This window comes from Xenopus tropicalis, chromosome 7, assembly GCF_000004195.4.
Source record: "Xenopus tropicalis strain Nigerian chromosome 7, UCB_Xtro_10.0, whole genome shotgun sequence".
NCBI lineage: Eukaryota > Metazoa > Chordata > Amphibia > Anura > Pipidae > Xenopus > Xenopus tropicalis.
This window is the reverse complement of record NC_030683.2, coordinates 10,011,490-10,274,654: the sequence shown is the minus strand read 5'-3', so window position 1 is coordinate 10,274,654 and position 263,165 is coordinate 10,011,490. Positions and strand designations below refer to the sequence as shown.

The 263,165-nt window shown below is 45.5% G+C and overlaps 12 protein-coding genes, 3 long non-coding RNA genes and 1 other non-coding gene across 29 annotated transcripts in view; 7 read left to right on the top strand and 9 right to left on the bottom strand.

Moving 5' to 3' along the window:
• Window positions 1-4,405: 4,405 nt before the first annotated feature.
• LOC116412435 lies at window positions 4,406-5,499 on the bottom strand. Its single transcript, XR_004223695.1, has 2 exons — window positions 5,245-5,499; window positions 4,406-5,071 (listed from the first exon to the last, which is right to left on the bottom strand). It is a non-coding gene; the product is annotated as an uncharacterized LOC116412435 (long non-coding RNA).
• A 185-nt stretch (window positions 5,500-5,684) lies between these two features.
• Window positions 5,685-7,999, bottom strand: LOC116412033 (serine/threonine-protein kinase N2-like). Its single transcript, XM_031905307.1, has 5 exons — window positions 7,848-7,999; window positions 7,429-7,605; window positions 6,958-7,020; window positions 6,782-6,858; window positions 5,685-5,876 (listed from the first exon to the last, which is right to left on the bottom strand). The coding sequence occupies exons 1-5, from the start codon at window positions 7,985-7,987 to the stop codon at window positions 5,710-5,712; spliced, it is 624 nt and encodes a 207-aa protein (XP_031761167.1). The 5' UTR covers window positions 7,988-7,999; the 3' UTR covers window positions 5,685-5,709.
• Window positions 8,000-8,204: 205 nt separating this feature from the next.
• LOC116412114 lies at window positions 8,205-8,702 on the bottom strand. The gene is made up of 3 exons (XR_004223561.1): window positions 8,577-8,702; window positions 8,414-8,484; window positions 8,205-8,264 (listed from the first exon to the last, which is right to left on the bottom strand). It is a non-coding gene; the product is annotated as an uncharacterized LOC116412114 (long non-coding RNA).
• A 7,682-nt stretch (window positions 8,703-16,384) lies between these two features.
• Window positions 16,385-19,807, bottom strand: LOC116412420 (serine/threonine-protein kinase N2-like). The gene is made up of 7 exons (XM_031906623.1): window positions 19,695-19,807; window positions 19,275-19,451; window positions 18,804-18,866; window positions 18,628-18,704; window positions 17,503-17,857; window positions 17,226-17,306; window positions 16,385-17,055 (listed from the first exon to the last, which is right to left on the bottom strand). Exons 1-5 carry the CDS (start codon window positions 19,727-19,729, stop codon window positions 17,691-17,693), a joined length of 519 nt encoding a protein of 172 aa, XP_031762483.1. The 5' UTR covers window positions 19,730-19,807; the 3' UTR covers window positions 16,385-17,055; window positions 17,226-17,306; window positions 17,503-17,690.
• Window positions 19,808-20,051: 244 nt separating this feature from the next.
• Window positions 20,052-20,572, bottom strand: LOC116412421. Its single transcript, XR_004223685.1, has 3 exons — window positions 20,424-20,572; window positions 20,261-20,331; window positions 20,052-20,111 (listed from the first exon to the last, which is right to left on the bottom strand). It is a non-coding gene; the product is annotated as an uncharacterized LOC116412421 (long non-coding RNA).
• A 142-nt stretch (window positions 20,573-20,714) lies between these two features.
• LOC116412137 (inner centromere protein-like) lies at window positions 20,715-24,986 on the bottom strand. Its single transcript, XM_031905769.1, has 5 exons — window positions 24,933-24,986; window positions 24,766-24,850; window positions 24,548-24,615; window positions 21,122-21,805; window positions 20,715-20,915 (listed from the first exon to the last, which is right to left on the bottom strand). Exons 1-5 carry the CDS (start codon window positions 24,984-24,986, stop codon window positions 20,733-20,735), a joined length of 1,074 nt encoding a protein of 357 aa, XP_031761629.1. The 3' UTR covers window positions 20,715-20,732.
• Window positions 24,987-35,300: 10,314 nt separating this feature from the next.
• tnfrsf1a (TNF receptor superfamily member 1A) lies at window positions 35,301-66,301 on the bottom strand. The gene is given in 10 exon segments (NM_001126504.1): window positions 35,301-35,986; window positions 36,695-36,845; window positions 37,456-37,484; window positions 38,803-38,943; window positions 39,993-40,060; window positions 41,795-41,879; window positions 43,245-43,391; window positions 45,047-45,175; window positions 47,575-47,782; window positions 66,098-66,301. Coding segments are annotated over 10 exon segments (1,242 nt in total). The 5' UTR covers window positions 66,122-66,301; the 3' UTR covers window positions 35,301-35,726.
• Window positions 66,302-80,410: 14,109 nt separating this feature from the next.
• scnn1a (sodium channel, non voltage gated 1 alpha subunit) lies at window positions 80,411-106,848 on the bottom strand. The gene is given in 13 exon segments (NM_001197195.1): window positions 80,411-81,049; window positions 84,557-84,632; window positions 87,230-87,276; window positions 89,405-89,462; window positions 89,857-89,935; window positions 90,913-91,030; window positions 92,267-92,365; window positions 93,763-93,926; window positions 95,142-95,251; window positions 96,538-96,725; window positions 96,906-97,161; window positions 98,093-98,401; window positions 106,647-106,848. Coding segments are annotated over 12 exon segments (1,902 nt in total). The 5' UTR covers window position 98,401; window positions 106,647-106,848; the 3' UTR covers window positions 80,411-80,650.
• Window positions 106,849-119,497: 12,649 nt separating this feature from the next.
• On the top strand, window positions 119,498-138,090 carry ltbr (lymphotoxin beta receptor). Of its 5 annotated transcripts, none has more exons than XM_031905987.1 (9): window positions 119,498-119,914; window positions 125,781-125,862; window positions 126,466-126,591; window positions 128,142-128,300; window positions 128,508-128,549; window positions 130,855-130,956; window positions 133,499-133,518; window positions 134,803-134,908; window positions 135,250-135,366. In XM_031905987.1, the coding sequence occupies exons 1-9, from the start codon at window positions 119,846-119,848 to the stop codon at window positions 135,333-135,335; spliced, it is 792 nt and encodes a 263-aa protein (XP_031761847.1). In that variant the 5' UTR covers window positions 119,498-119,845; the 3' UTR covers window positions 135,336-135,366. The 5 variants fall into 5 exon arrangements, with proteins under 5 accessions (XP_031761847.1, XP_031761844.1, XP_031761845.1 ...); XM_031905984.1 differs by lacking the exon at window positions 135,250-135,366 and adding an exon at window positions 135,385-138,090 and having other exon boundaries at window positions 119,503-119,914; window positions 128,145-128,300; XM_031905985.1 differs by lacking the exon at window positions 135,250-135,366 and adding an exon at window positions 135,385-138,090 and having other exon boundaries at window positions 119,507-119,914; window positions 128,508-128,513.
• A 2,619-nt stretch (window positions 138,091-140,709) lies between these two features.
• tapbpl (TAP binding protein like) lies at window positions 140,710-147,757 on the top strand. Of its 2 annotated transcripts, XM_004915761.4 has the most exons (7): window positions 140,710-141,112; window positions 141,309-141,403; window positions 143,465-143,707; window positions 144,032-144,250; window positions 144,410-144,721; window positions 145,488-145,787; window positions 146,253-147,757. In XM_004915761.4, exons 2-7 carry the CDS (start codon window positions 141,346-141,348, stop codon window positions 146,387-146,389), a joined length of 1,269 nt encoding a protein of 422 aa, XP_004915818.1. In that variant the 5' UTR covers window positions 140,710-141,112; window positions 141,309-141,345; the 3' UTR covers window positions 146,390-147,757. The 2 variants fall into 2 exon arrangements, with proteins under 2 accessions (XP_004915818.1, XP_004915817.1); XM_004915760.4 differs by having other exon boundaries at window positions 140,710-141,403.
• Window positions 147,758-158,735: 10,978 nt separating this feature from the next.
• On the top strand, window positions 158,736-166,172 carry lpar5 (lysophosphatidic acid receptor 5). The gene is given in 5 exon segments (XM_031905768.1): window positions 158,736-158,800; window positions 159,103-159,195; window positions 159,375-159,532; window positions 159,535-159,803; window positions 164,221-166,172. Coding segments are annotated over 5 exon segments (1,695 nt in total). The 3' UTR covers window positions 165,331-166,172.
• A 20,837-nt stretch (window positions 166,173-187,009) lies between these two features.
• On the top strand, window positions 187,010-209,485 carry chd4 (chromodomain helicase DNA binding protein 4). Of its 5 annotated transcripts, none has more exons than XM_012965865.3 (40): window positions 187,010-187,118; window positions 188,468-188,649; window positions 191,914-192,032; window positions 192,155-192,343; window positions 192,538-192,656; window positions 192,750-193,012; window positions 193,171-193,298; window positions 193,408-193,543; window positions 193,631-193,809; window positions 194,079-194,315; window positions 194,421-194,624; window positions 195,428-195,636; window positions 195,747-195,878; window positions 196,285-196,381; window positions 196,474-196,665; window positions 196,767-196,967; window positions 197,058-197,195; window positions 197,292-197,413; window positions 197,857-198,030; window positions 198,157-198,298; window positions 198,629-198,760; window positions 199,959-200,076; window positions 200,609-200,733; window positions 200,820-201,054; window positions 201,219-201,391; window positions 201,500-201,680; window positions 202,106-202,192; window positions 202,314-202,402; window positions 202,693-202,826; window positions 202,959-203,103; window positions 205,341-205,506; window positions 206,303-206,385; window positions 206,562-206,703; window positions 206,791-206,838; window positions 206,930-207,061; window positions 207,389-207,497; window positions 207,681-207,813; window positions 207,907-208,102; window positions 208,282-208,445; window positions 208,534-209,485. In XM_012965865.3, the coding sequence occupies exons 2-40, from the start codon at window positions 188,571-188,573 to the stop codon at window positions 208,549-208,551; spliced, it is 5,670 nt and encodes a 1,889-aa protein (XP_012821319.2). In that variant the 5' UTR covers window positions 187,010-187,118; window positions 188,468-188,570; the 3' UTR covers window positions 208,552-209,485.
• On the top strand, window positions 206,091-206,227 carry LOC116412522. Its single transcript, XR_004223767.1, has one exon.
• Window positions 209,486-220,578: 11,093 nt separating the features above from the next.
• Window positions 220,579-229,150, top strand: nop2 (NOP2 nucleolar protein). 3 transcript variants are annotated; one of them, XM_004915765.4, is made up of 17 exons: window positions 220,579-220,682; window positions 222,271-222,383; window positions 222,580-222,619; window positions 222,721-222,785; window positions 222,970-223,364; window positions 223,445-223,494; window positions 223,716-223,813; window positions 223,937-224,133; window positions 225,602-225,691; window positions 225,866-225,953; window positions 226,047-226,187; window positions 226,305-226,444; window positions 226,598-226,687; window positions 227,089-227,211; window positions 227,440-227,537; window positions 227,733-227,863; window positions 228,391-229,150. In XM_004915765.4, exons 2-17 carry the CDS (start codon window positions 222,278-222,280, stop codon window positions 228,786-228,788), a joined length of 2,250 nt encoding a protein of 749 aa, XP_004915822.1. In that variant the 5' UTR covers window positions 220,579-220,682; window positions 222,271-222,277; the 3' UTR covers window positions 228,789-229,150. The 3 variants fall into 3 exon arrangements, with proteins under 3 accessions (XP_004915822.1, XP_002941729.1, XP_004915821.1); XM_002941683.2 differs by having other exon boundaries at window positions 220,600-220,686; XM_004915764.4 differs by lacking the exon at window positions 220,579-220,682 and adding an exon at window positions 220,764-220,879.
• A 4,491-nt stretch (window positions 229,151-233,641) lies between these two features.
• On the top strand, window positions 233,642-258,286 carry iffo1 (intermediate filament family orphan 1). 2 transcript variants are annotated; one of them, XM_002941687.5, is made up of 9 exons: window positions 233,642-234,412; window positions 243,209-243,269; window positions 244,035-244,130; window positions 245,167-245,307; window positions 247,155-247,297; window positions 247,640-247,760; window positions 250,382-250,477; window positions 255,626-255,762; window positions 256,414-258,286. In XM_002941687.5, exons 1-9 carry the CDS (start codon window positions 233,853-233,855, stop codon window positions 256,502-256,504), a joined length of 1,446 nt encoding a protein of 481 aa, XP_002941733.1. In that variant the 5' UTR covers window positions 233,642-233,852; the 3' UTR covers window positions 256,505-258,286. The 2 variants fall into 2 exon arrangements, with proteins under 2 accessions (XP_002941733.1, XP_004915823.1); XM_004915766.4 differs by having other exon boundaries at window positions 247,131-247,297.
• Window positions 258,287-262,936: 4,650 nt separating this feature from the next.
• gapdh (glyceraldehyde-3-phosphate dehydrogenase) overlaps window positions 262,937-263,165 on the bottom strand; it is a 5,826-nt gene continuing 5,597 nt past the window's right edge. For both annotated transcript variants that reach the window (XM_012966386.3, NM_001004949.2), the window contains 1 exon segment: window positions 262,937-263,127. In XM_012966386.3, coding sequence (XP_012821840.1) covers window positions 263,058-263,127 — 70 coding nt within the window. In that variant the 3' untranslated portion in view covers window positions 262,937-263,057.

Sequence of the window (263,165 nt, the reverse complement as noted above, 5' to 3'; positions counted from 1 at the left end):
AAGCTCAGACTCAGGCACACTTTACTGCTGCGCTGCAAGTTGGAGTGATATCCCCCCCCCCAGCAGCCGATCAGCAGAACAATGGGAAGGGAGCAAGATAGCAGCTCCCAGTAGGTATCAGAATAGCACTCAATAGTAAGAAATCCAAGTCCGGCTTGGGACTCCTCCAGTTACATGGGAGTAGGAGAAACAATAGGTTAGCTGAAAGCAGTTCTAATGTGTAGCGCTGGCTGAAAGCTCAGACTCAGGCACAATGCACCTACACACCAATATTACAGCTAAAAAAATAATTTTTTTTGTTCAAGAATAAAGTTTTAATTAATTGTAATGTACACAGTGTAATTTAAAAAAAACATGACAAAATCTCTTTAAGCTTCACAGAACTGCACGTTTCGGAAATGATGCCATTCAGTAAGAATTGGTGGCACTAGATTTGAGCCTTTATTTTCTTATCACTAAGTTGCTATATATGAGAGGCCTGATTTGAATCATCTTTAATTCATCACTATATTCTGGTTTTACATTGAGTCTGGCTAAAGGACAAAGTCTTATCGTGCTTGTGAATCAGCGGAACTGGCATTTAAACAGATTCGGTTACATAATAATAACAAAAGAGTCATTTGAAACCATTTTGGAAGAAATCCAGCTTTTCACAGCTCAAACCTAGAGTTTCATTAATAATTGAATGTGATAAAGGGAACCAATTGGAGCGATAAAGGGAACCATTTATAGAGCGCTTTTGCTCTTTGTAGCAATCAAGTCAGCCCTTGCAGGCACACTAGGAATGCTGGGACACAAGGAGACTTGCCCAGGGTCAAAGCAGGGTCTGGATGAGGCCAGTTAAACATAATTTTGCCCCTTTATAGGTCCCTGGTAAGGCCTCACCTTGAGTATGGGGGGCAGTTTTGGGCTCCAGTCCTTAAGAAGGATATTAATGAGCTGGAGAGAGTGCAGAGACTGCACTATGAGGTGAGACTGTCAGGGTTGGGGTTGTTTTCTCTGGAAAAGAGGCGCTTGCGAGGGGACATGATTACTCTGTACAAGTACATTAGAGGGGATTATAGGCAGATGGGGGGTTCTTTTTTCCCATAAAACTATCAACGCACCAGAGGCCCCCCTTTAGCGTAGGGGGTTCCTCACGGTGAGGGCAGTGAGGGGGTTGGGGAATGCCCTGCCGGAGGATGTTGGGTAGGGGGTTCCTCATGGTGAGGGCAGTGAGGTTGGGGAATGCCCTTCCTAGAGATGTGGTAATGGCAGACTCTGTTAATGCCTATAAGAGGGGCCTGGATGAGTTCCTGAACAAGCAGAATACCCAAGGCTATTGTGATACTAATATCTACAGTTAGTACTAGTGGTTGTATATATAGTTTATGTATGTGAGTGTATAGATTGGTAGGTGTGGGTTGTGGGTGCTGGGTTTACTTGGAAGGGTTGAACTTGATGGACTCTGGCCTTTTTTCAACCCTATGTAACTATTTAACTATTAATTGTTGCAATTTTTAATAATGAAATGCCAGGATGTTGCTGAACTGGCTACCCAGGCCTAATATAACCATCAGCTCTGCCCAATGAATGCAACACAAATTCAGCTTGATGGTTAATATCCCATTCATAAGTACGACGTTAAAGCTCCTTCTGAATAGCTAATTCATTTCCACCAAGGAGGGAACACTGACAGAATTGTATAGCAGGGCATTCGTTCAAAACATATATCTGATACTTGCCATAAACGGAAAGGGAGTTACACAACGTGACTGCAAAAGGTTAAGAAATGAGGCGCCTGACTTGTTGGCAGCAAAAGAATCTGAAATGAACAATAGGACGTTCTTCCTCTTCCCTTTGGGACTCAGTACCTGCGGGTTTAGTACACGTGTAGAATGTTTAATAATTAACTGCAAATGTTGCCATTCGGGAAATATAATGGGAAACCCTAACTGTAGGTTGGGTATTTCCCACAGGTGGGGTAAGTAAGAGCTTAGGGCAGTCCCAGTATGGATGTGGGCCCAGTGTGGGGGAGATGAGTGTTCTAGTTCTACATTGTTGGATCTCTATCGGGAATAATGGTGGATATGTGTTTAGAGCATGTAGTGGGGACTCAATACGATGCTCAAGGGGAAAATGGATGGGGGCTAGGGCTGGTAGCTGCTCAACCGTAATCTTTACCAATTGTGGGTTAGTATCCCATTTGGTCATCAACCAGCACTGGGCCCCATGTGCATAGGCTTATGGGATGAGATGTCTCGGGTAGTGCCCCTGATACTAAGCTTACTACTGGAGTAACATAATGTTACTGTCCAATTAATAATACAGAATAGATTGCATGTCAACTCCCAATATCAACCCACATCTGACTGTAGTCTGTCCGGTCCTAGACCTGGCAATTCCCCTCTGTTTATAGAGCTGCACCCGCCACGCCCCATCTCTGATGTCACAAAAGGGGCGGGGTGGAGCAGGCGCAAACCTATAAACAGAAGCATGTAAGGAGGTGAAATGTAATTTGTTTTAGTGTTAAAAAAACAGTCACACTGGCACGGCCTTGGCTCCAGGGAAATGGAAAGTACTGTGTCTACGAGAAAACCTGGGGAAGCCATTCTTCCTTCATGGCTTGTCCTACCAACCCATCAACCCCCACTGAGAACCTGGGGCCCCTGCCCACCAGCTTGGGACCCTTGCCCATCATCATTTTTGTTACTATTTAAACAATAAAACCAAAAATGATATTAAAAAAAAAAATCAGTAGTGGAGTATCATACGGCAGGCAATAAAGGGACATTCTATGTGTACCAAACCAGACTGGGGTTCCAGGTGCTCCTACATGAACTTAAAGGCACGGGAGCAGTTATACCATAACCAATTTGGTTATAACCAAATAAAATGGGAAAACATGGTCTGGTCACATGGTCTAGTCTTGCCCAAAGATATATATATATATATTGTGGAGAAAGGTTGTAAAGGAATGTCCTGATATCTCCTCATTACCAATAGGTTAGGGGCCTAGGATCTACATTGCATGACTACTAATGGGCATTTTTATTATAGTGTGTAAGCCAACATCCCCAGTGTTGCACATACTAACCAATCAGATCTTTGCTTTTGTTTTCTAACTTGTAGGAAACCGGTCAAATGTAACTGCTGATTGGTCGCTATAGGCAATATCATGGGGTGACGCTGGCTTACACAATATATTATGTTTATGATACTCGTCCCAATCCCTCCCGGTGTCCCCCCCCCCCCCCAGTATTCTCCCACACTTTCCCTTAGAGATGGTCATATTGATATCATAAATAGAATTATTTCTAAGAAGGTAAGAAAGGAGACATAGGGGAGGGAGTCCCGGTGCTTGAATTGTGCTTTTAACATACATATAAAGGATTGTAATTGGGGTATCTGATTGGAGGGATAGAATAGTATCTTGTAAAGAATGCTTAGAAGATGCCACGTGCAGTTAAACGTTGTGAAAAAAATGAACAAATTCACAGGGACATCCAGTAATTTTAGGGGGAATGGGCCGGTATCACTGCAGATATCAGTTATTTATACAGATAACATGAGAGCCAAAGGCAGTGGAATATTCATTGGATCAGGGCACTCATTTAAACTGAAACATTCCCCTCAGGAAATGAATGTTGAAATGTTTCAAGCCATTTACCCCAAATTTCACCCCAAAGGGGCTTCACACTGGGTCCCCCCCCCCCCCCCCGGTACCTTACCAAGCCCCCCTGGGAGAGGCATTTTCAAAAATAGGGTTTTAAGTTACAAATAAATGATCCTAAAACTGCCAAGTCCCCTACCCATAAACACCCTATGGCGGCTCTAACTAAGCGCGACTGGTCAGGCTAAATGTACAAGAAATATATAAAAGAGGAGATTGATCAATACACATTGCCAGGCCTTGTGTTATATTAGTCATTTATTCTGCGCAAACACAGACATTTCCAAAAGTTTATTTTTAATTGTGAGTTTATGATCATAAAATTCTCAAGTCCCCATCCCACATCCAGCTCAGCCCCATACAGTGGCCCTGCTTAGGCTTATAGTGATTCCACTGCCCCCTCTGTATTACTGTATGCCCTAATGGCAAGCTTAGTTACACATCAGTATTAGGAATAGGAAGAAGTTTTGAAACTGCAGACATTTTTTAGCATCTTAAATAGGATAGTATTAATACTACTATACAGCCCTGCGGCTTTAGCCAAAGTCTGTTTTGTGAGATTGGCAGCCCCTGCCAACAGTCTGGGTAATTAGCGCCCCCCTCAGGCTAAAGGTTTAGGGCTGAAGCACCGGGACCTCATGATAGAACTCACTCTCCAGTGTGTCATTTATAGAAATATCCTAGAATATACCTGTAATATAAATAGAAGGCAGACAAAGTATATGAATAGAAGGCAGACCACAATAATTTTACTAATTTTCAATGTATTTTTATTTAATATTATTGTCAGTGGCACAAACTAGTGACCCAGGGGCATTAGGTGCTCCGACTTGTTGCCCCCAACACTCCTGGTCCATATCACTGCCGGATTCTCGGCCCGTCTGTCGTATTCTCCTCTTGATCATTTTATACTGATCTCTGTAACAGTACCTACCCCCGGTGGGCTATGGAGGAGGTCCCCCCCGTCCCACTAGACCACCAGGGTTGGTAGCGTTACAAGAATTCAGATGATGCATCTTGTCTGCGCCGTTCCCGAGTTCAGTGTAAATAATCCATAGCTCGGGAGCTTCGAATACGGACCTAGGGACCTCAATGCAAACTTCTGGCCTGGTTAATTATTTCCATCCCCAACACCTCTTCTCCATAACACCAAAAGATTCTTCATTCCAGGCCCATTGAGGTCCATGTGTTCAAGGCATTCTTATGCCACATATTTATAGGCATTTATGCTTTTCATGTTTCCACAATATATTCAAGTTCTTTTAAGGCCCATTTGGTTTCTTCCCACAATGGTTCTGGGATCATGTCTGGCTTCAGTTCCAGGGATTTTTTAGATTGCTGAGAAGATTCCGTTCTATTCCTCTTGGGAATAAATGGGGCCTGAATTTGTTTTTTCATAAGAGCTTCCCAGTCGAATCCCTATAAAACAGGAAAACATGGAATATTGTATCAGTGTATTCAGAGAACATAATAGTATTGCTTGCTGGGCAGAAGCATATGTTTATAGTGGGTATGAGCAGGAATAAATGAACAGACAGACCCACATCAATCAATTAAAGATGGCTGCCAGTAAAGATGCCTAAACCACATACCTGGAAGAAAGCTGAGTTCTTTATATCCTCAGCCCCGTGTTCTCCTGCTCCAAGGCGATTATGTGGAGTTTTGTTCAGGAGCTGTAAAATAAATTGTTGTTACTTATAATAAAACATAATAGCCCAATCCCAATAGCACTTCATTATAAATGAGGGGTAGCTGGGAAATTCAACTCAACTATTTATACAGGGGACAAGAGGAATAATGCAATTACAAACGGAATCACAAAGTACAAACGCAGATGACAATATGTTCTATACAGTGCTGGGAACTTACATTTACTAATATACTGCAGGATTCCACAGTTAGATGTTCCGGATATGTCGGCTCAGAACTGGTAATCATCGCAATAGTCCGAGTTTCATCCTTTCCTCGGAAGGGCAACTGTCAAAACAAGCAGAATTTGTTAGAAATCAGAGTTATTTGGGGAATAATATTAACCTACGATGGCTGACAGTGATTCCCTATTTCTTTGAATAGATACTTACATTTCCAATAAGCATTTCATAAATAATAACGCCCAGCGACCACCAGTCTACGGATCTTGTATAGTAGCCCTCTCGGAATATTTCTGGGGCCATATAATACAGAGATCCACATTCGCTGTAGGCTAAGGTGTCATAGGTCATTCCTAAAGGAGAAAAAGAACAATAAGTGAGATCCTTTATCCATAGAAAGATTCTATTTATTGATTAGGTAGCTGAGCTGCTGGGCGCTGCAGAACCTCTTGTTACACATTCAGTGTTAATAACATGTAGATACAGCTCAGCACTTGTGTCTGATGTAGGTTCTTGTGTTGTGCTGTGTCCCTGGTTATAGTAACCAATATGCCCCCTGATTATACAGTACCCAATAGGCCCCCTGTTTATACAGTACCCAATATGCCCCCTGTTTATACAGTACCCAATATGCCCCCTGTTTATACAGTACCCAATATGCCCCCTGTTTATACAGTACCCAATAGGCCCCCTGTTTATACAGGACCCAATATGCCCCCTGTTTATACAGTACCCAATATGCCCCCTGTTTATACAGTATCCAATATGCCCCCTGTTTATACAGTACCCAATAGGCCCCCTGTTTATACAGTACCCAATATGCCCCCTGTTTATACAGTACCCAATATGCCCCCTGTTTATACAGTACCCAATAGGCCCCCTGTTTATACAGTACCCAATATGCCCCCTGTTTATACAGTACCCAATATGCCCCCTGTTTATACAGTACCCAATATGCCCCCTGTTTATACAGTACCCAATATACCCCCTGTTTATACAGTACCCAATATGCCCCCTGTTTATACAGTACCCAATATACCCCCTGTTTATACAGTACCCAATATTCCCCTGTTTATACAGTACCCAATATACCCCCTGTTTATACAGTACCCAATTTACCCCCTGTTTATACAGTACCCAATATGCCCCCTGTTTATACAGTACCCAATATACCCCCTGTTTATACAGTACCCAATATACCCCCTGTTTATACAGTACCCAATATGCCCCCTGTTTATACAGTACCCACTCATCTTACCTTCTCTGCTGAGTCCATAGTCTGCAATCTTGGCATATCCATCGCTATCCAATAGGATATTCTCTGGTTTTAAATCCCTGCAATAAAACAGAAGACCATTATAATATTCCATTTTTATGACTAAAGCTCTACGCCTGTTATACATTGTACATTGTATATTGTACATTGATGCTTACCTATGGGCGATGTTATGTTCATGCAGGAACTGCAGGCCAAGTACAATGCAGGCTGCATAAAATCTGCAAAAAAAGGAGGAATTGTATTAGTTTTATATCTACCTTAGTTTATTTTATTACATGCACTCTGGTTCTTTTCTCACCAAAAGTCCTACGGCGCAATGTAACTGGGATATAAAAGATGGCGCAGCCATTAATATGGGACCTGCCACCCACTCCCTTTGCGCTTTTTCCCCAAAGTGTGTTTGCCATTTGCCACAAATGCTTGTTACATGAATAAAACTACTAAACTACAAATATCTCAATACTGAATATTGTGCTGATGCATGTGTTCCTGTCTGATTAGTGGTAAAGAAACCAATGTCCTATCAATGGATTGCCCCATAATAATGCCATTATACAGGCACAGTGGGAGGAATGCTATAGGGATATCCCCCATGGGAACCTCTGTAAAGGCCCAGTGGTACTTACTGAGTTCTCTCTACTGATATTCCATCCTCATCCAGTTGGCAAACCAAGTCGCCCCCTTCAGCATAGTCCATAGCAAAACAGACATGATGTTCTGTCTGAAAGGAGGCGAATAATCCAACTAGGAAATGGCATCTCTCCTTATTCGCCAGCATAAGGATGCGCTGCTCTAGCACAATTCTGGGAAATAAAAAACATCAACAAGTCAATACATAAATGATTCACTTTATACACATGGAATCAAGTCAGTGGAGTAGAGATTATATATTTTATATGAGGGTTTGTTACACATGGAACCCAATGCGAGGGGAAACTTTAGCAGAGGAAAGAGTAACACAGGCTTTTCAGTGCCTATTATTTAATTATAGGAGAGGGAATCAATATTTGTACAATGCTAAATCATTCTTGTAGCCATTACTTACTGTCCAAATGTATTGTAGCTGTTCAGGTCGTGCATTTCTATTGCCTTCAGTGCAACGATCTCTTTTGTTTTTCTGTATTGTGCCCGATACACCTGAAACAGGAAAATGCCAGAATATAATATACATATTTGGTGCCTCATCTGTTAGTAGGGAATAAAATAGAATGAAAATCAATAGAAAACAAGCCCAGGCCGGGATGCAGAGAGACCAAGATGCACGGATTTGGCCGTAACAAGCTTCGGCAATAGGGAAACCCATAGTGACCAATCTCACAAGGTTCAACCACTAAATACCTATGTAACCGTGACTGTATTCATGAATATAATAGTAACCGATTAACTTACTTTTCCAAATGAACCGTCACCAAGCATTGATTGGAGCTGAAAGTCCTCAATAGATGGTGCAATTCTCTCAAACCTAAATGGAAATATATATTTATTTAAACTGGTTGCTGTTTGTGTGTGTATCAGCGTTATTATGGGGGTTCTAATAGAACATATATATGCACAATGGACAGGCCTCTATCCCATCCCAAAGGGAAAACAAACATATCTTGGAATTATTACCTTGTGTCGACCTCTGTCTGGTTCAGGGCAGTATCAATTATTTCTATAAGATCATGGAAATGTGTCTTTATCTAGAGAAGGGAATAAAATGCCATTAATTCAAGTCCAATTTATAGTACAGTCTCCCTGTACCTGACTATTAATTGTAAAGTATAAGGCTTACCCTCAACTCATTGGGAGAATCACATGTTACACGTTCCTCTGATGATCCTGATTAGAAAAAAAGAAAAAACAATTGGTTGAGATCGGAGTCACTAGTTTGGAACCAATAACCATAGAGAATTGAAGGGATAACATGAATGTTCAGACTAAAGTGTCTTCCAACTCTGTACTTACACTAACCATACAATTATATACAGTATATATATATATTGTTCTGTCTGCCTGTTCTGATGAACTGGGCTAAGATTGAGAGATTTAGCTTAACATATATTTAGTACATGACTCCAGCCTGGGACTGTTACTGTGTATGTGTGTAAGGAACAAGCAAGTCAGATAAATATTGCTTACGATCTGCCTTCTCTATCTTCTTTTCAAAGCTGTTACTAATGTAACGGCTTCCTGCCTCAGCCCTTTGGCTGCCTACTGACTCCCCATCTGCTTCTGGAGAAGAGATGGGAGAAGCTGCCATGCTCTGAGGGTCCTATTATAGAGATTCAATGTTAAAAAAGCATTTTATATGGAATAAAATAACATTAGAAATATCAAAAGTTACATTAATAAAAGGGAATCGGCGCACTGCGGCCATGGAACTCCTGGGTGACTTATACAATACTTATATTTATGGAGATGGATCATTTTACTCTCCATATAACAGAATTACAACTCGTGTCAAACAACAAAACTCACCTTTTCCAGGACTTCATTCTCTAAAATTCTTTCATATAATATATTTTCCTCTTCACTCTTCAATATCCGTCTCTTGGATTTCATTTGTTCTTCTTTCTTCTGTATTTTCATTCTTTCCCAAATAAGCACATTATTCAGTTTGCGCTTCATTATTAATCCATGGGCTTCTTTTTGGGCTTCTTTATTTTCAATTTTCATTTTTTCCCAAATTAGCACATTTTTCAGTTTGCGCTTCATTATCTGAGTATTGGCTACCTCTTCCCTTTGTTCTTCTAGAACTTTTATTCTTTCCTTGAGTAGCACATGTCTCAGTTTATACTGCATAGCCTCCATCTTGGCTTGCTTTTGGAAATCTTCCTCAAGAATTTTCCATCTCTCTTTCTCTAGATTTCGCAGTCTCTGCTGCATCTTAAATATATTCGCTTCTTTTCGAGCTTCTTCATCTAGAGTTTTCCTTCTTACACTCACTTCTTTCTCTCTTGTCTGTCTCTCTGTATCCTGTATGTGTTCCTCATACAGTTTGCGTGTAGCCTCTGAAGAACCACATTGTCCTGGGACAATGGGTTGGGCTACAATTTTACTGCAGCTAGAATCCTATAAAATTATAAATATTAACCATTAGGCACTTAAGTGTTAAAATATTGAGGAACTTTGGTTGAATATTCTATGTACAGGTATGGGGCCTGTTATCCAGAATGCTTGGGACCAAGGGTATTCCAGATAAGAGGTCTTTCTGTAATTTAGATCTCCATACCTTAAGTCTACTAAAAAACAATAAAACATTAATTAAAACCCCCTCCCATTCTTCCCCCAATAAGGATTAATTATATCTTAGTTGGGATCAAGTACAGGTACTGTTTTATTATTACAGAGAAAAGGGAATCATTTAACCATTAAATAAACCCAATAGGGCTGTTCTGCCCCAATAAGGGGTAATTATATCTTAGTTGGGATCAAGTACAGGTACTGTTTTATTATTACAGAGAAAAGGGAATCATTTAACCATGAAATAAACCCAATAGGGCTGTTCTGCCCCAATAAGGGGTAATTATATCTTAGTTGGGATCAAGTACAGGTACTGTTTTATTATTACAGAGAAAAGGGAATCATTTAACCATTAAATAAACCCAATAGGGCTGTTCTGCCCCCAATAAGGGGTAATTATATCTTAGTTGGGATCAAGTACAGGTACTGTTTTATTATTACAGAGAAAAGGGAATCATTTAACCATGAAATAAACCCAATAGGGCTGTTCTGCCCCCAATAAGGGGTAATTATATCTTAGTTGGGATCAAGTACAGGTACTGTTTCATTATTACAGAGAAAAACAAAATGCATTTTGAAACTCTGAATTATTTGATTAAAATGGAGTCCATAATTCGGAGCTTTCTGGATAATGGGTGCCCGGATAACAGATCCCATACCTGTATTTAATATAAGTGTATTCAAAGTAAACAAATCTAAGTAATAGCTTCATATCTGGCAATGGCGAAAAGCGGATATTCGGTGTAAATCCATGCCTGACAAAAAATTTCACTCATCACTAATTATTTCCATAGGAAATCTAGATCTCCTTACCCTCTTACTACATCTAAAGATGCTGGAGATCCTTCTGCCGAGTTTTTGGAGTTTTGAAATCTTTGCTCCTGTGGAATAAAATGAAGATTTGTCAGAAAATGTGACTATTTTCATGATTTAAGAATGATCATATGGCAGCGAAGAAGGTTTGTGGTGTTAGGAATACAAATAGGAAAGAATGGGTAGAAATAAGGCAATGGCTCTCTCAGATACTGTACCTGAAGGTTCCTCGGCCTTTGCTTCTGCTCTTTCCTGATGATTAGTATCAGTAATAGCTGCAACTTCGGTATTATCAAGTTTTTTCTGAGGAGACAGAAATTGTACATTATTGTCCATTTACTTCATAAATCTTTAAAAGACAAAAAGAGAAAAGTTGTTGCCTTACCTTTTTGTTTAATTTGAAAAGATTTTTAAATAGATGTTTGAGTCTCTCACCCATTTCTGATATTCCTAAATCATAAAAAAAAACGTTTTTTATTATATTAATAATTTTATTGCTTATAATACTGAATATTGAAATCAAATTTCTTCTAAGCATCTGTGGCCAAATTGCCCCAAGGCCAACTAACTAGTAGCTAACCAGCAATTTGTAGTTATGACTATGCTAGTTTAGATTTCACAGGCCGGCAGTTTTAATACTAAGAATGTATTTTCTTTTTTTTCAATATATAAATAAATTATAAAATATATCAGATACTTACAAAAATTGGATGGGATCTCAAACGCTGTTATAGAAAATTTTGCTGATTAGCACCAAAGAGTCAACTGATGTCAACTAATCGGTAAATCACCAGCAACTAACCATTCCTGGGAAAAGAAGTTGTAGTGGTTGTGATAAGAGTATTATGACATCACAATGCAACCCTGGTTGCCATGGGAACAAGCCTGACTGGGAAGGGAAATCATTCCACTACCTGGGTGGTTGTGATTAGAGTATTATGACATCACCGAGTCTTTCTTGTTGCCATGGGAACAAGCCTGACTGGGAAGGGAAATCATTAAGTAGTTTAATGTTTTGGATAAGGGACTTTGTTTTGCACAACTAACAACTTATTTCCTACTGTTTAAAGGGGTCATTTACAAAGGCAGCCCCGGTGCCTAAAATCCCCATGCTTTTTAGCAATAATGCAGCATTTTCCCACAATGTAATCATAACTGTAGGACTATTCTTATTTGTGCCTGATGTGGTAAAATGCAAACAAATGCACATTTTGCACAAATCTGTCGCAATCCCACAGCGCAAGTGCGCATCAAGGCACAAGTATCTTTACTGAACTGCATCAATGTACGCAATCATTGCCGCCATTTTTGCATGGCTGCACTTGCGTCTGTAATCATAAATAAGCCCTACAGACAGTTCTGTAAGGAAACTCAATAAAGCACATTATGTTTGTGAGATACTAAATGACTGCAAGATACTAATAACTGTAACATAGGCAGCATTATAGGTGTTATATAGGCCTACTATGTAAGGAAGGAAAGGCTGATGGGAATTGCCTTTGGCTGGGACCCACTAGTGCTTGGGCTCACCAGCAGTTCCTATGGTACTGGGCCGGTCAGTTGACCCTGGGGAGGGCAGTTGGGACTCCTTGACCTTTAAATAAACAACATGTTTTTGTATCTGGAGTCAGGTGTATAGTGAGGCAGAGAGGTGCAAGTACTTCTATTATAATTCATAGGTGCCCTCCCATAAATATATCTATTATTTGTGTTTTAGCTGGGAATGCCCCATTCTTTCAGCTGCCAGCGAATGCTTGGAACAGCAGCTCCAAATCATACCCCCATTTATCCCAGTTTGGGTGACATAGTTTCGAATCCCAGTCTTATAAGGAAGGAGGTGGGGTTTCTAGCAGAATGGGGGGGTGTTTGGGTATAACTGGGCATGGCCATGAAGACTGGGGCCTCTATATTTAATTTCCAGATATGGGGACATACAGTATGCAGTGTATGTGTGATGTCTAGACATTCCGTGTGGTTGATGAGGGTTGTTGGGAGTTGTAGTTCACTGATAAAGAACTGTGGCTTGGACAGTCAAACATATTTCTTCAGGGGATCATTGGAGTTTCCCATATCCCTCTTGTTGTGCAGCGGGGAGGCCATTTGTCCTCTACTCTATGGTGGCAGCCAGGTGAGTGCACACTCAGAGCACACACCATATTGTTCTCAAGTGCACATACTCAATTAGCAGAGGAATGGATGAGTAGGGGCCTCACATAGTGGATCCCAACCCTGGAGAACAACCCCAAATCTTCAGGATCCCTAAGGGGAGCAGGCCTGTCCCTGCAAGATGAAGGGGTCCCTGATAGAAATTTGGATTTAGTTATCCTTTAATGGACCCAGCCCCCTCCTCTGCCCAGTTCCGCCTCTTCTTCAGGTAAATTAGGGCAAGTTTTCAATGGCAGAGCTCAGAGAAAATGCAATGTGTAAGCGAGATGGGGCCAAATCAGTAGGGAGATTTCCTATTCCCCTGGGCAGAGGTGCAGCAGCACTAAGGTGCGTGTTCTTCCTGGAAAATGGCCGCACTGTGTATCCCTGTCCTTCCCATCTACGTGCATGGGTACAGCAAAGTGCAAAAATATCATATATTGTGTCTGTTTGTTTTACTTTACCTTCCCAATATTAAATATTAAATGACCCCCCCCCTAAAATGTATCTCCAGAAACATGTGGGAAAGATGCCACGTCTGATACTTCTTATAGCCAACCCTTACTGCAGAAGCAACCAGTAGGTTCCAATATTATCTGTTACATTCTCTTAAAGGGACGGGATAACCCGGGGACTTGTAGTTCTGTGTCGGGAATGACACTTTTTTAACACCAAAATATCAGCTGCAATAGGTACAGCCCCCCCTTTCCAAATAGCCGACACCATAGTTCTGTATATTTCATACAACTGAAATTGTCCCTGAAACTTTCCTCAGTGGGCACGGCTGTATTTTTGGTGGTTGGCATGGTTACACATTTGCTGTGGTGCAGAGCAAACTGGGAGCCAGAGGGGATGCTGGGAGATCCCTGTAACATCCTGGGAAGTGAGCTCGTGGGGGGGGGCAGGCTCTGAGGTGACTGATCCTGGTAGTGTTGCTGGATAGGGGGACACCCCAATTCCTAGGCAGTGACCCCAATGTGGGCAGCTCTGTGTAAGAGCACTTACTGGGCGCACAGGCAATACAGGGGCAAATGCTGAATATCAAGGGAAATGCCCTTACAATGGGCGGCTGCTTCCTCTCCCTCCTGTCCTACTGTCCCTGCCTATGTATGATCCCATGGGGGGCAGCACCCCGATACCCCAAAGCCCTGACACCAAGCAATGTACCCGGTGCTGCCCACTCTCTGCGCTGCTTTACACTAATACACGGCTGGTACCCGGGCACTGACTGAGTGTGCGGCGGCCATGATGTATATCATTGTAGCCCAGGGCAAGTCTCAGCCGTTGGATATTATTGGGGTGGAAACACCTTTTGGGTATCATTTATTCAAGCCCGAGATATCTGTGGGTTGTAAACATGTAATGGGTGGATCCCTCCAGCCCCCCTGAACTCCCATAAAGGGCCCCTTTATATGAAATAATAACATATTCACTTTATACCACCTCTGCTGGAAGTACATTCCTCTCTCCCGCTTCTTCATTTCCACACACAGTTTGTGTAAGTGCCTTTCACTTTATTCCAACCCCCCCAGCATGTTACACTGGTGTCAGTTATAATTCAGCGTGCAAAGGGGCAGGTGGGGGCAGCATAAAAAAACAGGGTCAGGGGTAAAGGTGATGGAGAGGAGTGTTATATCCATATATTTATACAATTATATTTCCAAAGTCTCACCCTACCCCCATATAGATATATACACACCCATACACACAGATATACAGGTCCTTTTCAAAAAATTAGCATATTGTGATAAAGTTCATTATTTTCTGTAATGTACTGATAAACATTAGACTTTCATATATTTTAGATTCATTACACACAACTGAAGTAGTTCAAGCCTTTTCTTGTTTTAATATTGATGATTGTGGCATACAGCTCATGAAAACCCAAAATTCCTATCTCAAAAAATTAGCATATTTCATCCGCCCAATAAAAAAAAAGTGTTTTTAATACAAAAAAAGTCAACCTTCAAATAATTATGTTCAGTTATGCACTCAATACTTGGTCGGGAATCCTTTTGCAGAAATGACTGCTTCAATGTGGCGTGGCATGGAGGCAATCAGCCTGTGGCACTGCTCAGGTGTTATGGAGGCCCAGGATGCTTCAATAGCGGCCTTAAGCTCATCCAGAGTGTTGGCTCTTGTGTCTCTCAACTTTCTCTTCACAATATCCCACAGATTCTCTATGGGGTTCAGGTCAGGAGAGTTGGCAGGCCAATTGAGCACAGTAATACCATGGTCAGTAAACCATTTACCAGTGGTTTTGGCACTGTGAGCAGGTGCCAGGTCGTGCTGAAAAATGAAATCTTCATCTCCATAAAGCTTTTTGCAGCAGATGGAAGCATGAAGTGCTCCAAAATCTCCTGATAGCTAGCTGCATTGACCCTGCCCTTGATAAAACACAGTGGACCAACACCAGCAGCTGACATGGCACCCCAGACCATCACTGACTGTGGGTACTTGACACTGGACTTCAGGCATTTTGGCATTTCCCTCTCCCCAGTCTTCCTCCAGACTCTGGCACCTTGATTTCCGAATGACATACTTTGGACCACTGAGCAACAGTCCAGTGCTGCTTCTCTGTAGCTCAGGTCAGGCGCTTCTGCCGCTGTTTCTGGTTCAAAAGTGGCTTGACCTGGGGAATGCAACACCTGTAGCCCATTTCCTGCACACGCCTGTACACGGTGACTCTGGATGTTTCTACTCCAGACTCAGTCCACTGCTTCCACAGGTCCCCCAAGGTCAGGAATCGGTCCTTCTCCACAATCTTCCTCAGGGCCCAGTCACCTCTTCTCGTTGTGCAGCGTTTTCTGCCACACTTTTTCCTTCCCACAGACTTCCCACTGAGGTGCCTTGATACAGCACTCTGGGAACAGCCTATTTGTTCAGAAATTTCTTTCTGTGTCTTACCCTCTTGCTTGAGGGTGTCAATGATGGCCTTCTGGACAGCAGTCAGGTCGGCAGTCTTACCCATGATTGCGGTTTTGAGTAATGAACCAGGCTGGGAGTTTTTAAAAGCCTCAGGAATCTTTTGCAGGTTTTTAGAGTTAATTTGTTGATTCAGATGATTAGGTTAATAGCTCGTTTAGAGAACCTTTTCATGATATGCTAATTTTTTGAGATAGGAATTTTGGGTTTTCATGAGCTGTATGCCACAATCATCAATATTAAAACAAGAAAAGGCTTGAACTACTTCAGTTGTGTGTAATGAATCTAAAATATATGAAAGTCTAATGTTTATCAGTACATTACAGAAAATAATGAACTTTATCACAATATGCTAATTTTTTGAAAAGGACCTGTATGTGCCATTCTGACTGATATATACACACCCATACACACAGATATACAGTATATATAGAAGGCAGACATAGTATATAAATAGAAGGCAGACCACAATAATTTTACTAATTTTTAATGTATTTTTATTTAATATTATTGTCAGTGGCACAAACTAGTGACCCAGGGGCATTAGGTGCTCCAACTTGTTGCCCCCAACACTCCTGGTCCATATCACTGCCGGATTCTCGGCCCGTCTGTCGTATTCTCCTCTTGATCATTTTATACTGATCTCTGTAACAGTACCTACCCCCAGGGGTCTATGGAGGAGGTCCCCCCCGTCCACTAGACCACCAGGGTTGGTACCATTACAAGAATTCAGATGATGCATCTTGTCTGCGCCGTTCCCGAGTTCAGTGTAAATAATCCATAGCTCGGGAGCTTCGAATACGGACCTAGGGACCTCAATGCAAACTTCTGGCCTGGTTAATTATTTCCATCCCCAACACCTCTTCTCCATAACACCAAAAGATTCTTCATTCCAGGCCCATTGAGGTCCATGTGTTCAAGTCATTCTTATGCCACATATTTTAAGGCATTTATGCTTTTCATGTTTCCACAATATATTCAAGTTCTTTTAAGGCCCATTTGGTTTCTTCCCACAATGGTTCTGGGATCATGTCTGGCTTCAGTTCCAGGGATTTTTTAGATTGCTGAGAAGATTCCGTTCTATTCCTCTTGGGAATAAATGGGGCCTGAATTTGTTTTTTCATAAGAGCTTCCCAGTCGAATCCCTATAAAACAGGAAAACATGGAATATTGTATCAGTCTATTCAGAGAACATAATAGTATTGCTTGCTGGGCAGAAGCATATGTTTATAGTGGGTATGAGCATGAATAAATGAACAGACAGACCCACATCAATCAATTAAAGATGGCTGCCAGTAAAGATTAAACCACATACCTGGAAGAAAGCTGAGTTCTTTATATCCTCAGCCCCGTGTTCTCCTGCTCCAAGGCGATTATGTGGAGTTTTGTTCAGGAGCTGTAAAATAAATTGTTGTTACTTATAATAAAACATAATAGCCCAATCCCAATAGCACTTCATTATAAATGAGGGGTAGCTGGGAAATTCAACTCAACTATTTATACAGGGGACAAGAGGAATAATGCAATTACAAACGGAATCACAAAGTACAAACGCAGATGACAATATGTTCTATACAGTGCTGGGAACTTACATTTACTAATATACTGCGGGATTCCACAGTTAGATGTTCCGGATATGTCGGCTCAGAACTGGTAATCATCGCAATAGTCCGAGTTTCATCCTTTCCTCGGAAGGGCAACTGTCAAAACAAGCAGAATTTGTTAGAAATCAGAGTTATTTGGGGAATAATATTAACCTGCAATGGCTGACAGTGATTCCCTATTTCTTTGAATAGATACTTACATTTCCAATAAGCATTTCATAAATAATAACGCCCAGCGACCACCAGTCTACGGATCTTGTATAGTAGCCCTCTCGGAATATTTCTGGGGCCATATAATACAGAGATCCACATTCGCTGTAGGCTAAGGTGTCATAGGTCATTCCTAAAGGAGAAAAAGAACAATAAGTGAGATCCTTTATCCATAGAAAGATTCTATTTATTGATTGGGTAGCTGAGCTGCTGGGCGCTGCAGAACCTCTTGTTACACATTCAGTGTTAATAACATGTAGATACAGCTCAGCACTTGTGTCTGATGTAGGTTCTTGTGTTGTGCTGTGTCCCTGGTTATAGTAACCAATATGCCCCCTGATTATACAGTACCCAATATGCCCCCTGTTTATACAGTACCCAATATGCCCCCTGTTTATACAGGACCCAATATGCCCCCTGTTTATACAGTACCCAATATGCCCCCTGTTTATACAGTATCCAATATGCCCCCTGTTATACAGTACCCAATAGGCCCCCTGTTATACAGTACCCAATATGCCCCCTGTTTATACAGTACCCCAATATGCCCCCTGTTTATACAGTACCCAATAGGCCCCCTGTTTATACAGTACCCAATATGCCCCCTGTTTATACAGTACCCAATATGCCCCCTGTTTATACAGTACCCAATATGCCCCCTGTTTATACAGTACCCAATATACCCCCTGTTTATACAGTACCCAATATACCCCCTGTTTATACAGTACCCAATTTACCCCCTGTTTATACAGTACCCAATATGCCCCCTGTTTATACAGTACCCAATATACCCCCTGTTATTACAGTACCCAATATACCCCCTGTTTATACAGTACCCAATATACCCCCTGTTTATACAGTACCCAATATGCCCCCTGTTTATACAGTACCCACTCATCTTACCTTCTCTGCTGAGTCCATAGTCTGCAATCTTGGCATATCCATCGCTATCCAATAGGATATTCTCTGGTTTTAAATCCCTGCATTAAAACAGAAGACCATTATAATATTCCATTTTTATGACTAAAGCTCTACGCCTGTTATACATTGTACATTGTATATTGTACATTGATGCTTACCTATGGGCGATGTTATGTTCATGCAGGAACTGCAGGCCAAGTACAATGCAGGCTGCATAAAATCTGCAAAAAAAGGAGGAATTGTATTAGTTTTATATCTACCTTAGTTTATTTTATTACATGCACTCTGGTTCTTTTCTCACCAAAAGTCCTACGGCGCAATGTAACTGGGATATAAAAGATGGCGCAGCCATTAATATGGGACCTGCCACCCACTCCCTTTGTGCTTTTTCCCCAAAGTGTGTTTGCCATTTGCCACAAATGCTTGTTACATGAATAAAACTACTAAACTACAAATATCTCAATACTGAATATTGTGCTGATGCATGTGTTCCTGTCTGATTAGTGGTAAAGAAACCAATGTCCTATCAATGGATTGCCCCATAATAATGCCATTATACAGGCACAGTAGGAGGAATGCTATAGGGATATCCCCCATGGGAACCTCTGTAAAGGCCCAGTGGTACTTACTGAGTTCTCTCTACTGATATTCCATCCTCATCCAGTTGGCAAACCAAGTCGCCCCCTTCAGCATAGTCCATAGCAAAACAGACATGATGTTCTGTCTGAAAGGAGGCGAATAACCCAACTAGGAAATGGCATCTCTCCTTATTCGCCAGCATAAGGATGCGCTGCTCTAGCACAATTCTGGGAAATAAAAAACATCAACAAGTCAATACATAAATAATTCACTTTATACACATGGAATCAAGTCAGTGGAGTAGAGATTTTACAATTTTATATGAGGGTTTGTTACACATGGAACCCAATGTGAGGGGAAACTTTAGCAGAGGAAAGAGAATCACAGGCTTTTCAGTGCCTATTATTTAATTATAGGAGAGGGAATCAATATTTGTACAATGCTAAATCATTCTTGTAGCCATTACTTACTGTCCAAATGTATTGTAGCTGTTCAGGTCGTGCATTTCTATTGCCTTCAGTGCAACGATCTCTTTTGTTTTTCTGTATTGTGCCCGATACACCTGAAACAGGAAAATGCCAGAATATAATATACATATTTGGTGCTTCATCTGTTAGTAGGGAATAAAATAGAATGAAAATCAATAGAAAACAAGCCCAGGCCGGGATGCAGAGAGACCAAGATGCACGGATTTGGCCGTAACAAGCTTCGGCAATAGGGGAACCCATAGTGACCAATCTCACAAGGTTCAAGCAGTAAATACCTAAGTAACCGTGACTGTATTCATGAATATAATAGTAACCGATTAACTTACTTTTCCAAATGAACCGTCACCAAGCATTGATTGGAGCTGAAAGTCCTCAATAGATGGTGCAATTCTCTCAAACCTAAAAGGAAATATATATTTATTTAAACTGGTTGCTGTTTGTGTGTGTATCAGCGTTATTATGGGGGTTCTAATAGAACATATATATGCACAATGGACAGGCCTCTATCCCATCCCAAAGGGAAAACAAACAAATCTTGGAATAATTACCTTGTGTCGACCTCTGTCTGGTTCAGGGCAGTATCAATTATTTCTATAAGATCATGGAAATGTGTCTTTATCTAGAGAAGGGAATAAAATGCCATTAATTCAACTCCAATTTATAGTACAGTCTCCCTGTACCTGACTATTTATTGTAAAGTATAAGGCTTACCCTCAACTCATTGGGAGAATCACATGTTACACGTTCCTCTGATGATCCTGATTAGAAAAAAAGAAAAAACAATTGGTTGAGATCGGAGTCACTAGTTTGGAACCAATAACCATAGAGAATTGTAGGGATAACATGAATGTTCAGACTAAAGTGTCTTCCAACTCTGTACTTACACTAACCATACAATTATATACAGTGTATATATATATATATATATATATTGTTCTGTCTGCCTGTTCTGATGAACTGGGCTAAGATTGAGAGATTTAGCTTAACATATATTTAGTACATGACTCCAGCCTGGAACTGTTACTGTGTATGTGTGTAAGGAACAAACAAGTCAGATAAATATTGCTTACGATCTGCCTTCTCTATCTTCTTTTCAAAGCTGTTACTAATGTAACGGCTTCCTGCCTCAGCCCTTTGGCTGCCTACTGACTCCCCATCTGCTTCTGGAGAAGAGATGGGAGAAGCTGCCATGCTCTGAGGGTCCTATTATAGAGATTCAATGTTAAAAAAGCATTTTATATGGAATAAAATAACATTAGAAATATCAAAAGTTACATTAATAAAAGGGAATCGGCGCACTGCGGCCATGGAACTCCTGGGTGACTTATACAATACTTATATTTATGGAGATGGATCATTTTACTCTCCATATAACAGAATTACAACTCGTGTCAAACAACAAAACTCACCTTTTCCAGGACTTCTTTCTCTAAAATTCTTTCATATAATAATATATTTTCCTTTTCACTCTTCAATATCCGTCTCTTGGATTTCATTTGTTCTTCTTTCTTCTGTATTTTGAATTTTTCCCAAATAAGCACATTGTTCAGTTTGCGCTTCATTATTAATCCATGGGCTTCTTTTTGGGTTTCTTTATTCTGTATTTTGAATTTTTCCCAAATAAGCACATTATTCAGTTTGCGCTTCATTATTAATCCATGGGCTTCTTTTTGGGCTTCTTTATTTTCAATTTTGATTTTTTCCCAAATTAGCACATTTTTCAGTTTGCGCTTCATTATCTGAGTATTGGCTACCTCTTCAGTTTGTTTCTCTAGAACTTTTATTCTTTCCTTAAGTAGCACATGTCTCAGTTTATGTTGCATAGCCTCCATCTTGGCTTGCTTTTGGAAATCTTCCTCAAGAATTTTCCATCTCTCTTTCTCTAGATTTCGCAGTCTCTGCTGCATCTCAAATATCTTTGCTTCTTCTTGAGCTTCTTCATCTAGAGTTTTCCTTCTTACACTCACTTCTTTCTCTCTTGTCTGTCTCTCTGTATCCTGTATGTGTTCCTCATACAGTTTGCGTGTAGCCTCTGAAGAACCACATTGTCCTGGGACAATGGGTTGGGCTACAATTTTACTGCAGCTAGAATCCTATAAAATGATAAATATTAAGCATTAGGCATTTAAGTGTTAAAATATTGAGGAACTTTGGCTGAATATTCTATGTACAGGTATGGGGCCCGTTATCCAGAATGCTTGGGACCAAGGGTATTCCAGAAGGAATTTAGATCTCCATACCTTAAGTCTACTAAAAAACAATAAAACACTAGAGAGGTACATTTCCTGAAGAAAATGTGAGTGGTGCTTGCCGTGGCAAAACTCATGCCCCAATATTACAATGTTTCCTTCAGTTCTCTGTGAAAATTGCCCCTGCTGGGGCATTTAACTGCCCACCCCTCAGAAAAGTCATAGCACCCCATTCCCAAATAAGCCGCACGGTTTGACACCTCATTCATGGGTCTACGACAAACAGTGGTTAATTGTCCCCTGCTGGGGCAATTAACTGCCCACCCCTCACAAAAGTCACAGCACCCCATTCCCGAATAAGCTGCACGGTTTGACACCTCATTCATGGGTCTACGACAAACGGTGGTTAATTGCCCCCTGCTGGGGCAATTAACTGCCCACCCCTCAGAAAAGTCATAGCACCCCATTCCCGAATAAGCCGCACAGTTTGACACCTCATTCATGGGTCTACGACAAACGGTGGTTAATTGCCCCCTGCTGGGGCAACTAACCGCCCACCCCTCAGAAAGTCATAACACCCCATTCCCGAATAAGCTGTACAGTTTGACACCTCATTCATGGGTCTACGACAAACGGTGGTTAATTGCCCCCTGCTGGGGCAATTAACCGCCCACCCCTCAGAAAGTCATAACACCCCATTCCCGAATAAGCCGTACAGTTTGACACCTCATTCATGGGTCTACGACAAACGGTGGTTAATTGCCCCCTGCTGGGGCAATTAACCAGCCACCCCTCAGAAAACTCATAGCACCCCATTCCCGAATAAGCCGCACGGTTTGACACCTCATTCATGGGTCTACGACAAACGGGTTATTTGCCAAAATCCCCATTATAAGTCAATGGGGCAAATTTGGGGATCTGTCTTGCCCCGGGGGTAAAACTTATACCCTTGTGCGGGGTATCTTCTGACACAGGTTGCAAACCTCTTCAAATGTGGTAAATTTCACATTTCTCAAAAATTCCCTCTCTGCGCTACAATCCGTCAAAGTTGGCCTCAATGTTAAGTCTATGGGATTTTTGGGCCAGTTAATTGCCCCCTGCAGGGGCAATTAACCGCCAACCCCTTAGAAAAGACATAGCACCCCATTCCCGAATAGGCCGCACGATTTTACACCTCAATCATGGGTCTATGACAAACGGTGCGGGACAAGTTCAGTGCCGAACTTTTGTATGGAAGAATAATAATAAGCCTGTGAGATAATAGAAGTGATGCTTTGCAAGCCCCACTAATTAATTAAACCCCCCTCCCATTCCTCCCCCAATAAGGATTAATTACATCTTAGTTGGGATCAAGTACAGGTACTGTTTTATTATTACAGAGAAAAGGGAATCATTTAACCATTAAATAAACCCAATAGGGCTGTTCTGCCCCAATAAGGGGTAATTATATCTTAGTTGGGATCAAGTACAGGTACTGTTTTATTATTACAGAGAAAAGGGAATCATTTAACCATGAAATAAACCCAATAGGGCTGTTCTGCCCCAATAAGGGGTAATTATATCTTAGTTGGGATCAAGTACAGGTACTGTTTTATTATTACAGAGAAAAGGGAATCATTTAACCATGAAATAAACCCAATAGGGCTGTTCTGCCCCAATAAGGGGTAATTATATCTTAGTTGGGATCAAGTACAGGTACTGTTTTATTATTACAGAGAAAAGGGAATCATTTAACCATGAAATAAACCCAATAGGGCTGTTCTGCCCCAATAAGGGGTAATTATATCTTAGTTGGGATCAAGTACAGGTACTGTTTTATTATTACAGAGAAAAGGGAATCATTTAACCATTAAATAAACCCAATAGGGCTGTTCTGCCCCCAATAAGGGGTAATTATATCTTAGTTGGGATCAAGTACAGGTACTGTTTTATTATTACAGAGAAAAGGGAATCATTTAACCATGAAATAAACCCAATAGGGCTGTTCTGCCCCAATAAGGGGTAATTATATCTTAGTTGGGATCAAGTACAGGTACTGTTTTATTATTACAGAGAAAAGGGAATCATTTAACCATTAAATAAACCCAATAGGGCTGTTCTGCCCCCAATAAGGGGTAATTATATCTTAGTTGGGATCAAGTACAGGTACTGTTTTATTATTACAGAGAAAAGGGAATCATTTAACCATGAAATAAACCCAATAGGGCTGTTCTGCCCCAATAAGGGGTAATTATATCTTAGTTGGGATCAAGTACAGGTACTGTTTTATTATTACAGAGAAAAGGGAATCATTTAACCATGAAATAAACCCAATAGGGCTGTTCTGCCCCAATAAGGGGTAATTATATCTTAGTTGGGATCAAGTACAGGTACTGTTTTATTATTACAGAGAAAAACAAAATGCATTTTGAAACTCTGAATTATTTGATTAAAATGGAGTCCATAATTCGGAGCTTTCTGGATAATGGGTGCCCGGATAACAGATCCCATACCTGTATTTAATATAAGTGTATTCAAAGTAAACAAATCTAAGTAATAGCTTCATATCTGGCAATGGCGAAAAGCGGAAATTCGGTGTAAATCCATGCCTGACAAAAAATTTCACTCATCACTAATTATTTCCATAGGAAATCTAGATCTCCTTACCCTCTTACTACATCTAAAGATGCTGGAGATCCTTCTGCCGAGTTTTTGGAGTTTTGAAATCTTTGCTCCTGTGGAATAAAATGAAGATTTGTCAGAAAATGTGACTATTTTCATGATTTAAGAATGATCATATGGCAGCGAAGAAGGTTTGTGGTGTTAGGAATACAAATAGGAAAGAATGGGTAGAAATAAGGCAATGGCTCTCTCAGATACTGTACCTGAAGGTTCCTCGGCCTTTGCTTCTGCTCTTTCCTGATGATTAGTATCAGTAATAGCTGCAACTTCGGTATTATCAAGTTTTTTCTGAGGAGACAGAAATTGTACATTATTGTCCATTTACTTCATAAATCTTTAAAAGACAAAAAGAGAAAAGTTGTTGCCTTACCTTTTTGTTTAATTTGAAAAGATTTTTAAATAGATGTTTGAGTCTCTCACCCATTTCTGATATTCCTAAATCATAAAAAAAAAACTTTTTTATTATATTAATAATTTTATTGCTTATAATACTGAATATTGAAATCAAATTTCTTCTAAGCATCTGTGGCCAAATTGCCCCAAGGCCAACTAACTAGTAGCTAACCAGCAATTTGTAGCTTTGACTATGCTAGTTTAGATTTCACAGGCCGGCAGTTTTAATACTAAGAATGTATTTTCTTTTTTTTCAATATATAAATAAATTATAAAATATATCAGATACTTACAAAAATTGGATGGGATCTCAAACGTTGTTATAGAAAATTTTGCTGATTAGCACCAAAGAGTCAACTGATGTCAACTGATCAGAAAATAACCAGCAACTAACCATTCCTGGGATAAGAAGTTGTAGTGGTTGTGATAAGAGTATTATGACATCACAATGCAACCCTGGTTGCCATGGGAACAAGCCTGACTGGGAAGGGGAATCATTCCACTACCTTGGTGGTTGTGATTAGAGTATTATGACATCACCGAGTCTTTTTTGTTGCCATGGGAACAAGCCTGACTGGGAAGGGAAATCATTAAATAGTTTAATGTTTTGGATAAGGGACTTTGTTTTGCACAACTAACAACTTATTTCCTACTGTTTAAAGGGGTCATTTACAAATGCAGCCCCGGTGCCTAAAATCCCCATGCTTTTTAGCAATAATGCAGCATTTTCCCCACAATTTAATCATAACTGTAGGACTTTGCTAATTTGTGTCTGATGTGGTAAAATGCAAACAAATGCACATTTTGCACAAATCTGTCCCAATCACACGGCACAAGTGCGCATCAAGGCACAAGTATCTTTATTGAACTGCATCAATATACGCAATCATTGCCGCCATTTTTGCATGGCTGCACGTGTGTCTGTAATCATAAATAAGCCCTATAGACAGTTCTGTAAGGAAACTCAATAAAGCACATTATGTTTGTGAGATACTAAATCACTGCAAGATACTAATAACTGTAACATAGGCAGCATTATAGGTGTTATATAGGCCTACTATGTAAGGAAGGAAAGGCTGATGGGAATTGCCTTTGGCTGGGACCCACTAGTGCTTGGGCCCACCAGCAGTTCCTATGGTACTGGGGCAGGTCAGTTAACCCTGGGGAGGGCAGTTGGGACTCCTTGACCTTTAAATAAACGACATGGTTTTGTATCTGGAGTCAGGTGTATAGTGAGGCAGAGAGGTGTAAGTATTTCTATTATAATTCATAGGTGCCCTCCCATAAATATATCTATTATTTGTGTTTTAGCTGGGAATGCCCCATTCTTTCAGCTGCCAGCGAATGCTTGGAACAGCAGCTCCAAATCATACCCCCATTTATCCCAGTTTGGGAGAAATAGTCCCGAATCCCAGTCTTATAAGGAAGGAGGTGGGGTTTCTAGCAGAATGGGGGGTGTTTGTGTATAACTGGGCATGGCCATGAAGACTGGGGCCTCTATTTCTAATTTCCAGATATGGGGACATATTATTATTATTATTATTATTAACATTTATTTATAAAGTGCCAACATATTCCGCAGCGCTGTACAAAACATATAATATGCAATGTATGTGTGATGTCTAGACATTCCACGTGGTTGATAAGGGTTGTTGAGAGTTGTAGTTCACTGATGAAGAACTGTGGCTTTGACAGTTGAACATATTTTTTCAGGGGATCATTGGAGTTTCCCATATCCCTCTTGCTGTGCAGCGGGGGAGGCCATTTGTCCTCTACTCTATGTTGGCAGGCAGGTGAGTGCACACTCAGAGCACACACAAAATTGTTCTCAAGTGCACATACTCAATTAGCAGAGGAATGGATGAGTAGGGGCCTGACATAGTGGATCCCAACCCTGAAGAACAACCCCAAATCTTCAGGATCACTATGGGGAGCAGGCCTGTCCCTGCAAGACGAAGGGGTCCCTGAAATTTGGATTTACTTATCCTTTAATGGACCCAGCCTTCTCTGAACTAACATCCAAGATCTTGCTCCCACCCCACATGTGCCTTTCTGCCTGCACCCTCTGTAGGGGCTGCTTTCCTCTACACTTTCTCCTCTATTAATAACAGATTTACTGGCCCTTTACCACAGTCCCCTATACATAATATTTATTTGGGTGTGGGCCGTACCCTGTGACACACAAGTCAGCCCCTCCTCTGCCCAGTGCCGCCTCTTCTTCAGGTAAATTAGGGCAAGTTTTCAATGGCAGAGCTCAGAGAAAATGCAACGTGTAAGCAAGATGGGGCCAAATCAGTAGGGTAATTTCCTATTCCCCTGGGCGTATTCTGCTTCCTGGAAAATGGCCGCACTGTGCCCCTCACACAGCTCAGCATCAGGGGGCACAGGATATCCCTGTCCTTCTCATCTACGTGCATGGGGACAGCAAAGTGCAAAAATATCATGTATTGTGTCTGTTTGTTTTACTTTACCTTCCCAATATTATAATACCCCCCCTAAAGTGTCTGATACTTCTTATAGCCAGCCCTTACTGCAGAAGCAACCAGGAGATTCCAATATTATCTGTTACATTCTCTTAAAGGGACGGGATAACTTGGGGACTTGTAGTTCTGTGTAGGGAATGACACTTTTTTAACACCAAAATATCAGCTGCAATAGGTACAGCCCCCCCTTTCCAAATAGCCGACACCATAGTTCTGTATATTTCATACAACTGAAATTGTCCCTGAAACTTTCCTCAGTGGGCACGGCTGTGTTTATGGTGGTTGGCATGGTAACACATTTTGCTGTGGCGCAGAGCAAACTGGGAGCCAGAGGGGATGCTGGGAGATCCCTGTAACATCCTGGGAAGTGAGCTCGGGGGGGGGGGGGGGCAGGCTCTGAGGTGACTGATCCTGGTAGTGTTGCTGGATAGGGGGACACCCCAATTCCTAGGCAGTGACCCCAATGTGGGCAGCTCTGTGTAAGAGCACTTACTGGGGGCACAGGCAATACAGGGGCAAATGCTGAATATCAAGGGAAATGCCCTTACAATGGGCGGCTGCTTCCTCTCCCTCCTGTCCTACTGTCCCTGCCTATGTATGATCCCATGGGGGGCAGCACCCCGATACCCCAAAGCCCTCACACCAAGCAATGTACCCGGTGCTGCCCACTCTCTGCGCTGCTTTACACTAATACACGGCTGGTACCTGAGCCCTGACAGACTGAGCGGCGGCCATGATGTGTATCATTGTAGCCCAGGGCAAGTCTCAGCTGTTGGATATTATTGGGGTGGAAACACCTTTTGGGTATGATTTATTCAAGCCCGAGATGTCTGTGGGTTGTAAACATGTAATGGGTGGGATTGTATCCAATCAAGGCATCAAGCTGGGTCCCTCCAGCCCCCCTGAACTCCCATAAAGGGCCCCTTTATATGAAATAATAACATATTCACTTTATACCACCTCTGCCGGAAGTACATTCCTATCTCCCGCTTCTTCATTTCCACACACAGTTTGTGTAAGTGCCTTTCACTTTATTCCAACCCCCCCAGCATGTTACACTGGTGTCAGTTATAATTCAGCGTGCAAAGGGGCAGGTGGGGGCAGCATAAAAAAACAGGGTCAGGGGTAAAGGTGATGGAGAGGAGTGTTATATCCATATATTTATACAATTATATTTCCAAAGTCTCACCCTACCCCCATATAGATATATACACACCCATACACACAGATATATGTGCCATTCTGACTGATATATACACACACTCACACAGGGCACACACCTCGCTGTATCCAGACACACACACTTTATCCACAGTAACACCGGCTGACGCCACTCACTATATATGCACAAACACACAGAGAGACACAACAGAATTCAGCAGGGGCGCTGGTACATACACAGATCTGCACTAATAAGGCCCTGGTGTTGCTCTGGCACTGATATTTCTCTATAGAAACACACTGGTACTTGCACACTCAGCGATGGCCGCACACAAATACCAGTGTGTAGTGACTCCTACCGGCACAGTGACACAAACAATACAGGCTGTGTATGGAATATTATAGAATGGAGGCAGGTAATCCCACCAACACTCTTGGAGGGGAAGGGTGAGTGGGGTTGGGTAATTCATGGGAAGAGCGATTTGGGCATAATGGGGGGTGTGACTGGGTGGGTCAGGGGTAGTTTTTTTGTTTTTTTGTTTTCAATTGGGGCCAATTGTATTTGCTGGTAGGGCCCTCTCCCATGGGCCCAGGTAACCAGTAAGTTAATAATTGGGGGAAGGCGCAAATAACTTAGTAGTATGGGGGCCCCATGATTCCTGATGGTGGCCCTGCTCCTACACATAGGTGTTTTTAAAGGCCTTGTGGTAGATTTTTGTACGTTCCATGTACGTTTTTCATCTAGACCGGCCTTTTGGGTATGTACCAAGGGGAGGGGACATTAACACCACCAGAACCATTTGCCAGCACATATACTTGCCAGGCACCTAGCACCAGTTTTAGAATTTTACCAAAAGGTAGATATGCAGCTGTGCATATACCCAGCATTCATAGCAATGAATAATAATTTGCACCCACACAAATATATACACGGCCTAATGCGTGTGCGCTCAGATGTACAAATGCAAATACACACAAGTACATACAAAGCAACTGAAGCACACAGTGATATATACACGTACATTTGCTGGTGGATATTTACAGGTTTGTTGACTTATATTTAAACTGATACACCAGGGACACTCAGTGGCGCTGAACATACATAACCTTTATGAAGTCATAAGGTTTAAAGGGAAACTTTAACTTTTCTATAAGCTTTTAGTATGATGTGGATAGTCCCAAGGAAATTGGATATAAAGACCGTTGCAGTCTATGATAGCTAGGGTCAGTGACCCCAGTCATTCAATCCAAAACGCAGCATGGCAGGGTGCAAAAAAAATAGAATGCAAAGCCCAATTTTTTTGCACATTGTGCTGCAGGTTGCATGCTGTGGGTGGGTGCCCCATAGCTTGTGTCATTCAGATGTGCAAACTAGTGGGTGTCAATGGGTGCAAGATGCTAGGGAACCCTCTCCTTACTTTTTAACTTGCTGCACAGCTCTGCACCTTGACTGCTGTGTATGTGGCGCACGTCTGGCACAAATTATTGGAAATACCATTTTGTACTACTCTGTCATTAATAATATTAAGAGTTAAAGGGCCGGGGGTTACAATCTATAGGCCTTACCAGCTAAAGGTCCAATAATCATGCATGTTCATCGCCACAGAGTGTCCTGCATAATGAATTATGGCCTGTGCTTCTAGTCCTATACACAGGCCCACCCTGCACAGTATCTGATCCAACTGGCCAGATAGATATCATACAAGGGGCCATACAAATGCATGGCCACCTTTTCATTATTCCATCTGTTTGATCCAACAGGATCACGGGCCAGAAAGTCGGCCACTATGGTTGACATAAGCTACACCATAAACTATCCAACTAAATCTGGGCATGTATGATTGGTTCAGAAGTGCCCTTGCTGCTTTAGTTGTATTTCCCCATCTCAAACACAGTTATGCAAGTGACAAGTTACTAAACCTTAAACCAAATAAGTGTTGAAATTGTGGTGATGACGTGAACTTTGCTGGGATTTCATATCTCACACGCACGCAAAGCAGAGTATAGAGAGTGCCACGGAGCTACTTAGTAGCAGCTACGTGTCATAGTGCCATAGACAATACTGAGAATTGCCCCTGCTAAAACACATGTAGGGACAATTATCAGTAAATGATCAGCATTGTCTGTTTTTGTAGCCGTGACAAGTAGCTGCTACTAGTAGCTCTGTGTGTCTTCTTTTTCAGTTGCTTGAACTGAGTAAGCAAGTTTCCCTCTTTTACCTACAGGTGAGGTGTCTCCTATTGCCAGACATAGTAAGCTTGGGAAATTGCCCAAAAGGTACCAGTATTGCCACACAATACTGCACGGTGAAAATGATTCACCATAAAGATCTGAAAAATACAGATAAAGTGGTAATGTGTTGCAGTTAAAGTGTAATTTGTAGTTTGGTCATTCAAAGACAGCATTGCCTTAGGTTGGTCAAAGTAATTCCCTGGGGAGTTTCTATTGAGTGGGAAACCCTAGAGCTATACATGGGGTTGGGAGAGAGGAAGATCCTCTGACGTAACCTTAATGGTGAAAAACCCTAAAGCCTGACGTATGTGCTTCTCCAGCCTTTGTACACGTGGACCCGGCTGAATGTGTAGGACTAGCGAGTGACAGGGTAGACCTATAAGAACTTGCCTTGGAGAGGAGAGGGATCCAGGTTAGCACTGGCGCAGGTTCCCCACTAAGGGTGAAGACACATGGAACTACATATAGTAGCAACTATTTGTCATGGCTACTAAAGGCCAGAAAATGCCCTGCCATAGACAATACTGAGAATTGCTGCTGCTAAAACACACATAGAGACACAATTATCAGTAAATGATCAGCATTGTCTATTTCTGTAGCCGTGACAAGTAGCTGCTACTAGTAGCTCCGTGTGTCTTCACCCTTAGGGTGAAGACACACAGAGCTACTAGTAGTAGCTACTTTTTCACAGCTGCTAAACACCAGAAAATACTCTGCCATAGACAATACTGAGAATTGCCTCTGCTAAAACACATGTAAAGACAATTATCAGTAAATAATCAGCATTTTAGTAGCCATGACAAGTAACTGCCACTAGTAGCTCAGTGTGTCTTCACCCTAAGGAGATTAGTGGGGTTAGTGACCTTGGTGGTTACGTTATAGATAGGGAAACATCATGGAAGCGCTTGTTAGCCCCAGGAAACCTGAAAAAGTGCAGTAGGAGCAGCATTTTCCCTGGGGGAGCAAAGCTCTAGTGGGCCACAGCCAAGGGCAATTCATATTAGTCAATTTTTATTTCCACCTTAAATCTCAATGAAGCCTATTACATTTTGTCTTCAACAGAGTGGGAAAAAGAAGTTGCATCCAAACGGCTGTTAATCTGAATCTGACAATTCTGCATCTAAAACTTGCCGAGATCATGTAGAAGTCGATGGCAGACGTCCCTTCCCTTCCCTGAAGGATCCTTCCTTTGCTTCAAAACTTTAGGGCAGGGGTACATGGCGCCACAACAAATCTCTGTTGTTGCGGGCGACTAATCTCCCCGCAATGCCATCCCACCGGCTAGAATGTAAAACACTGGTGGGGTGGCATACGCGGTGCCGCGATTTGCCGAAGTTGCCTTGAGAGGAAACATTGGGCACCTTAGGCAAAATGCGGCGTCGCGTATTTACATTCTAGCCGGTGGGATGGCATTGCGGGGAGATTAGTCGCCCGCAACAACAAAGACTAATCTCCCCGTGTGTCACTGCCCTTAGAGTTTTCTGACTTTTGATGCTTGTTTTTTGGGCGACAGTTCAAAAAAGTCTCCGTTTTCAGGCGACAAATTGAAAAATTCAGAATTTCCGCGACTTTTCCATTTCAGATTTTTACGTAAATGGGAGACATACGTGGAAACGAGTTTGTTTGAATTTTAAAATAAAAAAAAATGAGAAAAGTTAGAGTTTTAGTAAATCTGACATCTGAAAACCGGGCAGAAACCCTCCATATTGCGCCCCATGAACCCCACCTCTGACATCATCACACGGCAAGGAACATCATGGCGTGATAACGTTGTATGATCATACAGCGGTTTGTGTCTGCTTTTAAAACCCGCCAAAGGGTCCGGCCCTCAGTATCAAGTTCTCTAGTGGCCCCTATCCGGCCCAGTGAGACTCCGGCCCTGCTTTATATATAGTAATAGTGCCGCACTAGGAACTAATATCAAACATGGAGGCATAGTTACATAAAGGCCAAGTAAAGGTCCTGATTTCAATTAACATTCTCAGTGTCCCCATAGTTATAAAATCCATTCCCTTTTAGTTACCCCATTACAGGGTCACTCTCTCTTATGACCACTTCGTAGTTTCCATGACACTTACAGGCCAAAATACCACCTCCCGCACATTTAGCCCCCAGGCCACTCATTCGTTTCACTTCCTCCCTGTGTATTTCCTCTCATGTGTCACATCTGTCTATTTCTCAACAGTCTTTGGGAAGAAGTGGTTTCTGCAAGTTAGCAGTTTCCCAATTCAGATGGGCTCCGTACAGAGAAGTCTGTGTAACTGATGCCACTCAGCAGCCTTATAACCCTGTGAAACAAATCCTGCTGTAATGTGTTATTATTATACTAAATATCCTAATATCCTTATCATTTACAGTAGGGGGTACATTATCCCTTATAATACATGAGTGATACTCAGAGTTCCCTGTATAACTCAGCCTGCAGCCTTGTGCCTTTATATGGGCACAGAACCCCTCAGTGACTGCTAATATCCTTATCATTTACAGTAGGGGGTACATTATCCCTTATAATACATGAGTGATACTCAGAGTTCCCTGTATAACTCAGCCTGCAGCCTTGTGCCTTTATATGGGCACAGAACCCCTCAGTGACTGCTAATATCCTTATCATTTACAGTAGGGGGTACATTATCCCTTATACATGAGTGATACTCAGAGTTCCCTGTATAACTCAGCCTGCAGCCTTGTGCCTTTATATGGGCACAGAACCCCTCAGTGACTGCTAATATCCTTATCATTTACAGTAGGGGGTACATTATCCCTTATAATACATGAGTGATACTCAGAGTTCCCTGTATAACTCAGCCTGCAGCCTTGTGCCTTTATATGGGCACAGAACCCCTCAGTGACTGCTAATATCCTTATCATTTACAGAGGGAAAGAACATGGTTGCGCATTTTATGCATGTATCAGTGGTTTCAATGAGAATTGTAGCTGAGTATGGCACAACATGGCAGAAGCGGAAGGCGCCACAGCAGGTTCTGTCACGTGCGGAGCTATTTGGGTGAATGAGGAAGCGGCGCGTCCCGGTGAGCCTGGGGGTTGAAGTGCTGACCACATATTTTCAAGACACGGTGGTTGTTTTTCCTCTTCACTACAGGGCTGTCCTTATTCACGAGGGAAAATATAGCCTCCATTTTGTGTTTAGTGTAGTGAAGTGGCTTTTTCATCACAAAGGTCTCATTTACTATTATGTTGCTCCAAGTTTGGGTGCTATACAAGGTGCAAAATTGCTCCAGGATCTCTATTTATGCCACAAGGCTGGGGCCACGGGGTGACCATGCCAGTCCTAGAGATTGGGCTAGAGGCCAAATGCTGAGAAAGTGTAGCCTCAGCTGCTGAGAGTCAGAATTTTAGTCATGGGATGTCTCACTATAATAGGCTGCACCCAAAAAATCCTTCCCTATAACCCCTCACATTTTCTCACATAACTCCTCCCTATAACTCCTTATATTACCTTATATAATCCTTCCCTAAACCTCTCCAAATAACTCCTCCTTCCTCACATAACTCCTCCCTATAACCCCTTATATTACCTCATATAATCCTTCCATAAACCTCTCCATATAACTCCTCCTTCCTCACATAACTCCTCCCTATTACCCCTTATATTACCTTATATAATCCTTCCCTAAACCTCTCCATATAACTCCTCCTTCCTCACATAACTCCTCCCTATAACCCCTTATATTACCTTATATAATCCTTCCCTAAACCTCTCCAAATAACTCCTCCTTCCTCACATAACTCCTCCTTATAACTCCTTATATTACCTCATATAATCCTTCCCTAAACCTCTCCAAATAACTCCTCCTTCCTCTCATAACTCCTCCCTATAACTTCTTATATTACCTTATATAATCCTTCCATAAACCTCTCCAAATAACTCCTCCTTCCTCACATAACTCCTCCCTATAACTCCTTATATAACCTCATATAATCCTTCCCTAAACCTCTCCATATAACTCCTCCTTCCTCACATAACTCCTCCCTATAACTCCTTATATTACCTCATATAATCCTTCCCTAAACCTCTCCATATAACTTCTCCTTTCTCCCATAACTCCTCTTATTGCCTCATGTAATCCTTCCCCTTAATCTCTAGGCACTTCTAAATAGCTTCTTATTAGTGATGAATTATTGAACATTTCTTTGGCAGGCATTTGGCACAAATTTAGCATTTTATGATTGGCAAATTTTTTCGAAAGTGTGATAAAACCCCAGATAAAACCCCATTATATTCTACAGAGTTTATCTGTTATTTGCTATGTAACCTGGGCCTCTTCTCCTTTGTCCCAGCTCCTTTGTTTTGTGATGTTACTGTTCCTTTAACATGTGGCCCCCAGCTTAATTGTGCAGCACAGATGCTCAGAGCTGAGTACCCATGGTGTCCCTATACTGGAACAATTCAGTCTCCCATGTAGCTATACAAAGCATGGGTACCCATATACGCATATAGTCATACTATGTCTATATATATATTTTTTTAATAAATGTTACAAGATTTACACAATGTTGTCCAAAATTTTCCAGCACAGCGTCCTTGCCCTGTAGAGCTTGCAATCTAAAGTTAGTTTTTTTTCCAATTAGGCAAAGAGCCTTACTATAAAATATATGATTCCTGGCACAACACTTGACATAGGAATCAGATAATATGGAAAAGTTTGCACCTTTGAAGAAGCCGAATGTGAGGTAGCACCTAGTTACACCTGGTTGTAGAAAAGATACAATTGGCAAAAAATAGGTTCAAAACTGACAATATACAAACTACGATATGAAGTCCTGTACATTCCTGTAGCCCCTTTCAGCAGTGCTGGTTCTGAACTACAGATGAGTCCAATGACACTTGTTATCCTATGGCTGGCGTAGAGTTTCCGATGCCCAAACACTGGCAGCTAGAGACATTCCTGGATCTTTTCTATACATCCCGCTAATTCCATCTCCCTCAAGACTTTGCAAACTGTGTCTCTTGTAGACCCAGAGTGTCCCACCCTGTCCTTCCAGGTCTGAAGCATGTCGTATTGCGCGTCCCTGCAGCACCGGTTATCTCTTTCCGATCTGTCAATGTCATTATCACTGAGGCCCAGGCGCCTGGCGAACTCCTTCCAGCGGGGTATAGGGATGTTGTCGACCAGAGTGTACAGTTCCACTGGATCTACAGAAGAAACAAACCAAAATGGGTTTCATTAGGGGACAGTACCCAATAAGCTTCACAGTTACCCCATGGCCACGCGCTTCTAAAAGTTTCCTTTACCCATATAACTATGGGCCAATATTGCCTGTATCATGTGAGAAAATCTTACAGTGTCTGCCCCATATATCTCCTATTGACTCATAGAATCCTTTCTTATAACCCCTTCTGTTGCCTCCCTATAAGTCTTCTTTTGACCTCACATAATCCTTCCATATAACCCCCCACATTTTCTTACATAACTCCTCCCTATAACTTCTTATATTGCATTATAATATCCGTCCCTATAACCCATCAATATAACTCCTCCTTCCTCACATAACCCCTCCCATAACTCATTATATTGCCTCATGTAATCCTTCCTCTTAATTTCTACTTAGCTTCTTACTCTTACTCCTTTTGCCTACTATAATTTATTTCCATAACTTCTCCATGCTAACTACTCCTGTAACCTCATTTTACCGCCTTCCTGTATCACCATTTAGCTTTTTTTATGACTCCTCCTATTGCTTCATTATAACTCCTCCTCTTACCTTATTCAACCATCTACTAACGTCTGCTTGCCTACCATATGACTCCTCCTCTATAATCCAGATACACGATCCCTTAATATCCTTTTATTTTGTGCCTTAAATAACCCCATATAAGTTATTTCCAACCCTGGTAACGTACCCTGAAAACACTGGATGCGAGTTGGTTGCGTGACATCGGGCAGTGGGAGAGACTTGCAGAGCACCTCCTCGGCCCCCTGCACATACTGCCCAGTATGGACTATGTTTCCTGAGATAGAGCTCACCGACTGTGGGTCCTCGGTTTTCACAATCTACAAAAAACACACAAAATATTGAAATCTGCCACTTCGATCTGCTATCAGCCAACTATGGCTGCCATTATCTGGCCCCCAGATATGATTATATATAGTTATTTATATGTTTAATGATTTATTTATGAGGCCATAATTGGCCAAGCATTACTGACAGACATTATGGTTGTTTATATGTAGCAAAAGGACTGACTATCTCCCAGCAGCGCTACCATCAGAAACCCACTTCTTCCACAGGGGCCCCTTACAAAATGAACATTTGGAACCCCTTGAACCAGTGGAGGAACAATGCTGTGCTGGGCCCCCCTGCAAAACACAATGTACAGAGGGGCCCAGTACATACCTACCTGGCCCTCCCTCCACCCTCCAGCCTACCTACCTGCTTGTATTCCCCACTCCCCGGCCATTCAAGCCAGGTAGGTAATAAAGATCAACTGCAGGGTTCATTTACCCTTTAGTTACCCCACTGCCATGAACAATATTAATATTATTTTTGAAGGCACACCCAATAATCTGGCATCTACCCCTTGATAGCTTCCCAGTCTGTTGAAAAGGAAGATACAACCAAACTCCATAAAAACAATATGGAAGAAACAAGTAGATTACTTACTAATGGAGATTCACTCAGAGACTTTGGATCTATAATAAAAAATAATAATAAAAAAGCTGTAAGAGGAGGGGAAGTTATGGTGCATGTAGCATACTCATAAGAAATGATAAAAACATCAAATAGCGACTACTGACAGCAAAGACAAAAAGGAATTTCAGTAACTGACAAGAAAATGTACTTGCTTTTTAAGACTGTCCAAAAATGTAGTCAACTTAGATCTATTGACTATGTTCCATTGATCTTGGGAGCTATTTCTGTACATCAGCAGAACAAGAGGAAGGATCATATCCAAAGTAGTTTACTATGAAGATCTTCATTCATCCAGGTCATGGTATATCTAGTATAAATAAATCTAAAGCAACTGGACTTGTTAAGTAATCATTGAAGACGTTTCACTACTCATCCGAGCAGCTTCTTCACTACTCATCTGAGCAGCTTCTTCACTACTCATCCGAGCAGCTTCTTCACTACTCATCTGAGCAGCTTCTTCACTACTCATCCGAGCAGCTTCTTCACTACTCATCTGAGCAGCTTCTTCACTACTCATCCGAGCAGCTTCTTCACTACTCATCCGAGCAGCTTCTTCACTACTCATCTGAGCAGCTTCTTCAGTTCAACTGACTGGTATGGGAAGTGCCATTGTGATTGGATTAGTGGAAGAGTACATATGCTGAGGACTTCCCATACCAGTTGAACTGAAGAAGCTGCTTGGATGAGTAGTGAAGAAGCTGCTCGGATGAGTAGTGAAACGTCCAGTTGCTTTAGATTTATTTATACTAGATATCCAAAGTAGTTGATTGTAAGCTCTTTTGGGCAGGGCTCTCTTCACCTCCTGTATCGGTTATTGATTGCTTTATATGTTACTCTGTATGTCCAGTGTATGAAACCCACTTATTGTACAGCGCTGCGGGATATGTTGGCGCTTTATAAATAAATGTTAATAATTATAATAGTTGTACATAGTACATTGTCTAAATGGTCAAAGGACTTCATTACTGTCCTACAGAATTCTTTTAAAGTTCTTTTGAACTTGAGGGACATTCCTCCTTTCCTTAACCTCAACAAAGATGGAGAACCTTTGGATGTTTATCAAATTTTCTTGCATTTTCTAGCTGCCCTTTTCTCACTAAAATATTTTGTATGATCATGGGTTCCAAGATCCATAAAAACAACAGGCACATCATCATGGAATTGAAATGAAATACTTCCATCAGTTACTCAGGAATTCTCCAACTTGAGGAACATTTTCTAAGGCATCTCATGATATGATATGAACAGGATCAATTAAGGCTCCGGTGAACAAAATAACTTGCAGTAGTGAAGACACACACACAGATACTAATTTACCTGTCATGGAACTCGGTGACGGCACCTTGTGAGCGTTCCAAATGTACTTCTTCAAATGTTTGCGAACAATGAGAGTCGTCACACCAGCCAAACATATGAGAGATAGGAGGCCCAGCAGTGCATACAGCCAATAAGGGATTTCTGAAATACAAATGGCATTTAACTCAGCCTCGGGGAGGGTAAGTAACTACAACACAAAGTACAGTACTTGCTATGTAACACATACACATATATGTGCTCAGGGTGTATCCTACAAAGGGCTGTGGTGCATTGGTGCCATTCTTTAAAGGTGAAGATAAAAGGTAGCAACCTTGGTCCAAACTGCACTAGTGCGCCCCCACAGTACTGTCCCATTTTGTATAACTCTTCAGAAAAAGCAGAGCAGGGCAGTGAGGTTGACCATCTCCCAAAGCTTAATGTTCTTCTGCAATCACCCTCACTGAGGATCTGGTCCTAGCTTCAGCTTAATGTTCTTCTGCAATCACCCTCACTGAGGATCTGGTCCTAGCTTCAGCTTAATGTTCTTCTGCAATCACCCTCACTGAGGATCTGGTCCTAGCTTCAGCTTAATGTTCTTCTGCAATCACCCTCACTGAGGATCTGGTCCTAGCTTCAGCTTAATGTTCTTCTGCAATCACCCTCACTGAGGATCTGGTCCTAGCTTCAGCTTAATGTTCTTCTGCAATCACCCTCACTGAGGATCTGGTCCTAGCTTCAGCTTAATGTTCTTCTGCAATCACCCTCACTGAGGATCTGGTCCTAGCTTCAGCTTAATGTTCTTCTGCAATCACCCTCACTGAGGATCTGGTCCTAGCTTCAGCTTAATGTTCTTCTTCAATCACCCTCACTGAGGATCTGGTCCTAGCTTCAGCTTAATGTTCTTCTGCAATCACCCTCAATGAGGGTCTGGTCCTAGCTTCAGCTTAATGTTCTTCTGCAATCACCCTCACTGAGGATCTGGTCCTAGCTTCAGCTTAATGTTCTTCTGCAATCACCCTCAATGAGGGTCTGGTCCTAGCTTCAGCTTAATGTTCTTCTGCAATCACCCTCACTGAGGATCTGGGTCTTCCTCAAAGCAAAACACTTGTAGGAGGGTTTTTTTCGGTTCAGTCATAAATTGCACATTCGGCAGCACCCAATGTGGTATAGGAAATGCAAGGAAATCAAATGAGATGTTCTAGTAGACGTACCTTCAGGATTTGTTGTTTTAACTTCTAATTTAGGAGGACAGTGCTGTTGACAGTTTTGATCATTGCACCTAAAACAATAAAGTGATAAATGGTAAGAATACATAGCTATGTATAGCTACAAATCAGCTCCATTCACAGATAAATTGTATTCAATAAATACAGTATGCCCATGGAACATCTGGCCAGCTACAGAATGTCAGTAGCGCAACTGCCTGCTAGGTACTTCCCCGCCTTTTCCCCCGCAGTCTGGTCTGAGCTTTATGTGATACATTTTGTGTGTTGAGTAATTAAACCCCCCACCAGCGTCACATCACTGGTATGTTCCATGGGACAAAGTCCTGTTTGTGTTGCACTGAACATCCCAGAAACCAAATGTAAATATGGGATAAATTCCATTAGACGTATCTGGATGCTCATACTCTCCATTTGCCATTTCTCTTGGCAGCTTCTTTAATTAGCAACTTCTTTCAGTCTCCATTAAAAATAAATAATACATGAAAACCCAAAAAGCCAGGTTGTGTTCATTTTGGCACTGTCCAAGAATAACAGGATGTGGTCATAAAACAGGAAGGGGCTCACAATTATTGCACCATATTCTACATGAAGATGAGCACATTCAGGAGTAGTCATTTTTTGAAGGGGTGAGTTGAGAGTTATGATTAAGTGGGCATAGGGTTGCCACCTGGCCACGATTTCACTGGCCAAGCTGGTAAAATACTAGCCAAGGCCAGGGCCGCTAAAATAAATTTACCAGCAATTTGTAATAAGTAGTAAATCAGTACCTGGCCCGCCTCCGATCCAGTCCTTTTTTTATGTATTAGCTCCCATATCTACCAAATACTCTGCTGCTTCCTTCATGACACAGTTCAGCTCCTCAATGGGCCAATCTGCTCCCTCCATGTCACAACCCCTCCCACTCTACGTCACAACTCCACCTACTTGAAGTCACTACCCATCCAAACGCACAAGGCCGGTATACTTATTTTATAAATGTGGCAACTCTAGGTGGGCAACAGGGTGAACAACCCTAAAGGTGCCCATACACATTAAGATCCGCTCGTTACGTGGATCTTCTCCCGATATCCTCCACCTACGGGTGGGCAATATCGGGCGAATCCAGGATAATTCGGTTGTTTGGCCCTGGGGCCAAATGATAGAATTAGAACGACGGTAATAGGCGCAGTTGGTTCGGGGACCACATCAACGAGCCGATGCGGTCCCCGATCCAACTAAATTTTTAAACCTGCCCAATCGATATCTGGACGATTTCAGGCCAGATATCTGTAGGGCAGGCCCGTTGTTAGTGCCCATACACGGGCCGATAAGCTGCCGAATGGGTCTAAGGGACTGATATCAGCAGCTAGAATCGGCCCGTGTATGGCCACCTTAACTTACATGGGGCCAAACGTTCGAATTAGAATGAAGGGTATAGGCGCAGTCAGTTCGGGGACCACATCAACTAGCCAATGCAGTCCCCAATCCGGCTACATTTTTTAAACCTGCCCAATCAATATCTGGTTGATTTCAGGCCAAATGTCAGTTGGGCAGGCCTGTCGGTAGTGCCCATACACGAGCCAATAAGTTGCCGAATCGGTCTAAGGGACCCATATCAGCAGCTAGAATCAGCCCGTGTATGGCCACCTTAACTTATACAGGTCTGAGTGCCACCTTTGTACCATTCCCAGTATACAACTCCACTGGTACCATGTACACACAGAGGGATATTAGCCATATCTGTAAAGATCGGCTACAGAAAGGCACCGTCTAGAATATCTAATTCAAGGTCACATGTTTATACTTACATATCACAGGAAAGGCATTTCCTGCTTCCCCAGTCAAAGTAAAAGCCATAGTGACACGTGCAGATGGTGTCATTGTAACCATTACCTGTGACAGAAAGAGAGAGAACGTGTCAGGCTGAAAAGGAAGAGAATAAATATATATATATGGTGTCAGGTTGTTTTGGTTGCAATAAGTACTTAGTTTTTACCACTGACTCCCTTGTTCTGCTTCCTGGTTCCATGTATACTGTAACAGAATAGCCATTGCTAGAGGTGGCCATACATGGGAAGATTCACTCATTTGACCCGGTTGCCACACAAGCTCATCTTTCCCCCAATATGCCCGCCTTGGGTGGGCGATACCATGCTAATGCAATGGGGCCAAACGGTCGCATTGGGATGAAGGGGATACGAAAATTTGGGGCAAGGACTGTATCAATGAGCTGATGGGGTCCTTGATCCAACCAAAAAATCAAGCCTGATCTGGATGATTTTTAGCCGGATATCAGCCAGGGAGGCCAGTCGGAGGGCCCCATACACTGACAGATAAGTCACCAGATCGGTCTGAAGGACCCAAATTGGCAGCGTAAGTCTGCTTGTGTATGGCCACCTTTAGACTACAAACACCATAGGGTCAAAACTATGTGGACACCACTTATTGGAATGGGCTATTTAGGCCACACCCATTCCCACTGCCACAGGTACCACAATACCATGCAATGATAGTTCCATGCTTCCAACGTTATGGTAATAGTTTGGGGAAGGTCTTTTTCTGTTTTAGAAGGATAATAAGCCTATGCGGAAAGTCAGGTCCAAGCAGAACGGGTTGCTGAGATGGGAGTGGAAGAACCTGACTGCGCAGAGCATTGACCTCAACACAAGCAGGAAACTGTGGAACCCCAACTGTGTACCGAGTCTGATCTCCTACATCAAGCCCAACCTCATTAATGCTCCTGTGGCTTAATGGAAGCCAATCCCACCAACAATGTTCCAACATAGAGTGTTCTATTTGCTGTATCACCCCCCATCTCAGGACTTCAACAGGGACAATGGGGAGAGTTTGAGGACATTCAAGATGCCCATACACGTGAAGATCCGCTTGCTTGGTGATGTCGTCAAGCGAGCGGATCTTCTCCCGATATCCCCACCTATGGGTGGGTGATATCAGGGAACATGTAGGCAAATTCGATCGAATTATAATGGCGGCAATGGGGCAATCGGTTTGGGGACTGCATCAACGAGCCGATGCGGTCCCTGATTCGACTAAATCTTTTAACCTGCCCGATCAATATCTGGCCAATTTCAGGCCAGATGTCGGTCAGGCAGGCCCCTCGTTCCTGCCCCTACACGGGCCAATAAGCTGCTGAATCTAAGGGACCAATATCGGCATCTACAATCGGCCCGTGTATGGCCACCTTAAGATGCAGTCCTGCCTGTAAGAATAGATGTACATAGAGCGAGTCGTACTTACATGGGACGCTAACAGTTCCATTCAAGCAGTGGCTGCAGTTCTGGCATTTGAAAGTATTGGCAACCTTGACTTGGAACTGACTCCGACGACACCCACACACAGTATCCTTATCCTGAGTGCAACCCCGTACAACCACTTGCCAATTTTCTGCAACAAAAACATGCCTCGTTAGGGCCCAATAGGTTGGTAATGTAACCCAGTTCTTGCCAGGTTATTCTTACGGGTCAGTCAGCAGTTACATGGACCTACTATAAGCATAAGCAGACTAATTCAAAGGGGTCTGCATGATGAACATTATAATTCATGCAAGCTCCACCCACTTATTGTGGGAGTGTACCTTAAACTGGTAAAGTTGGCTAAAGTTTTGGTACAGATGCAATGCTACATCAAGCTGGATTTGCTAAAATAAACCATAAGCCCCTCCCCACAGAAATGATGCTCCTCTAGCTGTGCCCAATAGGAGAGACCTGAATAGAAAGATAAGTAATAAAAAAAAATAATAAACTGGAGCCTCACAGAGCAATAGTTTTTTGGCTGTTGGGGTCAGTGACCCCCATTTGAAGAGTCAAAAGAAGAAGGCAAATAATTCAAAAACCATAATAAGTAAAAAAATGAAGATCCATGGAAAGGTTGCTAAGAATTGGTCACTATAACATACTAAAGGTTAGCTTGAAAGTGAACAACCCCTATAAGCAGGGGATGTCTAACAATACAAAAGTATCTCAACCCCCAACTAGGGAAAGGGTTCTACATCAGTAGACTTACCCAATAGCTCATCTTTAGAAAGCATGGCTGCCTTTCTAACCTTACTAACCCCTGACTCCATAGGACTCATACAATCTACATGAACTATACCCTTACTAACCCGTGACTCCCTAGGACTCATACAATCTACATGAACTATACCCTTACTTACCCCTGACTCCCTAGGACTCATACAATCTACATGGACTATACCCTTACTAACCCCTGACTCCCTAGGACTCATACAATCTACATGAACTGTACCCTTACTAACCCCTGACTCCCTAGGACTCATACAATCTACATGAACTATACCCTTACTAACCCCTGACTCCCTAGGACTCATACAATCTACATGAACTATACCCTTACTAACCCCTGACTCCCTAGGACTCATACAATCTACATGAACTATACCCTTACTAACCCCTGACTCCCTAGGACTCATACAATCTACATGAACTGTACCCTTACTAACCCCTGACTCCCTAGGACTCATACAATCTACATGAACTATACCTTACTAACCCTGACTCCCTAGACTCATACAATCTACATGAACTATACCCTTACTAACCCCTGACTCTAGGACTCATACAATCTACATGAACTATACCCTTACTAACCCTGACTCCCTAGGACTCATACAATCTACATGATCTGTACCCTTACTACCCTGACTCCTAGGACTCATACATCTACATGAACTATACCCTTACTAACCTGATCCTAGGACTCATACAATCTACATGAACTATACCTTACTAAGCTGACTCCCTAGGACTCCTCATACAATCTAGCATGAACTGTACCCTTCACTAAACCTGATCCTAGACTCTAAATCTACATGAACTATACTCTCCACCCGCTGTTTGTAATAAAGAGTCTTACTACCTTCTCTATGGAAAGAACTGCCACTGAATGAAACATGGCCTACATTATACCAACATCTAATGTTATGAGTCGGGCAGTAGGGCAAAAAATAGCCTCTACTGAGACTCCCTTTCTGTACTTGTGCCAGGCAGACCTATGCTCCAATAGGGGGCAGTCATACTCACGGGAAATGCAGGAAGAGCATCTTTTGCACCTTGTTATGTAGTTGGATAATTCAGTAAAGGTGCCCTCTTTGCAAGGCTGACACACTGTTACTTTGTTCTTTTCAGGACAATGCTGTGTCCTATAGTAACCTGTAATAAACATACATACCTCCGTTATTGTAGGGGTATAATATATCATGCAGGGGGTTACGAACAGGGGGTTATTAAGATAATAATAGATAAATACAAAGTATAACAATATATACAAATAAATTCAAGGTACAGTTGCAATAAGTTAAGAGACAAAGACACAAGAGGATGGAGGTCCCTGCCCCGTAGAGCTTACAATCTATATATGATTGTTTTTCCATTCAACTGCCAGGTGAACGCCCCCAGTTTGATGTTTACACAAATTAAGGTGATAGCTACAATTTCCTAACCGCATTATTCTAGGTTTCTGAGTGGAAATACCTGTTCTAGGTAGGAACAAGCAAGTATAATTATCATAGGAGGCTTCTTGTGTGCATTACACAATATTAATTACTGCTACACCCACCATAGCACAAGCTCCATCACATACTGGGCATAAATCCAGAGTTATTTTGGGTTACAAGCCTTATCAAGATTTCCTCATAACATTAATTTAAAAGGTGGATAATATAGAGACAAAAGAGTTACGTGGGAAGGCCATAGGTTGAATAACCTGGTGCCGTTCTCGTCCTGATGATATCCTGCTATCCCACAACTCCAATAGACTATACTTTCCTTTGGTGCTGTTGTAGGTTTCATAACACAGTGTGGGTGCTGGCTCATACTGCTATACAGCATTCTCCCACAACTGACATATACTAGTATTTTTGTGGGTGCTATCTATGCCTCCAATGACTTAAGTGCATGGAAGTTTACAACAACCACATCATGTTCACGTTCTTCTAAAGTCTCTCTGGTCCGGAGACACACAGAGCCATCAAGAGTCAGGTTCTGGCTCCGAGAGAGATAATGAAGGTGCTCTTGTGTGTATCTCTGGTCTGGAGACACACAGAGCCATCAAGTGTCAGGGTCTGGTTCCAAAAGTGATAATGATGGTGCTTTTTTATGTATCTCTGGTCTAGAGACACACAGAGCCATCAAGAGTCAGGTTCTGGCTCCAAGAGAGATAATCAAGGTGCTCTTGTATGTATCTCTGGTCTGGAGACACACAGAGCCATAAAGACTCAGGTCTTGGTTTCAAGAGATATAATGAAAGTGCTTTTGTATGTATCTCTGGTCTGGAGACACACAGAGCCATAAAGACTCAGGTCTTGGTTTCAAGAGATATAATGAAAGAGATATAAATGAAAAAAATGTGGCTAAATTAGGCTTCTCATCGCATAATAACCATTGCCCCAGTTGTGATGAATGTACAGCCAACAGATTGAGCAAACCTGTTTTGACATCACAGGGATTACGCTCTCATGTTGCATGATCTGCCACATCATTCAGTTCAAAAGAAAATTGTGACGACCTAAAGGAACTTCCATGGTTGGGCATAGTCTGACATCAGAGCTACATGTCTAGATGAATTTTGCTGCATTGGCCAATTATATTCTGTCTTTTAGCTTTCCAGGACTGGGGCAAGTTCTCTTGTTCCAATGCCAGTATGAGTTGGAACCCTGCCATGATTTGAGACCCACAACAAGTAGGTCACAGAATGAAGCTTTATATCTGCTGGGTTAGTGTAAGTATCAGCGCTACAGTGACAGAATGAGTGGGTTGCTCTCTTCCTTGGGGAGACAAAAATAGCTGAAAACATGGCCCCTGCTCCATAGCGTATAACTCAGCAGTTCCGATACCGGCCTCGTGCTGCACAATCATAGAAACCAACGCACTGTGCAGCCTTGCAGCATGTTGGCTCGGTAGGAGTTTGGGTTGAAAACAATGAGATGGCAAGGCTGCTTGTAGCCACAGAAGGGTTGTATCAGGATTACAGTAAAAGCCACAACCCCGACTGACTGGAAACCTAAGATGATGAACCTTCCTTTCATTAACCAGAGACAGGAAACTCGTTTGCAAGCTTTTGATTATACAGATCTCTCTGGTGTTGATAACATTATAGCATTGACTATGGGTGTGTTTTTAATCCAATAAGGCCAATACGTTGCCAACTCAGTCCGGAGGGGCCAAGCCGGCATCTTCAATTATGGTGCCCATACACGGCCCGATTCTAGCTGCCGATATGGATCTCTTAGACCGATTCGGCAGCTAATCGGCCCGTGTATGGGCACTCCCAACCGGCCTTCCCGACTGATATCTGGCTTGAAATTGTCCAGATCTAGTCAGATCGGGGACCACATCGGCTCGTTGATGCGGTTCCTGGACCGACTTTTCCTATACCCGTCGTTATAATTCGATCGTTTGGCCCCAGGGCCAAACGATCGAATTATCCTGGGGACCTTTAGCCCATGGATGACCAGCTTTGGTTATGCTGATAAAAGAATTAATGATGATGATGATGAAGATGCTATCAGTCACCAAAGGAGCAAGAGATCCTACTCCAAAGAGTCACTTACCTGCAGAACACTTCTTGCAGCAATGGTTTAGGTCTGGGTGTTTGTATTCATCACCCGCACACTTTGTCTCCTCGGTGACATTCTCCGGCAGGGATCTCCTCTGCCGCCCCCCAAGTGCCGTCACCCTCACGGGTTCTCCTCTGATCAAAATCGCGGCTGGTAACGGGACATCGATAGAAAAGCTGGGAGCAACCCCGAGCCATAAAACCTGCACGAATTAGAAAAATGGACAAATTGTTGACGTGAAGAGTTAGATCATAGAGACACTGGGGTGGGCATTGTCCATCTGAATCTTCTAAGGATCGTGGTCCGGAGAACAGAGGCAGTCTCTTATGTCTTTGTAGGTCTTTTAGTATAGGTCTCTATAAAAATATATTGCATAAAATAACTCATATATAAAACCTTTTTAGTAGTATGTGCCATTGGGTAATCCTAAATAGAAAACTGCCATTTTAAATACTAAGGGCCGCCCCCTGGGATCATAGGATTCACAGTGCACACAAACAAACCAAGGCACACATACATGCTAGGCCCCATCAGCCAATGAATGGACAGAGTTCTGCCTTTTGCTCCCACACTACTTCCTGTTACAGTTAGAGCTGCATCACTTCCTGTCAGCTGATCTCTGAGGGAGCACACAGCCCATCACAAAATGGCGGCTCAAGGGAAAAGATGTAAAAGGGCAATATTTACTGATATATATATTCCAGTTTGGCGAGATTCTTTAATAGGCCACTTAATATATATCTGTTGGTTAAGTATTCATTCTGGGGGTATTTCTCCTGGTTGTTTGGCCATGGTTGCCAAGTGAGCAGATCTTCTTCCGATATCCCTACCTACGGGTGGGCAATATCGGGTGAATTTAGGCTAATTCGGTCGTTTGGCCCTCGGGCCAAACAATTGAATTATAACGACTGGAATAGGCGCAGTCGGTTCGGTCCCCGATCCGACTGAATTTTTTAACCTGCCTGATTGATATCTGCCTGATTTCAGGCCAGATATCGGTCGGGCATGTCTGTCGTTATTTCCCCTACACGGGCCAATAAGCTGCTGAATCGGTCCAAGGGACCCATATCAGCAGCTACAATCGGCCCATGTATGGGGACCTTAACTCTGGAATAGGGTAGATTCCAAAACTAATACTCCTAATAAACAAGGCACTAATGATACCCAGTCAGGTGCATTCTGGGAAAGTTGTTACTGTCTGTTTGAAATCTTACTGGGCGCAAGTGCAATATCATGAATTTATTATGTTTTCAGATTTTCCATATTGGAAATATTTGATTTGAGTAGCAAAAGGATGAGCTAAACCGCTAATGTGCCAAAGAGCTGTTCTATAAATACAGTTGGAATATGGAATATAAGGCGTTGGACTGCAGATGGATCAATAAATAGAAGCAACCAGGGGCCTTTGTATTTAAACACATTTTAAAAATATCTACTGAAGCTATTATTGTTATTATTATTATTATTACATTATTTTACAAAGCAACAACATATACTGAGTACATAGAAATCAATATAAAGGCTACATTGTACTAGAGGCAGAAGCAATAAACCCATAGCCCTTTATATATTATATATAACTGGATGAACAGTGGATCTCTGCACCCATGTAAAGGGGAGTTACTTGTAACCTCTATTTCAGCTCAATAGCTGCCTTCCCGGACTGGTACCAGTAGAACATGGGTTACACTGTACTCTCTTACCCAGAATGGGCCTTCGCTAAGTGGAAGAGGAAGGTGAGGGGGTTGTGCAACTACACCTCTCTTGCTGCTATGCAGAAAAATAAAAACAGAGGGCGCCTGAGGTTCTTGCAAACAACAAAATAACAAGTGTTTATTTAACCCCCACAGGGTCACTCACAATACAGCTTCTCAGGGGCCAGTGGTACAGGCAATACCACATACAGAGTGTAATACAGACTGACACTCCGCTGAGTACAGACTTGGCAGGAATCTCACTCTGCTACACCCCTTAGTAGATTCCTCAGGGAATTCTCTATCCTGATTCCCTACCCACAGGGATCCCTACACTACAGGCAATATGGCCTGGGAGAGATACCTCCAAAACTGCCACCTTCTATGTAGGAGCCCAGAACTGGGCCTGAACCTGTAGGGATTTAAAGCCATTTAACCCTATGGGTCCCTACATACTCTATGTTAATAAACATTACAGAAAAGTCAATGGAAGTGCCTACAGGCAAATTCCAGCAATGTAATGTATATCCCCAGAATGTAGGTAAATGGTGGGGAGGGGAGGGGGCTGCAGGGAGTGGCGCGTATCCCAAGGGGAGAGTGGGAGCGCCACACAATGCTAATAGGACTGATTTTACAATGAGTTATAGTGATATGGGCCCCTGGAAGAGACTTACAGGTGGGGGTATCAGCCAGGGGGGAGATATTTTTCATTCCTTAATGCCATATTAGATTCTACCCTCCTACAAGAGTTTTGTCCCATTTGTCTACCCTCCTACCCCCTGTACCCTGAGTCTACAGTGCTGGAGTTAATACAATAAAATACGCTATTACTTGATGTGTCAGTCGAAATGCCACTACTCCCCCCCCCAAATGATTTCCGTGCCCGTGACTAGTAAGCGCCTCAGGTTGCCCCGGACCCAAAAAAACCTCTTAAAAACCCAATTCAGTTTCAAGTGATATTTACGTGGCGCCTCCCATTCTGGGGGAGATCATAGTTGTTATTGCCTCCACAAGTAATGGGGTGTGTTACAGTCCTTACTAGATGTTACTGGGGGGCACTTTAGGGCAACCTAATTGGGATTGAGGGGGTGGTTCACCTTCAGGTCAACTTGTTCTTAGCAACTTTTCAATTGCTCTTCATTTTTTTTTATACTTTATGAAGTATTTGCCTTCTTCTGACTCTTTCCAGCTTTCAAATGGGGGGTCACTGACCCCGGCAGCCAAAAAACTATTGCTCTGTGAGGCTACAATTGTATTGTCATTGCTGCTTTTAATCACTTATCTTTCTATGTATGGCCTCCTCTACTGATATTCCAGTTTCTCTTTATAAATCGCTGCCTGGTTGCTAGGTTAAATTGGACCCTAGCAACCAGATAGCTGCTGAAATTCCAAATTCAGCTGCTGAACAAAAAAAGCGAAATAATAATAATAATTGCAAATTGACTCAGAATAGCACTCTCTACATGTATGTATGTATGTACAGTATGTATAACTTTATTTATAAAGCGCCACAAGGGTACGCAGCGCTGTACAGTCTTACAGAATACAAAATTACACACAGGGAGGACAAGTGTTATAATAAATAAATACATTAAATATATATATATATAAGTGCAATGTGGTATGAGACACAGTAGGAAGGAGGTCCCTGCCCCGTAGAGCTTACAATCTAAGTACATGATACTATAAGTTTATTTGAAGGTGAACAACCCCTTTAAAGGAATTCTTCCTAAACATGTCTTGAACATATTTATTAGTCATCACCCAACTGAGCCCCCAGCAACTGCCCCCCTATAGTTACACTCTGGCGCTTATGGTGCAATGTGTGACATAGACTGAAATATATTTTGCTTCCTTAATACCTTTCCCATCTACAAGCGTTTTCTCGCCAATGTGGGAGCGTCTGGGAAGAGGGAGTGGGTGCCCCGGGGCACAGGGCAGGCTTCTTAGTCACCTCATTATACAGGAGGGATAAGGAAATGGCTTGGAATCCAAGCAGGAAGGTATGCGAGCAGGTTATTCTTTATATTAAAGTCTATGATTGTGCAACTCCCAGAGTCCCATAGGAACCCTCTCGAGGAATTATAGTTTTATAGTTCTCTTTTCTCTGTAATAATAAAACAGTACCTGTACTTGATCCCAACTAAGATATAATTACCCCTTATTGGGGCAGAACAGCCCTATTGGGTTTATTTCATGGTTAAATGATTCCCTTTTCTCTGTAATAATAAAACAGTACCTGTACTTGATCCCAACTAAGATATAATTACCCCTTATTGGGGGCAGAACAGCCCTATTGGGTTTATTTCATGGTTAAATGATTCCCTTTTCTCTGTAATAATAAAACAGTACCTGTACTTGATCCCAACTAAGATATAATTACCCCTTATTGGGGCAGAACAGCCCTATTGGGTTTATTTCATGGTTAAATGATTCCCTTTTCTCTGTAATAATAAAACAGTACCTGTACTTGATCCCAACTAAGATATAATTACCCCTTATTGGGGCAGAACAGCCCTATTGGGTTTATTTCATGGTTAAATGATTCCCTTTTCTCTGTAATAATAAAACAGTACCTGTACTTGATCCCAACTAAGATATAATTACCCCTTATTGGGGGCAGAACAGCCCTATTGGGTTTATTTAATGGTTAAATGATTCCCTTTTCTCTGTAATAATAAAACAGTACCTGTACTTGATCCCAACTAAGATATAATTACCCCTTATTGGGGCAGAACAGCCCTATTGGGTTTATTTAATGGTTAAATGATTCCCTTTTCTCTGTAATAATAAAACAGTACCTGTACTTGATCCCAACTAAGATATAATTACCCCTTATTGGGGCAGAACAGCCCTATTGGGTTTATTTCATGGTTAAATGATTCCCTTTTCTCTGTAATAATAAAACAGTACCTGTACTTGATCCCAACTAAGATATAATTACCCCTTATTGGGGGCAGAACAGCCCTATTGGGTTTATTTCATGGTTAAATGATTCCCTTTTCTCTGTAATAATAAAACAGTACCTGTACTTGATCCCAACTAAGATATAATTACCCCTTATTGGGGGCAGAACAGCCCTATTGGGTTTATTTCATGGAGAACACCTGCCAGGTAAGTGCATGTTTCCTAAGGGGTACATTTTAGTGATGTGACGTCGGACCAAGGACCGTATCAACAAGCCAATGCAGTCCCCAATCTGACTGGAAAATCAAACCTGCCCAATCAAGATCTGCCCAATTTTAGGCCAGGTATCAGTTGGGTAGGGTGCCCCTCCATGGGCAGATAAGCTGCTGAATCAGTCTGAAGAACCCGAATTGGCAGCTGAACCCTGCCCCTGTATGGGCACCCTTAGTGCATTCAGGGCAATGGCCATACCGATGGGGTTGGAAGTAGGGATGCACCAAATCCAGAATTCAGTTTGGGATTTGGCCTTTTCCAGCAGGATTCAGATCCACCTGAGTCCAAGTTCCTGGCCAAACCAAATCGTAAACCTCAATACCACATGACTTTTTATCACATGAAGCTGAACACTCTTTGATTACTTCTCTTTAGCACTTCCTTGTCCTAATTTCCAAGTGCAAACTTCCTTGTCCTAATAATGCAAATAAGGGTTCAGATTTGGTTCGAGATTCGGCCAAATCTTTTACAAAGGATTCAGGTTTCGGCTGAATCCCAAATAGCTGATTCAGTGCATCCCTAGTGGGAAGACCATGGGCCGAACTGTCACGTGTCATCCAGTTTGGCCTCCAAACCTGTTTGGCTAATAGCCTAAAACAAAGTAGCTTGAGAGTATATGAATGTAGAAGGGGAAATGATTGCAGTGTTTGTTTAAAGAATAAACAGATAAAATCACACTGAGTCCCTAAGAACACAAGTCTATTGTGCATAAAGCAGAAGTCGAGTTTCCCGTGACCCCCGAGTGCTGTTTGTGCCGCGTCCTGACTCTCAGGAAACGTCTCTTCTGCTTTCTCTTTCCTGTAAATTAGGTCAAATTTTCTCCCCTTCCCCCTGGGTTTCCTTGGCTGGAATGGAACAACACCGCCTGGAGGTTTTATTCAGACCCAGTGCTTCTGAGAGCCACGGGAAACAAACACATGAGCGCCCTTTGTTATCAGACAGTTCAACCTTTAATCATTTCCCCCCAACAGAATTATTAGCCAAGCTCCACCTCCAGGCACAGAGAGAGGGAGAGAGGGAGAGAGGGAAACCCACCATAAGAAAGAGCGTCAGAAAACTGTGAAGAACGTGACAGGCAAACATTTCATAATGTATGATGTATGGATTTGATTTATAGAAAACCTCAATAAATTTGGTAATGTGTGACATCACATTCTGGAATCTATGACATCACACAACATTATCATCATTATTGGGCAAGATACTAATCTGCTCGTTACTTTTGTCTGTCTGGCACCCCTTGGACATATGGGAGGAGATCAAGGGAAAAAAATGGAGACATGGGAGGAGACCAAGAGAAGGGGAATGGAGACATGGGAGGAGACCAAGGGGAGGGGAATGTAGACATGGGAGGAGACCATGGTGAGGGGAATGGAGACTTTGGAGGAGACCAAGGAAAGGGGAATGGGGAAATGGGAGGAGACCAAGGGGAGGGGAATGGAGACATGGGAGGAGACCATGGTGAGGGGAAAGGAGACTTTGGAGGAGACCAAGGAAAGGGGAATGGCGAAATGGGAGGAGACCAAGGGGAGGGGAATGGAAACATGTGAGGAGACCATGGTGAGGGGAAAGGAGACTTTGGAGGAGACCAAGGAAAGGGGAATGGCGAAATGGGAGGAGACCAAGGGGAGGGGAATGGAAACATGTGAGGAGACCATGGTGAGGGGAAAGGAGACTTTGGAGGAGACCAAGGAAAGGGGAATGGAGAAATGGGAGGAGACCAAGGGGAGGGGAATGGAGACATGTGAGGAGACCATGGTGAGGGTAATGGGGACATGGGAGGAGACCATGGTGAGGGAAATGGAGACGTTGGAGGAGACCAAGGAAAGGGGAATGGAGGAATGTGAGGAGACCAAGGGGAGGGGAATGGATATGTGGGAGGAGACCAAGGGGAGGGGAATGAAGACATGAGAGGAGACCAAGGAGAGGGGAATGGAGACATGGGAGGAGACCAAGGGGAGGGGAATGGAGACTTTGGAGGAGACCAAGGGAAGGGGAATGGAGGCATGTGAGGAGACCAAGGGGAAGGGAATGGAGAAATTGGAGGAGACCAAGAGGAGGGGAATGGAGATATGGGAGGAGACCAAGAGGAGGGGAATGGAGATATGGGAGGAGACCAAGGGGAGGGGAATGGAGACTTTGGAGGAGACCAAAGGGAAGGGGAATGGAGACATGGGGAGGAGACCAAGGGAGGGGAATGGAGACATTCGAGGAGACCAAGGGAAGGGGAAAGGAGATGGGAGGAGATCAATTCAGATACCCGCCTACCTGTGATGCTCCTGCCACCCGCAATTGTGGGAGTGACCTGCAACCCCCACCAGCAGCACCCCACACCTGCGCCTATAGCCCCAGAGTTCATGATGTAAATAAGAGTAACAGGAATTGGGATCACAAGTTGAGCCCCCCTTAGAGTTACTATAATGAATAAAGTACCCACCTTAGAAGATATTAGAAGTCTAATATTACCTTCATGAATGACACTAGGGGGCATATTATTCACTGTTCCTGTGCGTGTAGATATAGGTATATTTTTCCCTCCTGCATCAATACCTTGTTCTGCGGCCACTGCGGTTCACACTAAGAGCACTCACTACAGATGCTTGAAAAATGCCGTGTGGGTGAGGCGTTAATCACGTTACCGACACCTCAGGGGAGTTAATGTTTCCCGTGACTAATCACAAAAGTGAAATTCACTCCTAGACCAAGTGGTTAACAGGATGGTCACGAACACAACTAACCTACAGTCCAAGCCTTTGAGGGACCCGAGCAGAAAGAGAAGAACTGCCCAGTAGCTAAAGGGAATATACTGTTTATTCTATTCAATGAAATCGCTAATAATCGCTTGAAATCTTTCTAAAGGAGAAGTAAAGCCTAAAAAAGGATAAAGCTAGAAATGTTGTTTGTTATATAATGAACTTACTGTGCAACCCCAGAGGCCCAACAGTCCTATAACAGCAATGATCCAGGCCTTTTTTGTGGTATTTGCCATTGGGTAATCCTTAATAGAAAACTGCCAACTTTCTGTTGGTTAAGTCTGCATTCCCGAGGGATAGTTTTCCTTTAAAGCCATCCTGTCGGTGTCAGTGGCACTGCACATGCTCAGAGCACTGAGGGGCACAGATCTTCACTGATAAAGGGCTGTGGTGGCATTGGGCGGCTAGAGAACCCCAAAGATAAGGTTTAGCATTGCTAGCCTAATTATTACGTGAGTTCATACCCCCCTTAGTGGAACTCACCAGGGGTAAACCAGTGCACAGTTTGCTCCATGTCTAGTAACCAACAGCAACCAATCAGATGTTTGCTACCTGCCAACGAATGACTGGACCTTGAGCGACCATTGCACATTACTATTTTCCCGTGTATCCCCTGAACCTATGGTCCCTCAAAAAAGACTTTGTTGAAACTTCTATCAATTGAGGTGCTGGATGTTCCAAGCACTGCGGTCCTGACTTGTGTGTGTGTGTGAAACTGGGGTGCAGAGGAGCCCTGGGGTCTTCAAGTCTATTCTATAGCCCCTTTTAAACTGCAATGTATGGCCCTCACTAGCACCTTTGTAACAAACGGAACCTCAGATATTATGTTCCTATAGCCAATGTGGCTTCCCCTATGGGACCTCATGTATAGTGATGGGAGAGAAAATTTGCCAGGCATGGATTCGCTGCGAATTTCCATGTTCCACCATTGGCGGATTTTTTTCACGAAACGGCCAACAAAATTTGCAGCGTGTCCAAAAATTGTCAAAAGAATTGTGTTTCTTGTCAAAAGAACTGTCTTTCTTGTCAAAAGAACTGTCTCTTATCAAAAGAATTGTCTCTCATCAAAAGAATGATCTCTCTTATCAAAAGAATTGTCTCTCATCAAAAGAACTGTCTCTCATCAAAAGAACTGTCTCTTATCAAAAGAACTGTCTCTTATCAAAAGAACTGTCTCTCATCAAAAGAACTGTCTCTTATCAAAAGAACTGTCTCTTATCAAAAGAACTGTCTCTTATCAAAAGAATTATCTTTCTTTTCAAAAGAATTATCTCTCATCAAAAGAACTGTCTATTATCAAAAGAATTGTCTTTCATCAAAAGAATGATCTCTCTTATCAAAAGAATTGTCTTTCATCAAAAGAATGATCTCTCTTATCAAAAGAACTGTCTCTTATCAAAAGAATGATCTCTCTTATCAAAAGAACTGTCTCATCAAAAGAATGATCTCTCTTATCAAAATAATTGTCTCTCATCAAAAGAATGATCTCTCTTATCAAAAGAACTGTCTCTCATCAAAAGAATGATCTCTCTTATCAAAAGAATTGTCTTTCATCAAAAGAATGATCTCTCTTATCAAAATAATTGTCTCTCATCAAAAGAATGATCTCTCTTATCAAAAGAACTGTCTCTCATCAAAAGAATGATCTCTCTTATCAAAAGAATTGTCTCTCATCAAAATAATGATCTCTCTTATCAAAAGAACTGTCTCTTATCAAAAGAATGATCTCTCTTATCAAAAGAATTGTCTTTCATCAAAAGAATGATCTCTCTTATCAAAAGAACTGTCTCTCATCAAAATAATGATCTCTCTTATCAAAAGAACTGTCTCTCATCAAAAGAATGATCTCTCTTATCAAAAGAATTGTCTCATCAAAAGAATTATCTCTCGCGTCAAAAAGCATTGTCGCGCGTCAAAAGGATTGTTGCACGCAACAATTTTTTGACGAGTGACATTTTCCCAGTTACGCAAATTTTTTGCCGTTTCGCAAATCTTTTGAAAGATTCGCAAATTTTCCGGAAAAGTGAAAAGGGACAGATTCGCTCATCGCTACTCATGTATCTGTTCAGGCAGGCAGCAGCTGCAGAGATGGGCAGGATAGCGGTTTGGTGTTAGCCTGGCGGGTATTGAAGGGTTAAAAACAATATTTATGGTCTGTTATTATTGTTGGCATTTATCATATAACCCATGTTGGTGCCTGAGTTTTTCATATGTACATATAAGGGTATTGGGCAGGGGGCTGGTTGGTCCCACAGGGGCGCACACTTGACATTACAAAGCAGCCATGAAGATAAGAGCAACCACAAAAGACAAATCTCTCATCTCATTGTGAGTCATAAAGGCTGCGCTCCATCGACTGAAGCACCGAGGCGCGACGGTAACCGCTGAAACACCCCGGCAGGGAGATAAGGCAACCAATGGGCCGACACCATCTCACACCAGATCACAGCTCTCCTTGCAGCTTTAGTTGTGACTGTCGCTTAAATGTAGCTATTGGTGCTCTCATTCCTGAAGGTGCCATAATTGTCCCCCATAGAGGTAACACATAGTCGTATAATTAATATACACAGATATTGATGAGGATTAACCTGTTTAGTAATTAGATAGCTAGCCATTTTCAAAACATTTATCTGCTAACAAATCCTGTTTCCCCTTGCTTTGCCATAGGTCTGGGTGCCCAGAAAGGCAGAGCCAAGATAAACACACAAATGGGGTTCAAGGCAACAGCACCCCAAACACCCCCTGAGTAGGAGGCCTTGCTATAGTGCAATGGGATAGCTCCTGGGCATGTGTAGGTCTGTTTCACATTCTGTCACTCTGCGGTTGCACCCCAAGGCTTAAGCCAAATCTCTGGCCTTTAGTAGCAGTTCATTCTGTTTTAGCCCAATGGGAGAACCCTGTTCAGATCAGTCTCTCAGTATCACAAGCTGTTAGTAGCTCCCTACTACCAAGGGTTGGAGGCCCTGCCCCACCTCCATCATTATGCTCCATCAGGCTCCATCATACCCCATCAGGCTCCATCATACCCCATCAGGCTCCATTATACCCCCATCAGGCTCCATTATACCCCCATCAGGCTCCATCATACCCCATCAGGCTCCATCATACCCCATCAAGCTCCATTATACCCCATCAGGCTTCATCATACCCCATCAGGCTCCATTATACCCCCTTAGGCTCTATCATACTCCATCAGGCTCCATCATACCCCATCAGGCTCCATCATACCCCATCAGGCTCCATTATACCCCATCAGGCTCCATTATACCCCATCAGGCTTCATCATACCCCATCAGGCTCCATCATACCCCATCAGGCTCCATTATACCCCATCAGGCTCCATTATACCCCATCAGGCTCCATTATACCCCATCAGGCTCCATTATACCCCCTCAGGCTTCATCATACCCCATCAGGCTCCATCATACCCCATCAGGCTCCATTATACCCCATCAGGCTCCATTATACCCCATCAGGCTCCATTATACCCCATCAGGCTTCATCATACCCCATCAGGCTCTATCATACCCCATCAGGCTCCATTATACCCCATCAGGCTCCATTATACCCCATCAGGCTTCATCATACCCCATCAGGCTCCATCATACCCCATCAGGCTCCATTATACCCCATCAGGCTCCATTATACCCCATCAGGCTTCATCATACCCCATCAGGCTCCATCATACCCCATCAGGCTCCATTATACCCCATCAGGCTCCATTATACCCCATCAGGCTTCATCATACCCCATCAGGCTTCATCATACCCCATCAGGCTCCATCATACCCCATCAGGCTCCATTATACCCCATCAGGCTCCATCATACCCCATCAGGCTCCATCATACCCCATCAGGCTCCATTATACCCCATCAGGCTCCATCATACCCCATCAGGCTTCATCATACCCCATCAGGCTCCATCATACCCCATCAGGCTCCAGACAGGCAAAGGAAAAAGAAGATGAGGAGGGACTACAGTGGGTTTGGAAGGAAGGATATGAAAGCAGAGGGAAATGGGGCAATAAAAACATCAAATATAACAGTGGGAGGAAAAAGTAACTGAAAGCAACGGAAGATTAGAGCCAACAGTCAGTTTACAATTATCCCCATTCTCCAGATATGTGCTGTGGTCAATACATTCTGTACATTATATCCTTATAAATGGTGTTTGTTGATGTTCTCTGTTATAATCAGAGCTTAGTGATGTAATTTCTGTCGTGACTCACTGAAACTTGTATTTTATAATAAATAAAGTTGTAAATAAATAAAGTTGTAAATATTAGAAGTCATCTTGGAGATCCATGGCCTGTATAAAAGTCCTCGACCTTCGGCATGGTGCTTTTCTATGGTTATGGAACTCTGCTGTGACTTATAATATCCTTTTATTTTACAAAAGAGGGTACTTTATTCACTTTATATTTTGCAGATATGGGTTAGGCTCAATTAAGTCTATGACAACCCTTGACATGCTCTGAGCTTGGGCCCAAACAATTTAATCATCCCAATTTAGCCCCCCATAGGTGCTGGTATTGGTCAAAGACCCAATCATTGGTCAGCCTGACCGAACAAGCTGATCTAACACTGACAGGGAATGTGACATTCTCAACCTATTTAAGAGATTATAAAGTGTCCATGATGATTGGATGCATTTAAATTGATGTTATCACAAAGTTCAGGTAGAGACGACTGCACTGGAGCCTTAAAGGAAAACTATAGCCCCAGAATGAATACTTAGCCAACAGATAGTTTATATTATGTTAAGTGACCAATTAAACAGTAAATATTGCTTTTTACATCCTTTCCCTTGAGCCACCATTTTGTGATGGGCTGTGTGCTCCCTCAGAGATCAGCTGACAGGAAGTGATGCAGCTCTAACTGTAACAGGAAGTAGTGTGGGAGCAAAAGGCAGAACTCTGCCAATTCATTGGCTGATGGGGCCTAGCATGTATGTGTGCCTTGGCTTGTTTGTGTGCACTGTGACTCCTATGATCCCAGGGGGGCGGCCCTTAGTACTTAAAATTGCAGTTTTCTATTTAGGATTACCCAATCGCACATACTGCTAAATAATTAGGATCTGTGCCACTGTGACAGAATGCTCTGTTATACAGATAGCTAGAATCTCAGCCATAAAGCAGGGCAGGACTGCTGTTTACAATGGGGGATCAGATAGGATCTGTGCCACTGTGACAGAATGTTCTGTTATACAGATAGCTAGAATCTCAGCCATAAAGCAGGGCAGGACTGCTGTTTACAATGGGGGATCAGATAGGATCTGTGCCACTGTGACAGAATGCTCTGTTATACAGATAGCTAGAATCTCAGCCATAAAGCAGGACAGGACTGCTGCTTACAATGGGGGGATCAGATAGGATCTGTGCCACTGTGACAGAATGCTCTGTTATACAGATAGTTAGAATCTCAGCCATAAAGCAGGGCAGGACTGCTGCTTACAATGGGGGGATCAGATAGGATCTGTGCCACTGTGACAGAATGCTCTGTTATACAGATAGCTAGAATCTCAGCCATAAAGCAGGGCAGGACTGCTGCTTACAATGGGGGGATCAGATAGGATCTGTGCCACTGTGACAGAATGCTCTGTTATACAGATAGCTAGAATCTCAGCCATAAAAGCAGGGCAGGACTGCTGCTTACAATGGGGGGGGTCAGATAGGATCTGTGCCACTGTGACAGAATGCTCTGTTATACAGATAGCTAGAATCTCACCATAAAGCAGGGCAGGACTGCTGCTTACATGGGGGGATCAGATAGGATCTGTGCCACTGTGACAGAATGCTCTGTTATACAGATAGCTAGAATCTCAGCCATAAAGCAGGGCAGGACTGCTGCTTACAATGGGGGGATCAGATAGGATCTGTGCCACTGTGACAGAATGCTCTGTTATACAGATAGCTAGAATCTCAGCCATAAAGCAGGGCAGGACTGCTGCTTACAATGGGGGGGGTCAGATAGTATCTGTGCCACTGTGACAGAATGCTCTGTTATACAGATAGCTAGAATCTCAGCCATAAAGCAGGGCAGGACTGCTGCTTACAATGGGGGGATCAGATAGGATCTGTGCCACTGTGACAGAATGCTCTGTTATACAGATAGCTAGAATCTCAGCCATAAAGCAGGGCAGGACTGCTGCTTACAATGGGGGGGGGTCAGATAGGATCTGTGCCACTGTGACAGAATGCTCTGTTATACAGATAGCTAGAATCTCAGCCATAAAGCAGGGTAGGACTGCTGCTTACAATGGGGGGGATCAGATAGGATCTGTGCCACTGTGACAGAATGCTCTGTTATACAGATAGCTAGAATCACAGCCATAAAGCAGGGCAGGACTGTTGCAGTATAGGCATGAAATGGTATCTGTGCCAGTGTGAGAGGAGAGAATGGCTGAAGAGCCCATATATTACAATACCCTGTGCAAGCACACAAATATTTTAATTTTCATGGCATTCCAGTCACAGTGGCGCTGGGAATTCCTGGTACCCCCCCAGCTGTTAATCCCACTGCTGTTTTATCCATAACTCCCACTATTGCTCAATCTATTAAAGTATGAAATTAGCCCAGGCTTTAACCTCTTGTGTGCCAAGCCACTCTATTCTTTCCATGTTGTGAATAAACACACAGTACAGGGCGGAGCAAAGAGAGCCGACAGCGCTGGCATTGGTTCTACTTGTCTAGCACATACGGAGTTAAACAGAGACGTGCCGTAACCGTGCCTACAAAGCCCCCATTTCTGAAGAACTGTATGAACCCAATGGCCGGCGGGGGAAGTACAGGCTGTTTGCTGATAGGTCAGTGATTCACTTCAAAACTCGTTACAGGCTGTGAGAGTTACAGCACACCAACTCTACAGAAACAAGTGTTTGCCCTGTCACTGGGGGCTAAACATTAAAATTGCCCCTTTATTGGGGCTTCCTATAGATCCTCTCAGGTCCCTGTCTCTGTTCCAAATGAGGGGTGGGCATGTCCTAACGGTCCCTGCCAGAAGCACAGTAGGAGGGGGAGAGCCAATCACATTTTATGCAGGAGTCACACAAGCACAGACAGGTTTCAGTTCCCTATCAGGTCAGCCTAGCTGCTGATTGGTTCCTATCCCCCTGCACAACCTGGGAAAGGAAGCAGCAGGAAGTGGAAGAGACTTTCAGAATAGAACAATTTATGTAAACTGCAAAAGTGCTCAGAAGATCAGTCTGTGCAAGGCTGCAGCAATTCATTTTGTGAAAGTGTTTGTGCTATACGTAGGGGATAAGTGATGAATTTCTTGCGCAATTAGGCCTCATTATTATTTTATCTTATCTTGGGAGCCCCTGGGCCTCACCAGCTGGGGGGCTGTGCCAGGGAAGCAAGATCCCAAGTCCAATACCCATGGTGCTTTGCACCTTACCCCTATTTTTTGTAATTAAAGCCATAATTGATCCTTATTGCTGCCTGAGCTGCAGGCCCAGACTGGGATACAATACAGGCCCCGGCATTACAAGTACACAGAGGCCCAAACAGCCCCCCAGCAGCCTAATAAACAGTGACTGTCTATGGCGGGGGTGGCCAATACATCAAACGTGGTCCACCAGTTGATCCCCCGTGGATTTCTGGTGGATCGCGATGAAGCCAGGGTTGCGGAAGTGCTCGTACCCACGCATTCACGCTGCACGTCCGCATTCCGTATCGGTCCGGTCAATCGCGGACAAAAAAAGTCTGGCCACCCCTGGTCTATGGCACCTTACAGCAGCCCCTCTGGCATTAGCCACAACCCACAGATTGGCAGTCCGGGCCTGCTGCCCTGACCATTTGGCCTGACTACTGATCACTGCTATTGGCTGCCACCAGACTGAGGCACCTGGGGGCCACCGGGGCAGCGACTTCAAGGGATCTCCTCTCAACATCCACCCCCCTCCCCGGCACATACCCTTTACCTCCCTTCCTCCTACCTCCTACTTTGTGTTTGGGGAAGGGGGGGGGCCCGGGCAGGAGAGTAGACTTGGGTCAGTGGGGCCCATAAGGGCCCGGGCAGGAGTGTAGGCTTGGGTCAGTGGGGCCCATAAGGGCCCGGGCAGGAGAGTAGGCTTGGGTGAGTGGGGCCCATAAGGGCCCGGGCAGGAGAGTAGGCTTGGGTCAGTGGGGCCCATAGGGGCCTGGGCAGGAGAGTAGGCTTGGGTCAGTGGGTCCCATGAGGGCCCAGGCAGGAGAGTAGGCTTGGGTCAATGGGGCCCATGAGGGCCCAGGCAGGAGAGTAGGCTTGGGTCAATGGGGCCCATGAGGGCCCGGGCAGGAGAGTAGGCTTGGGTCAGTGGGGCCCATGAGGGCCCAGGCAGGAGAGTAGGCTTGGGTCAACATACCCTTTACCTCCCTTCCTCCTACCTCCTACTTTGTGTTTGGGGAAGGGGGGGGGCCCGGGCAGGAGAGTAGACTTGGGTCAGTGGGGCCCATAAGGGCCCGGGCAGGAGAGTAGGCTTGGGTCAATGGGGCCCATGAGGGCCCAGGCAGGAGAGTAGGCTTGGGTCAGTGGGGCCCATAAGGGCCCAGGCAGGAGAGTAGGCTTGGGTCAGTGGGGCCCATAAGGGCCCGGGCAGGAGAGTAGGCTTGGGTCAGTGGGGCCCATAAGGGCCTGGGCAGGAGAGTAGGCTTGGGTCAGTGGGGCCCATAGGGGCCTGGGCAGGAGAGTAGGCTTGGGTCAGTGGGTCCCATGAGGGCCTGGGCAGGAGAGTAGGCTTGGGTCAGTGGGTCCCATGAGGGCCTGGGCAGGAGAGTAGGCTTGGGTCAGTGGGGCCCATAAGGGCCTGGGCAGGAGAGTAGGCTTGGGTCAGTGGGGCCCATAAGGGCCTGGGCAGGAGAGTAGGCTTGGGTCAGTGGGGCCCATAGGGGCCTGGGCAGGAGAGTAGGCTTGGGTCAGTGGGTCCCATGAGGGCCTGGGCAGGAGAGTAGGCTTGGGTCAGTGGGTCCCATGAGGGCCCAGGCAGGAGAGTAGGCTTGGGTCAGTGGGGCCCATAAGGGCCTGGGCAGGAGAGTAGGCTTGGGTCAGTGGGGCCCATAAGGGCCCGGGCAGGAGAGTAGGCTTGGGTCAGTGGGGCCCATAAGGGCCCGGGCAGGAGAGTAGGCTTGGGTCAGTGGGGCCCATAAGGGCCTGGGCAGGAGAGTAGGCTTGGGTCAGTGGGGCCCATGAGGGCCTGGGCAGGAGAGTAGGCTTGGGTCAGTGGGGCCCATAAGGGCCCGGGCAGGAGAGTAGGCTTGGGTCAGTGGGGCCCATGAGGGCCCGGGCAGGAGAGTAGGCTTGGGTCAGTGAGGCCCATAAGGGCCCGGGCAGGAGAGTAGGCTTGGGTCAGTGGGGCCCATGAGGGCCCAGGCAGGAGAGTAGGCTTGGGTCAGTGGGGCCCATAAGGGCCCGGGCAGGAGAGTAGGCTTGGGTCAGTGGGTCAGAGGGGCCTCACTGCTACTGCCTGCCCCCTGCTTGGGCCTATCTGCTTTGCCTCATACTGCCCTATACCTTTATCTTTTTCCCTATTGTATTAACATTGGCACCATGTATTCTTTTTACTGGAAAGGGGGCAACCTGAGCCAAGAGGCAAGGTATAAATCTTACCCCTGGCAGCAGATTGCCGGGGGCCTAATAAAGATTATTTTTAACTCCCATGTCACATGTTGCTACTACAAGCGGCAGTGATCAGCTGGCAGGCAGATGGGCCAGGGGAGGTGGCAGCCAATAGCAGTGATCAACAGACAGATCAAAAAATCAGGGCAGGGGGCCACAAGGATCTATTATGGCCGTACTTACCCAAAACAGGGGCAATAAAGGATGATAGACCCCAGGGGCATATTTATTAAAGAGCTACAATACAGTTAGCCAGAGGGGAGCTCCCCAGCATTTGGGCTACATGGCTAAATGTTGTTTAATAAAAGAGACGCATTAAACTGCCATTTTGGGGCCCCCAGTTGATAACAGAAGGGCCACCTGCTGGGCACCAGTGGTACATACATGTGTTATGTTTGTATTTTATGTATATTAGAGCAGTTTGGGATTAAATAGAAGTGTTGGGTATTGCCGTGCAGGGAGGGCATTTGCCCTCAGCCACCAGCTCCATAGCCAAAGCATTTCCAAAAGAGAATCTCAAATAAAAACATCCTGTCCCTGAGCTGTTGTTAAACTACAACTCCCAGCACCCCTGGATTAGAATCACAAACTACACAGACACTCACAAGCACAAGGCACTTAGTATCAGAGCGCAGGGTTCTGGGCCGGTCTCTGTGGTGTCACTGCACCCATAGCACCTTACTATACACAGTCCCCTGATACTGTCTTGCCTTACACCACACACTATGCCTCAGTTAACCTCACCTGATACTGCCTTGCCTTACTATACACAGTCCCCTGACACTGTCTTGCCTTACACCACAAACTATGCCTCAGTTAACCTCACCTGATACTGCCTTACCTTACTATACACAGTCCCCTAACACTGTCTTGCCTTACACCAAACCCTGTGCCTCAGCTAACCTCCCCTGATACTGATACTGCCTTACCTTACTATACACAATACCCCACAGTTACAGCCCTTTTTTCAGAAAATAGGATAAATATGTAAAACCCCCCACAGTTCCTTTACTGTCCCTTCTACACACAGGTCAGCCTGTGTAGGTCCCCACAAAAGGATATGGCCTCTAGAAAGCCCCCCCTTCCTGCCCCTTAACATCTTTTCCCTTTAGCTACCCCTATGCCCATAAAGAATCTCCTGCCTTGAGCAGCTCCAAGTCTTTCACAAAGTTCAGTTTGCACCCCAAGATTTCATTGCATTACCCCCAGCCAATGTACCTCTGATTAATCCCTGCGGGGATAGAAATATAAACTGCAAGCTCTTGTGCCAAACCTGCAGGCACCCAGACTCACCATAAGAAGCAGGTGGCCGACCATCCTCCAGGTCCCTGTGATTATTTCAGGAGCCCAGTGTAAGGGATCGGGTCACTCTCCTCACCATTCCCTTCTAACCATCCAATCCCCCATCTCCTCCAGTCACATTCAATCTGTGCCCTTTTCTCGCCAGGCTCTGGGCAGCTGGTGCCAAGGTAAGTCTCAGTGTAATGCCACAGTCTCTTCTCTTTGGGAAATGTCCCCTTTAATCAACTTTTGTACAAGTCTGATCAGTGCTCCACATCCTTTAGGGTCTCTTTGTGTTGGTCTCTCTCTCTCTCTACTTGACTCTCTCGGGCAGCTGCTGCAGTCTCCCTCTGGCTGGTGTCTCTCAGACCCTTCAAACCCCTTCCCCTCCCCTCTCTCTCTGTCTCTCTCAAAGGGGAAAAGCTTCCTGAATTCAAGTAAAGCAGAGTTTCAGGAAGTGATGACAGCAAAAGGGAGTGCTGAGAAGTGAGAAAGGTGGAGGGGAGGGAGAGTGCTGGGCTGACAGAGACTGCAACTCAGATAAAGATCTTGAAGGGAGAGCTAGAGAGAATTCCAGAGAGTGCGGCTGAGACCTGACAATATAACAGAGTGAGGGAGAGAGGGGAGTCGGGGAGATCCGTATAACAGAGTGAGGGGGAGAGGGGAGTCGGGGAGATCCGTATAACAGAGTGAGGGAGAGAGGGGAGTCGGGGAGATCCGTATAACAGAGTGAGGGAAAGAGGGGAGTCGGGGAGATCCGTATAACAGAGTGAGGGAAAGAGGGGAGTCGGGGAGATCCGTATAACAGAGTGAGGGAGAGAGGGGAGTCGGGGAGATCCGTATAACAGAGTGAGGGAGAGAGGGGAGTCGGGGAGATCCGTATAACAGAGTGAGGGGGAGAGGGGAGTCGGGGAGATCCGTATAACAGAGTGAGGGGGAGAGGGGAGTCGGGGAGATCCATATAACAGAGTGAGGGGGAGAGGGGAGTCGGGGAGATCTGTATAACAGAGTGAGGGGGAGAGGGGAGTCGGGGAGATCCGTATAACAGAGTGAGGGGAGTCGGGGAGATCCGTATAACAGAGTGAGGGAGAGAGAGGAGTCAGGGAGATCCGTATAACAGAGTGAGGGGGAGAGGGGAGTCGGGGAGATCCGTATAACAGAGTGAGGGATAGAGGGGAGTCGGGGAGATCCGTATAACAGAGTGAGGGAAAGAGGGGAGTCGGGGAGATCCGTATAACAGAGTGAGGGAGAGAGGGGAGTCGGGGAGATCCGTATAACAGAGTGAGGGAAAGAGGGGAGTCGGGGAGATCCGTATAACAGAGTGAGGGAGAGAGGGGAGTCGGGGAGATCCGTATAACAGAGTGAGGGGGAGAGGGGAGTCGGGGAGATCCGTATAACAGAGTGAGGGGGAGAGGGGAGTCGGGGAGATCCATATAACAGAGTGAGGGGGAGCGGGGAGTCGGGGAGATCTGTATAACAGAGTGAGGGGGAGAGGGGAGTCGGGGAGATCCGTATAACAGAGTGAGGGGGAGAGGGGAGTCGGGGAGATCCATATAACAGAGTGAGGGGGAGAGGGGAGTCGGGGAGATCTGTATAACAGAGTGAGGGGGAGAGGGGAGTCGGGGAGATCCGTATAACAGAGTGAGGGGAGTCGGGGAGATCCGTATAACAGAGTGAGGGGGAGAGGGGAGTCGGGGAGATCCGTATAACAGAGTGAGGGATAGAGGGGAGTCGGGGAGATCCGTATAACAGAGTGAGGGAAAGAGGGGAGTCGGGGAGATCCGTATAACAGAGTGAGGGAGAGAGGGGAGTCGGGGAGATCCGTATAACAGAGTGAGGGAGAGAGGGGAGTCGGGGAGATCCGTATAACAGAGTGAGGGAGAGAGGGGAGTCGGGGAGATCCGTATAACAGAGTGAGGGAGAGAGGGGAGTCGGGGAGATCCGTATAACAGAGTGAGGGAGAGAGGGGAGTCGGGGAGATCCGTATAACAGAGTGAGGGATAGAGGGGAGTCGGGGAGATCCGTATAACAGAGTGAGGGAGAGAGGGGAGTCGGGGAGATCCGTATAACAGAGTGAGGGAGAGAGGGGAGTCGGGAGATCCGTATAACAGAGTGAGGGAGAGAGGGGAGTCGGGGAGATCCGTATAACAGAGTGAGGGAGAGAGGGGAGTCGGGGAGATCCGTATAACAGAGTGAGGGAGAGAGGGGAGTCGGGGAGATCCGTATAACAGAGTGAGAGGGAGAGGGGAGTCGGGGAGATCCGTATAACAGAGTGAGGGAGAGAGGGGAGTCGGGGAGATCCGTATAACAGAGTGAGGGAGAGAGGGGAGTCGGGGAGATCCGTATAACAGAGTGAGGGAGAGAGGGGAGTCGGGGAGATCCGTATAACAGAGTGAGGGAAAGAGGGGAGTCGGGGAGATCCGTATAACAGAGTGAGGGGGAGAGGGGAGTCGGGGAGATCCGTATAACAGAGTGAGGGGGAGAGGGGAGTCGGGGAGATCCGTATAACAGAGTGAGGGGGAGAGGGGAGTCGGGGAGATCCGTATAACAGAGTGAGGGGGAGAGGGGAGTCGGGGAGATCCGTATAACAGAGTGAGGGGGAGAGGGGAGTCGGGGAGATCCGTATAACAGAGTGAGGGAGAGAGGGGAGTCGGGGAGATCCGTATAACAGAGTGAGGGGGAGAGGGGAGTCGGGGAGATCCGTATAACAGAGTGAGGGAGAGAGGGGAGTCGGGGAGATCCGTATAACAGAGTGAGGGGGAGAGGGGAGTCGGGAGATCCGTATAACAGAGTGAGGGAGAGAGGGGAGTCGGGGAGATCCGTATAACAGAGTGAGGGGGAGAGGGGAGTCGGGGAGATCCGTAATTACATGAAATATGGGGTAACTTGTGAGTATAACGGGGGGCATAGAGGAGAGAGTGTTACAGAGAGTATGGAGAAAGCTTTGAGTGGAACAAAAGGGGAGAAAGGCAGAAGGAGAAAGAATCACTGAGGGGGAGAAACCTGTGTGTTAAACACAAGGGGGGGGGCAGGAGGGGCAATAAGCACAGACATTGGAGTGAAACCTTTAATTATATGGGGGGGCATATACTGTAGGAAAAAGAGTGGAGAAAACCTGTGAGTATAACAAAGTGACACAGAATAAAAATGATTAGGGGTGCTTTTATGTGTAAGTGAGAGAAGCAAGGTTTATAGGGGGGCAACCCGTGAGTATAACAGAAAGAGGGGGCTACAGGGTGGGGGCAACCCGTGAGTATAACAGAAAGAGGGGGTTACAGGGTGGGGGCAATCCGTGAGTATAACAGAAAGAGGGGGTTACAGGGTGGGGGCAACCTAGGAGTATAACAGAAAGAGGGGGTTACAGGGTGGGGGCAACCCGTGAGTATAACAGAAAGAGGGGGTTACAGGGTGGGTGCAACCCGTGAGTATAACAGAAAGAGGGGGTTACAGGGTGGGGGCAATCCATGAGTATAACAGAAAGAGGGGGTTACAGGGTGGGTGCAACCCGTGAGTATAACAGAAAGAGGGGGTTACAGGGTGGGTGCAACCCGTGAGTATAACAGAAAGAGGGGGTTACAGGGTGGGGGCAACCTGTGAGTATAACAGAAAGAGGGGGTTACAGGGTGGGGGCAACCTAGGAGTATAACAGAAAGAGGGGGTTACAGGGTGGGTGCAACCCGTGAGTATAACAGAAAGAGGGGGTTACAGGGTGGGGGCAACCTGTGAGTATAACAGAAAGAGGGGGTTACAGGGTGGGGGCAACCTAGGAGTATAACAGAAAGAGGGGGTTACAGGGTGGGTGCAACCCGTGAGTATAACAGAAAGAGGGGGTTACAGGGTGGGGGCAATCCATGAGTATAACAGAAAGAGGGGGTTACAGGGTGGGTGCAACCTGTGAGTATAACAGAAAGAGGGGGTTACAGGGTGGGGGCAACCTGTGAGTATAACAGAAAGAGGGGGTTACAGGGTGGGTGCAACCCGTGAGTATAACAGAAAGAGGGGGTTACAGGGTGGGGGCAACCTGTGAGTATAACAGAAAGAGGGGGTTACAGGGTGGGGGCAACCTAGGAGTATAACAGAAAGAGGGGGTTACAGGGTGGGTGCAACCCGTGAGTATAACAGAAAGAGGGGGTTACAGGGTGGGGGCAATCCGTGAGTATAACAGAAAGAGGGGGTTACAGGGTGGGGGCAATCCGTGAGTATAACAGAAAGAGGGGGTTACAGGGTGGGGGCAATCCATGAGTATAACAGAAAGAGGGGGTTACAGGGTGGGGGCAATCCATGAGTATAACAGAAAGAGGGGGTTACAGGGTGGGGGCAATCCATGAGTATAACAGAAAGAGGGGGTTACAGGGTGGGTGCAATCCATGAGTATAACAGAAAGAGGGGGTTACAGGGTGGGGGCAATCCATGAGTATAACAGAAAGAGGGGGTTACAGGGTGGGGGCAATCCATGAGTATAACAGAAAGAGGGGGTTACAGGGTGGGGGCAATCCATGAGTATAACAGAAAGAGGGGGTTACAGGGTGGGGGCAATCCATGAGTATAACAGAAAGAGGGGGTTACAGGGTGGGGGCAATCCATGAGTATAACAGAAAGAGGGGGTTACAGGGTGGGGGCAATCCATGAGTATAACAGAAAGAGGGGGTTACAGGGTGGGGGCAATCCATGAGTATAACAGAAAGAGGGGGTTACAGGGTGGGTGCAATCCATGAGTATAACAGAAAGAGGGGGTTACAGGGTGGGGGCAATCCATGAGTATAACAGAAAGAGGGGGTTACAGGGTGGGGGCAATCCATGAGTATAACAGAAAGAGGGGGTTACAGGGTGGGGGCAATCCATGAGTATAACAGAAAGAGGGGGTTACAGGGTGGGTGCAACCCGTGAGTATAACAGAAAGAGGGGGTTACAGGGTGGGGGCAACCTAGGAGTATAACAGAAAGAGGGGGTTACGGGGGGGCAGCGTGGAGAAGGGGGGAAGCTGTGAGTGTTGGGGGTGGAATCACAGAATGGGGTTTTGGAGGGGGCCATAGGGGAAACATCACAAACAGTGGGGCAAAACCTGTAAATATAACAAAAAGAGGCAGAAGGGGGTGGGGTAAGTGTAATTAAGGGAAGAAACCTGTGAGACTAACAGACAAAATGGGCAGAATCAGAGCTGTGAGTAAAACAGAAGAGGAGGCAATAAAGTAGAGGCCTCATAGTAACACATACAATGCCTCTGTTTTCCAACCCATAGCAACCCATGAAGATGGCGCTTCTGCTGCTGTGTTGCAGGTAGCACCGTGAGCTACAATATCGGGTTGTAACATAACGTCTTTGGGCAATATTTGCCCCAGTCCAGGTTGCACACCCGGTACTTCCTTTTCATTCTGTTAACCTTGTAGCTATGGCAACAGAATCTACTCCCACCCACTTAGACCATGTGACTGCTAGTGACTGACAGATACAGAGAATCAGCTCAGGGGGCACAGGGGGAGTGTGTAACTCTGTGGGGCTGTGCGGCAGCGCTGAGGCGACACTTTCTCACTTACAATTCTCACTCTTTAGGTATTTACCACTCTGGGTGACATTTTCGTCTCACTTGAATACACCAGAATATATGTTTCAGTCACTGTGCCCTTCAGGCCCTGTACCTCTGGCTATGCCTCCGAAAGGGGAATAAATAAAGTTGATTTTGGAAGCAAGTTGCCATGTTTTCCTCTCTATAGCAGAGCAGCCAGAATGCTGACTCCATCAGATAATGTTTGGGTGATGGCACACGTTGCTGGTGTCAGTGCTGTAAACATAGGGCCACAAGCCCCCCACACAGCTGCCCTATGCAGGCCCGGATTTGTGGAGAGGCCACAAAGGAAATTTTAAAATTTTGCTCCCATACGGAGCAATACGGACCTCGCATACAGAGCAATGGGGACCTCCTATACATAGCAATGGGGACCTCCTATACGGAGCAATGAGGACCTCCCATACGGAGCCATGGGGATCTCCTATACATAGCAATGGGGACCTCCCATAAGGAGCAATACGGACCTCCCATACAGAGCAATGGGGACCTCCCGTACGGAGCAATGGGGACCTCCCATATGGAGCAATGGGGACCTCCTATACATAGCAATGGGGACCTCCTATACGGAGCAATGAGGACCTCCCATACGGAGCCATGGGGATCTCCTATACATAGCAATGGGGACCTCCCATAAGGAGCAATACGGACCTCCCATACAGAGCAATGGGGACCTCCCGTATGGAGCAATGGGGACCTTCCATACGGAGCAATGGGGACCTCCCATACGGAGCAATGGGGACCTCCTACACATAGCAATGGGGACCTCCCATACGGAGCAATGGGGACCTCCCATACAGAGCAATGGGGACCTCCTATACATAACAATGGGGACTTCCCATACGGAGCAATGAAGAACTCCCATACGGAGCAATGGGGATCTCCTATACATAGCAATGGGGACCTCCCATACGGAGCAATACGGACCTCCCATACAGAGCAATGGGGACCTCCCATACGGAGCAATGAGGACCTCCCATACGGAGCAATGGGGATCTCCTATACATAGCAATGGGGGCCTCCCATACGGAGCAATGGGGACCTTCCATACGGAGCAATGGGGACCTCCCATACGGAGCAATGGGGACCTCCCGTATGGAGCAATGGGGACAACAGAGGCCCACCAGAAAATCCTACACTATGGACTCACTTCACCTCTATATTTTCCTACTCTTTTATCTTACATACTGTACTATAATCTATTCTCCTTTATATTTAGTCTCTTTGTTCCCATAGAGAAATAGGGAATGACCATGAAGCAGGCCAAATGATAAGAGGCAGGAGGGCCCCCTGACACCTGGGCCCACCGGGAGTATTCCTGGTATCCCTGTGGGCCAGTCCGGCACTATATGTTGCATATTTTCCCATAATGCAAGCATCATTGAGGCCATAACCAGGCATTGTGCCGCCACTGTGTTTTCAGTCTGCTATGGCACTAAAGGTGGCACTAAAGGAAAACTGAACCTTCAGATTGAATACTTACTGATAGTTTATATCAGTGGCCTAGTAAAGAATCTTACCATATTGGAATATATATATCAGTAAATATTGCTCTTTTACATCCTTTCCCTTGAGCCGCCATTTAGTGATGGGCTGTGTGCTCCATCAGAGATCAGCTGACAGGAAGTGATGCAGCGCTAACTGTAACAGGAAGTAGTGTGGGAGCAAAAGGCAGGACTCAGTCCATTCATTGGCTGATGGGGCCTAGCATGTATGTGTGCCTTGGCTTGTTTGTGTGCGCTGTGAATCCTATGATCCCAGGGGGCGGCCCTTAGTACTTAAAATGGCAGTTTCCTATTTAGGATTACCCAATGGCACATACTATTAAAATTTATAAAAATGGTTTATTTCAAAAGCTTCTACATATAACTATTTTCTGCTATATGTTTATAGAGACCTACATTGTCCAGGGGTATAGTTTCCCTTTAGAGCATCCCAAAGCAACCCCACACGCCATAGCCCTTAAGAGATGAAAAAGAACTGGACATTCAATAACCGGAGTTTTGTCATATGGTCTAATGGCCAATTAGAATCCTTAGTGCTAAATCCCACCCGCAAGATCTGTAATGGTCTGGGTAGCAATATCCTGCCATTCCCTAGGCCCCTTTCCAGTGTCGGACTGGCCCACCAGAATACCAGGGAAACTCCTGGTGGGCCCAGGTATCAGTGGGCCCTCCTGCTCCTCGCCATTTGGCCTGCTTCATGGTCATTCCCTATTTCTCAATGGGAACAAAGAGGAGAAAGAGAGGGAAGAATAGATGTTGGAATATAAATAAAAGAGACTAGGAGAATAAAGAGGTTGGGCGAGGAAAGGAGGAAAAATAGTTTGATGAGTGGGCCTCTGGTCTGAAGGTTTTCTGGTGGGCCCCTGGGGTCCCTGTCCGACTCTGCCCCTTTCTTTATCTGCTATGTAGGATTGAAGCGAGAGGCATTACGGGGGACTTCATGCAAGCAATAGCACGTGTTGCTAACACTCATGTACAAACAGCCGGACACGCTCAGTGTGGTTCTGAAGGACATGAAGCCAAAGAGTGAGGAGAAGACCTCCTATTATCACTAAAAGTTCTGGAGACTGCACTTTATTATATCTCTGCAAAGTCTCTAAATTCTTCCTGGTATCTTCCATTGATGCCCCTATGCACATTACAACACCCCAGTGGTCTTATACAGCAAACATTGCCCGTTGGATTGCTGGGTACTGCCACCCCCATAAGGGGACTATAACACAATAGGAAGAACAAGGGAGGAATGCCATGACCTGTCAGCCAGCTCAGCCAAGCCCAGGAGCCTCTAGAACAGTGGATCTCAGCCTGTGGGTCGGGACCCCTTTGGGGGTGGAATGTCCCTTTCACAGGGGTCGCCTAAGACCATCAGAAAACACATATTTCCGATGGTCTTAGGAATAATTTTATGGTTGGGGGTCACCACAACATGAGGAACTGTATTAAAGGGTCGCGGCATTAGGAAGGTTGAGAACCACTGCTCTAGAACCTTCAAGAAGTTGGCCAAAAAGGCACTAGGGAACTAAAGTTCTGTTCATCTGGGATTATTTCTATAGGTTTAATGCCCAGAAGGGTACAGCGAGGGTTAAATAAATAGCATAACAAATCTGATAAAAGTGATTAATTACACAAAGGAATTCTCCGTTAACTTTGTTACAAATCTCTGACTCGTTTCATTCGTTGGCCGAGGTCTCGCATTTCGCTTTCCTTGTTCCTAATTTGCGCAGGGCGGAGCATCTCCCCCAGGTTTAGACGGAGGAGGAGACTGACTGTAAGACATTAATTTCAGGGGTCCGTTAACTTCAAGTTATGCAAGCGCAAATAATTATGGGAGGGAATGTGGGGGTATCGACCCCTCCGTCTCTAGGAACTATTATGGGAAACAAAGTGATTTTCCTTTGCCTGACTGAGCTTTTATGTTGGTATCTCGTCTCACAGCCGGGCACATAGTGGGGCAATTTATGCCATGGACAATGGACTTCATTTGAGAGGTTGTGGAAACAATGGACCTAGAAAAATGGACTCCAAACGGATCAGACCTAGTGATTGGGTGACCAAATCAGACAATGGTCCTTCTGAAAGCTCAGACTCAGTCTCACTTTACTGCTGCGCTGCAAGTTGGGGTGATAGCCACCCCCCTCACCCCCAGCAGAACAATGGGAAGGGAGCAAGATAGCAGCTCCCAGTAGGTATCAGAATAGCACTCAATAGTAAGAAATCCAAGTCCGGCTTGGGACTCCCCCAGTTACATGGGAGTAGGAGAAACAATAGGTTAGCTGAAAGCAGGTCTAATGTGTAGCGCTGGCTGAAAGCTCAGACTCAGGCACACTTTACTGCTGCGCTGCAAGTTGGAGTGATATCCCCCCCCCCTCACCCCCAGCAGCCGATCAGCAGAACAATGGGAAGGGAGCAAGATAGCAGCTCCCAGTAGGTATCAGAATAGCACTCAATAGTAAGAAATCCAAGTCCGGCTTGGGACTCCTCCAGTTACATGGGAGTAGGAGAAACAATAGGTTAGCTGAAAGCAGTTCTAATGTGTAGCGCTGGCTGAAAGCTCAGACTCAGGCACAAGGCACTGAGATGGCGCCTACACACCAATATTACAGCTACAAATAAATTTGTTGGTACAAGAATAAAAGGTTAAATGGCAGAGGGAATTATTTGCTGTGTAACAGTGTCATTTAGAAATAAAACGTGCCCCATAAATATCATGGCAGTGTCCCTTTAATACATATTCTGTCAGTAACCTAGAATGGAGGAGAGAATGACATTAGACGTGCAGAGAGAGTGCAGCGAAACCCTGAGAGTGCCAGAGATGAACACACTCGGCTGTGGTTGGAAGGTACTGGGTTGAGTAACATCGTGTTTGCTGACATATTTTTAGAGAGCAAACTGTCTTCTCATAGAAATGTAAATACTCCCTCGCACTGGCTTATACCATTTAACAATTCTTCTGGGGAGAAACTATAGGTTCCCTGAAAGCAATTGCACTGTGCAGTGCTAAAATACAGCTAAAATACATTTATTGGCTCAATGGGAGAATGAAATATTTGCAATGTACACAGTGTATTAAGTAATCAAAACTACACCAGTGGCTGTAATGTACTACAGCTCCAAGCATGGCCCCCGAGCCCAGGGGACCTCAGCCTTTATTAACCATGACCAACATTTAAATATATAAAAAAGTTGGGGAGCAACACAAGCAAGGGGGTGACCAATATGGGCTGTGATTGGCTACAGTGGTGTGAAAAACTATTTGCCCCCTTCCTGATTTCTTATTCTTTTGCATGTTTGTCACACAAAATGTTTCTGATCATCAAACACATTTAACTATTAGTCAAAGATAACACAAGTAAACACAAAATGCAGTTTTTAAATGAGGGTTTTTATTATTTAGAGAGAAAAAAAATCCAAACCTACATGGCCCTGTGTGAAAAAGTAATTGCCCCCTGAACCTAATAACTGGTTGGGCCACCCTTAGCAGCAATAACTGCAATCAAGCGTTTGCGATAACTTGCAAAGAGTCTTTTACAGCGATCTGGAGGAATTTTGGCCCACTCATCTTTGCAGAATTGTTGTAATTCAGCTTTATTTGAGGGTTTTCTAGCATGAACCGCCTTTTTAAGGTCATGCCACAACATCTCAATAGGATTCAGGTCAGGACTTTGACTAGGCCACTCCAAAGTCTTCATTTTGTTTTTCTTCAGCCATTCCGAGGTGGATTTGCTGCTGTGTTTTGGGTCATTGTCCTGCTGCAGCACCCAAGATCGCTTCAGCTTGAGTTGACGAACAGATGGCCGGACATTCTCCTTCAGGATTTTTTGGTAGACAGTAGAATTCATGGTTCCATCTATCACAGCAAGCCTTCCAGGTCCTGAAGCAGCAAAACAACCCCAGACCATCACACTACCGCCACCATATTTTACTGTTGATATGATGTTCTTTTTCTGAAATGCTGTGTTACTTTTACGCCAGATGTAACGGGACACGCACCTTCCAAAAAGTTCAACTTTTGTCTCGTTGGTCCACAAGATATTTTCCCAAAAGTCTTGGCAATCATTGAGATGTTTTTTAGCAAAATTGAGACGAGCCATAATGTTCTTTTTACTTAAAAGTGGTTTGCGCCTTGGAAATCTGCCATGCAGGCCGTTTTTGCCCAGTCTCTTTCTTATGGTGGAGTTGTGAACACTGACCTTAATTGAGGCAAGTGAGGCCTGCAGTTCTTTAGATGTTGTCCTGGGGTCTTTTGTGGCCTCTCGGATGAGTTGTCTCTGCGCTCTTGGGGTAATTTTGGTCGGCCGGCCACTCCTGGGAAGGTTCACCACTGTTCCATGTTTTTGCCATTTGTGGATAATGGCTCTCACTGTGGTTCGCTGGAGTCCCAAAGCTTTAGAAATGGCTTTATAACCTTTACCAGACTGATAGATCTCAATTACTTTTGTTCTCATTTGTTCCTGAATTTCTTTGGATCTTGGCATGATGTGTAGCTTTTGAGGTGCTTTTGGGCTACTTCTCTGTGTCAGGTAGCTCCTATTTAAGTGATTTCTTGATTGAAACAGGTGTGGCAGTAATCAGGCCTGGGGGTGACTACAGAAATTGAACTCAGGTGGGATAAACCACAGTTAAGTTATTTTTTAACAAGGGGGGCAATCACTTTTTCACACAGGGCCATGTAGATTTGGAGTTTTTTTTCTCCCTTAATAACGTAAACCTTCATTTAAAAACTGCATTTTGTGTTCAATTATGTTATCTTTGACTAATAGTTAACGGTTTTTGATGAGCAGAAACATTTAAGTGTGACAAACATGCAAAAGAATAAGAAATCAGGAAGGGGGCAAATAGTTTTTCACACCACTGTATTTGGTAGCCCAAAGTGGACTGGCAGCCTACAGGAGGCTCTGTTTGACAGTACACGTGGTCTTTATGCCTCCAAAACTTGCCCCCAAGTCAGGAATTCAAAAATAACTCCCTGGTTTGAGGCCACTGAGAGCAACATCCAAGGGGTTGGGGAGCAACATGTTACCCCGGAGCCACAGGTTGGGGATCACTGCCATAACCTATATTCTTATTAGCTCTTAAGCTCTTGAACCTGCTTGAGTCTGAAGGAAAACGGGAGAGGAAAAGCCAGAGGAGAACCAGGCTGACACGTGGCATACAATCAACTTACAGTTAGTGCCCCAATTGGAATCAAATTTAGGATCCAAGTGCCTCAATGCACTCTGAGCCATCAATGCACTCTGAGCCATCAATGCACTCTGAGCCATCAATGCACTCTGAGCCATCAATGCACTCTGAGCCATCAATGCACTCTGAGCCATCAATGCACTCTGAGCCATCAATGCACTCTGAGCCATCAATGCACTCTGAGCCATCAATGCACTCTGAGCCATCAATGCACTCTGAGCCGCCATCAATGCACTCTGAGCCGCCATCAATGCACTCTGAGCCGCCATCAATGCACTCTGAGCCATCAATGCACTCTGAGCCATCAATGCACTCTGAGCCATCAATGCACTCTGAGCCATCAATGCACTCTGAGCCATCAATGCACTCTGAGCCATCAATGCACTCTGAGCCATCAATGCACTCTGAGCCGCATCAATGCACTCTGAGCCGCCATCAATGCACTCTGAGCCGCCATCAATGCACTCTGAGCCGCCATCAATGCACTCTGAGCCGCCATCAATGCACTCTGAGCCGCCATCAATGCACTCTGAGCCATCAATGCACTCTGAGCCATCAATGCACTCTGAGCCATCAATGCACTCTGAGCCATCAATGCACTCTGAGCCATCAATGCACTCTGAGCCATCAATGCACTCTGAGCCATCAATGCACTCTGAGCCATCAATGCACTCTGAGCCATCAATGCACTCTGAGCCATCAATGCACTCTGAGCCGCCATCAATGCACTCTGAGCCATCAATGCACTCTGAGCCATCAATGCACTCTGAGCCATCAATGCACTCTGAGCCATCAATGCACTCTGAGCCATCAATGCACTCTGAGCCATCAATGCACTCTGAGCCATCAATGCACTCTGAGCCACCATGCAAGTAACTTGCTGTAATAGACATGTTTCGATGGATCAGGCTCCATAACTAAGCACTATATAATGGCTGATATGATTGGACAGCATTATAAGGCCCTTGTAGAGCCCAGGGTATATTGATGACAGTGACCACAAGTGCCTCGATGCACACAGTTCTTGCAGGAGCACTCAGGAACAGTATCTGAGTGACTATTACATACTAACAGCCCACTGTGCCACTGAGTTCATTCCAATATACAGTTTTGATTGCCAGGGCTCAGCACCATGTAGCGATAGCTGTGGACAGGCTGAAGCTGGGGTTGGCTATTTCATTATTTTTGATGGTCATTTGGGCAGTAAAGATCATTGTTACCCCAAGTTTTCCAACAATAATGTAGAGCTGGCTTCCTACTACTTCTTCTCGAACCTGGTTACGGTATGTGTTTGGCACCTTAGTATTTGCCACCCACAAACCATGGACATTACTGTGTAGGAAGTAGGGGGTTGAGGAACATGGGTAAGTAGAGGGGATAGATCTAATCAGTGTTGGACTGGCCCACCAGGATACCAGGAAAACTCCCGGTGGGCCCAGGTGCCAGTGGGCCCTCCTGCTCCTCACCATTTGGCCTGCTTCATGGCCATTCCCTATTCCTGAATGGGAACAAAGAGGAGAAATAGATGGAAGGATAGATGCTAGCATGTAAATAAAAGAGACTGGCAGAATAAAAAGGTTGGGCGAGGAAAGGAGGAAAAATAGTTTGGAGAGTGGGGCCTAGGGTCTAAGGTTTCCTGGTGGGCCCCATGGGGTCTAAGTCCGACACTGGATCTAATAAACAGGAGAAGGGGCCTCTGGGATTACTTTGCCTTACTGCCCATGGTTCATTAGCTGTGCCACTGCTCCAGTGCCCTGTTGATATTCAAGAGATTTACAGGGTCACAAGTGGGTATGTCCATCTACACAAGGATAATCCTGCATCTAGAACCCATCACAGCCCAATATGTTATCTAAATAAACCCCACTCTTCCTCTGGGCCTCTGTTATTGTTACTTTTTATAACTTTTTTTTCTATTCAGGCCCTCTCCTAATTATATAACAGTCTCTCATCCAAACCACTGCCTGGTCGTTAAGGTAACTTGAACCCTAGCAACCAAATAACGGCTGAAACTCCAAACTGGAGAATATTACTCTCTGCACCAATAAATAAAATAGTGAAGCAAATCACAAACGGTCATTGTCTACAGCAGTAGTGCAAGTTTATTTCTATATAGTGGACTGATATACAATATAAGTAGGTGTTCCCGGCCCAGGCCCTGCTTTACAGCGTGCTTTAATGTTAATAGTAAGGTAAATACCCGCTATAAGAACATATGGAGGTTGAGATTAATAGCTCCATAAACAGGCAAAGTACTGGGAATTTCTCCTGATTTGATTCCCAACCCAAGTTATTCTCTTTTGTCCTCCATCCCTCTCAGATTCTTCTACTCCCATTCTCCTCATAGTAGGACCTGCTGCTGCTTCTCAGGCTGGACGAGCGAGAGGATAACGCCCCAACAGATCTCAGGTCCAGGCTTTCATATGCCGGCGGAGGAGTGATATCCGCAACCACACTTATCTGGCGCTGGGGGAGATCACTGCGAGGAACATGAGGGACTTGTTGTTCTAGATCAGCAAAGGATGGGGCAGGGGTGGGAACCGCAGAGGTTGCTTCGCCTTCATCAGCTTGCTTGTAGTAATAACGATGGAACAGCATTATTAATACAATTATGACAAGATCGATGACCAGCTCTAGCATCTCCACCACCGAAAGAACGGAGGAACCGAACCAGAGGCTCCACTGGCTGCCCAGCAAGGAGAGAAGCATCACCATCTGGAGAGAAGCAAAGGAGAACCATATGAAGTCAGATAATCCTTTGACGTTCTGGGTATTTTATGGATCAGGGCATATAATGGCCCAAACCCTCTCCATAATAGTGAGGGAAGGAGATTGGGTTCACTCAACCAGGAACACTATGGTGGCACTGTGGCTGGCATTGCAGTACTAGGGTTCTAGAATAGGTTTGGCCTGGGCGCAATCTCCATGGAGTTTATATGTTCTATTTATGCCTGAGTAGGTTTATTCTAGGTACCCCAGTTCCCATCCCCCCACCCCACTCCAAAACCATACAGGCAGGTTGATTGGCTCCTCATAAAACTGACACTATGGGGCAGATTCATCAAAATGGGAGTTTAGAGCTTAATACATAAAAACTCCCCCATGTTCTATTCATCCCTATGGGATTTTTTGAAGCCTAGATACCAATGGGTGAAAGTTAGAACTCACCCACTTACGCTTCTAAAGATCCCATAGGGATGAATAGAATGTGGGGGAGTTTTTATGTATTAAGCTCTAAACTCCCATTTTGATGAATCTGCCCCTGTGTGTGTATGGGATAGGGCTGTTAGACTGCAAGCTCTGCTGGCGCACTGACTGGTGGGAATGATCTATAATCCCTATAAATGTGTCAGATAATAATAGTCTCTCACAGGTCTCAGTGGGAACCAAGTACTAAATGTCAGTTTCACTTCTCGGCAAACAGTGAGAGTTGCACAACCCGTTGCATAACTCTAGTTATAGCTAAGTGCAATGTCACACCGCTACATTCCCAGGCACTTCCACAGAGCCGCTCACTCTCTTTCTTACTGGTTCCCTCCCAAGTGACTGTAGTGCCACTATCCCAGCATGCACTGCCTATACCCATCCGGCACCGGCACAGCCCTGTAGAGGGCGCTGCAGAGTGGGAAGTTGATAAAGTAACAATCAATATGATTTTCAAATGCAAATATGGAGTATTTTTATGACTCTCAGTCAGGCAGGTACAGAATGCACTTAACCAGGCACAGGTGCTTTAGCTACGGCACCCTAACCGACTCTGTGCCCCCCAGCAGCTACACCCCCTCATTGTAAATAATCCCTGGGTCCAGACCACAGAGGGAACAGATATTATTGATGCATCTGGTGCACAGCGCACACTCACAACAACAAGAACCCCGGTCTGGCCTGTCCTACACTCACTCACCCCCGGTCTGGTCAGTCCTACACTCACTCACCCCCGGTCTGGCCCGTCCTACACTCACTCACCCCCGGTCTGGCCCGTCCTACACTCACTCACCCCCGGTCTGGCCTGTCCTACACTCACTCACCCCCGGTCTGGCCTGTCCTACACTCACTCACCCCCGGTCTGGCCTGTCCTACACTCACTCACCCCCGGTCTGGCCTGTCCTACACTCACTCACCCCCGGTCTGGCCAGTCCTACACTCACTCACCCCCAGTCTGGCCTGTCCTACACTCACTCACCCCCGGTCTGGCCCGTCCTACACTCACTCACCCCCGGTCTGGCCCGTCCTACACTCACTCACCCCCGGTCTGGCCTGTCCTACACTCACTCACCCCCGGTCTGGTCTGTCCTACACTCACTCACCCCCGGTCTGGCCTGTCCTACACTCACTCACCCCCGGTCTGGCCTGTCCTACACTCACTCACCCCCGGTCTGGTCAGTCCTACACTCACTCACCCCCGGTCTGGCCCGTCCTACACTCACTCACCCCCGGTCTGGCCCGTCCTACACTCACTCACCCCCGGTCTGGCCTGTCCTACACTCACTCACCCCCGGTCTGGCCTGTCCTACACTCACTCACCCCCGGTCTGGCCTGTCCTACACTCACTCACCCCCGGTCTGGCCTGTCCTACACTCACTCACCCCCGGTCTGGCCAGTCCTACACTCACTCACCCCCAGTCTGGCCTGTCCTACACTCACTCACCCCCGGTCTGGCCCGTCCTACACTCACTCACCCCCGGTCTGGCCCGTCCTACACTCACTCACCCCCGGTCTGGCCTGTCCTACACTCACTCACCCCCGGTCTGGTCTGTCCTACACTCACTCACCCCGGTCTGGCCTGTCCTACACTCACTCACCCCCGGTCTGGCCTGTCCTACACTCACTCACCCCCGGTCTGGTCAGTCCTACACTCACTCACCCCCGGTCTGGCCTGTCCTACACTCCCTCACCCCCGGTCTGGCCTGTCCTACACTCCCTCACCCCCGGTCTGGCCTGTCCTACACTCCCTCACCCCCGGTCTGGCCTGTCCTACACTCACTCACCCCCGGTCTGGCCTGTCCTACACTCACTCACCCCCGGTCTGGCCTGTCCTACACTCACTCACCCCCGGTCTGGCCTGTCCTACACTCACTCACCCCCGGTCTGGCCTGTCCTACACTCACTCACCCCCGGTCTGGCCTGTCCTACACTCACTCACCCCCGGTCTGGTCTGTCCTACACTCACTCACCCCCGGTCTGGCCTGTCCTACACTCACTCACCCCCGGTCTGGCCTGTCCTACACTCACTCACCCCCGGTCTGGCCAGTCCTACACTCCCTCACCCCCGGTCTGGCCTGTCCTACACTCACTCACCCCCGGTCTGGCCAGTCCTACACTCACTCACCCCCGGTCTGGCCCGTCCTACACTCACTCACCCCCGGTCTGGCCTGTCCTACACTCACTCACCCCCGGTCTGGCCTGTCCTACACTCACTCACCCCCGGTCTGGCCTGTCCTACACTCACTCACCCCCGGTCTGGCCTGTCCTACACTCACTCACCCCCGGTCTGGCCTGTCCTACACTCACTCACCCCCGGTCTGGCCAGTCCTACACTCACTCACCCCCGGTCTGGCCAGTCCTACACTCACTCACCCCCAGTCTGGCCTGTCCTACACTCACTCACCCCCGGTCTGGCCTGTCCTACACTCACTCACCCCCGGTCTGGTCTGTCCTACACTCACTCACCCCCAGGTCTGGCCTGTCCTACACTCACTTTTATCTGATTCATAGAATTCTACTGCTTCAATATTCATTTTACAAAGGGACTAAGTTTTACCTGCAACTTACTTGCTTTCAAGGATAAAACCCCAAAATGGCTGCCCTTTCATTGGCCCATTGGGATCAGCTGACTGTGGCTGGGAAGGGTGGGAGCTACAACATGGAGCCGGCCCCTGCCCCTGTATAAACACCCCCACCTAATGGATTATAATTTAGTAATGAGCACAATGCTCCCTTTGTTTACCACAGACTTGTGAGGAAATGGGTTTAGCCTGTATTAAGCCTCCTTAATCTTTAATATCCCTGTATGTAACCAGATAAAGTCACTTTACTGTAAATGAAGTCATGGGTTTTTGGAAGCCGTTTTAGTCTGCAACCTTGTTACTGAATTTCCCTGTGATTATTTCCTAATCGTATTTATATCTAAAGTAAAGGAAGGAAACTTGCAGTGGTTCCGGCCCCCTAAAGTGCAGCGACCTGATTGGCCGCTCCTGATTGTGCCCCCGCGCACACACTTACATTTATTGTCGGAGATTCCTGGATGGTTTTATAATTCAGCTCCTCAAAGTAAATGTTCAGTTTAGCGATTCCATTTCTGCAAGTGAGAAAAATATTGGGATTTATATAGAGACAAAAGTAACACAGACCAGCGGCCTTTACTGTGGCGCATAACCGCCCGGGAGCTTCATTCTCTAACGCTGACATCATCACATGGTGACACTCATTGCATTGGTTAAAATAATGAAAGCCAATGAAAGTGCTCCTAAGGGATAATGTACCCCCTACTGTAAATGATAAGGATATTAGCAGTCACTGAGGGGCTCTGTGCCCATATAAAGGCACAAGGCTGCAGGCTGAGTTATACAGGGAACTCTGAGTATCACTCATGTATTATAAGGGATAATGTACCCCCTACTGTAAATGATAAGGATATTAGCAGTCACTGAGGGGTTCTGTGCCCCCCATATAAAGGCACAAGGCTGCAGGCTGAGTTATACAGGGAACTCTGAGTATCACTCATGTATTATAAGGGATAATGTACCCCCTACTGTAAATGATAAGGATATTAGCAGTCACTGAGGGGTTCTGTGCCCATATAAAGGCACAAGGCTGCAGGCTGAGTTGTACAGGGAACTCTGAGTATCACTCATGTATTATAAGGGATAATGTGCCCCCTACTGTAAATGATAAGGATATTAGCAGTCACTGAGGGGTTCTGTGCCCCCCATATAAAGGCACAAGGCTGCAGGCTGAGTTATACAGGGAACTCTGAGTATCACTCATGTATTATAAGGGATAATGTACCCCCTACTGTAAATGATAAGGATATTAGCAGTCACTGAGGGGTTCTGTGCCCATATAAAGGCACAAGGCTGCAGGCTGAGTTATACAGGGAACTCTGAGTATCACTCATGTATTATAAGGGATAATGTGCCCCCTACTGTAAATGATAAGGATATTAGCAGTCACTGAGGGGTTCTGTGCCCATATAAAGGCACAAGGCTGCAGGCTGAGTTATACAGGGAACTCTGAGTATCACTCATGTATTATAAGGGATAATGTACCCCCTACTGTAAATGATAAGGATATTAGAAGTCACTGAGGGGTTCTGTGCCCATATAAAGGCACAAGGCTGCAGGCTGAGTTATACAGGGAACTCTGAGTATCACTCATGTATTATAAGGGATAATGTACCCCCTACTGTAAATGATAAGGATATTAGAAGTCACTGAGGGGTTCTGTGCCCATATAAAGGCACAAGGCTGCATTTATACTGGTTATGGAACTTCACAATGGTGTCTAATATCCTCATATTATACATCAGGGGGTAAATTATTAAATTAATAAACATGTTTTAGTCAATTATACGACACAAAAATGACATATAAAGCCTAGATATTCATTGTTCTCTACTTCTTCCTTATTGTATTACCATTACAATAGGGGACACAATAAACCCTTAATAACAGTGTGGGGTTCCAGATAAACTACATATTAGATATTATTATTTTCTGTCCTGGAAAAATCACAGCTGCCTAATATTATTGTTATTAACAGTTATTGAGATATTATTGATGGGAACAACATATGGTCCCACCCAGCATGATGTACTGTGGGCATTGGAAGCCAAATATGATCAATTTACCCGAAGTGCCTGCGCTTCCCCCCAGCACTGCCCGGCAGCGCGACAGGATTTCCCTTCCCTCGGGCTCAGACAATTCCCAGACTTCCCATTTGGAATAAGTATAAAGCAGGCGATTTGGCCTCCGCTCACGCTTTCCTCCTCAATATCCCGTTTAGAGTTGGGAAAAGGTGGTCCTCCCCATATTAAAGAGGTAGTTCCCCTGAGAGTGAGACGGGCTAAGGGTGCTGTTATGGGACATGGCCGACCGGTGGGCCTCCAAAACATCTGTTACTACAGCTCCCAGCATGCACTGCCAACTAGAGTCTGTAACTGGCGATACTGGGAACGGTGTCAGACTGAGGACCACCATGAACCCGACCTCTAGGGCCCCCACAGATCCCCCCAATAAAGCACAGTACACAACCCCTCCCTGGCTGTTCATGGCTAGCAGCCCCCTGTGATCTATGAACATTTCAGCCCAGGGCAACAAACAAATCCCTGGGGTATCCCAGCTGCCCAGTCTGACCCTGGTGAGGAATTGTAGTTCAGCAACAACTTTAGTAGCACTATACTGGGCATATCTTTATATCAGGCCTCTTCAGTTAAGGAACCCAGTCTCCCCCCTGTCCAATTCTGATTGTTCATGTTCCTGGGCTGTTCTCTTCCCCATAGTCAGGCCTTGTTGTTGGAGTTTTCCTTTTCCATTGATTTCTATAGGTAATATAAAGAAGGCTGATTGAGCTTTGGGCACTATAAAGACCTTTTCTTCCCCCCCAGGCCCATAGTATTCAAGGCAGTGAGAAGATCCCCGGCAGCTGTTCCTGTGCCCCGAGTCTGACGATGGGAAGGAGAACAGCCCAGAAGCATGATGTACTGGAAATCAAACTGGGTAAACTTGGGTTGGATCAAGTGGGTTTGGCCTCACACTGGTGTGATGTAAAAAGTAATCTGCATTATTAATGTAATAAATAACACCTTACAGTCTATGTAAGCAAAGGAGGATACTGCAGTAATTAACCTTGCAATCAGTGATGTACAATTAATATAAAGATCCGCCAGGTCCATACCTGTCCGTCAGGTTGTATTGCCGTGACAACGTGTGAAACACCCAGTCCTGTAACAGTAAAGGCAAAGTCAGATACATTCTAGCTATCTGTATAACAGAGCATTCTGTCACAGTGGCACAGATCCTATCTGATCCCCCCATTGTAAGCAGCAGTCCTGCCCTGCTTTATGGCTGAGATTCTAGCTATCTGTATAACAGAGCATTCTGTCACAGTGGCACAGATCCTATCTGATCCCCCCATTGTAAGCAGCAGTCCTGCCCTGCTTTATGGCTGAGATTCTAGCTATCTGTATAACAGAGCATTCTGTCACAGTGGCACAGATCCTATCTGATCCCCCCATTGTAAGCAGCAGTCCTGCCCTGCTTTATGGCTGAGATTCTAGCTATCTGTATAACAGAGCATTCTGTCACAGTGGCACAGATCCTATCTGATCCCCCCCATTGTAAGCAGCAGTCCTGCCCTGCTTTATGGCTGGGATTCTAGCTATCTGTATAACAGAGCATTCTGTCACAGTGGCACAGATCCTATCTGATCCCCCCATTGTAAGCAGCAGTCCTGCCCTGCTTTATGGCTGAGATTCTAGCTATCTGTATAACAGAGCATTCTGTCACAGTGGCACAGATCCTATCTGATCCCTCCCATTGTAAGCAGCAGTCCTGCCCTGCTTTATGGCTGAGATTCTAGCTATCTGTATAACAGAGCATTCTGTCACAGTGGCACAGATCCTATCTGATCCCCCCATTGTAAGCAGCAGTCCTGCCCTGCTTTATGGCTGAGATTCTAGTTATCTGTATAACAGAGCATTCTGTCACAGTGGCACAGATCCTATCTGATCCCCCCATTGTAAGCAGCAGTCCTGCCCTGCTTTATGGCTGAGATTCTAGCTATCTGTATAACAGAGCATTCTGTCACAGTGGCACAGATCCTATCTGATCCCCCCATTGTAAGCAGCAGTCCTGCCCTGCTTTATGGCTGAGATTCTAGCTATCTGTATAACAGAGCATTCTGCCACAGTGGCACAGATCCTATCTGATCCCCCCATTGTAAGCAGCAGTCCTGCCCTGCTTTATGGCTGAGATTCTAGCTATCTGTATAACAGAGCATTCTGTCACAGTGGCACAGATCCTATCTGATCCCCCCATTGTAAGCAGCAGTCCTGCCCTGCTTTATGGCTGAGATTCTAGCTATCTGTATAACAGAGCATTCTGTCACAGTGACACAGATCCTATCTGATCCCCCCCATTGTAAGCAGCAGTCCTGCCCTGCTTTATGGCTGAGATTCTAGCTATCTGTATAACAGAGCATTCTGTCACAGTGGCACAGATCCTATCTGATCCCCCCATTGTAAGCAGCAGTCCTGCCCTGCTTTATGGCTGAGATTCTAGCATATTTTATAACTTTGAACACAGAATATCACTATACCGGAGACATTTTCTAGATATCTGAGTCCTGGAGAAGTCCCCTCTCCTTTGTGCCTTACACCTACCGTACCGATTGGTTGAACCTTTGTTTTCAATCTATATGTATGCCTTTGCTGTCACATATTCGTATTCCATGACGTCTTTGTGTCGAGGTGCTGCCCTATATCAGTGTCATTCCCCACCTACATGTGCCCCCAGGGTGAACTAATAAACCTCTCGAAAATAAAAGTTTCCATTTCCCTTTCTGCTCTCACCCTTCCCACTCATTACTATTTTATTATATTCAGTTTCTCGGTTATTGGCTAATGTTTCTGGACATACTCTGCCCCCTGAAACCCACCCTCACAGCCCCCTCCTATTCACGCCTATTATATTTAATATTTCCAATATTGATCATTTAAATCTACTGCGGGGGAGATTTCTGTCAGTTATTTTCATAAAGATCCCCTTTATTCATCAATATATTGATTTCCCCTGAATGGGGCTGTGGCTAACTCCGGGCAGGGAGGGGGCGGGGCATCATGTCACTGGGTGGGCAGGACTAAGATGCTATGGGGGCATGGCTATCAGTGATTGGCTGATTGCTACATCAATCTCAAAGAGTCCTGTCTGGTTTTCCAAATTGGTTTTGACTTGGACAGTCCTTCCAAAATCTGGGCTGTACAGGTCAAAGCCGGACAGGTGGCCACCCTGCCCTCCAACTATTTAATGAAGGCAAATTATAAAATGTTATAAATTAATTGACCCAACTTACCTGGCTCACCCGATTGGGCCATTTGGAATAGCCTGCAGTCAGCTGATACTCTGACACCCTATAGGAAGACAGTACGTTAACACAGTTAGTATTAGTGGTTGCATATATAGTTTACGTATGTGAGTGTAAAGATAGGTAAGTATAGGGTGTGTGTGCTGGGTTTACTTGGAAGGGTTGAACTTGATGGTCATTTTTCAACCCTATGTAACTATGTAACACAGCTCTTTCTTCATTAATCAACCAGACTGGCAGGGTGGGACACTATCTGTAGGAGAATCTACCCAGGACATAATCAGTTATGCCAAGCTACATACTGGCCTTGCCACCCAAGCCCCTCCCACTGTATATTAAGCTCCACCCCTTTCCTACTTTTCAGCTGGCAAATATTCCACCTGAATAAGGACAGTTGGGAGATACGATAAATCCAACCCTAAAAAGCGGCAGTTACTTACAGGCAGGGTTTGCGGCATTTGCTGAAACAGCCCAGTTTGTTTGAGGTGAATTCGATAATCAGTTTATAGTAGCAGTGGCCTGTAGGGTGAATAGTGCGTATAGTTACTATATATACCATTGTAACCATTATAGGCAGAAACCACAGCCAATATCAGCATTTTCCATGGTCACTAGTGAAGCCCAAGAATATATTGTGTCCTATATAAGTGTGTCCTATTCTCTATTCTCTTATAGAATGGCCAATTCTGAGCAGCTTTCCAATTGGTCTTCATTACATATTTTTTATATTTTTTGAATTATTTGCTTTCCTCTTCTGCCTCTTTCCAGCTTTCAAATGGGGGTCACTGACCCCGGCAGCCAAAAACCATTGCTCTGTGAGGTTTCAGTTTTATTGTAAGTGTTAATTTTTATTATTTATTTTTGTATTCAGGTTCTTTCCTATTCATATTCCCGTCTCTCATTATAACCACTACCTGGTTGCTAAGGTCATTTAGACCCTAGCAACCATATAGCTGCTGAAATTCCAAACTGGAGAGCTGCTAAACAAAAAGTGAAATAATTAAAAAATAAAAATGAAGACCAAGTGCAAATTGTCTGAGAATATTTGTGTCTACATCATAATAAAAGTCAATTCCAAGGTGAATTTCCCCTTTAAAGGAAGTGAAGAGATCCGTCTAATGTATAAAGGTGAACAATTCCACCTTTTGGTATTATCAGATAGCAGTAACACACTGCATTGGCCACACAGCCCTACCCTGGTCTTTTTAAAGGAGTTATAACACAATAGGAGGGCTATGGGGGTAATAACCATGCTTGTGGCTACATCCAAGCCAATTAATCAACATTCTCATACCCCAAACAACCTAATTTTCTCTAAAACTACCAATGCCCAGTGACTTATTAAAACAGCCTTTTTAAAAACAAAAGCTCATTGGTCATAAACAAAGAATGCTAATTTTTGTTTATGGCCAATACCCTAAGGCCACGTTTTATTCTAAAGAGGCCTATAAATGAAAGAGCTATGGGCCATGTTGTATGGAGAGTCTTCCACTTACCCCAGCTTTTATGCTTATTGTAATCACAAAATTCATCCCCGGGGGAAAGCGGATAGAAGGCATAGCCACAGCCACAGCGCTCCACCATGGCGGCCTGGAAACAGGAACGGACACAGACCTGATGGGCAAAAGCACAGAGCTGGGATTGAGAGACGGCAGGAGGGTATAGTCAGGGATAAGGGATCTTTCTGTAATTTGGATCTCCATACTTTGTCTTAATAAATCATAACATAAATTAAACAGAATAGGATTGTGTTTTGCCTCCAATAAGGATTAATTATATCTTAGTTGGGATCAAGTACAGGTACTGTTTTATTATTACAGAGAAAAGGGAATCATTTAACCATTAAATAAACCCAATAGGGCTGTTCTGCCCCAATAAGGGGTAATTATATCTTAGTTGGGATCAAGTACAGGTACTGTTTTATTATTACAGAGAAAAGGGAATCATTTAACCATTAAATAAACCCAATAGGGCTGTTCTGCCCCCAATAAGGGGTAATTATATCTTAGTTGGGATCAAGTACAGGTACTGTTTTATTATTACAGAGAAAAGGGAATCATTTAACCATTAAATAAACCCAATAGGGCTGTTCTGCCCCAATAAGGGGTAATTATATCTTAGTTGGGATCAAGTACAGGTACTGTTTTATTATTACAGAGAAAAGGGAATCATTCTTAAAAATCTGAATTATTTGTTTAAAATTGAGTCTATGGGAGATGACCTTTACATAATTCGGAACTTTCTGGATAACGGGTTTCCAGATAAGGCATCCCATACCTGTACTACATTGGTGTAAGCCTTACCTAGTTCTATATTAGTGTTTATGTTTGCTTGTAGATTCTGCCCTACCATAGCTACTGGGTGACTCTCAACCCATTTAAAGGGCTATCTCACATAGTCAGTAGCTCTTATTGCATTGTAGTAGGAATTCATGATTTATCATGGAAGCCTCATGACTGAGGAGCCAACCTCAGATAGACAACCCAAAGAGATTTACTCTTGATTTTCTTTAAATTCAAATACTGAGCTACTGGGAGATTCTCAACTCAGTTACAGAGTTAGCCCACATAGTCAGTAACCCTTATTGTATTCTAGTAGGAACTTGTGATTCATCATGGACGCTAACAAGGAGCTAACATCTGATGGAGAACTTGAGAGAAGAATTTCCTCTTGGGAACTGCATTATGGGAGCCAACAGGGCTTCTGGCATTTCAGGAAGAACTATATCATAACTCCATGTGGTCTATCACCTAACCATCCATCATGGTGCTAGAGGCTTTCCTATACCTAAACCTACAGTGGTATTAAATCAAACTGATACTATACTGATGAAGGCCACGTGCCAGTTACCTGCTCGGTGTACTCGCTTTCGAATAAATTCTTCACGTCGACATCACTTCCATCTTCAGAGCAGTCACTGTATTTACCCCCCATGCGATTGACTGTTTCCTGTGGGGGCACCAATACAAGCAGCCTCAGTATAACCTGGTATCAACATTCATCCAAAATCTTCAGTATAAGAAACCAACTTATATCATTATACAGTGCTTCGGAGCTAGCTTGTGTAAGCCTGAAAGGGGACTCAAAACATTGCGTGATAAAACTATAAAGGTCTCTATTCATCCAGGTCATGGTATATCTAGTATAAGTAAATCTAGGGCAACTGGACTTGTTGAGTAAGCATTGAAGAGTGAAGATGTTTCTCTACTCATCCGAGCTGCTTCTTCAGTTTCACTAAGTAAATCTAGAGCAACTGGACTTGTTGAGTTATCATTGAAGATGTTTCACTACTCATCCGAGCAGCTTCTTCCCTACTCATCCGAGCAGCTTCTTCAGTCCGACTAAGTAAATCTAGATCAACTGGACTTGTTAAGTAATCAATGAAGATGTTTCACTACTCATCCGAGCTGCTTCTTCAGTTTCACTAAGTAAATCTAGATCAACTGGACTTGTTAAGTAATCAATGAAGATGTTTTACTACTCATCCGAGCAACTTCTTCAGTCCAACTAAGTAAATCTAGATCAACTGGACTTGTTGAGTTATCATTGAAGATGTTTCACTACTCATCCGAGCAACTTCTTCAGTCCAACTAAGTAAATCTAGATCAACTGGACTTGTTGAGTTATCATTGAAGATGTTTCACTACTCATCCGAGCAACTTCTTCAGTCCAACTAAGTAAATCTAGATCAACTGGACTTGTTGAGTTATCATTGAAGATGTTTCACTACTCATCCGAGCAACTTCTTCAGTCCAACTAAGTAAATCTAGATCAACTGGACTTGTTGAGTAATCATTGAAGATGTTTCACTACTCATCCGAGCAGCTTCTTCAGTCCATCTAAGTAAATCTAGAGCAGCTGGACTTGTTAAGTAATCAATGAAGACGTTTCATGTCTTCAATGATTACTAAACAAGTCCAAGCAGCTTTTTCACTACTCATCTGAGCTTCTTCAGTTCAACTAAGTAAATCTAGATCAACTGAACTTGTTGAGTAATGGTCGAAGACGTTTCATATCTTCAATGGTTACTAAACAAGTCCAGTTGCTCTCTGGTTCTACTGCAGTTTGCCATTTGGATTGGTCCCAACCAACCCTCAACCCCTACCACCATGAAGCACCAGGCTACACTGCTTTAGAGAGAAGCCAAGTTGTGATTATATTGTAAATGAAAACATTTGACCATTTGCTCCATTCAGTTCACAAACCTGAAGCATCTCTGCTGCTGAGTCCCAGGACTCGAGGGATTTTAGAATTATAAATAAAACAACTGGAGCTCTGGAGTTTGGACACCCCTTGAGGTCCATATATGTAGATGAATTGTATGGTGATTATCCTTCCTCTCTCACCTTTTTCATTCCAATGGAGGTCTCCATCCCAGGAGGGATATTAAAGCCACTGTCATCCATGAAGGCCGGTTCCTTGTGTCCATGGACAAGAACTCTCGCTCCGGCGACCGAGGAAAGTAAAGGGATGTAATCGTGCTGCTCCGTCCGAAGGATAAGGGTCAGACCTAAAAGACACCGGAATTTCAATTCAAGGTTACATATCCGCTCTGCCACACTGAGCAACTACAGCTGTGCATGGGTTGGTGTATGGGTTGCCTGACCAGCTGATGGGCCAAGTAGTTGTATGCATGCCTACTAGTCTGCAGCATCAACCTGAAGTCTTGGGGATGAGGGGGGTCATTTACAATGACCAAGTGCAAGTGCCCCAATCATGCCCTTAGTGCCAGGTCCGGACTGGGATTCTCTGTAATAATAAAACAGTACCTGTACTTGATCCCAACTAAGATATAATTACCCCTTATTGGGGGCAGAACAGCCCTATTGGGTTTATTTAATGGTTAAATGATTCCCTTTTCTCTGTAATAATAAAACAGTACCTGTACTTGATCCCAACTAAGATATAATTACCCCTTATTGGGGCAGATCAGCCCTATTGGGTTTATTTAATGGTTAAATGATTCCCTTTTCTCTGTAATAATAAAACAGTACCTGTACTTGATCCCAACTAAGATATAATTACCCCTTATTGGGGCAGAACAGCCCTATTGGGTTTATTTAATGGTTAAATGATTCCCTTTTCTCTGTAATAATAAAACAGTACCTGTACTTGATCCCAACTAAGATATAATTACCCCTTATTGGGGCAGAACAGCCCTATTGGGTTTATTTAATGGTTAAATGATTCCCTTTTCTCTGTAATAATAAAACAGTACCTGTACTTGATCCCAACTAAGATATAATTACCCCTTATTGGGGGCAGAACAGCCCTATTGGGTTTATTTAATGGTTAAATGATTCCCTTTTCTCTGTAATAATAAAACAGTACCTGTACTTGATCCCAACTAAGATATAATTACCCCTTATTGGGGGCAGAACAATCCTATTGGGTTTAATTACTGTTTAAATAATTTTTTTGCAGACTTTAGGTACGGAGATCTAAATTACGGAAAGACCCCTTATCCGGAAAACTCCAAGTCCTGAGCATTCTGGATAATGGGTCCCATACCTGTATCAGGCTCCTTTGATACCTTATTTTCGTTAGGGGACAGTAGGGGGCAATAGAGGGACATCTAAGTGTTTCCCTTCCCCATGGCTTATGAATACAGAGCCGGTGGCCACCATCAGTGCAGGTATTCATGGGGGGAAGCACCGTTCCTTGTGCCCCAGCGCCCATGGGTATAGACTAAAACTGTTTAACTAAAGATATCTTCAATACAAACCATTTTTGATCCCGGGCATGGAGGAACTCCACAGGTTGGACTGGCCACTCCGGTTTTGGTTGAAGGTGTAGCAATTCCCATAGATGGCATGGTGAAAGTGCGAGTAATTCCTGTTAATAAAATACAACAAAAAGGTCTATTTAATGGTACAGTATAGTCACAATTTGACAGTATTAAGGGTAACGGTAACTATACAGATTGGATTAATGTGCAGGTCGGGCTGGGAAGCAAACTTCATGGAGATATTTTAGACTTAGGATTGTGGCAAGTTTCTAAGTATAAGGTGATGTTATTTGTGTTACATGGCATATTAAATGTGTGTTTTGTACCCAGTAATATAAAACAAGTAGAGTTCCCTGAGTCACAGAACCCCTCAGTGACTGCTAATATCCTTATCATTTACAGTAGGGGGTACATTATCCCTTATAATACATGAGTGATACTCAGAGTTCCCTGTATAACTCAGCCTGCAGCCTTGTGCCTTTATATGGGCACAGAACCCCTCAGTGACTGCTAATATCCTTATCATTTACAGTAGGGGGTACATTATCCCTTATAATACATGAGTGATACTCAGAGTTCCCTGTATAACTCAGCCTGCAGCCTTGTGCCTTTATATGGGGCACAGAACCCCTCAGTGACTGCTAATATCCTTATCATTTACAGTAGGGGGTACATTATCCCTTATAATACATGAGTGATACTCAGAGTTCCCTGTATAACTCAGCCTGCAGCCTTGTGCCTTTATATGGGCACAGAACCCCTCAGTGACTGCTAATATCCTTATCATTTACAGTAGGGGGTACATTATCCCTTATAATACATGAGTGATACTCAGAGTTCCCTGTATAACTCAGCCTGTAGCCTTGTGCCTTTATATGGGCACAGAACCCCTCAGTGACTGCTAATATCCTTATCATTTACAGTAGGGGGTACATTATCCCTTATAATACATGAGTGATACTCAGAGTTCCCTGTATAACTCAGCCTGCAGCCTTGTGCCTTTATATGGGCACAGAACCCCTCAGTGACTGCTAATATCCTTATCATTTACAGTAGGGGGTACATTATCCCTTATAATACATGAGTGATACTCAGAGTTCCCTGTATAACTCAGCCTGCAGCCTTGTGCCTTTATATGGGCACAGAACCCCTCAGTGACTGCTAATATCCTTATCATTTACAGTAGGGGGTACATTATCCCTTATAATACATGAGTGATACTCAGAGTTCCCTGTATAACTCAGCCTGCAGCCTTGTGCCTTTATATGGGCACAGAACCCCTCAGTGACTGCTAATATCCTTATCATTTACAGTAGGGGGTACAGTATCCCTTATAATACATGAGTGAATTCTCCCTGATGAATGACAAAGCTGAACTCTATAGGCCACTCACGCTTTGGTACAGGATTCCTCATTAAATCTGCAGGCAAAGATGAAGTTCTCCAGTTGCTCCCCATCAATAGCGGCTTCCTCGGGCACTCGAGCGAGGATATTGATATAATGAAAGCGATACCATTCCCGTATGGCGTCCACACCCGAGGTGTAGGTTTGGTAGAAACAGTCACCCCCAGTCTCGTTGCACTAATGGAGACAATAAGAAGAATGACCAGGGGGCTACGGTACATTTTACCCGTAATACAGGTAACAATAACAGCTTTTTAATAATACAGGTTGTACTATATGGGTATGGGGTAATGTCTAGCAACTGAAAGTCAATCAAAGTGGTTGCTAGGGGTTACTAGACCTGGGCAGACTACTCACCAGTTTAAAGCCGATATTCCACTCCCTGCGTTTGACTTGTAATTCCTCCTCTATGACACTGCGGGACACTCTGTGGGTCTTGGATCCCGGTGGCACCAACTCAAGCAGGTGCGGGAGCCCCGGTCTGTCCCTCCTCACCCTCTGGTTGGTAGGAATCCATCCTTGCACCCCGGTTGAATTATATTTATAGAGCTCATATAAGGTTCTCTGGGTCTCCTTGTCCAGTTCCTGCAGATCATTCTGAATCGCTTTGTACCTATAAGCACAGAGGTGCATTTCATTGTAACTCAAACCTTTTGTGGAACCATTTTTTTTGGTTCCCCAACCCATAGGTTAAGAATCCCCGGCCTCGGAGAGGCTGCAAACTTGGCCAAGTTGCCAGGGCCACACCTAGTTCTATACAGCAATGCCTGAGGTGGTATTAGTCCAGGAGTGGGCAAACTACAGCTGGCCTTTTTAATCCAGCCCACCGACTCTGGCACCCTTAAAAGAATTACGAGCCCTGATTGGTTGTGCCCCGTGCGCTCGCTTGACGTCAGCATGCATGAGGCCCAACCATATATAAGGATGTAGCGGGGAGCCAGGGGATGGAGGGAGCTGCAGGGGGCGGGAGATGGGAAATGGAGCTGGAGAATGCTGGGGGTGGAGCTGGAGGATGCTGGGGGTGGAGCTGGAAGATGCTGGAGGGAGCTCGAGGATGCTGGGAGGGAGCTGGAGGATGCTGGGGGTGGAGCTGGAGGATGCTGGGAGTGGAGCTGGAGGATGCTTAGGGGAGCTGAAGGATGCTTGGGGGGAGCTGGAGGATGCTGGGGTGGGGAGTTGCAGGATACTGGGCAGTGGAGCTGGAGGATGCTGGAGGATGTTGGGGAGGATGCTGGGGTGGGGAGCTGCAGGATGCTGGGGGGAGCTGAGAGGCCTTGTGATTTCTGATGGCAGCCCTGGGTGTAACGCTGGCCCGGCCTGTTTGTAAGTCAATGTGGTCCCTGAGCCAAAAAGTTTGCCCACCCCTGTATTAGTCCATAACCAAACACACCCACAACAGCCTAACTTAGCCCATCCCCCTCTACCTCCAGCCCTTTTGGGTCCTAAAATCAGACCATTACATCTCTTCAAGCTCCCTGCTGCCATGGTGACCCTGATAGGATTCCTACCTGTTGGTACCACAACGAGGTCTATGCCACACTCACCTGTATGGGTTTAAGGTGCACACAGTCACAGCCGGGAAGGGAAGTTTATCCGAGTTGACGTTGAGGTTGATGCTGACTGGGTAACTGAAATACTGCCCAAAGAGGAGGCCAAACTGCCAGTACATGAGGCCAAATGTAGCCAAGAAGAGGACAAGCCAGAAGGCTGTTTTCATGCGGTTGCTCCGGGAACAGACCAGCCGTATTGCCCCATGGATGGTGGTGTTACTGCAGAAGAACTCAAAGAGTTCCCGGTATGAGGAAAAGAACTCAATAAGGGGCTCCTTCTCGTTCTTCACCTCCTTCGACATCCTGATAAAAGAGAAAAGTTGATTATGTGTGATAGGGCCCTATATAAGGCTTACAGTGCTCCATAAATATATGAAGTGGCCCCCAAACCATTCCAGATACCCTGCCTCCCAGGGGATGCCACCATGTCCCATTCAGCCTGGTCCTTTCTTGAGGCCACCAACCCACCTCCCACAGGACAGGCCATTGGCCACGGACAACAAGAACAAGGCTAGGCATTTGAGACTATATGAGGAGGTATCAGCTGAAGGGGACAACAGGAGATCAGTGGGTTGCTGTACCTGGAGGAACATACAGCAGTCCCGTGCCAGACGACTGCTCTGCCAACGTGAAATTATACACCAGTGTTAAGTTTTGAGTAAATAGTGTTGCTAAAACTCCAACCCTGGGTTGGGCAACCTTCACTTTACCGAAAGTGCTTGGGCTTTACAAGCTACATTATTTTAGTGCCAATATATAAAGGTGTATTAAAACATCCGCACTATAACTCGATGGTATGCATATAAAATCAAAGTTGTGCAACTTTATTACGTAAATCTGTATAAAATGTGTATAGAATGGAAACGCAATTGGTCACCTGGGGCAAAGGTATTCCATCCAATGCCACGGATGGAATCAACCTACTGGTATATTGTAAGTGGCTACGGGCCCACGCGGCTCCACTGCTTGGGTAATTTATGTGAGAAGTTAATCGGGGATAAATGATTGCGTATATCCAACAAGCAAAGAAGAGCAAGGAGTTACAGATACAGACATCGGCCATATTTGTAAGAGGCACGGACACACATCCTGCTCTATTAGCCACCCAAATGGAGGTACTGGGCCCCACAGCAAGATCATTTTAGGGCCCCCTAAACATAAACATGTGGAAATTGCCTATTGCTCTACTGTCCCCTCATACCTGCTGGGCCTCCCCCAAAGTTGTCCAAAGAGTCTGCTTCTTCTATAGCTCCACCTTGTGGTCCTATGCCCCAGTGTCAAATTTGTAACTGCACCCCAAACTATGATTTGGCACCACACAACCCCCCAAAGGCACGTTCCCTTGACTCCCCCATGGAGCTCTTTCGTGGCAGGCCCACCGGTGGCAGTTTCGTTCTAGAAGTTTCATTATTCAGCCTTCTTCTCTGAATGTTCCCATGAATAATAAAGTCAGAGCCAAATGAGTTACCTCAGTTGCTCAAAATGGCCGCACAACATCTCATTGTTTTATTTTTGTAGAAGAATTAAGTCCCTAATTGGTTCACACTGGCAGCCGTGGCTTACAGTAGGGAGAGGTGGCAACTCATAAGCCCTCGGAAAGTCACCACGGACATGTTAGTAAGCAGAAAGAGATTTACAGCCTATAAACTGGGTAGATAATTGTGTGGTATTGTGATGTGTGTTCTGACATTATGCAAGCCCTATTGTTATGAATGTCAAGGCCTTCACAATCCTTGAGTGTTTACCTTATGTTAGGGCTGATGTTTAGGCTCCATCGAGTGCAGTGATGCCCCGGGGGCAACATGGTGCTCACCGCCCCCTTTGCTGTTGCTCCCAGTGGCCTCAAAGTGTCCATTTCTGGCTTGGAGACAAGTTTTGGAAGCCCAGAGACACAGTTTTACCCCAAGCAGAGCCTCCTGCAGGTTAACAATCCCCATGGGGCTACCAAATAGCCAATCACACCCCCAAGGAACTTGTTTCATGCGTGTGTGGCTCCCCAACACTTTTTACATCTGAGTGTGGCTTACAAGTAAAAAAGGTTGGATTTTTCCCGGTGGGCCCCAGCTCTAGTGGGCCCCGGCTGCCCAGACCCGACCCTTACCTACGCTCCCCCTGCCCAACCGCTCCTCCCCTGACGCATTAAATTTACATGCTCGGGGGAGGATGTCGGGTGGGGGGGCCCTGCGAGGGGGGTTAGGGGGGGCCCCGGTGGGCCCTTCACCCCCCAGTCCAAACCTGTATGAGACTGATATTTGGGGTAATGGTAGGCAACATTATACAGCAAGTAGCTGCAATCAAATGTGCTTTCTGTACCCCCCTATCAGTAAGTTCCCCTAGTGAAATAGAGAGTTGAAGGTTCCTGGGTTCAGAGTGAGGTTCTTCCCTTAGAGAAGAGACGATTCCAGCCCCACAATGTCATACAGTGTCAGTTGACCATTCTCAGCTCCATTCCTTGGGGTGCAAGTCCCATCACTTGGGCATCAGTAGGATTCAAACAGCCCTATCTAGTTGGGGTGGCTAGCTCCAGTTGGTATATGCTAGGGCAGGGGTCTCCAAACTTTTTTTTACCCGGGAGCTACATTCAAATGTAAAAAGAGTAGGGGAGCAACACAAGCCTGGAGTGTGAAATATGGGGTGTGATTGGCTATTTGGTAGCCCCAATGTTGACTGGCAGCCTACAGGAGGCTCTGTTTGGCAGTACCCCTGGTTTTTATGCCTCCAAAACTTGCCTCCAAGCCAGGAATTCAAAAATAATCACCTGCATTGAGGCCACTGGGGCAACATCCAAGGGGTTGGGGAGCACCATGTTACTCGTGAACACTGGTTGGGGATCACTTTGCTAGGGGAACATGATCTGATGAAATCTCTATTCTCCTAATACAGAGTTATTGTGTATTTATACAATAAATAGCTGGTATATAAAAGTATGAAACTACGAAAGTACTAAGGAGATTCTGTTCTTCCAGGCAGAACTGGAACATCTGTGTTTGTTTAGACAATAACTACACAACCCCGAGGTCTAGAAGAACACAAATCAGTTGCAGATGTAGAAAGCATTGCATGGTTTTCCTTTGTATGTTGCCACTTAGAACTCTTAAACAAACGTCCAGTAGAGGCCGCTGGAAAGATGTCCCGTGCCAGAGCCGCTATGGGGTTGGCGACCACGGATGGGCTGGGAAACGTGGCTGAAGGGCTCAGCTTGAAGGCCACTTAGGGTGAGATACACCTTGAAGGTCAAACATGAGATCTAGGGTAAAAACATACAGTATTTGTGGTCCTTGGAACTGGATAAACGGTTGATATATTGATGTTCTCCTAAATCTGTAACCATGTTGTTAGCTACTGGGGACCCTGAGCAAAGGCTGAACCCCCTAGGTTTGTAGGAAATATATGTTTTATACCCACCACCATCTCCTTCCGCCTCCATCTTGCCTCCAGAGAGACAGGAAAGTTGCCTCATATAAACATGAACGTCATTGGACCAGAACCTGCAATTATTTCCTTTAATGAGTAGATTAAAACAGAAGACAGTCTGTTCTTGTTGTGGTGAGGCAAGCACCGAGCCCGCAATTATTCTATTTACAGAGATAATGTGGCACATTAATGCTCCCCCCGTGAGTCCGGCCCCGCCCTGTTTGGAAAGTGATCCCAAACTCACACACCCACAGGCACAGCCTTGGCATTTGGCTAAACTATCCCAAATAAAGGCAAGAATGGAGCCCAAGGAACATAAATAAATGTCCCATGAACACAGTTACATGGAGGTCCATAAGGTTCAATGCTTCTCCTACTCATCCGGCCCTTTCTTGGACTTATCTACTGTATCTGCCATCACTGCTGCCTCCAAACCTTGGCTGTTCTGGCACCAGAAGGCTGACATACAGGTAATCTGTGCACAAGTACAGGCCATGTTTGATGGGTCTATTGCATCGGTAACTACCCAGGTATCCAAGGACGGCACAGGGATATATTTACACACACACATGCCCAACGTGACCACATGTTAAGCAGAAATCGAACCCTTCAGAACCTCCCCTGCTGCACGGCAGAGAACAACAGGCAGTTCTTTATATCGGCTCCATGTTCCGCGCCCCCACCCTTCAGGTGGAGTAAATACTCCTTTGTTCCGTGGTTTCGGTCAGACAGAAAAGCCTTCATTGCACCCGAGTGTCAGATTTACCTCTCTCCCTACAGAGCTCAGATGACCTGGAAAGTTTTGTATTGACGAAAATAATAAATAAATAGGACTGAGAGGTGTTACCTTTAGAGCTATCGTGTGTTGAATGCTTTTCAACGTCTTGGGCTCTACACGCTATACACGTTATACACGCTATACACGCCATACACGCCATACATACAGAGATCATGTACCATGGTTTTGGGCCAAATGATCCAATAATTTGGCCTCAAGGCAAATGGGTCAGTGCAGACCTGTCAGGAAAGAACTGCATGATTATTCCTCATCCAACTGTATAGTCAAAGCTGTCCTATATCTGGCCAACCCCTATTGGTCAGATAGGCCATCATCTTGGCCCCACATACAAGCCAATGTATTGCCAATGTAGTATGGGGGGCAAAGCACTACAGTATATATGCAGAGTGTCAGAGCCTTATTTATATTGATATTTATTTTCTTATTATCACAATTAGCCAATCTAAGGTCTAATAATGGCAACCAAAGGCTGAACTATTACTAGGGAGACAGCAGAATGCTATCTTGCCATTACCAAGCTATTAGCATCTATTAAACAGGAATGGTCTCTGATCTCTATATGATTAGAATCTAAATGTTCTGTTATACAGATAGCTAGAATCTCAGCCATAAAGCAGGGCAGGACTGCTGCTTACAATGGGGGGATCAGATAGGATCTGTGCCACTGTGACAGAATGCTCTGTTATACAGATAGCTAGAATCTCAGCCATAAAGCAGGGCAGGACTGCTGCTTACAATGGGGGGATCAGATAGGATCTGTGCCACTGTGACAGAATGCTCTGTTATACAGATAGCTAGAATCTCAGCCATAAAGCAGGGCAGGACTGCTGCTTACAATGGGGGGGGGGATCAGATAGGATCTGTGCCACTGTGACAGAATGCTCTGTTATACAGATAGCTAGAATCTCAGCCATAAAGCAGGGCAGGACTGCTGCTTACAATGTGACAGAATCATAGAATCTCGGTTATAATGGGTATCTAGCAGAATTCAGGCTCACATCTCAGCCCATTTGAGTGTGTGTCGCTGCACTTGCTGTGGGTTATTCTGTCCGGCAAATGTTATTAATGATTTTTTTTGCTGCCATTTCTTTGTCAGAGCAACCAAACAACCATATAAAGAGCTGAGTGCCCCTGAAATGGCCCCTTTACAAGCGCTAAGTGCAGAGGATTTAATCCTACAGGTGACTTTCCTGTGATTTATACCCCCAGTGAGTGTAATTGCTGTGCAGTTTCTGAAGGCAATTGTTTTGTGTAGTGAAATGCATTACAGGCACAGATGGTATCTCCGCTCGGCAATCATTGACTTGGCCTTTATTGCAATTGTTATTGGCGGATCACAGAGGGGAGCTTGCTTTCTCAAAATGGCGCTCTGAGCAACTTTCCATTCAACATTCATGTATATCTGATGCACAGCAACCTACCCATCTGCCTCTTACTGCCCCTCCCTGCCCCCTTGTGACTGCCCGCTGCAAACTATATCTGATATATAAGAGATATAATTCACAGCGGGCCACAAATATTCTGGGGCCTGAGAAAGGGTTGCCACCTGTCCGGGTCAAAACCGCCTGCCCGGTTTCCCCAATTTGGAAAACCAGGCATGAATCTTTCAGATTGATGTGCCGATCAACCAATCACCAATCACCATGTCATAGCCCCGCCCCCCACAATATCATAGTTGCCCGGAGTTTGCCACCGCAAAGGATGGCAACCCTAGCCTGAGAGCTGCTCTAGAGGAAGCAGACCCCGCAATCGTGGCTCCCATGTTCCCCAGGCAACTCCCCCCTGTGGGATCTGCCTCCTCTATAGTTATGCCATTTTATTGCACTTTATCAATTTTCATTCATTTTAAATTAAGCTTTGTTGCCAATTGCTGTAATTTGCCTATAAACAGGGTCGGACTAGGTCACCGGGGCACCTGGAAAACACCTGGTGAGCCCCGGCCCTAGTGGGTCCCATCGACCAAAGCCAGACAATGTTGCCACTTCTTCTGGGCAGCGATGTCCTCCCCTGATGCATTTCGCATACGCTCAGGTTAAGACGTTGGGTGGGGGCCCCTGCAGAGGGGATACGTCAGCGGAGGTACCTTGGGGGGTGCGGGGTCCCCGGGGCGGTACTCCGGTCGGCCCTTCACCCCCCAGTCCAACCCTGCCTATAAAACATAAATTGCGCAATGAGACCAGTACAATTAGAATATTGCTTGCTGATCTTTTTGTGCAATTTTTTTTTTTTTCATTCTTTTGAGTGATTTTTTTATTGGTCTAGTGATTTTATTGAGTTCCACATACTCCAGTTTCCGATTGCCACATTATTTGTGTAATCAAATGTACACAATGCATCAAAATATTCCAAAGACCTGTGACATTTATATTTAGGCTTTTGCTTTCTGCTCAAAAAAATATGTGGCCTGCAAAATGCTGATGTTCCATTTGTGAAAACAAATCTTTGCAAAAATATACATGCTTTACTGTGGTCTTGGGATTAGAGGCTCAAATGCCAGTACTGTATTGTGCTTGCAAGGGCAGAAGTGTGAGCCGTGAATATACTGAGGAATTATTTTCATACTGGGGTTTTCCATGTGCCACAAAGTTTTGTAATCCTATGCATATTGGGTATCAAACTGTTCAGAAGACCCCTGGGATTCATATTTATGATGTTATTTTTGTGTACCAAGGAACATGTGGGGGATAAGATGCTATAAATAGACACTCTGAGACATTTTTTAGAAATTTCATTTAAAAAAAAGAAGGAAATTTAGCAAAGTTTTGCAGTTTGGTAGTTTGGGACAGAAAGGCATATGTAACTATCCTTAATGTACCAGAATGGGTGCTTTAGAAAGTGATATGGTTTTTAGTGGTAAGCCTGCACTTAAAGGGCCTTTATAACAGGCAGTATATAAGTTTGCACATACTTAAGTGTCAGATTTGAAATTCATATGTACTATTTTTATTTTGGGGTCTCTACATTCCACACAGAATGTTAATCCAATGCATATTGGGTATCAAACTGCTCAGAAGACCCCTGGGATTCATATTAATGATGTTATCCCTATGTATCCAAGGATATGTGGGATGTAACATACTGTAAATACAAACACTGAAGTTATTTTCAGAATTTATTTTATTTTTTTTAAATTGATTGAGCACTATTTTAATTTTGGGGTCTCTACATGCCACATAGTATGTTGATCCTATGCATATTGGGTATCAAACTGTAGACTCCTGGCATTCACCTTTACTATCTTTTGTCTTTCTACCCAAGAACATGTGGGAAATAAAGTGCTGTAAAATGCACAGATTTGAAGTTTAGTAGTTCGGAGTAGAAAGACAGAGTTACCCATTTTGAATTTGTCAGAATGTGTACATTTAAAAAATATGTGGCTTTCTGGTTTCAAGTTAAGTGTTAGGGGACCTTGCATATATAAAGGATGTTTACGAGTCATAAATTCCATTGTAATGGCATTCTCAAAGGGTTTTGGGAGATACCAATTAAATGGCAGTCACTTAAAACATTCAGTAGTAAATAATAATAATCCCCCATTACCCAGCTTTGATGCTGAGCTACCAGCTTTGTCTTTCAAATGCCCTTATTCCTTTAGATCTATATTGCCTGATATCTAATTGTTGGTATTGTCGCTGTAATGGGCAGCACCAAGGTAAATTCCTGAGGGGGGGTGTACAAAAAGTCACAGACAAAATATGGTCAACTATGACCCTTTCTGCCCTTTGCAAAGAACTGCTGCATATTTATCATATGCCCAGTGCCAAGCCCCCCATAAAGTTGCATTGTAGGTGTAAAGGAGTTACCTAGGCATATGCTTTGAGCCCCCCTTAGATAGAAATTACACATGCCCCATGGTGCCTCCATTAAAACCTTTGGGTGCTTCCTACTGATGAGAAGCTCTGTGGCTCACTCATGATCCAGAAATCATAACCCTAAAAATGCCAATTGGAAACAATCCTTACAGTATGAGTATTGTTTGACTTAGCTCTTATCTGAGCAACGTCTACGCAACATTCCCCCCTAGGAATGTACTAGTCTTGCGAGTACAACCTTTTCACTTGAAGAAGATGTAGAGGCAACAACAGGAAAGCATTGAGCAAGTGCAGTCACATGTAGGGGGGGGGGACTGAGAGCTCTTCAGCCAGGAATACCAGACAAAGCCTCTAAGGTGCTACCTGGAAGAAGTCCAAGCTCTGAGCTGTGGAGGAGACACCTTTCCCACCTAAATACACTTACAATCCCTTCTCCATCGCCCCCCGCTACTTCAGGCATAATGTAGCATTCCTTGTGGAACATTCCAAATGACTGAACAGGTAGGTGAGAGCAGCCACTCACCTGGTTTCCTTTGAATTTCTCTTGGATAACTCAGAGTGTCCTCTGGTCGTTTTTACTTCATTCCTCTTCAGATTCCTTCCCCGCAGCAGACATCTCCCAGGCACCTGTTCCTGAGCAAGTTTCCACCTGTGCCGCTCAGTAAGCCTGCACCTTATCCCTGGCACCTTCCCTCTGCCAGGCTCTCCTGCTCCCTCTCTCCCTTGTGGTTAAACTGGACCGAGATGAAACTGGTTTGTTTCCAGTTAATTCTGGCAGATTGAGTAGTTGAACCTCCCATGTCCCTCCCTCCCTCCTGCTCCTTACCTGGGAACCATTCATTTACATCACAAATACAACCTAATAGTTTCCAGGCATTGAACAATGGAGATCCATGTGTTCTGTACAAGCCGTCTTACAGGGGTGAATTGCAGGCATTCTGCTCTTGTGCCAAACACATGATCTTTCCCATAATCCCTCCTAGTGTCAATATTAATATGGTCTCACAGTGTCAGTGTTCATGAGCATTCAATAGGGAGACAAAATATTCATTTATAAGAATAAACCAAAACACTTCATTCTGCCATGTGATAAAAAAAGATAAAATAATAAGCTTGAAGCCCATCACTCCTGTAAAACAAACCCCTGGCATGAAGCCCCACCTCTAATAGGTTGAAGCCCATCAGTCCTATAAGACAATCCCCTGGCATGAAGCCCCACCTCTAATAAGCTTGGTCCATCAGTCCTATAAAACAAACCCCCGGCATGAAGCCCCACCTCTAAAGCTTGAAGCCCATCAGTCCTATAAAACAAACCCCTGGCATGAAGCCCCACCTCTAAAGCTTGAAGCCCATCAGTCCTATAAAACAAACCCTCGGCATGAAGCCCCACCTCTAAAGCTTGAAGTCCATCAGTCCTATAAAACAAACCCCTGGCATGAAGCCCCACCTCTATATCTTGAAGCCCATCAGTCCTATAAGACAATCCCCTGGCAGGAAGCCCCACCTCTAAAGCTTGAAGCCCATCAGTCCTATAAAACAAACCCCGGCATGAACCCCCACCTCTAAAGGTTGAAGCCCATCAGTCCTATAAAACGAACCCCCGGCATGAAGCCCCACCTCTAAAGCTTGAAGCCCATCAGTCCTATAAAACAACCCCCCGGCATGAAGCCTCACCTCTAATAAGCTTGGTCCATCAGTACTATAAAACAAACCCCCGGCCTGAAGCCCCACCTCTAAAGCTTGAAGCCCATCAGTCCTGTAAAACAAACCCCCGGCATGAAGCCCCTCCTCTAAAGCTTGAAGTCCATCAGTCCTATAAAACAAACCCCTGGCATGAAGCCCCGCCTCTAAAGGTTGAAGCCCATCAGTCCTATAAGACAATCCCCTGGTATGAAGCCCCACCTCTAAAGCTTGAAGCCCATCAGTTCTATAAAACAAACCCCCGGCATGAAGCCCCACCTATAATAAACTTGAAGCCCATCAGTGTTATAAAACAAACCCCCGGCATGAAGCCCCTTCTCTAATAAGCTTGAAGCCCATCAGTCCTACAAAACAAACCCAGGCATGAAGCCCCACCTCTAAAGCTTGAAGCCCATCAGTTCTATAAAACAAACCCCTGGCATGAATCCCCACCTATAATAAACTTGAAGCCCATCAGTCCTATAAAACAAACCCCCGGCATGAAGCCCCACCTCTAAAGCTTGAAGTCCATCAGTCCTATAAAACAAACCCTCGGCATGAAGCCCCACCTCTATATCTTGAAGCCCATCAGTCCTATAAGACAATCCCCTGGCAGGAAGCCCCACCTCTAAAGCTTGAAGTCCATCAGTCCTATAAAACAAACCCTCGGCATGAAGCCCCACCTCTATATCTTGAAGCCCATCAGTCCTATAAGACAATCCCCTGGCATGAAGCCCCACCTCTAAAGCTTGAAGTCCATCAGTCCTATAAAACAAACCCTCGGCATGAAGCCCCACCTCTATATCTTGAAGCCCATCAGTCCTATAAGACAATCCCCTGGCAGGAAGCCCCACCTCTAAAGCTTGAAGCCCATCAGTCCTATAAAACAAACCCTCGGCATGAAGCCTCTCCTCTAATAAGCTTGAAGCCCATCAGTCCTATAAAACAAACCCCTGGTATGAAGCCCCTCCTCTAAAGCTTGAAGTCCATCAGTCCTATAAAACAAACCCCTGGCATGAAGCCCCGCCTCTAAAGGCTGAAGCCCATCAGTCCTATAAAACAAACCCCCGGCATGAAGCCCCACCTCTAATAAGCTTGAAGCCCATCAGTCCTACAAAACAAACCAGTGGCATGAAGCCCCACCTCTAATAAGCTTGAAGTCCATCAGTCCTATAATACAAACCAGTGGCATGAAGCCCATCAGTCCTACAAATCAAACCAGTGGCATGAAGCCCCACCTCTAAAGCTTGAAGCCCATCAAGCTTCACCTCTAAGAGGAGCCCAGTCTGACCCAGAAGGCAGTTGGAAGTAAGCTGAGCAGTTCATCTCTGATTTGCTGAAAGTCTATCTCTTAATCTCTGCCCATTGACTCATCTCTGATGAAGCTCTAATGGTGCGAAACACGTAAGGAGGGCAGAGCATGGGGGCCATGTGGCACTTGGATGCACCCTTATGTCATTTTGTACAATGTGTTTTATTTGTTATGAATATGTTATTGCCTATAACCATTACATGTGTTTGTATATCTCACTGCTTATTAGTTTTGTATTTTACGGCCAATGATTGGGCACCATTTTCTCTTGCAGATATATACCAAGCCAGGCTTAGATTGATATCATAGATTGTGCAAGAAGAATAAGGGATATAACAGTTATTCAGAACTGCATTTTATGTTTACAAATATACATTGGTAATTACTACTAATAACTAAATATTAAATATATCTAAATATTCCTCAAATATTGTATTTGCCTTCAGCTGGGAGGAAGCCTGGGTATTAGTCCCACTGGGAACCAAGCACTGGATAAGTACCTTTATTCTCACATTACTTGCCCAGATACACAGCAGTGACTCTCTGATTCTTATAATCGAGTGGCCTGGACCCCACAACACTGGTACTACAGGTACTACAGGTACTACAGGTACTACTGGTACTACAGGTACTACAGGTACTACTGGTACTACCGGCCTGGGGAGGGGAGTAAAGCATTTCCTGGAGCTCCTTGCAATGAGCAACACATTCGCCCTGCTTTTCATTGTCCACAGAGAGAGGGCTGTGACATACATTGGCCCTGGGCCACCAGCAAAAAGTCTCCTCATCCCACCTGGCTACACACTCATCTTCCTCATCCCACCTGGCTACACACTCATCTTCCTCATCCCACCTGGCTACACGCTCATCTTCCTCATCCCACCTGGCTACACACTCATCTTCCTCATCCCACCTGGCTACACACTCGTCTTCCTCATCCCACCTGGCTACACACTCATCTTCCTCATCCCACCTGGCTACACACTCGTCTTCCTCATCCCACCTGGCTACACACTCATCTTCCTCATCCCACCTGGCTACACACTCATCTTCCTCATCCCCCCTGGCTACACACTCATCTTCCTCATCCCACCTGGCTACACACTCGTCTTCCTCATCCACCTGGCTACACACTCGTCTTCCTCATCCCACCTAGCTACACACTCATCTTCCTCATCCCACCTGGCTACACACTCATCTTCCTCATCCCACCTGGCTACACACTCATCTTCCTCATCCCACCTGGCTACACACTCATCTTCCTCATTCCCACCTGGCTACACACTCATCTTCCTCATCCCACCTGGCTACACACTCCGTCTTCCTCATCCCACCTGGCTACACACTCATCTTCCTCATCCCACCTGGCTACACACTCGTCTTCCTCATCCCACCTGGCTACACACTCGTCTTCCTCATCCCACCTGGCTACACACTCGTCTTCCTCATCCCACCTAGCTACACACTCGTCTTCCTCATCCCACCTGGCTACACACTCATCTTCCTCATCCCACCTGGCTACACACTCATCTTCCTCATCCCACCTGGCTACACACTCATCTTCCTCATCCCACCTGGCTACACACTCGTCTTCCTCACCCCACCTGGCTACACACTCATCTTCCTCATCCCACCTGGCTACACACTCGTCTTCCTCATCCCACCTGGCTACACACTCGTCTTCCTCATCCCCCCTGGCTACACACTCATCTTCCTCATCCCACCTGGCTACACACTCATCTTCCTCATCCCCCCTGGCTACACACTCATCTTCCTCATCCCCCCTGGCTACACACTCGTCTTCCTCATCCCACCTGGCTACACACTCGTCTTCCTCATCCCACCTGGCTACACACTCATCTTCCTCATCCCACCTGGCTACACACTCATCTTCCTCATCCCACCTGGCTACACACTCATCTTCCTCATCCCACCTGGCTACACACTCGTCTTCCTCATCCCACCTGGCTACACACTCGTCTTCCTCATCCCACCTGGCTACACACTCATCTTCCTCATCCCACCTGGCTACACACTCATCTTCCTCATCCCACCTGGCTACACACTCATCTTCCTCATCCCACCTTGTTAAATGATAGACTTTGGGGCCATGGGTATCTACAGAATCATCAACCAAAAGCAAGTTGTTTTCCCAGTCTGAGCCTGCATGCAATCACTAGGTGTTAGTGCCATATGTGAGAGATGGTTAATATGAAATGAATTAGATGGCTAGCAGGCCAGCACTATACACAACTCAATAATAAAGTATATAAGTGAGGAAGAAAGGCTTCACCCTTCCAATACAGTGCCATTATTGATGGGGGTCCAGGTTCAATACCCATATCAGATCCTTGGGAAGTCATCTAATGTTCCTGTATTTATGACACCGGCACATAAGGAATTGTTTCCAAAACTGTGGGGCTGCCCCACACAGGAGGGTTTGGAGCAATGGAAGCTGGGGCTCAGCCAGAAGTCCAGACAGTGAAAAATTGGGAGAAAAGCTGCTGGTGGCTTCTAGGTCCAAAGAAAGTAGAATAAATGACATTACGTTACATGCACCAAAGTGCCTATTACAGCCAGAGGGCCTTCCCAAATGGACCTAATATATATATATAATGAAGAAGGCTGGCCAGCAGTGTCTTATGACTACAGGGGACCTGGTGGGACGGGGACGGGGGGGGCAGAAAGGACCCACATCCTAATGGTACCTACCTCCTGATCCTATGCCTCGTGGGAGTGGGAGGGAGTGGAACATGTAGCTTTGAATGGGTTGCAAACTGTTTTGGCAGGGGGGCCCAAGAAAGAGAAGTTGTGCCACTGCCGGCCAGCCAATCTCTTATATGTATTTAATGGTTAATAAATATAATAAATATGGAGTGTCTTATTGGGATACATTAGAGGCTGGACTGATGAACCAGAACAGAACTGCAATTCAATGAGGAAACTGACACAAAATATAATAATAACATAACTCATTTCTCCATCTGTGAAAGGGCAAGTGACCCTCCCATCCAAAAGAAGAAATACAGAATAAGATGTATGGCACAGTCTGATGGAATTGTTAAAGAAATCTTATGGAGGCACAGGATCAAGCAGTTATATATATACGTATATCTGACTGAAGCCTATTTACTGGGGCAAAGGATCAGGCAGAAGTTTCAGGGTTCCACAATCAGACTGGGGGGGTAATACAGGGACATGTAGGGGGTAAAAACAATTATGTAGAGTTTGTATGGAACATAGCAGAGGGGATATGGAGCCTGAAGCTAGCAATGTTAGCAATGTTAGAGAAGAAAAGTTGCTTTTTACAACCACACGGTGGGGATGTTTAGTCTCTATAAACCGCTACAGTGTATGTCACTGATTAACCCCCAGGATGAGGATTAAGGATTTGCTTTCCACTTACACCAATAGACTGCTTTCTATTCAAAGCACCATGTTGTGCCGGCAAAGGGTGCCCTGTGCTCCCAGAAGTTGCCCCTCCAGTACGGAGAAGAGAGAGTTGCCCCTGTCTTTGCTTCTTGCACCTCCCAGGCCATAAGTGTATTTGCACACCAAGCGCACTACTGTGGGGCAAACTGCCAGCCCTGCCCTGCACCAATACGGCACTATTAGTAACAGAGCAAAGACATCCTTATTAGTGGGTAGTGATGAGCGAATATGTCCCGTTTCGTTCGGCGAAAAATTCGCGAAATGGCAAAAATGTCGCACATAAAAAAAAAATTGTTGCCCACGGCTATTCTTTCATCGCGTGGCTATTCTTTTGTCGCCCGCGGCTATTCTTTCGTCGCGTGGCTATTCTTTTGTCGCCCGCGGCTATTCTTTCATCACCTGCGGCTATTATTTCGTCGCCCGCGGCTATTATTTTGACGCGACAATTTTTGGACGTGCGGCACATTTTTCCGCAGCACATTTTTCCATCCGTTTCGCAAAACAATCCGCCAATGGCGAAAATGTCGCACATCAAAAAAAAAATTCACCCCGGCTATTCTTTCGTCACGTGGCTATTATTTTGTCGCGACAATTTTTGGACATGCAGCGAATTTTTCCGCGCCGGATTTTTTCATCCGTTTCGCGAAACAATTCGCCACGAATCCATGCCTGGCGAAACACTTCACCCCTCACTATTAGTGGGCAATAAACCAGCACAAACTATGTTTCATGACTTTACAGGAAAGCAATTCTAGCGGGGGTCTCTCCTGTCTTTGTAAGGGTAAATATCTTTATTGCCCCCGCCTCGGTTGTGATCACTTCCGGAATCATCCGTCTGATTGTGCCTGTTATTATGGAAATGTTTAGCCAACGCAGTTATATTTCTCCTTTTCTTCCACTGTTTTCCTTTTCTTGGGTATAATGACTTTATGGCGATTTTGTGCTCAGTTAATGGCACCTTTACTTTAGGAGAGGTTTGTCCTACACAGGTAACCCCACAGGGGCACCTAAGGGGACAAATCACCCCCCCCCCCAGAAGCACAAGTAGTATAATCCGTAAGTGGATTTTTATGACCTTAATGTGGGAGGCACAATAGTGAGATCCTGTTACAGCGCACACAATTGCACTCGGGGAATGTACCTTTTTATTTATTTTTTTTGTCACCTACACTTTTACCCCTTAAGTAACAAAAAAAGGGGGAAAATGTTAAACAATTAACCTTAAACTTTAGCTCTTTATGAAATGTGCCACCCCACCCATTCACCCAATGCCAACAATGCCTTGCGATCATATCCTCTGGCAGTATGGGGTGCCGTTTGTCCGAAGAACATTTTGTCTACAAAAATACATTCTGTAAACAAAGAGCAATCCCCAGTACACAGAATGAATGTGTGGCTATATACACTGGTAACAAATATACAAAAGATATATTTCTGAGAATAAAATCAATTTTATGCACAAAAGGGTATTTTTATATTACAAATGGCATTCTGTAAATTCTAACAAGCATTCTGTCTCACAAATGTATAACATCCATATAGCAGAACCATTTTTTTACAGAATTAATTATGTAAAACAAAACAAACTGACAAAATATATAATGGTGGAACTGACTAGCATATTCCAAACTAGATTTTCATGACAAAATAGATGCTTGTGACAAAAAAGGAAGATTCTATAGCACAGAATTCATTCTATCAACAAAATGAATACTCAGTTCCACAAAACTGATAAAATATCCCTTCTGTGAAACAACACTGTCAGTCAAATTATTGAACCAATAAGAAGCAAGTATTTATTAATTATCCAATAACATGCAAGTTTTATTTGAAGTCCATTTACTGGTCTATCTTCCCACTGTTTGAATTGTTTCTTTGGACAAACGGCACCCCATATGGCAGGGAACTTATACACCATAATATCTGCTTGCCTCTCAGACTATTCATCACAAAATCTTATCCATCTTGCCCTGACTTACGAGATCTAGGGAAGTCCCTTAGGGCAATGGCACCCATGGTGAAAAACCTGGGGGGGTAAAGTCACTACCTCTCCAAACCCCCCTGCGTCAGAAAGCAATGACATGGATTGCATGGATTGGAAGCAGTAGTGGCATTACATTAATCCTGAATCCTTGACGCCTCTTTCAGGGTCCTAATTTCATGGTAAATTCCATGTATTGTATTAAAGGAGAAGGAAAGGCTAAATCACTACTAATTAAAGGAGAAGGAAAGCACTCCCAGACTGGGTGGCCAATCAGGTTGCCTAGGGTGCCCGGCCGGCTTTGCCTGGCTCTGCTGGGAAGCACTAATGTAAAGGTCTTTAACACCAATAGAAGACACGATAACATCAGTGAGAGACAATATAATTTCTCTAACAACATAAAAACAAAAAAATAATGCCTTCAAAGGTTTCTGCTAGACCCTGGTGGCTCCGGGTTGTAGTATAAAGTTCAGAGACAATGGTTCTATCTCTCCTTTTGGCATTGCTTTATATCCGCTTCCCTACAATTGTTCTCTTTAATGTTCACAGAGGCTCACTGTACTTATTATTGGACAGCAGAAGCCCTTCAACTGCAGGGGGTCCCAGGATCTGTGGTGGATTTAAGGTGGCCATACACGGGCCGATTCTAGATGCTGATATCGGTCCCTTAGACCCATTCGGCAGCTTATCGGCCCGTGTAGGGGCAGCAACAACGGCCATGCCCGACCAATATCTGGCCTGAAATCTGCCAGATATCAATTGGGCAGGTTAAAAGATTTCGGCGGATTGGGGACCGTATCGGCTCGTTGATGTGGTCCCCAAACTGACTGCGCCCATTTCTGTAGTTATAATTCGAATTCCCCAGGGCCAAACGTGGGCCAAATTAGCCTAAATTCGCCCGATATCGCCCACCCGGGATAAGATCCAGTGTATGGCCGCCTTTACATAAAGTAATGGGCAATAGGGCAAGATGAACAGTAGGACAGGATGACAACTGTAGAGCAAGATGGTGGCCATAAAACAAAATCATGGTAGTAGCACTTAGGGCAGGGGTGCCCAGACTTTTTCCCACAATCAACTTTTGACTCCTCCCAGTGTATGTACGCATACCCAATAAACGCACGGAACCGCCGCACTTCCGCATTTCCCAGCTTCAACGACACCCACCAGAAATCCACGGGCGATCGACTGGGGGACCGCGATCAATGTTTTGCCTACCCCTGACTTAGGGGGTTATTTATCAATGTTAGAATTTCTTTGAGCTAAAACTCCCTAAATGGTTCAAAAACTCAAATGTTCGATATTTATTAGGTGCAAAAACTCGAATGTAAAACTTCAACATCTAAAATCTTGTGCGTTCATGTAGAAGTCAGTGGGAGTTGTCCTAGGCAAAAATTCAGGTACCTAAGTTTGGACCCCTGGACTGGCCACCTTCTCCTGTCCCACACTGCTGTGCTCCCCCAGTACAGCCCCATCTGCCCTACCTTATGGCACCCACAGATATCTGAATGCTGAAGGCCCATAACTTAGTGATAATGCCTCTTATGGCACCCACAGACATCTGAATGCTGAAGGCCCATAACTTAGTGATAATGCCCCTTATGGCACCCACAGACATCTGAATGCTGAAGGCCCATAACTTAGTGATAATGCCTCTTATGGCACCCACAGATATCTGAATGCTGAAGGCCCATAACTTAGTGATAATGCCCCTTATGGCACCCACAGACATCTGAATGCTGAAGGCACATAACTTAGTGATAATGCCCCTTATGGCACCCACAGATATCTGAATGCTGAAGGCCCATAACTTAGTGATAATTCCCCTTATGGCACCCACAGATCTGAATGCTGAAGGCACATAACTTAGTGATAATGCCCCTTATGGCACCCACAGACATCTGAATGCTGAAGGCACATAACTTAGTGATAATGCCCCTTATGGCACCCACAGATATCTGACTGCTGAAGGCACATAACTTAGTGATAATGCCCCTTATGGCACCCACAGACATCTGAATGCTGAAGGCACATAACTTAGTGATAATGCCCCTTATGGCACCCACAGATATCTGACTGCTGAAGGCACATAACTTAGTGATAATGCCCCTTATGGCACCCACAGACATCTGAATGCTGAAGGCCCATAACTTAGTGATAATGCCCCTTATGGCACCCACAGACATCTGAATGCTGAAGGCCCATAACTTAGTGATAATGCCCCTTATGGCACCCACAGACATCTGAATGCTGAAGGCCCATAACTTAGTGATAATGCCCCTTATGGCACCCACAGATATCTGAATGCTGAAGGCCCATAACTTAGTGATAATGCCCCTTATGGCACCCACAGATATCTGAATGCTGAAGGCACATAACTTAGTGATAATGCCCCTTATGGCACCCACAGATATCTGAATGCTGAAGGCACATAACTTAGTGATATTATATTACTAACAAACATGGGCAGGGGATGAGTAAGCCGAGATTTTATGTCCCATTGAAACTTCCTATTTCAGATTATTTTCAAGGCCAATTAACAACCGGAAAGAAAGCGGCTTCCTAACATCTTCCCGGCTCAATCCCTCACGGAATATGTTGCTTCTCTGCCCCAATGAGTCTGGGAAATGTGCAAAGCTTCAAAGTAACGATGTTTACTGTAAGGGAAGAGGCCCCTCCACTCTCGGCCTGTGGTTCGCTTCACCTTCCAGTCACGTGACTGACTGTATTTGTTGACTGAGTGTCTTTATTAACAATAAGTTATATATATAGAGGGAATTTCCCCTACTGCCGCGGCGCTGGGATTCCGCGTGGTGAGGTTTTCACCGTGCAGGATCTGCTGTTGATTTCTATGACTTTAGCACCTATAGCACTGCAGGGATTAAACTGATCCCCGCAGCAATGGCCAGAGGAGCTAATACCTCCCCATTGCATTCTAGTATATTTGAGCTGTCTGAAATCAGCACAATGCCTGCTGGGAAATTTCCCACAGAGAGGACACGAGCATTCTCTTACACCCCCACAAGCCATGCCCGCCATTTCCGGAGCAAGAAACAAATGCAGAGCCTCAAATATTCCCTTGTACCATTGCAACTTATAAAGCTGTCATTATCTGTAATGGGAAAACATTGAGCTTTGACATGGGGCTTGGCATATTCTTAGTCTCCCAGGTGCCCTCAGTCAAGTGACTTGTGTTCTGATAAACCAGTTTCTCTTGACTGCTGCGCTGCAAGTTGAAGTGATGTCACCCACCCACCTACCCCCCTTTTCCCTCCCAGCAGCCAATCAGTAGAATAATAGGATTGCTAGAAATGCTCCCATGCCCCACCTTGTGGTAGATATCAGGATAGCGCTCAATAGTAAGTAACCCAAGTCCGGCTTGGGACTCCTCCAGTTACATGGGAGTAGGAGAAACAATAGGTTAGCTGAAAGCAGTTCTAATGTGTAGCGCTGGCTGAAAGCTCAGACTCAGGCACACTTTACTGCTGCGCTGCAAGTTGGAGTGATATCCCCCCCTCCCCCCAGCAGCCGATCAGCAGAACAATGGGAAGGGAGCAAGATAGCAGCTCCCAGTAGGTATCAGAATAGCACTCAATAGTAAGAAATCCAAGTCCGGCTTGGGACTCCTCCAGTTACATGGGAGTAGGAGAAACAATAGGTTAGCTGAAAGCAGTTCTAATGTGTAGCGCTGGCTGAAAGCTCAGACTCAGGCACAATGCACTGAGATGGCGCCTACACACCAATATTACAGCTACAAATACATTTGTTGGTACAAGAATAACATTTTAACTGGAAGAATCATTTATTTGCAATGTAAACAGTGTAAAATAGTAATAAAAACAATTCTATAAAAATCATGACAGAGTCATGGAGAAGAAAAGTTAAGCTTTATCAGAAAGGTCTATGTAAATACAGCCATAAGCACCTCTATCAAAAGAAACACAGGATTTCTTGTCTCATTTTTTGTAAACATGTTTTTCAGTTATCGGACTTCCTTTCTCAGAAAAATCCTTCATTCCCGGGGCCAGAGTCTGCGCAGCTCTCTCCTCTCTCCCTTCTCCTGCTCCCCCCTCCCATAAGAATTCATAAAACTCGCTCCCCCCTCCCTTAGGAATGTGTAATCTCAGCTATAAGGGCTAGAGCTGCAGCAGGAAGCTACTGAGACCAAGCTAAAATGGCTGCTGCTATCTTAAGCAAACAGAGAAAGATTCTAGGGCTCTTTACTCAGGTATGGCAATGGTTTCTGCAGAATAAATATCGTGTTCTAGGTGGCACTAATGTGGCGAATCTATGGGCAGTAAAATGCCAAAATGACTTTCCTTCTCCTTTAAATGTTTTACAAGTTCAAGGGTTTGTTTGTCAGTCAGAGCTCATCGTTGTATATTCTTCCAGTCTCCACCCAAGGCAAAGGTGTAGTACAGCAACCACCGACCAGGGCTCACAAGGAGCATGTTGCTCACGCCCCCCCCCCTCCCTTTAATGTTGTTCCAAGTGTCCTCAAAGTCAGTGTTTATTCTTGCCTTCTTGGCATGGAGGCAAGTATGGGAATAAACACACTAGAGCTTTGCTAAGAACTCCAGTCAGTATGGGGCTAACAAACAGCCAATCATAGCCCCTATTTGGCAGGCTTGTACGACTCCCCAACACTTTCCCATAAAGGGTAACAGATCCTGCCTGAAGCCGTGCCATAAAGCGAGGTACGACTGCTGCTTTGTTGGCCAGAAGCGCAACCATGACACCATCAATAACACATGTTGTCAGGTACAAGAGAACTCTTTATATTCTGGCAGTATCCCTTTAAATCCTTCTCACAGCCCAAGAGCCAGTGGGTTCCGACTCATGATCCTGCCGCCTCTCTCTATGAAACCGTCCCTTTACGATCCTGTCTAGCACTTTGAGAAATATTTCCTTCCTGGTTCATGCAGGGCGTCTCCCTATTCCCTGAAATGACAGTGAAAAACACACTTACATCCCCCCCCTCCACCCCTGGGCTTTAGCCCCTCCTCTCTAACTCCTAATTCCTTACTACACTAACACAGAGACAGCTGTAAACCAGAAGCTCAAGTTCATTGATAATGAGACAGCACTGCCTGGAAACCAAGTTCATGAGTGAGAAGCCCCAGAGGGGGGCATGAATGTGAGTGACAGGACCCCTGACTGAGCGAAAGCACCAAGACTGTGAGGAGGTACAACTGGGAATCCCTGCCCGATGGTGTAGAGCAGCCCAGGACTAGAGGACACACACCTGGCCACAAGGGATCCCTCTCTCAGGGGTGGTGGGACATCTGCCCAACTTGGACTCCATACTCCTGAAGCTATGAAGGTTGGACCTGTCCCCTGGCTCTTCCTCCTGCTGCTGGGGAGTTTATGGAGGGATGCGCAACAGGTGAGAATACTGACTGGGGAGGGGAGAGAAACCTCACAAATAAGTTGCCCATTATTGGAAAAGGAGACGATAGGGAATCTGTGATGGGACAAGCCACCCAATACGCTTGTGAGGGGCTCCTCTAGTCCCAAAATGGTACAACCCCAATAATATTTCTAGGGCTGAGATACTGGCGTAGAAATGGGGGGGCAGATATGATGAGCTTGGGGTGGTTTTACTCTCCCTCAGCGGGTAGGGGGCACATGGTGGCGCCAGTAGAACTGCCACCACCATTGTGCAGTAACGCCAGGGGGAATGCAATGCATTGTGGGTGCATGAGTGTTGGGTTCATCTTTGCCCTTGGGTTCGCACATGAGGCCACAGCGTAGGGCAAGGGGCGCAAGGCCCAATAGGACAAGACACATCGTAGAACAGAAGGGTAAATTGTAATAATTAAGGGCAGGAATTTTCCAGGGGGCCCTAAAGTCAGAAAGGGGCCCCAAGTTACACATTCATACACTGTAAGGTCATTGTTAGATATCTGTATATTGTATAAACAGGGAAGCCCAATCTGTAGCATTAGCGCCTTTGTTAAACTACATCTCCCATCAACCCCTAAAAGTTGTAGTTCAACCTCAACCCTTGATACATAAAGGGGTAAATTGCCTTTTTGACAAATATGTTGCCATACTGCATTTCCCGCATAGTCACGCTTCTTTCATTTCCTTTTGTGCAATCGGTCTTTGCAAGCCAATCCCAGCACTGTAAAGGGAAACTAAGCCCTATGTGGATTATTGTTAGAATTATTTATACAGCCTTAGCATATTCTGTAGCGCAGTACAATAATAAACAGAATAATCCAGGCACAAAGCACCATCTTCAATCCCTTTATTTAAATAACAAGAAGGCTGTCCCTTTAAATCAGAGCCAAGCAGTGAGTGTTGCACCAATAAATCACAGGGCACGAGGTTTCCCTTCCATAAAGGGCACAACGTACGCAATACAGGGGGGTCCGGCTCATCCGCAGCGCTGCAAATAAACCCATAAAGGGGAACTGGGAAAGTGCTCTGCCCTCTCCCATCAGCACGTAGCTAATGTGCAGAGTTCCACGGGATTTGTATTTTATTATTGTCTTTTAATCAAATTGCACCGACGCATTCCACACTGATTTACAGAGGCTATTATCCCACTGCTACTATAGGCACCATCTCTCCCTACTATACCTGCTATCCCACAGCCCCAGTCCCTTCCCAGAGGCTATTATCCCCCCACTGCTACTATAGGCACCATCTCTCCCTACTATACCTGCTATCCCACAGCCCCAGTCCCTTCCCAGAGGCTATTATCCCCCCACTGCTACTATAGGCACCATCTCTCCCTACTATACCTGCTATCCCACAGCCACAGTCCCTTCCCAGAGGCTATTATCCCACTGCTACTATAGGCACCATCTCTCCCTACTATACCTGCTATCCCACAGCCACAGTCCCTTCCCAGAGGCTATTATCCCCCCACTGCTACTATAGGCACCATCTCTCCCTACTATACCTGCTATCCCACAGCCCCAGTCCCTTCCCAGAGGCTATTTATCCCCCCACTGCTACTATAGGCACCATCTCTCCCTACTATACCTGCTATCCCACAGCCCCAGTCCCTTCCCAGAGGCTATTATCCCACTGCTACTATAGGCACCATCTCTCCCTACTATACCTGCTATCCCACAGCCCCAGTCCCTTCCCAAGACTATTATCCCCCCACTGCTACTATAGGCACCATCTCTCCCTACTATACCTGCTATCCCACAGCCCCAGTCCCTTTCCAGAGGCTATTATCCCCCACTGCTACTATAGGCACCATCTCTCCCTACTATACCTGCTATCCCACAGCCCCAGTCCCTTCCCAGAGGGCTATTATCCCCCCACTGCTACTATAGGCACCATCTCTCCCTTACTATACCTGCTATCCCACAGCCCCAGTCCCTTCCCAGAGGCTATTATCCCACTGCTACTATAGCACCATCTCTCCCTACTATACCTGCTATCCCACAGCCCCAGTCCCTTCCCAAAGACTATTATCCCCCCACTGCTACTATAGGCACCATTCTCTCCCTACTATACCTGCTATCCCACAGCCCCAGTCCCTTCCCGAGGCCTATTATCCCCCACTGCTACTATAGGCACCATCTCTCCCTACTTAACCTGCTATCCCACAGCCACAGTCCCTTCCCAGAGGCTATTATCCCCCACTGCTACTATAGGCACCATCTCTCCCTACTATACCTGCATCCCACAGCCCCAGTCCCTTCCCAGAGGCTATTATCCCCCACTGCTACTATAGGCACCATCTCTCCCTACTATACCTGCTATCCCACAGCCACAGTCCCTTCCCAAGAGGGGCATTATCCCCCACTGCTTACTATAGGCACCATCTCTCCCTACTATACCTGCTATCCCACAGCCCCAGTCCTTCCCAGAGGCTATTATCCCCCACTGCTACTATAGGCACCATCTCTCCCTACTATAACCTGCTATCCCACAGCCCCAGTCCCTTCCCAGAGGCTATTATCCCCCCACTGCTACTATAGGCACCATCTCTCCCTACTATACCTGCTATCCCACAGCCCCAGTCCCTTCCCAGAGGCTATTATCCCACTGCTACTATAGGCACCATCTCTCCCTACTATACCTGCTATCCCACAGCCCCAGTTCCCTTCCCAGAGGCTATTATCCCACTGCTACTATAGCACCATCTCTCCCTACTATACCTGCTATCCCACAGCCACAGTCCCTTCCCAGAGGCTATTATCCCCCACTGCTACTATACGGCACCATCTCTCCCTACTATACCTGCTATGCCACAGCCCCATCCCTTCCCAAAGACTATTATCCCCCCACTGCTACTATAGGCACCATCTCTCCCTACTATAACCTGCTATCCCACAGCCCCAGTCCTTCCCAGAGGCTATTATCCCCCACTGCTACTATAGGCACCATCTCTCCCTAACTATACCTGCTATGCCACAGCCCCAGTCCCTTCCCAAAGACTATTATCCCCCCACTGCTTACTATAGGCACCACTCTCCCTACTATACCTGCTATCCACAGCCCCAGTCCCCTTCCCAGAGGCTATTATCCCACTGCTACTAAGGCACATCTCTCCCTAACTATACCTGCCTATCCCACAGCCCCAGTCCCTTCCCAGAGGCTATTACCCCACTGCTTACTATAGGCACCATCTCTCCCTACTATACCTGCTATCCCACAGCCCCAGTCCCTTCCAGAGCTATTAGCCCCCACTGCTACTATAGGCCACCATCTCTCCTACTATAACCTGCTATCCCACAGCCCAGTCCCTTCCCAGAGGCTATTATCCCCACCACTGCTACTATAGGCACCATCTTTCACCTACTATACTGCTAATTCCCACAGCCCCAGTCCCTTCCCAGAGGCTATTTATCCCCCCACTGCTACTATACGCACCATCTCTCCCTACTATACCTGCAATCCCACAGCCCCCAGTCCCTTCCCAGAGGCTATTATCCCCCACTGCTACTATAGGCAAGCAATGTTAGCTGTCAGTGTGCTAGTAACATCTACCTGCTGATTGGTGGCTAAGGGTTAACAAACATGCGACACACTTTGCACGTATGTGAGAATCCTTGCACTCCCTGCTGTGAATGATTTACCCAATGGTGTGACACTCTAAGTGCCATTTCTATACAACGCTGACACATTGGGCAGGCCTAAAACAGTACTGGGTTGTGGTTCTGCCATTTGGGGCCAGTCCAGTGCTCAATATGCCACTAGGACAATGAGAAAATCAATGTTCCACGGCCCTTTGTATAACCGGCCTCTCAGCTGGTTCAGCAGAATTCATGAACCTACGCCCTGTGTAAAACTAACTTGACCTTTTGAAACATTTATTTCATGCACACACGTGGGTTCTGAATAATGGGGGCCATTCCCACTCCTTGTGTAGCTCATACACAAATGTCAGTTCATTATTGTTATTCTTCATTCCTATGGCGCCACTGTATCATCCCCCGCACCATTAGGAGTATGTTTTTAATCAGATATATATAATATATTGGCCGTATAAAAGGAAAAGATTACAAATAACGTGATAATGAGCTGAATAGTTCCCTCCAGCGGGTCGCTCACCAGCTGCCACTTTATGGCACAGAGACACAGTCATTCTCAGAGAGAAATAGAGAGACGGTCATACTCAGAGAGATATAGAGAGACAGTCATACTCAGAGAGATATAGAGAGACAGTCATACTCAGAGAGATATAGAGAGACAGTCATACTCAGAGAGATAGAGAGAGACAGTCATACTCAGAGAGATATAGAGAGACGGTCATACAGAGAGATATAGAGAGACAGTCATACTCAGAGAGATATAGAGAGACAGTCATACTCAGAGAGATATAGAGAGACGGGTCATACTCAGAGAGATAGAGAGAGACGGTCATACTCAGAGAGATATAGAGAGACAGTCATACTCAGAGAGATATAGAGAGACAGTCATACTCAGAGAGATATAGAGAGACAGTCATACTCAGAGAGATAGAGAGAGACGGTCATACTCAGAGAGATAGAGAGAGACGGTCATACTCAGAGAGATATAGAGAGACGGTCATACTCAGAGAGATATAGAGAGACGGTCATACTCAGAGAGATATAGAGAGACGGTCATACTCAGAGAGATATAGAGAGACGGTCATACTCAGAGAGATAGAGAGAGACGGTCATACTCAGAGAGATATAGAGAAGGTCATACTCAGAGAGATATAGAGAGACGGTCATACTCAGAGAGATATAGAGAGACGGTCACACTCAGAGAGATAGAGAGAGACAGTCACACTCAGAGAGATATAGAGAGACGGTCATACTCAGAGAGATATAGAGAGACGGTCATACTCAGAGAGATATAGAGAGACGGTCATACTCAGAGAGATATAGAGAGACGGTCATACTCAGAGAGATAAAGAGAGACGGTCATACTCAGAGAGATATAGAGAGACAGTCATACTCAGAGAGATATAGAGAGACGGTCATACTCAGAGAGATATAGAGAGACGGTCATACTCAGAGAGATATAGAGAGACAGTCATACTCAGAGAGATATAGAGAGACGGTCATACTCAGAGAGATATAGAGAGACGGTCATACTCAGAGAGATATAGAGAGACGGTCATACTCAGAGAGATATAGAGAGACGGACATACTCAGAGAGATATAGAGAGACGGTCATACTCAGAGAGATATAGAGAGACGGTCATACTCAGAGAGATATAGAGAGACGGACATACTCAGAGAGATATAGAGAGACGGACATACTCAGAGAGATATAGAGAGACGGGTCATACTCAGAGAGATATAGAGAGACAGTCATACTCAGAGAGATAGAGAGAGACAGTCATACTCAGAGAGATATAGAGAGACGGTCATACTCAGAGAGATATAGAGAGACGGTCATACTCAGAGAGATATAGAGAGACAGTCATACTCAGAGAGATATAGAGAGACAGTCACACTCAGAGAGATATAGAGAGAGTAAAACATCACCGGTGATGTTGAACATAGCAGCCAATCAGATGCTTTGCTTTGGTTTTCTAACTGTTGAAATCTAATTGCTGATTGGTTGCCCTGGGCAACATCACCCCATGCTTCCCTCCACATTTTACACAGCATGATAAATATACCCCTTACTAAATGCCCCCCTTATCTGGCTCCTCTTGGAAAAAGGTGGAGAATCCATGGGCTTGGGGCTTCAATTTTCTAATTCAAGAAGGTGCTGGGAGTTGTTTGCTTGTGTTCAGCTATTGGTTCTGGTGATTGTGTATGAGAGAAAGGGGGGTCCAGTAACCATGTTTGTGCTTCCAGGCCCCAAAGAATGAAAAGGACTGCGGAGAACATGAATATTTTAACTTCAAACACAAAAAGTGCTGCTCCAAGTGCCCCCCAGGTAACATGTCATGGGGTCCCTGCTGCTAACTCCGCCCCTGCTCCACCCCCATCCCTTTTATGAATGATTGACAGCTCCAGTTCCCCTAAAGCAGAGCTATAATAAATCTATTTAATAAAATGCCTGATCTTTCTTGTATGGTTTTCATCACAATTCCAGATAAAAGTGATCTTCCTAAATCTACCATTTAGTTTTCCTTTCCTGCTGGGAACAAGCCACTCCCAGGGCGGGGATAGGGAGGAAAGGTTAAGGCCTCGTTAATGTGTGTCAGTGTTACTGTAATTATAACGCTGAGCTCATTAACAAGCAGTTCGGAACCCCACCAAGTCAGTTGGTGTCGGAAAATATATTTAGGTTGACTGAGAGCTCCCATAGCCAATAAATGTAATTAAAGGGGCAGTAACATTTAGTATGTTATAGAATATCCTATTCCTAGCAGCTTTGCATTAGGAGGTTGGGGGGAGCCATGCTGGGTAGAACAGAAAAAATGAGTAAGCAGGGCAGACCCCCCGAGATTATGGACTGACTCACAATATACAGCACAGGGGTGCTTAGTAATGAGTCATTTATTAATAATATATATATATTTGCCCCCCCCCCCAGGCACATACGCCTCTTCCCAGTGCAACGCTAAATCCAACACAACCTGCACGCCGTGCCGCAGCGACTTCTACACCGAGCAGTGGAACTACGCCGACCGATGTAGGATGTGTTTCCCCTGTCCCAAAGGTGAGCACTGATTCCTGTGGCCCCACATTATTATATTTCCTAGACAATGACCAATACAGGAGGGGGCAATCTACGGAACAACTCCCAGCACCCCCTAAAGGCCCTTTTTTGCCTCCATTTCTACAATACTGGACAATGATATGAAGCAGTTTCTAAGGAGGGGGGACTGGAGACATCTTGTAGCTAAAATATGGCCAACAGAGGTGGGAAGGGGGTGACACCTGTAATGATGGCGGCTAACTCCATGTCATAAGGAGATAAAGATCCATTCCTGCCATTATAAATATCTTAATTCAGTTACCACTTGGGGTAAAATAGGGATGTTCCATACAGCCATCCTGAGAATTAATTACCTTATTCCTTGTGTGATTAAACCAGGAGGAACATTGCAAACCCCCAGCCCCACTATAATGCAACAATCCAATATTTCCCTCATCTCCATATAAACAAGTCAGGGAATTTCAGCTTATGCTCTTAGTCTGAGACTACACCCAGTTATTTCCAACCACGCCACTTATCTGCACCAAGCCACGCCTACTTTTGCCAAACCCCATCTGTGCAGGTCAAGAATCCGGACCTTTTGTCCGTAGTATTGTCTGGCAATGTTAGGGGGTAGCAAAACACAAATCTGTGGGTAAAACCTGGGACTCAAGTCCTTAAAGTATTATTTTGCCTAGATAACTACCCTTGTCCTTCCTTCCTTCCTCCCTCCTTTCTTTCCTGACTTCCTTCCTCCCTCCCTCCCTCCCTTCCTTCCTGACATCCTTCCTGACTTCCTCCCTCCCTTCCATCCTTCCTTCCTCCCTCCCTCCCTCCTCCTCCTGACTTCCTCCCTCCCTTCCTTCCATCCTTCCTTCCTCCGTCCCTTCCTTCCTTCCTTCCTTCCTCCCTCTCTCTCTCTCTCCCTCCCTCCCTCCCTCCCTTCCTTCCTCCCTTCCTGACTTCCTTCCTCTCTCCCTCCCTTCCTGACTTCCTCTCTCCCTTCCTTCCTGACTTCCTCCCTCCTTCCTCCTCCCTCCCCCTTCCTTTCTCCCTCCCTCCCTCCCTTCCTTCCTCCCTCCCTTCATGACTTCCTTCCTCCCTCCCTCCCTTCCTGACTTCCTCGCTCCCTCCCTTCCTGACTTCCTCCCTCCTTCCCTTCCTCCCTCCTTCCCTTCCTTCCTCCCTCCCTCCCTTCCTTTCTCCCTCCCTCCCTCCCTTCCTCCTTCCTTCCTTCCTCCTCCCTTCCTGACTCCTCCCTCCTTCCCTTCCTCCCTCCTTCCCTTCCTTCCTTCCTCCCTCCTCCCTTCCTTTCTCCCCTCCCCCTCCCTCCCTTCCTTCCTTCCTTCCTCCCTCCCCCCTTCCTTTCTCCCTCCCTCCCTCCCTTCATGACTTCCTTCCTCCCCTCCCTCCCTCCCTCCTCCCTCCCTTCCTGACTTCCTCCCCCTCCCTTCCCACTTCCTCCTCCTTCCCTTCCTCCTCCCTTCCTTCCTCCTCCCTTCCCTTCCTCCCTCCTTCCCTCCCTCCCTCCTTCCCTCCCTCCTTCCCTCTCACTCATGTTCCATCTTTAGAAGATACTAGACTGGTGGCCACTGTGAATTGCTCTGCCACCACCGCTACTGTCTGCGAGTGCCAATATGGGTTTGTGTGTGAGGTAAACAACGCACTGGGGAAGTGCATGAACTGCAAACGTGTCGCCACCCCCCCACCTACAATGGAACCCTCCACAGGTGGGTACTTATTTATTATTTTATTGCAGACCCCAGGATATTCATTGCACTGTGTGGGTGCCAGGAAGCTAGGGTTCCTATATATGGTTAACAATACAACTCTTAACGAGTCTTGTTGGTAAATGTTACTAGTGTAACTTGTATTAATCACCGCTCCCAGAATCCTCCATCACCCCTCAACTCATTTTTTACTTTCTCTTTTAACAGATCAAGGTAAAAATGATGGAACTAATGAAAATGAAGATAACGGTACTAATTTTGCTTATCTTCTGTTTGATTCTGTAGGGTTCACTTACTAAAGAAGTGCAAACAATAAGCCCTTTTTTGTGCTTTTACCCACAATTCAACATTCTTTCCCAGAATTCCAGTTAAACTGTACCTGCCAAAAATAAGGAGCCCAATATTGCTCCATGTATTGTAGGCAATAAGACTTGTGGCAGTTAGGAATTTGCTTAAAAAGAGACACAACTTGCACTGGAAAGAAAGGGGCAGCACACACGGGTGGGACATTGATTTCTAATTTAAGAAGAGTTCATCACTGATTATTAAATCAGATTATTCAGACACATCAATATTTTTTTTCTGTTACCATCTTGCCCTACAGTCAGCATCTTGCCCTTCTGTCACTATCTTGACCTACTTTCACCATCTCGCCCTACCATAGACATCTTGCTTTAACATTACTATCTTGCCCCGCCATAGCCATCTTTCCATACTGTAGCAATCATGCCATTGCATCACCATCTTGCCCTACCATGGCTTCTTGTCCTACCATAGCCATCTTTCCTACCATGGCTTCTTGTCCTACTAAAGCCATGTTGTCCTACGATGGCTTCTTATCTTACTATGGCTTCTTGCTATAATATAGCCATCTTGTTCTATTAAAACCATCTTGTCCTACTATAGCCATCTTGTCCCACTATGACTTCTTGTCCTACTATGGCTTCTTGTCGTATGATGGCTTCTTGTCCTACTATGGCTTCTTTATAGCCATCTTGTTCTATTAAAACCATCTTGTCCTACAATGGCTTCTTGTCCTACGATGGCTTATTGTCCTACGATGGCTTATTGTCCTACGATGGCTTCTTGTCCTACGATGGCTTCTTGTCCTACTATGGCTTCTTGTTCTATTAAAACCATCTTAGCCTACTATAGCCATCATGTCCTACTATGGCTTTTTGTCCTACTATGGTTTTTTGTCCTAGTATAGCCATCTTCCCCTACTATAGTCATTTTGTCCCACTATGGCTTCTTGTCCTACTGTCGCCATCTTGTCCTACTGTCGCCATCTTGTCCTACTATAGTCATTTTGTCCCACTATGGCTTCTTGTCCTACTGTCGCCATCTTGTCCTACTGCCGCCATCTTGTCCTACTGTCGCCATCTTGTCCTACTATAGTCATTTTGTCCCACTATGGCTTCTTGTCCTACTATAGCCATCTTGTCCTACTGTTGCCATCTCGTTACCTTGATCTTGATACCCCAGGTAGACTCCCTTCCTATTTACATCCCTAAACACATCTCTGGGGACATCTCATTGCTTGAGAGAAGGACTGGTCGTCAGACAGCCCCCCTGGCAGTTTATCCTTATGGTTAAGGTTAGTCTTGTTTCCTTGTTGCATAAAAAGCCTGAAGCACCTTGAGACAATACAGCCTGTGTTGAACTGACTGCTTTGCTGTATTCTTTAGGGGCAGAACTGGTAGAACTGGAGTAATCCAGCTGTGTGCAATGAAAACACATATAGGCTGGCGCCATGACTGCTTGGAATTGTTTTTTTTCTTTACTCACCGTGTCGCTAAAGCAGCCATCTTAGCCCAGTGCCTGATGGGTACAACATGAGCCATTTTAGCCACTGCTCTGCTTTCATACAATTGGCAAGGACACACTATGTGGCACGGATTACAAATTGTCCATGAAACTAGATGATATCCATGACCAACAATGGCTGCCAGGGGAGGGTGGTAGTTGTGGTTCAGCACTAGACGCAAATCCGCCGTTCCAAGATGGCAGCTCTGTGCTACCCTACACTAATAGTCATGGACACCAATAGCCGCACTTAGAGCATTGTTCCTTCAGTAGACAGTAACAATAACAAGATCTGGCCAACTTCTCCCCACATTTCTGCGATGTGTTTGATCAGCAATTACAACTAATAATAATAATAATAATAAGCCTGACCTAGAACATAAAGGAGAGAATGCAAACCTTGGTTACCGAGACGGCAAAAGCCACAACAAACACAACACAAACCTTAGATCAATAATCGAACTGCGTAACAGGGATATCTGCTTACACGTTTATATAACAAGGATAACGATTGGCTGCCCGTAAACAACATTCTTTAGTAGAAAGATATAGGTTATTGTGTGCGCGGAACATTCCTTTCTGTATTTATAAAGTTGGGTGGAATTGTCAGGTTATTTCCTTTCCATCGTTTGGCCTTTAATGCCTAATTGTACTAGACAATCATTTTATTATGAATTTCTTAACCTGGATGTATCTCACTGCATATTTTTCCCATTGACCTTAAATATTCTATTTTCTCCCCCTCCAGGTGCCCCCCTTTCGATTATAATCCCCGTGGCTATTGGTTTGATCCTGTTTGCGTGTATAATATTATTACTTTTTCCTAATACACGCGTTTTGAAGAGAATAGGTAAGTCAGTACAGTGTATGTGATAAGGATTGTTGCATGTATGTAAAACACATATCAGACTCTCAGCCATTTTATTAAAGGTGAACTGAAGAAATAAAAATGAATATGGCTATAAATACCGTATTTTTCGCCCTATAAGACGCTCCAGAATATAAGACGCACCCAATTTTAAAGGAGGAAAATCTAGAAAAAAAAGATTCTGAACCAAATACTGTAGTAAAATATTTTATATCAACTGTATAAAGTTAATTGTCTCTGGGCTCGCACATAATGAGGCTTCCCCCAGGGCCCCCCCAAGCATCTTTCTGCTTCCTCCAGGGCCCCCCCAAGTATCCTTCAGCTTCCCCCAGGCCCCCCCAAGTATCCTTCAGCTTCCCCAGCCCCCCCCCAAGTATCCTTCAGCTTCCCCCAGGCCCCCCCCAAGTATCCTTCAGCTTCCCCCAGGGCCCCCCCAAGTATCCTTCAGCTTCCCCAGGGCCCCCCCAAGTATCCTTCAGCTTCCCCCAGGCCCCCCCAAGTATCCTTCAGCTTCCCCCAGGGCCCCCCCAAGTATCCTTCAGCTTCCCCCAGGGCCCCCCCAAGTATCCTTCAGCTTCCCCCAGGGCCCCCCCAAGTATCCTTCAGCTTCCCCCAGGCCCTCCCCAAGTATCCTTCAGCTTCCCCAGGGCCCCCCCAAGTATCCTTCAGCTTCCCCCAGGCCCCCCCCAAGTATCCTTCAGCTTCCCCCAGGGCCCCCCCAAGTATCCTTCAGCTTCCCCCAGGGCCCCCCAAGTATCCTTCAGCTTCCCCCAGGGCCCCCCCAAGTATCCTTCAGCTTCCCCCAGGCCCCAAGTATCCTTCAGCTCCCCAGGCCCCCCAAGCATCCTTCAGCTTCCCCCAGGGCCCCCCCAAGTATCCTTCAGCTTCCCCCAGGCCCTCCCCAAGTATCCTTCAGCTTCCCCCAGGGCCCCCCCAAGTATCCTTCAGCTTCCCCCAGGGCCCCCCCAAGTATCCTTCAGCTTCCCCCAGGCCCCCCCAAGTATCCTTCAGCTTCCCCCAGGGCCCCCCCCAAGTATCCTTCAGCTTCCCCCAGGGCCCCCCCAAGTATCCTTCAGCTTCCCCCAGGGCCCCCCCAAGTATCCTTTAGCGTCCCCCAGGGCTTCCAAGCATCCTCCAGGTCCCCCACGGCACCCCCAGCATACTTCAGCTTCCCCCAGGGCCCCCAAGCACCTTCCATTTCCCCCCAGTGGCCTCCGGCTCCCGTGATGTCTTCCTCTCTGTGCCGCGGCTCCCAGCTGCTTCTGTGCTTTTATAAGGTTGCGCCCTGTGGGTGTGGCGTCAGCAGGAGGTCGCCATCTTGGATCTTGTTAGGCCATTCTGTGAGTGTCAGTGGCACTGCACATGCTCAGTGAGCTGCTGTTGAGAAGCTAAGCTTAGGGGGGCTGTGGAAATCATCAAAACAGCAGAAAGGGCAAGTTTTAAAGAGACAAAAAGGAGCAGGTATGTAGATCTGCCGCTGCCTGTATGTGTGCATTACGCAATACATGGCCCAGCGTTTTATCCGCTTCCCCATTAAAAGGGAAGATACAGAAAGCTTCATTCAGTGGAAAATTAAAGTTGGCTGAGTTTCATGTCTCTTGTGGCCGCCGGACTGTGCGTCATTTCTCCCTGGTTAAAGGGGAAGTAAGATTATTTTTTTTACCAACAATGACGCTATAATTCTCTACTAATGGGCTTTCTCTTCTTCCATGCACAAAGCTGCTTTGTATTATGAGAAAAAGTCATTGTATTATGAGTTGTTCCAGAATCCCTGGTTAGCTGCCATCCTAGGGGGGGGGGGGGTAATGTCATAACTTGTCTGGTAACCCATGGCAACCATGGGTTGCTAAGGGTTACTAGGCATGTCACAAACCTGAGGTTTGTGGTTATATTCCTACCTATGATGTTTAACGTCAGCAGTCCCTATTAAATAAAGTGCCATAGGGTAGCATTGTAGCACTGGGGTTCTAGGTTTGATTCTGGCCAGGGAACTATCTGAAGTTTGTATGAGTCAATGTGATTGGAAGTTTAGAGTGTAAGCTCCATAGGAGAGGGACTGATTAGGGAATAACGAGTTATCTCTGTAAAGCTCTGTATAATAAACACGTGAAAATTAATGAAGCCATCCATTGGCCATTAAAAGCCCACCATAATCCGGATTTACTTTCTACAGTCACTGGGGCTCATTTATTAACACTGGGCAAATTTGCCCATGGGCAGTAACCCATAGCAACCAATCAGTGATTGCCTTTTTTTTATCCAGCTGCCTGTAGAACAATGAATGCAACAATTTGATTGGTTGCCATAGGTTACTGCCCATAGGCAAATTTGCCCAGTGTTGATAAATGCCCCCCATTCTCATTGTGTTGCTGCTATAAGTGATGTTTTCATTATTGGCCACTGATTGGTACCTACCTTGAATGGTTCCTCGCCCCGTCATCCATATGTACGCAATGTATTGTGCTTGTCTGTGCCATAGGGGTAAAGATGGGCACTAACGCGTCTCTCTCTCTCTGTTTTCCAGTTCGTGCAATGGGCACCAAGGTAAGAATATTAATGGAACGTACTTGGACACAGCACAACGGAAACACTGGGATCTGTAATATTAATCTTAGCAGACACTGGAGATCCACAATATCTGTATCCTAATTATTCTCAGATTATCGGGGGCCCTCCCAGTGCATAGTCAGGATTCAGGTTTGAGTGTTTGATTCAAGCCCCACCCCCTTGCTGCATGGGGGTGTAATATCTCTCTTTAAACTGGGCCCCTCCATTCACTCCCCCCACAGTTTGGGGATTAAAGTGACACCATCATCATAACTATCATCATTCCAAACTGAAAATCGGAATGTTTCAGGCCATACCATTATGCCCAGACATATCCTCTATTCACCCAATACCCCACCTGCCTTTGGGTAAGCATCTCCTCTTATGGGTTCTACCAGAACTATCCTCTTATGGGTTCTACCAGAACTATCCTCTTATGGGTTCTACCAAAACTATTCTCTTATGGGTTTTACCGGAACTATCCTCTTATGGGTTCTACCAAAACTATTCTCTTATGGGTTTTACCGGAACTATCCTCTTATGGGTTCTACCGGAACTATCCTCTTATGGGTTCTACCGGAACTATCTTCTTATGGGTTCTACCTGAACTATCCTCTTATGGGTTCTAGCGGAACTATTCTCTTATGAGTTCTACCGGAACTATCCTCTTATCGATTGTACCGGAACTATCCTCTTATGGGTTCTACCGGAACTATCCTCTTATGGGTTCTACCGGAACTATCCTCTTATGGGTTCTACCGGAACTATCCTCTTATGGGTTCTACCGGAACTATCCTCTTATGGGTTCTACCAGTACTATCCTCTTATGGGTTCTACCGGAACTATCCTCTTATGGGTTCTACCGGAACTATCCTCTTATGGGTTCTACCAGAACTATCCTCTTATGGGTTGTACTGGAACTATCCAACATAAACAGGAACAATGGGTCCTCGGGGTCTATATATTTTCAGAAGCCATGATTAATTGGGTATGGCTGAGAGTCAGCGAGGGACCGCCATCTGTATAGTCATTGTCAGTGAGGGACCACTTGTATTGTCAGTGCAGGACATGGAGTTTTTGATGTACAGGATACAACAGAAAGTCCTGAGTTCCACCAAGCAAATAATGAGAGATTGTGGGAAATGGAGCCTTGCTGCTTATAGAGCAACCATATTTATGAATAGGTTTGGTAGGGGTGTGGGGTGCCTGACACAAATCAAAAGCCATACAAGTACTCTGGATAGAATTGTAACGGCATTACGTTGGTGTTCTTTCTTGCAGAAGGACAACAAATCATCATCCTTAGTAGATGCCAAGACTGAACAAGGCGTAACTCAGGATCAAGAGAAGCTGTTACCTTCACCTAGTTCATATGCAACTATTGTCGGTAAGACCAATGAAAATAGGATCGTTGGCCAGAACATGTCAGAGCTAGGTAGGAGGGAAGCCAAGAACATCTTGAGAACATGGCAGTGCTAGGTAGGAGGGAAGCCAAGAACATCTTGAGAACATGGCAGTGCTAGGTAGGAGGGAAGCCAAGAACATCTTGAGAACATGGCAGCTAATGGTTTGCCCAAAGTGCAAAACATTATCTTTTGTAGTATTTTATGGAAGGGTGGTTATCATTACTAGTACTATATGTCTGCCGGGGTTTTTTTAAACACTTCCTGTAGTATATGCTGACTGGGGTTCCAGATAATGCTCCCAACAACTGTATTCTTGCCATAGGTTTACAATTCATGAAGTGTCATGCTGGCTCATGGTGGCATCTAAAGTACTATTACTTGACTGATACTAACAGGACTATCTGCTGAAACACGATCCCTCTACATGTGTAGTGATGGCTTTTGTGCTTCTTTGCAGAGCGCAACAAGGGACAACCCTATGGCAATAACTGTCCTACTCAAGATGCCACAGGCCCCATCCAAGTTCAAGATGATAATCTTCCATTCCCCATAAAAGAAACACAAACACCAGAGACTGAAGAACCATGATCCAAGTCATGAATGGCATAAGGACAGAAGTAATAGAAGTTACTCTGCGAGAAAACAAACACCCCATAAAAAAAGTTCGGAACCTGTGTTTTGCAGTCTCAAACATGTGTCTGTGTAGAGCAGTGGTTCCCAACCTGTGGGGTGGCCCAGACTGAAGGCCACTTAGGAGACAACTTGGAAGAGTGCCTCATTTGTCACTTAGATATTCCAGGGAGATCAGCTTGAGATTTGAGGGTGAAGATGTACAGTATTCGCTGCCCTTCATATTCTTGGAACTGATGTCTACATATAACTAGAACCTTGTGATGAGCTGAGGAGATCCTCCAAAGTGATGGGTCTCAACCTGAACAAGTCCACCGATGTAGAACAAATGTGAGCTCAGCTGAACAACATTCATCTGATCTCGATTGTGGTGGTGGTTTGGAACACAAGTGACATGACTGAACAAACTGAAGTCCTGTATGGCCAAGGACTCCACTGCCTGGGATTCAGAATAGGCCCACAGAGGCCCAACCCAAGAAATAGTAACTGCCTATGGCACCTTACAGCAGCCCCTCTGGCATTTGCCAGAACCTACAGATTGCCAGCCCGGGCCTGATAATATACATGGCATCATTTATTTACATTATGTCCCCTGAATATATGGATATTTGGTGCCTACCACGGAAAAAGTTGGACTGTATAAGACTATGACAATACAGGAATAGATAAGTGGTCTCTGGCACAAACCTGGGCACTGCTGGTATCTGGCCTACATGAAGTTCTGACCATGGATTATACCACTTCCTAATAGAATACAACTCCGCGTCAAATAGGAACCGGCCTTGAGCCCAGTAATCACTATGGGCCCCATACTACATATCAGGGGTCCTCAAACTTCTTAAGCAAGGGGCCTTATTATGTCCCCGCAGACTGTTGGGGGGCCGGACTGCCATCACCACCCCCATCATCAAACTGTGGCCCACTCCTGCATTCTCTTCCAGCACCCCCCCCCCACATTCCGTTTTTCCATCCACCCTCCCGCTGAGTCCTACCTCTTCCAGTTCCCCCCAGTCTGCTGTCCGTCTTCCCAAAGAGAGTCCTCTTTCTGTAAGCGGTTCGTCCTCCCTCTCAGCTCCCCCATCCCGCTCCCCACTGAGTCCTCTCTCTACGCTGCCAGAGGTGAGGGCGCAGCGGGGGGCCGGGTAAATTATCCTGGGGGGGGGTGGATTTGGCCCGCGGGGCGTAGTTTGAGGACCCCTGCTACATATCCTCAGAATATACTCAGCCTCTCCCCACTAATGCTAAAACCTATCCTCCAATCCACCAAACCCAAACCAACAATACAAATGTAAATATAAATCTGTTAGTAAACAAGGAAGTAAAGAGACACAAGGGGAAATCCCCTGAGCTGGAATGTAAGTTTATAGGGCACTTACCTCCCTCCCTGCACAAGCTCTAAATAACTTCTGTAGAACCTCCCCATTGTCTCAGCCGTCATGGAAGCTTAGGAGACCAGCAGGTCATTTGTTTTTATTGTCTTTGTTGATAGCTGGATTTTGTGCCAGAACCTGCTAAGCAGACTCTGTATATTGCTCTGTTGGTATATAAAGGGCTAGTGTACCCTTAAATAACCAAGCAGTACCGGTAGATAGGCAATGCTGGCACAGCTTTATGGTATCTCTATGCACTGGCTATAGCAACACCCAGCTAGCTGTTCCCACTGGGGGACATCTTTTTATCATGGGGAGCCCTAGGCAAAACAAAGTACTGTATGCGGGGCCTCATTACTCTGAAATTAGGGATTTTTTAACATATGAAAACTCAGGGGAGCACTTTTTTGCACAATTACTTTCATTTCTAGGGAGCATTTAAGTTCTCCTTAATTGTTTAATCTACCAATTAAAACAAGAAAAGTTGCACTACTCCAATAGGGCCACAGCAGACTCCAGAGACCCTTTAAAATATTCTCATATGTCCCCTAAAGGGAAAGTGTACCCTGTTATACAACATGAGTGCAGTAAATAGGGCTTGGGCTGAATATACTTTCTGCCTATTGCTTTATTCAGAAAAAAACTTTTGTTATTTCTTGAGCTAAACAGAGCAAAAAGGAAAAAAAACTGAATCTACTCCATGTTTGGTCCTTGCGAGGCAGATAATTAGTTTCCCACGCACAAGTAATCCCCCTGCATAATGAACTCCTGCTAACAAGACTCAAGAAAGAGTGAAGGAAGCGGGGTTGTACACTGGTAATCTAATTATCTACCTCGCGAGGACCAAACATGGAGTAGCTTCCATTTCCCTTTACTGGCAATGGGGAAAGGCTTACCAAAAAGAGAGGTGTGGTAGGTGGTTCCAGAAATTAGTGGAGGTGGTCAGGCGCGGAGTCAGGGTGCCAGAAAACGTTTGTTGGGTGGCAAAACCTACCCCCAACCATAATCATCTTCCGTTGTGCCTAGGGGGTGTGGTCTATCAAAACTGGGACAGGGCCTAAAATGTGCGGAAACAGGGAAAGCCGGCCTACAAGGAAGCCTTTGTATAAGTACTTCCTGTCCATTTCTATGAAATGTCTTCATAAAATTCAATTTTTGTCTAATTGTGTATTTTTGTTGTTGTTGTTGTGTATTTGTATAGAAATGTATCTGTACAGCTGGGCACTGCCACATCAGAACGGAATATAAAGGCAGCTGGGCTCTGGCTCTGGCTCTGGTACCGGCTTCAGTAATCAGGATCTGCCACTTGGGGCGCTGTCACAATGTAAAATGCCCATCAGAATGGAATATAAAGGCAGCCGGGCTCTGGCTCTGGTACCGGCTTCAGTAATCAGGATCTGCCACTTGGGGCGCTGTCACAATGTAAATTGCCACGCTCTGGGGACGTAACCAGGAATGCAGGGGTACCTTCACCACTCAAAGGGTACCCAAATCTGCAGATTAACCCTTGCTGTACACATTCAACCCTTACAATGAAACTGCCCATCAGTAACAAGCCCTCGGTACTCCCTGCCCCCTCCGGAACCGCCTTAGGCCTCGCTCTTTCTTGTTACCCCTTCCAAACCAATCAAGGAGAGTAGCCCATAGGCCGTCAGACATGCCAAAAGCACCCGTGTGGGGCACAGACAGACATGTATACAGCTCAGACATGAGAATTCTGGCAGTTTCTCTGCGTTCCGGGAGTTCATTGGCCGGAGGGCTACTCCCCGCCGCCTGCAATCCTGCTGCTCCGTAACTGCCATTTTTGGGAAGTGAGTTAGTAAATAACTCGGCAGTGAGTAAATATTTGCCTACTACGCCTTTGTATTTGCATATGACCTTACAGACCAGTTTTCTTCCACCTGATTTAGTAAAAAAAAATAATAAAAATAGGGAACTCTCTGCTCTTGGTTCCCCTTGCGTTTCCCCTGTCTGCCAGCGGCTCAGCTCCCAGCCCGGCACTGATTGGTGCAAGAACCTATCCCAACTAAGATATAATTACCCCTTATTGGGGGCAGAACAGCCCTATTGGGTTTATTTAATGGTTAAATGATTCCCTTTTCTCTGTAATAATAAAACAGTACCTGTACTTGATCCCAACTAAGATATAATTACCCCTTATTGGGGGCAGAACAGCCCTATTGGGTTTATTTAATGGTTAAATGATTCCCTTTTCTCTGTAATAATAAAACAGTACCTGTACTTGATCCCAACTAAGATATAATTACCCCTTATTGGGGGCAGAACAGCCCTATTGGGTTTATTTCATGGTTAAATGATTCCCTTTTCTCTGTAATAATAAAACAGTACCTGTACTTGATCCCAACTAAGATATAATTACCCCTTATTGGGGGCAGAACAGCCCTATTGGGTTTATTTCATGGTTAAATGATTCCCTTTTCTCTGTAATAATAAAACAGTACCTGTACTTGATCCCAACTAAGATATAATTACCCCTTATTGGGGCAGAACAGCCCTATTGGGTTTATTTAATGGTTAAATGATTCCCTTTTCTCTGTAATAATAAAACAGTACCTGTACTTGATCCCAACTAAGATATAATTACCCCTTATTGGGGCAGAACAGCCCTATTGGGTTTATTTAATGGTTAAATGATTCCCTTTTCTCTGTAATAATAAAACAGTACCTGTACTTGATCCCAACTAAGATATAATTACCCCTTATTGGGGACAGAACAGTCCTATTGGGTTTATTTAATGGTTAAATGATTCCCTTTTCTCTGTAATAATAAAACAGTACCTGTACTTGATCCCAACTAAGATATAATTACCCCTTATTGGGGGCAAAACAATCCTATTGGGTTTAATGTTTTATTGATTTTTTTAGTAGACTTAAGGTATGGAGATCCAAATTATGGAAATTATCTGAAATACCCTTGGTCCCGAGCATTCTGGATAACAGGTCCTATACCTGGTCCATGCTACATACCCTCTGGGACTCCTGTTCCTGAGAGACGGAATGGGAATGAGTCCCTCTGTGCAGTTACGAGAAGGAATTTGAGGCAGCGAAGAGGGAATTTCCAGACTCAGGGGACCTATTTACATTCTTTCCCCTGTTCAGTCACGTGGATTTCCCTTTCGCAGCCAGCCAACATCTGATTCGCCTGCACATTATAGCCGCTAATTCTCCATGTTACCACCAGGGTGTGCCACTGAGTAGCTCTGTCCAACACCCAGTTGTATATGTGCATGTATATCTTTATTTATATAGTTTTAATAGATCATTTCCTCAGAACTCTTTATGGGCACAGAACCCCTCAGTGACTGCTAATATCCTTATCATTTACAGTAGGGGGTACATTATCCCTTATAATACATGAGTGATACTCAGAGTTCCCTGTATAACTCAGCCTGCAGCCTTGTGCCTTTATATGGGCACAGAACCCCTCAGTGACTGCTAATATCCTTATCATTTACAGTAGGGGGTACATAAATCCCTAAGAATACACAAGGTATGTATTTAACCCTATATTAGGAACAAACTAACACACAATACTCTTGACACTATCTAGCAAAGTCCCCTATATAACAGCCATCAAATCAAAAGGCCCCACCTCACAACACCCCTTTATATGAACCCAACTCTGCATTTATGGGTGCCCCCCCCCCCCCCCTTCTCAACATTCCCCCCTAAGCTTTAACCCCCTCCCCCGCACCTCACCCCTCAAAGCAGCGCTCCCCATAGCGGCCATAATCCCAGTGTCGTTATTCCCTACAGAGCTGCCTACATCACTCCTTGCAGCCCAGAGCGCACCAGCAACCCTCCGAGTCCCGATCCCGACTCCCCCCCAGACTGTCCGATTAACACTCTATATCCGGGGCATCTCCGTCCCAGCCAATTGCTTCCCATCGCACTAGATTCGCTTTCCTGGCACAAACGCCACACTTTACGGGAGAGCCGCGCTGGCTCAGTTACATTCTAGTCCCGCCACTAGGGGTCGCTGTAGGACCGCACAGCTTTCATGAAAATGAAAATGAAAGCTGAGCGCAGCGGGTTCCTGGGAGTCTGTGTGTTATTGGGGCCTGCTAGTGCCCGGCACTTTGTGGGGGCTGGTGTGGGGGTAATTACTCTTTGGCAGACGCTGCATTAGGGCTGTTTCCGTTTATGGGGTGCTCCTGTTTGGAGGTTTGTGTATAGTACATAGTGTGTGTGGCTGTAGAGTGTGTATATTGTGAGTTTTCTCCTGTGCTTCTTATTCATTGTGTTGTGTTAGTGTTGTACTGTGTATCCCCAGCACTGTCTGTTTCCCTATTGTGTGTGTGATAAGTATTGTGCCCTGGGGTGTGTGTGTGTGTGTGTATGACTTTTATTGTTGTGTTAGGGGCTGTGGGTGTGAGATTCTGCGACACCGAGGGACCATGTTGGGCATGAAGAGAGGCAAATACCTGCTGCTAATGCTGATCCTTCTTCTGCACAGTAAGATGGGAAATGGGGGTCTGTTGGGGGCCAAATGCTTCACCTTTAAAGCAATACTGACATGGGAAAACTTGTTTTTTTCAAAACCCATCAGTTAATAGAGCTTCTCCAGCAGAATCCTGCATTGTAATCTGTTTTTCCCATGGGGCTAGCCATATTCTTCATTTCCCAGGGTGCCACAGCCATGTGACCTGTGCTCTGATAAACTTCAGTCTCACTTTACTGCTGCGCTGCAAGTTGGGGTGATATCCCCCCCCCCTCACCCCCAGCAGCCAATCAGCAGAACAATGGGAAAGGAGCAAGATAGCAGCTCCCAGTAGGTATCAGAATAGCACTCAATAGTAAGAAATCCAAGTCCGGCTTGGGACTCCTCCAGTTACATGGGAGTAGGAGAAACAATAGGTTAGCTGAAAGCAGTTCTAATGTGTAGCGCCGGCTCCTTCTGAAAGCTCAGACTCAGGCACACTTTACTGCTGCGCTGCAAGTTGGAGTGATATCCCCCCCCCCCCCCCAGCAGCCGATCAGCAGAACAATGGGAAGGGAGCAAGATAGCAGCTCCCAGTAGGTATCAGAATAGCCCTCAATAGTAAGAAATCCAAGTCCGGCTTGGGACTCCTCCAGTTACATGGGAGTAGGAGAAACAATAGGTTAGCTGAAAGCAGTTCTAATGTGTAGCGCTGGCTGAAAGCTCAGACTCAGGCACAAGGCACTGAGATGGCGCCTACACACCAATATTACAGCTACAAATACATTTGTTGGTACAAGAATAAAAGGTTAAATGGCAGAGGGAATTATTTGCTGTGTAACAATGTCATTTAGAAATAATAAGTGCCCCATAAATATCATGACAGTGTCCCTTTGAGTTAATTTTGTATTATGTTATAGAATGTTAGAGCAACTTTTCGGTTGGTCGTCATTATTTATTTTTTTATAGTTTTTAAATCATTTGCCTTCTTCTTCTGATCCTTTCCAACTTTCAAATGGGGGTCACTGACCCCGGCAGCCAAAAAACTCTGTGAGGCTACAATTGTATTGTTATTGTTACTTTTTATTACTTATTTTTCTATTTAGGCCCTCCTCTATTCATTTTTCTGTCTTTTATTCAAACCATGCCTTGGTTGTTATGGTAATTTAAACCCTAACAACCAGATAACTGCTGAAATTCCAAACTGGAGAGATGCTGAACAAAAAGTGAAATAATTAAAAAACACAAATTATGAAGACCAATTGCAAATTGTCTCATAATATTACTCCCTAATATCCTGAGACAATTTGCAACTGGTCTTTATTTTTTTATGATATTGTTTAACATATCTGCAGTTTGCAATGTCAGCAATTATCTGGTTGCTAGGGTTCAAATTACCTTAGCAATCATGGACTGGTTTGAATGAGAGGCTGGTATATGAATAGGAGAGGGGCTGAATAGAAAAATAAGTAATAAAAGTAACAATAGTAATAAAACTGGAGCCTCACAGAGCAATAGCTTTTTGGTTGCCAGGGTCAGTGACCCCCATTTGAAAGCTGTTAGAGAGAGAAGGCAAATCGGGCCCTAGGGTTGTAGTAATGCCAGGCCCAGCTCAGTAGGGCATGGACCTGAAAATATATGGACACAGAACCATAGCCAGATGTGACCCACTGGTACCAGACTATCCACGTGGCACCTTGTGGTACTCTCTCTCTCATTGGGTGCATAGAGGGAGGTCTGTTGAGGAGCTATGGGGGGTGGGGCTTGAGAGACTCAGGTCAATAAATATGGCAATTACCCTAATTACCACATCTAAATAATTAGTAGAGGCTACCCATCCACAGCGTCCAATCAGAACCTGGTTTTATTTATTCCAACTACACTGGAACAGACAGCTGGTTGCTATGGGTTACTGAGCAGGCCAGTGCTAGGTTGCCATAGGTTTGGGGTACATGACTTATATGGTGGACTGAGGTGAGGAAAAGGTAGAAAAGGGGGGGTGAATGATAATATATATTTTTTTGGTTGGAGGTTTAACCCTTTCCTTGGGCTTATAGTGACCATTGACAGATTAAGAGACTTGCTTTGTGTTCCAGGCTTGGCGGTACAGTGCCAAGGCAAGCCGGTGGTACAGCGCGCGGTGGATATCGTGCTGCCCTGTGAATACGTCCTTATGAAAGAGGGCGGGCGAGGCAGTCTGGGGGGGCTGACGTTCTCCCGGGAGCGCGTTACTCTGGTGCTGCGCAATATATCGGTGACCGGGGAAGGAGAAGAGCTGGACCCAATCACAGAGTATGAAGCCCCCAAAGATAAAGAGAACACCACCTACCAAGCCACAGGTTAGGCACTAGTTACTGCTGTAGTTGGGTGCTTCATTGTCAAAAGGGAAGTCTGGGCTGTTCTCTTTCCCATGGTCAGGCTGCAGTGGGGGGGGCGTGGTCAGCCATTTGTTACTGCAGTACTGTGGGCAGAGTAGAATACCTTGATAGAGCTTGACCACTGGAGGGAGAACTGGCGACATCAACATCAGCGATCCCCTTTTAACCCTTTATGTTTGCCTGCCTGACCATGGGAAGGAGAACTGCCCAGGAACAGGAAGTAGAAACAAAGTGAAAAAATAGTTCATTTTATTCTTTTCCGCCCTCTTTAATCCCCCCCGCTAGTGCGTGTGGGTCCCCTGCCATTTGCAGAGCGCTTGCTGCACGCGGAATGCGAGGGGGAGGAAGTCGGATGCGAGATTTCCCCCATTTATGGCGAGTTCTACGTGGCGCACGTCTACTTGCCGGAGCTCAGCGTTTCCATGATGTGTCAAGCAGAGGTTTCTATGGAAGAACAGGACGTCCTGAAGGAGCAGGGGGAGAAGACGGTTACCCCAATGACGGGTAAGTGGGGCAAATGTAAAGCCAGTGCTGGGGCAGATATACCCCCCAAGCTCTTACTGTGAGACAGTGAGCAGGGCTGGTTGGGCTATAGGCCCCGTGTCCGTGTTATTACCATGTACTGAATGTTACTTCTCTCCCAATGTTTGCCCCCATCCCCAGTGGATTACATTGTATCCTCCTCTCCCCCCTCGCACCATTCTCATATCTCTGGGGACGTCAGCCTGAATTGTGAGGTGTGGGGGGACCTGGACAGAATGGAGGTGGAGTGGTACTTCCAGAGCGAAGGCAGGGGCCGGAGGGTATTTCCCAGTGAGGAGCCGCGGGTCAGCGTGGGGCAGGAGGGGCAGAAGAGCAAAGGAGACGTGTCGCTGGTGCTGAGAGGGGTGCTCGTATCGGACGAGGGCACCTACATCTGTACCGTGAGTGCCGAGCAGCATAAAATACAGCAGATATTAAAGCTGGGAATCAGAGGTAAGTCATTGGGCACCAGAGCGGCATCATGTTGGGCATATTAATAGCTGCACTGCTCTCAGAGAGACCCACCGTACCCATAGGTCCCTTATAATTATCTGCCCCCATAGGGTGATAGATAGATAGATAGATAGATAGATAATGGATAGGTGATAGATTGATAGATAATAGATAGATTATATATAATGGATAGATAGATGATAGATAGATGATAGATAGATAGATAGATAGATAGATAGATAGATAGATAGATGATAGATAGATAGATAGATAGATAGATAGATAGATAGATAATGGATAGATAGATAGATAGATAGATAGGTGATAGATTGATAGATAGATAATAGATAGATAATAGATAGGTGATAGATTGATAGATAATAGATAGGTGATAATAGATAGATTATATATAATGGATAGATAGATGATAGATAGATGATAGATAGATAGATAGATAGATAGATAGATAGATAGATGATAGATAGATAGATAGATAGATAGATAGATAGATAGATAGATAATAGATAGGTGATAGATTGATAGATAATAGATAGGTGATAGATAGATAGATAGATAGATAGATAGATAGATAGATAGATGATAGATAGATAGATAGATAGATAGATAATGGATAGGTGATAGATAGATAGTTAGATAGATAGATAGATAGATAATGGATAGATAGATAGATAGATAATAGATAGGTGATAGATAGATAGACAGATAGGTGCAGCCCTTTTTGATTCCACTATATCTCTGTACCCAGAGCCCCCCAGGGTCAGCATTAGCCAGAGAGGAGGCCGAGAGACCAGACTGACATGCCGCACAGACCGATACTACCCCCTGGATGTGGAATTCGATTGGCTCCTGAATGGGTCCCCAGTGCCTGACCCTGACATTGAGACTTCCAGTCATCGCAAGAACAGCGACGGCACCTACAACCTGAGCAGCACCCTGACTGTGCCTCTACCTGCCGCCGGCTCCGACCCTCATACCTACACCTGCTCTGTGTCACATGTGTCCCTCGCTGAGCCAATCCTAGCACACGTCAGCATTGCTCTCCCAGGTACTCACCTCTCTATAGATATGGCTTTAATGGGAAATTTCACCCATTTACTTTAAACCTTTCCCTGCATACTGTATAGAATACATGTTTTCCTAGGGTGGCCCACCCTGTATGGAAATATAATGTCACATTTACTTTAGACCCTTTACCTACCCCGGGTAACTGAATTCCATCAGACCCTAATAAGTACCCAGGTCCCATGATGTGACCCACTCTGCATCCTGTTCCCATGCTGGGTGTTCTCCTCCCTATGTACAATTGTAGGCTCTGGGCATGGGCAGGGTGGTTTCCATCTCAGCACAGTGTAGGGTTGGTTAATAGAGCTTTGGTCACTAGAGGGCGCTTTGAGCTGCTCCCTGTGCTGCTCCACTAGTGCTCCAAGCTCCACCCTCCCTTTGACCACAGGAAAGAGAACAGTCCAGTAATCTATAAGCTCAACCTATTTTATTTCTCCGCTCTGGGCAGATGCAGAGAGTTACACTCCCTCGGGCTACAGACTGATCGTCTCATCTACCATCATATCCGCCATCATCTTCATCGTGGCACTCGCTAAATCCATCTGGGCCAAACAGAAGCAAGGGGCAGAGAAGAAGAAAGAGTGAGACCAACTGAGAAGGGTCATTTTAGCACTATTGATGCCCCCTGGCACAGTGGCTGCCTATTGGGCAGGAGGCTTTGCACTATGTACAGATGGACCAATGATTTATTTTTACGCTGGATTCCTGTTAGTTCTGTTAGTTGTTTTACTTACCCTTTGCTAATTTAAGTCTCTTTAGTGTTTTCTCTTTGAGTTGAATTCTGCTGACCAAGAGCCTTCTGTGCCTACACAACTCCATCCCTGAGGAGAAACCGTGTGTTGGGGCCCAGATTGTTCCCAAGCCAACTGTTAGGGGAGGAGCCTCCGAAGCAGGTGATTCTGGGGAACGAACCAAAGAAAGCAAATTTAATATGGTCTTTAGTCATGAAAAAATGAACTTGGTGTCAGTGGTGGCCAATTCAACCTGATCTCTGTAAGAGCCATTTCAACATGGCCTCAGCCAGTGAGGGCGGGTCCAACATGGCTTTAGTGAAGGCAGATCCAACATGGCTGCTGTGATGGATAATTTAAAAAGGCTTTCAGCAATGACAAATTTAACATGAAGGCAAATTCAGCATGGTCTTTATAAAAGTGAATTTAAGATTGCTTCCATAAGACCCAATTCAAAATGGCTGCCATAAGACCCAATTCAACATAGCTTCCATAAGACCCAATTCAACATAGCTTCCATAAGACCCAATTCAACATGGCTACCATAAAATGAAAACTCAACATGGCTGCCATAAAATGAAAACTCAACATGGCTGCCATAAGGCCCAATTCAACATAGCTTCCATAAGACCCAATTCAACATAGCTTCCATAAGACCCAATTCAACATGGCTACCATAAAATGAAAACTCAACATGGCTACCATAAAATGAAAACTCAACATGGCTGCCATAAGGCCCAATTCAACATAGCTTCCATAAGACCCAATTCAACATGGCTACCATAAGAGGAAATGCAACATGGCTTCCATAAAACTCAATTCAACATGGCTGCTTTAAGAGGAAACTCAACATGGCATAAGACCCATATTCAACATGGCTGCCATAAGGTACAATTCAACATGGCTGCCATAAGAGGAAACACAACATGGCTTCCATAAGACCCAATTAAATGTGGCTGCTATAAGAGGAAACTCAACATGGCTTCCATAAGACCCAATTCAACATGGCTGCTACAAGAGGAAACTCAACATGGCTGCCATAAAACCCAATTCAACATGGCTGCCATAAAACCCAATTCAACATGGCTGCCATAAGAGGAAACTCAACATGGCTTCCATAAGAACCAATTCAACATGGCTACCATAAGAAGAAACTCAGTGTGGCTGCCATGCAGAAACAAAGTGTACCAGATGTCACTCCAATAAAGCAAATGTGCTGTAACTTTCTGGTTTATTGGGATCTCTGCACAACGTTTCAGGGGATGCTCCCCCTTCCTCAGGTACTTTCATGTGTGGGAGCATATAGTGCCCATCCAGTGCCGGCACTCAGGCAGCCACTCACTTGCCCTCAGATATCAGTCATGGGCAGGGGTGTCCAACTCTCTGTAGGTAATGGGGCAGTTAGCTGGGGTGTCTATGGGCCGGATTAGCTCAGTATGAGCAGTGATATCAGGCTGCAGCTTCCCCGGGGGACAGCCCTAGGGGGGGGAGCAGCGCCACTGAGTCCGTTAGGAATTGTATACATAGGAATGTTATTCGCTAATTATCACTGGTGCCATACAGCGGGGCCTATGACTGTGTGGGTACAGCCCCTTTTTCTGATTTAAAGGAGAACTAAAGCCTAACTAAAGTAGGGTAGAAATGTTGTACATTATGTTTTGGGCTTATGTTTCAGCCCAAGGCAACCACAGCCCTTTAGCAGGGAAGGTCTGTGCCCCCAGTAGCCCCCCATCTTCTTTTCTGCTGACTCCCTGCCCATACTCTGTGCTGCTGGCACTTACCTGCGCTTAGGGACCCACCCACAATATACTGTATATCTGGAATATAATTGTCACTATATAAGGCTGATTAGTACTTAATACAGATAATTACTACATGGCGGCTCAGAAACCAGTGCAGTTAGCATCAGAATTGAATAATAATCCCTGTAGCATCAGCTTCTATGACCGGCCAGCCTCATTTTCTCCTTGATAATTTGCGATGACCCCCAAGCTCAGCTTCCCAACAGCCGCCCAAAGCCCACTGAGCATGTGCAGTGTCACTGACACTTTCCAAGATGGGGAGCTCCTGTGACAAGTTTGAAGTCCTGGACCATTGCTGCTATTGAGATGCTGAAACTTGAGGCTGCTGCAGTAAGTACAGTATATAAAATACGGCATTTTGAGCCATATTTATTTTTAGGGTTTAGTCGTCCTTTAACCCTCTCCACCCACCACCAACAAGCAAATGAGTGACTACTGGAGAAGGCAGTGGTTCACCTTTACGTTAACTTTTTATATGTTATAGAATGGCCAATTCTAAGCAACTTTTCAATTGGTCTTCATTTTTTAGTTTTTATAGTTTTTTAATTATCTGTCCTCTTCTTCTTCTGACTCTTTCCAGCTTTGAAATGGGGGTCACTGACCCCGGCAGCCACAAACCTATTGCTCTGTGAGGCTCCAGTTTTATTGTTATTGTTAATTTTTATTACTTATCTTTCTATTTAGGCCCTCCTCTATTCATTTTCCTGTCTTTTATTCACACCATGCCTTGGTTGCTGTGGTAATTTAAACCCTAACAACCAGATAACTGCTGAAATTCCAAACTGGAGAGCTGCTGAACAAAAAAGTGAAATAATTAAAAAACACAAACAATAAAAAAATGAAGACCAATTGCAAATTGTCTCATAAAATTACTCTCTAATATCCTGAGACAATTTGCAACTGGTCTTTATTTTTTTATGATATTGTTCAACAGCTCTGCAGTTTGCAATGTCAGCAGTTATCTGGTTGCTAGGGTTCAAATTACCTTAGCAATCATGGAGTGGTTTGAATGAGAGGCTGGTATATTCAGTCCCTTTATTATTCATATATCAGTCACTCTCTCAAACCAAACAAATAATGAAGACTAATTTAAAGTTGCATAGAACTGGCCTTTCTATAACATACTAAACGTAAACTTAAGAAATAAAAATTTTCAAAGATGTGTGCTCTGAGCAGTTACCACAAGGTGGCGCTGAGCCACCAAAATTACAATGTACTGGCTAGGTGACAGTTTACAAACATGCTACTGTCAGGCCACCGGCAGGGCTGTTTCTATACAGGCACTCGAGGGCCCGTGCCGGACACCAGTGAGGGGAGGGGGTACCGCAGCCAATCGGCAACAGGAAGGGGTGGATGGAGGTCCGGCTCCTAGGGCACCTCTGATTGGAGTTGAAGTATATGCAGCCTGTTCCCTGTATATTCTATAAGTGGCTCCATGTTCTCCCATGGCCTAACTGTAATGGGTGCCAGGAGTAGGTGCTTCCTGGTTGCTGGGGGCCTGAATGGGATGCAGTTGCTATGTGGCAGAGAGTATATAGTAAGACGTGTGTATAGTAAGGTGAGATTGTGTATAATAAGGCAAGGGGGCAATAGGCAATGCTTATAGTGAGGCAGATGAAACCCATGTAGTGAGAGCAGCGTGGCAGGAAAGTTCCATTAAGCGCAGGGGGGGGGAGTTGGGTCATGGAAAACTAAAAGGTCAGACCTAACCCTTTCTGTGCCTTGTGGTGGAAAGTGGCAGATGCAGTGTTTGCTAAGTGCCAGCTCCCCCCCCAGTGCGTAGGAGTTGCCAGCACATTCAGCACCCACTGTCTGCTGGGATTGGCTTAGGTGCCAGGAGTACAGAGCAAAGGAAGCCACAATGTGTCTGGTGATGCCACCCTCCCACCCATGGGTGTGAGCCCAACTGTGTGCTTCAATATCAGAACCGGCGACAAATGGCTTTATTTGTCTCTACCTGCCGAGGGTGACAAGAACCCTCCGATGTCTGCTGGAGAAAAGTCTGCCAACGTGCCACAGGTTTCATGCCAATATGGCAACATTAGGCCCCGGTCTCACATTAAAGTCAGTGGATAAGGCTAAGATTTCCCTTCATTATGCTCCATCTCTGGTACTGGCTATGAGCAAACTTATGGGCTGTTCCTGCTGAATAGTGCTTAGTACAGGGGAATCCCTATGCTGCCATAGTTTTATGCTATCTCTCTCTACAGGCTATGGGCAAACTTAGGGGGCTGTTCCTGCTGAATTGTGCTTAGTACAGGGGAATCCCTATGCTGCCATAGTTCTATGGTATTTCTATGTACAGGCTATGAGCAAACTTAGGGGGCTGTTCCTGCTGAATTGTGCTTAGTACAGGGGAATCCCTATGCTGCCATAGTTCTATGGTAAATCTCTGTACAGGCTCTCGTTGCCATGGTGAATACCAGTAACCACCACATTTTGCAGTAGGACAACAAAATCATTTTAGGGCCTCCATTAAATATTAAGAATAAATGTAGCATTAGGTGCCCCACTGGGCCCTCGCCTGCTTTCCGGGGCCCCCAGGAGTCACAGGGTCTTTTTCCTGTTTTGCCCAGACCCACCCTCAAACCCACCCTCTTCTACATAAATCCCATGTCTTAATGGATCCGCAAAGCCTGTGCCTGTTGTGCATAAATAACGACAATTAGGAAAGACTGCATGTCCGCTGGACTGCTACATGCGCCCCCTTCTGGCATGTTGTAGGAAGAGTATAACACAACTGGGGGACTATGGGAGCTGATTAGGAAGGTTTATGCATGCCAACTGGAAACAGTTACTTAGGGTCATTTATAAACAGAGAAAATTTACCCATGGGCAGTAACCCATAGCAACCTAATGATGTGTGAAATGACATATTTGATGATAGTGACAGGGCAGAAGAGGGGTGTGGCCTAAATGCTATTGCACAAGTACTTTCCCTCACATACACTTTCTCTTTGCAGCCGTGTTATCAGCAGCCGTTCTGTGATCAGTATCTGTACATGTGGTTTCCCTCTTAATCAGTTGGCTCTGAAAGTGAGTGACTAACCAGGTCTCAGCTGACTGTTTGCCCCGGAAATAGCAGGGCTTGGGGCGACCACGGCTGGTTTAGTGTGTTCATATATATATAGGTACAGGGCTGAGTTATACAGGGGACTCTGAGTATCACTCATGTATTATAAGGGATACTGTACCCCCTACTGTAAATGATAAGGATATTAGCAGTCACTGAGGGGTTCTGTGCCCATATAAAGGCACAAGGCTGCAGGCTGAGTTATACAGGGAACTCTGAGTATCACTCATGTATTATAAGGGATAATGTACCCCCTACTGTAAGTGATAAGGATATTAGCAGTCACTGAGGGGTTCTGTGCCCATATAAAGGCACAAGGCTGCAGGCTGAGTTATACAGGGAACTCTGAGTATCACTCATGTATTATAAGGGATAATGTACCCCCTACTGTAAATGATAAGGATATTAGCAGTCACTGAGGGGTTCTGTGCCCCCCATATAAAGGCACAAGGCTGCAGGCTGAGTTATACAGGGAACTCTGAGTATCACTCATGTATTATAAGGGATAATGTACCCCCTACTGTAAATGATAAGGATATTAGCAGTCACTGAGGGGTTCTGTGCCCATATAAAGGCACAAGGCTGCAGGCTGAGTTATACAGGGAACTCTGAGTATCACTCATGTATTATAAGGGATAATGTACCCCCTACTGTAAATGATAAGGATATTAGCAGTCACTGAGGGGTTCTGTGCCCCCCATATAAAGGCACAAGGCTGCAGGCTGAGTTATACAGGGAACTCCGAGTATCACTCATGTATTATAAGGGATAATGTACCCCCTACTGTAAATGATAAGGATATTAGCAGTCACTGAGGGGTTCTGTGCCCCCCATATAAAGGCACAAGGCTGCAGGCTGAGTTATACAGGGAACTCCGAGTATCACTCATGTATTATAAGGGATAATGTACCCCCTACTGTAAATGATAAGGATATTAGCAGTCACTGAGGGGGTTCTGTGCCCATATAAAGGCACAAGGCTGCAGGCTGAGTTATACAGGGAACTCTGAGTATCACTCATGTATTATAAGGGATAATGTACCCCCTACTGTAAATGATAAGGATATTAGCAGTCACTGAGGGGTTCTGTGACCATATAAAGGCACAAGGCTGCAGGCTGAGTTATACAGGGAACTCTGAGTATCACTCATGTACTATAAGATGTAAGTATAACTGGGCAGGGTATACATAGCTTAGGTGCAGTCTATAGGAGGGAGCTGTATGTATGTGAGGCTCAGTCACGCTGGGATGTGGAGGGAAGGAGAGTAAGGGGAATATGTACAATGCTGTGAATGGTTATTTGCTGCTTATTTCCGAGCTGATTTACCAGCAGGAGATAAAACAGAGAATATTACAGTAAATCAGGAGGAAAAGACTTGCACTTTTTGAGAAGGTTCCACTCGGAAACCCAGAGCTGCAGCGGCTCAGAGACACACACAAACCACAAGTAGAGTGTTAGATGATGCAAACCCTGCTGCTCACACAACTCCCTGCAACAGACCCCACCAGTGCCCCCGAGACCTGGACACGAGGGCAGCCATATTTAGCGCCTCACAGCTCGGGTCACATGGTGCACTTACAGGTGTTCCAGGTGCTGAACCCTGCGGTCATGCTGTGTCAATAGCTGATGACATACGTGCTGACATCAGAGCTGTGTGTGAGTGTGTGACACGCCACATATTTTTGAATTGCTGTTTACTTTCCCCAACAGACAAAAAGTGATACAAAGTATATAGGTGACGGCTGCAAGCCAGGTAATGGCCGCCCAGTCCTCCTGTTCTGCGCTTAGTACTTGATGCACAGTCACTGTTCACATTCAAGCTAACCTTTAGTATGTTATAGAAAGGCCAGTTCTAAGCATCTTTTTATTGGTCTTCATTATTTATTTGTTATAGTTTTTGAATTAGTTGTCTTCTTCTGCAACTGCAACTCTCAATGGGGGTCACTGACCCCAGCATTCAAAAAACGATTGCTCTGTGAGGCTCGAGTTTTACTGTTACTCTTTGTAACTTTCTTTTCTATTCAGGCCTCTCCTATTCATTCATCAGTCTCATATCCTTGATGCTAAGATAAGTTGGACCCTAGCAACCAAATAGCTGCTGAAACTGCAGACTGGAGAGCTCCTGAACTGAAAATGAAATACCTAAAAAACTTCAAATAATAAAAAATGAAGACCAATTGCAAACTGCCTCAGAATATTACTCTCTACATCATACTCAAAGTTAACTCTAAGGTGAAGCCTTTAATGCACCCCCATGTGACAAGGGCACATCTATTCTCTATGGTAGGGATATCTGGGTTTTTACAGTCCATGACCCCCTTTAGGGCAAATAGAGCAAATAAGTGTTGACCCCAAATCTCAATCACGTTCAGGCTGAAGTCCAGGAGAATCTATAAGACCAAAATAAGACCCTTAGGGGTTCAGCCCCAATAGGAACCACTGGTCTTTGCCCAGCACCATCAGGGTCTTGGATCAGACCAGTGGGGCATTGGGGAAAAAACCTGGTGGGCCCAACTCAGAATGCTCCCTCTGCCGATTGTGTGTGCCAGCGCATATCCCCCTGTCCAGGGTTGGACTGGGGGGTGAAGGGCCCACCAGGGCTCCCGCCCCAGGGGCCTTACAGGTGCCCGTGTGTCCATAGCCCCCCCCGTAGGGGCCCCCATAACTCCCCCTCGCAGGGCCCCCCACCCGACGTCCTCCCCCGAGGGCATACATTTTTTTTTTTTTAAAGGTGCATTTTATTAATTTTCATACAAACAAAAACATAAAATAACACATTTTACAATGCAATAAGGAAAACGCGTTGGTCTCTCTTTCCGAGCGCGTAAATTTAACGTGTCAGGGCAGAAGCGGTCGGGCAGGGGGAGCACTGCAAGGGTCGGGTCCCAGTCCAACCATGCCCCTGTCACTGCCACAAGGAGGTACGCAGTGGGGGTGGTGATTTGACGTTGCAATTGGGGCCGCCCTAGGCAGCAGCCCCGGTGGGTCCCGAACACCGAGCATCACTGAATCATGGGAAATGCATTTCATTGCAATCAGCGCTGCATTTCTGCACAGGCTTTCTTACAGAGTCCCCAGCTCTTCCCATGGGTTTCAGGAAGTGGTAGTGAGGCCAGGAAACCCAATGGCGGGGGCTGCAAAAGGCTTTTCTGAGAACTGGAGATTATTACACAAACACTTAGAGATGTTGCACAAGGTATCGGGTCCAGACTGGGAATCCAAATAGGCCCTGGCATCTCAAGTACACCTCCCCCCCAGCCCAATACATAGTGAGTGTCTATGGCGCCTTACGGCAGCCCCTCGGGCATTTGCCAGAACCCACAGACTGCCAGTTCGGGCCTGCAAGGTATCAGCCCAGTAGAGCTACAGTGGAGTGGGAGGTCCCTCACAACATGCGAGTGTTACTAAAGGTGGCCACACACGTGGCGATCTGACGATCTTTGTCATGCGATGGTCGCACGAAAGATCGTCAGATCCGCCACTAACCTTCAGGGCTGAAACAGGCAGATAAGGAGGTAGAAACAATAGGATTTCCTGCCGATTCAGCGCTGAAGGCAGATTTTGGTCAGGCGCCTTCTATGGCGCCCAATCAAAATCTTTTAACTGGCCCCCGATATCAGCAGCTTCCTGCGATATCGGTCGACTCGCCGACTTGCCATACACGCACCGAATATCGTGCGAAATGAGGTTTCGTACAATATTATCGGTGTGTGTGTGGCCAGCTTAAGACATTGCCTGTCGGCCCTAGCTGTCAGCTTTTGCAGCCTTGGCTTTCAGTCCACGTTGCATCAGGATTCCCAGTGCCAGTTGCTTCACATTCTGCTTGCACAAAAATACTGGCACAACAGGACTTATTAAAGCGGGATAAACCCTGCTATATGGTTTGCTACTATTAAAAATCAGCAGGGTTTATCCCGTTTAAATAAGTCCTGTTGTGCCAGTATTTTTGTGCCATTTGGAACGTGGTGGAGAGTGCCGAAGTCTCTCTAAATACTGTGCACCAGGCTGAGCAGAGTGGAGGGACCAGGGTGTGCTGGTGAGTGGATGCACATGCTGCTTCCCATTATTAATGCAGTTATCAGAGTGTCCCATGTTATCTGAATATGGCAAAGGGGGAGGGGGGTTTAAAACATCAGTGGTTTTTTTACTTTTTGGGCCCAAGTTATCGATATTTGGTCAGGTACAAAGGTACCCCCTGATAGCTGGTTTCTATTTGGTATGGTATAATAAAGCTAAAACGGCATTGGTGAGTGCTGGCCCCCCTTTACCTACGTGAACTACATTGACTGCCCTGGCCATACGTCGGGGAGTCGCCCCACCACAAGGGAAAGTTATTTACATGCAGAGGGAGTGCGCCCAATTGCCGAAATTTCCCTGCACCTAATAAATGCATCACATGACTACACAAATATATAATAATGGACAGCCAATAAGCATTCACCCAATATCTCAGCCTATTTGGCCTTCACACTGGGCCTCCATCCATGTCTAGGCCTACAGGAATCAGCCCCACACTTTGGGGCAACATCAGTAGGTGCACCCCTCTGTTGCCTACCCCTACATCTGGTACTGGTGTGTTACCTCTTATATAGAAACAACCTGCCCATAAATTAACTTTACCCTACTCCTCCTCTGCCTTCTGGACACTTTAGGAACCAGGGTGGGCAGAATTACTGACATTATCTCCCCCAGTTCAAAGCCTTCCTACCCATTCAGCCTGAGACCTAGAAGGGGCCCTTTCTATTGATATATGTTGTGAATAGAAAGAGTGGAAACACCTCCGTTTGACCATGGGGAAGAGAGCAGCCTGGGAACAGGAAATACAGAGTAAAGGATAATAACAATAAATAAGAGCTCAGTACCCGGGTAAGTGGTGGGAGGAGACTGCTTTTTACTTCCCCAGGCGAAGGCGGCACTAATTCAAATGAACTTTCACCCAAGACTTACCCATTAAACGTAACTTCACCATGTTGAGCAGAATCCAGAGGAGGTGCAGCGATGATGGTAAAGGCACTTGGGCCAGCACCAGAACTCTATCACCGTATAGCAGCCACATGTTCCTCAGGGCAGGCGTCATTTAGTAAGCCTTTAATATTAATGTATGTTCCATTATAATTGCTGCCCTTTAATTACCTTGCTACACCCGAGTCAGACTCCTATTACTCACTGCCTTCATGTATTTCATTTGCTTTATTCATTATACGTTGCTAGAGAGCAGCAAACTCGTACTGCCCCCAATATACTGAGTAGCCCACAAACTGATGCCAGGCCCGGATTTGTGGCGAGGCCACAAAGGCCCGGGCCTAGGGCGGCATAAACATAGGGGCGGCATGCCGCCCCGCCGCACGCAAATTTTTAAAATTTTGCTCCCATACGGAGCAATGGGGACCTCTCCCCACTGCTCCGTATGGGAGTTTTAACTTTGGCGCATGCGCATGCGCGTTAGCGCGGCGGCAGGGAAGGAGGAGGTGGTTTGCGCATGCGCGCTCGCACGGCGGGTGGGGGCGCCGAATTGGGGCGGCCTCGGGGCGCGTCGTTTAGAAATCCGGCGCTGACTGATGCTCATTGTTATTGTTACTTCTGTTCAAGTCCTCTCCTATTCATGTATCAGTCTTTCATTCTAACCACACCCTGGTCCCTAAGGTAATTTGGACCATAGCAACTAAATATCTGCTGAAAATCAAAGCTGGAGAGCTGCTGAACCAAAGCTGAAATAATTAACAAACTACAAAAAATATAAAATGAAGACCAACTCAAAATAGACCCCCTGTTCCAATGCCTATATGGGTCACCAAACTTATTTAGTGCCCATTGCCCATCAATACGCAAATGTATGAAACCAGTGTTACCACAGCCTTGTCCTGCTTTATGGCTGAGATTCTAGCTATCTGTATAACAGAGCATTCTGTCACAGTGGCACAGATCCTATCTGATCCCCCCATTGTAAGCAGCAGTCCTGCCCTGCTTTATGGCTGAGATTCTAGCTATCTGTATAACAGAGCATTCTGTCACAGTGACACAGATCCTATCTGATCCCCCCATTGTAAGCAGCAGTCCTGCCCTGCTTTATGGCTGAGATTCTAGCTATCTGTATAACAGAGCATTCTGTCACAGTGGCACAGATCCTATCTGATCCCCTCATTGTAAGCAGCAGTCCTGCCCTGCTTTATGGCTGAGATTCTAGCTATCTGTATAACAGAGCATTCTGTCACAGTGGCACAGATCCTATCTGATCCCCCCATTGTAAGCAGCAGTCCTGCCCTGCTTTATGGCTGAGATTCTAGCTATCTGTATAACAGAGCATTCTGTCACAGTGGCACAGATCCTATCTGATCCCCCCATTGTAAGCAGCAGTCCTGCCCTGCTTTATGGCTGAGATTCTAGCTATCTGTATAACAGAGCATTCTGTCACAGTGGCACAGATCCTATCTGATCCCTCCCATTGTAAGCAGCAGTCCTGCCCTGCTTTATGGCAGCGATTCTAGCTATCTGTATAACAGAGCATTCTGTCACAGTGACACAGATCCTATCTGATCCCTCCCATTGTAAGCAGCAGTCCTGCCCTGCTTTATGGCTGAGATTCTAGCTATCTGTATAACAGAGCATTCTGTCACAGTGGCACAGATCCTATCTGATCCCTCCCATTGTAAGCAGCAGTCCTGCCCTGCTTTATGGCTGAGATTCTAGCTATCTGTATAACAGAGCATTCTGTCACAGTGACACAGATCCTATCTGATCCCTCCCATTGTAAGCAGCAGTCCTGCCCTGCTTTATGGCAGCGATTCTAGCTATCTGTATAACAGAGCATTCTGTCACAGTGACACAGATCCTATCTGATCCCTCCCATTGTAAGCAACAGTCCTGCCCTGCTTTATGGCTGAGATTCTAGCTATCTGTATAACAGAGCATTCTGTCACAGTGGCACAGATCCTATCTGATCCCTCCCATTGTAAGCAGCAGTCCTGCCCTGCTTTATGGCTGAGATTCTAGCTATCTGTATAACAGAGCATTCTGTCACAGTGGCACAGATCCTATCTGATCCCTCCCATTGTAAGCAACAGTCCTGCCCTGCTTTATGGCTGAGATTCTAGCTATCTGTATAACAGAGCATTCTGTCACAGTGGCACAGATCCTATCTGATCCCCCCATTGTAAGCAGCAGTCCTGCCCTGCTTTATGGCTGAGATTCTATCTTTATAACAGAGCATTCTGTTCATTCTATCTGTAACCAGCACCAAGTTGCTGCATGTATTCAGCCGTTTCAGTTCTGAGGGAGAGGGCGGGAAAGTGCCAGAACAACATGGAATTCCATAGGCAAGTTGCAGCATGAGAGAGATCTGGGAAGCAGATCTGGGAGCGGGAGGAGTCATAGGGACATGGGAAAGTGAATAGTGAGTATAATACATTAAATTAGACATTAAATTGTCTTCAATTAAAGGGGACATCTACCCTATACATTACTATGGAAATGGAATAAAATGTGCAGTTTGTCCAGGTTAAGTAACCAATAGCAACTAATGATACATGTGCTCCAGCTGACCAGTAAATGCTAGCTGATCATTGGTTGCTATGGGTAACTAGACCAGTAGATAACTTTGCTCCTTACCCCTCCTTAGTATGATTTAAAAAGTAGTATTCTAAGACAAACTGCAACTAGTCCTATGTGTATTTCTTAACTGTTTGTGTTATGCAGCAGCCCAGCTCGCTTTAACAATGCTCTCTGGTTGCTAGGGGTGCAGAACCTAACTACCAGGCAGAACCATGGCCTGGCCCACACAGCACAGCAGTAAGTTTGGACAGGTGGCCAAAGAATAAACACCCAAAAGGCTGAATAATGAGAATAAAGGCAGAGGGTGGGGAGAGGAAGGGAAGAATGGAAGCAGGGGTGGGAGAAGGGAGAGTAGCAGTGAGGCGCTTGCACTAATAGTGATCTATTCCCTAGTGAATCACTTGCGTGTGAATCAGAGGCACTGGGCTCATTATCAGCCGCACCGCCCCTGGGCCCGACTGTGCCGGACGAAGTTCAGCTGCAAGCGCTCAGCGACTGCAACCAGAGAGCTGGAAAGTCCTACAGAGGCGACAGGGGAACAAGTGTGTAACTCACACACAGGAAGCGCACTCTGAATACTACACATGCCTGGCACAAGCGTGATACACTTACACACACACACACCCCTATACACACTCACTTATACACACACACACTTACACACACTCCTATACACACACCCCTATACACACACACTCACCTATACACACACTCCTATACACACAGCAGGGAAGGCGCCCAGACGTGCCTGGGAGAGGGGAGAGTCACACGGAGCTGCACAGGTTACAGCACAGCGGACTGTGATCTTAAATCAGACAATGATAAGAAGCAACGACGAGTCGCAGGTAAGAGCTGCCATACTGCCCTCTATTCTTTCCTTCCCTTACTCTGCTCTACTCTCTAAATGATGTCTCTGGTATCCCACTCCTGCCCTGTCTCTGGTATCCCACTCCTGCCCTGTCTCTGGTATCCCACTCCTGCCCTGTCTCTGGTATCCCACTCCTGCCCTGTCTCTATATCCCACTCCTGCCCTGTCTCTATATCCCACTCCTGCCCTGTCTCTGGTAACCCACTCCTGCCCTGTCTCTGGTATCCCACTCCTGCCCTGTCTCTGGTATCCCACTCCTGCCCTGTCTCTGGTATCCCACTCCTGCCCTGTCTCTGGTATCCCACTCCTGCCCTGTCTCTATATCCCACTCCTGCCCTGTCTCTGGTATCCCACTCCTGCCCTGTCTCTGGTATCCCACTCCTGCCCTGTCTCTATATCCCACTCCTGCCCTGTCTCTGGTATCCCACTCCTGCCCTGTCTCTGGTATCCCACTCCTGCCCTGTCTCTGGTATCCCACTCCTGCCCTGTCTCTATATCCCACTCCTGCCCTGTCTCTGGTAACCCACTCCTGCCCTGTCTCTGGTATCCCACTTCTACCCTGTCTCTGGTAACCCACTCCTGCCCTGTCTCTATATCCCACTCCTACCCTGTCTCTGGTATCCCACTCCTGCCCTGTCTCTATATCCCACTCCTGCCCTGTCTCTATATCCCACTCCTGCCCTGTCTCTATATCCCACTCCTGCCCTGTCTCTATATCCCACTCCTGCCCTGTCTCTATATCCCACTCCTGCCCTGTCTCTATATCCCACTCCTGCCCTGTCTCTATATCCCACTCCTGCCCTGTCTCTATATCCCACTCCTGCCCTGTCTCTATATCCCACTCCTGCCCTGTCTCTGGTAACCCACTCCTGCCCTGTCTCTATATCCCACTCCTGCCCTGTCTCTGGTATCCCACTCCTGCCCTGTCTCTGGTAACCCACTCCTGCCCTGTCTCTGGTAACCCACTCCTGCCCTGTCTCTGGTAACCCACTCCTGCCCTGTCTCTGGTAACCCACTCCTGCCCTGTCTCTGGTAACCCACTCCTGCCCTGTCTCTGGTAACCCACTCCTGCCCTGTCTCTATATCCCACTCCTGCCCTGTCTCTATATCCCACTCCTGCCCTGTCTCTATATCCCACTCCTGCCCTGTCTCTATATCCCACTCCTGCCCTGTCTCTATATCCCACTCCTGCCCTGTCTCTATATCCCACTCCTGCCCTGTCTCTATATCCCACTCCTGCCCTGTCTCTATATCCCACTCCTGCCCTGTCTCTATATCCCACTCCTGCCCTGTCTCTTTACCCCACTCCTGCCCTGTCTCTATATCCCACTCCTGCCCTGTCTCTTTACCCCACTCCTGCCCTGTCTCTATATCCCACTCCTGCCCTGTCTCTGGTAACCCACTCCTGCCCTGTCTCTATATCCCACTCCTGCCCTGTCTCTGGTATCCCACTCCTGCCCTGTCTCTATATCCCACTCCTGCCCTGTCTCTTTACCCCACTCCTGCCCTGTCTCTTTACCCCACTCCTGCCCTGTCTCTGGTAACCCACTCCTGCCCTGTCTCTATATCCCACTCCTGCCCTGTCTCTATATCCCACTCCTGCCCCTGTCTCTGGTAACCCACTCCTGCCCTGTCTCTGGTAACCCACTCCTGCCCTGTCTCTGGTAACCCACTCCTGCCCTGTCTCTGGTAACCCACTCCTGCCCTGTCTCTGGTAACCCACTCCTGCCCTGTCTCTGGTAACCCACTCCTGCCCTGTCTCTGGTAACCCACTCCTGCCCTGTCTCTGGTAACCCACTCCTGCCCTGTCTCTGGTAACCCACTCCTGCCCTGTCTCTGGTAACCCACTCCTGCCCTGACTGTCTAACCCATTCCTAAGCTTTTACATCTGACAACCACTGAAATAACTCAGTTCTGCTGTTTTTCTATATACAATTCCTGTAACCAAGTACTGTTGTCTGTTTCCCACTTTTACAGTCTTATTAACCCATTCCTGTCCTGTTTTAAGTAACCCATTAATGCTATCTTTCTATATCCATTTCTTCCATGTCTCCGAAATCCTGTAGTGCCTTTGTAACCTATTCCAGCTCTCTCTAAGCCATTCCTTAACTGTCCCTGCTACCCTTTTCGACTGTGCACTGGTGCTTAGACAGATACAGTCAGATACAAAGGTTACAGATACATAATTATGACCTTTACAAAGCTATAGTTCCAGGGATACCAAGGGTAGGATATAAGCCCTCACCCCAAATCCTACCCTAACTGGCCTTCAGGCTGGGCCCCCTTAGCCCATAACAAGGTTACAGATATATAGAAACATTGGGGTAACAGTCACCCTGCTATAGTTCCAGGGGTACCCAGGGCACAAATAAGCACTCACCCCAAATCCCCCCCTAACTGGCCTTCAGGCTGGGCCCCCTTAGCCCATAACAAGGTTACAGATATATAGAAACATTGGGGTAACAGTCACCCTGCTATAGTTCCAGGGGTACCCAGGGCACAAATAAGCACTCACCCCAAATCCCCCCCTAACTGGCCTTCAGGCTGGGCCCCCTTAGCCCATAACAAGGTTACAGATATATAGAAACATTGGGGTAACAGTCACCCTGCTATAGTTCCAGGGGTACCCAGGGCACAAATAAGCACTCACCCCAAATCTCCCCCTAACTGGCCTTCAGGCTGGGCCCCCTTAGCCCATAACAAGGTTACAGATATATAGAAACATTGGGGTAACAGTCACCCTGCTATAGTTCCAGGGGTACCCAGGGCACAAATAAGCACTCACCCCAAATCTCCCCCTAACTGGCCTTCAGGCTGGGCCCCCTTAGCCCATAACAAGGTTACAGATATATAGAAACATTGGGGTAACAGTCACCCCGCTATAGTTCCAGGGGTACCCAGGGCACAAATAAGCACTCACCCCAAATCCCCCCCCTAACTGGCCTTCAGGCTGGGCCCCCTTAGCCCATAACAAGGTTACAGATATATAGAAACATTGGGGTAACAGTCACCCCGCTATAGTTCCAGGGGTACCCAGGGCACAAATAAGCACTCACCCCAAATCCCCCCTAACTGGCCTTCAGGCTGGGCCCCCTCAGCCCATAACAAGGTTACAGATATATAGAAACATTGGGGTAACAGTCACCCCGCTATAGTTCCAGGGGTACCCAGGGCACAAATAAGCACTCACCCCAAATCCCCCCCTAACTGGCCTTCAGGCTGGGCCCCCTCAGCCCATAACAAGGTTACAGATATATAGAAACATTGGGGTAACAGTCACCCTGCTATAGTTCCAGGGGTACCCAGGGCACAAATAAGCACTCACCCCAAATCCCCCCCTAACTGGCCTTCAGGCTGGGCCCCCTTAGCCCATAACAAGGTTACAGATATATAGAAACATTGGGGTAACAGTCACCCTGCTATAGTTCCAGGGGTACCCAGGGCACAAATAAGCACTCACCCCAAATCCCCCCCTAACTGGCCTTCAGGCTGGGCCCCCTTAGCCCATAACAAGGTTATAGATATATAGAAACATTGGGGTAACAGACACCCTGCTATAGTTCCAGGGGTACCCAGGGCACAAATAAGCACTCACCCCAAATCTCCCCCTAACTGGCCTTCAGGCTGGGCCCCCTTAGCCCATAACAAGGTTACAGATATATAGAAACATTGGGGTAACAGTCACCCCGCTATAGTTCCAGGGGTACCCAGGGCACAAATAAGCACTCGCCCCAAATCCCCCCCCTAACTGGCCTTCAGGCTGGGCCCCCTTAGCCCATAACAAGGTTACAGATATATAGAAACATTGGGGTAACAGTCACCCCGCTATAGTTCCAGGGGTACCCAGGGCACAAATAAGCGCTCACCCCAAATCCCCCCCTAACTGGCCTTCAGGCTGGGCCCCCTTAGCCCATAACAAGGTTACAAATAAATTAGAAGTATTGGCGTGACAGTCACCCTGCTATAGTTTCTGGGGTACCCAGGGCACAAATAAGCGCTCACCCCAAATCCCCCCCTAACTGGCCTTCAGGCTGGGCCCCCTTAGCCCATAACAAGGTTACAAATAAATTAGAAGTATTGGCGTGACAGTCACCCTGCTATAGTTTCTGGGGTATCCAGGGATGGCAAAACACTTTCTGCCTGTTTTACTTGATACTATACCCCCATGTACGGGGAAGCAAGTTCTGGATAATCAGTATATATGGTTAATAGACTCTTCTGTACATTAAGCACCAGGGGCCCTTGGGTTACTTCCATGTGGCTCTGTTGGAGACACACAATACACTACCAGTAGTCAGTGCATACAACCTCCTGCCCACAGCCATACGGAGACACATGTAGGCCCTGCACAATGCAGCTTTGCTCTAAACCACATATCCTGTACTTCATTTTAGAATTCAACGTGTACCCCAAATGCATCGAACCTGGAAAACTGTTATAACCACTCCTCTCCATCATCGCTAACACTGCTCCTGGTGGGGTACAGCCTACTGATGCCAGTTGGGGTCCTACTGAATGGGGTCTCTCTGTATGTATTTATTCGGTTTATGCGACCACTGAGTGTGGTGGGCATCTTTCTGTGCAACCTGGCGCTCAGTGATTTGCTCTTCTCACTTTCCCTGCCCCTGCGGATTTACTACTATGCCAATCACTACTGGCCATTTGGAACTTTTCTCTGTAGTTTCAACGGCTCTATTTTCCACATCAACATGTACGGCAGCTGCCTGTTCCTGCTCTGCATTAACGTGGACCGTTACTTGGCCATTGTGCATCCCCTGCGATTTCGCCATCTCCGCCGGCGCAAGGTGGCACGATTGGCTTGTGTGGCCGTCTGGGTGTTGATAGTAGGAGGGTCGGTCCCTGCTGCCATTGTGCACAGCTCTTCTGATTGCTTGCTGCATGGCGAAAAGGTCTCCCGTTGTTTTGAAGCTTTTAGCACGTGGGACAAAGGGGTTTTGCCTCTACTGGTGGTGGCCGAGGTGCTTGGATTTTTGTTGCCACTAGCAGCCGTGCTGTACGGTTCCTGCCACATATTCGTGGAGTTGTATCGAGCCCAGGAGATAGGCCAGGGGAGACATGGCAAAACCATTAAACTTCTGTGCCTCAACCTTGTCATCTTCCTCTTCTGCTTCGTCCCCTATAACACAACCCTGGTTGGATACGGACTTCTGAGGGCCAACCTTGTGGAAGATACGTGGAATATAAAACCAACCTTAAAGAAAATCATTTCAGTGACTGTGCTTTTTGCCAGCACTAACTGCGCCCTGGACCCCTTGATTTATTACTTCAGCACGGAGGGCTTCCGGAGGACTCTGAGCAGGATGAGTGGTCATAAGACCCAGAAGTTCATCAGCAATCAAGAAACTAAAAGTACTTCTGCCACTGACTCTTCTATGAAGCCAAGTTCCAGAACTATCTCAAGGGCCACAGAAGCCCCTAAGCTAAAAACAAACGAGACCAATGGCAAAGAGGGAAAAAACCTTATAGAGGAATCGGAGATCTGAGAACGTTGACGTTGGAAGCAGATCCTCCAAGGAAGGTTCTTGGGTGCTCAACACTTTACATTGGTTCTAGCCTGGCGGAACTTTATATTTTAGAATAAGGCCACAGGCCAAGCAAGGGGGGGGTCTACTGCTGTGACCCAAATCGTTTTCAGGCCAGTTTGAAAAGGTTTATTTGTTCTTGTGACTGCAATGGATGGTGAGCTGGAGTTGGCCTACAGCTCCTCTGATTCCATAGTAAAAGTGCATTTCAGTAACAATGTTATGGTACTAGGTACCTAGCAAACTGCCAGAGAAAGGCGGCTGTTAGAGTCCCAATTCAAGTCTATACGTGTTCAGTTGATTTAGTTCAGCATCTCACTTGTTGTTGTTGTTGTTATGGTTGCAATGTCACTGTTCTTACAAGATAAACCACTTGCTCTTAAATAAGCCCCCTGGCATGCTTCATAGGAACTGAATCCAATCCACCCCGGGTACCCGGTTACAGGGCTCTGGTTCTATGTACATAGGACTCCTGGGCTGCTCTCTTTCCTATGGTCAGACAGGGCTTTGGAACTTGATCCCAAACATTATATTGCTTTACACTGCTTCCCCCATAAAGCCCAATGATACCTTTCAGATCTGTCCAAGGCTGCCTGATTTCGGGGTGGGGGGGGAAGCCACCCAGAACCTTTTATTATGTTATACATAGGCCAATTTCAATTATTCTTCATCATTAATTTTTTTTATAGCTTTTTTTAATAATTTGCTTTCCTCCTTGCAGCTTTCAAACAGGGGTCACAGACCCCAGCAGTGAAAAAACCATTGCTATGTGAGGCTATAGTTCAATTGTTATTTTTACTTTATCGTGCTTATTTTTCCATTCAGGTCCCTCTCCTATTCATATAAACCACACCCTGGTTGCTAAGGTAATTTGGATCCTAGCAACCAAATAACTGCTAAAAACTCGAAGCAGGAGAGCTGCTGAACAAAAACTGAAATAGTTAAAAAAAATAAAAAATGAAGACCAATTGCAAATTGTCTCAGACTATTACTCTCTACATCATACAGAACTCAAAGGTGAACAACCCCTTTATATCTATAGGTGCATTTGATAGGTAACTATAGGCACTTATTTGGAGATGATTTAATCAGATTTCATTGCATACAAACATACCTTTAGCCATATGTATAATATCCCTATTCCCCCAAAAAATAGAGAATAATGCTCTAAAACAACGCCCCCCAATGGCTCTTCTGTGGAGGAGACACCTATGTGCCCATTGATATGTATAAATGCAGATATGCTAAGGGCACGCAGGAAGCCATGGCCACATACCATGCTATTTATATAATTGGATGATTAAACAAACCCACTTTTGATTTCTATAAGTGCACAGGGGTGTGTGGGAGCAGCAGGTTGGAAGCCGTTTGTGGCAGCAGAAGCCGCCCCATATCAGTGTTATGTTGGCGGGGGGGTTAATTACTGACATTACTCATGGTACTGACAGTAAATACTCCAGTTGCACTTTCCCTTCCAGCCCAATGACATTTCACCGGTTTGCTATTTATTATAATCTGCCCGTGTATGTTGGGCATTGTAGCCCAGGAACAGCCTGAAGGAACAGTTCAGTGTAAAATTGAATCTGGGTAAAATAGACAGACTGCGCAAAATAACAAATGTTTTCAATATAGTTAGTTAGGCAAAAATGTCATCTATAAAGGCTGGAGTGGGCAGATGTCTAACATAATAGCCAGAACTCTACTGCCTCCTTTAGAGCTGTGACAGACGAAATGCCATCCCACCGACAAGAATGTAAATCGCCAGTGGGATGGCATACGCGGCACTGAAATCCAGGGCCGCTGCTGGCCAAATGGGTGCCCTAAGCAGAAATTTACTTTTGTGCCCCCTCCCCCAAATATTACGGAAGTAAAAATAAAATGATAAAAAAAAACACCTACTATAGGGGCCCCACACACAGTGCCCCCAATATCCCCCATAGACAATGCCCCCATAGTAAGTGCCCCCAATTGCCCCCATAGATTGATTGAACTATCTGGGACAGCGGGATGCGCTATAATAACCGACGGGACAGTGTTGGGGGGTATGTTCAGCAGCTGGGATGGTGCCCCCCTGGAAGTTGGTGCCCTATGCAGACTGAGTACTCTGCTTATAGGGAGCGGCGACCCTGCTGAAATCGCCAAAGTCTCCTCTCAAGACAACTTTGCCGATTTCGGCAAATCGCTGTGCCACGTATGCCATCCCATCAGCAATTTACATTCTCGTCGGTGGGATGGCATTTCGGGGAGATTAGTCGTGCGCCGACTAATCTCCCCGTCTGTCACAGCCCTTACAGCTCTCTAACCTGTTATCAGTCAGTAGCCAATCAGTGACTTTGGGGCGAGGTCGCCAAGCGAGCGGATCTTCTCCCGATATCCCCACCTACGGGTGGGCGATATGGGGCTAATTCAGAATTAGAATGATGGGTATAGGCGTCCGTCCGTTCTGGGACCGCATCAACGAGCCGTTGCGGTCCCAGATACTGATTTTCAAACCTGCCCAATTGAGATTTGGCCGATTTCAGGCCAGTTGTCGGTCGGGCAGGCCCATTGTTAGTGCCCATACACGGGCCGATAAGCTGGCGAATCGGTCTAAGGGACCAATATTCGCAGCTAGAATCGGATAGAACTAAGAGGTTAGAGAGCTGTAAAGGAGGAAGTAGAGTTCTGGCTATTATGTTAGACATCTGCCCACTCCAGCCTTTATAGATTACATTTTTGCCTAACTAACTATATTACAAATATTTTTTATTTTGCGCAGTCTGTCTGACTGAACTGTTCCTTTAAGCACATTTTTATATTAAAGTTTATAACCTTTTTAAACTTGTTAGTGCCAAGGTCCTTCAATCTAGCTGTGGCACCAATGAGATCAAGCAGGAACTCGGAGACATAGAATCTTGGCACCACAGGGCACTTAGGGTTATAAACATATACTCATACAGTCGGGAATCAGTAGATTAATCATTAACTAAGGAATTGTGCAAGGAGCCTCCGGCTCTAACTTGGGTGCAAACGTCTCCGGCTCCAACTTGGGTGCAGGGTTCCTGTTGTAGATACCCCAGTGTCTACTGAGATTTAGGCTCAGGGCTGCTGCTGGCCAAATGGGTGCCCTAAGCAGAAATTTACTTTTGTGCCCCCTCCCCCAAATATTACGGAAGTAAAAATAAAATAATAAAAAAAACACCTACTATAGGGGCCCCACACACAGTGCCCCCAATAGCCCCCATAGACAATGCCCCCATAGTAAGTGCCCCCAATAGCCCCCATAGACAATGCCCCCATAGTAAGTGCCCCCAATAGCCCCCATAGACAATGCCCCCAATAGCCCCCATAGACAATGCCCCCATAGTAAGTGCCCCCAATTTCCCCCATAGACAATGCCCCCATAGACAATGCCCCCATAGTAAGTGCCCCCAATTTCCCCCATAGACAATGCCCCCATAGTAAGTGCCCCCAATAGCCCCCATAGACAATGCCCCCATAGTAAGTGCCCCCAATTTCCCCCATAGACAGTAGCCCCATAAACAGCAGCCCCCCGTACACAGTAGCCCCGCCTTTACACAGTAACCCCCACCGTACACAGCCGCTCCTTCTTCTGCAGCTCTGCTCCTTTTGCGGCAGCGACAGGCACAGGCCACAGGGCGCAACCTTATAAAAGGGCCTGTCACCGCTGCACAAGTTGCAGAGCAGCAGAAGAAGCCAATGGTAGGGTACAGCCAGCGCATCTCGCTGTGCTTGATAGTTCAATGAATGTCCCGGAAATGCGGGACATTCATTGAACTATCCGGGACAGCGGGAGGCGCTATAAAAACCGGCGGGACAGTGTTGGGGGGTATGTTATAATATATAATAACGATTTTTTTGAGCAGCTGGGATGGTGCCCCCCTGGGAGTTGGTGCCCTATGCAGACTGAGTACTCTGCTTATAGGGAGTGGCGGCCCTGTTTAGGCTAATTCCAGGCCCTTTGTCAGGCTTGAGAAAGGGCCTGGTATTGGCTGAAACGTTGCCATTTTTGTGAGCTAATAAGTCACCTTCCACTGCTTCACAGCAACAGTTGTGCCTACAGTATTTTTGTTTTTTCCAATGGTTGATTTTCTGGGCCCCTGGCAGTTTGGGGCCCCTATACTAGAAGGCACCTGACCCTTAGGGATGCACTGAATCCTGGATTCAGTTTGGGATTCGGGCTGAATCCAGAAACCCAAAAAAGTGGGTTTGGTGCATCCCTAATATTCACCCCAGATATTTCCCTGCTGGAACCACCAGCTGCCGGAGGGGCCACTCCCTTAGTTTGGAAACCTCTTAATGGGGCACTGCATCATACGGGTGGGTCTCTGGGTTCACTATATTTTTTCTATATTATAAGGATGTATTGTCACGTGGGTTTGAATAATGAAAGTAATAAGGTGTGTGTAAAGTAGTCACCCACAGTAAACAATCAGGTGCCTAGCTAGTTAGTGCTTCCTGCTGATTGGTTTCCTGTGGGTTACCACACATGGTTTAAGCTTTGCACGTGCATTCCATTACCCAGAGCGACTGGTGTTTGTATGGTGGGCTTCTGCCTCCCCCTCAGTCTTATTGTCTCTCCGGATGAGAGCGCGGGGGATTTTCACTAGGCGGGAAAATCTGACTAAATAATTTCTCCCCCCTCCCGCACTTGCTCTGAAGAAATGAAACCTTACCTCAAGTGCAGTACAGGTATGGGACCTCTTATCCAGAATGCTCAGGACCTGGGGTTTCCTGGATAAGGGATTGTTCCATAATTTGGATCTCTGTAACTTAAGTCTGCTTATAATCATTTAAACTGAAATTGAATAAACCCAATAGGTTGGGATCAAGTACAGGTATTGTTTTATTATTACAGAGAAAAGGGAATCATTTAACCATGAAATAAACCCAATAGGGCTGTTCTGCCCCCAATAAGGGGTAATTATATCTTAGTTGGGATCAAGTACAGGTACTGTTTTATTATTACAGAGAAAAGGGAATCATTTAACCATTAAATAAACCCAATAGGGCTGTTCTGCCCCAATAAGGGGTAATTATATCTTAGTTGGGATCAAGTACAGGTACTGTTTTATTATTACAGAGAAAAGGGAATCATTTAACCATTAAATAAACCCAATAGGGCTGTTCTGCCCCAATAAGGGGTAATTATATCTTAGTTGGGATCAAGTACAGGTACTGTTTTATTATTACAGAGAAAAGGGAATCATTTAACCATTAAATAAACCCAATAGGGCTGTTCTGCCCCAATAAGGGGTAATTATATCTTAGTTGGGATCAAGTACAGGTACTGTTTTATTATTACAGAGAAAAGGGAATCATTTAACCATGAAATAAACCCAATAGGGCTGTTCTGCCCCCAATAAGGGGTAATTATATCTTAGTTGAGATCAAGTACAAGTACTGTTTTATTATTACAGAGAAAAGGGAATCATTTAACCATTAAATAAACCCAATAGGGCTGTTCTGCCCCAATAAGGGGTAATTATATCTTAGTTGGGATCAAGTACAGGTACTGTTTTATTATTACAGAGAAAAGGGAATCATTTAACCATTAAATAAACCCAATAGGGCTGTTCTGCCCCAATAAGGGGTAATTATATCTTAGTTGGGATCAAGTACAGGTACTGTTTTATTATTACAGAGAAAAGGGAATCATTTAACCATGAAATAAACCCAATAGGGCTGTTCTGCCCCCAATAAGGGGTAATTATATCTTAGTTGGGATCAAGTACAGGTACTGTTTTATTATTACAGAGAAAAGGGAATCATTTAACCATGAAATAAACCCAATAGGGCTGTTCTGCCCCAATAAGGGGTAATTATATCTTAGTTGGGATCAAGTACAGGTACTGTTTTATTATTACAGAGAAAAGGGAATCATTTAACCATGAAATAAACCCAATAGGGCTGTTCTGCCCCCAATAAGGGGTAATTATATCTTAGTTGGGATCAAGTACAGGTACTGTTTTATTATTACAGAATATAAGGAAATAATTTTTAAAAATCCGAAATATATGGTTAAAATGGGAGATGTCTGTCCCCTAATTCTGAGCTTTCTATGGGTTTCTGGATAATGGATCCCATAGCTTTAATTCATCTGAATAAGCTGCACTGCGTCGCTTTCTATGTACCTTATAGGAGGAACCTGTCTAACCATATCAAACAGAACTGTTTGCTGGTTAGAAATTATTGATTTGCAGCTGATAGACAAACCATTATAACATGTAAAGTCAAAAGTACATTAGTCACTTTAGGGTGCTACTCTCCTCCAAGTTGTATGTGAGCAGCAGGTCTGGAATGGGAGTCTAAATAGCCCCTGGCTTTTCAGATACACGGAAGCCCAAACAGCCCCCCCCCCCAGCCCAATAAATAGTGACTGTCTGTGGCACCTTACAGCCCCCCTGGCATTCCCAGTACCCAGAGGCACAAACAGCCCCCCCAGCCCAATAAATAGTGACTGTCTGTGGCACCTTACAGCCCCCCTGGCATTCCCAGTACCCAGAGGCAAAGCCCCCAGCCCAAAAGGACTTGGACCTAGCCCCCTGGCATCCGCCAGGCAACAGCCCCCCAATAAATAGTGACTGTCTGTGGCACCTTACAGCCCCCCTGGCATTCCCAGTACCCAGAGGCACAAACAGCCCCCCCAGCCCAATAAATAGTGACTGTCTGTGGCACCTTACAGCCCCCCTGTCATTCCCAGTACCCAGAGGCACAAACACCCCCCCCCCCAGCCCAATAAATAGTGACTGTCTGTGGCACCTTACAGCCCCCCTAGCATTCCCAGTACCCAGAGGCACAAACAGCCCCCCCAGCCCAATAAATAGTGACTGTCTGTGGCACCTTACAGCCCCCCTGGCATTCCCAGTACCCAGAGGCACAAACAGCCCCCCCCAGCCCAATAAATAGTGACTGTCTGTGGCACCTTACAGCCCCCCTAGCATTCCCAGTACCCAGAGGCACAAACAGCCCCCCCCAGCCCAATAAATAGTGACTGTCTGTGGCACCTTACAGCCCCCCTGGCATTCCCAGTACCCAGAGGCACAAACAGCACCCCCAGCCCAATAAATAGTGACTGTCTGTGGCACCTTACAGCCCCCCTGGCATTCCCAGTACCCAGAGGCACAAACAGCCCCCCCCAGCCCAATAAATAGTGACTGTCTGTGGCACCTTACAGCCCCCCTAGCATTCCCAGTACCCAGAGGCACAAACAGCCCCCCCCAGCCCAATAAATAGTGACTGTCTGTGGCACCTTACAGCCCCCCTGGCATTCCCAGTACCCAGAGGCACAAACAGCACCCCCAGCCCAATAAATAGTGACTGTCTGTGGCACCTTACAGCCCCCCTGGCATTTGCCAGAACCCACCAATTCTTTTTAACTGCCACCATATTGCCCCATAGGACTGGCTTGTGTATAAGTGAGTGATAATTGCATTTCGGAGAAAGCGGTTCTGCCGCCTGTGGCTTTACAGAACCATATCCTGGACCAACATCCATTCAAGGAAGTAATTTTGGTTCTGCAGTACTCGCTGTAAGCCCGTTGTAAATGAGTACAATGAGGCGCAGCAGGAAGAACAGGGTGCAGCTGTTCTTTCTTTGTGCTAGGCCAGGGGTCCCCAACCTTTCTTATTCAGGAGCCACAGTCAAATGTAAAAAGAGTTGGGGAGCAACACAAGCACCATAATAGTTCATGGAGGAGCCAAATAAGGGCTGTGATTGGCTATTAGGCAGCCTCTATGCACCCTATCAGCTTACAGGGGCTTTATTTGGTAGGAAATCTTGTTTTTATTCAACCAAAACTTGCCCCCAAGTCAGGAATTCAAACATAACTCCCTGGTTTGGGGCCACTGAGAGCAACATCCAAGGGGTTGGGGAGCAACATGTTGCCCCTGAGCCACTGGTTGGGGATCCCTGGTATAGAGACTTGTAGCTGCTATATGTATATATATATATGTGTGTGTGTAGAATAGGATATATCTAGCACTTCCCTTAATACCCCTACACTAAACTATACCAGCCAAACAATGTAGTTCTCTATAAAAATATGTTGCACAAAACAGCTCATAGGTAAAACGCGGCTTCTTCTAAAAAATACTTTTTTAGTAGTATGTGCCATTGTGTAATCCTAAATAGAAAACTGCCATTTTAAGTACTAAGGGCCGCCCCCTGGGATCATAGGAGTCACAGTGCACACAAACAAGCCAAGGCACACATACATGCTAGGCCCCATCAGCCAATGAATGGGCAGAGTTCTGCCTTTTGCTCCCACACTACTTCCTGTTACAGTTAGAGCTGCATCACTTCCTGTCAGCTGATCTCTGAGGGAGCACACAGCCCATCACAAAATGGCGGCTCAAGGGAAAAGATGTAAAAGGGCAATATTTACTGATATATATATTCCAGTTCAAACACTTTACATCCACTATTTTACAGGATTTTCTGTCATTGCATCACAGAGGGTACGCTTTGTGCCCAGGCTCCACATTAAATCCCACTCATTTGCCCAATGGTATTATGAATCGTTACTGTCGTTACTGTCAGGAACACAAGGTCAACTAAGTGGCCTGGCCCTATGCACTACGGTTACATCTGCAGAGCTGTTAACCCCGCCGATTTTGGCACCCTCAGCCTATGTTTTAAATAGGGATGCATCAAACCCAGTTTTTGGGGTTCGGCCAAACCCCCGAATCTATCCCAAGGGATTCAGCCGGATACTGAACCGAATCCAAAGCGGTAAACGTCAGCGCACATTGAAAAACTTGTCACGTTAACATTTAACCCTTAAATCCTAATTAGCATAAGCTAATTAGGATTCCGTTCGGCCAGGACCGTGGATTTGGCCGAATCCGACCCTTCGAATACTGAACAGAATCCTGGATTCGGCGCATCCCTAGTTTTAACCCATACACCGGAAGTAGAGGCTGTAGTAGGGTTGCCACATGTCCGGTTTTGACCCAAACAGCCAGGTTTTTGGAAGGTCTGTCCGGGTCAAAACCTGAGATTGACGCAGCAATCGGCCAATCGCCAATTGATGCGTCGGATATCTGCCCAGTGACAAGGACCCACCTCTTCCCCACCCAGTGACATCACGGCCCCACCTCTTCCCCACCCTGTAACATCATGGCCCCACCTCTTCCCCACCCTGTAACATCATGGCCCCACCTCTTCCCCACCCTGTGACATCATGGCCCCACCTCTTCCCCACCCTGTAACATCATGGCCCCACCTCTTCCCCACCCTGTGACATCATGGCCCCAGTTCTTCCCCACCCTATGACATCATGGCCCCACCTCTTCCCCACCCTGTAACATCATGGCCCCACCTCTTCCCACCCTGTAACATCATGGCCCCACCTCTTCCTCACCCTGTGACATCACAGCCCCACCTCTTCCCCACCCTGTAACATCACAGCCCCACCTCTTCCCCACCCTGTAACATCATGGCCCCACCTCTTCCCCACCCTGTAACATCATGGCCCCACCTCTTCCCCACCCTGTGACATCATGGCCCCACCTCTTCCTCACCCTGTGACATCACAGCCCCACCTCTTCCCCACCCTGTAACATCACAGCCCCACCTCTTCCCCACCCTGTAACATCACGGCCCCACCTCTTCCCCACCCTGTAACATCATGGCCCCACCTCTTCCCCACCCTGTAACATCATGGCCCCACCTCTTCCCCACCCTGTGACATCATGGCCCCAGTTCTTCCCCACCCTATGACATCATGGCCCCACCTCTTCCCCACCCTGTAACATCATGGCCCCACCTCTTCCCACCCTGTAACATCATGGCCCCACCTCTTCCTCACCCTGTGACATCACAGCCCCACCTCTTCCCCACCCTGTAACATCACAGCCCCACCTCTTCCCCACCCTGTAACATCATGGCCCCACCTCTTCCCCACCCTGTAACATCATGGCCCCACCTCTTCCCCACCCTGTGACATCATGGCCCCAGTTCTTCCCCACCCTGTAACATCATGGCCCCACCTCTTCCCTGCCTTGTAACATCACGGCCCCACCTCTTCCCACCCTGTAACATCACGGCCCCACCTCTTCCTCACCCTGTGACATCACAGCCCCACCTCTTCCCCACCCTGTAACATCATGGCCCCACCTCTTCCCTGCCCTGTGACATCACGGCCCCACCTCTTCCCCACCCTGTGACATCATGGCCCCACCTCTTCCCCACCCTGTGACATCATGGCCCCACCTCTTCCCCACCCTGTGACATCATGGCCCCACCTCTTCCCTGCCTCTGTGATGTCACTGTCCACCCCCTGCCCAGGCAAAAACGCCTGCAGAGGTGGCAACCCTAGGCTTTAGCACTATGATCCAGTATTACTACTAATATAGATTTATATCAAACAGGAAAACCTCTGCCTGCAGCCAGTGGGACACTGCTTATTCATTTAGGAGCAATCATCAATTTCAATAGTCCACAGAGCTAACTCGTTATAGCCCTGATGCCAACTGGCCAGACACATAAAAGCATAAAAATGAATGGAACTCTGGACGGTTGGCCAGATTGTATGTAGAATAGGAGTCTTGACTTAGTGGTCAATGTAACATTTCAGTAGAAGGTATGGAGCCCCCCCCCCCACTCCAGGGGACGGGATGGGCAGTGCGGGAGTGGTTGGGCTCAGGTTAATACGTTACTCAGTGTTTTCAATCAATATTCTGTAGCATCGAACAGAACTAGAACGTTCTTATCACCAATGGGGATTAACGTAAGCAATGGTATCTCCCCACCCCCGTATAATGGTGTTGTCCAGCTGTTGTGTAATGGAATGCACTATTTTCACTCGTTACACATGAAGACATTTTGAGTGAGGAGTCTCTTGTCATTTGCATGCAAAGCAGAGAGAATCCTGGGAAGGAAACCATTGTGCTGCTAATGGAATAACCTCTAGGCTAATAGTTTCATAATGGGTAGTAATGCGCAGTCTGGGCACTCACTTGCCTTGTCCTGTGTGGCTTAACTCAAGTTAGTAGTAGTGAAGGGGAAAGCAGATGAAAAACTACAAAGCGGGTGAGACAGATGCACCACTTACCTATAAGTACTGCAAGTGTTGTAAAGCAATAAAAAGGCAAAAATTGAAAACAAGGAATCGATTGCTTTACTGGCAAAGACTAATTCCAAAAGTTTGGAAGCATATCAGTAGTAAATGGATGTGGGTTAATGGTGGGGCTCCATTAAAGGACAAGGAAAGATGGGATCACTGGGTTCTTAGAGTTGTTAGACACCTGTTAGACACCTACCCAGTGATTCAAGCTGGTCCACAGCACGTCATATCAGTTCTGTACCATACATACTCACCCAGAGTAGTGCTGATGATGCTGGGACACCAGTACAGTGTGGAGATGCAGCAATGAGAAAAAAAAGTAGCCAGGCTTGGTTGGAAAAAAGTCCAGCAGCCTGAGATCTAAGGGTGAAGACACACAGAGCTACTAGTAGCAGCTACTTTTTCATAGTTGCTAAACACCAGATAATCCCCTGCCATAGACAATACTGAGAATTGCCTCTGCTAAACACACGTAGAGACAATTATCAGTAAATGATCAGCATAGTCTGTTTTAGTAGAATAGCTCACGTGTCTTCACCCTAAAGCAAGAGACTACAATCACTGTTAACTTTTAGTATGATGTAGAGAGTAATATTCTGAGACAATTTGCAGTTGCTCTTCATTTTTTATTACTTGTGGTTTTTTAATTATTTCACTTTTTGTTCAGCAGCTCTCCCGTTTGGAATTTCAGCAGCTATCTGGTTGCTAGGGTTTAATTAAACCTGGCAATTAAACAGAAAGAGAAAGAGACACAGGAATATGAATGGTAGATGGAAATAGAAAGATAAATAATAAAAAGTAACAATAACAATAAAATTGTAGCCTCACAGAGCAACAGTTATTTGGCTGCCGGGGTCAGTGACCCCCATTTAAAAGCTGGAAAGAGTCAGAAGATGAAGGCAAATGATTCAAAAACTATAAAAAATGAAGACCAATTGAGACATTTCTGAGAATAGGACATTCTATAATTTACTAAAAGTTAGCATGAAGGTGAACCACCCCTTTAAAAATGTAATTATTTGACTTCACGACATTATAAAAAAGAAAATGTACTTATTTTGCTCAGTATATACAGTAGCGATGGGTTAGATCAAACAAGTCCTTGCTCATTAGAGCTTGCAATCTAAAAGCAGTAGGGTACTATTGATAGCACATAAATTCTGCTTAGTTTATACCCCAACAGTGTCCTTCTCTGTAAGGCTACCAGATCCTACAGGAAGGGCTACACTGCAATCAGAGAAACCCAGCCACCCATTTATTAGCCATGTCCCTTATTGTTTACATGATCCAGTAATGCTGATGTGATGCACACTGTATGTAAAAAAATCATTTTTTTAAATTGTGCTGGTTGTATTTCAGATAATAAGCACCAGATGGCGCTCAGGTATTATAAATGCAATAGAAAGGCTGACGTTTCTGCATTACATTTCAATAACCATCTATATTCTGCTGTAGACTGCACTGATTCCTGTGCAGCTATGCATCTAAGTAAAAAGATAATTATCTTTGCTGGGTTCACATATGCCCAGTCTTAAAGGGGTGAGGAATCAACACTGACTCCTAACCATTGGAGTCCCTACAGTCTCATGTTTTGTACAGCGCTGCGGAATATGTTGGCGCTTTATAAATAATAATAATAATAATAATAATGTTTTACCAGGGAAAACTTAATTCTACTCGGTACCCTCCTACATCTTTCCCTACTATACCTGCTATCCCACAGCCCCAGTCCCTTCCCAGAGGCTATTATCCCCCCACTGCTACTATAGGCACCATCTCTCCCTACTATACCTGCTATCCCACAGCCCCAGTCCCTTCCCAGAGGCTATTATCCCCCCACTGCTACTATAGGCACCATCTCTCCCTACTATACCTGCTATGCCACAGCCCCAGTCCCTTCCCAGAGGCTATTATCCCCCCACTGCTACTATAGGCACCATCTCTCCCTACTATACCTGCTATCCCACAGCCCCAGTCCCTTCCCAGAGGCTATTATCCCCCCACTGCTACTATAGGCACCATCTGTGCCTACTATACCTGCTATCCCACAGCCCCAGTCCCTTCCCAGAGGCTATTATCCCCCACTGTTACTATAGGCACCATCTCTCCCTACTATACCTGCTATCCCACAGCCCCAGTCCCTTCCCAGAGGCTATTATCCCCCCACTGCTACTATAGGCACCATCTCTCCCTACTATACCTGCTATCCCACAGCCTCAGTCCCTTCCCAGAGGCTATTATCCCCCCACTGCTACTATAGACACCATCTCTCCCTACTATACCTGCTATCCCACAGCCCCAGTCCCTTCCCAGAGGCTATTATCCCCCCACTGCTACTATAGGCACCATCTCTCCCTACTATACCTGCTATCCCACAGCCCCAGTCCCTTCCCAGAGGCTATTATCCCCCCACTGCTACTATAGGCACCATCTCTCCCTACTATACCTGCTATCCCACAGCCCCAGTCCCTTCCCAGAGGCTATTATCCCACTGCTACTATAGGCACCATCTCTCCCTACTATACCTGCTATCCCACAGCCCCAGTCCCTTCCCAGAGGCTATTATCCCCCCACTGCTACTATAGGCACCATCTCTCCCTACTATACCTGCTATCCCACAGCCCCAGTCCCTTCCCAGAGGCTATTATCCCCCCACTGCTACTATAGGCACCATCTCTCCCTACTATACCTGCTATCCCACAGCCACAGTCCCTTCCCAGAGGCTATTATCCCCACTGCTACTATAGGCACCATCTCTCCCTACTATACCTGCAATCCCACAGCCCCAGTCCCTTCCCAGAGGCTATTATCCCCCCACTGCTACTATAGGCACCATCTCTCCCTACTATACCTGCTATCCCACAGCCCCAGTCCCTTCCCAGAGGCTATTATCCCCCCACTGCTACTATAGACACCATCTCTCCCTACTATACCTGCTATCCCACAGCCCCAGTCCCTTCCCAGAGGCTATTATCCCCCCACTGCTACTATAGGCACCATCTCTCCCTACTATACCTGCTATCCCACAGCCCCAGTCCCTTCCCAGAGGCTATTATCCCACTGCTACTATAGGCACCATCTCTCCCTACTATACCTGCTATCCCACAGCCCCAGTCCCTTCCCAGAGGCTATTATCCCCCCACTGCTACTATAGGCACCATCTCTCCCTACTATACCTGCTATCCCACAGCCCCAGTCCCTTCCCAGAGGCTATTATCCCCCCACTGCTACTATAGGCACCATCTCTCCCTACTATACCTGTTATCCCACAGCCCCAGTCCCTTCCCCGAGGCTATTATCCCCCCACTGCTACTATAGACACCATCTCTCCCTACTATACCTGCTATCCCACAGCCCCAGTCCCTTCCCAGAGGCTATTATCCCCCCACTGCTACTATAGGCACCATCTCTCCCTACTATACCTGCTATCCCACAGCCCCAGTCCCTTCCCAGAGGCTATTATCCCACTGCTACTATAGGCACCATCTCTCCCTACTATACCTGCTATCCCACAGCCCCAGTCCCTTCCATTCATACTAATCATCATCTTTTTATCTGCTGCTGGAAGTGAATCAGATGAGTTACATTACCTGGCAGTGGGACTTATGTAAAATGATAAATATAGTAGAGCCCCACTAAATTGCAGGAAAACGTTAAATCTGGGGAGGAAAAAAATGCAGGTTGCCTGAATGGGACTGCAACAAAACAGCGTCAATTTCAGGAAGACATAAGATCTGGGGACAAACTCTAGGTTTTACTTTAGTTTATGCAAAAGGCTTTCACCCGGGTTGCGGGTCTGGGTCTCAAAAATTGGTTCCATTCAAGATTCTACCTCAGACATAGCAGAAACCAGTATTAAGGTCACTGCCATGTTCTCCTTATCAGAGTAGTCAGTTTGGTTGTTTCCCAAGTAAAGAACCCAGTATCCAGGGTGGCTCATGTATTAAGGGATCTGGCTGCAAAGATACAGTTATATTCTATAGGGAGTGTAGTGGGCAGGCCTTTGGCCATGTTACTGACACACTTATCACTAGTACAGTACCAACGAGTGCCAAGGAATATATAACCGCTGTGGCTGGAATACTGTAATGTTTCCATTAGATATCATGGGATCCTGTTATTAACTTATAGTGCATATATATAAGGGAGAATGGTGGCCATGATCACGCTTACTCAGATCAGGGCAAGAAGCAATGTTTGTCTATGGCAGAACCAAGATGCATCATGGGATTCAGTTCTGAAGTTAGTGCCACATTTATGAAGCATTTTAGTCGCTGAGTGATACTGATTTATCCCTACTAGTACCAAGGCCGGTGCCTCTGGTCTCATTGGATCTTATTACAAAGTTACTGGCACATTTATGAGGTATTTAGTAGGCCAGTTAGTAGTTAGTTGAACCAGACTGGCATTTCAAGGACACAGAGGCCCAAGCAGCCCCAATTAATTGTGACTGTATATGGCATCTTACAGAAGCCCCTCTGACATTTACCAGAATCCACAGATTGGGGCATTGTTGAAGATGAGGGATACTGTCATGTGTACACATATTAGTACCAAGATGTCTGCTTCTGGCCCCATGGGATACTGCTATAAACAGGGGCGTTCTTGGCCTTTTGCCACCCTTAGGTGGCTTTCACAATTTAACCCCCCTCACCCCCACACTTACCTTTCCAGCACCAGAAGTTGTTATGGGACACTGCGGCCTGAGGCGAATTTTTTAACTTGCCTTGTGGCAGTAGTGCCCCTGGTTATAAAGTTTATAGCACATTTATGAGGTACATTAGTAGCCAAGTTGCTGAAGCTGACATACCAAAACCTACACCTAGTAGTACCAAGATGTCTGCCTCTGGCCTCATGGGATCTTGTTATAAAGTTACTGGCACAATGATGAGGTACTTTGTTAGCCGAATTAGTAGTTACTAAAGCTGACATACTGAAACATATACCTAGTAGTACCAAGATGTCTGCCTCTGGTCTCATGGGATCTTGATATAAAGTTACTGGCACATTTATGAGGTACTTTATTAGCCAAGTTAGTAGTTACTGAAGCCGACATACTGAAACCTATACCTACCTACCTAGTACAGGTATGGGACCTGCTATCCAGAATGCTCTGGACCTGGGGTTTTTCAGATAAGGGATCTATCCGTAATTTGGATCTCCATAACTTACAGTAAGTCTGCTAAAAATAATTTAAATATTAAATTAACCCAAAAGGATTTTTTTGCCTCCAATAAGGATTAATTATATCTTAGTTAGGATCAAGTACAGGTACTGTTTTATTATTACAGAGAAAAGGGAATCATTTAACCATTAAATAAACCCAATAGGGCTGTTCTGCCCCCAATAAGGGGTAATTATATCTTAGTTGGGATCAAGTACAGGCCCTGTTTTATTATTACAGAGAAAAGGGAATCATTTAACCATTAAATAAACCCAATAGGGCTGTTCTGCCCCAATAAGGGGTAATTATATCTTAGTTGGGATCAAGTACAGGTACTGTTTTATTATTACAGAGAAAAGGGAATAATTTAACCATTAAATAAACCCAATAGGGCTGTTCTGCCCCCAATAAGGGGTAATTATATCTTAGTTAGGATCAAGTACAAGGTACTGTTTTATTATTACAGAGAAAAGGGAATCATTTAACCATGAAATAAACCCAATAGGGCTGTTCTGCCCCCAATAAGGGGTAATTATATCTTAGTTGGGATCAAGTACAGGTACTGTTTTATTATTACAGAGAAAAGGGAATCATTTTCAAAAATTAGAATTCTTTTCTTACAATGGAGTCTATGGGAGATGGGCTTTCTATAATTCTGAACTTTCTGGATAATGGGTTTCCGGACAAGGGATCCCATACCTGTAGTACCTAGATGTCTGCCTCTGGTCTTGTGGGAACTTGTTATAAAGTTACTGGCACATTTATGAGGTACTTTATTAGCCAAGTTAGTAGTAACTGAAGCCGACATACTAAAACCTATACCTACCTACCTAGTAGTACCTAGATGTCTGCCTCTGGTCTCATAGGATCTTGTTAGAAAGTTACTGGCACATTTATTTGGTACTTTATTAGCCAAGTTAGTAGTTACTGAAGCTGACATACTAAAACCTATACCTACCTACCTAATAGTACCAAGATGTCTGGATAATGGGTTTCCGGACAAGGGATCCCATACCTGTAGTACCTAGATGTCTGCTTCTGGTCTCATAGGATCTTGTTATAAAGTTACTGGCACATTTATGAGGTACATTGTTAGCCAAGTTAGTAGTTACTGAAGCCGACATACTAAAACCTATACCTACCTACCTAATAGAACCTAGATGTCTGCCTCTGGTCTCATGGGATCATGTTTTAAAGTTAGTGGCACATTTATGAGGTACATTGTTAGCTAAGTTAGTAGTTACTTAAGCCGACATACTAAAACCTATACCTACCTACCTAATAGAACCTAGATGTCTGCCTCTGGTCTCATGGGATCATGTTTTAAAGTTAGTGGCACATTTATGAGGTACATTGTTAGCTAAGTTAGTAGTTACTTAAGCCGACATACTAAAACCTATACCTACCTACCTAATAGTACCTAGATGCCTGCCTCTGGTCTCATAGGATCTTGTTATAAAGTTACTGGCACATTTATTTGGTACTTTATTAGCCAAGTTAGTAGTTACTGAAGCTGACATACTAAAACCTATACCTACCTACCTAATAGTACCAAGATGTCTGGATAATGGGTTTCCGGACAAGGGATCCCATACCTGTAGTACCTAGATGTCTGCTTCTGGTCTCATAGGATCTTGTTATAAAGTTACTGGCACATTTATGAGGTACATTGTTAGCCAAGTTAGTAGTTACTGAAGCCGACATACTAAAACCTATACCTACCTACCTACCTAATAGAACCTAGATGTCTGCCTCTGGTCTCATGGGATCATGTTTTAAAGTTAGTGGCACATTTATGAGGTACATTGTTAGCTAAGTTAGTAGTTACTTAAGCCGACATACTAAAACCTATACCTACCTATCTAGTAGAATTAAGTCTAAAACAACTGGACTTTTCTGAGCTTTTCTTGAAAACGTTTCACCACTCATCCGAGTGGCTTCTTCAGTTCAAATGACTGGTAGGGAATTCCCCGGTATTTAAACTCTTGATGGTAGTAGAGTCACAGACATCCAATCACAATGGTTCCATTGAACTTGTTCAGTTAGGTGTTAGCTGAAACTGACAGGTGTAAGAAGGTATGATCCAATCACAATGGTACCAAGATTCTCATTGATGAAGGTGTTAATCCTTCATCCTCTACATCATCGGGCTGAAACTGTGGCATCCAATGCAGAGGCCAAGGAGAAAGAATATAAACATCTAAAAGGAGCTCTGAAAACTTGTGGGTACCCAGACTGGGCCTTCATCAAAACCAAATCAAAGACCAACAGAAAGACCAGACCTACAAACAGAAGGGAGGAACACAGCAGGCGAAACAACATAGTCATTCCATATGTTGCTGGAACATCAGAAAAACTTAGGAGAATTTTCAAAAAACATCGCATTCCTGTGTTTTTCAAACCCAGCAACACCCTGAGACAGAAGCTGGTGCACCCGAAAGACCCAACACCCAAGCACATGAAAAGTAATGTGGTCTATGCTGTCCAGTGTAGTGAAGAGTGCTCAGACTTATACATTGGGGAGACAAAACAACCTCTCTGTAAGAGAATGGCCCAACATAGGCGGGCAAACTCCTCAGGACAAGACTCAGCGGTCTATCTACACCTCAAAGAAAAAGGTCACTCTTTTGAGGACAGTAACGTGCATATTTTGGACCGAGAGGACAGATGGTTTGAAAGAGGTGTGAAAGAGGCCATTTATGCCAACCTGGAAAAACCATCCCTGAACAGAGGAGGGGGCCTGAGACACCGCTTGTCACCAACATACAATGGCGCGTTGACATCCTTACCCCGGCAGTTTCACAACTGTTCACACTTCCAGTCATGTACTTTGAAGGATTAACACCTTCATCAATGAGAATCTTGGTACCATTGTGATTGGATCATACCTTCTTACACCTGTCAGTTTCAGCTAACACCTAACTGAACAAGTTCAATGGAACCATTGTGATTGGATGTCTGTGACTCTACTACCATCAAGAGTTTAAATACCGGGGAATTCCCTACCAGTCATTTGAACTGAAGAAGCCACTCGGATGAGTGGTGAAACGTTTTCAAGAAAAACTCAGAAAAGTCCAGTTGTTTTAGACTTAATTCTACTAGATACTGTATATCATGACCTGGATGAATGAGAATCTTCATAGACATATACCTACCTACCTAATAGTACCTAGATGCCTGCCTCTGGTCTCATAGGATCTTGTTATAAAGTTACTGGCACATTTATTTGGTACTTTATTAGCCAAGTTAGTAGTTACTGAAGCTGACATACTAAAACCTATACCTACCTACCTAGTAGTACCTAGATGTCTGCCTCTGGTCTCATGGGATCCTGTTATAAAGTTACTGGCACATTTATGAGGTACTTTGTTAGCCAAGTTAGTAGATACTGAAGCTGACATACTAAAACCTATACCTACCTACCTAATAGTACCTAGATGTCTGCCTCTGGTCTCATGGGATCTTGATATAAAGTTACTGGCACATTTATGAGGTACTTTATTAGCCAAGTTAGTAGTTACTGAAGCTGACATACTAAAACCTATACCTACCTACCTAATAGTACCTAGATGTCTGCCTCTGGTCTCATGGGATCTTGATATAAAGTTACTGGCACATTTATGAGGTACTTTATTAGCCAAGTTAGTAGTTACTGAAGCTGACATACTGAAACCTATACCTACCTACCTAGTAGTACCAAGATGTCTGCCTCTGGCCTCATGGAATCTTGTAATAAAGTTACTGGCACATTTATGAAGTACTTTGTTAGCCAAGTTAGTAGTTACTGAAGCTGACTTACTGAAACCTATCCCCAGTAGTACCAAGATGTCTGCCTCTGGCCTCATGGGAACTTGTTATAAAGTTACTGGCACATTTATGAGGCACTTTGATAAACAAGTTAGAATGAAGGTGAGGGATAAATCTTGTATCCCTCAGCTATATGAGATCCTTTCAGTGGGCACCCACAAGCCATTAACCCCACCCAGATCTGTGATCTCTGATTCCCGCCGTGCTGGTGTGTCGGGTAGGGGTTTGAAATGTAAGTGTCTCCATGGGTATAGGTGACCAGATATCAGTAAGTACACCTGGAATCTATCTGTGTGTGGCCACCATTACTGGAAAATGTATGAGGTACTTTAGATACTGAGATGTATATCTAGCAGTACCAAAACATGGGCCTGTGGCTTTATATTATCCTGGTAAAAAGTTATCGGCACATTTATGAGGTACTTTAATAGCCAATTTAGAAGTTACTGAGTGATTTATACTTAGTTAGCTGGCCTGGACTGGCAATCTGCAGATTCTGACAAATGCTAGAGGGGCTACTATAACATGCCAAAAGACAGTCACTATCTATTGCGCTTGTGGGGGGGCTGTTTGGGCCTCTGTGTTACTTGCCAGGGCCTATCTTGAATATTAGCCTGGCCTTGCTAGTTAGTACCATGATGTCTGCCTCTGGCCTCAGAGGATCCTGTTATAATGTTAATGGCACATTTATGAGGTATTTCAGTAACCATTTTAGTTACTGATGCTGAGGGATACTGAGATTTATTCCTGGTAGTAGATAGTATAAACTTACTACCGGTAGCACATTTATAGTAGCCAAGTTAGAAGCTGAAGGCATACAGAGATTTATCCCTAGCAGTAGTAAGTAGTATAAAGTTACTTGCACACATATATATAAGGTACTTTAGTGGCCAAGGCAGGGAGTTGTCACTGAAGCTGAAGGCATACTGAGATTTATCCCTAGTAGTAGTAAGTAGTATAAAGTTACTTGCACGTATATATAAGGTACTTTATTATTACAGGACTCCATTATCGGGATACAAGGAACAGATGTAGCCAGAATTGTGTGCCACAGATGACCGGATGCTATTTAGGGTATATTTTAGAAGCAAAACATTATGAAGGCCTCCAGTTATTATAGGGCCACAGATATTATGGGGCCCATACAGGAGGTTGCCCAGGTATATCAGTGTTACCCTGGAGAGAAGCTATTAGTCCAGGGCCATAGGAACCCTGTATTTGGAACCACCTGACAATGTGGAGAGGTACTCTGATAGGAAGGACTTATTATGGGATGCTGAGGGTAATGTTACTTACTCTGGGATGCCAGTGTGACTATTATGGGATGTCAGTCTGTGTCTCTTGTCTCTATGGCATGTCAGCAGGACATATTATGGGATGTCAGGCACCCTTAGGTTATTATGGGATGGCAGAAGTTGGTTATTATGGGATGTCAGGCTCCCTGGGTGTTATTATGGGATGCCGGGAGGTATTATGGGATGTCAATCTCACTCATGTTATTATGGGATGCCAGATGGAGTATTATGGGATGGCAGGCTCTCTCGTGTTATTATGGGATGTCGGGGGCCGCCCATCTCCCCGGCAACGCGCTGGTTGCTATGGTAACTGGGCGGGGGCAAGGGAAGGGGCGGGATTTTTACCATCACTGCCGGTGTGTCGGGGAGAAAGGAGCGGGAGAGGCACCGGCTGGAGGCAGCGCATGTGGAGCGGGTATGTGAGGGGCTCTGGGGGGGGAGAGGCGGCTGGCCCGGCTCGGGAGGGCTACGGGCTCCTTCACGAACTTACCGGGATTGTGTGTCCGGCGGGGGGTTCTGTCAGGCTTAGTTCCGGGGTGTCTATTCCCCGCAGCGGCCGGAGGGGGGGGGGAGTGGGTGACATGGGGTGTCCCTCCGGCAGTCCGCCGGGTACTCCCAACTTCCGGCCCCCCAAGTGCCGCCTCATGGAGCCACAACTGCGTCCCCTGCCTTTCTATTGTGTTCTGCCGGGACCTGACCCGGTGTGCCCCCCTCGGTACCGGCCTGATACTGACCCGGTGTGCCCCCCTCGGTACCGGCCTGGTACTGACCCGGTGTGCCCCCCTCGGTACCGGCCTGGTACTGACCCGGTGTGCCCCCCTCGGTACCGGCCTGGTACTGACCCAGATGGATCCTCTCAGTACTGCCCCCCTTCATTACCAGCCCTCCCCTCCCCCTCACTACCAGCCTCATATTAGTCCATTTCATTCTGTTATTAACCCATGTGTTCCCCACTCGGTACTGGCCTGGTACCGGCCCATGTGTGTCCCCCCTTATGGGTTCAGTACCTTCAGTACCGGGCCCATGGACCCCTGGCCTGTGCCCCCCCTCCTTATACTGTACCATGATCTACCCCCCCCCCCCTATACCATCAGGATTGTGGCCCTTCTGGAACCTTTTCATAGTCCTGTGTAGCCGCAGTGGCCACTTGGGGCCAGTAGCCCATACAAGTCTATGCCCCACATAGGTCTGTAGCCCCAGTATTAGCCAGTGTCTCTGTACCATGTGTAGTGGCTGCAAGCCCCCTGTGTAATATATATCCTCTGGGATATACCATCTGGAACTCGTGTGACCCATTCTGGCGCTTGGCAAGCTGGATCCATTCCGTGTTGCCCCAGGGGATGTATGGCCCATGGGAGCTGTGTCCGGCTCTGTGATACTGAGCACAATGGCGTGAGTCTGTGTGCATTCTCATAGCCACTCGTAGATCCGTGCTTCTGGCCTATAGAAACAAAGCAGCGTCCCTTGGCAACTGGAGGGATGTAGTTGAACTACAAGCTTGTGCTTATTTAATGTGTCCTTTGTCCTTCCCCGTCCCTGTGCTGCTGTATGATGTGAGGCCTTTGCTAATTGCATCCCCTCCTAATTGTGACGTCGGCTGTTTCTGTGCCACCACACATTACCTGGCCAGCATGGCTTCTCAGTAGCCTAGTGCCACTGGAGCAGATACCGGGCCTGTACTGATGGCACATTTGGGCCTATGGGTTTATATATAGTTCTGTGAATAAAATAAGCTTGTACTTACCCATGTGTCTCTCCTCACAGCACCCTGTCCAGTGCCAAACAGTGAGCCCCCCACCTCAAACATCGCCTGCTGTTCTCTGCTGCTACTTCTCACCCCCTGGTGCCATTTTGCTCCGTCTTGGACATGGCCTCCAGTCTGGGACCTTCTTCGCCCGGCAGCGACGGTGAAATTGAAGTGATGCTCAACAGCAGCATCCATCAAGGTAAAAGAACCGGAAACGGACCCGTGTGTGTCGTGCCTGTTTTATAAGTGGGAAAGGAGGTGTCTGTATTGATTTCCCATAGTGTGTGTTGTAGGTTGGTGTGTGGCTCTAGTAGCCAGTGTTGAATTTGCATGGGTTGTATATATAACAATGTGTAGGCCTTCCATTGGGACAGAGCCCACAGTGACCTGGCTGGTTCTGGACGCCGGGTTCAATATGGCAATTTATTTATACTATTTCCTGTGTTCCATCATCTTTGGGACTGATGTTAGGGACTCAGGTCTAGGCCTCCTGGGCATATGGGTAACTGCTTGTTAACCCCTTTTTGGTATGGTCTGTGGCCTGAACTGATTGGCTGTCAGATGTCTACTGGCTAATACTGTATAGAGTGCTCTTTGTAAAGGTGCATTTAGGCAGTTGTGGGCTCAGCCCAGGCATTGTTTTGCTTCAGGGTGTGTACATTGTACTGGCTCTCTGGGTTCCAGTATGACGCCATTTATGTATACATTTGGGTGTCACAAAGGGAATGAAGTATTGAGTTGTTAAGCAAAATGAGTGTTTGTGGGCCTGCATCAGTTTCTGGCGCTTCTGGCCCTTTAAGGACTTGATGCCTGGATTTGTGCACATAGCTCTGCCTTGTGGGTTCCTTGGGGCCCTTTGTAAACCCTTTAAGAGTACTGGTTATGGTTCTCTCCGGACCTTCCAGCCTCCGTTTATTTGTTTTTATTATTTACAATAACAAATTTCTTTAATTCTGTGAAAGTGTTTTTAAAATAGCAGAGCTTGAAAGGGCAATGCAGATAGTGCTGGGGGGGGTGACTGTTGGCATACCCCCCCCCCCCTTCCCCATGGTAGCTGTCTGCCCTAAACCACAAAGCAGGTAAATGGCCCCTGGAAATGACTGTTGTTCCTAGGGATCCAGCCAGTGTTGCGGCTCTGGTCGTATGGGGTTATCCATTATAAATACTGACCTCTGTGCCCTGGATTGGGGATTGGTCTCACACCTATGCTGGCCATATAAACAGATGGTGGCATGTTCTGTATTTATTGGCTATGGTGTGTGTTGGAAATGCCGGATTCTGGGTCTGTGGAAAGCATGTAAAGTGTAAACAGTGTCCCCAGAAGCAAAGTGGCTTCCCGTGTAGTTGCCGGCAGGCTGGCGAGGAAGGGGAGCCACTTCCTGCAGTTGTCATTATGCACAGTGCTACGTGCTGGGGGCACGGCCATCTTATCAAAGTGGAAAAGTAAAGCGGCCATTAGCTGTCCTGTCCTAAAGAAACAAAAGCTGCCCCCACACACACAGGCGCACACCTCCCTTCCCTCAGACTGCGTGTGCATAGTGGGAGGTTATGGGGGGTTGGGCTTTGTCAAATCTTGTGCAGCCCCCGCCCCCTTTACCTTGCCGAGTTGCCTTTGCATTGTGGGCGGGACTGACTGTGACAGCCCTCCCTTTCTCTCCCTGGGCAGTGTAGGAGGTTATGGCAATACCCCCCCCCCCCCCCCCCTTTCTCCTGCACTCGGATCGCTTCTGTGCAGCCTTATGCCTCTGAATGAAAATCCCCAGCGCCGCTTTCCTAAATCTGCCCCTTGTAGCCGGCCCTTGTATGCGTGTGTGATTATTTATATATGTATATTGGATTATTTCCCCTCCTTTGTGTCACTCTGGCCTGTGTCTCCTCCGTGGTGGGCTGAGCTCCTTATCCATTGCCTTTTCTCCCCTCCCCCTCCATGTGGCCTGCTTATCCCTGCCTTTCCCAGGCTTTTGTTGTAATTGCAGGAACTCGACCCAGCAGAGGCCTAAGGGAAAGGGATGTGAATATCGCCATCACTGTAATGTGGCGTGGTTAAATCTGATTTGCATTTAGGGGATATAGTAGGCCGTGGCATGGTTTGACAGAGGCCTTCCTATGCTTATTCCACTGCCATATAATGCAGTTATGTGCCAGGGTAGCCCCTATTCTATGGGATACTTATTAGCAAGCTGACCCCATGACTGATCATAAAATTAATTTAGGATAGTGTGTAGCTCCTCTTCTACATACAGCACTTTGTATGATTAGGGATGTAAATAAGAAGGCATAATGCCAGACAGGGAAACTATACAAATAAAACAATTTTTTTTGCTTACTGAAAGAAAATGTCATTCAAAGCAGCTTTCCAATATATGTTCATTACACGTTGCCATTGAAAGCAGTGTTTGTCTGCATTCTCTGCCGTGCTGGTTGTGACTCCTGAAAGAAAGTAGCTGAAGAAGAACTGACTTGCTATGTTTTTTCACAACAAGAGCACATAAAGGAATATATAGATGCTGCACACACAATGTTTACAACCGGGCATTCTGTTACAATACCCTGACTAGCTTTATACGTTAGGTCAGGCCTCCTAGCTAAAGTTATAATGAGTTGACGTACCTATCGGCCTACTGCAGTTGTAAATATCTGGGGAAGCAAATCACCCTTGCTGACCTTCAGGTGCAAATCGGAACACACAGTGTGCCAGTGCTTAAAGGGCATCATCTGGTTGGCACGTGGCTTATGCTGTGCCATAAAATAACACCAGGTTAGGCTTCCCGATTGAAATTAGAGGTGTTGGGAGAAATCCAAAATGTGTTTTTGTGGTACTGCAGCATCTTTAAGATCTGGCAGGGAGGCAGCTCCCACACTGTAATAGATGCATATAGTGAATATTTGTATTGAACTAATACATAGGGATGGGCTTCTGGGCAGTTTCTAGGCGCTTCAGTCATTAGTAAAAGTAATTACTAGAATTAAAGGCGGTTAGTTTGTAGGTGTTGACCAGTGGTGTCTGAGTGACCCAGATACAGGCAACTTTCTTGCCTTCTCCAGCAAACCTAGTGTCATTTTCATATGTTTGGGCTCTAAATCTATTAAAGTGACCAGGCATAGTGACTTGGAATACTATATTGCGTAAGTGAGATGTTTATTGCTCCATAAATAAGTCAGTACTCCATAAGTCAAAAGGCTTGTGCCCTTGGAGAAATAATAAGGCTGTGGGTTCCTGCTAAGAAATATAGAAAGTTAATGCTGGTCTCTGGAAACCCCCCCCCCCCCAAAACAAAGTATGGTATAACAACCTACACAGCACTTAACCCACCAATCTGTACACTAATCTCTGATTTTGGTATATTACCCCACCCCCAGTTCCTGGTCAACTAGTACTTTAATAATAATCGATGGGCGGCAAGCCCACAAACCCAACTAATGTCATTTGCTCTGCTTATCTTTTATAATCTTTTTCTTACAGATGATGATGACCTTGATGAGGACCTTTCTGAGGTGGAGGCGCCCAAAATAAAGAAGAAAAAGAAACCCAAAAAAGCAAAAGAATCTAAAGCCACCAAAGTCAAAAGACAGAAAAAAGAAGTGAGTGTCAGAGCGGGATTACTATACGCCGGCATGTTTAACTTGGGCAGAGGCGCAGCTGGTGCAGAAATATTGCTCTGTTGACATTGTACTCAAGTTCTCTTTGCCTGCTCGCTTTATAGGAAATTGATGATAGCTCAGGGGAAGGTAATGATTATGGAGATGACGATGGAGGACCTATTCGCTCTGACAGTGAAGGCAGCGATTACACCCCTGGCAAGAAGAAGAAAAAGAAGCTAGCTCAGAAGAGGGAGAAAAAGTCAAAGGCCAAAAGGGACAATGATGATGATGATGACGATGATGATTCCAAGGTCCGGTTGCAAAAAAAAAAAAGTGTTCAGTGTGCCTAAAATGTTGTAGGGCCTCCTAACCACATGGAATTTTTTTAGCTAACTGCAAATGTCAATAGACAGTATCAGGATATCTCACCCAGATACAGGGAACCAGACATAACCAGGGAACTAGTGGTGCTGCCTGCTTAACAGTTCCTCTTTGTGTTTCTCAGGAACCTAAGTCTTCTGCACAGCTTCTGGACGACTGGGGCATGGAGGATATTGATCATGTGTTTACTGAAGATGATTACCGTACTCTTACCAACTACAAGGCCTTCAGCCAGTTTGTCAGGTTTGTCACTCTTTTGTCCTGTCTTCCCTCTTTGGTTAACCCTTCTTTTTCTCTTTTGTTTTTCTGACTTGCACCATATTTCTCCTTTTTTAGGCCACTCATTGCAGCCAAGAACCCAAAGATTGCAGTCTCCAAGATGATGATGGTGCTAGGAGCTAAGTGGAGAGAGTTCAGCACTAACAATCCTTTAAAAGGCAGCTCTGGGGCATCCGTTGCTGCTGCGGCAGCAGCTGCGGTTGCGGTGGTGGAGAGTATGGTTGCCAGCACAGAGGTCGTTGTGCCACCGCCGCCGCCTCCTCCTCCTCCTCCAGTGGCTGAAGTTCCCCTGCGCAAAGCCAAAACCAAGGAAGGAAAAGGTTAGTGAAAGAGAATATTGTACAATTGTCAGTATTGCCATTCTACACATGGGGTATATAGTTAACGAGTAGACATTTTGGTTCTGTGGTGGCACTTCTGTGACTTAATTGTGTTGTAGCATGTTCTGAATTAAGGCTACTGTTCATATCTCTCATAGGGCCCAATGCCAGGAAGAAACCAAAGGTTGTTCGTCCTCCTGAGGCAAAGAAAACCCCTAAGGCCAAAAAAGTTGCACCTCTTAAAATCAAGCTGGGAGGCTTCGGTTCAAAACGCAAACGTTCCTCCGTGAGTACTTCAAAGTGGTTATGGGTTTTTGTTGTAGGAAGCATGCATTAGAATTTAGGTGGCCCATCCTTCAGAAAGGCAACTGGTAACTCAACTGTCTTGCCCTCAGAGTGAAGAAGAGGATGTTGATGCAGACTCAGAGTATGATGAGGGCAGTATGAATAGCCTTTCTGTATCTGATGGATCCACCAGTAAAAGCAGCCGCAGCCGGAAGAAGCTTAAGGCCACCAAGAAGAAGAAGAAAGGTGATGATGGGGGAATGACATGCTCAACAGTTAAGCGTTAGAGGCTTTTGCTGGAAAGATAAGTTTAACATTGTTTTTCCTTAGAAGATGAGGCTGCGGGAGGAGCTGCCGATGGCTATGAGACAGATCACCAAGACTATTGTGAAGTTTGCCAACAGGGAGGAGAAATTATTTTGTGCGACACCTGCCCCCGCGCTTATCACATGGTTTGCTTGGACCCTGACATGGACAAAGCCCCAGAGGGCAAGTGGAGTTGCCCACATTGTGTGAGTGCCATATTTACAGTAGCACCTCAGTTCTGCAATCCTTGACATTGCCTCCTGCTTGAATGCTTCATACATTTTTCAGCCTCTGTCACTGTTTCTCCAGTGAGTCGTTGTATGGCAGGAATGGTTTAGCAGCTGGTGGGTTGTAGTGTGTGTGTGTGTGTGTGTGTGTGTGTGTGTGTGTATATAGATATATATCTCTACCCATGCAGAACTATCTGTAGACTGGATATTATGCCTGACCTGAAATATCTATGCCTTTGTTACAGGAAAAAGAGGGTGTTCAGTGGGAAGCAAAGGAGGATAATTCTGAAATAGATGATGATATGGATGACACAGTGGGTGACCCAGAAGAAGAGGACCACCATATGGAGTTCTGTCGTGTGTGCAAAGATGGAGGGGAACTACTCTGCTGCGATGCTTGTCCCTCCTCTTATCACATCCATTGTCTCAATCCTCCTTTACCAGAAATACCCAATGGAGAGTGGTTGTGTCCTCGTTGCACTGTACGTATCCCTTTTCCTCGTTTATTGCATCCCTGACCATCACGTTCTTAAACTTTATTTCTTAAATTTTATTTATTTATTTTTTTCTGTGTTTTTTTTACACAGTGTCCTGCACTAAAGGGTAAAATACAGAAGATCTTGACCTGGAAATGGGGTCAGCCTCCTCCTCCGACCCCTGTACCTCGCCCTGCTGATGCCGATCCTGAGGCACCACCTCCCAAACCACTGGAAGGCCGTCCGGAAAGGGAATTCTTTGTGAAGTGGCAAGCAATGTCCTATCTGCATTGTTCTTGGGTGACTGAACTGCAGGTATGTGCAATCTCCTCTTTCTTGTTACGGGGCTGCACTTCTCTGGTGCTGTATTAGATCTTTAAATATGAGGAAAAACATATCTGTTTTAAGGCATTTTTCCAATATATAATAAAGGCAGTTATTTTGCACAGGTGCTATAAACCATATCAGCTAATAGGGTATTTGCTTTTAAAGAGGCGACCAGTAAATACTACCCACTGATTGGTTGATTAGTGTCTTATTACATAACCTCATCTGTCTGTGGCACAAAGATTTCCAGAGACCTTGCCATGCAGCTATGTCTGAGTATCTAGAAAGAATTTGGTGTGGGAGTATTTAAGCAAATTGAATAGCAATGAATTTGTCTACACTGTATGATTATTGAAAACAGGCATAGATAGTAGTGTTTTACTTTAAAGCCTTTGTATGGTTTTCATCAGATTTATTAAACTTTATTTTGTTATAGAATGGCCAGTTCTTCATTTTTTTACACTTTGGGGGTCCCTGACCCAAGCAGCCTAAAAACTGAGGCAACAATTCTTTTGTAATTGTTACTTTATTCCTCGTTGTTGTATTCAGGCCCTCTCCTATTCATATTCAAGTGTCTTATTCAAACCACTGCTTGGTTGCTGGGGTAATTTGGACCCTAGCATCCAAATTGCTTCTTAATTCCCAACTTAGAAAACTCTTAAACAAAAATAATTAAAAAACCACAAATAATAATAAATTGTCCAATTGCAAATATCCCTCTCTACATCATACTAAAATTTAATTTTAAGGTGAACAACCTCTTTAGAAGTATCTTGTTACTGTCTTTACAGCTGGAGCTGCACTGTCAAGTCATGTTCCGTAACTATCAAAGGAAAAATGACATGGATGAGCCTCCTGCAGGAGATTATGGGGGAGATGATGAAGAGAAGAGCCGCAAGAGGAAAAACAAAGATCCTAAATATCTCGAAATGGAAGAGAAATTCTACCGGTATGGAATTAAGCCAGAGTGGATGATGATTCACCGCGTCTTGAACCACAGGTAATTAAACAAAAAAAAAAATGTAATGACAACTTGGATGGTAATTGCTGAAAGCGCTTGTAAAATAGCATCCATGCAGCTTCTAAATATATTAACCATTTCTATCTTAGTGTTGACAAGAAGGGGTTTGTGCATTACCTGATTAAGTGGAGGGATCTGCCATATGATCAGGCATCATGGGAATCTGAAGAATCCGATATTCAGGACTATGACATCTACAGGCAGGCCTACTGGAACCACAGGTTGGTGATAGAACTGATAAAAGAAAAAAGGAAAGTGATCAAAAGAATACACCTTTGCACTCTCACTCTCTGGTATACCGGTTCTTAGACCTCTTGACCAAAATGTTAAAACTTAACCTTTATTAAGTTAAGATTGAAAAAGGTATTTCCAGTGTACTAAGATAAAGGGCGCAGCTAAGTTACTCCCTAATCGCTTCCAGTGGCGCACTGAGTCTTAGTGGTAGGGGTTGAATGGGGAAAAGTCACTATAGAGTCATAGTTTATAGGTCCTGGTCTGCACAACTGGCTCCCCAACCCATTATATGCGGCACATAAATGGCGATAGCATTTGCCTTATTACTAGTAGTGGGACAATTCTGTGTCCATTTATGTTTATAGCTTTATTTTGTGTTTTTCCTATTTATAGGGAGCTGATGTGTGGAGATGAGGGAAGGCCTGGAAAGAAGACGAAGAAAGTTAAGCTTCGAAAGGTAGAACGCCCCCCTGACACACCTGCTGTGGATGTAAGTTACTTACTTTCTGACGATGTGCTTGAACAGTCTTTGCTCTTTTCATAAGTTTTAAGCAGATTTAAAGATTGTCATTTCTTCCTCAGCCTACAGTCAAATATGACCGTCAGCCTGAATATCTAGATGCTACTGGTGGAACTCTGCATCCATACCAGCTGGAGGGTTTGAACTGGCTTCGCTTTTCTTGGGCACAGGGCACAGATACTATTCTGGCAGATGAAATGGGTTTGGGCAAAACCGTTCAGACTGCTGTTTTTCTGTACTCCTTGTATAAAGAGGTAATAATGAAATCCCTACTTATTCTTTGTTTTGTTTTTTTTCAACTGCTTTGTCCTTTTTACCTCATTTCTACCATTTTTGATTTGCTTTTAATCTCCAGGGGCACTCTAAAGGGCCTTTCCTGGTCAGTGCGCCACTTTCCACCATTATTAACTGGGAGCGTGAGTTTGAGATGTGGGCACCCGACATGTATGTGGTTACGTACGTAGGAGACAAGGACAGCCGTGCAGTCATTAGAGAGAACGAATTCTCCTTTGAAGACAATGCCATACGTGGGGGTAAAAAAGCATCCCGCATGAAGGTGAGCCTAAATTAAAAGAACAAAGAAAGGGTCCAGATTAAGTATATGGAAGCCCTTACTTCATTCACCCCTGTTTATTTGTTTATACAGAAAGAGGCATCTGTGAAGTTCCATGTTTTGCTCACATCCTATGAGCTGATCACTATTGATATGGCCGTGCTGGGATCAATTGACTGGGCTTGTCTGGTAGTGGATGAAGCCCATCGACTAAAGAACAATCAGTCCAAGGTACGGTGGGGACGCCTGATGTTTTTTTGTTACTATATATAGCCTCCACATAGCTTTGTTTGTGCTTGCCTCTCACTGTAATTTCCACCACCTCAGTTTTTCAGGGTGCTGAATGGATATTCTCTTCAACATAAGCTTCTCCTTACGGGGACACCTCTGCAGAACAACCTTGAGGAGCTCTTCCATCTCCTTAACTTCCTGACTCCAGAACGTTTCAAGTGCGTAACTTTGCAAACTGTAAATGTGTTTCACATCTGAATATTGCATTCTATATCTTTTAGCATTAAATTATAGACCATTAAACATTTGCAAAGAACATTCTATAATATACTGAAAGTCAATGTAATGGTGTAGTACCCCTTTAAGAATGTGTCATTTTCACAACAATGTTGAAGGCCAGAAAGTGTTTGTTTCTTTTATTCTGTGGTCACTGACTGGCTGGGAATTACTGTTGTCTGAATCAAGGCCTAGTTATTTTTTTCCACTTCAGTGACATTAATGGAGAGCCCTTCCCCCAGACAAATAATATATACTGTTATGTGCAAAATAAATTGTAGGGGGGAGCATCTATTCTTTTGTGTTAACCTATAGAATAAACCTACATATCCTACAGTACAATTCTCTTGACTGTCCTATAATGACATGTCTTATTTTTTTGTAGTAACTTGGAGGGTTTCCTAGAGGAGTTTGCCGACATTGCAAAGGAAGACCAAATAAAGAAACTGCACGACATGCTGGGTCCTCACATGTTGCGTAGATTGAAAGCCGATGTGTTCAAGAACATGCCATCAAAGACTGAGTTAATTGTCCGTGTTGAGCTCAGCCCTATGCAGAAGTAAGTGCAAAGCTTCTCTGTACTGGTGGGTACCTGTGTTACCCTTTAAAATACTTACTGGTAACAACATCCTCTTCAGTCCAGTACCAAAGGATTCCTCCTTATGTATTTCCTTCTCCCCCTCAGGAAATATTACAAGTTTATCCTCACAAGAAACTTTGAGGCGCTGAATGCACGAGGAGGTGGCAATCAAGTGTCTCTGCTAAATGTTGTGATGGATCTTAAGAAATGCTGCAACCATCCGTACCTCTTCCCAGTGGCGGCCATGGTAAAGACATTTATGCACATGTGTATGGGGGAAATTATGTGAGCTTGGTTAAAATGGCACCGTTTATTAAGCATACTGGTGTATAATGTCATCGGTAGTTCAACATAACTCTTTACATAAAATAATGGGTTGTCTTTCCAGACTCCTTTTTTCTTTCTATTAAAAATAATTCTATGATCCCTGAAGTCTTTTTTTTTTTTTTTTTTTTTTTTTTCTCTTACTGTCCTCCTCCACCCTGTCCCAATGTAAAAATCTGGGTGCGGTTATGGTACGAGTTGGGATCGAGAATCCTTACACATTTGGTCATTAACTGCATGTTTCCAATTACAGGAAGCACCAAAGATGCCCAACGGCATGTATGATGGCAGCGCCCTAATTAAGGGGGCTGGGAAATTGCTCCTGCTGCAAAAGATGCTTCGCAAGTTGAAGGATGATGGGCACAGAGTTCTGATCTTCTCCCAGGTATGAAGATCCTTTCTACTTAATGGAATGTGCCTAGTTTTGCATGGCCAGTGTTGGATACGAATCTTTTACATACTCCTTAACAGCAGGGGTCACTTGAATATATTCAGTGTGGATCTGTAGCTGCTAAACTGCTGACTGCGTAGCCCTAATCTTTTTGCTGTATCCTGAGTCTTGGGGAAATTGTTCCAACTTAAGGTGGCCATACACGCACCGATATTATCGTACGAAACCTCGTTTCGTACGATAATCGGTGCGTGTATGGTATGTCAGCGAGCCGACCGATGTCGCAGGAAGCTGCTGAAATCGGTCGGCTCGTCGATCGGCCAGGTTAGAAAATTTTGATCGGGCGCCATAGAAGGCGCCTGACCAAAATTCTCCCTTCAGAGCTGAATCGGCAGAAGGAGGTAGAAATCCTATTGTTTCTACCTCCTTACCTGCCGATTCAGCCCTGAATGGTGTGTGGCGGATCTGACGATGTTTCGTGTATGGCCAGCTTAAGTCTGAGAGATTGCATATATTGATAAGAAAGAAAATGTTACTGTCTCCCCCTTTTATGCCTAGAGATAATCAGCCTTGTGTTGCATTAGCCTGAGGGCAGTGGCCTGTGGCAATTATCTACTCGGTGGGGGGAGGTGGTGAGGATGGTGATGGAGACAAAGGACTTGAGATCAAACGAAATTTCCCCCATTTGGGGTTCAGACTGCCACACATCCTAGTAGCAACTAATTGCTGTAGGAGTTAGGGCTCTGACACACGGGGAGATTAGTCGCCCGCGACAAAACTCCCTGTTCGCGGGCGACTAATCTCCCCGAGTTGCCATGACCCGCCATCCCACCGGCGAACATGTAAGTCGCCGGCGGGATGGCACACGCGGCAGCGCGATTTCCCGAAATCGCCGAAAGACTCGCAAGGGATGGCGGGTCATGGCAACTCGGGGAGATTAGTCGCCCGCAAACAGGGAGTTTTGTCGCGGGCGACTAATCTCCCCGTGTGTCAGAGCCCTTAATGGGGGTTCATTTTGAGTGCTTTGACCCTGTCTCCTGAGATGTTAAATTACAGTGGGTGATAGTAGTGGAAATGGCCCTGTTTGCTATTGCCGTCAGGCCATTCATTCCTGTGGGGGTACACAAATGTCCCACCTCACTCCTTGTGTTGTGCTTTCATATTGAAAGTCCTCTTCACCCTCTGTTTCCAGATGACCAAAATGTTGGACCTGCTAGAAGACTTTTTGGAGCACGAAGGATATAAATATGAGCGAATAGATGGAGGAATCACAGGGAACATGCGTCAGGAAGCAATTGATCGTTTTAATGGTGAGCTTAATGGGGAAACGCTGGTTCTTTTGTCTGTATCCTTCTACTTCTCTATCTATATCTCCTCTGTTTTCTTGTTACAGTTCTGTCTTAAGGTGGCCACACACGTGGCGATTTGCGATCTTTCGTGCGACCATCGGTCGCATGAAAGATCGTACAATCCGCCACTAACCTTCAGGGCTGAAACTGCAGATAAGGAGGTAGAAGCAATGGGATTTCTACCTCCTTCTGCCGATTCAGCCCTGACGGCAGATTTTGCTCAGGCGCCTTCTATGGCACCCGATCAAAATCTTTTAACCTGGCCATCGGCGAGCCTCCTGCGATATCGGTCGTCTCGCCAACTTGCCATACACGCACCGAATATTGTACGAAACGAGGTTTAGTACGATATGGGTGCATGTATGACCAGCTTTACCTTTATTGTGATGCTCTTTGTTCTTTACCATAGGTTTCTTGTTGCCTTCAAATATGATTTTTCTGTATCTCTGCAGTCCAAATGAGATTCTCATTTTAAATTCTGCTTTCTTCCCAGCTCCTGGCGCACAGCAGTTCTGTTTCCTCCTGTCTACTCGTGCTGGAGGCCTAGGAATTAACCTGGCGACAGCAGATACTGTAGTTATATATGACTCTGACTGGAATCCTCACAATGATATTCAGGTGAATACTGGTTTTGCTGTGCTTTAGTTTAAACTGTATATTTTTGTGCAGTTCTAAATTTTTTTTTTTTCCCCCTTTTTAACCAGGCTTTCAGCAGAGCTCACCGTATTGGTCAGAACAAAAAGGTGATGATCTATCGCTTCGTAACTCGTGCATCTGTGGAGGAAAGAATCACTCAGGTTGCAAAAAAGAAGATGATGCTTACTCATTTGGTGGTACGGCCGGGCCTGGGATCGAAAACTGGCTCCATGTCCAAACAGGAGCTGGATGATATCCTTAAGTTTGGAACAGAGGAGCTGTTTAAAGATGAAGCTACAGAAGGTTAGTTACTGCAGTGGGTTATTAAAAAGAATTTTGCTTCAGTACCCTATAGCTAGAATAGGCAGCCTTTAGGGTATGATAGAAGTTGTAAGGCCTTTTGAACTTTCCTGCCCCTGCCAAATCTTCATTGTGACTGGTTCTGATCAGTAATAATTTTTCTATAGAAAACAAAGAAGGAGATGATATCAGTGTCATTCATTACGATGACAAGGCCATTGCGCGTTTATTAGACCGGAACCAGGATGAGACTGAAGATCTTGTAGAATTGCAGGGAATGAATGAATATCTAAGCTCTTTCAAGGTGGCACAGTATGTGGTCCGTGAAGAGGAGATGGGGGTAAGTTGGGTGACTTTTGTGGTTATTTGGACAAATCAGATTGACAGGTTGCCAAGTGCTGAGGGGTGGGAGCTGGTATTTATTTTGCTTATTATGGATTCTTTACAGGATGAGGAGGAAGTGGTCCGTGAGATTATTAAACAAGAAGAAAGTGTTGATCCGGATTACTGGGAGAAGCTGCTCAGGCATCATTATGAGCAGCAGCAAGAAGACCTAGCCCGAAACCTGGGCAAAGGAAAGAGAATACGCAAGCAAGTTAACTACAATGATGGCAGCCAAGAGGACAGAGGTTAGATCAGTGGTTTGCATCCCTTTAGAGGTCCACTATTTTAGCCAAATCAAATCTAGAACGTGAAATAATTGCTTACCACAAATCTCACCTTTTAACCGCCTTCAGGCAAATAGTATATTCACCCAAATTTCACTCTGGTGCTGCTGCCTGAGGTGGTTGCACTCCTGGTAACCCAAGAGTATTAGTGATGCGGCTCCCCTTGGCCCCCTCCAACACAAAAAAAAACCAAACTAAGCATGGAGGGACTGGGAATGCAGCATCCCCTAAGCTGTGTCAGGGTTGCTCTAAGGGCCAAAATGCCACCTGAAAAGGTTAATCTCGCAGATTGGGGTTCGCTGGGTTATATTAACAGCTGTTAATCATGTCATACACCTATTTTCTTTATATTAAGAACATCTCATCACTATTTACTTATTACTTAGATTGGCAAGATGACCAGTCTGATAATCAGTCAGATTACTCTGTGGCTTCTGAAGAAGGAGATGAAGATTTCGACGAGAGATCAGAGGGTAAGGCCTTTCAGCAAATTTATTTCTAGTTTTACTTTTTGAACTGTAGTGTTATGCCCCTCTCTCGTGCCTTTTTACATTTTCTAATCTCTCAGTGGGCACGTGCCCTTTTTGTTAACAGCTGCTCGTCGGCCAAACAGAAAAGGTTTGCGGAACGACAAGGACAAGCCACTTCCTCCTCTACTGGCTCGTGTCGGTGGCAATATAGAGGTAAAAACACCCTGCACAAGAGCCTTAATTATAGGATCTAGGCAATTTTGAATAAAAATATCAAGGGCAGAGTTCTTGATATTGTTTTATTCCTCCAGTCTCCCCTAAGACTAAAATTGGTCAGGGCTCTCTTAGCTGATAACAAGGTTGGAGATGTACAAAACTATTGAATCCTTCAGGCATGTTTATATCCGTATATATGACCGCATATTGGATTTTTTTTTCCCCTTGCTTTAGCAAGGGTGACTGATTGTCCTATAAAATACCCTAACTTATGCCTCCCTGATTAGGTGCTTGGATTCAATGCCCGGCAAAGGAAGGCTTTCCTGAATGCCATCATGCGCTATGGGATGCCCCCTCAGGATGCCTTCACCACTCAGTGGCTTGTCAGAGATCTGCGTGGAAAATCTGAGAAGGAGTTTAAGTAAGGAAGCCGCTGTTGTGCATATTTTTTTTTTATACTCATTTCTAGAACTTGTAAACTTCTTGCTCACTTGTCCTTTAAACAACCTTCCCCAGTGCTCTACTCCATACTAATGTCTTCTATCCTGTTTAGGGCTTATGTATCCCTCTTCATGAGGCACCTTTGTGAACCTGGGGCAGATGGAGCAGAGACTTTTGCTGATGGGGTCCCCAGAGAAGGTCTTTCTCGGCAGCACGTGCTAACTAGAATTGGTGTAATGTCTCTTATTCGCAAAAAGGTAGCGTGTTCTGCATTTGTAGTAGTGAAGCTTAAAGCTTTAGGGTACAATATAATATGTATACAGTGGAGGAAATAATTATTTGACCCCTCACTGATTTTGTAAGTTTGTCCAATGACAAAGAAATGAAAAGTCTCAGAACAGTATCATTTCAATGGTAGGTTTATTTTAACAGTGGCAGATAGCACATCAAAAGGAAAATCGAAAAAATAACTTTAAATAAAAGATAGCAACTGATTTGCATTTCATTGAGTGAAATAAGTTTTTGAACCCCTACCAACCATTAAGGCTGATGCCACACCAGGCGTAGGGCTGATTTTTTCGGCAAGCGGAAAAACGCTTGCCGAAAATTCAGCCCTACGCCTGCTACTTGTGCCTGCACCCGAATGAATGGGATACACTCGGGTGAAGGCACAAGTAGCCGATATACGCATGAAAACGCGAGAGAATGCAAAGTCTCGCGTTTTCATGCGTATATCGGCTACTTGTGCCTTCACCCGAGCGTATCCCATTCATTCGGGTGCAGGCACAAGTAGCAGGCGTAGGGCTGAATTTTCGGCAAGCGTTTTTCCGCTTGCCGAAAAAATCAGCCCTACGCCTGGTGTGGCATCAGCCTAAGAGTTCTGGCTCCCACAGAGTGGTTAGACACTTCTACTCAATTAGTCAACCTCATTAAGGACACCTGTCTTAACTAGTCACCTGTACAAAAGACACCTGTCCACAGAATCAATCAATCAAGCAGACTCCAAACTCTCCAACATGGGAAAGACCAAAGAGCTGTCCAAGGATGTCAGACAAAATTGTAGACCTGCACAAGGCTGGAATGGGCTACAAAACTATTAGCAAGAAGCTGGGAGAGAAGGTGACAACTGTTGGTGCGATTGTTCGAAAATGGAAGGAGCACAAAATGACCATCAATCGACCTCGCTCTGGGGCTCCACGCAAGATCTCACCTCGTGGGGTGTCAATGATTCTGAGAAAGGTGAAAAAGCATCCTAGAACTACACGGGAGGAGTTAGTTAATGACCTCAAATTAGCAGGGACCACAGTCACCAAGAAAACCATTGGAAACACATTACACCGCAATGGATTAAAATCCTGCAGGGCTCGCAAGGTCCCCCTGCTCAAGAAGGCACATGTGCAGGCTCGTCTGAAGTTTGCCAATGAACACCTGAATGATTCTGTGAGTGACTGGGAGAAGGTGCTGTGGTCTGATGAGACCAAAATAGAGCTCTTTGGCATTAACTCAACTCGCTGTGTTTGGAGGAAGAAAAATGCTGCCTATGACCCCCAAAACACCGTCCCCACCGTCAAGCATGGGGGTGGAAACATTTTGCTTTGGGGGTGTTTTTCTGCTAAGGGCACAGGACAACTTATTCGCATTAACGGGAAAATGGACGGAGCCATGTATCGTGAAATCCTGAACGACAACCTCCTTCCCTCTGCCAGGAAACTGAAAATGGGTCGTGGATGGGTGTTCCAGCACGACAATGACCCAAAACATACAGCAAAGGCAACAAAGGAGTGGCTCAAGAAGAAGCACATTAAGGTCATGGAGTGGCCTAGTCAGTCTCCGGACCTTAATCCAATGGAAAACCTATGGAGGGAGCTCAAGCTCAGAGTTGCACAGAGACAGCCTCGAAACCTTAGGGATTTAGAGATGATCTGCAAAGAGGAGTGGGACCAACATTCCTCCTAAAATGTGCGCAAACTTGCTCATCAATTACAAGAAACGTTTGACCTCTGTGCTTGCAAACAAGGGTTTTTCCACTAAGTATTAAGCCTTTTTTTGTTAGAGGGTTCAAAAACTTATTTCACTCAATGAAATGCAAATCAGTTGCTTTTATTATCTTTTATTTAAAGTTATTTTTTCGATTTTCCTTTTGATGTGCTATCTGCCACTGTTAAAATAAACCTACCATTGAAATGATACTGTTCTGAGACTTTTCATTTCTTTGTCATTGGACAAACTTACAAAATCAGTGAGGGGTCAAATAATTATTTCCTCCACTGTATATTATATGTATAGTTTGAATACTGATAATCTGTTTATTTTGAAGTATGAGAAGTTCATGCGCAGTGTTGAGGAGGTGGGCTGAGACTAGCCTAGTTGTTGCTTTATTGGGTATAGATCTTGTACATTTCACTTCAAAAGAGAATATTCTGAAGCATCGCTTGGGCCGTCACAGGAAATAAAACCCTGTTATTTCAGTGCTGACATGATTTGTCTACCACAGGTGCAGGAATTTGAACATGTGAATGGGCGCTGGAGCATGCCAGAGCTCGCAGAAGCAGAGGAAAACAAGAAGGCATCTCAGATTGACTCCCCCTCTCCCAAAACACCCACTTCATCGACTCCGGGAGATACACAACCCAACACCCCAGCTCCACCAGCTAGCAATGGTAACTGGCAATTACTTCTAAGCGGTGATAGTGAACAAACTGCCCCTAGATGAAAGCCATCTTCAATAGAGTCCATTTTTTAAATAAATCAGATTTTTAAAAATGTTTTCCCTTTTCTCTGTAATAATAAAACAGTACCTGTACTTGATCCCAACTAAGATATAATTACCCCTTATTGGGGGCAGAACAGCCCTATTGGGTTTATTTAATGGTTAAATGATTCCCTTTTCTCTGTAATAATAAAACAGTACCTGTACTTGATCCCAACTAAGATATAATTACCCCTTATTGGGGGCAGAACAGCCCTATTGGGTTTATTTCATGGTTAAATGATTCCCTTTTCTCTGTAATAATAAAACAGTACCTGTACTGGATCCCAACTAAGATATAATTAATCCTTATTGGAGGCAAAACACAATCCTATTCTGTTTAATTTATGTTATGATTTATTAAGACTTAAAGTATGGAGGTCTAAATTACAAAAAGATCCCTTATCCGGAAACCCCAGGGCCTAAACATTCTGAATAACAAATCCCTACCTGTACTAATTTGACGCTAAGCTCAGTATTGCCTATGCTGTTTCTTTGTCCATGCCGCTTGGCTCTGCCTACCCTCTGTGCAGAATTACTGGGGGTCTGCGGCTGGACGCACATTGACCCTGTCTGTTTAGGAGGGCCGCACACAGTTGAAGTGCACTCCCTTAAAGGCTTGACAGGACATTCCATAAAGGGTGCCAATAAGCCATGTTTTCCTTGTCATTGGAATGATGGCTGATGCATATCCTTCTGTCTTGCAGAGGACAGTACAAAGAGTGAGGAGGTGCCTGTAAAGGAAGAAACACCAGATGCTGAAGTGAAGGCCACTGAAGAGAATAATGAGGTGAGGTTACTATTGTCCCATGCAGAGCCCCATTCCTTGTGATTTCACCTTAATGCTGTCATATATCATCTGGGCCCTACACTTCTATATTCCAACTCCACTTCCCTTGTACAAAATTGCGCTCCCGATTCCCTTTCTCTTACTAATAAGCTCCAAACTTATATTCTGTTCTCCAGTCAGCACAGCCTGCCCAAGAAGCACGCTCTCCAGCTGCTCAGACGGAAGAGAAGAAAGAAGAACCAGTAAAACAAGAGAAAACCTCGCCACCTCCGCCACCACCACCACCAGCTACTGAGCCCATGGAAACAGACCAGAAACGTAAGTGGCCTTCATTTTATTGCCTGAAGCGGTAGTTTTGCGATACTGAAGCACTGCTCACACTCCTTTTTCCTGTTTTTATTACAGCAGAGCCTGAGAAGGTAGATGAGGTGATCACTTTGGATGACAAGAAAGGTGAGTAAAGTACTAAGCAGCCATGCTTAACTTGTAAATGGTTCTACAGTCCATGTGTAACCTTGGTTTTCATGTATGGCCTGTTTTACAGATGATGTACAGGAAGTCACTCTTCAGAATGGTGAGACACCCAAAGAGACAGCTGAGGAGAAAACCAAGAAAGCGTCAGCTGCTGCTGCAAAACAGAGGTTCATGTTCAACATTGCAGATGGTGGCTTTACAGGTAATGTGGGCAGCGGAAGGCACAGGGCTGCTAAAAACTGGATGTTTCTTTAGTACAGACTGTAATGAATAGGGATTCACATTCAGTATATTATTATTAACATTTATATATAAAGCGCCAACATATTCCACAGCGCTGTACAATAAGTATATAATGGAAACATAAACTCTGGGAAGAATGGGATTGAGATATAATATATTCAGATTACAAGGGACAAAGGAGATCTTTGTTTTGGGATGACTAAATAGTGTAATGTAAGGGGCAAAGCTATATCTTGCAGGAGAATTGTAATGTAGCTCTGGAAACTCATGTGGTGTTTTCCTCCAGAACTGCACTCCTTGTGGCAGAACGAAGAGAGAGCAGCCACAGTTACAAAGAAGACCTATGAGATCTGGCACAGAAGGCATGACTATTGGCTGTTGTCAGGAATCATAACGTATCCTTTTGGTCTGGTGTTGCTATGCACACAGTTTGTGTTTCAGCCCATTGATGTGTCTGGTTAAGTTTTTTGTGACAACATACAGCCTTGTATATAATGAGGGCTGGGTATAATGTTTGAATGTTTAGCTGTCTGGCACTTTCATATCACTGCCCACACTTTTCCTGAGCATCGCAACAGCCATGGATATGCACGCTGGCAGGACATCCAGAACGACGTGCGGTATGCCATCCTCAATGAACCCTTCAAGGGAGAGGTGAACAGGGGCAACTTTTTGGAGATCAAGAACAAATTTTTGGCTCGTAGATTTAAGGTTTGTCAGAAATCAGTTACTTTAATGCTTTATTATATTCTCTCCCTTAAGCTGTTCTATCAATCTAACTCCCCCTACCCTTTCTATCTATAGCTTTTGGAACAGGCTCTTGTAATAGAGGAGCAGCTCAGGCGAGCAGCATACTTGAATATGTCCGAGGACCCCTCCCATCCATCTATGGCTCTGAACACAAGATTTGCTGAAGTTGAGTGCTTGGCAGAGAGTCACCAGCACCTCTCCAAGGAGTCAATGGCAGGGAACAAACCAGCAAATGCAGTGCTACACAAAGGTACAGATGCCTTTTTTCTCTTTCTATTGACTTTGTATATCCCTTTGTCTAAGGCTACTCACGTACACTACCGGCCAGCAATAAAATAAGTTGCTATAAAAAAAAAAAATTTATGCCCTGCATTGGGCAAAAATGGTAGAAAAACTCCAGCATTTGTTTCATTTGATGTCTCTCCTTAGTCTTGAAGCAGTTGGAGGAACTTCTAAGCGACATGAAGGCAGATGTCACCCGTCTCCCAGCCACCATCGCCCGAATCCCTCCCGTGGCCGTGCGATTACAGATGTCAGAGAGGAACATTCTGAGCCGGCTGGCAAGCAGAGGAGGCGAGCCTCAACCCCAGCAGGTAAATGCTCAGTGCTGCGTCATTGGTCTTGTACCCTATTTTCACCACTTGACTGTACAATAATGGTCTTGCCTTTCTTTCTGTCCAGCAGATAACTCAGCAATAACATAAACCCCTCCTCTGGTCAGGAGGTCGGAGCATCTACCCCACCTCAAACATTCCCAACCAGAAGCAGAGACCTGGGTGTAGGCACTGGACATGCCACCAAATCATATCCTGGGGAAAAGACTCAGCAGAGCTGAAAGCGAGCCCCGGATGATAAGCAAAGGATACATGTCACAGGAGGATCCTGGAACTGCAAGGTGTCACTGTGACTGCACAAGCCTAAAGGCAGATCATATTGGTGCTGCTGCTTCGCATTGGGGTCCACCCCTTCCTTGGGGGGCAGGGTTCAGGGTCACATCAAACACCCCAAAGGCCAGAAACTCTCCCTGTGCGTAGGAGCAAGTTGCTTCCTGAATTCAGAAGGAAATACTTTGGTTTTTTTTTTTTTTTTTGGTTTTTTTTTTTTGTTTGTCTTTAATTTTATTTGCTCCAGTCCCTCCCTCCCCCCCCCCCCCCACACACTGCCTGGGGGCCCAAAGGGGTGTCACCTAAAAGGACAGGCACCCTACCTCCATTCTTTTTAATACAGAACGCTTTGTCGTATAATAAAACACAAAATACTATTCTGAAAGAGACTGTGCTGTGCTCTCTGACGATGGGGTGACAGCCACGTGGGCAGCACTTAAGGGCTGTGTGATTTGTGCCAGGTTTGCCAGTGGGGGGGGGGGCTGTACCATCTCAACTGGCAACAAGGTGGTTTTAAACACACAGATCCATTGTTCTGGAGGTTTGAAATGGGTTACCTCTGGTATTACCTATTTTCCAGAGAGGTAAGTTATCAGTTTTAGAACTGTTTCTTTTTACTAGTAATTGTTGCATATATGAGCTTCCTATAACTCCTAATATTCCTGTTATTTTATTTCTGAGCAACAGTTTGTTGCAGTGTTTTGGGATAACCAGTTTGTATGAGTAAATAAATGGTGGATTTACTTGCACATATTGTTAGTGGCTGACCGTGGCCCTTTCACTGCCCTGCTCTCTAGCACCAACCAAAAGAAATCTGCAAGGCCTGCGGGGGGAAAGGGGGGGTGGGATGAACATTTAAAGGGGAAACTGGCACAAATGGAAACTAATTAAGTTGCAAGAGTGCTGGTCACAAAGTCAAAATGTCTGCAAGCGGCTAATTCTATTCCACAGATGCAAATGGAATAAATAAATATATATAATACAAGGTGTAGCATATGTAACCAAAAGGACTTGATCAATTTGGTATATTGACTCTGTAAATGATGGTGTCTTAAGGTGGGCGATATCGGGCCAATTTGATCATTTGGCCATTTAAATGGCGGGTATAAGGTCCATTGGACAGAGGACTCTATCAACAAGCTGATGTGGTCCCCGATCCAACGGAAAATCAGACCTGCCCAATCGAGATCTGGCCAATTTTAGGCATCGGTCGGGTAGTCCCATTGGGGTTTCCATACACAAGATAAGCTGCCAGATTGGTCTAAAGGAATCGAATTGGGAGCTGAAATCTGCCTGTGTATGGCCATTTTAAGGGCGAAGGGACGTGGTGATTGGTCGCCGCAATAGGTTTTTTTTTAAAAGAAGCCCCGAGTAATCGCTGTGTGTGTCTTCGCCCTAAATGTCTGTGACTGAGGTGAGGCAAGCAGCATGGAAGTCCCTGCTCATTTGTTTGAAGGGGCACTGAATAACTTGTCTTACATTCTTTTTGCCTTTATCAAGAAAAATTGTAGTTTCAGATTCAAATGTCCTGGTTCTTCTGAGGCAATCAGATCAACAGTGCACAGATAACCCCCCTCCTCCTAAATAATGGACTGCTAATCTGTAAGACAAAACAGTCACAACAAAGGGGGGAAGGGAGCAGGCTTTTTGTATTATACCAAGTTCAGTATCTATTTAAACTAAACTAGCTCTGCTGATCATATGGCCTATTATTTGTTTGTTACATTTTCTACTTGACGGTAGGCCACCATCAGTAGGAGGGAGCTACTGGTGCAGGTCGCCATGTTGTGGCTGCAGGGGGCTGCTTGTTTATTTTTTGTTTTGGGGGGAAATAAAAATGAGTGGGTGTTCTGTTAGCCTGGGGAAACCATTTAATGGTGACAAGACCGCCAACGGCCTATCCTGACTAGTGACAGGTTGCTTAGTACCACAGAAACGCATTTTAGTCATACAAGCCTATAGTAAGTCATACAAGCCTATAGTAAGCAGTCTGAGTGGTGACAGCAGAGCAAACATGTAGCGTGCCTCTTGTTTTATATAGCGCTGCCATATTCTGCAGTGCTTAAAATATTGTATAATCTCTTATTAGTCATTGTCACCCCCCCCCCCCCCCCATCCCATGGAATAAGTTCCATGTATGTTTAAAAAAAAAAAAATGCTTGTATATAGGTGTATACTTGCCTTTTAAATATGAATACATTGACAAAATCTGTTTACACAGTTAGCTTTGCTTTCCATTGACTTCACAGACTTTACAGGTAAACTGGGAAGTCATTTATAGTCTCTATAGTAAAAATCTGTTGTTAGTGCTATGGTGCACAATGTGTACTGACTGCTGCTGCTGCTAACAATTTTTATTATGGCTTAAAGCAATACTGTCATGGAAAAACATGGCTTTTTCAAAACCCATCAGTTAATAGAGCTTATCCAGCAGTATCCTGCATTGTAATCTGTTTTTCCCATGGGGCTAGCCATATTCTTCCTTTCCCAGGGTGCCACAGCCATGTGACCTGTGCTCTGATAAACTTCCCTGCTGTGCTGCAAGTTGGAGTGATATCCCCCCCCCCCCTCACCCCCAGCAGCCGATCAGCAGAACAATGGGAAGGGAGCAAGATAGCAGCTCCCAGTAGGTATCAGAATAGCACTCAATAGTAAGAAATCCAAGTCCGGCTTGGGACTCCTCCAGTTACATGGGAGTAGGAGAAACAATAGGTTAGCTGAAAGCAGTTCTAATGTGTAGCGCTGGCTGAAAGCTCAGACTCAGGCACAATGCACTGAGATGGCGCCTACACACCAATATTACAACTAAAAAATAAATAGTACCCTATAAAAATCATGACTGTATCCCTTTAAAGAGCACCCCAGCAGCAGCTGATGCCACAGGGAAGTACCCCAACTCTCTTGCCAACAATTATTTTTACATATTAAATACTAAAGTAAACAAGGGAAAGTTGTGCTCACCACTAAATTTTTAAACCATTAGGCAGGGGAGCAATGAGCCTGTGACCGCAAAAATTATACTTTTAACCTTGAAAGCAAGTAATTTGCAGGTAAAACTCAGTCCCTTGGTTAAATGTATATTGAAACAGTAGAATTCCTGTATATCTTTCCAAACAGTGTGTGCTATTGGCCGATCCCATTAAAGCAAATCCAAATAAATGAATTTTTGTATACTTGGTCCTAGTGCTACTCTGAGCACTTTTACCATTTACAATCCTTTTTTTTTTTTTTTTTTTTTTTTTTTAGCAGATTTTAAGTTGGTCGTTTAAGACTGCTAATACTACCAGACTATTGGCTCAACAGCTCTCTGAAAGTCAGAGAATCACTACAGGAAGGGTTGCTGACACGCTAACCTTGAAATAGTGCTCATTTATCAACAATGGGCAAACTTACACCTGGGCAGTAACCTATAGCAGCCAATCAGTGATTAGCTTTTTGCAGCCAGGTGGAATAAAAGAAACATTTTTATAGGTTACTGCTTAGGTGCAAATTGTCAGTGTTGATTAATGAGCCCTCTCTTTAAAGGTTAGTGTGTCTGTGCCCTGTTCTATATAGTCAGTTGACTGATTCTGAGACTTCCAGAGAGCTCTTAGGCTGATGCCACACGCGGCGTAGGGCTGATTTGCCGAAAAATCAGCCCTACGCCTGCTACTTGTGCCTGCACCCGAATGAATGGGATACGCTCGGGTGCAGGCACATGTAGCCGATATACGCACGAAAACGCGTGAGAATGCAAAGTCTCGCGTTTTCTTGCGTATATCGGCTACATGTGCCTGCACCCGAGCGTATCCCATTCATTCGGGTGCAGGCACAAGTAGCAGGCGTAGGGCTGAATTTTCGGCAAGCGTTTATCCGCTTGCCGAAAATTTCAGCCCTACGCCTCGTGTGGCATTAGCCTTAAGCCAAAATCCTGGGTTATTGCTCTGGTGCAGCTTTGCCCAAATGTTGATAAATGGCCCTCTAAAAGCCTGATCTAATGGGAGCAGGATTTGTGTGCGCTATCTGTGTCTGATTCTCTCACTTGCAGGGGTGGAAGCTCTGTTAGGAATGAGTGAGCTCCGGGACCGGGCTGTGCTGAATCTTATTGTCCCACCAGTAGTGGGTGGGGGCAGAAACACTGTCAATAAAGGGCAACAGGCAATACACAGGTAGGTGGGCAAACTGAAGCACTCCCCTGTGCTATCTATTTGCTAATTGGGCTCAGGGTTTGCAGTATATATAAATGGTGGAGGAGTGTGTGGGGCTGGGGACAGTGTATGCAGGGTCAATTTTGTAAAGATATGGCGCCTCCTGGCTATAGGAGGTAAAACATGGAAGCAGAGGGATGATGGAAGGGGCAGAGGAGGGAAAAGATAAAGGCATGTAGAGGGGCATTTGTGACTAAGACTGAAGCCTGATAAAACAGGAGAGGTTTTAACGGAAATGGGAAAATAAAAGTGAAAGGGGATCACCAGAAGGAAGAGCCAATGAGAAAGGAAAGGGATATATCAGGGGAAGTAGAGGCAGAAAGGCAGATGCAAAATAGAAGAGTGTAAAAGAGCACAAAAAAAGGAATTGGAGGGAAAATATGGAACAATGATGGACCGAAAGGTAAAGTATTTTTCATAAATGTTGTGTCAACACTTAATAGGTAACTGTGAGAAGCTTGGAAATCTATGTACTAAAGTCTGTCCCTCTGCCTCACAGGGCTGCTAGCTTCCATCAGCCAATGATTGGCAGGGGCGGGGCCTAGGCTTACACACTTCTGCCTGGTGCAATTAGAGCCTGCATTTTGTCCTGTGAGGGAGCACACAGTAACACAAAATGGTGGCTAAAGGGAAATGTACTGGTACGTGCCAGTTTGGGAAGATTCTTATATAAATTACATCATAACAGACTACAATCAGAGTGTTGGCTCCAAATAGGGGAGATACTGGGGGTATCTGCAGAGGTGCAAAACCTAGTCAAAACACTGTTTCTGTTTAAAACACCACCATTTTATAGTCCGTCCCTCTGGGGGGTATGAGGCACTGTGCTCACACACACTGCTGGGTTCCATCAGCCAATGGCTGGACAGAGGCCTACACTCCCACACTACTTCCTGTTACAGTTAGGGCCTGCGTTTTCCTGTCAGGGAATGTGTGAGGGGAGCACAGAGAGTATTCAAAATGGCCACTGAAGGGAATAAGATGTAAAAGTTAAATATTAACTAATATGTTTGATAATTAATATCCTAATGAAGTGACTTTATCTATGTACAGTTCTTTTTTAGGCACAAAAACATCACAATCCAAACTCTGGCTCCAGGGAAGCACTTGTATGACGTGATTAATAAATACCAAGTTAAAATGAAAAGCAATTAATATAATTTTCCAGTTTTTATCAAACTTGGTATAGGCTTTGCATCATCATGATTTAGGGCATTTGTCCCCGTAACACCAGCCGCTTGGGGAGTTGCATCCTTTGTGCCAAAATGAACACCTATGCATGTTGTAGCTAAATAAATGCAAGTTGCAGATAATATTTAACCTTGGCACAGAGACGAACTCTCATGGTTTCCTTTCAGTCCTCAAAATGCCTCTAAATACGTAGAATTCCCCTTAACAAAGGATTGTGCCATAAAGTTGGAGTGTATCTTATATTTTAGCCATCGGTATCCATTTTCTACTTTTAGCAGGTTTGCTGGGTGGTATGAATAGTAGCAGCAGATACATCACCGGATCCCTTGTAGCCTTGTGTATGGGTTAATCTAACAGAGTAAAGGCTCTGTCAAACCATCCAAATCCGTAAACAAATGTCACTCTGGAGAACTGTATATCTCATTTAGTAATCACCTTTATTATTGAGAATTGCCTCTGCTAAATCACACATAGAGACAATTATCAGTAAATGATCAGCATAGTCTGTTTAAGTAGCCACAACAAGTAGCTGCTACAAGTAGCTCTGTGTGTCTTTATCATAATGCACAACATGTTTTGGATTCAATAATCTTTTATCAGATGCCAGGATACAATGTGTATAACCCAAGTAACTTTATTCCCCCAAACAACCAACAAGAGTGTCGGCTTCAGCACGTGGCCAGACACATAGAAATACAACTTTCACAATTCTCTAACAGAGTATTTCCCTTGTGTGGCCTGCTCTGGAAATGCACCTTATTGTTGCTGCACATCAGTATTACATTGTATGTTAGTACACTTTACTGCTGCGCTGCAAGTTGGAGTGATATCCCCCCCCCCTCCCAGCAGCCAATCAGCAGAACAATGGGAAGGGAGCAAGATAGCAGCTCCCAGTAGGTATCAGAATAGCACTCAATAGTAAGAAATCCAAGTCTGGCTTGGGACTCCCCAAGTTACATGGGAGTAGGAGAAACAATAGGTTAGCTGAAAGCAGTTCTAATGTGTAGCGCTGGCTCCTTCTGAAAGCTCAGACTCAGGCACACTTGGGAAGGGGGCAAGATAGCAGCTCCCAGTAGGTGTCAGAATTGCAATCAATAGTAAGAAATCCAAGTCCAGCCCAACTATTTCAACTGCCAACTGGTCCTAGTATTTCAAAGATAACTACTCTTTAGACCATAACAGAGGGTGTATCTCTGTTCTTAAAGGGGACCAAAGTCCTTTTTGTATAAACACATTCTTACCCATTATAAAGAAATGTAAAAATTGTCAATCATACATTGCCTGCCCTGACTCCATGCCTTAGCTCTCACTTTCCCCTTCCCTCCTCGCCATCAAACTGTGAATGGGATGTCCCCCATTAACCCAGTCCATAGGAGTGAAATGTAAGGGCCTGTATATAAATATTTCCTTTCAGCTATTATTGCACTTAAAAAATACCTAACAGGTCTGATGAGGTTCTACTGGAGGAGGGCATCTAAAGCAAACCATAAAGTAAGTTGGTCTCTTGCTTAAAAGTACTTGGCTTGCTCATGGATGTTGTAGATAGAATGATGACCCAGTTTTTTTTACCTCATAAGTTTACATTTCTGATGAACTAAAACTTGAATTATAAACATTCATGCAGCACCTACATATTGTCTCATTACCCTGCAGTGAGTTTTATTACTCTTACGTATTATAAGGGATAATGTACCCCCTACTGAAAATAATGAGTGATACTCAGAGTTTCCTGTATAACTCTATATGGGCACAGAACCCCTCAGTGACTGCTAATATCCTTATCATTTACAGTAGGGGGTACATTATCCCTTATAATACATGAGTGATACTCAGAGTTCCCTGTATAACTCAGCCTGCAGCCTTGTGCCTTTATATGGGCACAGAACCCCTCAGTGACTGCTAATATCCTTATCATTTACAGTAGGGGGTACATTATCCCTTATAATACATGAGTGATACTCAGAGTTCCCTGTATAACTCAGCCTGCAGCCTTGTGCCTTTATATGGGCACAGAACCCCTTAGTGACTGCTAATATCCTTATCATTTACAGTAGGGGGTACATTATCCCTTATAATACATGAGTGATACTCAGAGTTCCCTGTAATCTAATCACATCTAATATTTATTTTTAATCACAGGCCAACATATCTCCCGGATGGGCAATCTGTGGGTTCAGGCAAATGCAAGAGGGGCTGCTGTAAGTTGCCACAGACAGTCACTATTTATTGGGCTGGGGGGGGGCTGTTTGTGCCTCTGGGTACTGGGAATGCCAGGGGGGCTGTAAGGTGCCACAGACAGTCACTATTTATTGGGCTGGGGGGGGGCTGTTTGTGCCTCTGGGTACTGGGAATGCCAGGGGGGCTGTAAGGTGCCACAGACAGTCACTATTTATTGGGCTGGGGGAGTGTTTGTGCCTCTGGGTACTGGGGATGCCAGGGGGGCTGTAAGGTGCCACAGACAGTCACTATTTATTGGGCTGGGGGTGCTGTTTGTGCCTCTGGGTACTGGGAATGACAGGGGGGCTGTAAGGTGCCACAGACAGTCACTATTTATTGGGCTGGGGGGGGCTGTTTGTGCCTCTGGTACTGGGAATGCCAGGGGGGCTGTAAGGTGCCACAAACAGTCACTATTTATTGGGCTGGGGGGGGGGCTGTTTGTGCTCTGGGTACTGGGAATGCCAGGGGGGCTGTAAGGTGCCACAGACAGTCACTATTTATTGGGCTGGGGGAGTGTTTGTGCCTCTGGGTACTGGGAATGCCCTAGGGGCTGTAAGGTGCCACAGACAGTCACTATTTATTGGGCTGGGGGGCTGTTTGTGCTCTGGGTACTGGGGATGCCAGGGGGGCTGTAAGGTGCCACAGACAGTCACTATTTATTGGGCTGGGGGTGCTGTTGTGCCTCTGGGTACTGGGAATGACAGGGGGCTGTAAGGTGCCACAGACAGTCACTATTTATTGGGCTGGGGGGGGCTGTTTGTGCCTCTGGGTACTGGGAATGCCAGGGGGGCTGTAAGGTGCCACAAACAGTCACTATTTATTGGGCTGGGGGGGGGCTGTTTGTGCCTCTGGGTACTGGGAATGCCAGGGGGGCTGTAAGGTGCCACAGACAGTCACTATTTATTGGGCTGGGGGAGTGTTTGTGCCTCTGGGTACTGGGAATGCCAGGGGGCTGTAAGGTGCCACAGACAGTCACTATTTATTGGGCTGGGGGGGTGTTTGTGCCTCTGGGTACTGGGAATGCCAGGGGGGCTGTAAGGTGCCACAGACAGTCACTATTTATTGGGCTGGGGGGGCTGTTTGTGCCTCTGGGTACTGGGAATGCCAGGGGGGCTGTAAGGTGCCACAGACAGTCACTATTTATTGGGCTGGGGGGGCTGTTTGTGCCTCTGGGTACTGGAATGCCAGGGGGGCTGTAAGGTGCCACAGACAGTCACTATTTATTGGGCTGGGGGGCTGTTTGTGCCTCTGGGTACTGGGAATGCCAGGGGGGCTGTAAGGTGCCACAGACAGTCACTATTTATTGGGCTGGGGGGGCTGTTTGTGCCTCTGGGTACTGGGAATGCCAGGGGGGCTGTAAGGTGCCACAGACAGTCACTATTTATTGGGCTGGGGGGGCTGTTTGTGCCTCTGGGTACTGGGAATGCCAGGGGGGGCTGTAAGGTGCCACAGACAGTCACTATTTATTGGGCTGGGGGGGCTGTTTGTGCCTCTGGGTACTGGGAATGCCAGGGGGGCTGTAAGGTGCCACAGACAGTCACTATTTATTGGGCTGGGGGGGCTGTTTGTGCCTCTGGGTACTGGGAATGCCAGGGGGGCTGTAAGGTGCCACAGACAGTCACTATTTATTGGGCTGGGGGGGCTGTTTGTGCCTCTGGGTACTGGGAATGCCAGGGGGGCTGTAAGGTGCCACAGACAGTCACTATTTATTGGGCTGGGGGGGGGCCTCTGGGTACTGGGAATGCCAGGGGGGCTGTAAGGTGCCACAGACAGTCACTATTTATTGGGCTGGGGGGGCTGTTTGTGCCTCTGGGTACTGGGAATGCCAGGGGGCTGTAAGGTGCCACAGACAGTCACTATTTATTGGGCTGGGGGGGCTGTTTGTGCCTCTGGGTACTGGGAATGCCAGGGGGGCTGTAAGGTGCCACAGACAGTCACTATTTATTGGGCTGGGGGGGGCTGTTTGTGCCTCTGGGTACTGGGAATGCCAGGGGGGCTGTAAGGTGCCACAGACAGTCACTATTTATTGGGCTGGGGGGCTGTTTGTGCCTCTGGGTACTGGGAATGCCAGGGGGGGCTGTAAGGTGCCACAGACAGTCACTATTTATTGGGCTGGGGGGGCTGTTTGTGCCTCTGGGTACTGGGAATGCCAGGGGGGCTGTAAGGTGCCACAGACAGTCACTATTTATTGGGCTGGGGGGGCTGTTTGTGCCTCTGGGTACTGGGAATGCCAGGGGGGCTGTAAGGTGCCACAGACAGTCACTATTTATTGGGCTAATGGGCTGTTTGTGCCTCTGGGTACTGGGAATGCCAGGGGGGCTGTAAGGTGCCACAGACAGTCACTATTTATTGGGCTGGGGGGGGCCTCTGGGTACTGGGAATGCCAGGGGGGCTGTAAGGTGCCACAGACAGTCACTATTTATTGGGCTGGGGGGGCTGTTTGTGCCTCTGGGTACTGGGAATGCCAGGGGGGCTGTAAGGTGCCACAGACAGTCACTATTTATTGGGCTGGGGGGGCTGTTTGTGCCTCTGGGTACTGGGAATGCCAGGGGGGCTGTAAGGTGCCACAGACAGTCACTATTTATTGGGCTGGGGGGGCTGTTTGTGCCTCTGGGTACTGGGAATGCCAGGGGGGCTGTAAGGTGCCACAGACAGTCACTATTTATTGGGCTGGGGGGGCTGTTTGTGCCTCTGGGTACTGGGAATGCCAGGGGGGCTGTAAGGTGCCACAGACAGTCACTATTTATTGGGCTGGGGGGGCTGTTTGTGCCTCTGGGTACTGGGAATGCCAGGGGGGCTGTAAGGTGCCACAGACAGTCACTATTTATTGGGCTGGGGGCGTGGCCTCTGGGTACTGGAATGCCAGGGGGGCTGTAAGGTGCCACAGACAGTCACTATTTATTGGGCTGGGGGGGCTGTTGTGCCTCTGGGTACTGGGAAATGCCAGGGGGGGCTGTAAGGTGCCACAGACAGTCACTATTTATTGGGCTGGGGGGGCTGTTTGTGCCTCTGGGTACTGGGAATGCCAGGGGGGGCTGTAAGGTGCCACAGACAGTCACTATTTATTGGGCTGGGGGGCTGTTTGTGCCTCTGGGTACTGGGAATGCCAGGGGGGCTGTAAGGTGCCACAGACAGTCACTATTTATTGGGCTAAGGGGGCTGTTTGTGCCTCTGGGTACTGGGAATGCCAGGGGGGGCTGTAAGGTGCCACAGACAGTCACTATTTATTGGGCTGGGGGTTGGCCTCTGGGTACTGGGAATGCCAGGGGGGCTGTAAGGTGCCACAGACAGTCACTATTTATTGGGCTGGGGGGCTGTTTGTGCCTCTGGGTACTGGGAATGCCAGGGGGGCTGTAAGGTGCCACAGACAGTCACTATTTTATTGGGCTGGGGGGGCTGTTGGCCTCTGGGGTACTGGGAATGCCAGGGGGGCTGTAAGGTGCCACAGACAGTCACTATTTATTGGGCTGGGGGGGCTGTTTGTGCCTCTGGGTACTGGAATGCCAGGGGGCTGTAAGGTGCCACAGACAGTCACTATTTATTGGCTAAGGGCTGTTTGTGCCTCTGGACTGGGAATGCCAGGGGGGCTGTAAGGTTGCCACAGACAGTCACTATTTATTGGGCTGGGGGGGGGCCTCTGGTACTGGAATGCCAGGGGGCTGTAAGGTGCCACAGGACAGTCACTATTTATTGGGCTGGGGGGCTGTTTGTGCCTCTGGGTACTGGGAATGCCAGGGGGGCTGTAAGGTGCCACAGACAGTCACTATTTATTGGGCTGGGGGGGGCTGTTTGTGCCTCTGGGTACTGGGAATGCCAGGGGCTGTAAGGTGCCACAGACAGTCACTATTTATTGGGCTGGGGGGGCTGTTTGTGCCTCTGGGTACTGGGAATGCCAGGGGGGCTGTAAGGTGCCACAGACAGTCACTAGTTATTGGGCTGGGGGGGCTGTTTGTGCCTCTGGGTACTGGGAATGCCAGGGGGGCTGTAAGGTGCCACAGACAGCCCCCCCCCCCATACGTGTGTTTGCGCCATCATATCCCATTCCCAGGGACCCGCCCAATTCCCAACTCAATATAATGGCGAATAATAATTCGGCCTGTTGGTTACAAGCCCCTATTGGCAGTTCATGGCATCTCTAAAACATACACTCTGCCCATAGAACCAGATACCTCTGCCTATTCTACCTCCTCTTGCCAGCACCCCATATACCCAATCAGACTGCCGGGCCCTGCTTCCGTCACTTCCGGTACCCCGCCACATGCCCGAATCCCAGGCGTGACGTCATTGCAGTGCGCCGGAGCGGAAGCCAGCCTGGGCAACACGTGAGACCGAGTAGAAAGCGACTCCGGCAGTAGGTAAAGGCGCATAACGTGTATTCTCTCCCAGCTTTGTCAGACTGTGTGTAGTGACGGGAGGGCGGGCAAGTACTATTAATGGTCTAATACGGGATACGTGCTAAGCGTCTGTGGGAGCCTCGCAAACTTTAGCGTCCGACAGTGTAACGCTGTACCCGGTGTGTTGCGCTGGGATCCTGCAGTCCGGAATCAAGTAATAAAGCAGTCGCTTCCCTGTATAAGGAATGTTGGGAGCGTAGGAATCAAATCCTTATCTGTGTCCTTCGTCCTCACAGGGAGCCCTGGGGCAGCGTTATTTAGTAACATAGCGCATATCTGCCCCAGCGCAGTCACCTGCATACACTATTACCCTAGGGTGGTCAGATCACTTGAAGATTAAGGGACACGTCTAACATGCATGTTGGAGGGCAGCCCTGGTTGTACTTGAATTAAACTGCAATCAGTTCAGCCCTGCTGGCTGGATTTTTTATACCTTTCCCTGAATTTTCAAGTGTCCTGGTCACCCTGCATTATTCTGTTTTGGTGAGGACACACTGAGCTACCAGTCGCAGCTACTTTTTCAAGGCTACTAAACTCCAGAAAATCCCCTGCCATAGACAAGAGTGAGAATTGCCTCTGCTAAAACACACATAGAGACAACTATCAGTAAATGATCAGCATTGACTTTTTTAGTGACCAGGACAAGTAGCTGCTACTAGTAGCTCTGTGTGTCTTCAACCTCTGATTTCATGTCCTGTCCCAGACAGATCTAAAGTCATTAAACTTATTAAATAATGACATTTTCTGTTGCCTTTTACAGAGATCGTCATTCCCATTAGTTACTGCCCCCTACTGGCGACTATTAACCTGCCTTTATGGAGTGTTGGAGGCACCTAAAGTACCCCTGGGGGGTCCAGCACAGATGTGGGAGAACACATTTCTTATTTATAACAATTTTGGACATGCTACTGCCCCTTTAATAGTCTGTTAGAATCTAAGCTGCAAATTGGCAGGGAGTTGTATGTATGTATATCTTTATTTATAAGGCTCTACTTATGTACGCAGCGCTGTACAGTAGAATACATTAATACAAATGGGGTTATTAAGATAATAGATAAATACATAAAAAGTATAACAATAAATACAAGATACAGTTGCAATAAGTTAAGAGTCACAGACACAAGAGAATGGAGGTCCCTGCCCCGTAGAGCTTACAATCTATATAGATGGCATATATGTGTGATTGCCCTATGGTGCTATTTAAAAAAAAAATGTAGGGAATAGTGGGTAAAGCAAAGCAAGATGGCAACAGTAGGGTAACATGGTTACAGTAACACCCGATGATCCCTGCTTAGCAACCTGTGCCTCCCACAAAAAATGGACAGTGTTTTGTGAGATCTCAACACATTTACCCCCTTGCCCAGTGGCTAAACCTCAGCTGGTGTCTGTGGGCACTATGATGCTCATTGCAGGGATGATTTCTGTGTAATGCAGTGAGAGCTCCACCCCCAAAACAAGCAGTGATGTCAGCCTGTAACCTGTCATGGTAGGTACACACTGTAGAGGAACCATATGTCTTTTGAATCATGCTCTCTTTTCATACAGGTGCATCATGGGTAGGAAATTAGACCCGCTGAGGAAGGTGCCTCGTGGCCCAGGCCGTAAAGCAAGGAAGCAGCATGGGGCAGAAAATGAGCTAAAGAACATCCTGCAAGAGGGTGAGTGCCCACTGGATTGGGCTTTAATACCCATTTCATGCCTTTTTGTTCCACTTTCTGAACTTCCCCTTTAAGCATCTCTTAAAGTTACAGGCTGGAAATGCCCAACAGTGTATTTGGCCCCATGATGTTCTAGCTGTCTGTCTCCTCTCTGAGCCTCCATTGACTTTCTGCTCTCTCTTTCCCTCTCACTCAGACACAGAAGCAAAGCGCATGTCCAGCCGCGGCAGGAAGAGGTGAGATTGCTGAGCCTTGGGGCACAGGCAAAGCCAAGTATTTCTGGTGCTTGGTAATTGCTCAAACTTATCTGTCCCTTCCTTCCCTTGTCTCATTCCAGGGCACTAAAAAGGCGCATGTTACAGGAGCAAAAAGCAGCAGCCAAACCCCCAGCAAAGAGCAATGGTATGGAGTCTCTCTTGCCTCCCCTCCCCCATCCAGCTCCCCTTTCCTCATGTTTGTTAATATCTCTTTGATGTCTTGTCTCTCTCCCTTTCTCTCTTTTTTTGTCCTTTCCTAATGTTGTAACGCCGTTTGCTACATTATTCACTCTCTGTGTTTCTTTCCCATGGTTCTCAATCTATTTCAGCCAATGCAAAGCTCAAAATAGGCGAAAAGAAAGTCCTGCCGGGATTTACTGATGACAATGCAGAATGGCTGAAGCCTGTGAAAAGAGCTCGCAAGGAAGAAGATGAGGAAAGCGAAGATGATAGTGAGGAGGATAATGAAGAAGAAGAAGAGGGGGATGAAATGGAGGAGGTAGAGAATGGGATGGAGGAGGAGGTAGATGAAGAAATGGAAGAGAAGAGTGATGAGAGGGAAGATGCAGAAGAGGAAAGTGAAGATGAGGATGGTGATGATGAGGAGGAGGAGGATGGTGATGAGGAGGAGGATGGTGATGGTGAGTTTGGCGAATCCCTCTCCCTGTCAGACAGCGATGATCTTCAGGATGATTATGGAACCTCGTCAGGGGATGAGAAGGATGTAAGTGATATCAAGTGCACCTTTTCCCATTTCTCTGTTCCCCCACTGTGTAGTAATTGACATAATTTTTTTCTTTGTAGCTTCTTCCAATAGAGCGGGCATCCAAGAAGGAGAAAAAAAAACAAAAAAGGTAACACCCCTTTGTTTAGAATAATCCCCCCCACATACACACACAGACCCTATACCCTATTATTGCCTCTGTTCAGCCTGCGGTGCATTTCTAACTCTGCCCGGCCTGCTGGCTGCTATGCTGGGCACCCCTTCCTTTCCCTATTTGCACAGTTCTCTTTACCTGTAAATAACTCGACTTTTCATATCGGAATCTCTCCCATTCTGATCTGTTCCATATAGTGAAGAAGCTCTGACAGGAGAAGAGAGCACCATTCAGTTGAATGTAGATTCCGAAGAACTATTTCAGCTTCCAACTGAAGAAGAGTTGGAAAAGGAGCGTATCCTTATCTTTTTTTGGATTGTACCTCATTCCCACCCTTCCCGAATTTCTTAATTCTTTAAAATTTCTACACCCCAGCTCATGTTGCTTTAGAATGACCCTTCCTTAACTGCCCCTGCAGTCTCAACTGCCCCAGATCTTGTCACAGTGCAGGAGCGCATTAAGGATATAGTAGGAGTTCTGCAGAATTTCGCACAGCGCGGGGGAGGTCGGACGCGGCAGGAGTACCTCAAAGTGCTCAAGAAAGATCTCGCTACCTACTACAGTTACGGAGATTACATGATTGAGACGCTCAGTGAACTTTTCCCTGTGTCGGAGGTGAGAGTGAGCAGTGTATGAAAGGCGGTTGTATATATGGTGGGTGAGAGCTGTGCCGAGGAAATCTGGCATTGTGTCCTACAGAAAACATTTGGTACAATTGTTATTGCAAATTCAGTGTTGGCTGAAATGTATAAAATAGATGTTACAATAGTGCATTATGTTCTTGGTGAGGACAAGTTATGAAAGTTTCAGTTTGGGCTGTTACAAGCCCTGAATCTTTGAGTGGTTTCTCAAGTGCTTTATGGCTGAGATTCTAGCTATCTGTATAACAGAGCATTCTGTCACAGTGGCACAGATCCTATCTGATCCCCCCATTGTAAGCAGCAGTCCTGCCCTGCTTTATGGCAGAGATTCTAGCTATCTGTATAACAGAGCATTCTGTCACAGTGGCACAGATCCTATCTGATCCCCCCATTGTAAGCAGCAGTCCTGCCCTGCTTTATGGCTGAGATTCTAGCTATCTGTATAACAGAGCATTCTGTCACAGTGGCACATATCCTATCTGATCCCCCCCATTGTAAGCAGCAGTCCTGCCCTGCTTTATGGCTGAGATTCTAGCTATCTGTATAACAGAGCATTCTGTCACAGTGGCACAGATCCTATCTGATCCCCCCCATTGTAAGCAGCAGTCCTGCCCTGCTTTATGGCTGAGATTCTAGCTATCTGTATAACAGAGCATTCTGTCACAGTGGCACAGATCCTATCTGATCCCCCCCATTGTAAGCAGCAGTCCTGCCCTGCTTTATGGCTGAGATTCTAGCTATCTGTATAACAGAGCATTCTGTCACAGTGGCACAGATCCTATCTGATCCCCCCATTGTAAGCAGCAGTCCTGCCCTGCTTTATGGCTGTGATTCTAGCTATCTGTATAACAGAGCATTCTGTCACAGTGGCACAGATCCTATCTGATCCCCCCCATTGTAAGCAGCAGTCCTGCCCTGCTTTATGGCTGAGATTCTAGCTATCTGTATAACAGAGCATTCTGTCACAGTGGCACAGATCCTATCTGATTCCCCCATTGTAAGCAGCAGTCCTGCCCTGCTTTATGGCTGAGATTCTAGCTATCTGTATAACAGAGCATTCTGTCACAGTGGCACAGATCCTATCTGATTCCCCCATTGTAAGCAGCAGTCCTGCCCTGCTTTATGGCTGAGATTCTAGCTATCTGTATAACAGAGCATTCTGTCACAGTGGCACAGATCCTATCTGATCCCCATTGTAAGCAGCAGTCCTGCCCTGCTTTATGGCTGAGATTCTAGCTATCTGTATAACAGAGCATTCTGTCACAGTGGCACAGATCCTATCTGATCCCCATTGTAAGCAGCAGTCCTGCCCTGCTTTATGGCTGAGATTCTAGCTATCTGTATAATGGTATTTCATTACAGTGCCATGTCTACTGTTTTGTCCCATTGTATCTAAACCTTTCTTTTTCATTCTCCCTGGTTCCCCTTTCATTTAATTTCAGCTAGTAGATTTCCTTGAGGCTTGTGAAGTTCAGCGACCGATAACAATCAGGACCAACACTTTAAAGACAAGAAGACGTGACCTTGCTCAGGTGCAGAACTTTGTCAGCTCTAGTAACAAACGGCCCAAATCCCACTGTGTGCCATTACAACTACATGCTTCCCCCATTGGTTCTTTTCTTGTCCCAGTTGTCCTCTGAGGAAATAGGTGAAAGTGAGCATAACAAAAATCTTACTTTACTTTCTCTTTTTCTGTTATTTCTTAGGCTCTCATTAACCGCAGTGTAAATTTGGATCCCTTGGGTAAATGGTCAAAAACTGGACTTGTTATTTACGACTCTTCCGTGCCAATTGGTGAGTTTATGGGATGCGAGTTTGTGCCAAGGGAAGGACTCTGTGTTTGCTTGTGATGAGAAGCCTAACTTATTTTCTTGCTTGTGTGCCTAGGTGCCACCCCTGAGTACTTAGCCGGACATTACATGCTGCAAGGTGCGTCTAGTCTTTTACCAGTCATCGCGCTGGCTCCTCAGGAGAATGAGCGGGTGTTGGATATGTGTTGCGCACCTGGCGGCAAGACCAGCTACATGGGTAAGTAAAGGGAAATTAGAAAGGAGGAACAGATGGCAGATGGTAACTTGAAAGTAGACTGGTGCTGTCAGGAGAAATGCCCATTTTCGTTAATGTTCTGTTTCCTTATGTCTCCAGCTCAGCTGATGAAGAACACAGGTATAGTCGTGGCCAATGATATGAATGCAGACCGACTGCGCAGTGTTGTGGGCAATCTTCACCGGCTGGGGGTGACAAACTGCATCATCAGCAATTATGATGGGCGGCAGATATCCAAGGTCAGCTGACAATAGCAAAAGCTTGAGGGCATCAGGGTACTGGCATATATTGCCTATTAGGGGGATTTTTCATGGTTCTGAAGAGAAAGGCCAAGAACTGGCTTTGGAACTTACTGACTTTTTTTTTTTTTTTTTTTTTCAATACCTTACCAGGTGTTAGGGGGCTTTGACAGAGTGCTCCTTGATGCTCCGTGCAGTGGTACCGGGATTATCAGCAAGGATCCTGCCGTTAAAACAAATAAGGTAACACATATATTACTGTGGTGCTGCTCCATATTATTTTTTTGTTTATATTCTAAGGCAGTTGTTGCAAAACTATGGGGCTGGCCCTCCTAGGGCCTCTAGTGTAGGGAAAAGGGGCAGCCTGATTTTGAAAAGAGGATTTTTGTTTTCTTACCTTACATCCTTTTTTGTTCAGTTCCATAGGGGACACAGGAACAATAGTGGTTGCCTCTGCATGTGTGATGCTAAAGTGAGCTCCATAGTTCTGTTGGCACCCAGTATCTATTCAGTATTTCTTGTCCTGATTATAACCAGTACATTTGCTAACTTTTTCTGGAGCCCCAGAAACAAGTTCACAGCCTGAGTAAGTGAAAGAAGGTACAATGGCAGTGCAATAATGCTGTGTATTTGTATTTACGCAGAGTGTACAGGATGTCCAGCGTTGTGCCCACATACAGAAGGAACTGATTCTCAGTGCTATTGATGCTCTGGATGCCCAGTCACAGACTGGCGGGTTTATGGTGTATTGTACCTGCTCCATAACGGTGAGTTGGCTGGACTGTATCCACAGCTGCTTCAGGCAGGGTGAAATGAGACACCTTTTGTTTATTACACTCTGTCCCCTTTGTTTTCCAAGTGTTTTCTTCCTTGGTTCATTTTATATGGTTAAACTGATGGCACCTTGCTTAGTGGTACTGCTGAGTGGCACATTGTTTGTCAAGACAACAGAAAAAGTCCGGTTCAAGCCTAATTCTAAGTCTCTGTCCCTGCAGGTGGAGGAAAATGAATGTGTAGTGGATTATGCTTTAAAGAAGAGAAATGTCAAACTTGTCCCAACAGGACTGGATTTTGGAAAGGAAGGTTTTGTCAGGTAATAGTGACATCCTTGTATATGTGCCCTTACACTTCCTGCTGATTGTTTGCTAGGATCACCTTGCATTTGTTATTGTATTGCCTGTGATTCCTTGGGTAAAGATGTGTTTTGGGCTTTGCCACCAGAATCTGTACTGGCTGCACAATGGATTGGTCAGTGTGTCCATTTATAAATAATCCTTCCCACTGTCAGGTTCAAGGAACGGCGATTTCACCCATCGCTGCGGCAGGCACGAAGATTTTACCCACACACTCACAATATGGACGGCTTTTTCATTGCAAAGCTGCGCAAGTTCTCCAACACCATCCCCAAGCCAAATAAAGGTAAGCTTCTTTTGTAACCGCTAATGCATCTCTGCTGAGGTCTGTAAGGCATCTTACGGTTATTGATATAAATGTATTCCCAAACACTGCATGCTTATTCTCTATATCAGTGGGGCCCAATTTATTCCATATCGTACTGTGCTACAAGTGTAAGAGCTGGTTTTTTTTTTTGAGCAGTCTTGGGGGGACATAGATATCTCTGAGGGTCACATGTGGAAAAGCCCTTCCTAGACTTATGCCTGCTGACAGTTTCTCGTGTGTTTTGCCTTATGTGTCTGAGCAAGTGTATGCTTTGGCTCATAGTTGCCTCAAGTTAGTTATGCTTTTCCCTTAGTTTCTTTACTCCTTAGCCTCTTTTGACATCTTCCCTTCAGTGACCCCATTCCCAGTCATGGGTTCTGAAATCCTTTCCAGCATTTTTATCCAGGTTTCCTCTGTATAGAACCTCCCTTCATTATGCAGTTCCTTGACTGCGAATCAGTATCTCACATGATCCTATACAATTTGCTTTACTTTCTCCCCTTAAGATGAAGAGACTGAGACCCCCAGCCCAGATCAGCTGAATGAGGACAAAGCCACAAAGCAGAAAGCTACAAAGAGGAAAGCTCCAGAGGAGAATGATGTGAAGGACAACACAGCGAAGAAGGAAGGGGGGAATGAGAAGATGCCAAAGAAGAAAGGGGGGAATGAGAAGACGCCAAAGAAAGGGGGGAATGTGAAGGCGCCAAAGAAGAAAGGGGGAAATGAGAAGGCAGCAAAGGAAAAAGGGGCAAATGAGAAGGAACCAGAGAAGAAAGCTCAGAAAAAGAAAGTTGCAATAAAGAAAGCTCATATGAAGAAAGCTGTGAAGGTGACTGGCAATAAAAATAAGAAGAAAGTAGCATCAAAGAAGAAAAAGATGTTCAAAAAGAAAACGAATAAATAACTTTTTCCGCATGACATTGACCATCTGTTGCCCTGTGACTCAGCCTGCCTGCTGCTCCTCCATAGAACTTCAGAATGTTCTGCAAACTGAAAGGTGGTTGGGAGCATCTTGAATGTGGCCTTGAGCCTGGCCACCCTCAGAGTCTGTGGGGTTCTGTGGGAGAATCAGCAGAAATAATAGACATTCTGGCACTGGCCCATCTTTATTTTCCTGCATATTCCATGCAGGGCTACTGTTATGTAAACTCTTATGATGATGTATAGTGTCTTGGGTCTCACACCTCCAGACTTCTGTTTCCAACCAAGGCAGCCGCCAGCCCTGTAAACATATTGGTTCTGTTTTATAAAAATAGAAAAAAAAAATATTGTTTTTATGGAGTTTGACTTTGGGTCTGTCAGTTCCAGGAAAGAGCAGATGCCCGGAACGGAGAGGGCTGAAGGGGTGAGGGTTTAAATGCACATGTGGTGCTGGGGGGAGTGAGGCTGATGTGTGTAAGGTGCTCCATTATTGATTGGTGCAAATATAGGGTGAGTGGCAGCCCACAATAAGCTGTAGGGGGCAGTATGTTGCCCACAGTCAGGATTGGACACATTGGTGCCTTATCTTATAGCCCTGCCACTCTTGCAAGATCTGGTTTGAGAGCGCTAGGGATGCCAGCTGGCACAGAATTGCCAGAAGCAATGTCTTCACTATAGCACTGCAACTGCTATGGAAAAACAGGTAAAAAGTATTTTTACTTGCACCAATCAGCAAGGAAGCCAGGCCTTAAACCACTGAGCTTCTCAAAAAGGAATACCCCTTTAGTGCAACCAAACCAAACTGCTGCAGTACAAGGCAAGGGTGTACAGCAGCACAAGTCCTGCCCTTGGAGTACAAAGGAGAAGGAGGCATCACAGTAGAGGAGGTGATGGTGGAATTCAGGGGAAGCCATGTTTTCCTGGGGCTGCTGTACACAAGGGCTCAGAGATTATACAATAGGTTTTCATGTAAGACAAGTGTAATTTTACTAAGAATCATTTTATCCAATCAAGTAGGAGCTGATTGATAACAAGTGCGGGACTTTTGGGTAAACGAGAACTGTACAGCAATGTAAAACATAAGGTGACCGTTGCAGCCCTCCCTGACTGGAATTCTTAGGCCCCATTATGATTCAGCCCTAGGCCCAGGGGCCAATAGATCCCATCTATATACGGCGCAGTGTATTGGTGGCCAAAATCAGCAAAACAACTAGAACCTCTTAAAAGAAAACTATATATCATATTAAGTGGCCTATTAAAGAATCTCACCAAACTGGAATATATATATCAGTAAATATTGCCGTTTTATATCCTTTCCCTTGAGCCGCCATTTTGTGATGGGCTGTGTGCTCCCTCAGAGATCAGCTGACGGGAAGTGATGCAGCTCTAACTGTAACAGGGAGTAGTATGGGAGCAAAAGGCAGAACTCTGCCCATTCATTGGCTGATGGGGCCTAGCATGTATGTGTGCCTTGGCTTGTTTGTGTTCACTGTGACTCCTATGATCCCAGGGGGCAGCCCTTAGGAAATAAATATATATGAAATAATATATACCATGAATCATACACCCTACACTCGGTGAGCCATGATCCCTAAAGGTTGGTTACTCATCGTAAGGCACGGGTTCCCCTAGGTCAGCGCTATTACTGTACTCATGGGCAGCTCTCATTGGCTTCTAAAATTCCATTAAATTCATGTTGCTTCTGGTTCCAGAGGGATTAAGCATGTTAAGGTTGTATGTAAAGTATCTGTGGTATGTACTTATGTATAGCTTACCTGAGCTTAGGGACCGACACACTGGGGCTCATTTATAAACTCTGGGCAAATTTGCACCTGCCCAGTAACCCATAGCAACCAATCAAATGTTCACTTTCATTGTTCAACCTGCGACTGGCATAAGTGCCTTGTGGTTATTATTCAGCCCTGTAGCATCAGCTTCTGTGACAGCTGGAACCTCACTATCTGCTAATGTTTGCTAATTTCCCACAACCCCTAAGCTTAGCTTCTCAGCAGCAGCCCACTGAGCACGTGCAGTGCCACTGACTCTCGGCTGTTAGCCTGTGCTGGAGATAGCTGTGCAGGCCTGGATCATTATATAAAATAAAATATAAAATACAGCATTTCCCCCATAGGCTTTAGGGGGCTATCAATGCCAAAGTTCAAGAAGGGATGTGTAGCTTTCTGGAAAGAAGGGTGGGTTTGTGAATGGCTTTAATGTATTGGGACATGGCTGAGTATCCATCCCAGAATGTTGGCATATATACCAAACCCTGCCTTCTAGCTCTGAACCCACACAGTGCCTTATACTAGAACCTTCCATCATAGCTTATTGTAATGTCATTTTTGCGCTAAACACATGCCCCAGGCCACTAACAGCAGGACAAACCAGCACAGGGACCCATCTCACTCTGGGGGCATCTTCAGTGTATATTGGGGGCATGTGTTATTGAGAGTGTGTGGTGCCCCTAGAGACTGTGCCCAACAGGACAGTATGGCACCACACTGGAACTAGAAACCATCTCAGCTCTAATTGGGTCACTTGGGGATTAACTTTACTGTTGGTGCTTTATAGCTACACAAGCCTGACTGTCTTGTATCGATAAAGAACTTGGGCAAGAGTTTAGTCTTTAGGCCAGCTAGTCCTACTAGTCTTCTACTGAGATATACAGTAGGATTCTCTATAGGCTTGCACAGTATCTTTACTGGGACCTCCTGCCCCTGGGCACTATCTTCACTGAGGCCTCCTTCCCCTGGGCACTATCTCCACTGAGGCCTCCTTCCCCTGGGCACTATCTTCACTGAGGTCTCCTTCCCCTGGGCACTATCTTCACTGAGGTCTCCTTCCCCTGGGCACTATCTTCACTGAGGTCTCCTTCCCCTGGGCACTATCTCCACTGAGACCTCCTTCCCCTGGGCACTATCTTCACTGAGACCTCCTTCCCCTGGGCACTATCTTCACTGAGGCCTCCTTCCCCTGGGCACTATCTTCACTGAGGCCTCCTTCCCCTGGGCACTATCTCCACTGAGACCTCCTTCCCCTGGGCACTATCTTCACTGAGACCTCCTTCCCCTGGGCACTATCTCCACTGAGACCTCCTTCCCCTGGGCACTATCTTCACTGAGACCTCCTTCCCCTGGGCACTATTCTCCACTGAGACCTCCTTCCCCTGGGCACTATCTTCACTGAGACCTCCTGCCCCTGGGCACTATCTCCATTCTCTGGATTTAATCTAATTTCTTCTCCTTGAGGAAGCTGCCTTATATACAGCCCAAGATTAACCACCTCACCTTGGCATAAGTGACATAGGGCTGCTACCAGCTCCCCCAGTATACCTTACCAAAAGGTAGGTTGACTCAAGGTAGGTTACTCATAAGTAACTTGCACCCAACTCATAAATTACCTGCCCCACTGAAAGCATAGACAAGCATGTTGGCAGCTAAGTAGAATGGGACACTATGATTTCTGATACCAGCACTGAGTTGAAGTTTAAATAGGGTAACTCAGCAACAATCTACAGGGAACCAAACTACATCTACATTTACACACAGTGGCAGTAACATACAAAGCCACATGTGCCTCGATCTTGGTTGAATAAGGCCTTGGCTTCGAGGAGCCTGAGGCTACCTCACATTTCACCCCCCCATGTTAATCCGATCCTGACTGGCTATGTATGGATATGTATGACAGCTGATGGATTTACAGAACTGACTATAATAACCAACGCCTGCTGTTTTTCAAATGATGCAGAGAGAATTCCTTACTCATGTGCCTGGGGGTCTCGCTGCATTCCTCCAACGCTTGTCTCATACACATTCCCACGCAGCTCCCAGTCACTTGCACCAACACACACTCTATGGCTCCTGGCACAAGGGGGGGCGCTGCTGCCAGATGGCAGGGGCCTATGAATGGGCTGATTATATTTATATTATATAAATGGAAGGCTTACTCTAGCTTATAAATATATACACACACTGCATTTGGCTGGTAATATGCCAGCAGCTAACAAATGCCCCTCCCAGAAGAATAATTACACACAGGACTAATGCCACAGTCCAGCTGTCTCATCCCTGCCAGGCAGCGGCCAGCTGTCTCACAAAAGCTGGTAAAAGCAGAGCATGCTGGGAAGTCATCCAAAGCAGGGATAGTGGGTGCAGGGCAATGACTCCTGGCAGGGGTGGGAGAAAGTGCCAAAGAGCCGGTGGGCACTGTTTGTATTGCCCATCTGGTTGCACAGATGGCAGTTTGATTTGAAGACTGTAGTTGGAAAACCCTTGGGGGGTAGCAGGTTGTTTCCCCTGCATTAAAGGACAAGTAAAGGCATAGGGCTATTTTGCAGCTTCTCACATGGCTTTATTTGCCCTATAAATCACCCACAGCCTTATTATCTTGTGATCATTTATCAGACAGCGGCCACTGTATATCACCTTCCTCTACACAGAGATCCTCCTTTATATTATTATTTCCGTGTGTGGGAGCTGCCATACCTACCCCCCTGCAAAGGCAAAACAAGGGACCAGTAGACGCCCCACAAGCAACGGCGCCCTCTAGTGGTCACATTATCACCGCAGTTTTTTTGTAATCAAAGTATCAGTTAGAGAAGGGGGAAATGAGAGAGAAAGAGAGAACTGCCCCCCCCAGATGTTGGCTGTTTATTTGCCCCCCCATTAGGGCACAAAGTGGTTGTCAGGCCAATTCACTGTCCCTGGGTCTGTAGCCCTGTCCCTTCCCCGCTCCTAGCGTCCCTCTGCCCCCCCCCCCCCTCCCCGCTGCAGTTGGGGTATGGCTGAGCCTGCGGTGATGTAGGAAGGAATGCGCCCCCCCCGCCCCTTCCATCCCTCCATTCCCTCTGCGCGTCAGTGGGATGTGTTGTCTCTCCCGGGCTGCTCCATCCCCCCTGCCAACCTGCAGTCTCCGTGCCCTGGCAGTGCCCTGTGCCACCTTCCTCCCTCCGAGCCGCTCTCCGTGATGTGACTGTTCCTCCCCCCCCCCGCATCTCTCAGCCTGGTCCTCCCCCTCCTCCCCTGTCTCCGCAGTGCTCAGAGCAGCCATGAACCCCTTACTAACCCCCAACCTGCTCCTGCTCCCCTCTGATGCCCCCCTGCAGCCGGCGGAGAGCCCCACATCTCCCCCCCAGGGCTCCCTGCTGCTGGGGGGCCCCTATGCTCCCACCGGGGGGGCCAGCGCTTTACGCAATGACTTTGGCTCCAACATCAATGTCCTGAAGACCCTGAACCTCCGGTTCCGCTGCTTTCTGGCCAAGGTGCATGAGCTGGAACGGAGGAACCGCTCCCTGGAGAGGGCGCTGGAGAGGGCCCAGGGGGCCGGCCCCATAACCCGGGAGCAGGCGGTACAGACCGGCTTTGTGGGGCCCATCTTGCCTCCGCCATTATTGGGGCTCACTCGGCCCTGCCCGGCGCCTCCCCCCCAGCCCTGGGTGTATGGGGCCCACAGGCTGGGCACCCGGTGTGATGTGGCCACGGTCAGCGGAGCCTATTGGGGTCACTCAGACGGAGTTGGGGTTCAGATTGACACCATCACCCCAGAGATCCGGGCTCTCTATAATGTGCTGGGCAAGGTGAAGCGGGAGCGGGACGCCTACAAGCAGAGGTAGGACATATACACACTATATACAGTATATATACAGCTGCCAGCTGGGGATATTGGCCTGCCACTTAGCTACAGATGTTGCTGAACTAAAGCTGCCACTAGGCCTGGGGCACAGGGGAACTTTCTAGGATTAAAGGGGAACTAAACTTTGATATATTGTGTTGTGTACCCAATGCAGAATGGTGCATTTCTGCTGCCCTATCTCTAAGGCTTCATTAACTGCCCCTAGACATTAACTGCCCCTAGACCCCAATGGAACCTGTGTGGGAGCTGCCCTATCTCTAAGATGCCATTAGGCTTCATTAACTGCCCCTATACCCCAATGACACCTGTGTGGGAGCTGCCCTATCTCTAAGATGCCATTAGGCTTCATTAACTGCCCCTATACCCCAATGACACCTGTGTGGGAGCTGCCCTATCTCTAAGATGCCATTAGGCTTCATTAACTGCCCCTATACCCCAATGACACCTGTGTGGGAGCTGCCCTATCTCTAAGATGCCATTAGGCTTCATTAACTGCCCCTAGACCCCAATGATACCTGTTTGGGAGCTGCCCTATCTCTAAGGCTTCATTAACTAACCCCTAGACATTAACTGCCCCTAGACCCCAATGATACCTGTGTGGGAGCTGCCCTATCTCTAAGCTGCCATTAGGCTTCATTAATTGCCCCTAGACCCCAATGACACCTGTGTGGGAGCTGCCCTATCTCTAAGATGCCATTAGGCTTCATTAACTGCCCCTATACCCCAATGACACCTGTGTGGGAGCTGCCCTATCTCTAAGATGCCATTAGGCTTCATTAACTGCCCCTATACCCCAATGACACCTGTGTGGGAGCTGCCCTATCTCTAAGATGCCATTAGGCTTCATTAACTGCCCCTATACCCCAATGACACCTGTGTGGGAGCTGCCCTATCTCTAAGATGCCATTAGGCTTCATTAACTGCCCCTAGACCCCAATGATACCTGTTTGGGAGCTGCCCTATCTCTAAGGCTTCATTAACTAACCCCTAGACATTAACTGCCCCTAGACCCCAATGATACCTGTGTGGGAGCTGCCCTATCTCTAAGCTGCCATTAGGCTTCATTAATTGCCCCTAGACCCCAATGACACCTGTGTGGGAGCTGCCCTATCTCTAAGATGCCATTAGGCTTCATTAACTGCCCCTATACCCCAATGACACCTGTGTGGGAGCTGCCCTATCTCTAAGATGCCATTAGGCTTCATTAACTGCCCCTATACCCCAATGATACCTGTGTGGGAGCTGCCCTACTGACATGATGGTGGGACTCTCTAACCTCACTATGTTAGTGGAGCTCAGATCCAGACTACAAACAAACATGAAGATGGTCCCACAGTGCACTTGGCACTAAATATACAAAAATGATGATGAGGATGAGTAACAAAAAGCTTTACAAAGTAATGGGACAGGCCGGCAACAAGAACAGAAGCCCAAGTGGATCTCTTGGTCTCTATTTAAATGGCACCCCATGGGGCATACAGGTATGGGACCTGTTATCCAGAATGCTCGGGACCTGGGGTATTTCAGATAAGGGATTTGGATCTCCATAACTTAAGTCTGCTAAAAATTATTTAAATATTAAATAAACCCAATAGCTTTGTTTTGCCCCCAATAAGGGGTAATTATATCTTAGTTGGGATCAAGTACAGGTACTGTTTTATTATTACAGAGAAAAGGGAATCATTTAACCATTAAATAAACCCAATAGGGCTGTTCTGCCCCCAATAAGGGGTAATTATATCTTAGTTGGGATCAAGTACAGGTACTGTTTTATTATTACAGAGAAAAGGGAATCATTTAACCATTAAATAAACCCAATAGGGCTGTTCTGCCCCCAATAAGGGGTAATTATATCTTAGTTGGGATCAAGTACAGGTACTGTTTTATTATTACAGAGAAAAGGGAATCATTTAACCATTAAATAAACCCAATAGGGCTGTTCTGCCCCCAATAAGGGGTAATTATATCTTGGTTGGGATCAAGTACAGGTACTGTTTTATTATTACAGAGAAAAGGGAATCATTTAACCATTAAATAAACCCAATAGGGCTGTTCTGCCCCCAATAAGGGGTAATTATATCTTAGTTGGGATCAAGTACAGGTACTGTTTTATTATTACAGAGAAAAGGGAATCATTTAACCATGAAATAAACCCAATAGGGCTGTTCTGCCCCAATAAGGGGTAATTATATCTTGGTTGGGATCAAGTACAAGGTTCTGTTTTATAATTACAGAGAAAAAAGAAATAATTTTTAAAAATTAGAATTATTTGCTTATAATGGAGTCTATGGGAGATGGCCTTTCCGTAATTTGGAACTTTCTGGATAACAGGTTTCCGAATAAAGGATCTCATACCTGTACTATACAGCACTAAATATTGCCATGGGGGCCTCTGGGTTTACTGGGAGACCCGGGTGTATAACCCACAGAGCAGGCAATGGATTGGGACATGGTTAATTCATTGGGCCGGGGGACCTTACTTTCCTGTGCCGACGTCACTTCCTGCTGTGTCATAAACTGTAGAAAGTGACTCACTAACAGTTGTTTCCTGGGGAGGCTGAAAGGCAGCACTTGAAGTACATACATTATATTTGTATACGTTATATATAGCACCCGCAGGATGGGAATACATTCTTTGAGTGGCAGAATGCTCACAACTGGTTCCTTTTGTGACCTAAATGGTGACTGTTAGGATCCTGCTTGTCAGCCAATTATTTCCATGGCGTTTGTTTGTTTGGTTCTATTGCTCCTGTCCCACTTAGAAATAAAGGGAGCAGAGAAGACTCAGGAGATGCTGCTGTACCTTAAGCTTCCCAAGTTCTGTCTGGCTCAGAACAACAGGGGGCGCTCATGTTACTCACTCATGATATAAGCACTGGTTTTGGTTCTGTAAGCGCAGTCCTGAAATGCCTTTGGAACCACTGGGCCGACTGTGGGCCTAAATCTAAATAGGAGAGCCGTCCCCGGCCTTCATTTGGACAGTGCTGATTTACACAGGATTAGATTTATTACCCTGCATATAACTGTCAGTACGCAGGATATTTGCCTCTGTCCTCGTACACATGAGAAAACCTGTCAATCACTGGAGGTATGTGGTAATCCTACCTATCACAAGCCTCCCCTGGCAGCCATAGTCATGGGAGCTGTAGTACAACAAAAGCTGTTGGCTGTAATATATAGTGTTACTGACACCGCCTTCCCATGTTATATGCAGTATCCCATAGTCAGAGCCACTAACCCTGACACCATCTTGCCTTACTATACACGCTGACCCATATTGCACTGGTGTTTGGTTGCTGGGATGAGGGGACAGTTCTTAACAAGTCACTAATGTCTGCCAGAAAAGAGATGATTTGTACCCGGTCCTAGAGGAATTCTTTGGCCATAATTGGTAACTTTTCATGTTTCCTTTATAAAAACATTTAATATTCCTAAATTGTACTGATGTTATCAACCCCATTTCCTACTATCTAACCCCTCCTCTATTTCCCTAGTCTTACTCATCCCACAGCCATGTCACTTATCCCTTACACAGAATCTCTCTCCCACACATTATTCTGTTATACCGAGTGGCCCCTCACAGCACAGTCTCCTCAGCGCTTACTGTTCTGAGTGGCCCCTCACAGCACAGTCTCCTCAGCGCTTACTGTACTGAGTGGCCCCTCACAGCACAATCTCCTCAGCGCTTACTGTTCTGAGTGGCCCCTCACAGCACAGTCTCCTCAGCGCTTACTGTTCTGAGTGGCCCCTCACAGCACAGTCTCCTCAGCGCTTACTGTACTGAGTGGCCCCTCACAGCACAATCTCCTCAGCGCTTACTGTTCTGAGTGGCCCCTCACAGCACAGTCTCCTCAGCGCTTACTGTACCGAGGGGCCCCTCACAGCACAATCTCCTCAGTATTACTGTACTTTTTTTTTAGTTATTTAACTTTTTTGTTCAGCTGCTCTCCAGTTTGGAATTTTAGCAGCTATCTGGTTGCTAGGTTCTTATTTACACTGGCAACCAGGCTGCTGTTTGAACAGGAGACTTTATTATCAATATGTTTACCTAATAATTAATTAACCACACAAGATAAATGAAATGTTGCTTGAGGTAGGCCCAGCTATAACATATTAGTTAATATGGTGGGCATTAATGGGAGGCACGGGCAGCCTGTGTGGTTATATATAAGTGCCCTGGTCATAAAAGAAAATGTTCTGGGTCCATCCCTGCCTGTATCTCTGTTTTGCCATCTCCCAGACTGTAGTTTCTATGTTTAGCTGCGGTGTTTGTGTTGGCGGATGGATATCAGTAATGTTATTATCAGCGCCCTGTTGGCTGATGTCTATGTTCCCGTCTGAGCCTCTTGAGTTTGGGATTCTGTAGCCTCTGTATCAAAAGCACTTACTGCCCCCTCCCATAATATCCACAGGGGTTGTGTGCATTGTTTCACTGATATCACCATCCTGTGTCATTCCTAAAGGGAAAGAATGCCCTATTATTTAACAGACAGAGTCCCACCCCTTTCCAAGTCTTTTTCTGAAGCCCTCAATGACTTATGGGACTTGTAGTCACATCCTCGGCAGCAGGAGAGCAATCAGCATGGCAACATAACAGACAAATACAGCTCCAAATGTTCTTTCTGCCCTTTCCCCCCACTTCTCTCTCTTCTGCTGAGGTTCAGGACAAAAAAGAACATGCTGCTTAAAGTAACAGTAACACCAAAAAAATGTACTTATATCAAAGTAATTCAAATATAATGTACTACTGCCCTGCACTGGTAAAAGCAGTGTCTTCGCTTTAAAGACAGTTGGGCTAATTTACCAATATTAGGCAATTTTGCACTAATTCATAAAAAGAGCCTGCTGCTTTAAAATCATTTCTCCTTCCCACTGTGTTTGTAAAATTATAGCCTGGGCCCAGCACTTTCCTTCTGTGTAACATAACCATGTACACACAGCTCTTTCTGTTAAAAATATTCTCTATATGTCTATAAATACTGTACAGACAGCCCTGTCTCACTGTCTGTGTAACATTATACTGCACGCGCAGCACTGTGCCATATTCACTACACTCGCTACTTTCTTTCAGTAAAATTACTGTTCCTATACTCCATGTGTAAAGCTGCCAGTTAGGCTCTTCCATGTGGAGGTGGCATTTGGCAGCTTGTTGGTTGGTTTATGGGGCCTTTCTGTAGTTACCTTACAGCAGTCCCCATAGCGGGTGCCAGTCAGGCCTGGACTGGGATTCAGAATAGGATTTGGCGTTTTAATGACTGTCTAAGGCATCTTACAGCAGACCCTATGGCATTTGCCAGAATCTACAGATTGCCAGTCTGGGCCTGGCAGGGGGTTTGAACCACAGGGTATGCTGTGTGGTAAATAGATTGTCCAGCTGTTGCAAATGAGCATCTTGGGGGCCAAGTTGGCAGCTTATTGGTCTGTGTATGTGGCCTCCCTGATGACAGGGGTGTAACTACCAAACATCAGGCCCTTAGGGGCTCCCAGGCAGAGGGCCCGGACTATAGGAAGCAGTCACCTGTTACTTTAACTTTGCCACCATGGCAATAAAAGGAGCATCTGAGTGGACTGCTGAGCAGGACATCAGTCCGGATCCTACTCTGAAAACAAGGGGTTTGGACTTTCAAGTGACACTATTGCCCAATAGCTGAATATTGCCTAGATATCTATCGGGCAGATGTGAAAATCCTGTCAGGTTAGGACCACAATGGCAGATCCCTCTAGGCCAGTGCTGTCCAACTGGCGGCCCGCGACCCCCCTCTGTGTGGCCCCCCACCTGTCTGGCTGCTTTGATGGCTTACTCTTGTGTAAGCATTAAATGGTATCAGTACTGTGATTAACTGCCTCCCTGCATGGTTCTCACCTCAGATTCAGGCTGTAATCCCTCTGTATTGTTTAAATATATAATCCCCTGTGTTGTTCACATCTTTTAATCTCTGCATTGTTCACCCCCTGCAGTGTTCACACCTCAGGCTCAGGCTGTAATCACTCCCATTGTTCCCCTGTTCACACCTCAGACAGACTGTAGGGGCAGTAGAAACCCACAAATAATCCCTGCACACTACAAAAAGAAAATATACTGAGGTGGTACTGCAATTAAAAAGTTTTTTAATATATAGTTATTGTGCAGACTGTAGGAGCAGTGCCAGCATTGTGTCACTGTATGCTGCCTGTGTGTGCCATACACACAGGCATCATAGGGCAAGCAGAGTATGGCACACACAGGCAGGGTAGGGAAGGCAGAGTATGGCACACACAGGCAGAGTATGGCACAAACCAACCAAGAATGGCAAACACAGTGAAAGTATAGCCCACGCAGGCAAGGTAGGGAAGGCAGAGTATGGCACACACAGGCAGGGTAGGGAAGGCAGAGTATGGCACACACAGGCAGGGTAGGGAAGGCAGAGTATGGCACACACAGGCCAAGTATGGCACAAACCAGCCAAGTATGGCACACAGGCAGGGAAGGGAAGGCAGAGTATGGCACACACAGGCAGGGTAGGGAAGGCAGAGTATGGCACACACAGGCAGGGTAGGGAAGGCAGAGTATGGCACACACAGGCCAAGTATGGCACAAACCATCCAAGTATGGCACACAGGCAGGGTAGGGAAGGCAGAGTATGGCGCACACACAGGCAGGGTAGGGAAGGCAGAGTATGGCACACACAGGTATGGCAGGTTTTTGCTGTACTACAACCATTAATATGGGTATGGTCATGTGATAACATGGGTGTGGTTTCAAGTGGGTGCGGTTTCAAAAAGGGGAGTGGTCAAAACTGGCTTCCATTATCGGCCCTCCACCACGTAGGTCGGAAAAATTCCGGCCCTCGGTACAACAGAAGTTGGACAGCACTGCTCTAGGCCCCTACTATAATCTGGTTGTTGGGCTAGTCCTGGGGCCAAACAATCCAGTCAGCTTGATATGACCCAGTGTGTGGGCAGCAGATCAGGCAAAGATCCTCTTGTTTGGTTAACACACTGTTTAGGCCCAGCTTAACTATATACTGCAAACATACTACTATTTTTTGTGTAACATTATCAGTATCCACCATTTTCTGTTAAAAATACTCTCCAAGTTCAGATATATGCTTATGAATAAGCTCACAGCACAGTCCATGTAACATTATACAGCTATAGGACTCATTATCCAGAATGCTCAGGACCAAGGGTCTTTCCGTAATTTGGATCTCTATACCTTAAGTCTACTAAAAAATCAATAAAACATTAATTAAACCCAACAGGATTGTTTTGTATCCAATAAGGATTAATTATATCTTAGTTGGGATCAAGTACAGGTACTGTTTTATTATTACAGAGAAAAGGGAATCATTTAACCATTAAATAAACCCAATAGGGCTGTTCTGCCCCCAATAAGGGGTAATTATATCTTAGTTGGGATCAAGTACAGGTGCTGTTTTATTATTACAGAGAACAGGGAATCACTTAACCATTAAATAAACCCAATAGGACTGTTCTGCCCCCAATAAGGGGTAATTATATCTTAGTTGGGATCAAGTACAGGTACTGCTTTATTATTACAGAGAAAAGGGAATCATTTAACCATTAAATAAACCCAATAGGGCTGTTCTGCCCCCAATAAGGGGTCATTATATCTTAGTTGGGATCAAGTACAGGTACTGTTTTATTATTACAGAGAAAAGGGAATCATTTAACCATTAAATAAACCCAATAGGGTTGTTCTGCCCCCAATAAGGGTTAATTATATCTTAGTTGGGATCAAGTACAGGTACTGTTTTATTATTACAGAGAAAAGGGAATCATTTAACCATTAAATAAACCCAATAGGGTTGTTCTGCCCCCAATAAGGGTTAATTATATCTTAGTTGGGATCAAGTACAGGTACTGTTTTATTATTACAGAGAAAAGGGAATCATTTAACCATTAAATAAACCCAATAGGGTTGTTCTGCCCCCAATAAGGGTTAATTATATCTTAGTTGGGATCAAGTACAGGTACTGTTTTATTATTACAGAGAAAAGGGAATCATTTAACCATTAAATAAACCCAATAGGGCTTTTCTGCTCCCAATAAGGGGTAATTATATCTTAGCTGGGATCAAGTACAGGTACTGTTTTATTATTACAGAGAAAAGGGAATCATTTAACCATGAAATAAACCCAATAGGGCTGTTCTGCCCCCAATAAGGGGTAATTATATCTTAGTTGGGATCAAGTACAGGTACTGTTTTATTATTACAGAGAAAAGGGAATCCGTTTTAAAATTCTGAATTATTTGATTAAAATGGAGTCTATGGGACACGGTCTTTCCGTAATTCGTAGCTTTCTGGATAATGGGTTTCCCGATAATAGATCCCATACCTGTACCAGCTCATTAATTTGTATACACATTTTTATCCTGCCTTTCGGTAAAATAGTACCTGGTGCTTGCCAGTCGGCCATTAGCATTACTGCCTTGTAGTGATGGGAACTGGAGATTTAATGTAACCAGACACATATCTACATGGAGTTTATGCATTCTTTGTATGGGATTTCTCTCAAAATCCTAAAATATTGCAGGTGGTCATTTGGCTTCTGGTGGAGTGTACCATGAGATAGAGAAATCATATTGTAGGCTCTGTATGGGCAGTGTATGTGTCTGCACTATATACAGTGTATATATTATACACTAACGGTAATGGAGTTGAAGGTTATATAGCTTTACAATGTTCTGTATGGCTGTTATGTCTAATATATGCTGTATCCTGTGGAAAATGTAACAGTGCAGTCAGTACAGAAATGCTTATTTTTGCAGGTGGGAGGAGGAATACACAGCCCGTGTTCAGCTGCAGCAGAGAGTGACGGAACTAGATGAGGTGAGGAGAAATCACGCTACTGGTCACATGGCCTGCCCTGTTTCACTGAAATTCTGTCAGAATGTTCACTTTCCTCTGTGTCCTATCACTTGTCATTGCCGCCGGCTCTCAGTAACATCCAAGGCCTCACTGCAGCCATCAAATAAGCTCAGCGTGCCCCAAACACCCACTCTTGTCTTCTCTTTAATGTCATACAGGCACTTAGACAGCATTTTTGTACTGAAATGAATAGTGATGGGAATCCATGACTGGAAAATGGTTATAAATAGAAGTAAATATTAAATATTTAGTGGTGCACATGGCACTTATAGGGGCAAAGTTACATCCATTAAGCAGGCTATGTTTAAGCTCTAAAATGGACAATTAGCAGGCAGTTTTTTTTTTTGTAGTTGCAATAAACAACAACTGATTGGCTGTTATGGGTTACTGCATGAGCATTGCCAACCAAGAGGCTTATTTTTTCAAATATGGTACATTATACAGAAAATGTGGGTCCTTTTTGTGGTACTTGCTGTGCAGGCAGACATTTTAATCTCTTGTCCACATCAGCATATCTTACAGCAATTTTCTCTGTACAATTCGAGTCAATACATTACAAGCCACAATCCATAATTCATAAGAAAGCCTTTCTGTATCTGTATATGTGTGTGTGACTTGTAGAGCACTTTTCCTGGACATGTAGTACATGCCTGACAAACAGAGTACTTATTGCTATAAGTTGAACCAGCGTGTAAATAAATACTCTCTTGCAATTTTTCCTTATAGGAAGCCCAGGAATCTGCCCTATATCAGGAAGAACTGGCCATGAAAGTGAAGCAGCTGAAGGCTGAGCTGGTCGTATTCAAGGGTTTAATGAGCAATGTGAGTTATGAACCTCGAGAGAATATCCATTATGTAGGAACCCATATATGTAAGAACTCCATGTCCAACGTATCGCTCCGTGTTCCATTATTGGTTGTATTGGTTGTATGCTGTTGTGCTGATGTACGTGTCTGAGCACTGTGACACCTGTATGGGCTGATGTTTGGATTATAACTGACTCACGTCCCAATGGTGTTAGGTAGTGGTGGCCCCTGCAACTTCCAGGTCAACCCCAAATGTGCTGAGGAGACATTGGCAGACCTTATACAACCAAAACAACTGTATATATCTACAAGTTAGTTAAGCATAGGTTAGGATTAGGATTGACCCTGAGTTCCAGATGTGCCTAAACTATGGGGACGGCAGGAAGAAAAGGTATGTGTTCATTGCCCCACCCACAGTGCCCCCTTTTCTGCCTACCCCTATTTGCAGCCCTGACTTCCATCATGATTCCTATCTTTGCCCCCACTCTGTGGTGAGAAAGTGAAAATTGTGAATCCTTTTAGCCTCTGGTTTCAAACCAAAAACTAGAATTTAGATGTTTTTCTGTTAACAACAAACCACCCCCAGCATTTTGATGCCTTGGAGGAGGTACTTGCTGTCCCAGGAATTCTGTTGGCCAACAGCCTATTCAAAAAAACAAAGAAGCTGAAATTAACTATAGTGTGTTTAGTGTGAAAGTGTATCTTTTGTAAAAGCCAGGCAAGTGAACGGTGAAGGCCACCACTATTAGCAATTAGCAAAATAAATTGGATTTATTTTCATTGGATTGGATAACTTTAATTGGCTCTGCAGCATTGACTGATGGGTTTCCTGACCTATCACTTTCTCCTTTACTAGCCAAATAAGCCAACAGTGAGATCAGTCCAGTAGTGGAGCAACACAAAAACACAAACATAATTGAAGCATATTTTTTATATTGTTATGGTAATTATTTAATGAAACATCAGTCGTTGACTTGCTGTACCCTTTTACTGTACCAAATACCAAATAAATGGTATGCTCTTTTCCCCCCTTCTCTATCTTCCACTCTCAGAACCTGACTGACCTGGACACCAAAATCCAGGAGAAGGCTATGCGGGTGGATATGGATATTTGCCGCCGGATTGACATCACGGCAAAGCTGTGTGACGTGGCCCAGCAACGAAGCTGTGAGGACATGATAAACATGCTGCAGGTCTGTACATAAGAAAAGCATCTCCTGTATGCACTATATAGGGCAGCATAGATATAATGGGTTACTGTTGCCATCTTGCCTTGCTGTCTTTATCTTGTCTTATTGCTACTATTTTGCCCTTTTATGGCTTCTACCCCCACTGAATACCCCATGCTTCTACACACTGTTCAAATCTACCCCCACCAACCACCCCATTGTTCTAATTTTCCCCCAACGACCACCACATTGTTCCAATTCTTCCAGTCCAATTCTACTGATCCCCAACCAAGTGGCTCGTGAGCAACATATTTCTCACCACCCAATTTGGTGTTGCTCCTAATGGCCTCAAAGTAGGTGCCATTTATAAATTCCTGGCTTGGGAGCAAGTTTTGGAAGCACAGAGACAAAGAGCCTCCTGCAGGCCACAATGGGCTACCAAATAGCCAATCACAGCCCTTATTTCACATCCCCAATGAACTTCCATGCTTGTGTGGCTCACCAATACTTTTTACATCTTTGTGTTGCTCAAGAGTAAAAAAGGGTTGGGGATCCCTGCACTAAAGGGTGTAATGTAATTAAAGGTACTTATACCATAGGCAATTGCTTTAAAAGAGGTAATGCTGCCTGCTTATTGGGTACTGCGGGTTACTAGACCTGGGGAAAACTTTGCAACTTTTATTACACTGCCACTTGTATGTGAGCCCTAGGAGCCCTGCCACTTATTTAAGTCCCTTAATTGGCCATACACGTTCAGATTTTAGTCTTCTTCCGGCAAATGTTTGGATATCGATTGTATGTTTAAATGCAACCATCTAAAACTCACATTTAGCTTGAAATTGTAGGATAAAGCCCTAAAAATAACAAATGGGAGGATGTTCTGAACATGAAATAGTTGGCAGGGACCAATCGTACGAAAGTGACTCCCATTCGAGGTCCCCCAAAGATATCGGCAGATACATGTGCAGATTTTATCCTTATCCGACCAAAACGTTCTAAACTGTCCGATCGACTAAACAACCAATGGTACAGCATTGCATGGTATGAAAACTATCAGGAAGATAATTCTGAGCCCACACACAGTCCGAAAATCTTACTAGGTTTTGTACAATTTCATTGGTACGTGTATGGCCCCCTGTTGGATTGGGGGACCCCGAACTGACGAGTGCCTATACCTGCCATAATAACGACCAAATTAGCCTGTTATAGCCCACCTGTAGGTGGGGGTATCGGCAGAAGATCCACTCGCTTGGCGATGTGGATCTTAGAGTGTATGGCCACCTTAAGGCAATGTGTTCCAAGCAATGAAGAATGCAGCATTAAGATCAATGGCAGTATCATGTAGTGTAGGCCCAGTTACAACATTCTGGAGCAACATTTCAGAAGGGAACTTCTAGTTTCAGAACAGATTTTTCACTTCTGTTCCTGTAACAGTCATGTTGAGGAGCAGCTGTTTCTCAATCACTAACGTTTTCTTGGATTCTTGCCATGCTAAGGCCTTTCCACCCAGTGTCATGGGTTTCAGCCCTCAAGGACAGGAGCATTATTTCTGTTATAAGACACTAAGCAGAAGCATGGCATGACACAGAACCCAGTTTATACTGAATTGGTACCAAAATGCATTTATTTGTACTTTTGCTCTTTCCTTTTGCTTTCATTTCCCCTTGGCTTTTTTATTGGTTGCTCTATTTATCCCCTATTACACCCCTCTTAATTAGTGTGATCTCTTTGGCTCTTTCCATTATTGCCTCCCTCTGATATTTTCATTTTCTCCTTTGAATCTTACGGTCTCCTTTTCTCTTCCTTTTTTCCTGCTCTTCTCTCTCTTGCCTCCTATATGTCCCCAGACTGTCCATCTGTCTCCTATGAAGGTTTTGGGGAGAAGGAAAGAGAGGAAACCGGCTACTGATGATGAGACATCGGTGTGCGAGAGTGAGAGCGCAAGAGGGGGCGATGAAGATGAAAGCACAGCAATGAGTATCAATGAGGAGATGCAACGAATGCTCAATCAGCTGTAAGTAAGGGGCACAGGCTTCCACTATTGCTCTGAACCCCCAGGTATTAAACAGGTCATATATCAGGCTGGAATCTTTTGTTGTAGTTTAGAGGGCCATAGAGTAACATTGATACCTTGCAATAATATGTCAATAGTGGCCCCTTCTGAGCTTAGGGACCCTGGGGTTTATAGTCACCCTGTCCCTTCTAAACTGATATTGGGATGTCCCTCCTGCTTTTCCACACTAAAGGGGCCATTTACTAACGTTCAGATTTATTTTATTTTTTTTTATGATTGTGATCTTCTAGCACCAAAATATAACAGGCACTAATGTAGCCCCCACTTTCCCCTGTTCTATAGGCGGGAGTATGATTTTGAGGACGACTGTGACAGTCTTGCCTGGGAGGAGACAGAGGAAACCCTCTTACTGTGGGAGGATTTTTCTGGATATGCCATGTCTGCAGCGGAGACACAGGGGGAGGTAAGAACATTGACTGAACCCTTCCTATAGAATGAGAATAACCCTTGCCTCAAACACCAGGACACCCCTAGTATGAGCGGAACAATGCTTGCCCAACTTCTATCTTTTCAACCCATCTATTTTCAGGAGAATCAGGATTTTCGGGAGAATCCTTCTGGGTGGGTTCAGGGGTTCAGTCGAACCCAAAAAAGTGGGCTCAGTGCATCCCTAGTTATCAGATACAGTTAAAAGTCCCTCCTCGTTTGTGGGTCAGAATGGGCCCGAGTTGAGATAGTGTGGGTCCTATCCCACAAGACTTACACAAGTACAGAGCTCTGATTATGTCTACATTTTGCCCCTGGGCTGCTCTCTTCACCATGGTCATGCAGTGGGGGTGAGGCATAGACATGGCATAGAAGCCAGTCAAGAATATTTTCCCTTCCTGTTGATCTCTGTGGAGAGTGTAAAGGAGGTTGATGGCCACTAGAGGGAGCCCTTGCTCCATCAAACTAATTTATGGTAACCCCCCCAATCCATTATTTCGGTGGGTTCAAAAACTGCAAATGTTTTCTTACCCCATATTTGATTTCGCAGTATGTTACATCATTGCTTGGTTTGTGCACGTTGCTGTATGTTTAATTCTAAATATAAAGGGGAAAACGGAATCAGGACTGATACAGGTATAGGACCTGTTATCCACAATGCTTAGGACCCAGGGCTTTCCGCATAAGGGATCTTTCCGTAATTTGGATCTCTGTACCTTAAGTCTACTAAAAAAAAGAATTTAAACGTAATTTAAACCCAATAGGATTGTTTTGCCGCAATAGGGATTCATTATATCTTAGTTGGGATCAAGTAAAGGTGGCCATACACGGACCGATTTTTTACTTACAAACGACCGATTCCCGAACGATCCGATGCTATCGTTAAGTTATCGTATAGTTGGTGGTGTACGAACGATCGTCGGCCCACTAAACGAGCCGACATTATCGTCCCCAAAATCGATCGGCCAGGTTTAAAAATTTTGGTTGTTTAACGATAAAATCTGCCAGTTGGTGTGAGTGTCAGACATTTGTCTGTCAACGATTGTTCTCTGCGCATGTCACGATTGCCAGCAGCAGAAGTCAACGACATCGATCGTACGTAGATGTACGATCGTAGGTATTTTACGATAATGATGCGACAAAATCTTTCCCGAATTATCGTTGCCCGTGGATGGCATATCGTATGGGAACTCGATCGCCATACGATCGTTTGTCGATATAATCGTTCATCGCACAACGAGCGAAATCGCCTCGTGTATGGCCACCTTAACTTAAGTAACTTAAGTCTGCTTATAATCATTTAAACATTGAATAAACCCAATTGGATTGTTCTGCCCCCAATAAGGGGTAATTATATCTTAGTTGGGATCAAGTACAGGTACTGTTTTATTATTACAGAGAAAAGGGAATCATTTAACCATTAAATAAACCCAATAGGGCTGTTCTGCCCCCAATAAGGGGTAATTATATCTTAGTTGGGATCAAGTACAGGTACTGTTTTATTATTACAGAGAAAAGGGAATCATTTAACCATTAAATAAACCCAATAGGGCTGTTCTGCCCCAATAAGGGGTAATTATACCTTAGTTGGGATCAAGTACAGGTACTGTTTTATTATTACAGAGAAAGGGGAATCATTTAACCATTAAATAAACCCAATAGGACTGTTCTGCCCCCAATAAGGGGTAATTATATCTTAGTTGGGATCAAGTAAAGGAAAGAGAGCAGCCCAGGAGCAGGGAGATGGGAAAGAGAGCAGCCCAGGAGCAGGAAGATGGGAAAGAGAGCAGCCCAGGAGCAGGAAGATGGGAAAGAGAGCAGCCCAAGAGCAGGAAGATGGGAAAGAGAGCAGCCCAGAAACAGGAAGATGGGAAAGAGAGCAGCCCAGGGACAGGAAGATGGGAAAGAGAGCAGCCCAGGGACAGGAAGATGGGAAAGAGAGCAGCCCAGGGACAGGAAGATGGGAAAGAGAGCAGCCCAGGAACAGGAAGATGGGAAAGAGAGTAGCCCAGGAGCAGGAAGATGGGAAAGAGAGTAGCCCAGGAACAGGAAGATGGGAAAGAGAGTAGCCCAGGAGCAGGAAGATGGGAAAGAGAGCAGCCCAGGAACAGGAAGATGGGAAAGAGAGTAGCCCAGGAGCAGGAAGATGGGAAAGAGAGCAGCCCAGGAACAGGAAGATGGGAAAGAGAGCAGCCCAGGAACAGGAAGATGGGAAAGAGAGTAGCCCAGGAGCAGGAAGATGGGAAAGAGAGCAGCCCAGGAACAGGAAGATGGGAAAGAGAGTAGTCCAGGAGCAGGAAGATGGGAAAGAGAGCAGCCCAGGGACAGGAAGATGGGAAAGAGAGCAGCCCAGGAACAGGAAGATGGGAAAGAGAGTAGCCCAGGAGCAGGAAGATGGGAAAGAGAGCAGCCCAGCAAAATCAGAGCTGACTCCTTGGGTGAGTGTAGAAGGAAGACTGCATTTACTTGCAGACAAATCACAGACACAATAAGGTGTCTTTTTGGTGTGTGAGCTGCTTAATAACATGGGCACTGACCCGCTGATACCAGGGATATATTTATGTCTTTCCTTCAACTCTGTCTTCTTCTATGTCCCAGACACAGGAGGATAGTCTGGAAGAGGTGATAAAAGACACTGAATCTCTGTTCAAGAATCGAGAGAAGGAATATCAGGAAACAATCGACCAGATAGAGGTGAGAGGAGTGAGGGACGTGAGCTGGGAGGGAACCCATGTGCTTTAATGGGAGGAAAAGAAACAGTGGGAACAGCAGAAGGAAGATGGAACAACCAGAGGAGTTCATATAAATATAGTGAAGGTTTGTGCCAGTGTAACCCACAGCAGCCAATCAGCAGCTAGCATTTCTGGCCCTGTGCAGTTACAATAAACCCATTCACTACCTAGAATACAAGCAATCAAAAGGGTCCCAGGCAGACAGTGGAGGATCAAAAGAATGCAGCATCCTGATTGGTGGGATCTACCAGAATTTACCACTACACACTTTTAAATAATAAAACTGGGGTGGGGGAGGAGGGAGAAATTCATGCAAAGAGAGAAATAGATTGGTGCCTGCCCATATCATTGTAGCAGAAGGTACATGGATGAGGCTGAGAGCCGAACATGCATGCAGTATCCTGATTGGCTGGCTAAGAGAATTAGATGGAGTCTAAGGAAGCAAGGGAAGTGAGTGCGAGTATGCGATTACTAACAGTATCCTATACACGCCTGCAGGGGGCATTAGAGAGCTGTGTAGGAGAGACCCAAAGCCAGAAATAGCTTCAGGAGTTAGCATCTCCCAAACGGTAAATGGTGGAAAGAAATTGCCCCCTTTAACCACGTGAGTGTCAGTTTCCCATGTATGAACAAGCAGGCAGATTTAATGTATCAGAACTTGCCCCTGGAAATTCAGCACAAGGAAGCACAAGCACAGCAATATCTATAAAGGAATTTGAATTGATCAAGGGCAGAAGACTGCAAGAGCAGCAGATATACTGGAGGTCTTGTTACCCTTTATCCAGCTAAAAATAACTGCATATAAGTTGCCCTTATTATTTTGCAGCATACTGCCATCTAGTGGTGGCGAAAAATAAATCCTCTTTGCAGAGCAGCTATTAGCATGAAAACAAACTGAAGGGCTCATACTGACTCAGCATGTTGAGTTCCACTGCATTCATGCACCCATGTTAGTACAGCCCCATAAAAAAGAATGGGATGCATTTATTCCTACGCTCCCCTGTGGTGAACCAAGGAGAATGCCACCCAGGGGAGCGCAGGAAGAATAGTGAAACAGGATTAGAATAATAGGGACAGGCCTGGACTGGCAATCTGTGGATCCTGGCAAATGCCAAAGGGGCTGCTGTAAGATGCCACAGACAGTCACTATTTATTGGGCTGGGGGGGGGGCTGTTTGTGCCTCTGGGTACTGGGAATGCCAGGGGGGCTGTAAGATGCCACAGACAGTCACTATTTATTGGGCTGCTGGGGGGGCTGTTTGGGCCTCTGGGTACTGGGAATGCCAGGGGGGCTGTAAGATGCCACAGACAGTCACTATTTATTGGGTTGGGGGTCTGTTTGTGCCTCTGGGTACTGGGAATGCCAGGGGGGCTGTAAGGTGCCACAGACAGTCACTATTTATTGGGTTGGGGGGCTGTTTGTGCCTCTGGGTACTGGGAATGCCAGGGGGGCTGTAAGGTGCCACAGACAGTCACTATTTATTGGGCTGGGGGGGGCTGTTTGTGCCTCTGGGTACTGGGAATGCCAGTGGGGCTGTAAGGTGCCACAGACAGTCACTATTTATTGGGCTGGGGGGGCTGTTTGTGCCTCTGGGTACTGGGAATGCCAGGGGGGCTGTAAGGTGCCACAGACAGTCACTATTTATTGGGCTGGGGGGGGCTGTTTGTGCCTCTGGGTACTGGGAATGCCAGGGGGGCTGTAAGGTGCCACAGACAGTCACTATTTATTGGGCTGGGGGGGGGCTGTTTGTGCCTCTGGGTACTGGGAATGCCAGGGGGGCTGTAAGGTGCCACAGTCAGTCACTATTTATTGGGCTGGGGGGGGGGCTGTTTGTGCCTCTGGGTACTGGGAATGCCAGGGGGGCTGTAAGGTGCCACAGACAGTCACTATTTATTGGGCTGGGGGGGCTGTTTGTGCCTCTGGGTACTGGGAATGCCAGGGGGGCTGTAAGGTGCCATAGACAGTCATTATTTATTGGGCCTGTGGGGTGCTCTTTGGGCTTCTGATTAACTAAAATGCCAGGGCTTAATCCCCACATACCTTCTTGGTCCCTTTGGGCTGAGACTTGCCACGTACACCACCTTGGGAGAGAGCTAGTTAATATATATGAGAACCAGTACCCCAGGGCAGCATATATATATATATATATAGTAAAGGGGTAAATGCCTTGGAACAATGTGTGCCAATAGAAATGAATATGGACTAAATGGAAGTAGGGATTTAGGGATATGATGGGATGCACTGGATAAATACGTGACTGAGCCCAATCAGGTTAAGTTGTAGCCATGGGCTGCGGGGAACCCTGTAATGCCAGTTACTCACTGTAATACCTGCATTTTTTTAGCCCCCGAGGCTGATGCACTGTTGTTGTCATGTTTGGCACCAATAAAAAAAAAACAACTTGTAGGTGAAAGTGTTCCCTGTGCAGCTTTACTGCAGTGAGAAGGAAAACACGGCAGTTAGACTTCACCTCGCCTTCAGGGTAAAGGTTGTGTCACCAGCGTACAAATAACATGTCCTGGAACATATCTGGGATACACAAGTGTCAGCACTACCGGCACTGCAAAAACAAGATTCTCATTGGACACTTTATGCACAGAACAATACGAGGGCCCCGGGGTCACCTTGCGACTGGAGGAAAGCATAGGGGGATGTGTATAATACGTACAGATGTAGCGTCTCTGCCCTAGGGAGCTGCTACTGGCGGGGCATGCTGGGTAAGTTACAAGCAGGACCCCCTGGGACTTACTGATCCGGGGCCCAGATATGTAGGGGCCACAATAACACTGTCACATACAGTCTGTGTTTTCCCATTACAGACACTGCTCCATTATTGTCTATGGGAGAGTCAGTGCCATTGCCATCTACTGGCTGGGGCAGATTCTCCTTTACCTACCCCTGCTGTACGGATATAATGAGAAATATCCAGCCGGGGGCAAAATGAGAGGCCTGTGACCTGCGCTGAGATAATGTACAAGGAACCAAACAGGAAAAGCTTGAATGAAGCAGAAAGCAGGGCTCTGTGCATATTCCCTTCCCGCCGGCGCCTCCATTACTCTGCCCCTGTGGTTAAAGGGGTAGTTCACTTTCAGATATATCGAATGTTATAGAATGGCCAGTTCTTAGCAACATTTCAATTGGTCTTCATTATTTCTTGTCGTTTTTCATCTATTTGCCTTTTTCTTCCAACTCTCTCCAGCCTTTAGCTGGGGGTCACTGACCCCAGAAGTCACAAACTATTGCTCCGAGGCTACAGTTTTATTGCTTTTGTTCAATTTTTTTTTACCTTTCTTTCTAATAAGGCCATCTCCTATTCCAATGTCTCACTCCCATCACTGCTTGGTTGCCATGGTAATTTGGACCCTAGCAACCAGATAGCTGCTAAAATTCCAAACTGGACAAACAAAAAGCCAAATAATTAAAGAACTACAAATAAAAAAAAAAACGAAGACCAATTGCAAATTATTTCGGAATACCACTCTCTACATCATACTAAACATTGATTCAAAGGTGAACAACCCCTTTAAAGTGTTTAAGCAGCGCTCTCGTTTCTGGCATCACTATTACCCTACATGAACAGACCTGCCCTCTTACGGGTCAACTCGGCGTCACTTTTTATACTGTAATTGGTCTGGGCCCGAAAAAAAAGAGACTGTATAAGGCAGTATGTGTCGGGATGTTTATAACCTGTGTACAGCTGGTTCTGACTCCTGAAGCAAAAGCCAGCTGATTAAGAGATCTGGAGCAGTTCATGTACCCATGTTTATTGCTCTTCCCTGGCTCTTGGCATGTCGCTGTTACATGTGGCACCCAGACAAGTCCTGGGAGAATAAAGTGTAGCTGTTGCTTCCGGCTCTCTGCATTCCCCTGTAGCAGCCAACTGCCATCAGGCTCAGCCATGAAATAGCCAACCCGCCTTAGGGAAAACCCCAAGTTATAGTATAGAGATAACCTGCAAATAAAACTTTCTACCTATTATTTTGTGGGTTTAAAATAGTTATAAGATTATCCAGGGCACCAGTTGGCATTGTACCTTCTCTGTGATTGACAGTTTTTCCCTGTGTCCCACCCAATCATGCCAGTATTGTCTCTGAAGTGAAACACAGCTAAAATCATGGCACTGCTCCCACCCATTACTGACAGTACTGTTCCCCTGCATATATTATTATTATTATTATTATTATTATTAAAATTTATTTATAAAGCGCCAACATATCCCGCAGCACTGTACAATAAGTGCGTTACATACATGGGACATACAGAGTAACATATAAAGCAACCAATAACCGATACAGGAGGGGAAGAGAGCCCTGCCCAAAAGAGCTTACAATCTACAAATAAACACATTATAGCTAAGCGTGACTGTAGCCCAGGGCCCAGTCTGTCCTTTCCAACTTCATGATATCTACTCCTGTGCTGCTAATCTGCCCTCTGTGTCTTTTCTGTGTATAATTGACTCTCCATGGGTTCCCTAGTTGTATGGCTCTGTGCCAGAGCATGGAGAGAAAGCAGATCCCCGCTGCCTTAATTCAATAGAATGTATTTATAGGCTTATTAATAGCAATCCATAGTGTTAAACATAAGCCAACTAAGAGAGTGTGTCATTTGTATTGGGAACTCTGAGTATCACTCATGCATTATATTATAATGTACCCCCTACTGTAAATGATAAGGATATTAGCAGTCACTGAGGGGTGCTGTGCCCATATGAAGGCACAAGGCTGCAGGCTGAGTTATACAGGGAACTCTGAGTATCACTCATGTATTATAAGGGATAATGTACCCCCTACTGTAAATGATAAGGATATTAGCAGTCACTGAGGGGTGCTGTGCCCATATAAAGGCACAAGGCTGCAGGCTGAGTTATACAGGGAACTCTGAGTATCACTCATGTATTATAAGGGATAATGTACCCCCTACTGTAAATGATAAGGATATTAGCAGTCACTGAGGGGTTCTGTGCCCATATAAAGGCACAAGGCTGCAGGCTGAGTTATTCAGTATCACTCATGTATTATAAGGGGTAATGTACCCCCTACTGTAAATTATATGGATATAATGTATTATTAGGAATAATAATTATCAGTGATTATTATTTTTTTCTGAGCAGTTGGAACTGGCCACAGCTAAGAACGACATGACCCGCCATCTACATGAATATATGGAGATGTGCAGCATGAAGAGGGGGCTAGATGTGCAGATGGAAACGTGCAGGCGCCTGATCAACCATCAATCATCAGAAGAGAGGTAAAAAATAGTCTGTCCAATTAAAACAATATTTAATTAATAATAATCCAGTAACGGCAGATGTTAGTGTAAAATGGCAAAGCAGTATCAGTACAAACTAGTGTAAGAATAAGAAGGGTAGGTTATAGAAAGCAGGTAAGTACTGCAGCAGCCAGATTAGAATGACTTACCCTTTAGGGCCCCAAGGGCCACAATACTTCACCTTCTCACAAGCTATAGAAGCAAAGCCAGGGAAAAGTCTCCCTACAGTAGCTTAGTCACCCAGGTTGGCTCCCTGATTTGTGTGTATTTAATGTAATTACCCCTCCCTGCAAATAGGCGCCCAAGCTGTCCCGCACTGCCATGGCCTCACCCATCCCTAAGCCCCGCCCTGCTGGGCAGGAAAGAGTCCCATCGCTGTTCCTAAGATACAGTATTATAAGGCCAACTGCAAGCATGACATCTGCAAGTATAAATTCCTCTTTCTCTGCAGAGAGATTCTTGGTTTGCAGCCAGGTTTGTATTCATCCGCCTCCCCCTCCTTCCAACCTACCTCCAACCTAGCAACAAGTCACTGCAGAACTGTGTGGGTTTCATAAGCCTTCCACATTAAAGGGGAAGTCATCCTAATAGCTTTAATGGTTTTGTGAGCGACTGATTTTCCTTCTGCAGGTCACCGCCACCCAGTAGCGAGTCAGCCTGTAACGAGGATCCTGAGGACTCTGATCGGGACCCCCCGTCTTCTGACAGTTCCGCCAGATGATATGGGGAACAGGATGATGCCCCCCCCATTACTCCTACAATTACTCTCCATATTCTGCACTTCCCAGCACTGCCATTGGAACTGTCACTCTGGGAGCCTGGTGCAGGCAGTTGCACTCAGACAGACAAACTTAATATCAGTGTTCAGGACAGATGGGAGTTGAATGCTGCAAGATGCTTGATATATATTAATAGGTATATATAGGGTGGGGTGGGGGCGCTGAATAAGTATATATGGGCTGCCATGCTGATAAACGCTGTGTGTGTGCATTTAGGTGCTTGGTGTATGTATAAGGGTTTTAGGCTGCCAGGCACAAATCTATTAATGGGGGAGTGTGGGGAGCTCTTTAATTGCTATATGGGGGTGCTGTAGTAAAGATGGGGTTTGGGATTCTCTGACAGGTATCTGGTCTGTTCAGTATTGCTCTCTAACAGAGGCCAATCTCACACAATGGCTACACACTCATGCACTTTTACTGGGGTTGGCACCTTACCTTTAAAACTGGATACATATGGAACCCCCGTGCTGCACGGCTGCACAGAACCCATTGCCAATATACTGTGCGGCACGTAGAGTTAATATCCTTTCCAGTCTTAAAGTGGCGAGAAGCCAACCCCAACTCTTGTACAGAGATATGGATATTTTTTTTGGGGGGGTGGGTCACAGTTTTGAGGTTTTCATCTCATATTGTACATTGGAGCCAGCGGTTGTGAGGTCGGCCTGTTCCATTCTGGGACACCTACAGCCGCTCACCTATACATACTGTACATTTCATCTTGCCTTTTTTTCAAGGCAGGTAATAGGTATGTAAATAAGGGATGCGAGCTGGGCACGTGAATGTAAAGTGTATATACCCACGGGGGCAAATGTATAGCTAGAGAGCAGAGGAAGCGGTATCCGGAATGCTTGGTTCCATGCACTTAGGGAATTGGCTGCGGAGGGTGTAATATCATGATTTATTATTGAAATGATTGCCTGTAAACCCATTACCATAATCCTACGGAGAAGCCAAAGAGGGGAGGCCTGTGGCCATGTTGCCTGGGTATCTAATGGACTAAAGCCAGGGATCCCTGCTGCTGTAGGGAGTGGCTGCCACAACGAACTACAAGTTGGACTCCCCTGCTGCTACAAATGTCTGTGACTTAATAAAGAGAGATTCTGCCGCCAACCATCTTCTCCATATCTGCCGTCCTTGGTGCACCTCATCCCTGGCTCCTGGTAGGGTTCAGTTGCAGAATAACCTTGAGCTTTGTTACTTGCTTTGTTATAGAGGTACCACCATATAGAATGAGTCCACGCTACTACACATGTACTACCAACAGGACCTGCCTTGGTGCTACTGGATCTAGGAGTTTAATGGTGGATCATGTTGGTTTGGTTATGGAGTCAACAACATCATCTTACAAACCAATCGCCCAACCTTGGCTCTTCCTCCGTCCCTTACTGCCAAGGTATTGGACTGACTCTTCTGTACATGACCAAATGTCGATGTATCATTAGATGTGACTATCAGCAAAGACTCCAAAGTGTTAAACCCACTTGTGTAGAACCCCAGCACCCTTGCGGTGATCTCTATCTGCCAATGTAGCGAGGCTCAGCAGTGTTACAGGCACATTGTGTTTGCACCATACAACCTCAGAGTCTAGTAGGTATACAGTATATAGAAATGACTTTCTGAGGTTAAGGTCCAAATTGTCAGCATCCTATTAATCCTTAATCAGTGATTCTGTCTTGACCCACTTGTTGAATTTAATAAAGAGCAATAAATGGCCGATCATGTGACAGTATAGTACACTTAGCCTTCTGGATTCCAAGGGCAAGATATGGGGGAGACAACAATAGAAGCAGCTTCTGGGGTACCCCCATTGCATTGCAACCAATGTGTAATTTCAGTATTTGTATGTGTTTGTATGATCCCATTTCCCAAGATCTGGTGGATCTGCAGATGGAGCTCCACTCTTTACAGGAAATGGGCAAGGGCCCAAGTCTCACCCATAACCCGGCCTACCAGGGCCCCATTATCCACTTAGTGCTATAGTGATGCTGAAATGAGACAGCTTTGGACCTTAACCCAGACAATATGCTGTATATATTATATATATTATATCAAATCTCATGTACTGTATATAAAAAAAAATCTATAAAACAGATCTTTAAAGCAATGACTTGTGCCGAGTTATTATTTTGGTATGGGGCCATGTAGAACCCATTGTGTGAACCCACCCTGGAGTGAATGAGAATGTTGCTGAGACCCCCTTGCCTCGTTACCCAATGAATGCCTGTATATTAGTACCAGAGGACAGTTCAAGTTATATAGTGAATAAAGTACCCCCTATTGTAACATATAGGGATATTATAAGCCCCCGAGGATTTCCTTATAATATATAGTGAATAAAGTACCCCCTATTGTAACATATAGGGATATTATAAGCCCCCGAGGAGTTCCTTATAATATATAGTGAATAAAGTACCCCCTATTGTAACATATAGGGATATTATAAGCCCCCGAGGAGTTCCTTATAATATATAGTGAATAAAGTACCCCCTATTGTAACATATAGGGATATTATAAGCCCCCGAGGAGTCCTTTATAATATATAGTGAATAAAGTACCCTCTATTGTAACATATAGGGATATTATAAGCCCCCGAGGAGTTCCTTATAATATATAGTGAATAAAGTACCCCCTATTGTAACATATAGGGATATTATAAGCCCCCGAGGAGTTCCTTATAATATATAGTGAATAAAGTGCCCCCTATTGTAACATATAGGGATATTATAAGCCCCCGAGGAGTTCCTTATAATATATAGTGAATAAAGTGCCCCCTATTGTAAAATATAGGGATATTATAATCCCCCGAGGAGTTCCTTATAATAAATAGTGAATAAAGTACCCCCTATTATAATATCCCTATATGTTACAATAGGGGGTACTTTATTCACTATATATTATAAGGAACTCCTCGGGGGCTTATAATATCCCTATATGTTACAATAGGGGGTACTTTATTCACTATATATTATAAGGAACTCCTCGGGGGCTTATAATATCCCTATATGTTATAAGTCACCGAGGAGTTCCTTATAATATATAGTGAATAAAGTGCCCCCTATTGTAACATATAGGGATATTATAAGCCACGAGGAGTTCCTTATTATATATAGTGAATAAAGTACCCCCTATTGTAACACATAGGGATATTATAAGCCACAGAGGAGTTTCATGAGCGTATAAAGGTACAAGGCCGAAGGCTGAGGTCTTGGAACTTCTAATATCCTCTATTTCAGAACAGGGGGCACTTTATTATAATATACAAGTTTTAGTGAGTCATGTGACAAATTACATCACTGAGCTCTGATTATAACTGATGACATCACTAAGCACCGTTTATAAGGATATCATTTACAGTTTGGTCCCAAAGGGAGATGACCAAACTGTATATTATATCCATATAAACCACTGCCACCACAGAGACGAACTGAAATCCATAAGAGCTGGGACAGAACTACGGTGGGCAGATCAGGCACAATGAGAGGGGAGAGATCTACAGAGACTGGAGAGCAGCAGGGGTGGGGTGTGAACTGGGGCCAAGGAGAGCTGCAGACCAAGCAGCTGGGGTTGGGGGTTATGAGCGAGCCAAGGGGGTGTAGGTGGCAGTCAGGGCATCTTGCCTTGGGCACCAATACTACTTGGCCTGAGTCTTCTTAAAAGAGGCTTCAAACTGCCCATTCAGCTGTCTGGGTTACTTCAAATGATCAGACTGGGTCTCCTCGGGCCGACCAGAGAAGCTGACACCCTGGCCCCACTCTCACAGCAGATATAAATAGTGGCAGCTGGCTGTGCCAGGTAGTGTTTATATGAGCCAGCAGGATTATATAAGCCAGGGTGGGCTTGTGGGAATGGTACTAGGGGGTCCACTTTAGTAGGTCAGTCCAACCCTCCCCATCAAAGGTTCACTGTTAACTCTTAGCATGTTATAGAATGGCCTGTCCCTAGCAACTTTGTGTTTTATAGTTTTTACATTTTTTTTGCTCTCTCTTCTGGCTCTTTCCAGCTTTCAAATGGGGGTCACTGACCCCGGCAACCAAAAACTATTGCTCGGAGAGGTTACAATTTTATTGCTATTGTCACTTATTACTTATCTTTCTATACAGGCCTCTCCTATTAATACTACCATCTGTAATTCAAACCACTGCCTAGTTGCCAGTGTATATAAGACCCTAGCAACCAGATAGCTGCTGAACAAAAAGCTAAATAAATATGAAGCCCTATTGCAAATGATCCTGAAATATCAATGTGTATATGAAACACTAGCCACTTCCACCCCTTGCTAAATATACAGGAAGATTTCCTAAGAGTTTCCCCTTGGCTTTATTCCCATGCTGTGCATTGCAGACAGGGTATCTGCAGCCGCACAGGAATGAAACCCTGCAGACAAGGGAGCCTATTCATGTGCTGGGGAGACGTGCCCTTGTGCGTGTATGGGGGCAAATCAGGTGAGGGCAGGCTGGAAATACAGGAAAGGGGCCGGAGGCAGTGGCTGACTTACACAACCATTGTAATGGGAGCAGAGTGTAAATAATGGCACACATTAGGGCAATGCCAAGGTATTTTAGTCTGCAGCAAAGCCACAAGCTCTCCTGATAATCCATGCCTGGTCCCTAGCAGCTCCCCCTTCTCCTGATGGGTGTCAGTGGCACTGCACATGCTCAGTGCACTCCGCTATTGAGACACTAAGGGGTCAGACATTGTCAAAGCATTAGCAGGAAGAGAGTTTGCATCTGTCATAGAAGCTTATGCTGCAAGGCTGATTATAGATTGGTTCTGATGCAGACTGCAATGGTTTCTGAGCTGGGAATCTAAATGAAGGACTAGCCTTGTATGTGTTGTTTAAGCACAAGCCTGTAATAAAACAGCAGCGCTTCCTGGGGATTAACACAAATGAGGGGGGAAAATGGAGCCTTCTAACCCTAAACAAAAAGCCCACCTAAAATGACCAAGCTGGATGCCCTAAGCATTGGTTATCACCAGTCCACTGGCTCAGCCTGGGAAATACCCATAAAGTGTTCATTTTACACCCCAGTGTATTTACCTGTATATAGAGCAGCAGTGCTGCAGGCAGGCCAGACTGTCCCCACATTGTATTATGAGTAAATACGTACCTGTCTCCAGCAGCACAAAGCAGCCAGGTGTTGCCTTGGTACCTGAACAAAAGCCCATTAAGGAGAGACTGGCAATAGACCTGCATGTTCTGCTTAAACCCAGAGAACAGGAGTTTGGTTTCCAAGCATTAGATTGAGAGTTAAAAGGGAAACAAACATCTGTTTTACAAAAACAATTCCACTACTTTCCCCATATGTATATTACACAGAGGTTTAGTTATGTCATCCCATTTGACTTTCTATTCACTGCTGCTTCCGACTGCTTAAACAATGTAGCAGATGATGCCCGATTGACCTGGAGGCAGACCTGCTATTGTTTCAATCATAACTAGGAGTGCAGAAAATTTAAACCAGAATTGTAAAACACAAAATTGACCCAAACATGCATGCCAACATTCTATTTTTCCTGCATTATAGTTCTGCCATGTCTTGGTAATGCACCTTGTGTAGGGGAAATGCAGCCTTTACAGACTAAATTTATGGGCAGGAGTGCTGTATTATACTGAACATACTGTAGCAGCCCAGGGCTCAGTACTACCCCAGCCTCAGTGACAGAATAAGCCCCTACTGGGATGGGACCCATGAGCTGTAGTACAAGAAGATACCCCACAGCCTATTCCTGCCCCACTCACAGGCATCCGAGTGTGAAGGCTTAGTAAGATTAAAGCAGTCTAACCAGTTCCTGGGTGTTGGCCTAACCCAGTAGGAAACAGATATAGAACGTGACTTCCTTTAGCGAATAAGTGTAGTAATGTGATAGGGAGTGTATAGAGTCAAACCCCCCCCCCCCCCCACTGGGGCAGGGACCCATGGGAATCACCAGAGCACCACTGGCAGATTGGGCACAGTCACACAGACCAATGGCAATTAGCACTGGGTATACGATTTGACTTTGGGGTGGCTGTTTGTCTATATACAGACTCAAGAAAGCACCTTGCCATGTTACACTTGCAATTGCATGCCTATAACAGTTGGGCAGAAGGGGTGTAACACCAGCATCTTGGCCAGTGCACCTCATCCATAAGGTCACAGCCCTAGGGTGCTTTGTTTACCAATATAAAACAAACTGGTGGCAGTGCCTCATTCAGAGTCAGACTGGGGGCAAAACTGCCCATCAACAGCTATTGCACCCTCTGCCAGCATGTAGGTCTATTGTACTGGTTGGAACCAATGGTGCCACCTGAGAGACTAGGGCTGGAGTTCATACCAGATACTGAATCCATTTTGGACCCATAGAGATTGGGCAAAGAGACTGGACAAGAGAGGGATGTTTCATTGTTTTATTTAGTAACACAGAAACAGTGACACAGACAAACTACCAGGATGGGATCGTGACTCTGGGCCCCTTCAGTGACAGAGAGGGGTTGGTGGGGCGACAGGTAAGTGCTTATTCCTTAGAGGCCATGTGACACATGAGATCCACAACACGGTGGCTGTAGCCACACTCGTTATCATACCTGTTGGGCAAAGAAAAAAAAAAAAAAAAATGTTAAGC

Excerpts from the sequence above, each read along its gene's own strand:
- chd4 (XM_012965864.3), top strand. The coding sequence starts at position 188,571 with ATGGCCTCCAGTCTGGGACCTTCTTCGCCCGGCAGCGACGGTGAAATT. Across the intron at positions 198,761-199,958 it reads GAGTTCTGATCTTCTCCCAG|ATGACCAAAATGTTGGACCT; the intron begins GTATGAAGATCC and ends CTCTGTTTCCAG. Across the intron at positions 206,386-206,561 it reads CCACTGAAGAGAATAATGAG|TCAGCACAGCCTGCCCAAGA; the intron begins GTGAGGTTACTA and ends TCTGTTCTCCAG.
- LOC116412137 (XM_031905769.1), bottom strand. The coding sequence starts at position 24,986 with ATGGGTGAGAGACTCAAACATCTATTTAAAAATCTTTTCAAATTAAAC. Across the intron at positions 21,806-24,547 it reads TCTTTAGATGTAGTAAGAGG|GATTCTAGCTGCAGTAAAAT; the intron begins GTAAGGAGATCT and ends ATCATTTTATAG. Across the intron at positions 20,916-21,121 it reads AGAAAGAAGTCCTGGAAAAG|GACCCTCAGAGCATGGCAGC; the intron begins GTGAGTTTTGTT and ends TCTCTATAATAG.
- LOC116412420 (XM_031906623.1), bottom strand. The coding sequence starts at position 19,729 with ATGCACGACCTGAACAGCTACAATACATTTGGACA. Across the intron at positions 19,452-19,694 it reads AGCTACAATACATTTGGACA|AATTGTGCTAGAGCAGCGCA; the intron begins GTAAGTAATGGC and ends TTTATTTCCCAG. Across the intron at positions 18,705-18,803 it reads GAACATAACATCGCCCATAG|GGATTTAAAACCAGAGAATA; the intron begins GTAAGCATCAAT and ends GTTTTAATGCAG.
- tapbpl (XM_004915761.4), top strand. The coding sequence starts at position 141,346 with ATGTTGGGCATGAAGAGAGGCAAATACCTGCTGCTAATGCTGATCCTT. Across the intron at positions 144,251-144,409 it reads GACGGTTACCCCAATGACGG|TGGATTACATTGTATCCTCC; the intron begins GTAAGTGGGGCA and ends CCCCATCCCCAG. Across the intron at positions 145,788-146,252 it reads CGTCAGCATTGCTCTCCCAG|ATGCAGAGAGTTACACTCCC; the intron begins GTACTCACCTCT and ends CGCTCTGGGCAG.
- LOC116412033 (XM_031905307.1), bottom strand. The coding sequence starts at position 7,987 with ATGAGGCACCAAATATGTATATTATATTCTGGCATTTTCCTGTTTCAG. Across the intron at positions 7,606-7,847 it reads AGCTACAATACATTTGGACA|AATTGTGCTAGAGCAGCGCA; the intron begins GTAAGTAATGGC and ends TTTATTTCCCAG. Across the intron at positions 6,859-6,957 it reads GAACATAACATCGCCCATAG|GGATTTAAAACCAGAGAATA; the intron begins GTAAGCATCAAT and ends GTTTTATTGCAG.
- iffo1 (XM_004915766.4), top strand. The coding sequence starts at position 233,853 with ATGAACCCCTTACTAACCCCCAACCTGCTCCTGCTCCCCTCTGATGCC. Across the intron at positions 234,413-243,208 it reads CGGGACGCCTACAAGCAGAG|GTGGGAGGAGGAATACACAG; the intron begins GTAGGACATATA and ends TTATTTTTGCAG. Across the intron at positions 247,761-250,381 it reads CAGCGGAGACACAGGGGGAG|ACACAGGAGGATAGTCTGGA; the intron begins GTAAGAACATTG and ends TCTATGTCCCAG.
- ltbr (XM_031905983.1), top strand. The coding sequence starts at position 119,846 with ATGAAGGTTGGACCTGTCCCCTGGCTCTTCCTCCTGCTGCTGGGGAGT. Across the intron at positions 119,915-125,780 it reads TATGGAGGGATGCGCAACAG|GCCCCAAAGAATGAAAAGGA; the intron begins GTGAGAATACTG and ends TTGTGCTTCCAG. Across the intron at positions 133,519-134,802 it reads TTCGTGCAATGGGCACCAAG|AAGGACAACAAATCATCATC; the intron begins GTAAGAATATTA and ends TCTTTCTTGCAG.
- nop2 (XM_004915765.4), top strand. The coding sequence starts at position 222,278 with ATGGGTAGGAAATTAGACCCGCTGAGGAAGGTGCCTCGTGGCCCAGGC. Across the intron at positions 225,692-225,865 it reads GAAGACGTGACCTTGCTCAG|GCTCTCATTAACCGCAGTGT; the intron begins GTGCAGAACTTT and ends GTTATTTCTTAG. Across the intron at positions 227,538-227,732 it reads GGAAAGGAAGGTTTTGTCAG|GTTCAAGGAACGGCGATTTC; the intron begins GTAATAGTGACA and ends TCCCACTGTCAG.